The sequence below is a fragment of the Rhinatrema bivittatum genome, chromosome 5, assembly GCF_901001135.1.
Source record: "Rhinatrema bivittatum chromosome 5, aRhiBiv1.1, whole genome shotgun sequence".
In the NCBI taxonomy this organism is placed as follows: Eukaryota; Metazoa; Chordata; class Amphibia; order Gymnophiona; family Rhinatrematidae; genus Rhinatrema; species Rhinatrema bivittatum.
The window spans coordinates 271863282-272151639 of NC_042619.1; the positions used below are offsets into that span (position 1 = coordinate 271863282).

The 288358-nt window shown below is 45.6% G+C and overlaps 4 protein-coding genes across 8 annotated transcripts in view; 2 read left to right on the forward strand and 2 right to left on the reverse strand.

Moving 5' to 3' along the window:
• SLC23A2 (solute carrier family 23 member 2) overlaps window positions 1-33951 on the forward strand; it is a 289448-nt gene extending 255497 nt beyond the window's left edge. For all 3 annotated transcript variants that reach the window (XM_029604057.1, XM_029604056.1, XM_029604058.1), the window contains 6 exons: window positions 1197-1344; window positions 1921-2026; window positions 16897-17026; window positions 25943-26080; window positions 26896-26991; window positions 27423-33951. In XM_029604057.1, the coding sequence (XP_029459917.1) occupies window positions 1197-1344; window positions 1921-2026; window positions 16897-17026; window positions 25943-26080; window positions 26896-26991; window positions 27423-27655 (851 nt within the window). In that variant the 3' untranslated portion in view covers window positions 27656-33951. The remainder of the gene's footprint in view (window positions 1-1196; window positions 1345-1920; window positions 2027-16896; window positions 17027-25942; window positions 26081-26895; window positions 26992-27422) is intronic.
• A 14828-nt stretch (window positions 33952-48779) lies between these two features.
• RASSF2 (Ras association domain family member 2) lies at window positions 48780-138759 on the forward strand. Of its 2 annotated transcripts, none has more exons than XM_029604060.1 (12): window positions 48780-48890; window positions 70124-70214; window positions 97683-97758; window positions 99846-99997; window positions 113461-113549; window positions 121216-121376; window positions 122038-122139; window positions 122883-122934; window positions 123311-123432; window positions 128718-128815; window positions 130275-130379; window positions 130941-138759. In XM_029604060.1, exons 2-11 carry the CDS (start codon window positions 70156-70158, stop codon window positions 130342-130344), a joined length of 981 nt encoding a protein of 326 aa, XP_029459920.1. In that variant the 5' UTR covers window positions 48780-48890; window positions 70124-70155; the 3' UTR covers window positions 130345-130379; window positions 130941-138759. The 2 variants fall into 2 exon arrangements, with proteins under 2 accessions (XP_029459920.1, XP_029459919.1); XM_029604059.1 differs by lacking the exon at window positions 48780-48890 and adding an exon at window positions 52193-52297.
• Window positions 138760-161670: 22911 nt separating this feature from the next.
• On the reverse strand, window positions 161671-181464 carry LOC115092759 (prion-like protein doppel). Its single transcript, XM_029604062.1, has 2 exons — window positions 181291-181464; window positions 161671-163166 (listed from the first exon to the last, which is right to left on the reverse strand). Exons 1-2 carry the CDS (start codon window positions 181436-181438, stop codon window positions 162553-162555), a joined length of 762 nt encoding a protein of 253 aa, XP_029459922.1. The 5' UTR covers window positions 181439-181464; the 3' UTR covers window positions 161671-162552.
• Window positions 181465-198690: 17226 nt separating this feature from the next.
• On the reverse strand, window positions 198691-231000 carry PRNP (prion protein). 2 transcript variants are annotated; one of them, XM_029604064.1, is made up of 4 exons: window positions 230849-230993; window positions 230092-230150; window positions 223782-223871; window positions 198691-203028 (listed from the first exon to the last, which is right to left on the reverse strand). In XM_029604064.1, the coding sequence occupies exon 4, from the start codon at window positions 203024-203026 to the stop codon at window positions 202316-202318; it is 711 nt and encodes a 236-aa protein (XP_029459924.1). In that variant the 5' UTR covers window positions 203027-203028; window positions 223782-223871; window positions 230092-230150; window positions 230849-230993; the 3' UTR covers window positions 198691-202315. The 2 variants fall into 2 exon arrangements, with proteins under 2 accessions (XP_029459924.1, XP_029459923.1); XM_029604063.1 differs by lacking the exon at window positions 230092-230150 and having other exon boundaries at window positions 230849-231000.
• Between the last annotated feature and the right edge of the window lie 57358 nt (window positions 231001-288358).

Here is a 288358-nt window from a genome sequence, read left to right on the forward strand (position 1 = left end):
CGGAAGAATACAGAGGCTCATGCAGCTGCCGGTGGATCCCAACCCACCAATGGCCACCGGCAGCATGAGAAGGAAACGGGAGGTTGTTCTGTATTTCCTCCTCATGTGCAGGCTGGTCCCGTGGTACTCAACACTTGTGGTGCTAGCACTTCCTGTATGCTCAATGCCTTTGGGTTCAGGCTATCTTCCTCTCTGTTACCAACAGCACCAGTGGTGGTGTGCCCGTTGGCACCTGGTTAGGTATCCATTGATCCCCCTTTTTTTGTTGGGCAGCAGCTTGTAGCTAGGGATTCACCCATGTGAGAATCCCTGCTTGTCCTCTGAGAAAGCAGTTGCTTACCTCTAACGTGTTCTCCATGGACAGCAGAATGTTAGTCCTCATGAAATCCGCCCGCCACCCCATGGAGTTGGATTTCTTCTATTTTTTTTATTTTAATCGTAATTCTGTTACGTGACTGAAGTGGGACCCCGCGTGTGCACGTGGTATTGGGCGCATGCCCAGTGTGTCTGGTCAGAGTTCTAGAAACTTTGATATAAGTATTTTGCATCAGGGCTCCATCCAGTGATGTCACCCATGTGTGAGGACTAACATCCTGCTGTCCTCTGAGAGCATCTGTTACAGGTAAGCAACTCTGCTTTCTGAGGAAAGGGTTGGATATTGCAGTCCTTCTCACAGCCGTGGAATCACGGGAGACCAAGGGCTCTGCCTTATAGCCTGTTTGTTGACCTTTATGTCTGCGTATATGGCTGGACTGATTAGGGAAACTAAATACCTTTACCTTGCAGACTAGCCTCTCTCCAAGCTGACTCCTTTTACAGTGGTGTCTTATTCTCTTTGTGAAAAACATTGGTACCATCCCAAGGGGCAATTAGGGTTATTGCTGTGCCCTAAAACCTGGTGCAAAGTTATATGTATGCCTCCATTTCTTTTCAGGTGACATTGGTGCAGTGTGCCTTCTGAAGACAAAGCCTTGTTTCCATATGCTTATGCATAATTTGGAAGTAATGGGAAAAGTTTCCTAGAGAAAACCTTATTTGGGAATTGCTTGACTTAATGTATTCTCTTTCCTGATCACTGAGATTACATCTACTGCATCTGAGGGACTTCTGGTGGATTTGTTTTGCCCTTTGCCTCAGGGTCTGTAGATGTGTCTTGCTTTCATGTTTTATAATTGTTCTCTTGTTTTCCTTCCCAGTCCAGTGGGGATTGCCTACAGTTTCGGCAGCTGGGGTCATAGGCATGCTTAGTGCTGTGGTTGCCAGCATCATTGAATCGATTGGAGATTACTATGCCTGTGCCAGGTTGTCATGTGCCCCTCCACCTCCTATCCATGCCATAAACAGGTAAGTGCCATGCCATATTAGTTGCTCCTGATAGATGTGAGAGCCGCAAGTTGAAATCTCTGTGGGTTGTGTTAGCTTTTTTTGGACCAACCAAAAAAAAAAAAGCTTTGAAGACCACTGACTCTGAGGCTGAAGGACACATTTCTAGGGAATGTCACAGAGCGAGAATACTCATGATGGAAACAGTCAGTCATAATTTTGGTTTTGGGTGTTTTGCTGCAATCTGAGCACCTCTGACTTGTATCTTTCTAGCACTAAGCAGCAAAAAAATATACATTCAGAGCATGTCCTTCTTGATATTACAGTTAGCATAAATGCAGTTTGAGCTTTACAAGCTGTTTTGTGCAATAAAAGATCATTCTGCTATATATATTTTTAATAGCAAGGACATGGGGTTGTCCTTTCAGGGTCCAGTCACAGTAGTTCTGTTATATTCTCAGAAGAGCTTTAAATCACAAGGATTCTGTATATTGAAGGGTTTAAAATGTTTTATCTCTGTGGAAGGACATATGTTATAGGGTATTTGTACTTTCCTTTTTATATGTAGACACTTATTTTTATGTGTTTTGTATATAGAGGAATTTTCATCGAAGGTCTTTCTTGTGTTTTGGATGGGGTATTTGGCACCGGGAATGGATCCACCTCCTCTAGCCCCAACATAGGCGTGCTGGGAATCACAAAGGTACCCAAATGTTAATATTACTTTTAAAAAATGAAGCAATTACTGGTTTCCTTATCACAGACAATGGTTGATTTCTTCATGAAGTGTGAGCGAAAATGTGCTTCACAATACATTTCCAGAGTTCCGCCACAGCCTGTTTTGAACTTTTTTTGTGCCACAGACACACAATTGGTAGAGTGAGCTTGTGGCTAATCAAGGTCACTCTTTGCAAGGCGGAACAGTAGAGGTGCCTGACCACAGTCAAAAACCTGCTAGAAATGAGCAAAGGCAAACCAAACTACCCACATTTTTTTTCTGAGGGGCAAAAGTTATCGGTTTATGTTAAATTATGACTTTTCCCAGTGTTAACACCCTACTGCGACATTTTAAACAGAGTAATTGGATGCTAAGTTTACTCGGTAATGCAAGACACTCTTGGCCTGCCTTGAAATGGCCTAGTTCTGACATGCCTGTCCTATATAAGTGTCTTCCTACGCACATTAAGTACAGACTCCCAAACATCAGAGACCTTGGTGTGGTGCAAACGGATTTGTTTGCTAATCCTCATTCTGTATTGTCCTTGAGTACTTCTGACAAGGTTTTGTATTCCTCCAGCAGTGGTGGGGGTGTGGGCAGATTAGAAATATTAGCAGCACCATCTGCCGTCTGTCCCAACACCTCTGTTGGCATAGGATTGTTCTCTCTGCACGAAATGGCCGGAACCTCTGTCTTGTTTTCCCAACTTCAGTAAATTGAATGGTGGGGATTTCCTGTAGTTTGTGGAGGTAATGAATTTTGACAGAAGCAAGCTTTGCATTCTAAGTTCTGCCTCATGTGAAGTTAAGTCTTGAAAGAGACCACAGGGGCAGGATCTGCCTCTTGCACAAGGATGGAAATAGTTCACTAAGATGTGCATGAGAGAGCTCTGCAAACGGAGACTCTGTACCACTCATTGATGGCAGCTTTTTATCAGATTAATAATGAAATTGTTCCCTTTATTAAATCAGGGACAACAATACTTTACGAAGCAGTTGCACAGGCTTTATGAATTCATACAGTGTGTGTATTGATTGTATGGTTTGTACAATATATATATATTAATTGTATGGTTTAAATTATAAAGAATTTAATTTTGCTGTATTTATACCACAAATCATCTTAAACCCCTGAAATTTCTGTGGTACGTGGGTATCTAAAACTTATATTTCCCCGTATATGCACAAGCATATAATACCCATCCTCTGACTGTGGTTCCCAACCAGGGGGATCTCCAAAAGGGAAGCAAGAAAGTTTAAGCTGGGCTGCTGCTACCTGTGACTGATCGAGTTGCTGTCCCAAGCCAGGAGGGTGGGGCCTACTGCTGCGCTGGAAGCTTCACCCTTCCTTGCTGTAGGCCAGGCAGAGAGCAACAGAGAAGGGCCTCGAATACGCTGCCACATGTCCAATGGAGTTAGGGAAGAAAGGGACCGATTGCAGCCCTTGAGAGTCTTAAACCCCACTGCTACACTGAGGATGTGGGGAGCAGAGAGGCTGATTGTAGCTCTCAGAGCCTTCAGCATCACTGTTACTTACTGAGGAAAGCAGAAGAAAGGGGGTGATGACAGTGAGAACCATTTCCTGCTACTGCCACGTGCTCTGTCTCTGGCCTGGCAGAGAGAGGGGTGAGGAGAGCTACATGAAAAAAGTAAGTAGAATGACTGACTGAGAAGAAGAAAGGAGGAAATGAAAATGGGGTTAACAATACAAGAGGAGAGAGGGTAGAAAGAAGAAAACAGGAAGGAAGGAGGATAAAGAGGGAGACAGGAAGCCATGATTCACCTGGTTAAGGGGAGTAAGAGTAGATGGCAGCCTATCAGGGGAGAGAGGACCACCAGAGATTGGGGGGAGAAGGTGAGGACCTCAGGAATCATGCTGCACAAGAGGATAGAGGGCCACCATGATTCAGGAGAGAAGAAGGGGGGAAATGACCGCAGGAGATCAAGTAGGAGGGAGGAAGAGACAACCTATGGATAGGACATTAAACACAAAAGTTATTTAGGGGAGCACAGACAGACATGGAGATCTCATAAGCCTTCTCTTTGAAAAATGGGCTATTTTGATTTTTCTGAAATCTGAATTATTTTGCAGCTTTTATTTTCTGCATGTATTTGTAAGAATCATAAAAGAAAATAAAGTATAAAAGAAAAGCATGCTAAAAGAGGGTCAGTTTTTTCAGGGAGTATAATTTTCAAAACTTTATGTAGATAAACATGTGAAAAGTTTGCTCACCTGACTATAACCCAGAGTCTTTTCAGCAGCAGGCCCGATTTTTTTATTTTTTTGGAACTCGCTGCCTGATTCTGCTCAGATAACAGTCTGAAAAATATTTTAAGAAGGTCTTAAAGACTTATCCTTTTAAAGAGACTTTTGCAGTCTTTGGTAGTAACTGAGCTCTTTGAAGGACAGTGATGCTGGTTTGTCTGTAAAATTAAGACGGCAACTTTAAAACGAGCATGCGGACACCTGAATATGCGCGATTGCGTGCACATATGCAGAAATTTTAATTTGTGCATGCAAGATTTAAAATACACCCATCGCATGTATGTGTGCTCCTAATTTTAAGTGGTTACACAAGCAAGCATAACTCGCATATCTTCCTTAGGACTTTGTCAGCTTTAACCCACGTGGATTAGTGGATTTTAAAACATGCTTATGTGAAGGACATTCTCTGAGGACAAGCAGGTTGGTACACATACGGAAAGTTTCTAGAACTTTGACTAGGCACACTGAGCATGCACAGCATGCTGTAGATACCGTATGTCGCTCTCCATTCTTTCTCTTTCTGCGGAGCTGAAAGCCTTGTGGTGTGAGTGAGCTGACTTTACTGTTTTTTGGCCTTGTGAAAAACTTTATTTTCCATCTATAAGCAGGCTGAATTAGCCATGGTATTTGGGTGACATCTTGGTGCTCTCGCGGACATTCTCTTCTCCAAGAGTTTTGCTTTCCTGCGCCTGTGCGGCACTTCCCATGCTCAACACATCAGTCTCCTCAGTTCATTTTTTCCAGGCTTAGGCACAGACTTATTTTCTCTTTCTCCTTGTATCTCCTCATAGGAATTTCTTATTTTCATGCTAGCGATCCCCAAAACAGCACTTTTCAGTTCTCTTTAAAATGTCTTCAAAAAAGCCGGGTTTCAGATATTGTCAGTGCAGGCAAATCATGTCCGTGATTGACAACTACAACTATTGCTACCTCTGCCTAGGCCCAGTCCACAACCAAGCGTCATGCCGAGAATGCAGCTACATGTTTGAGAGCGCAGAAGCAGAGAGTAACCAAGATACCCAGGCTCTGGAACAAGGAAGGGGCCTCTTCTGCATTAGGAAGTTATGCGCCCTCACCGAGACGATCCATGCGTTTATCCCCAGGACCCAAATCTGGGCCCCTCGAGGTTGCCAGGAGGTCTTCGTTGGTGGAGCCACAAGCTAAGGGCAAGCATCCAGCACAGACAGGGCTCTAGGTTGCTTCCTCACCGAAGAAGCCCAAACCTGGATCATCCCGCAAACCATTCCAAGGCAAGTGCATCATCCACACCATCAATAGCTCACATCGACGCAAAGATAAAATGTCTATGTCCAGTTCCAAGCACCTCTGGGATGCATCCATACAAGCATCCAAGAATGCGTCAGACAAGAGCTGAATTGCTACTACCATGAAGTATCGGTGTAAACCTCGAAGCAGAGGCTGCACGACGCCTCCTCGACACACCACATGAATTCATCAATGCATGAGTCGTCAAAGGGGGATGATGCACGCAATCTTGCTGCCTCAACTAAGAGAAGTGACTCCCAAAAGGGCCAGAGCCCACATCAAAGGAAGAATAGATCCATGTCTCGTTCAGAGCAAAGTGTAAACCCGATCCTGTATATATTGTCCCAACACCCTTGGGTTTCTTCTTCCAAGCCTGTCTCCATCAGCTCCAGGTCACCTTCCTCTCAGGTGAACAGTTCTGTTTATTCAGGATTATCCTCCCATTCGCACCTTCAGCGCTTCATTCTTCAGGAGGAACTCTCTCCAAGAGATAAACATCCTGCATAGGGGGAAGGGTCCATCCGGTGTTCTACCACCCCAACGTCCTTCCAAAACTCCTATACCATCGGTGCCTACCGATCTTGGTACCTCCTCCTTCGGTGCCACCTCCAGAGCAGACTGGATTAGGACTTCTTCCACCATCAGAGGGAGGCTACAAGGTGCAGGAGACCAGCCTTATAATCCTTGGACCGATGATTCCTCTGACTCCCAGGATTCCAATGACATTCCAACAGAACCTTCACCTCCTGAGGACTGCGCTCCCCTCCAGAAGACCTTTCGTTTTCAAGTTTTATAAAGGAAAGGTCAGAGACCATTCCCTTTAAACTGCAAACTGAAGAGGATGCCAGACACAGGATGTTGGAGGTTCTCCAATTCATGGATGCCCCAAAAGAAGTCATGGCAATTCCAATTCATGAGGTCCTCCTTGACCTATTGCATCGTACCTGGGAACACCCAGCTACAGTTCCACTGGTAAATAGAAAAATTGATGCTACTTACCTAGTCCAATCAGCTCCAGGTTTCCATAAAAACCAGCTTTCCCACCGCTCTGTAACATAGAAACATAGAAACATAGAAATGACGGCAGAAGAAGACCAAACGGCCCATCCAGTCTGCCCAGCAAGCTTCACATTTTTTTCTCATACTTATCTGTTTCTCTTAGCTCTTTGGTTCTATTTCCCTTCCACCCCCACCATTAATGTAGAGAGCAGTGATGGAGCTGCAACCAAGTGAAATATCAAGCTTGATTAGTTAGGGGTAGTAGGGGTAGTAACCGCCGCAATAAGCAAGCTACACCCATGTTTATTTGTTTTACCCAGACTGTGTTATTCAGCCCTTATTGGTTGTTTTTCTTCTCCCCTGCCGTTGAAGCAGGGAGCTATGCTGGATATGCGTGTAGTATCAGTTTTTCTTCTCCCCTGCCGTTGAAGTATAGAGCTATGCTGGATATGCGTGAAGTATTAGTTTTTCTTCTCCCCTGCGGTTGAAGCAGGATATGCATTGAAAGTGAAGTGTCAGGCTTATTTGGTTTGGGGTAGTAACCGCCGTAACAAGCCAGCTACTCCCCGCTTTGTGAGTGCGAATCCTTTTTTCTTCTCCCCTGCCGTTGAAGCAGAGAGCTATGCTGGATATGCGTGAAGTATCAGTTTTTCTTCTCCCCTGCCGTTGAAGCAGAGAGCTATGCGTGAAGTATCAGTTTTTCTTCTCCCCTGCCGTTGAAGCAGAGAGCTATGCTGGATATGTATTGAAAGTGAAGTATCAGGCTTATTTGGTTTGGGGTAGTAACCGCCGTAACAAGCCAGCTACTCCCCGCTTTGTGAGTGCGAATCCTTTTTTCTTCTCCCCTGCCGTTGAAGCAGAGAGCTATGCTGGATATGCGTGAAGTATCAGTTTTTCTTCTCCCCTGCCGTTGAAGCAGAGAGCTATGCGTGAAGTATCAGTTTTTCTTCTCCCCTGCCGTTGAAGCAGAGAGCTATGCTGGATATGTATTGAAAGTGAAGTATCAGGCTTATTTGGTTTGGGGTAGTAACCGCCGTAACAAGCCAGCTACTCCCCACTTTGTGAGTGCGAATCCTTTTTTCCACATTTCCTCTTGCTGTTGTAGCTTAGAGTGATGTTGGAGTCACAGTAACCATGTGTATGTTTATTGAATAAGGGTATTATCTCCAGGCAGTAGCCGTCATTCTGGCGAGCCACCCACTCTTTATTGACGGCCTCTTGATTTTATGGATCCACAGTGTTTATCCCACGCCCCTTTGAAGTCCTTCACAGTTCTGGTCTTCACCACTTCCTTCGGAAGGGCATTCCAGGCATCCACCACCCTCTCCGTGAAGAAATACTTCCTGACATTGGTTCTGAATCTTCCTCCCTGGAGCTTCAAATCGTGACCCCTGGTTCTGCTGATTTTTTTCCTATGGAAAAGGTTTGTCGTTGTCATTGGATCATTAAAACCTTTCAAGTATCTGAAAGTCTGTATCATATCACCTCTGCTCCTCCTTTCCTCCAGGGTGTACATATTTAGATTCTTCAATCTCTCCTCATAAGTCATTTGATGAAGACCTTCCACCTTTTTGGTCACCCTTCTCTGGACCGCCTCCATCTTGTCTCTGTCTCTTCGGAGATACGGTCTCCAGAACTGAACACAATACTCCAGGTGAGGTCTCACCAAGGACCTGTACAAGGGGATAATCACTTCCCTTTTCTTACTCGATATTCCTCTCTCTATGCAGCCCAGCATTCTTCTGGCTTTAGCTATCGCCTTGTCACATTGTTTCGCCGACTTCAGATCATTAGACACCATCACCCCAAGGTCTCTCTCCTGCTCCGTGCACATCAGCCTTTCTCCCCCCATCGAATACAGTTCATTCGGATTTCCACTCCCCATATGCATGACTTTGCACTTCTTGGCATTGAATGTCAGCTGCCATGTCTTCGACCACTCTTCCATCTTCCTTAAATCCCGTCTCATTCTCTCCACTCCTTCCGACGTGTCCACTCTGTTGCAGATCTTAGTGTCATCCGCAAAAAGACATACCTTACCTTCTATCCCTTCCGCAATGTCGCTCACAAAGATATTGAAAAGGACCGGTCCCAACACCGATCCCTGCGGTACACCGCTTAAAACCGCTCTCTCTTCAGAGAGAGTTCCATTTACCATCACACATTGTCTTCTGTCCGTCAACCAGTTTGCAATCCAGGCCACCACCTCGGCACTCACTCCTAAGCTTCTCATTTTATTCACCAGTCTCCTGTGCGGGACAGTGTCAAAAGCTTTGCTGAAATCCAAGTAGATGACATCGAGTGCTCTTCCTCGATCCAATTCCTTGGTTACCCAGTCAAAAAAGTCAATCAGATTTGTCTGACAGGATCTTCCAATGGTGAATCCATGCTGCCTCTGGTCCAGCAATTCTCCCGACTGTAGATAGTTCACTATTCTCTCTTTCAACAGTGACTCCATTACTTTTCCCACCACCGAAGTGAGGCTAACCGGTCTGTAGTTACCAGCCTCTTCTCTGTTCCCACTCTTGTGAAGCGGGACCACCACCGCTCTCCTCCAATCATTCGGCACCACTCCCGTTTCTAGGGATCTATTGAATAGGTCACACAGCGGACCCGCCAGCACATCTCTGAGCTCCCTCAGTATTCTGGGATGAACTTCATCAGGCCCCATGGCTTTGTCCACTTTCAGTTTCACCAGCTCTTCCCATACATTTTCTACTGTAAATGGAGTTACATCTACTCCATTCCCCTCCAGTTTCTTGTTAACTAGTGTCGGTCCTTCTCCAGGGTCCTCTTTAGTGAACACAGAACTGAAGTATTCATTTAATATTTCTGCCATTTCTTCGTCTCTCTCCACGCATTGATCCTTTCCACCTTTCAATTTCACTATACCATTTTGAACTTTTCTCTTTTCACTGATATATCTGAAAAATGTTTTGTTACCACTCTTTACCTCTTTGGCAATCCTCTCTTCCGCTTGACTTTTTGCCATCTTGATTAATTTCTTTGTCTCCCTCAGTTCTACCAGATATTCTTCTTTGTGTTCCTCCTTTTGGGATCTTTTATATTTCTTGAATGCTGTTCTTTTAGCCTTTATTTTGTCAGCCACCTCCTTTGAGAACCAGATAGGTATCATTTTTCTTTTGCTTTTCTTTACTTTTCTAACATATAGATTAGTTGCCTTGGTGATTGCTCCTTTTAGATTGGTCCACTGTTGATCCACATCTCTCTCGTTTTCCCAGCCTTTTAGTTCTTCCTCCAGGTACTTCCCCATTTCATCAAAGTCTGTGTTTTTGAACATCAAAACTTGGGTTTTTGTGCTTCTTTTCCGTGTCCTTTTTGTGATATTAAACCATACCGTTTGATGATCACTGGTGCTGAGGTGGGCACCCACCTGGACGTCTGAGACATTATCTCCATTAGTGAGCACTAAGTCGAGTATAGCTCCTTCTCTCGTGGGTTCCATTACCATTTGTTTGAATAAAGCTACTTGCAGGGCATCTACTATTTCTCTACTATTTTTAGATTCTGCAGATGGGATTCTCCAGTCTACATCTGGCATATTAAAGTCTCCAACGATCACCACTTCTCCTTTCTTTGCTATCCTGTGGATGTCTTCAATCAGATCTCTGTCCAGCTCTTCCTTTTGGTTTGGAGGCCTGTAAACCACTCCAATAAAAATGGATGCCCATCTTTTTTTAAGTCTGCCCATAGTGCTTCTTCTTTGCCCCATCTTCCTTGCAGCTCAGATGCTTGGATATTGTTTCTGACATATAGAGCCACTCCTCCCCCTTTCCTATCCTCTCTGTCCTTCCTTAACAAGTTATAGCCTGGTATTGCCGTATCCCAGTCATGATATTCCGTAAACCATGTTTCCGTGACAGCAACAATGTCCAAGTCCGCCTCCACCATTAGGGCTTGCAGCTCTGGGATTTTATTACCCAAACTACGAGCATTTGTGCTCATAGCTTTCCAGCTTTCTTTGCTCAGGTTACTGCTGTTCCTGGACTCCTTTTGTGACCTATTTAGTTGAGGTTTGTTATCCACTTTTCTCTTTGCATTTGTGCAAGGGAAGATATTAATGCCTCTGATGACAGAATCATCCATCACTGTGAGCTTTTTTGTTTGGTTTCTGAAGTGGTTTCTGTAGTGGTAGAATCTGCTCAGAAGAAAACAAAGAGATCTCGGCCTCATTCTTCTGCCCCACTGGGCAAAGAGCAGAAATCCCTGGACGCCTTTGGACGAAAAGTATTTCAAGGGTCTGTTAATGGCACATATAGCAGCCTACCAGCTATACATGACCCAGTACACTAGAAACCTGTGGAAACAAGTGCAAGATTTCTCAGACACTGCCAGAAGAATTTCAGGAGGGTCTCACTTCCATCTTCCAGAAAGGCCTTGACGCTGGAAAACATGAGGTGAGAGCTGCCTACGACATCTTTTGACACTGCCTCAAGAGTGTCAGCAGGTGGCTTAAGTGCCAGACGATCGGCTTGGTTAAAAGCATCAGACTTGTGCCAAGAAGTCCAAGAAAGATTATCAGACCTCCCTTGTACAGGGGACAATTTGTTTGGGGAGAAAATACAAGAAACAGTTGCGCAACTCAAGGACCATCATGAGACTTTGCGATAACTTTCTACTGCTCCCTCTGACTTTTCATCCACCACAAAAAGGTAGTTCAGAAGAGATCCCAGAAGGTTAACCTACAAAACCCGTAGGCATTATCCTCCCCCACCTTGATCTTGTCCAACCAGACCCTATCAGAAAGGTCAACCTCGCCAACAAAGACCTCCCAAGACCCAACCAGCTCCGCAGACGGGTCCTGCGTCAGGTTTTTGACTCCCCTCTAGAGAGGACAGCCAACCTCCAAAAGGTTTCTTGTAGGAGGCCACTTATGCCACTTTGCAAACATATGGCACACAATCACAACGGACCAATGGGTCCTTTCGGTAGTAAACAGGGGTTGCTTTCTAAACTTCCTTACCCTTCCACCAGACTCCCCACCTCATCCAGTTTGGAGAACAACTAACCACTCTCCCATTTTCGAGGAGGAACTTCTAACCCTCCTCTTCTCCAATGCTGTAGAACCAGTTTCCTCTGTTCAGCGAGGGAAGGGATTCTACTCCCGTTATTTTCTAATTCCAAAAAGGCGGCATTCTACCAATATTGGATCTACGTGCCCTAAACAAATATATGCAAGGAAAGGTTCAGGATGGTAACCCTAAGATCCATGATCCCTCTCCTCCAGAAGGGAGATTGGCTTTGTTCTCTAGATCTTCAGGCGGCATATTCTCATATAGCAATATCACCTCCTCATCGAAAATACCTAAGATTCTTAGTTGGTCACCGACATTACCAATACCGAGAGCTGCCCTTCGGCCTAGCGTCAGCACCATGTGTGTTCACAAAATGTCTAGCAGTAGTAGCTGCTTACCTATGACAACAAAGAATCCACATCTATCCCTATCTAGACAATTGGTTTCTCAAAGGTCCATCCAAGGAAGTAGTTCTACAGTCCCTTCATTTTACTCTTCAGCTATTACAATCCTTGGGTTTTCTGAAATTATCCCAAGTCCAATCTCACCCCATCGCGTACCCTCTCTTTTATTGGGGTAGATTTAGACACCAGGCAGGCCAAAGCGTTTCTCCCAAGGGATCGAGCGCACACATTATCCACCTTGGCCAAAACAATACAAACTCGCCGAACATCAACAGCTCGTTAACTCTTAACCTTGCTAGGTCACATGGCATCCATGTCACCCCAGTGGCTCATTTAGCCATGAGAGTGGCACAATGGACCTTAAAAACCCAGTGGTCCCAATAATCTCAACATATGTCCCACATTGTCCACATCACAAAACAGCTTCGTCTCTCACTAGTGTGGTGGATCCAGGAGTCCAATCTTCTCCTAGGACTACCCTTTCAATCTCCAGAACCTCAGATTACGCTAACCGCAGATGCCTCCAACCTTGGTTGGGGAGCCCATGTAAACAACCTGCAAACCCAGGGAACCTGGACCACAGCAGAATCAAAGCACCAGATAAACTTTCTGGAGCTCAGAACAATCCAATACGCTCTGTTTGCTTTCCAGGACTGCCTCTCCAACAAAACAATTCCTGATTCAAATGGACAACCAAGTAGTGATGTGATACCTCAACAAACAAGGAGGCACAGGCTCTTATCTGCTATGCCAGGAGGCAGCGCAGATCTGGGTGGGGGCTCTCTCCCATTCCATGCTACTGAGAGCGACCTACCTGGCAGGCGTCAACAATGTGATGGTGGACAATCTCAGCCGGTCCTTTCATCCCCAAGAATGGTCCCTAAATCCCACTGTAGCAGCCAAGATATTCCACCAATGGGGCAGACCACACAGACCTCTTTGCGTCGATTCATAATTGCAAAGTAGAATCTACACCGCAGCCACAAGACACCACCACGAGATGCCTTCACCCACTCATGGTCAACAGGTCTTCTATATGCCTACCCTCCACTTCCACTCATCAGCAAGACTCTCGTGAACTTACGGCAGGACTGGGGCACAATGATCCTCATAGCCCCTCACTGGCTGCGACAGGTTTGGTTTCCCATCGTTCGCGACCTCTCAGTCCAGCAACAAATTCGCCTGGGCACAGATCCAACTCTTAATAACGCAGAGCAATGGATCATTGCGTCATCCGAACATTCATTCTCTGTCTCTGACAGCATGGATGTTGAAAGGTTGATACTACAATCCCTAAATCTTTCAGACACTGTGTCCCAGGTACTTATAGCTTCACAAAAGCCTTCTAGAAAATCTTATCAATCCAAATGGAAGAGATTTTCCTTGTGGTGCACAATGAAAGAATTAGATCCCTTTTCCTGTCCCATAACAAGGTTCCTGAAGTACCTCTGGCACTTCTTGGAGCCTGGTTTACAAACTTCCTCCATCCGAGTGCATATCAGCGCCATAGCCGCTTATCACAAAGGCATAGGAGATGCTCCAATATCAACTCAACCCCCTTGTTAGGGCACTTTATGAGAGGCTACAACTGAAGCCTCCATTGCGTTCTCCGGTTCCAGCATGGGACCTTAATGTTGTGTTGGCATGGCTCATGAGACCTCTGTTCGAGCCCCTACACTTCTGCGAGCTACGACATCTCACGTGGAAAGTGATCTTTCTAGTTGTTATAACATCAGCTCACAGAGTCAGTGAGCTACAAGCGCTGGTAACATACCCACTGTATACCAAACTTCTTCACGATCGTGTAGTACTCCACACTCACCCTAAATTCTTACCGAAGGTAGTTTCTGATTTTCACTTAAATCAGTCCATAATACTTCCTATCTTTTTTCCAAGGCCTCACTCACAACCAGGTGAGCGGGCTCTGCATTCCTTGGACTGTAAACGTGCGCTCGCCTTTTATTTGGACCGCACTGCAGCCCATAGGAAGTCCACCCAACTGTTTGTCTCCTTTGATAAAACCAGATTGGGAGCTCCGGTGGGTAAGCAGACCCTATCCACCTGTCTGGCGGACTGCATTTCTTTCTGCTACGATCAAGCAGGCTTTCCACTACAAGAACGCCTAAAGGCTCATTCAGTCAGAGCCATGACATCTGTAGCGCACCTCCATTCTGTACCTCTTCCTGGCATCTGCAGCGCTGCCACATGGCGTTCCCTCCACACCTTTGTAGCTCATTATTGTCTCTACAAAACTGGCAGATAGAATTCCATCTTTGGCCAATCTGTCCTGCGTAACCTGTTTCCAGTTTAATAACCCAACTTCCTTCCTACAACCCACTGTTACATTCAGGCTGCCCTCATACCCAAAATCACACTTGTTGTTGTGCCTGTTGCATGTTGTTGGGTGCTTTTGGTTCACTTATTCGGGCATCCTGTAGTTCACTATTCCCCCATATGTGAGGACTACCATCCTGCTTGTCCTGGGAGAAAGCAGAGCTGCTTACCTGTAACAGGTGTTCTCCCAGGATGGCAGGATGTTAGTCCTCACGAAACCTGCCCGCCACCCCACGGAGTTGGGTTCACTTACGTTTTATTATTTTATTTTTCGCTCGTACATTTTACTACAAACGAGACTGAGGGGGGGACCCCTACTGGATGCAGGGTTGGGGGCATGCTGGGCATGCTCAGTGTACCAGGCAAAGTTCTAGAAACTTTGACAAAAGTGTTCTGTGATTGGGCTCCATCCTGATGATGTCACCTATATGTGAGGACTGCTGTCCAGGGAAAACACCTGTTACAGGTAAGCAATTCTGCTTTCTTGTATGCTGATGACTTAGTTTTACATCCCAGTCTCCAGATCATTTGAAAACACAGCATTGATAGATACTCTCTAATTACATGAAAGCAATACTACATGAACTGTCACAAATTAGACTGACACTAAACCCTAAAAAGACTGAAATCATTTGGCTAAGTAGAAACTCAGCCACAGTTAAATCACCTGCCCTTGACCTGGATAATTTTCAAATTACCCCCTCAAATTAAGTATGAGATCTAAAAATACAGCTCGATGAGAACCTCCCAATGAAAATGCACATCACTAAATTAATTGACAGATTACGTCAAGTTGCGTATACTACATCGGCTGAAACCATTATTCATGGACTTCCATACTGTAATGCAAACTCTAATCGTCTCAAACCTTGACTAGTGTAACTCCTTACTACTAGGTCTTCCAGCAAGTCACTTAAAACCACTACAGCTACTTCAAAATGCAGCAGCAAGACTAAAATTAGGATCTAGGAAATATGATCACATCACACCCTCGCTGATAACGAGGTTATCAGTACAGTACAATCCAGAATCTACTACAAAGTAGTAACGATAATATTCAATACCATTCACTACAATAACATCGGCTTATTAGGAGTGACACTACAACCTTACAATTCTCAACAAACACTAAGGTCGCAAAACAAAGGACTATTGTCTATTCCCACAATACGGCGCACACGTCTGTCACAAATAAGAGATCGAGTGTTTTCAATAGCAGGTCCAAAGCTCTGGAATTCCCTGCTTGAGGTGCTACACATTCTACCAGAAAGGAAAAGATTTAAACGTGAACTAAAAATATGGCTATTCAAAAATGCATATAATTTAACTTAAAACATCAGAATATATAGAAACACAAAAATAAGATGGACAAAATAATAGAATCATGAATAATAAATAAATCAAATGACAGAATGAAAAACTCTCAAAACAACGCACTAAGGGGTTATTTTCTAAAGCTAGCGCACGCGTGCGATAGCTCCGGGCGGAGTTGGCCCCGGAAGAGGAGGAGTTGGGGCGGCACCGGGGCCGACTCTGTGAAGATTTCTCAGACAGCGAAAGGTACGCATCCTTTTTGCTGTCATTTTCGCACCAAATAATTACACCTTTTATGGTGTAGTTATTTGCCACGATGCCCCCCGTTACCGCGGGATTCAGCGAGCCCGGCGGTGTTAGTGAATTCAGGCCTAAGTCATGAAAACCACCATTTTGTTTGTAATTATCCTTACACTTTGCCTCATGTACTAGATCAACTTTAATATGCACTAGTAAATTTCTATAGATAGATATCAATACCTTCTCTGTAACCAAACTGTTTATTCGCTGGTTGAGTTATAATTATGAATGTCACCTTGTAAATTGTTTTGATTGTCATATGGAATGACAGTATATAAAATGTCTAAATAAAATAAAAAAATGTGATGAGTGCGATTTGCTATGTGCAATTTTGGACATGCTGATCCCCTTATTGCATCAGGGGTTATGACCACGTCCAAAATGCGCATCCAAGCATTCGTTAACATGTGCTAGGCTCAGCACATGATATTGCATTGGCCTGGTTGTTAGTTGTTCCCCTTTTGTTCATTGGATCATTTCCAGTAGCCGTTGATGCATTGAGATTTGGTTGCGCAGCATGAATTCTGCCCACATTGCATTGTATATTGACATTGATAGTTTTTGATAAAGAGAGCAGCATCAGTCCCAAAAGTTCATGGATTGAGCGCAAAAATTAAAATAAATGGAAAGAAGAAATGTGACTCTTGCAGCCTTTCCTTTTGTAAGTAGTGTATCTTGCTTGCTGATAATGGCCCTTGCAAGAGCAGAACAGATTGAGAGGAGAGCTACAGTTGTGAGAGTTCCGCTGTCTGTATGGCAGCTCCCCTAGTGGTTACTCAGGGGAAGGCATGAAGAAGCATTTATCTCAGGCAACTTTCCCTTCCAATGCAAATGTTGCCATCAGGATAGTGGGAAAGTTATCTTAAGTGTTCGTTTTTCTGCAGTCTATGGTACCCTCTAACCCTCCTCTCTGGTTTTTTTTGTCTTTGCTGCACAGGTTGCAAGCCGCAGGGTTATCCAGTACGGAGCAGCCTTCATGCTCCTCTTAGGCATGATTGGGAAATTCAGTGCCCTCTTCGCTTCACTCCCAGACCCTGTCCTTGGAGCCCTTTTTTGCACACTCTTCGGTAAGGGCATTAACTGTTCCTAAATAGCGAATAAATGTCAGAACTCTCTCCTTTCCCATCTGCTCTGCCTCATGTTCAGTCTTCTAATTTGCCAGACAATAGAAGAGATGCAACACTAAATCATCAAAAAAAAAAAAAATAGAAAAGCAAATTGACAAAAAAGAACAATCCAAACAAAATTCAAAACATTCCAAAGAAAGCAAAAAATATTTTAAACTGAGTCACAATATTTTTTTGTTCATAACAAAGCAGAATTGGGCTTCTACAGCTTGGATATATCCCTGCAGTGGGCAGACTGGATAGGCCAATTGGTCTTTTTCTGCCTTCAACTGCTGTGTTGGCAAGTGCATACAAATTCTGATCTTTTCACCCTGAGCACTAACTAGTGCTATAATGTACTGCAATATTTCAGAAACAATTAATTGCCACTTTAAAAAAAAAAAAAATTCCAACATGATAAATCAAAAAGTACTCAGAGGGGTCCTGCTGTGAGAATCCAGTCTTTTCCAAATGAACACTGTGTCTCTTCAGTTGGAGTCTCCTGGTTTTTTTCTCTTGTCCCCAGTACCTAACTCCCATTCACAATGCAAAGAATGTGATCTTTCCAGTAGTGCTCCTTAGCTAGCCAGCACAGATTTAAACTGGCTCTTGTTCGCTTTTATTTATTTTATTAACTTAGGTTTATGAACCACTTTTCCTTTAAAAAAAATAAATAAATAAAGCTAAGAGGTACGTTCCTTAACATACAATTTTTATAGTACAGTACAAATGGGAGTCATATTACAATACTGTCCTTATTTCATAGCCAGTAAAAATCAATTTCTCCCTTTCTGAAACCATTGGCCCTTTGGTATGCTGGATCTGCTGTGGCTTGGCCTCTGTCAGAGCATTCATCTTAAATTGGGAAACAGTATAGCGAAAATTGTGGCAGACAGCTCTCTGATGGCATGCAGAAGCTGTAGGGTCTATTGCTTAAGTTAAAGCCTAACCAGTAACACTGCAGAGCTTCTTTATACCTGGGAGATGGCGCTGAGAGAAACAGCATGGTCTGTCTGTATCTGAGTTTAATAAAATCCAGATTTTCATGTTTAGTGCTACTAGGTAAATGACATTCACTTTCTGATTTACAAAAAGAATGTACATAAGAGCACAAGAACTTGCCATGCTGGTCAGACCAAGGATCCATCAAGCTCAGCATCCTGTTTCCAACAGAGGCCAAACCAGGCCACAAGAACATGGCAATTACCCAAATACCAAGAAGATCCCATGCTACTGATGCAATTAATAGCAGTGGCTATTACCTAAGTAAACTTGATTAATAGCAGTTAATGGACTTCTCTTCCAAGAACTTATCCAAACCTTTTTTGAACCCAGCTACACTAACTGCACTAACCACATTCCCTGGCAACAAATTCCAGAGCTTAATTGTGCACTGAGTGAAAAAGAATTTTCTCCAATTAGTCTTAAATGTGCTACTTGCTAACTTCATGGAATGCCCCTAGTCCTTCTATTATCCGAAAGTGTAAATAACCGATTCACATCGGTTATTTATAGTAGCACTACCCATTCAAGACCTCTCATGATCTTAAAGGCCTCTTTCATATCCCCTCTCGGCCTTCTCTTCTCCAAGCTGAACAGCCCTAACCTCTTCAGCCTTTCCTCATAGGGGAGCTGTTCCATCCCCTTTATCATTTTGGTTGCCCTTCTCTGTACCTTCTCCATCGCAACTATATCTTTTTTGAGATGCGGCGACCAGAATTGTACACAGTATTCAAGGTGTGGTCTCACCATGGAGCGATACAGAGGCATTATGACATTTTCTGTTTTATTAACCATTCCCTTCCTAACAATTCCTTCTGAAAGTGCTATAAAGCCAGGAATAATTCCCTTCCCACCCGTTCCTGCTGACATTGATTGAAGTGTGTAGCAACTAGATAACTAACAAGGCAATGTGTGACTATTATTCAGAGTAGTTAAATCACAAGCAGACTGTGATACATTACAGGAGGACCTTGCAAGACTGGAAGATTGGGCATCCAAATGGCAGATGAAATTTAATGTGGACAAGTGCAAGGTGTTGCATATAGGGAAAAATAACCCTTGCTGTAGTTACACGATGTTAGGTTCCATATTGGGAGCTACCACCCAGGAAAGGGATCTGGGCATCATAGTGGATAGTACTTTGAAAACGTCAGCTCAGTGTGCTGCAGTAGTCAAAAAAGCAAATAGAATGTTAAGAATTATTAGGAAGGGAATGGTTAATAGAACGGAAAATGTCATAATGCCTCTGTATCGCTCCATGGTGAGACCACACCTTGAATACTGTGTACAATTCTGGTCGCCACATCTCAAAAAAGATGTAGTTGCGATGGAGAAGGTACAGAGAAGGGCAACCAAAATGATAAAGGGGATGGAACAGCTTCCCTATGAGGAAAGGCTGAAGAGGTTAGGGCTGTTCAGCTTGGAGAAGAGACGGCTGAGGGGGGATACAATAGAGGTCTTTAAGATCATGAGAGGTCTTGAACAAGTAGATGTGATTCGGTTATTTACACTTTCGAATAATAGAAGGACTAGGGGGCATTCCATGAAGTTAGCAAGTAGCACATTGAAGACTAATTGGAGAAAATTCTTTTTCACTCAACGCACAATAAAGCTCTGGAATTTGTTGCCAGAGGATGTGGTTAGTGCAGTTAGTGTAGCTGGGTTCAAAAAAGGTTTGGATAAGTTCTTGGAGGAGAAGTCCATTAACTGCTATTAATCAAGTTTACTTAGGGAATAGCCACTGCTATTAATTGCATCAGTAGCATGGGATCTTCTTGGTGTTTGGGTAATTGCCAGGTTCTTGTGGCCTGGTTTTGGCCTCTGTTGGAAACAGGATGCTGGGCTTGATGGACCATTGGTCTGACCCAGCATGGCAATTTCTTATGTTCTTATGTCTTGTTTCCTTCTTTTTCATAATCATGTGCACATTTCTCTACCAATGTTCATTATGTGAACAGTGTAATAGTACATTGTTACACTTTAGAAACTCTTTTTTTTTTTTCTCCTAGGACAAGCAGAATGGTAGTCCTCACACATGGGTGACATCATCCAGTGGAGCCTGACACAAAAAACTGATGTCAGTTTCTAGAAACCTTGACTGGCACACTGAGCATGCACAGCATGCCACTATCCACACATCCCTGCGGGATCCTTCTTCAGTCTCTTCTTTTCCATGGAGCTGTCGTCTCGCAGTTGTGGAGCTCGTGCCTTTTTTTCTTCGGAAAACGTTTTTTCCTGTGCCGGTTCCCTCTCCATTCCTTCTGGCTTTAGTTAGCTAGAGGCGCGGTAAGTTTTTACTTTGTGTGGTCGATTCCCGGTAGTGCTGTCCCTCTGTGTCCGCCAGTCATCAACCGTTCGCCGGCCATTTTTTTGTCATGGTATCATTGGGTTTTCGTCTGCCCCTAGTGCCTTCGCCGGCCATTTTTTCGTCATGGTGTCGAATTTTTGTTGATGGCCCCCAGTGCCCTCGGACTTTGTCCCTTACAGATCTGCATGAGGTGTGTATCCTTTGTCTGGGGATGTTGCATGACGTTCGGGGCTGTTGTTTTTGCAGCCAGATGACCCCCCAAGGCCTGGCAGGCCCACCTGGACAAGATGGAGAAGCTTTTCAAGTCCAGGAAGTCTGAACCTTTGGCACTGGCATCGGGGGTACCGGTTAAATTTCCAGTGAGTCCCTTCAGTCTCTCCTCCGTACCCCTCGTGGGGGTTTTCGGCGAATCAGCCAATTCTGTTGATGGAGCTTTCCGCCCTTCTAATGGCAAGGGCAATCAAGCCCATTCTGCCAAAGCAGCGGGGCAGCAGCTTCTACTCCAGGTATTTCCTGATTCCAAAGAAAACAGGAAATCTCTATCCTATTCTGGTCCTGAGGGCCTTGAATAAGTTCCTGAAATGAGAAAAATTCAAGATGGTCTCGCTGGGGGTCATAAACCCTCTCCTGTGGAGGGGGTACTGGCTTTGCTCCCTCGATCTAAAAGACACCTACACCCACATCGAAATTTCCCACATCCATCGGAAATACTACTGATTTGTGGTAGGCGAGGACCACGTTCAGTACCTGGTACTGCCTTTCGGCCTGATGTCTGTGCCCCAAGTCTTCACAAAGTATCTGGTGGTAGTGGTGTTCACCTGAGGAGACTACAGATGCAGGTTTTTTTCCTTCCTGGACACTGGCTCATCAAGAGTGCTGCCAGGCATGGTGTGCTGCAGTCTCTACGATCCACCATTGCAGTGTTAGACCCTGGGCTTTCTGATCAATTACCCAAAGTCTCAGCTGGTTCCGTCTCTGCAACTGGACTTTATTGATGCTAGATTCGAGACAGCTCAGACTTGCCCCAGCCTCAGGCACTCGCCATAGTGTCCCTGGAGAGAACAATCTGAGTCACCAGATTTCCACATACCATATGCTGTCTGTTGGGTCACATGGCTGCGACTGTCCATGTCTGCATGCTCGTCTGTATATGCGCAGGGCGCAGTAGACTCTGCTGTCCCAATGGCATCAGGCCACCCAGGACCTGTGGGTGCGCATCAGGGTTACTCCACCTCTCCAGGAGTCCTTGTTATGGTGGGGGACCCTATCCAACTTGGTGATTGGGGTCCCTTTTCAGCTTTCCCCTGCTCAAGTCAACTTCGCCACAGATGCTTCCCACTGGGCTTGGGTGCCCATGTAGATGGACTCAGCACCCAGAGTCTGTGATTGATACATGAAGAGCAGTGTCAGGTAAACCTCCTGGAGCTCTGAGTGATCTGGTACACATGGGTGTTTCGGGATCACCTGGTAAACAAAGTGGCTTGGTTCAGACAATCAGGTAGCGATATGGTACCTGAACAAGCAGGGAGGCACAAAGTCATTCCTCCTTTGTCAGGAAGCAGTCCAGATCTGGTCGAGAGCTCTGTCCCAGGGCATCCTGCTCCACACCATGTTCTTACCAAGGCAGGAGAATGTGGTGGCGGACAATCTGAGTTGTTCCTTCTGCCCACACGAGTGGTCTCTTAAGCAGGAGGTTGCAGATTTGATCTTCCATCTCTGGGGAGCCCTGGACGTGGATCTTTTCGCTTCCCCCTACAACAGGAAAGTGAATCAGTTTTTCTCCCTATTCAGGGGGGAACGCAAGCCAGCATTGGATGCCTTAGCCTGCCATTGGGACAAGGGCCACGTATATGTGTATCCTCCACTTCCGCTAGTGTCAAAGACTCTCCTGATGTTTCGGCAGAACCGGGGAACCATGATTCTCATCGCTCCTTATTGGCCAAGACAGATTTGGTTCCCGCTCTTGCAGGATCTCTTGCTGTGGTAGCCAATCAGTCTGGGGACCTCCCCAGACCTCATTACACAGGATCAGGGCAGGCTGCACCATTTCAACCTCCAGGCCTTGTCCATCACGGCTTGGATGTTGAGAGGGTAGCCTTATAGCCCCTGGATCTCTCAGAAGAGGTATCTCAGGTCCTGGTGGAATCCAGGAAGCCTTCCACTAGGAAGGCTTACGCTCTGAAGTGGAAAAGATTCTCCATTTAGATCTATTCTCCTGCTCCACCTCGAAACTTCTTGATTACCTTCTACACCTCTTGGAGGCTTGCCTGAAGACAGATTCCGTCAGAGTCCATCTCAGTGCTACTGGGGCCTACCACGGAGGGTTGGATGGTTCACCCATTATGGTGCAGCCTATCGAGGGGTGCTTTGTGGGGCCTACTTCAGCTAAAGCCTCACTGTCTCCTGGGACCTCAACATGGTCTTGGCCCAGCTTATGAAGACTCCGTTTGAGCCTCTGCGCTCCTAAGATCTGAAGTATCTGTCATGGAAGTTCATCTTCTTGATAGTGGTCACCTCGGCGCGAAGAGTCGGTGAACTTCAAGTTTTGGTGTCGTACCTACCTTATACGAAGTTCTTTCACGATAGGGTAGTTCTGCATACGCATCCTAAGTTTCTGCTGAAGGTGGTCACGGAATTCCATCTGAATCAGTCTGTCCACCTTTTTTCCCAAGCCACATTCACACCAGGGCAAATGGGCTGTGCACAGTCTGGATTGCAAGAGCCTTTTTACCTGGAGCGGACAGCAGGCCAGACAGTCCACGCAACTCTTCATTTCTTTGGCAAAACCGTTTGGGAATTGAGTTGGCAAGCAGACTATCCACCTGGCTAGCAGATTGCATTTCTTTGTGCTATGCACAGGCTGGATTGCAGCTTGGGGGCCATATCAGGACTCATTCTGTTAGAGCCATGGCAGCTTCAGTGGCCCACTTGCGAGTGGTCCCTGTGGATGAAATCTGCAGGGCTGCAACATGGAGTTCCCTCCACACCTTCGCCTCGCACTACTTTCTGGACAGGGATGGCTGACGCGACAGCAATTTCAGCCAGTCCGTCCTCTGGAATCTTTCAACTGTGAAACCCAACTCTTCCTGCTTCAGGCCTATTGTTTGGGTTCAGGCTGACTCCCTCTTTTACCATCAGTACCAGTGTTGTTGTGCCCACTGGCACCTGGTTAGGTGCTGTTGGTCATATTGTTGTTCGGGAACAAACTGTAGCTAGAGATTCACCCATATATGAGGACTACCATCCTGCTTGTCCTAGGAGAAAGCAGATTTTCTTACTTATAATAAGTGTGCTCCTAGAACAGCAGAATGTTAGTCCTCAGGAAACCCACCTGCCACCCTGCGAAGTTGGGTTTCTGTTCAGTTTATTTTATTTTTTCGTAATTCTATATTACGAGACTGAAGAGGGGACCCTGTGTGGATGCATGGATAGTGGCATACTGGGCAATCTGAGTGCCTAGTCAAAGTTCTAGAAACTTTGACAAAAGTTTTCCATGCCTGACTCCATCTGATGATGTCACCCATATGTGAGGACGAACATCCTGCTGTCCTAGGAGAACACCTGTTACAGGTAAGCACTCTGCTTTGCATGTAGTGCGAGCACCGTGGCCTGGATCCGTTCACCTGCTCTACACCAAAGCTTCTTGATTACCTCCTGCACCTTTCGGACACTGGCTTAAAGACCAACTCAGTTACACAAAAAGTCAATAAAGATATAAATATTAAAAAAAAAAACCCCCAACTCAGGGTACACCTGAGTGTGATCGGTGCTTACCACTGAGGTGTGGATGGTTCATCCATTTCTGTGCAACCCCTTGTGGGACGCTTTATGCAGGGTCTGCTTCAGCTGAAGCCTCCCCTGGGACCTCAGTTTGGCTCTGGCTTAGTTCATAAAAGCTCCTTTTGAGCCGCTGCGTTCTTGTGACTTCAAATACCTGACCTTGGAAGGTCATGTTTTTGATCATGGTCATGTTGGCGTGCAGAGTCTGTGAGCTTCAGGCCTTAGTGACGTACCCACCCTATACAAAGTTCTTCCATGATAGGGTGGTTCTGCGCACGCACCCTAAGTTCCTGCCTAAGGTGTGATGGATTTCCATCTTAACCAGTTAATCATCCTGCCCACATTTTTTCCAAGCCTCATTTGTACCAGGGCGAACAGGCTTTGCACAGTTTGGATTGCAAGAGAGCCTTAGCCTCCACTTGGAGCAGACAGCAGTCTACACAACCCTTCATCTCTTAACAGGAATAAAGTAGGAGTTGCAGTTGCTAAGCAGACTGTCCATCTGGCTGGCAGATTGCATCTCCTTCTGCTATTCTCAGGCGGGACTGCAGCTTGAGGGCCACGTTAAGGCTTATTCTGTCAGAGCCATGGTAACTTCAGTGGCCCACTTGAGGGCAGTCTCCATGGGCTAGATCTGCAAGGTGACAATGAGTTCTCGCTACACTTTTGCCTCACTACAGCCTGGACAGGGATGTCCGATGCGATATCAGCTTCAGCCAGTCTGTTCTCCGGATACTTTTTCAGCTGTGAGACCCAACTCTTACTACCCACGACCCTTTTTCTGGGTTCAGGCTGTCTCCTTCTGTTACCAACAGCACTACTGTTGTGTTCGTTGGCACATGGTTAGGTGCCTGCTGGTCATTTTGTCTTTGGGGACAGTCTGCAGCTATATGTGAGGACTACCATCCTGCTTTTCCTAGGAGAAAGCAGAGTTGCTTACCTGTAACAGGTGTTCTCCTAGGACAGCAGGATGTTAGTCCTCACGAAACCTGCCCGCCACTCTGTGGAGCTGGGTTCTCCTGTTTGTTTTATTTTTTCATAATTCTATTTTACAAGACTGAAGAGGGGACCCCACATGGACGCATGGATAGTGGGTGTGCTGGGCATGCTCAGTGTGCCAGTCAGTTTCTAGAAACTGTGACATAAGTTTTCCATGCCGGGCTCCATTGGATGTCACCCATGTGTGATTTTTATCCTGCTGTCCTAGGAGAATACATGTTAGAGGTAAGCAACTCTTGCTTTCTATAGGAAACCAGGCAAGAAATGAAGTTAGCTGTTGACCGTAGGCACTAACCAGTGGCAGAGCAGCTTTATGGATTTTATTGTGAACTACTGACTAGGCGGTATACAAATTCTTATAATTAAATAAATATCACAGTGTGCTCTGAGTTCCCTGAGATTTCCACTGAACTGGCCTGTTAGAAACCGAGGTTCTATGTGTTGAGAGCATCAAACACATGAAAAGTGTGAGCTGGAGATCACTGAGCACTCTGCCTGTGGCAGAATGGTGAATGAAATTGGATGAATAGTCCAAAGTTATTAGGTGGGGAGCGTTACGATGAGGTTAGAAAGTCAATTTTTCTGTAAGAAACTGAGAAGCAAATGAAAAGCGTGGGGTTTGCTCATGGTTGTGGGAGAGGAAAGGACAACAAAATAGTCTATTGAGTGCTTGTTTTTGTGCCCATGAGGTTGAATAATGTCCATCAAAATACAGCCTGGCACATGACTTCATCGGGCGAAGGGAAGGATGACAGCACTGACTGGTCTGTGGTTTGTTTTCATTGCAGGAATGATCACTGCTGTGGGCCTCTCCAACCTCCAGTTTGTAGATTTGAACTCTTCTCGGAATTTGTTTGTCCTTGGGTTCTCCATCTTCTTCGGACTTGTCCTTCCAAGTTATCTCAAACAAAACCCTCTAGTTACAGGTACAAAGCTGTGGCATGGGCTTGGTAAGCCTGGAAAATTCATGCACTCATAGGAGTGAGTAGTACTGCAGGGTTGCTTTTGTTACTGGAAAGTATTTTTAGTTGAAATACAACATTGGTCCCTTGCGTTTTGCATCCTATAGAATAACCCGTGTTTGATAATTGTTTGTGGAGACCCAAAAGAAGGCAAAATGCCCTGTAGAAAGCAAGCCAGTTTTGTTCACAGGTAAAAATAAAAATTTTAAAAAACCTCCTTTCATGTGTCCAATTTCTGCTAAATCAGTGGATCAATAGCTATCACTTGGAATCGTGATTAGTCTGGATATTGAGTCATCCCATTGAACCACTAGGGACTCATTCAACTTAATCTTAAACCTGATGTCTTGAAACAGACAGAATTGTTAATCTTAAATGGCCTCCTTTGTAATCTCAGCAGATGGCCCCATAGCTCTAGATCTGAGCCTGTACTTGTAATGCTTTATTCAATGGTGCAAATCTAAGGAGGTGGGACCAGGTATCAGTGCTTATGAATTCTGAAAGCTCCTTTTCCTGAAATGCTCCCTCGTGAATCCAGGCAAACTGTGGTGATGGGCAGAACCTTATGCCTGTAACATACAAGAATGACATAAATGATCAGAAGAATAAACTTCAATATATATATTAAAAAAAAAAAAAAAAAAAAAAAGAGGATAACACCATAATTACACACTTTATTCTTTGAAATTCATGTGAACAAGAACAGATGAGACTTAGGAATAATAGCAGAAGCAGATCCTTGCTCTGTCTCATACCAAATCTATTCATCTTTCTTGTAGGAATAGCAGAAGTTGATCAAGTATTAAATGTCCTGCTCACGACAGCAATGTTTGTGGGAGGGTGCGTGGCCTTCATTCTGGATAACACCATTCCAGGTCAGTTCGGCAGTGGCTTTTGCATGTTGGCGATTAAAACTTTGACCGTAAATAAATCTGCTAGTCATCGGTGGGATGAAGGGAATTATGCGGAGGCTTTTCAGAGGAAATTGGCAAATTTGAAACCCTACCTCCTACCTTGCTACAAATGAGATTAACTATCACCTGTATATGGGAGGTTAGGTGTCTATTAATTTTAGAGTTTTGTTATTCTTTTTCATGAATGACTGTTGGTGCCAGATTGCATTGAAATGGCATTTTCAAAGAAGGCATTAAAAGAGTGAAGTCCTAGTTTTTTCATAGGTGCAATGCGCTGACTGCTGCCACTAGTGAAAGCTGTCATTTGAGAGGCTGTGAGGGGACAGGACATGAGAGCCAGCCTCTCCCTTCTCCACTCCCCCTAGTGTAATTGCTCTTTTTCTCTGACCCAGGCTCCCTCGAGGAGAGAGGAATCCGGAAGTGGAAGAGAGGTGTGGGCAAGGGCAGCAAAGCAATAGAAGGCATGGAGTCCTATGACCTGCCGTTCGGCATGAACTTTATTGGAAAGTATAAATGCTTCAGTTACTTGCCAGTCAGCCCGACCTTCTCTGGTTACCAGTGGAAGAGCCTGGGCAGAAGCAGCAATAGTCGGAGCCCAGATGAAGACTTGGAGGCAACAGTATAACCCAGGCTGAAATCCCTTTTACTTGTAGTATCGGATTGGGGTTTTTTGCAATTTATTTTTCTGTTTAATATGCATTGAAAAGATACGTTTTGTATATTTGCATTTAATTTCCAGAAACCAGGGCTGAGACCGGGGTTTAAGATTTGACTTTTCTTTTTTTTTATGTGTGTGATGTCATTAACAGTGCTGCTTTATTTTTAAATTATTTAAGTTGCTTTGTTTGCAAACAAGAATGTTAATACCAAATGTTGAGCTGTGGTCAGTCTTACATTCCGTGCTTTTCCAACTCGTGTAAGTGATGTGCTTGTGCATCGGATGTTGCCTTTTTTTTTTTTTTTTTTTTGAGCACACGCTGACCTGAAAGCAAAATCTCAGTGAGGTTATTTACCCTGCCCCTTGAAATGTCAGGTCTGTGCAGTTTTCGAGAACTGGAAAAGGCAAAATGGAGCAGTGTGGGAGAGGGAGGAAAGCTACCATTTTAATACTGGGAATGGGTGCTAGCATAATGCAGGCAGACAAAAGCTGACGGCAGAGAGGGAAACCTGGCGTGCATCTCAGTCTATGCAGAGGTGCCCGTGCATAGCTGAGACCATCCGTACATGGTGATGTGCCCGTGTGCACTCATCTTTGCACATGATGACCTTGTATGAGTTGTTTTGAGCATCTCTTATACTGGAACCAGGTCAGAATGATTCAAGCCTTTTTGCAGCCAGCCCCAGTTCAGTGCTTTTTGGTTTGAATCACTATATCCAGTTACTGCTTCCGTGATCATTTTCTTTTTTTCTTTTTTTTTTTCAGCTTTGCAATTAACAGGACAAATTTTTTCATAGAAATTAGAAGTTGAAAGAGCCCAACAGTACATAAAATTAATGCTTAGACTGATTGTGGTGTAACTTGTTTGACCACAACACACACACTTCTGTGTGTCTGTGATGATTTCTTGGCGGAAGTAATCCTGCCATCCACACACACACATTTTGCTTTATTTTTAGAAAACGTGCATCTAATTCACAGAAGCTTCTGACAGTCACGGATTACTATAATATCACAGGTATACAACTAATGGAATAGACTGAATTTGCACCTCAAAACTTTCCTCTCTTCATAGGGAAATTCCATTATTTTTAATACTTGGGTCACAGTTGCCACATGGAATATGTAAGCAATAAGTGAACAGGATATAGTGGCACATGGGACTGGTGCAAAGGTGAGGCATGAATCATAATTTTTCATCTTTTAATTTCCAAAAAAATTCCTTATGGTGGCACGTGGTATATCTGACCTTTCAATATGCTTATCAAGCTGATTAGTTGCTTGCAATCAAAAAATAGAAAAGTACAAGGCTAGATTTTAACCATAAGCACTTCACTTGTGAGGCTTTTTTTTTCTGCTGTTTGACTTTTGTAGTAAATGCAAACACAGATGCTTTGTGATATAATCAAAGCTTATGGGCATTGCCTGTGCTGTTGGTTAATGGTGTTATATTCAGATGAGGTCGGTGCTGTTTGTGTTGACAGCAACACTGCTTCAGGCAACTTGTCAGCTGATAGTATTGCATGAGGCGCCTTTGGCCATAACAGACTGACCCTCTAGAAGTGATCATGGAAGTGGGAGAGCCATTAAACACCTGCCTAATTCCACATGAAGGCCCCAGATTATCCTGGAACTAAAGATGAATGTCTGGCTCTGTAGCTGGAAAAAGGCTTGAATATTCTAAGACTATTTTGTATGCAGATGGGTTGACTGAGTTTTTACTGGAGAATAACGGGCATATGATCAAGAAGCCAATCATAATCATTGCAATATTAGACCAAACATATCCATTATTTATTGCCAGAGTGAAAGTAAATACAGGTCACTGGGAAACCTGCCTACACAGGATCACTGTTTGGTGCAGGAATGTGAAACCAGCATTGCATCATATCAAGCTGATTAATCTTCAGAAAACCAAGGCCAGCACCAAGGTGGCATTGCTTTCTGAAAAGCTGGTCATCATTTGTTTTCTTTTGCAAAGAGTAGGGCTGTCCGTGCCCCTATCGCATGTTGAATATTTCACGGGTATTTGGGGTAAAGGGGGGGTGGGGTCCTGCACCATGCAGATTTTCCTGGAATAGTCTCAGCCCTGATGATTGTTGTATAGATGTTTTAACACTGATTGTGCATTCATAATGACAGCATTTTTCATTCATGTTTCGTGTTTCTACTGTTGAAAGTTGGGCATTGTATAAGCTTTCTTCTCATCCTTAACAAAACAGCAAATACAAATAACCTGCACAAAAGAAACTGTAAAGCATTTCCCAAGACAATTGGTGTCAAATTCTCTTAAGGTCAGTACAACATATGGTGCTTTTATTTAGTAGCACTTAATGAAACAAAGGCACTAGTGTGTTTATCAAGGTCAACTACAAGGCATGAGGAAAAAACGGGTAATCTGACTCTTTCCAGGAGAGAACATGTGTTCTCAGAAGCCTTTTTTCTAGACCTTTCTTACTGCTTTGCTGGATTAAATGGAATGGATAGGGTGCACGATGCTTGTTCACCCTCCCCACTGATGGACTGGTTTCTGCAAGTGTAGATCTCCCTCTATAGACAAAACTTTTTAACCTTTTTTTTTTAATTTTTATTTTTTTGCATGGATTGGATTTTCTCCCACTTTGCCCTGCTGGAGAAAAATGATATGCTCATGTCAAAAATATGTATTGAACTGGAAGAAAAGTAACTGAGAAACAGAAAGACAGCTTGTACAACTTCTGAACCATTAAGAACAAATTCATATTTCTTATTTTTGGTTCAATAGCATTTCAGTAGTTTTTACTCTGTGTGTAACCAGCACAGGTCTGGTAGTGTGTTTGTATTTGATGATTGAGGTTGTGTTACTCGTTGAGCTATTAACATTTGCAGCACAGATTTCTACTTTTGGTCTGTAGGGAAGAGAAGACATGTCAGTAAGCAAGCCTCCTACAAAATGCTCCATCTCCAATCACGATTCCAGCAACATGGAAACTTCCTCCCTCTGTGAGGTTTCTTGTATTGCAGTTCTTTTTTTTTTTCAGTTCCTGTTTTATGTACATATTTAATTACAAGCACATAGCATACACCACGGCACAGCAAGCCTTCCCTATTCTGAAATCAGCTGAGCTGCACTTGAAACTCAATGAGCAATGAAGAGATAGATGCATCTGTCTAACAAATTGTTGTCAAGTAAGAGAGAGGATGAGAAAGTGAGAATTGTTTTTCCCCATCTAGTAGTGTTGAGAATGGCTCTGAAAACCATTGTAGCAGTTAAAATGCCCCAAGCCAGCTGGCATGCAAAGAGATTGAAGCTATGTTTTGGACATATTTACCTATTTGTTTCTTAGTTCTTGGGTTAGAGAAATGGAGTCCTGCATGCCAGTTCTCCTGACCTCTTTTAAAGTTAAGATTATGGTTTTAGATCTCCATTCGGTTTTACCATTTTGAGTCTATCACATGCATAGGAGTGTAGTGGTAAAATAAACTCCCTGCTTCCTTGCTCCATTACATTTCTTGGAAGGCAGAAAATACAGCCAAGCGCCACACAAAAAACAATAGAGTAAAAATGTTCCTGGACAGGACAAACCTAAGCCAATATCGGAGAGGAGAGAAAGGGCTTTCTGAGAATATGACCCCTCTCCTCTTGATAAGGAATGTCCATGCAGTCTTAGCTGAAAACCCAGCTGCTTCACAAATGCTGCTGCTTACAGAAAAAGCTTTAAGAGGCTTTTATTCTACCCATGATGAACGAAAAATGTCCTTTGATTTAGGGTTGACTAAAACCCCAGCGTGCATGTAAATAATTCAACTCACCATCAAGCATGTGAATTATTAAAGGATTACTTTTTGCCCCATTGCCTGCATTTTATAAATCCTGGCACCCATGGGTGTTCTTCCTACACACTTGCTGTAGAAGAGGTAACTGCTTTACAAAGTCCTGTACTGTCATGTCCACCCTTTATCTAAGGAAGATGAGGGATTACGAGACATCAGGACAGAAAGACCGGATTTATTCAGAAGTAATTACAAGCAGTTCTGTCTCTTAGGTCCCTTGGAAAGTTTTATTTCCCTAAAATCTGCAAGGTCTTGCTTACCCGTCTGTTCCAAAACTTCTCTGTTTGTTTTAGAGTTCTCGTGGTTTACAGCCTAATGCAGTGGCATAGCTGCTGGCGTGAGGCACCAAGAATGTTAAATTATTTTGGTGGTCGAGGGTTATTTTAAATTTGTTTTCTCAAAATGTTGGGTTTTTTTTATTTACATGCACCTGAATGAAAGGAATCTGCTGTAAATTAGTTTGCAGCTTCCAAAATGTGTAATAGGTATTTCAGTATGTGAGATGCTTGCCTCATTTTTACTGTCAAATAAAAAAAATCTTTGCATGTAATATCTATATCTGTCTATCTATATACACACCTAAATATACGCATACGATATACACGAGATATATATATGTGTGTATATATATGTAGGTGTGTGTGTGTGTGTTACTCATGCACACTTGGGATAGTGTGGATAACATTGATAAAAGAAATCGTGTAGGTAAAAAATACAGTGGAGGGGAGGGTATTTCCAATTCAGAAAAGTAAGTTGTACATGGTGAGGACTGGGGATTTGTTTGTTGTTTTTTCAAGGCATTTAGGTGGTTAACTAAGTAGTTACCCACTTTGATTGCTCTGAAATAAAATTGTCCCCCTCCCAATGGCTAAAGGTTCACACAGCAAGCTTTTAAAAAGAGGTGTTCATGGAGGGGGGGGGAATAGCTGAATTAAAAAGGCATTCCCGGGACGGGGATAGGTTGGGGGGAGTAAGCATGCACGCTTTTAGCCGGGTTAAAAAGAGGTTTTCTGGTTGCTTAGTATTCATAAGAAACAAATATGACGTGCAATGTTTGGTAATACGTTTCAGCTTTTTATTGAAATAAAAAGAAAGAGGCATTCCTGAGGGCAGTGATAGGTTGGGAGAATAAACGTGCCCACTTTTAGCCAGCTTAAAAAGGATTGTTCCCATGGGCGGGGGGGGAGTAAGCACCCATATGTATGCACGTTGTGTTTTTCCATTGGTCCTCGAGCTATTGAAATAGCAAGTGCAAAGTAGATAGGTGCTCTGTACCCACGCACCCTTCTAGGCAGTTCTGAAAGGGAAATTATTCAGGCAGATTTCTTCTGAAAATGAGGCACATGGGTACTTCGCAGCAAGGCAGGCTGCTTAAAAACAATAAATAAATGAAATTGCAGCCGTAGACAGACTAACGAGAAAAGCGTTTATAAACTTTGAGTATGTGCCAGTGTAAGCTTTGGAAATCTCTTCTGTGCCAAGTTCTTCTTGGCTTAAGATCATGTTCGATTGAAATGTTCAGCCTTTACACAAATGTTACCTTTTATTTGGTAACCTTTTCATAAATAAAACTTTGTACGTAAAATGAAGAAGCATGGATTCTGATTGCTTTGACTTGATGCATTAGGCTGGAATCGCAAAATGAATTCTCAACGTGCCAGAAAAGGAAAAGCCCATGGCGGTGGCACCTGCTCTTGCACTTTGGCAGGTACCTAGGCAGGTTTGCCAGCTGGCAGTCAAGAGAAAAAGAACAGAAAATTGTGATGAGCAATGGGGGCCTATCTGAGCGGGCATAGCTCCGGGAGCAGAGGGGGTTGCGTTTTAGTGCATGAGAGGGTGAATCGCACCAGAATTCCAGTGGCACTCAAAATGGCGCTGGTAAAACGTGCGCATCTCAAAATAATAGGTTGTGAATAAATATTTGGCAGTCTTGGTAGTAAATAACTAAGTGTCATGAGTTGGCAAGCATGTACCCAGGGATACTTGCAAGTCCGGTAATATGGAGAGGCCCTGGCAGAAGCACTGATGCTCATGTTTTGGTGTGTGACGCTTGCAGTATTTCTGTAGATTAAATAACATTTCCACTTGGGACTCTCCCACTCCCGGGTGGGGGTGGAATACTTTTCATGACAGTGTCATGTGATGGTAAGAACCTCCATGTTAACAAGCCTAAAGTTACTGCTGGCCCTTCACTTCCCCCGTGCTGTTTGGTGTGTTCCCCTGTTTTTGTGGGGGCATTTTTTCCCTGCAGGAATGTTGGTGCTAGTTTTTATAAATCTGTCCTCCGTACTAGTTGTGACAGGAACCGGAGGACCATGTAGATGAGCGCCATCAACTTTGACAGTGATGCGCCATCTCACCAGAGTAATAGGTCTCAAAGTAGTTTGCCAAAAAAAAAAAAAATATATATATATATATAATGGCCCTGGAGGTTAGGTTTAGCTTCTGTTCCAGTGTTAACAATGAAAGTGCCCTTGTGCTGTGTGCTATATTTCCTTGCCTCTTCATAATAGCTTCGCAATTTTTCTTAGTGAGCTTTCTCTGCCAAAAAACAAATGGGTCACACAATCTATCTGTTGCTTTTGGGGGAGGGAGCGCAGGGTTCCTGCTGTCTGTGTGCTTTTTTTTTTAATTATTATTATTATTTTTAAGAGTTTTAAAACATTCCTGGACATGCATGAATGTTTTGCCATGGGTAGACATTTCAAAAGTGTACGACAGACATTACAGTATTAAGGAAGGCCACGAGTGGGGTTTGGGTTTTCGGTTCCCCCCCCCCCCCCCCCCTCCATTTGGATCAGTATTCTGGTTCTGTCCATGTGCAGTTTTCATTTGAGTGTCTAACTTTTAACTTGTCCAGAATTGTTTTCTGCATAAAACCAAAAGTAGGTATTTGCTTTTGTTCTATTTGCGTAAAAACAATTATGTGCATGTTAAAGATTAGTGCACAGAATGAAATGAAATCAACGCACACCTCTGAGTACACACAGCCTGGTTCTGGGCTTTGGAGGACGCATGTTGAAAAGCTCCTTAAACATTCCTCTCGCAATGGTATATCTTCTAATTTATTTTTTATATTGGTTCAGCGCTTCTTATCAGAAATATTGTAAAATGTGGCTCTTTCAACCGTTTGCACAGGCATTTTAAATTGTTTAAAATCCTAGTGCTAGTCTGATGTTTGGTTTTGTTGATGCTCAGATTGAACAGACTTCTCCTAGGCTTGAGGATTTTATGTTTTATGTTTACTGACTAATTTGGGCTGTAAACCTTTTTGTTTGCTATATGCAGTTTTTGGTTTTGAGATGTGTAATTCTTTATGGAAGCTTTTTTTTTTTTTTTTTTTTTTTTTTTTTGTAAGAAAATTGTCATTTTTTTAACACTGCTTCATTAAACATTTAAATATTTAAAAATATGTAATATTTGGACCAGATGTTGTGAATAATAGTAGAAATAAAGCTATTTTATTCTGTATTTTTAAAACTGTTCAATATAATTAAAAGCGGATTATAGATGACAAGAGTCTGACTGAATTAGTCCATGAAATCCCAACACATTTTAATACGGGCCGATTCAGTAAAATGCACGGGAGAGCTGGCGCCCCGACACGCACCCAGGCCACTCTCCTGGGCGCGCAATTTTGTATTCAAATGAGGGCCCACGGTAATAAGGAGGTGCGAGGGACACTAGCGCGTCCCTAGCGCCTCCTTATTGGCAGAAGCTGCAGCTATCAACGGGTTTGACAGCCGACACTTAATTTTACTGGCTTCGGTTGTCGAACCCACTGACAGCCACGGGTTCGGAAAACAGACACCGGCAAAATTGAGAGTCCGTCTTCCAACCTGCAAGCTGTGGGCTGATTTTTTTTTTTATCTCTGGGGCCTCCGACTTAATATCGTGATGATATTAACGCCTTTGGGCAGGCGTTAATGTGCGGTTTGGCTGCACATTTTATTTTCTGTATGGCGCGGGAATAACTAATAGGCTCATCAACATGCATTTGCATGTTGCGGGCGCTATTAGTTTTTGGGGGGTTGGACTCGCGTTTTCCTTACGCTATTACCCCTTACTGTCAGGTCTATCCTGTAAAGTGCTGCCGCGTTTACCCTGCTCCTAAGCCGCGTTTTACTCACTTTCCGGCCGCGTTATCCCTTCCTGCGATCCCGAATCCACTTTAACCTACTCCTACCGCGTCCTAAAATCCCCGGCCAACCCCTTCCGCACGCGGCATGGATATTGCATGCAAACGAGCGAATTAGCTATTCCCTAGCATCCCGTAACCCGCGCCCCGATTATCGCTATCTTTCCCTGCCGTTTTGTCGCGCGTTTAACCTGCTAACTTACTGCCTACCCTGACCCTGCGGTAGAGGCAGGGGTAAGGGTAGGTGGCAAGCTTTCCCCCAGCCCTCGCTCACCTGCCCCGGCCGCAATCTTGGGTGCCGGTCTCCGGGGCAGCCCCAGTCCTCTCCCTCCTCTCGAAGCAAAAAAAAAGCGAAAAAACCAAAAGCAAAAAGTAAGTCGCTTCGCCGCTGTCACTTCTCCCCTCCTCCCGGAGCAGGGCGCGAAAAGCAGCCTTGCTCCGGGAGGAGGGGAGACTGACAGCGGCGAAGCAAAAAAAAAAAAAAGCAAAAGCAAAAAGTAAATCGCTTCGCCGCTTCACGGCGAAGCATCCCCGATCGGACTTCTCCTGCCTAAACTTACTTTTTTTGCAGCCGTCCGGTCCATCTGAAGAAGGTATCTTCCCCTCCCCGGGGAAGATGGATGCCAGCACGGGGGAAAGCGGCCCCTGTGCATTCAATTGGCTGCTCAAGACGTGACGTCACGACGTTTGGCGTCACGGCATGTGACGTCACATCTTGAGCAGCCAATTGAATGCACAGGGGCCGCTTTCCCCCGTGCTGGCATCCATCTTCCCCGGGAGGCAGAGGGGAGCCACGATACCTTCTTCAGATGGCCGGACGGCTGCAAAAAAAGTAAGTTTAGGCAGGAGAAGTCCGATCGGGGATGCTTCGCCACGAAGCGACTTACTTTTTGCTTTTGGTTTTTTTTGCTTTTTTTTTTTTTGCTTCACCGCTGTCAGGTTCTCCCCTCCTCCCGGAGCAAGGCTGCTTTTCGCGCCCTGCTTCGGGAGGAGGGGAGGGGGGATTGGCAGTCCCGACTTCCTGGTATCTGTCATTTCAAATGACAGATACCAGCGTGGCGTGAAGCGTTAGGCCCGCGCACCCAGGATACTGTATAGGCGCTCTATCCAGTAAAATGGGTTGCGCGGGCCTAAGGCTTCACGGGCCCTTCTTAGACGTGGTTTACATTTACATAAAATTAGTGTTCAGGATCGAGCGGTAGGTGAGCTGCACTGTGCGTGCGGCAACCGCGGGTGCCGCAGGCACTAACGCAGCTCTTCCTACTGCTCGGTACTGGATAGACCTGAGTATAAGGGGTAATAATAGCGTGTTGAAAACTCTCGTCCAGATGGGGGCAAATGCTGCTCTTGGCCTGAGCGCACCGCTCTGAATTGGCCTGATAGTAATGTGTAGTAGCTGTTGGCAGATGAGGACCATTTATCTCTTGCTTTCTATCACTGCAGACCCTACTTGATCTCTGATCTTCTCCCTGCTCTCTGAGTCTGTCACTTGTTTGGTTCCCACCATCTCTGCTGGAAGGTGATTGCAGGCAAGGGGATCCATTAAGTCATTGCTCATTGTTTTTCTGCATATCCTAGTTCTTGGGATTCCCAACTTGCCCCAGGGATAAATTAGAAAACCAGATGGTTCAACTCTTTATTATTGTGAAGAAACCCAATCTCTATTTATTTATACTGTTTGATATTTGCTGCACACATTCCCTGGAAATATTTACCTTAATCTGTCTCAGAGTGGATTGGTAGAGCTCCTTTGGTAATATTCTCATTTTCATTTGGTAAACAATGTTCAGTGCTTCAGAGGGCCCTAAGGCTATGAATCTTCAATTTTGCATCTACTGTGGGGGTGGGGTTCTTCTACCACAGAGGTAGAAAACAAGAGGGTTAACATACATCAGGTTTCTTTATATTAATGTCATCAAAAACTATAATAGAAGCCTGCAAGGCTTTACCTCAGAAAACAGAGTGCAGGGGGACATCATGCTCCAAACATCCCCCCTAAAATTATTTTTTGCACAATTACAACCAGAAATATATATGGAAGGTGTCATATTAGCACTGAATTGCCAATGACTGGCAGCCTGTACATACAGTGGAGAGCACTGGTGGCAGACACAGCATATTTATTTTTATTTATTTATTTAAGGTTTTTCTATACCGGCATTCATGATAAGATCATATCATGCCGGTTTACATATAACAGGGGGTGCAAAAGCTGTTCTTTTAACAAGTGCAACGGAAGCAAAAGTTACAATAAAACAAGGTTGTAGAACTGGGAGAGGAAGGAAATAAGGATAGTAGCGTAAAAATTTACAGAGGTAACTTATTTACATTGTGCAGTGATGTCTCTTTATGGATATAAACATTGTGCAGTGAGGTCTCTCAATGGATATTTGACTCCGGAAAGGCTTGCCTGAATAGCCAAGTCTTAAGTTTTTTTTTGAATGTTGGTAAGCAGGGTTCAAGTCTAAGGTCCGGTGGTAAGGTATTCCAAAGAGAGGGACCCGCTGTAGAAAAGGCCCGGTCTCTGAGTGCCTTATGGAGTGTAGATTTAGTTGGAGGAACGGTCAGGGAGCCTTTGTAGGCGTCTCTGATAGGTCTGGATGATGAGTGCATTCTGAGGGGGATTTGGAGGTTGAGAGGGGCCTGTGAGTGGATGGATTTGTGGATGATGGTGATGGACTTGTGTAGGATTCTGTAGTGTATTGGCAGCCAGTGAAGATTAGATAGAATTGGCGAGATGTGGTCTCTTCTTCTGGAATTTGTCAGAATTCTGGCTGCCGCGTTCTGTAGCATCTGAAGTGGTTTTATGTATGAGGCTGGGAGACCTAGCAATATTGAATTGCAGTAGTCCATCTTGGAGAAAATTACTGATTGCAAGACTGTTCTGAAGTCATGAAAGTGTAGTAGTGGTTTCATTCTCTTGATTACCTGCAGCTTGTAGAAGCAGTTCCTGGTTGTATTGTTTATAAATGCTTTTAGGTTCAGGTGTTTGTCTATTACTACCCCTAGGTCTCTTGCATGTGTAGCAATGGTGTTAACTGTTGCAGAGTGTGGGGAGTTGCTATTTTCAGGGGAGATGAGGAGGAGTTCTGTTTTGGCCGAGTTATAATCATGTACCATGGTGAAAATACTCTTTCTGAACTTTTGAATGCAATAAAAACATGCAGAGATTCAGCCTGATAGTGGCTGGAATCAAGAGCCCGAGACTGCCAATGTTTTGGCATGCCACGTGCCTATCTCGGAGACCAACACCACCTTTATTGAGGTAATCCTCCTTCAGGCCCATACAGTAAACCGCGCAGGAGAGCTGGTGCTCCGAGGCGAGCACCCGCTCTGGGCGCACGATTCAGTATTTAAATTAGGGCTCGCACTAATAAGGAGGCGGCTGTCAGCGGGTTTGACAGCCTACGCTTAATTTTGCTGGCGTCGGTTGTCAAACCCGTTGACAGCCACGGGTTCGGAACATGGATACCGGCAAAATTGAGCGTCCATCTTCCAACCTGCGGGCCGCGGGCAGATTTTCCTTTTTCTTTTTCTTAAGATTTTTATTTTTGGGGCCGCCAACTTAATATCGCTATGACATTAAGTCGGAGGGTGAACAGAAAAGCAATTTTTTCTGCTTTTCTGTACACTTGCCCGGTGCCTTTGGCAGGAGTTAATTTCTGAAAGTAAAATGTGCAGCTTGGCCGCACATTTTGCTTTCTGTATTGCGGGTGAATACCTAATAGGCTCATCAACATGCATTTGCATGTGATGAGCGCTATTAGTTTCAGGAGGGCAGGCAGCGTGTTTTCCACGCACTTAACCCCGTACTTTATAAGGGGTAATAGTGCGTCAAAAACACGCATCCAAACGGGGGCTAACTGTGTGCTGGGCTGAGCGCACCCTTCTGTATTGGCCTGCTTGTTGGTCCCTGAGGCAGGATGTTGAATAGTTCATTCCAGCCTGCTGTGGAGACATTTTTCTATTTCAGATAAGTGACTGACACTGTTGTTTATACCTGGAGTGTGGGTATGGACAGTTTTGCAGGTATGCAAATACAAGAAAAATGAGAATACAAAAGCCATTATCAAGCTGAAACCCTGCTTCTTTCTATTGCATTCATTAATTTAAAAAAAATATATTTTTCAAACTGATACATGATTATACCAGTACAGATGTTAGCTACTGGTGTAGAAGTTGCCAGTCATTAACAATTTAGCACTAGTATATAATTTTCTATTGACATTTCTGGTTGTAATTTGTGTAAAAAAAAAAAAAAAAAAAGATTTATTGGGCAGTTCCACCCAGAGATGGCATGAACAGGACCCTGGACAGCTACTATTGGGGAGAATGAGGCCTTTTTTTTTTTTTTCTTTCAGCTTCTTGAATTCCCATTAGAAAATTTGTATAGTTTTCTACCTGCTGACTGGAATGCAGGTCTATCCTGGTACCAATTCCAGTGCACATTGCCACTCACTTAAAACAAATGAAGTGTAACTTTTCCTTGGAGTAGATTAAGGTGGTACAATTTAGCACTGCTGGTGGGTTCAGAGCCATACAAGCTAGACAGTGGCACCCTGTAAAATTTAAATGAATGCTCTGTCCTGAAGATTTGCTGTATCTGGAAGATATTCCAACAGTAGACACTACAAGAATAAAACAAATAGATAAAAGTTAGGGATACTGACTCCTTGGGTGAGAGGTTCCGTACAACTAATAATCAAAATATCAGAGGGGATATAGTTAAAAGAAGATGACTGTGAGGTGTGGAAATCTTACACACTAAAACATTTTTTTTGCTGTTTCTTTAAAAGGGATCACAAAGGTTCCAGAGGGTATACAATAAGATTCATATAACTTTATTGGCATGACAATTTTACATGTGTTGCTAAAGTAATAAACGGAATTAAAATAAAAAGGGGAAGAGAAATTACAAAATAGTAAAGTAAAATTGCAGGTAAAATGTTAAAAAAAAAAAAAAAAATCCAGTGCACCAATAGTAGGGAAAATAGTCCTCTAGAAACTGGCAGCCTTAGTAGCGAGCCTGAATTTCTGAGGCTGGATGCTAATTTTAAATTATTTTAATTTTTTGCTGGCTACATAGCTGCTGAAAGCAATCAATTTTTTGCACAGCTGCTTGGCCAGTCTGATACCAGCTTGCTTGTCCTAGGAGGGATGGGGTGAGGGAGACACATGCTGACTTCACCGACTGCTTGGGCTCCCTGGACAGGAGAGGCGGAAGGTGGGTGTGCCCAGCTGCTTCATTTTCATGAATGTCATCTCTCCACCTGGGCTGCAGGACTGTCAGATCCTGGGGACTAGATTTTTAACCTTTAAAACCCTAATGAATAAAGTAAATACAATCCTAACTTTTTTTTTTGTTTAATGCTGGAGCAAGAATACATACTACCTGCTTCATTGTCTTACATTTGCTGATATCCTTCACTCATTAATATTAGAACTATCCTAATAAGTATCTTCTAATATCAAGGATCTTCTCAATGTTAAATGAAGGTGTTGCAGCTCACTCAACCAATCTGTTTTTTTTGTTGTTGTTTTTTTTTGTTTTGTTCTTTTTTAATTATAGGAGAAAAAAAAATCTCAGTACACACAAAATATCAACAGGAAACATTTTTATCCCACGCTCTTTGCTTACAGATTCCAAGTGGTAAGATTATGGAAAGAAGATCCAACAGTCTCCCGGCATTTGTGTAGATGTAATTTGAGGAACTGCATAAAGAATGTTTTGCATGGTGTGCTTAAAAGAAGTAAAGTAAACCTAACATTCTCTGAGGACAAGCAGGATGTTAGTCCTACACATGGGTGACATCATTGGATGGAGCCCGGTCCGGAACTTTGATCTCAAAAGATTCTAGAACTTTCAAACATGCCCTACTGAGCATGTGCAGCTGTAGTCCTCATCCTGCCCCCTAGGCTGAGTCCCTCAGTTGCCAACCTCACTTATTTCCCAGGAGTTTGGGCTTTTGTGCTTTTTCTAGTGATTCACTTTTTTCAATTTGTGGGTTGCTTCTTATTGGGCATTTTTGTCTGCCAATTGTGTTTTTTGGGGCTTGGTGGGTGGGACTTGTGCCCTGCTGTTGCTGTGAGGTCTGTCCATAGCAAGCCCACCCAGAATTATTGCAGCAGCATGGCCAGCCAGAGCTCCAAAGCTCACAGGAGCATGTGGGCAGACTCCGCATGGCAAGCAACAGCCTCGGGTGACCAAGGAAGCTTTTATGCAGCGCAGCAGACCTGAACACTGAAGGGAGTGTAGCACTCAGCTGGCTACAGTCAGAGAAGAGGTATCAAGAGGGGAGAATGAGGGTGAGGGGCCGGAGGGGGGGGGAATGAGTGTGAGATGGCTAGTCATGTGCTCAGAGGGTGTGGGGAGGGGGAATGAGTGTGAGGGGCTGTCTTTTTTTTTTTGTTTTGTTTTGTTTTTTTACTTTGAAGGAGCCTCAGAGTTCGGTGGCTGAGACTGGAGTGGGGGGTGCACCAGTCAATCATATAACTGGTCTTTATGGAAGTGTGGCTGGATAGAATTCATTACTGAATAATGAATTGTGAGTTTGAAAATTTACTGTGTAATGTAATCCACAAAAATCTGATGGACATTTTAGGGGGTTAAATACTATTGCAAGCCACTGCATTTCCTCCATTTCACTCTCAAAAGTATTTGTGTTTTCTGTGTATAAATACCTTCTAATAAAAGTAGTTTTAAGCTCATGTGTTTTGGGCTTCTTCTTTCAGCAAATAGTGCTTGTTCTAGCAGTCTTTCCCCCCCCCCCCCATGGAGCAGTGTGGTCACGGGAGCCGTGTGTCTCACGGTATTCAGGTTTGCTCTCACCTGTTTTTGTAAGTGATTTTTTCTAGAGCTGCAGCTGTTCTCTTTCCTTTACCTTACAGTAGTTTTGTTTCTTTTCCCTTTTCTTCTTTCCTCTTTCTGCCAGCCATATGGAAGGCCTTAGTCGCTTTGCAGTCTGGCAGAGTCTATTTCTATCCCTTATTTAAAAAACAAAAAAAAAAGAAACTACTGCATCAGCAGTTTAGTATCTCTATCCGCTCCTTGCTCTTGTCTGTTTTTGTACCTTTGTCAGGTGCTGGCAGCACTGATAATGCAGTCCGTGGGGTGATCCATGAAGACCGCTGAGCCTAGGGACTCGCCTGAGTTCTACCTGGGCAGGCGTTCCATGTTGTTTCACCGATTGATCGGTATCAATAGAGGGTCAGACAGTGCAGAAATCAAGCACCATATTGTTCCTGTGGAGGGGAGAGCTCGTCCTCCCAATATTCAGAGGAACTAATCTTCATGGGCAGGAGCCCTCTGTGATGTGGCCTCCCCTCCTGCTTGCCAGTGATGGTAGTGCAGCCTCCTTGTGAGGGAGGGTGAACAGGAGCCTGGGCAAGCAGCTTGCTGCCGCACCTTTGGTGCCATGCCCAGTAACTGTTGTTCATGCACATCTCTGACCAGCACACCATTGATCTGATGCATTGATGCCAGGACCGCGTCAGGGACCAGGACTGCCTTTGAGTGCCATGGTCATCCTTGACACTGTCGAGGTGCCGGCACAGCCTTGATGCCATCTGGGTGTGTGACCATCCTCAATGCTGTAAGAGCTTTCTGTGCTGTAGGCATCTGTGGATGTGGAGTTTCAATGCACCGGAGTCATCTAGGCCCAAGGCGCTTGCTGTGGCAGAGAAGCGACACCAACATCTAGTGTAGGGGACCAAGTCTATCATCAGGCACCATGGTCCCCCTTGATGCCCTTGATCCCATTGAGGTGCATGAGTGGCCACCCTCGATGCCGTAGTGGTGTGGGGCCGCCATGTTTGCCACCGATGCACTGGGATTGCCATTGAGCGCCCTGGTTGTCCCTGAGATAGTCAAGCGCCAGGGTTCTTGTGAGACCTCGAGTGCCACTGAAGCCCTTGCATGTCAGAGATTTCGGCCTTGAAGGATCGAGCACCGGGATCTCTATTTACTCAAGGCATTCTGGTACGCCGAGGCATCCAGGCGCAGTGGTCTGGTGCCCTCGAGTCTCCTCGGCAGTGTCCCAACAAGGCACTGAGGGGCATTGTGCTGTCCCATCATTGGCCAATGGCTATTGGGCACCATGGATGCTGATCTTGAAGGCGCTGAGCCGCTGAGATGGGGGCCATCGGAGGCCCCACCTAGATTCATACACCATTGGTGTTAATGAGCACTACTGAGCCTGTTTTCAGCCATAGCCACTGGCAAGGGACTCCACCGAGCTCACAGCATCGACGTTCTCAAACTGATAGGTGAGCTGAGGGGAACAGTCAATGATGCTGGCAGTCATTGCTTCCTCATGGCCCCAATGAGGCATGTTGGGGCTGCAGAGCCTCTGTCTGCAGGCACCCCTGGCATCCTTGGAACCCCACCAGTCCATCGATGCCTTTGGGCACAGGGGCGCTGTCAGGCTGTTGAGGTCTGCAGCTCTATATACTGTCGAACTGGTCAAGATTCGATCTAGCACAGTCGAAGCCCTGGGTGCAGCGTGGTTTGGTGCCCTTGATGTGATCCATTATTGTGAGTGCAAAAGTGCTAGGGGTCCTACGGGCACTGTCACCACTGTAGGCACCAGTGGATGCAGACAGATGCCGCAGAACATGACCACAGAGCACCATGGGCACCATCTGTCGCCATGGACTTCGCTGCTGTCATTCCATAAGGGAAATGGCGATGAATAATTCCCGACACAGTTTCAAGGGCTGTGTCCATCCTCTTGGAGTGTTATCAGGTACTGGAGAGGGCAATGCCATCCACCACAATGCCATACCCAGAGTTCCAGTGGTACTGGGGATGCCATCGTCACACTGTTCCTGTGTACACCACTGGGAGTTACTGTAACGGAGAGCAGTATGCTTAGTTGGGTAGGGCAAGGCATCTACTCCAAGTGCCTCAGGTGATGCCGCCTGCCATTCTCCCTGTCTGTGCAGTTTTTAGCTATGCCAGGCTTCTGCCATCATCGCCTCAAGATCTCAACCTCCTTGTCCGTTCTGCACCACAAAGTGCTAGGAAGCACTGGCGAGGAAAGAGACATTACACTCTGTGATTTGCCTTTTGGCAGCCTGCAGCCACAGACTCTAGCAAGTGGTGCTCAGTCCTTGCTGTGCCATGGGATTCTACCCACAAGCATGGTGAGTGGGGGGTCATAGGATGGGATACCACTGTATGAGTACTTGGTCAGCATGCTTTTACAGTGGAGGGCTGTATTCTCCAGTTGCCCTCTAATGCATGGATGTGTTGTGTGTTTTTCCTTCGTGGCAAGCACAAGTTGTGCATCACAGCCACAGGTTGACCCAGGACTGTGTTCCTACTTGAACCCTGACAGGAGTAGACACCAGGAAGATAGCATCAGGAGTCTTCTCCTTCCTCAGAAGAAGAATGTCTTTTGATCCTTTCAATGTCGTAAATACCTTTGTGGGGAAGCCCCTGGGGCTCCACCCCTAGCTAGGGATGTGCAGACAAAAAGTTTTTGTTGAATCGTTGATAAGTTTTCGTGGGGTGTCGATTTCGTTCAATATGGACTTATGGAGAATTCCATAAGTTGAGGATCTGTCCATACTTTTCCCGGTTCCCTAAATAAAAATTTAAACACCCCCCCCCCCCCAAGACTTACCAAAACTCCCTGGTGGTCCAGCGGGGAGTCAGGAAGCCATCCCTGCACTCCTTTGCGATTTCCTCACGGCGCCGATAGCCTGTGTCACAGGGGCTGCCCGTGCTATTGGTCAGCCCCTGTCACATGGTCACCGGCGCCATCTTGTGCTCCTACCACGTGACAGGTAGGTCATGTGGCAGGAGGTCGCTCCGGGACCCCCGCTGGACCCAACCGGAACTTTTGGCCAGCTTGGGGGGCCTCCTGACCCCCCCAAGCTGGCCAAAAGTTCCGGTTGGGTCCAGCGGGGGTTTGGGAGCGGAGGCGCAGAGGAGCACGTGACGTCAGCGTGACGCCGGCGTCACGTGCTCCTCGCAAAGGAAAACAGCGATGGCTTCCTGATTCCCCGCTGGACCACCAGGGAGTTTTGGTAAGTCTTGGGGGGGTCAGGAGGGTGGGGGGTTTAAGTGTTTATTTAGGTTCAACGTATTCAACATAGCTATGTTGAATAAGTTGGAAGTCGCGATGCGTTGCGCATCAAACCTTTTTTTTTCTCTTTTAAAAATGTTGCGTTTTACATATGCGTTCAAAACGAATGCACACCCCTACCCCTAGCAGGTTTATCGCTGAAACAGAGCATCGATTCTTTGCATCAGTGTTTCTCCTTGGAGGCCAGGGGACGGCAGCAGTGGTCATCTGTTTTTGCTGGACCCCTTTGTTGATTACTGTGGTGGCCTTCCCTATCTCGGGGTGGCTGCCAGTGGTAGATTGGTCGCTTCTGAACCTAGCGATCAGTGATTGTGTCTCAACTGGAGAGTTGACAGGATTTTTTGGGATCAGGAGGCCCCAATTCCAGTTGCTTTCCTGTCCCTTCAGGAAGAGGGGATTCATCTGGGTTCTAGGGCAACTCTTATGGGTTCCCCTCTGGGCGCCTGGTTGTTCACCTCTGCAAGGGGTGTCCCTCTTTCTCTGTTTCCCGGAGAAGGCATGTCACTGCTTCTGACTGGTGGTCGCTCTTGGTTCCTCATGGGATCGGAGAGCTAGTCGAGTGGTAGTGCTCTCCTTAGGTTGTCCTAAGGCACAGCAGGTCTATTTTGTGAGGGGACCTTTCCAGGGTAGCTCCCTGGAATAGATTTAGGGGTTTCTCTCATCCAGGAGTCACCTCTGTTACCTACTGAGCTCAATGGGTCTTTTTTTGATAAAGACCACTATTGCCAGTCATTCTCGCCTGTGGGACCCTGCCTTACGGGCTGCTTCTGTAAAATGTGCTCGGCCGAGCACACTGTTAAACACGCAGTTGGCCGCGCGCTTTTGATGCGCGTCTGTTATCCCTTATAAAGTAAGGGGTTTAGCGCATCAAAAATATGCGGCCAACCCCCCCCCCCCCCCCCCCCCGGAAACTAATTGTGCTCAGAACATGCAAATGCATGTTGATGAGGCTATTAGTCACCTGGGATACTGCAAGTAAAATGGGTGGCCAATCCGCACATTTTATGCTCAAAAATTAATGCCTGTCCAGTGTGTTGCCAAGCATTTGCAGGTGTGGATAGTCCTGTCCTTGACAGGGTGCAGTGTGGTTGAGCTTCAGGCCTAACATTTCCCCCTGTTCAGGGGTTTGGGTTAGTGATCCCATTCAAGGATTGCCTTTCATCCCCTGAAACTCTTGATGCTGGCCTGCTGGTCAGCTATTCTGGTTCTTTGGCACATAGGGTCTGTCACAGACCCTGCCGTTGTTGCTGATTATTCTTCCAAGCATTGCTTGGGGTTTTTGCCCATTATACCTATTAGCCACACATGGGCACACTTCTGCAGAGACATTCTGGCCTTTGGATTTTAGTAGTCCGCAATCTTTTTGGGGGCAATTTGAGCCCCCGTTGGTTTTTCAGTTGTCTTGTAATGCCAAAGAAAACTGTGTAGGCTTCGTTCAAGATTCCTTCTCTTGCTTACATCTCTAGATTTTTTTTCCTTATCCCGGAGGTTCTAGACCTCCAGTCATCAGGGTTTACTGATGCGAAACCCTGCTTGTAATGTTTTCCGTAATGCGGAGTATGTTTCTTGCGGGCACTCGCATCACTCCCCTGCCATAGTTGCCTCTGGTTCGCAATGGGGTTTTTTGTCTCTTTTCTGTGGGTTTCTCTTTGTAGAACCCAACTCTTTTCCCACCTAGACCCCTTTGTGGGGAGAAAGGTGGTGCTTTCAGTATGGTGAGGTTTCCCAGCAGGATGTTAGTCCTCACAAAACCCACCTGCCTCCCCTGGGAGTTGGTTTTTCCATGTATTAGCTATATCATGGACTGAGGGATTCTGCCTAGGGGGGCAGGGTGATGACTACAGCTGCACATGCTCAGTAGGGCATGTTTGAAAGTTCTAGATTCTTTGAGATCAAAGTTCCGTGCTGGGTTCCATCTGATGATGTCACCCATGTGTGATGGCTACCATCCTACTGTCCTCGGAGAACACCTGCTACAGGTAAGCAACTCTACTAAACTTAAATACAATAAAGCAATTTTAATTTTCTCAGATCCTGAAAAAAGGCCAGACAACAGGCTGACATGCTGGGTTTGTTTGGGGGGGGTTGGGGTTTTTTTTGTTTTTACCTTGGTACTTTCTCCGATTTGTCCTAGGAAAAAGCTGCCAATCAGGTACTGCTCCCATTAATGGAGATGCCCATAAAAAAGGGGGCCAATGTGGTGTCTGAAACTCATGTTACAATGCCAATTTTGACTAATCCTGTTGGGCTGCTAAAAGGGAAAGCAGCCTGCAGCAACTCCAGTTTGCTCCAGGACCCAGAACTCTGCACTCAGGATCATGCAAAGGGCACTTGGAAAGAGTGGCCTCTGTCTACCAATTCTCCAGAATCTTAAGGAAACTCATTTCCAGATGTTTTGGGTAGGTTGGTTTTTTTTTCTAAAGCACTGTGGATCTGTTTTCTATCAGTCCCTTAAACTTCCTAGAGATCAGCAGTAAGCAGAAGACACCATTGCTTTAAAAACTAGAGCATGCATTTGTGTAAACTGACAGAACATAAATGTACTTGTTACTGGTGCAGGCTACTTGTCTGCCATGAAGTTCTGATCAAGTGTAGATCCCAAGTTTTCCACTGTAAAAACAGTCTGCATAGTTAGCAGCAGTTTGATCAAACATGGCTTTTTAAGTCTGAGAGGTAACTTATGCTTGGGATAAGAATTGAGAAGCCTTAGCAACCCAGAATTTGTGTTCTTATCTACCTCAGTGCAACCCTAAGCAAGTCCTTAACTTCTATGTGCTCAGTTTTAACCTTCTTTGGATAAAGGCTTGGTAACCTTGCCTTTGACCTAAATGTACTTGACAATTCTCTCAAACACCCGAACTGGAGCAAACCCCTGAGCTACCTCTGGCCCCCTTCAATGCAGATAAGTCCTATAACATTCCTGCAGCAGGCACCAACTGCTCATTTCCTGATTGTGGCTCACAGCCACTTCTCTTTCTCGCTCAACTACCCAAAATATTTCCTCCTTGCAAACAATCTTGGGTACATCTCCGTTTTGTCTTTTTTTTTACCGACACCACTTGGTTTACATGCAAACTCTGGCACAATTCTGACAACACGCAGCAAGATCTCGTGACTTGTCTGTAAGCGGAAGGGCTGCAGGATGTGAGACATCCTCCGGGTAAGTCAGCCAACAATTTGCTGCAAATTGCAAAAGTAGTGCGGCTCTTGTGTTAACCTTTATTCCCCTATATTCAAGTGGACTAAGAAGGACTAGATTAAGTGCTAGGATACCTTTTTGTCTGACTAACACTACATTTCTAGATTAACTTGGGGCAGCTAATACAAAAAGTGACATCAGAAAAGCAGTGAAGGGTAAGAGGTAGTCCAGTGCTAGTGTGAGGGGGTAAGGGTTGATGGAGGGAGAAGGTTTGATGAGTGATAAGGTGACAGCAGGGCCGCATTTAGAAGCAGGCACCACCTGTGCTAAATTTTAATGGCATTCAAGCTAGGAGTCCTGCTGCTACTCCCTGCCTTCAGGGACTGAAAACCCCTATTCCTGGTTCAGTGCCTATGGGTGCCATAATCTTAAACCTGTTCTTGGCTGAAAGGCAAGGTCTTTTCTGAGGTTCTTTTTTTGGGTTCTGAAGTCTTATAGTCCTGGATTGTTTACATTTTTCTTTATCTTGATCATGAGGTCAGGATCAGACACTGTAGAACTGACATGAAAGCACTCAGCTAAGATCTAGCTTTCTTAATTGTTATAAGTGTAAATTTTCACTGCCTGTCACCTTCAGATCACCCAGCAAACCCCTACCCCACCTCTCACTCTTCCCTTCACCCTTTTATGATTCATTTACATTTTCTAGTAAAATATATTTTGCTTACTCTCTTCCGCAGGGCAGAATAGAATATTAGCCCTAGAAAGTTAGTTAAAAACTGTAATAAGTTAGTCCAATACAATGGTATCACTATATCTTTTTCTGATTTTCTTAACCTTTATTTCCATTTTATTATAAAAGGTTAGGACCGAGGGAGACACTGCTTCTAGTCTCTTCTCTATTTACTATGATTTGTTATTACCAAATGACTACCTTCTAAACTAAGCTCTGGCTATATTATGAACAGGCAGCAACAAACCTTTCTATGAGGAAGTTTGTCATGCAAAGGCCAGAACCACATCCAATGCAAGGGTCTCCTCCTATAAGGGTGAGCAGTAAAGGGTGATGGGCAAAAAGGTGCTGTGATAAAAGGGTGCGCCTTAATAGAGGTGAGGATTGATAAGGGCATGCCAGTCTCCCGTTACTGTTCCAGACAGAAAGCCACCCCCCCCCCCCTTCCTCAGTTTGAGAGGGCATGTGCCAGCCCCAGATGCTCTCCTGGATCGCACTGGGGGGGGCTGCACTGCCCCCCCCCCGTGAAGCTACATTAACAGGCGGGCGGAGGGTGACAGTCAGTAAGGTGGCACGTCGGTCTTATTACGGTGTGCCTTTTTTCGTGGCATGCCTTTTTGCCCGATGTCCTTTCCTGCTCGCCCTTATTGAAGTAAACCCAATGCAAGAGTGACAATCACAAAATGAATACTTTAAACCAGTGCTTCTCAACTCAGTACTCGGGGGACCCCCGTCAGGTTTTCAGGATATCCACAACAAAGAGAGTTGACTATAATGGAGGCAGTGCATGCACATCTATCTCATGCATATTCATTGTAGATATTCTGAACACCTGACTGGCCAGGTGTGCCCCGAGGACTGGCTTGAGCAGCACTGGTTTAAAGAATGGAAAATTCTACAAACCTGTGTATTTTGGAAGAATAAAAAAATCAAATGTGGAAGATGGAGATCTGAAAGTTAGGGCTGTGAATGAGCCAGGATCGATGCCCCTTATACCAGTTCATACTCTGGGGCTGATGCAATTAAAATGTGCTGAAAGCAGGTGCTGAGTGTTCAGTGCCCGCTTTCTTAACGCGGCCCCAGGCATTCCTCCTGGGCGTGCCATGCAATATTTAAAGTAGGGGTCGCATTGTCAAGAAGGTGCTAAGGTCGATTGTATGCTCCTAGTGCCTCCTTGACAGTGGGAGCCCATGAACGGTCGGCTGTCTGCAGGTTTAGAAAACAGGAGCTGAATTTATCGGCGTCCATTTTCCTAATTGTCGCACAGCCAGGGGTTTGGGAAATGGATGCTTGTTAACATTAAGCAGGAAGATGTACAGAAAAGCAGTATTTTCTGCTTTTCTGTACAACTTTTGGGAGTGCTCAGCAATTACTGGCAGCTCTATGCAGGTGTTAATTTTTGAGTGTAAAAATGTGCATTTTAGATGCACATTTTAGTTTTGTTTTTTGTATTGTGGGTGATTCCCTAATCGCCTCAACAACCTGCATTTGCATGTGCTGAGTGCTATTAGTTTTGCTGCACGTTGTGGAGGCGCTAATCCCCTTATTGCATAAAGGGATAAGGTAGAACCTACACAACGTGCGTCCAACTCCACGTTAAACGCTGTGCTCGGCTGAGCGCCCTGTATTGTATCGGCCCCTCTATGAGCCTGGGACCGTGACTTTTGTTTCCCCTGTGCCTCAGTTCTAATCCTAGCCTTACCAATGACTTTCTGTATATTAACTGCACAAGTCACTTTGTCTCACTTTTCTGAGAAACTAATAATCTATTTTATTTTTCCTCCTCTGTCAGAATGGTGGTTATGAATGGCGGAAGCGGCTGTATGTATATTTGAGAGGTGTTATTTTCATTAAATCATTCTTAATAAATATAACCACTTGAACCTTTGTCCAGTGTTGTGTGGTTTCCCAAGTTTAATTACGCACGCCCTGGTTACTCAACCTCTTCTTTTGGTGCAAAGATTCCTGCAGGCATGACAATCCAAGGAATAAAGTTTAGCAGTATATGTAGCCCGTGTGGGCTGCAGTTGCTCCCCTTCCCAGCGCAGCCGTAAACAGGGATGTCATGTTTTGAGCTCAGATGTGAAATAAATAAGGGCTCAGGGTAGCAGCTCAGTGCCGGCGACTAAAGGTTTCTACCCTTAGCGCGGCCTCACTGTACCAAGAACCAGGTGTAATCACTATTTTTCCTACGGAAGCAAAATGAGAAAATATTTTAGTACATCTGGCGCCAACTCTCAGCTGCTTTGGCAAGGCTTCTTAGGATGATAAAGGCGTTGGATCCCCCCGCCTTCGTTCGATGATGTGTCCTGTAGGGTATCCAGGCCTAGAGTTACCGCTGAAGTTCTATAAGATCAGCACCGGAGATTTGGGGGGGGGGGGTGTTCTCCCCCCTTCTCCTCCTACCTAAAATCCGGGTCTGGATCTTTTATTTTCGCGAGTGCATGATAGGGTCCCCCCTGCGCCCCGGACTAGCTGCGGCCGCCCAAAGGGCTGAGGGGTGGGGCAAGTCAGGGCTCCTCCCCCGAAGGGGGGGGTAGCGAGAGAGCGAAAAGTAAGCGCAGTCAAGGCTCTGTGTGATTGGCTGGTAGGCCCGTCCGTCAGTTTGTGGGGCGGGGTTAGCAGCTGCAGCTGGCCCCCTCTCCGGCATGGACGGAGAAGGAGCGGCCGAGGCAGTCGATCTCCGCGCGGCACGGTGCGTCTCTCCTTACTTTCTCATTCCACTTTGTTTCGGGTTAGCGGCAGTGGGGGAAGGGTTCCTTTTCTTTTTCGCTCCCCATCACTCTTTTGCCAGTTATTTGTAAATGTATCGGATTGCAAACCCACTGCTTGGTGGTGCTGGTGGGCGAAATCCCACTTTAAACACCCCGAACAAAAACAAATGAATTTTGCAAATTTTTTTTTTTTTTTTTTAGAAGTTTCTCCTCTTAGGAGCTGCCACATTTGCCTTCAGATGGGGGGAGTCTGTGTGGAAAGCATTTTTTTTTAAGAAGAGGATGTGAGCTCCCTGGGGCGATGTCTTCAAGTATTAATTTGGGAGGCAGACAGGGAGGGTTTGGGCCATCCCCTGCTCCTCCCAGGGCTGTTAATTTGAATTTCGCTGGCTCTGTTCTCTGATATTGGCTTCTGAACGTAGATCGAGGTTGGGAATGAATTGCCTAGAAGCAAAGGGGACATACTTAAAAAGGTTGAGTTTTTGCTCCCAAAAAAACCCCAGTCCTCTTCTTATTTTGTGATAAACATTTAGATCTTTTAAAATAAATGACGCAACTTTTTATTTTAAACCAGAAGGGTACCTGATGCTTGCATGCCTGTAAGTCACACAGTGCTATTGTAGTTCTAGTTTGTAGCTTTGCTGCGTTCAAGTCTGATCTCTGAAACGGAAATGGGTAGGTAGATTTAGCAGCCTGTAAAGCTGTGTTTCTATAAGGAGGTAGGAAGAAAAATCTGTGAGGCTTCTAATGCATTTTATTTTAATAAACAGATCCAGCTTAATCTGTTCTCTTACCCGGAGGCAGGCTGTTTCTCCATTTACGAATATATTGTAGATGTTGTGTGACAGAACAGAGTATGGGGGTCATGATTTGCAAAACAGAGAATAGCTACCCCGCTTTAGATCTGGACCGATCTTATTTTCATGAGGGAATCTGAATGGTGTGACCTGTCTGTGACGCTAATTATAACAGTTTGTTTGCCTTCAGCATTTGCAGACTAGGTAGTGCGAATTTACAGATTAACTCCCTTTCTTTTTGAGACTGGGAGCCGTGAAACTAACATATTGGTTTATTTTTCACACTGGATTTTGTCATGAGCTGAGTACGGTAATGAAGGTGGGACAACAAGGTTGGAGTATGAGTAATGTGCTTTCTGAAAGTGGCAGGAAACCTCAGTGAGGATGAATTTATATGCAGCCCCCCCCCCCCCATCGTTATAAGCAAAACCATAGCAAATGCAGGGCCAAGGCTCCCCTATAGGAACTTGCAACGGATGGGTAACGGGTATCTTCTGTTTATTAGGGAGGCCCAAGGCAGTCCTTTCCTTGCTGAAATCAGCTTCTCCAGGCAGGGATGTCTTTGTAGCAGCCCAGGGTGGATCATGCATGACATTAAGAGAGTCCCAATATGGTATAAACTGAAGGCTTGTAATCTTTCTATAATTAAAAGGAATGAGAAAACAATGAACATTGTCATTCTGTCTGTTACCACCCAAACAAAAAAAAAAAACGTCCAGCCTGAAGTTATAAGGAAAATAACCAGGAATATTTTTTGCTCAATTTCTGCCCCCCCCCCCCTCCCAAGGATCTGCAGTTTTTCAGAGCTCCTGCCGGGGAGAGGGACTTGGCTGTCATCAGAAATACATGGTGGCAGCCCCCCCATCCACTAATATATCCAGAATCTGCAAGAGAGAATAACTAGCTGAAAAGTGGCCTCAGGAGAAGGAGAATTCTGAGAGAAGGTTAGGAATAAAAGACAAGAGATGTACATCTTACTAAATTGCTGGGGGCCTAGCCGGGGTACTTCAGACCAGGCACAGAGAGAGATTAATGTCTTGTCTGGCTCCATCTGGGAGCTAGCAGCAGTGCCTTCGTCCTTGGCGCTTGGATTGAAGGGCTTGGACTGTCAGTCTGGGGAGGGAGGGAGGCAGTGGCACTGGGGACACCAGGAGAGGCACCACTGGGGGCAGGTCTGGCCAGATGTGTCCCTGGATCACGGAGGAGAGCTGAGACAGCCTTCTCTTTCCATCGCGAGTGGCAAACTGAATGGTATTGCCTATAAAGTAGAAGGAAGGCTAACGTGGGAAGAAGCAAACTGGCAAGCATGGCCCTGGAATGTGCTGAGCTTTTGTTTGCTTTAAATCTGTGCAGTCTGGGACCTGTGCAGCTGTCTTCCCTGAGAGTGAAGTGAAGTAGAGCAGCTGTGAAAACCATAAAGAATTTGCCTAGGATTACCACTGACTCCATGTCATAAGAGCAGGCTGATCCGGTCCTTGCCTTACCACAATGCATGTATGGATTTGTAGTTTTGATTTTTTTTTGGGGGGGGGGGAGGGAGGGAATCAGAACCACAAATCCATGGCATGCAATAGGATAAAACCAGGACTGCAATAACCTGCTACTTATGACACGGGACCAGTTGGCAGCACCGATTTACCCTGAACTGCTGTGTAACAGGCCGATACAGAAAAACGCGCGGGAGAGCCGGCGAGCGCGCAGGCCACTCTCCTGGGCGTGTGCGATTCAGGAGGGTGGCCTGTGCAAATTAGGGCCCGCGGTAAAAGGAGGCGCTAGGGACACTAGCGCCTCCTTTTTGACAGGAGCGGTGGCTGTCAGCGAGTTTGACAGCCGATGCTCAATTTTGCCGGCGTCGGTTGTCGAACCCACTGACAGCCACGGGTTCGGAAAACGGACGCCGGCATAATTGAGCATCCGTCTTCCAGGCCGTGGGCCGATTTTTTTCTTTTTTTTTTTTTAATTTAACTTTTGGGGCCTCTGACTTAATATCACTATGATATTAAGTCGGAGGGTGCACAGAAAAGCAGTTTTTTTTTTTATAGTCTTTTTATTAGGGATGTCTACAGTACAACATGAAAGAGAACAGTCAACTATCATACATGTACAATCCACTTCACATTCCCCAGTAAGGTTGCATAAACAGACATACATACATATTGGGATTGAACGTACATGGAATACTGAGAACAGGTGTCGAGCTCAATATGAAACATCTTATTTACACAATCCCCAGTTTTTCCAACTTTTTTCCCCAACATCCTACCCTCCCCTTCCCCCCCCCCCCCCCCCCATCCATCCAGTCACCGGGGGAAAATGAGAGAAAGCAAGTAAGGAATATGTATACAGTAAACCTTATTCAGGTCATGAACAGAGTAATACAGAAATGAATTTTTAGTCATGGGCGTTGATAAACAGCGTGTACAGACAAATAAACAAGACAACAACTTATCCGCTGTACTTGGGTAAGGTGAGGAAAGGGAATCCCCACTACACGTCTTCTCATACGTACGGTGGGATCATCATTGTATTGGGAAGGAAGGACACTACCAAAGTAAAAGAAAAAGAAGAGGGAAATGGGTAATTAACCGTGGTTTTGGTTCAGGCCACAGATACAGAATTTAGTGCTCGGTAACATCTGGAAGACCTATTGTGGGTGCAAGGTAAGTAAAAAGGGGCTGCCATATGTCTGTAATGGCCGCGACTTTTTTCTTAGAGGTGGTCTTAGCAGCTGCATATTCCAGGGCGCAAAGGTTTATCAATTTGGTAAACCAAAAATCCACGCCTGGCATGGTATCTTTCAGCCAAAATGTTAGTATCCCCTTTTTCCCCAAAAGGCCTGCTCTCTGAAGAAAAAGCAGGTCCTGCTCCGAGGGCTCCCAAGATAAAAGTTTTGGGGAGCCAAACAACCAAAGATTGGGGTCAAACACTAGGTCATTGCCCAGTATATGAGAGCATTTCTTGGCGACTTGTTGCCAAAAGGAGAGCACCAAGGGACAGTCCCAAAAACAGTGTTCATAAGAGCTAATAGGTGCATGGCATTTCAGACATTCCGCAGATTCGATGACTTTATATTTATACGCCTGTGACGGAGAAATATACTTACGCCAGAGGAATTTGTAATGGGATTCTCTAAGTAACACATTATCAGACATTGCGACCAGGTTGGTAAAAAGATTCCTAAATTCGTCATAAGAGAGCTGAAACAGCGACCACCCTGTCTACGTAGCATGCAGTCGTTTTAAATGGTCCATGTTCCCACTGGTAGTCAATATTTTATAATACACCGTTATATTGGGTTTTTGAAAAGATAAGGGGAAAAACATATCCCACAAACAAGAGATATGGATGGTATCTGCAAAATATTTTCTGTTGCAGCTGAGAATAGTGTTGGAGTTGTAAATAGGGGAAGAAATCAGCTGCTTGTATGCCATAGCGAGTCTGTAACGAAGAAAAGTCATAGGGCAATCTGGTAGTAGTGTCAAACAGCTGGTAAACATACTGTAGTCCCTGGCGCTGCCACTGGTGAAACACAGAGCGGCGTAAGCCCGGAAGAAAATTTGGGTTAGAAGCTATAGTAATCAGTGGAGTCAACCTATATGGTATATTGAGTGTTCTACCCAGGTGCAACCATGTCTTACGGCAGGATTGTAATAATATATGAGATTTAAGGGAGCCTTGAATTTGCCCATAATCAATTTGTAGCAGCGGATTCAGGGCCGGTACCTGGTACCAAGCTAACAGGCTCTGGAATGGCGTAAATACTGAGGTAGATAATAGCCAGTCTCTAATAAGGCGAATGTTGCAAGCCATATTATACCAAGCCAGGTTTGGACATCCTAGACCTCCCTCTGAAACAGGTCTATAAAGCGTAGTCATAGGGACTCTCACCTTTTTGTTTCTCCATAGAAATAGACGTAGGGCTGTTGTAATAGCCTTAAGATGCTGGCGGGTCAGCCATATAGGGATCATTTGCAAAACGTATAACCATTTGGGGAGGATTATCATTTTAAAAATCTGTATCCTACCTCCCAAGGAGAGCGGCAATGTCCTCCAGTGTTCCAGGGTGCTAAGCGTTTGCGTTATTAGTGGTTGTACATTGGCAACATATAAATTGTTGATGCTAACAGGGATTCTAATGCCTAGGTATTTTAATTCCGAGGTTACCCATCGTAGTGGGAAGGAGCCCGACCAAGTGGATTGTACCGTACCTGTGACATCTATCGCTTCAGATTTCTCCTGGTTAATTTTTAAACCAGCAAAAGTGCCGAAGAGCAATTGTATGCGGAGCACTTCTGGCAGAGAGACTAAGGGATTGAGCAAAAAAACCAATACATCATCGGCAAATGCCGCTACCTTAAAAGGCTGATCCGGCTCCCCAAAGCCCGTTATGTGTGGGTGTTCGGCTATTTTCCGTAATAAAGGGTCTATGGTTAAGATATATAGCAGCGGAGAAAGAGGACACCCTTGTCGCACCCCCCTCCCAATGGGGACATCCCCAGAAATATATTTATTGGCTATAATACGAGAAATCGGGTTGTGATATAGAAGAGAGACATAATCCAAAAAGGCGCCCTCAAAACCCAGCCTGCGCAGAGCAAAAAACATATAATTCCAAGAGACGCGATCAAACGCCTTTTCCGAATCAAATCCCACCGCAAGCGCTGGAATGTGGTTGGAAGTACAAAACTGTAAGGCTGTCAATAGTTTTAGTATATTGGAGTTTGCTTTGCGCCCCTTAACGAATCCCACCTGGTAGGGGGCTATCAGGTGTGGAAGGACTAGGTTCAACCGGTCGGCCAGAACTTTTGCTAGAATTTTGAGATCACAGTTTAACAGCGAGATTGGTCGATATGACCCAGGAAGCAGTAAATCTTTGCCAGGTTTTGGCAGAACTGTGATATGTGCTAGATTAAAGGCGTCTGGGAATTTTCTATGCTCCAAACTGTTACAGTAAAAGTGAGTTAGAGGATCAGCCAGTTGCGTATGAAGGATTTTGTAAAAATCATATGAAAACCCGTCAGGGCCTGGTGATTTACCTGAATTCACTGCCGCAATGGCAGCCAACACCTCTATGGATTTTATGGGTGCATTCAGAAACCCTAATTGCGTTGGAGTGAGTTTCGTTAATGATAAGTGCTGAAAAAAATCCGACTCCTCAGGCTTATGGTCTATCACGTCATCCGTGTATAGTTTCTCATAAAATTCCCTGAAAACCTCGCAGATTCCAGGCTTGCTGGACACTAGCTTGCCTTTAGTATCTTTCATGTGTGGTATAAATGTTTGAGGCCGGGCTGCGCGTACTAAGTTTGCCATCAACTTACCCGCCTTATTCCCAAATTTAAATAAGGACAGCTCCCCCACAAACAAGAGATATGGATGGTATCTGCAAAATATTTTCTGTTGCAGCTGAGAATAGTGTTGGAGTTGTAAATAGGGGAAGAAATCAGCTGCTTGTATGCCATAGCGAGTCTGTAACGAAGAAAAGTCATAGGGCAATCTGGTAGTAGTGTCAAACAGCTGGTAAACATACTGTAGTCCCTGGCGCTGCCACCGGTGAAACACAGAGCGGCGTAAGCCCGGAAGAAAATTTGGGTTAGAAGCTATAGTAATCAGTGGAGTCAACCTATATGGTATATATTGAGTGCCCTAAGATGCAATAAAGTGTTTAACTGGTTCAGAGTCCGATAGTAGTCTGGATTAGAGTGGTAAGATGTATTAATTAATTTCCGTTTGTGCTTTTGGAGTTGTTCCCCCAGCTGGATGATGTCTTTATTCAAAGATTTATAATACGTCTTCACATAGGAAATAATTTCGCCCCTAAGGACCACTTTAGCCGTTTCCCAGAACAATTGGGGAGTATCAGTGTGTTGTTTATTGTGAGATGAAAACTCGTCCCACTTTTCTTGTAAGAAATTTTGAAATCTTACATCCTTCGTAAGGTGTGCAGGGAATCGCCAAACCTTCGGGGCTTGCCCTTGGATATTCACATAAAAATCAAGGGAAATTGGTGCATGATCTGAAATGACTTGCGGTTCTATGTGAGAACCTCCGATCAGCGAAAAGGAGCTTTGAGACACCAGAATGTAATCGATTCGGGATAGTGAGTTGTGCGCCCTAGATATATGCGTGAAATACCTCTCATTAGGATGGAGGGTCCTCCATATATCTAATAGACCCAATTGATGACATAGATACGCTATTCCTTTTAATTTTGTTCCCTGCCCTCTTGGTGGGGGTGGACTCTTGTCCATGGTTGGATCGTGGACACAATTAAAATCTCCCAAGAGGAGGAGAGTCCCCTGGGAACGGGTCAAGAGGAGATTACGTAGATCCTCAAAAAATTTGTGGGTGTAATCATTAGGTGCATAAACATTACACACAGTAATCGGTAGACTATTCCACGTACCTATGATTACTACATAGCGCCCATTACCATCTATAACTTGATCAGTAATTTTGAAATCAATGCTCTTATTGATTAAAATCGCTACTCCTGCTTTCTTTCCCTGTGCTGCAGCTGAGATACAAGTGCCCACCCATTCCCGTTTCAGTTTTGCACTTTCCCCCGCTGTAAGATGGGTTTCTTGCAAGCATGCAAGATCTGCACGCAAGTGTTTAAGATGTGAAAGAATTTTTTTCCGCTTAATGGGAGATCCTAGACCGTTGACATTCCACGATACCAATCTACCCATTATCCTGAAAGGAAAGACCCATAGCGGACCTAAGTCCAAACATGCAATACCAACAATGAAGCATGGGGGCCCCCAAGCTTAGCCCTCACCCTCCAAGATGAGTGTCCATAACAGATAAGAGTGAAATAATTCTTAGTATTCTCCGTACCCTGTGTATTCCAAGACCTCCCCAGTGACTGGTATCCATCCCCCCCGTACTGATTGAAAATATAAACCACAATAGCAAGAACAAAAACAGCTTTAGAAACAGTGTTAACAGCATCAGTTGCTAATCCCCCCACCCCCCCTACCTCCCTTTCGTGTCCAAGTCTGTCCCACCTCCTTGGTGGTTTGGAGATCATGTTTAAAGGATGTGAGTGGGTACCGTACCCCAACCCCCTCTACATAGGTAAAAAGAAACTCCATCAGGTTGAAACTTTCCACTGCTATGTTTGACATGGGGAGTATCCTCAATTCCCCATGCATAAGACCTGTCTCAGTCGTAGCAGCGAGCATATAGTAGTCTCGAGCAGAGAAAAAGAAAAGTCGAGGTAAGAACCCCTACCCGCTCGGTTAACCAACATTATAGAGCTGGCCCACTGGTAGTCCTAGGTCGCTGTTTCTATATGAGTCACAACTGCTTAGCATGGATCCGCGCCTCTCAGCCGGAGTGCCCCGGGTCAAATGGCCGTGGTCCCACAATCTGCCCTTCACAAAGTAATATAAACAGTAGCCTTCCGTTCCAATGGGCGAGTAAAAAGAACAAAGTACTCGCCGCCACTGCCAGCCGGAACACGTGCGTCCGTCAATCCAGGATTGCGCTCTGCTGCAAAAGTTTGTAAAAGAAAAAAACTTGCGGTCCGTCAGCTGTGTCGCTCTGTATGAAATAAGAAATGGTCCCAGGAGGTCCTGCTGACCGAGCAATCAGCCACCCGGCATGAGTCTGCGTCCTGCCTCAAAAAAAAAAAAAAAAAAAAAAAGGTCTCAGTTCCTTTGTCCTGAAGTGTCGGCAGTAGGTCCATGAGTGTGGCTTCAAAAAGTCATATATATAATAGACCTCCGCTCCCATAGGCCGATATGTAAAAATAAAAAGAGGAAAAAGAGCCTCGAGCCCTCGCTGCCGGCTGTAACATGAGCGTCCTTCAGATCAGTTCTGTGCTCTCCTGCAAGAGAAAAGAAAATAGAGGCTCCGCGGCTCCCATTTTTGCAGCAATCAACCACACTTTTGAAGAAATTTTTGTGCCATCTCAGGTGTATCAAAGAAGAGAATTTTCTCCCCATGCCAAACTTTTAGCTTCGCGGGATATATCAGAGCGAATCTGACCTGTTTTTTATACAGCTCCGTGCAGACAGGGGAAAAACCTCTACGCAGCTCAGAAACTCGGGCTGAGTAGTCCTGAAAGAGCCGTATTTTTTGGCCGTTATATGCCACCTCCTGACGTTTTCTGTAAGCCTGCCAAACCGCTTGTTTATGCCGGAAATTCAGCAGCTTGGCGATTACTATCCGGGGTTTATTCTGTCGCTCCGTTCGCGCCCCGAGGCGATGCGCTCGTTCCACCACGATATGGCCTTGCAGGTCTGGTAGGCCAAATTCCTCTGGCAGCCATTTTTCCAGCAGACCGCTGAGTTCGCTATCGGTCACTGTTTCGGGGAACCCCAAAAATCTTAAATTCCCTCTGCGATCGCGGTTTTCTAGGTCATCCAGCTTCTGTTCCAAAGCCAAGACTTTTTTCTCCTGTGTGAGGATTTTAGCAGAACTGGAAGAAGTGTCATCCTCTAGAGCCCCGATCCTGCTCTCTGCCTGGTTCAGCCGGGGTGTAATTTCGGCCAGAGCTGAACAGACCTCAGTAAGTCGTTCTTCAATGCCCGCTATTTTTTCCCCAAATTTTTCATCTAGGGCTGCTCGTACCGTGTCTTTTATGTCTGCCAGCGTGAAGACTGCACTCGGGCTGTCCCCGGACGCCTCGGGCCCCGCCGCCATTTTAGCATCGGTAACACGTGGTTTCTCCTTCTCTCTCTTGGTGCTTTTTGCGGCCATTCCCGACGGCGATTTTTGCATAAATCGGACGATGGACATAAGCTCTCGCCAGGGTGATTCAAAAAAAAATGGTTAGTGGTCTCTATGGGGTCAGATGTTGGTCGGTGCTGGGATAGGTACCCGGAGCCTGGAGATCAGCTTCCTCCCGGCTCACCACCACGTGATCTCCTCAGAAAAGCAGTTTTTACTGCTTTTCTGTGCACTTCCCCGGTGCTGGCCGAAATTAACGCCTACCTTTGGGCAGGCATTAATTCCTGAAAGTAAAATGTGCGGCTTGGCTGCACATTTTACTTTCTGTATCGCGCGGGAATAACTAATAGGGCCATCAACATGCATTTACATGTTGCGGACGCTATTAGTTTCGAGGGGGTTGGATGTGCGTTTTTGATGCATTATTACCCCTTACTGTATAAGGGGTAAAGCTAGCATGTCGTGGGCCCCCAATCTAGGTGGCGAGGAGCCACTTCCATTGGATATCTACCAATGAATATGCACGAGAAAGATTTGTATCCCCTGCCTCCGTTGTATGCAGATCTGTTTCACGCGTATTCACTGTGGGTATGCAGAAGACCAGACTGGGTCTCCCGAGGATTGGGTTGGGGGCCGCTAATGAAGACTGAGTGAACCAGATACACTGCAGGTCTTCTCCCATTTCGTATTTGGAGAATATGAAGCATTTCCTGGCTCTGGGGGTGGAGGGATGGCAGTGTGGAATGCTGAACATTCATAGTCTGCAGTAAAGGGCCAGTCAGTTTGATGGGTTCTAAGCATCCCTGGATTTGAATCAGGCCCTAAGGAAGTAGTGCCCTGAGAAAAGACTTTGAAAGCTGCTTTAATCCTACACGCACGCACACGTACACACGTATATACAGTGGCTTGCAAAAGTATGTGACCCCCTAAAAGCAGATTTCTATGGATTACCAATGACACACAGATTGGTACAGACGGTATGTTTTTATTGCAAACCAGTATACTCTTGAAGTAAATTTTCAAAGTCACAATTGGTTTTCTGCATTTTTTTGTAAAATAAAATTAAAAACTGACAAATGCTGCTTGCATAAGTATTCAATCCCTGTGCTGTGGAAGCTCCAAGTTTACACAGATGAAAGATCTTGCCCTAACAATTGGCCTCTATCTGTGAATCATTAAAAAAGGTCAGCTTTTCTGGATAAAAGACCCCCTAATTCCAGTATCATTGGTCAGACTGTGAAGCTGAAGGAAAGCTGTGAACATGAAGACCAAAGAGCTCTCTAAGGAACTTAGTTATAGACGTGCACAAGACAGGAAAGGCTACAAACTAATGTCCAAGTGCTTGGCTATCCCAGTGAGCCCTGTTGGATAAATTGTGTGGAAATGGAAGCTGCATCCTAGCACCACACACACTGCCTAGACAAGGCCGGCCTTCAAACCTCAGCCTTCAAGCAAGAAGGGGGTTTGTGAGGGAAGCCACAGAGAGGCCAACAATTACTTCAAAGGAGCTGCAGCGTTCAGTGTCTGAGACTGCAGTCTGAGTGGAGGTGCACCAGTCAGCCATATCAAGCCCTCTGCATGGGAGGGTGGCTACTGAAGAAAAACCACATCAAAACATGCCTGGAATTTATCAGAAAGCATCAGAGTGACCCAGCTAAAATGTGGGATAAGATTTTGTGGTCAGATGAGACTAAAATGGAGCTTTTTGGCTAAAATTGAAAACACTGTGTGGTCAAACCTAACATTGCCCGTTCCACAACAAACACCATCCCAACAGTAGATATGGAGGTGACAGCATCATGCTGTGGGGGTACTTTGATGCTTTTTCTCAGCAGGCCTGGGCGTCTGTTAAAACTGAAAGACGGGATGGATGGTGCAATGTACAGAGCAGCGGCGGGGATTCGCCGCCCAGGCCGGCCCAGGACACATCACGTGGTCTGCCGAGCGCGGCTCCGTCATGGCTGCACATGGCAGACCACGTGACTGGCGTGACCAGCCCACCGGGGCATGCCCGATCCTCCGATAGGCCAATCCGCCCCTGGTACAGAGAGATATTGCAAGACAGCCTGCTTCAGTCTGCTAAAAAACTAAAACTTGGGAGGAAGTTCAGCTTTCAGCAGGACAATGATCCCAAGCACAAGTGGAGTTGCTCAACAAGAAAAAGGTGAATTTTCTACAATGGCCAAGTCAAAGTCCAGATCTCAATCCTATCAAGAATCTGTGCAGTATTTGAAAATTGTAGCCCATAAGCATCATCCAACCAACCTGAATAACCTGCAGCAAATCTGCTGGGAAGAATGGGCAAAGGTCCCTCCCAAAGGGTGGGCAAAGCTGCTAGAAACTTATCCCAACAGACTTAAAGCTGTTATTGCAGCAGAAGGTGGTTCTACCAAGTACCAGTCTGAAGGGGCTGAATACTTATGCAGGCTGCATTTTTCAGTTTTTAATTTTATTTTATAAAAATACCAAGAAATAATGAACATTTACTTTAAGAGCATACTGGTGTGCAATGATCATACTGTCTGGACCAATCTGTGTAAGTGTCATTTGTAATCCACACAAATCTGCTGACTTTTTAGGGGATCAAATACTTTTTGCAAGCGGCTGACATCGAGTAAGCTGCCTTTCCCATTGGCTGTGGCCTTGTGATGCAAGAGATGGCCCTGCATGATCCCAGGCCTGCCCCTTTTCAAACTGTCCCTGGCTGAAGGACACACACACACACATTCTCAGTGCCAAAGAGGCTGAACTCATTGTCTTAAAGGTAAACGATATCATTTCACGACCACTGTGTAATTAGAGCCCATATACAGCTTTTTGTGGCTGAATGCAGTGGTGAAATTCTAGACAGGATTTCAAACAAAGATCAAGAATAAACAGAAAATAGTTCCATCACAACCTAGCTCTCGTCTCTTTCTCACACTTCTCTATTCTATTCATGGAGAACTTCTGTCAGCTGTCAAAGAAATATAATTTGTTCTTCTGAAAGCAAAATGTGTATGACCCTCATGGATGAGCAGGAAGGATGTCAGAGCAGATCGTGGGTGGGAGAGGAGTGATTTGGGCTTTGACCTGATGTTTTACATCACACCCATTATATGCATGCTAAGCCTGTAGGATTGTTATTACTCCTCCTCCTACTGCTACTACTACCACTACTCCTGGGGGAATTCTGCACACAGAAACTTAAAAATTCTGCAAACTTTATATTGGTCAAAATAACACAGTTTACATGACAGTCTTTAAATAATTACATTTTAAATTAATACAGAAAAAAGTTATTACCTAGAGATGCAAAATTTTAAATATTTTGAGCAGAATTTCCATAGAAATTTGCTGTAAGAGTGTTCCTTCCACTCACTCTCCCTACTTCCCTGGCCACTTTGCCCTCTCAAGCCCCAACTCCTCAACCTGCCAGTATCTCTCCCCTCCACCTCTAGGCTCAACCCCTTCCACTCTATCACCAGTCCCAGAGTTTGACCTCGTTCTCAGTACTGCCCCTCACACAGGCTCCCTCTGTCCCTCCCTCTCTCACACACATGCTCCCTCTCTAGTACACATACACCCACCCTCATACAGGCTCCCTCACTCTCTCGCACACACATCCCCTCATACAGGGCCCTCTCTCTTGCATACACACCCACACAAGCTCCCTTTCTCTCTCACACAGGCTACCTATGTCTTTCTCTCTCTCTCATGCACCCTTCACATAGGCTTGTCTCACACATACACAATCCCTTCACACAGACTAGCACCCTCACATACACACAATCCCTTTTTCATACACCCGAGCTCCCAATCTCTCACAGACATACACACTCCTTCACAGTTTCCTCATATAGGCTCCCTCTTTCTGGTACCCACACTCAAGCATCCCCCCCTCACTCTCTTACCTCCCATGCTCTCTCTCACACCCTCCTGCTCTCACCCTCCCCTCTCCCTGCTCTCATCTTCCCCTCTCTCACACCCCTCTCCTCTCTTACACACACAATCACTCTCACCGGGGGCCTTCATTTTTGCCGCGAATGGCGCGCCGAGGTCTTCATCGTTGCTGTGAGCGGAGTGCGTCCCCCAGCATGCTGCGAACGGCAAAGATGAAGGCACTCAGGGGCCTTCATCTTTGCCGTTCGCAGCATGCCGGGGTCTCCTCTGCCATTTTCTGCTCGGGGGGGAATTCTGTGCAAATTCTGCTCTCCGCAGCAGTGCAGAATTCCCCCAGGACTCTACTACTACTACTACTACTACTACTACTACTACTACTACTACTACTACTACTACATCATTTCTATAGCACTGCTCAACATACACAGAGCTGTACAAACACATAAGAGACAGTCCCCGCTCAATAGAGCTTACAGTCTAATCAAGGCAAACATACAAGTGAGGAGACTTGGGGAGTTTTATGTAGTAAGGCAATGATTAAATTAGTTAGTTAATGAAACTGTAGGAGGGCCCTCAGACTTAAGGTTTAAAAGCAGCCTCAGAAGTTGGGATTTAAGGTGACAGAGGGAGCAGGATGCACTGTCTGTCTTGTTTGATGAGCCGGGTGTAGAGGTAGTGAGGAGCTGCAGAGTGAAGGCCCTTGTCGGTAAGAGGAGCTTAATATCCTGAAACATGACAGGTTTATTGAGAAATCTCAGTTAGTGGTTAAGAGGTTGGAAGGTGGAATTTTATCTTTTTGAAAAAAAAAAATTCTTCTTCCTGTAACCCCATGTTGACTGGAAGTGATTAGTCATGCTGCGTTTGTTTGGTAGGAGGGTCTTGGGGTGTTAGAAATAAGGCTCCCTCCCTTCTTAAGGGGATCTGACTAGTTCTAGAGAATTAACTACACAATTTTCTTTCTGGCTGTGGTTGGAAAACGGCGAGATTGTGCAGAAGCAGTGACTTGCATGAGGCGACAGTCCTCACCCCGGCGGTTTTGGCATTGAACCCTTTGCACAATTTTGTCAGAACTGAGCTGTGCAGCTGCAGCTCCAAAAAAGGAAGGGTGCGCTGAGACTTTTAGGAAGTGGGCCTTGATGTTGGTTGGGAGCACACGTGTCGGAGCAGAAGCAGCTTCAGGCCGTCAGATTTAGCATCAGGGCCTATAAACAGGAAGCCAGGCAGAGAGCTTAGAAGACCAAGCTGCAGTACTGTGGGGGGTGCTCGCAAGGATCCCCAGCATATCGGACCCTGGGAGGGGGTCGCTTTAGACGAGTGTGCTCGCGGCACATGGGAGGGCTGCTCTGCGCAGTTCTGATCTTGCCCTCCTTTTAAGGTGACAAACTCCTCTCCCCACTCCTAGCAAGTTATGTTTTTTGTTTTTTTTTAAGTATTTTATTGTAGGAGGTTCACTCCCACCCGCGCCCATTGCATGCAGGACCTGGCAGTTCTGATTGCCCTGAAGGAAAGCCCGTGAATGAATGTGGGGTGTGGGGGTAAGTCCGGGTCTGCATCCGCTTGTGCCGCAGAAGCGCGGGCAGATTCTCCCGGGTGATGTGGCGGGTGCCCCTGCGTGGAGCTCCGGTCCTTCATTTCAGTGCTGTGCTGGGCAGGGGCACATGGTGGAAGAAATGATTTCGGAAGCCCTGCCTCTTATTTATTTATTTAAAATCCTTTCTATTCCTACCTTTTTGAGTTAAGAAACGGGAACACAAACAGCAAATGCTACAGGGGACTTAAAAACCTCAGTCAAGGGGAGATGGGGAGAAAATCGCCAGGACTGAAGGGCACCGGTGCTTGACTTCTGGGTGGCGACGTCGGCTTGCAGCGCTGCGAGGGAGGGAGAGAGAGAGAGACTGCGGCGCGGCCAGCGTGGGGGCTGGACCCGAAGCTGCTCCGATGCGTCCCGGCTCGGTAAGGCGGGCAGGCAGCAGGATCCCCCGCAACCTAGGGACCGGTTCTTGGCGGCAGAGGGTTCATCTGTGTAGGCAGCTGTACTCCTTTATCCAGATGAAGGAAGCCATTCTGCAGCAGAGAGGGTTGAGCCAAGAGCATGGAATTGTTAACTGTGAGTCTTTCAAACCCCATCGGAGAGACGACGACCTTCAGCAGTACTAGCGAGCTCTGGGCTCAGCGCCCTTATCACCCCCCCCCCCCCCCCCCCCCCCCCCCCCTGAACGGCACAAGCTGCTCAGTGCCCATCCCCCCTCACCCCATTCCCACATCCATCATTCGGCCCTTTTACAATTGCAGTAGCCGCTGGCTTGACAGACAGACAGACACTCTGTCTTTCTCCTGAGCACAACAAAAGTTCCCCCGCCGCCCAGCATGCTTTTCAGTTTCAGTAGTGGTGGATTGCTAGTTGTCTCCTGCATCCATCTGGTACCATGGTTGCTCCTGCCCTTGTGCTGCCTGCTCCACTGGGGGGCTGCTAGCAGCTGAGTTTTGTTTTTTTGGGTTTTTTTTTCCTTTTGGATCAGGGAACGTTACCGATCATCTTGTGCCGTTCCGTCCAGGATTTCACCAGATGGCCTCGGCTTGCTCCAGCTCCAGAAATCACACCAACAAATCTGGCTTCTGTTGTGGGTGATTCATTTTTGTTTTATTTTGTTTACTTTTATCTTTTATTGATATTCTGCTTTTGTTAAACTGTTCGGATTCGTAGCGATGAAAAAAAAACCCAAAACAACCTAGTGATGAGCAAGTTGGCACCGCATCAGTATCCCACAGATACGCAGTGTAAGAAACCAAAACAAAACCGTTTGAGATCCAACATATTAGTATGCATCAGACTGCTAGGGGATTTTATTTCTCTGAGCAGGGATACAGTATTGGCAGAACCAAAAGAGCAATATGAAAGAAAAAAAGCTAATTTCTTGATACAATATATATTTTTTTTTTGCAGTTTATATTGAAAGAATTTTGCATGCAGATCCCTGTCTTGTATGTGTATAATGCAAGGAGCCTTCTACGTCTTTACAGCAGTGGAACAAAAGGTGTTAATGGAGACCTGCCTACTGCTTCTTTCTATCTGGATGCACCTGTGCCTGACACTTGAGGAAGTGTGTAACTGACCTGCCTTGTTTGGGGAAATTGATAGTATCTGCTTGCATCCTGCTTGTTCTCTCCTTTTGTTCCTCCCATTCTGAGAAGCCAAGCATACTACCTGCCCGCCAGAGACAAAAGGGAATATATGAGGTGTTGGAATTGCTTGCCCACCTCCCCTGAGGAATGCATGAGTGAAAGCATTGCTGGATGGAAGAGCAGCCTTCATGCGTCTGACTCGGAGGCGCTTGCCGTGGCACTTCCACGGTACTTGAGTTGCGGTTCTCCTGTCTTTTAAGTATTCCATTTTATCCTACCCTGGCCAAAATAACAAAAAAGCTCGTGCTGTATGTCCAGGGGGTGGAGCATTTTAGCACAGCAAGGAAAGTCTGGGACATGCCAGGCTCTGTGGCCTTGTTCTAATGAATTCTGCTGTTGGGCAAGTATGTAGGGCTGAACCCTAGGACAAGAGTTGGCAGAGCAACTAGTCCTGGTGGAGAGAAGTGTATTTGATGGGGAGAAGAGGCCAGGGACTGAGCTACTCAGTTCTTGCAAGATTTCTGCAGGAGTTAGAGGAAGAACTATATCATTAGTCTAGAGATCATGCTTGGTATAGAGCAGGGATGGCGAACTCCAGTCCTCGAGGGCCGCAAACAGGCCAGGTTTTCAGGATATCCACAATGAATGTGCACGAGAAAGATCTGCATGCACTGCCTCCATTGGATGCAAATCTCTCTCATGCGTGCTCATTGTGGATATCCTGAAAACCTGGCCTGTTTGCGGCCCTCGAGGACTGGAGTTGGCCATCCCTGGTATAGAGCATGCCTTGAATGAGTGAATGTGGCTGTGAGAAGTCCTGAAGGTTCTCCTCTGAGGCCAAGTGGACTGAGTTCACCTTCTGGTCTACCATTAACGGATTGCTCGGAAAGCAGAGACAAAACATTAAGAGCCTGATTTTTTTTTTTTTTAAAGCATTTACACGTTTAAAATTGGGTTTTACACATTATAAATGCACTTTAGCTGTGTAAGTGGGCTTTTAAAAATTGCTACAATATATGCCATTGAATTGTCCAGAAGATATTCACATGTAAGTGCACTTTACATATATAAGTGGCTTTTTAGAATTGCTTATGATAGCCTGTTAGATTTACACAAGTAACTCCTTTTAAAATCATCTCCTAAATTTTCTCTTTGGTTTTTGTTTGTCCGTGAGTGCGACTTCCTATCCAAAGCCCTGTGTTTGGCACAACCTTACTTCCTTCCTACAGTACCTGAATGAAATCCGCTTTGAAGTGCTGAAAAAAAGTGCAAAAAGCAGAATAGAAAAAAAAAAATCTAAAATCTAAATCTTCTGTTTCCCTCCAGATCACCACCACCCATGAAAGAAGAGCCTGAAAATGGATTACTTCCCCCAGACATCTCTGGTCCCTTGTGGAAAAGATAAATACGTTTCCAAGTAAGATCACTAACCCACGCTCAAAAAAACAGAAATAAGTTTCATGTTTGACTGGTAAATCTGATACCCCCCACCACCACAACCTCCGTCCGTCCTCCTCCATTAAGAAGCAGAACTGTAAGTCCTTGGATGCGCTGTTGGTAAAATCAGGACTGGCTCAGCCTGTCGTAAATGACCTGAAGCTATCTTCAGGTGACCCTATTAGTGATGGGTAACTGTAAAAATACACGGTCATAAATCTGTGCATCCATTAGCATGGCACCGACTGTATATCTCTTGTACATTCTCAGTTGACCCTGTCTGACCTCTTGTATCCTGATGGCTGTATCACTGTGATATTAGGTTGCAAGTAGGATACTGTTCTCCCCCCTCCCTTCAGCCCACAAGGCAGAAAAAGCTTAATTCACTACATGATCTAGTTTCTAAATTCATTTTTTTTGCGTTAATCTGCCTTTCCTAAAATAGAACTGCTGGACAATGAATCCTCTGGTTCTTGAAGAAGACAATTTGTTGATGGTTTCTGGCTCAACCCATGTTAAATAAGAGGAGAACATTTTTATACTGATGATCTTTAGGAGGTTTAAATTCAACAGCCATTAAACAAAAAAGAATTTGAGACAATATTCTTTTCTCTTCAGCTGTTTTGGAAGATTACCTGGTTAGAGTTGTCCAAAACACTTCAGAACAATGTTTTATTCTGTACAGTGCTGTAAGCACTAACAGTACTGTATAAGTTAAAACAATTTTTCTTATTCCTTTAGAAAACAGGGTGGGTGCAAGGGTATTAATCGCCCTAGGCAAATCTTAGTTTTGAGCTGAGCCTCCCCCACACCATTAAAAAAAAAAAAGTTGCTTTTATAATAGATTTTATATGAAAAAAGACATTCAAAGTACCATCTTCTGAGATAAAAATATCATGTAAAATAACATGTATATTATATTTACATGCACTGCTGTCATGCCAACAGGAAAACCCTGCAAAAAAGACACCTTGAACCTATATAGTATAGTGTGGTATAACGTGTTGGATGAGGGTTTGGCCCTCAGAAAGCCATGAGTAAACTGAATTACTGTTACAGTATAGTAAACCTTCCATGCCAAAATGGCCCTAACTGTCGTCACTGAAACAGCAACAGCCTATGAAAAGGCAACACCACAAATATTATACCAGGTCCTAAAACATCAATACACCCCTATTAGGAAAATAGAAGTCAATCTACTATGATCCTTGCATAGAAACTACATGTTAACAGAATATCTCACCTTAGTCACACAGGCAAAACACAGACAGACCTTCACCAAAAACAAAGTAAAGAGACCATAAAGTATAAATAAAAACATGCAGACAAACTGAACTGGAAACTGCAACAAGCCAAACTCTGTATGCAGTGCATCAATGGAAAAACAGAAACATTAATTTTTTTTATCATAAAACATCAAGCAATATAAATCATCAATAATAAACTGTACAAATTAAAAGAAATATTTCAAAACAGCTGACAAATAGAATAACATCCAGTAATAAAATCCTCAAACATTTAAAAAACAATTTCAAAAATCAATAAAATATTTCGGAACAGCAGATGCATCAAATAATGCTCAATAATTAAAACTAATAAAGACTAAAATAGTCTTCTGCTTTCCATACCTGGGAACTTTTTTTTTTTTTTTTTGAAACCTTTATTTATAACATTTTCAATAACATGAAACAAATCACCAATCATCAGTAAAGCAGGTGTTCAAATTTCCCCCCCCCCTTGCTTCCCTCCCGTCCCCCCCCTCACCCCGAGCGCTAGTTAAGTTAGCAGATCAATAAATAATAATAAGAGTGATAATAATAAGAGCACGACCCGCACAAAATAGTAGCACAAACTTCAAATAGTGACTTCGTGGATAAACCGAGGAGATTCCTGCATATCTTAATAGTAATTAAACATTTGACCTGGAAAAGTCAAAGTCCATTAGTCCATGGATCACAGTGGTCAAAGTGATTCTGTACCGCAGAACTAAAGACTACCTCAAGTCTCCATGTTGGCAACCAGTCCATGTGGTCTTCGGATGAGAGCTGTGTTAGTCAGATATATGGAGAGCGAATGAGTGAAATCGACTTTGAAGAGTCCAAAATTAGGCGATGAGGGATAAAGAAACTGCAGTGTGGCATGGAGACATGGAGAGCACCTGCAAAGTCAAACTGCGGAGGCCAGTATTTTACTGCGAGCTCTAGGGTTCAAGGATAAGAGATACGGGTTCCATATTTCCAAGTAAAGGTCATAACGACGTGGGGATGGCGAAGACTTTGCTGACATATGCTCGAAGATAGCAAGTCTGTGCAGCCTTAACCTCCACTGTATCAGAGAGGGAGGTTCCCTCGCCAACCACTGAGTGAGGATTGTCTGTGTGGCTAACAAGAAGGCTTTGCAGAGGAATTGGCATGTCGAAGACTTCGGCGGACCGGCCAGCTGGTGTTTGATGAGATGTAGTAAGCATAGCTGTGGGTTCATAGGCAATGGTAAAGCCAAAAGGCCACTCAAATAATGAAGGAGCTTGGCCCAGAACCTCTGAATTACCGCACAGTCCCAAACATTATGAATCAAAGTTGCATGTTCCGAGCCACATTTAATGCAAGCGGCTGATGGAGTCAGCCTCCATTTATAAGCAAGAATAGGTGGAATGTAGAGTCTATGTAATAGTTTAAACTGGGTTTCCTTAAGCTGTACATTTTCAACACATTTGGTTATGCTTTTGAACCCATGAGTGATATGAGAGGGAGAGACCGGGCTATGTAAGTCTTGAGTCCACATCTCTGCCAATTTGGTAGCCTTATCCGAGATGGTCAAGAGGTTAAGTTTTTTTACCATAGTAGAGCATTTCCTGGTGGGCGATGTAGATGCGAGGAATTGATCCAATGGCTCGTAGAAAATAATAGTAGGACATGTCCGACTTCTTGTCTGCAGAAAGTGTCGAATTTGTAAGTAGGCGAAAAATGTGGCTGAGGGTAGCTGAAAGCGAGATTGTAAATCCTCGAAGGAGTGGAGATGATTGTTCACCGGATCCCATAATTGATGCACGCGGTTCAGGCCAGCCATTGCCCATTGCACAAAAGCGGAAACCTCCCAGCTTGGGGAGAACGCCGGCAAGCCCACAATGGTCGCAAAGGTGAAGGTCCCCCAGGTAGTATGAAGTTGTGTGCATAGCCTTTTCCATGCCATTCGACAAGCTGTAAAGTAGGGAAAAACTTTAATATGCGCCGGTAGCACAGATTGTGGCGCCACCAGTATATTGCACAGATCAAAAGGTTTACACCAGGCCTGAAGGAGGGGTCCTGGAATCAAAATTTCCGTGGCGGCAACCCAGTCCTGAAGATGACATGATAGCATAGCAACATTGTATAAATGTATATTGGGGCACATCAAACCTCCCTCCGACAAGGGACGCATGAGCTGCGACAGACTGTCTGGCCTTTTTCCCTTTCCACAGAAATCGGCGAAGTGCCTGATGTAAGTCCGTGATGTGTTGACGTTTTATCCATAAGGGCAACATATGTAATATATATAACCATTTTGGAAATTCAATCATTTTGAAAAGTTGTATCCTCCCAGAAAGCGAAAGCGGCAGGTCCATCCAATCGTTAAGCTTCTTCTTTGTTTTGGCAAGTAAAGGTGGGACATTGGCATCATAAAGATTATTAATATCAATCGGAATGTGAATTCCCAAATACTTCATCGTGACTGTTACCCACCGCAACGGAAAGGTCCCCTGCCAGCAACTGCGCACCTGATTAGTAACATCAATAGCCTCAGATTTGTCTACGTTTATTTTTAAACCAGAAAACTGACCAAAGAGAGTTTGCAACTCCAGTACCCTGGGCAATGAGGATAAGGGATTAGTAACAAATATGAGCACGTCATCAGCAAATGCCGCTACTTTAAAACAGATTCTTCCTATTTTTAAACCCTCTACCACCGGATCTGAATTGATAGCCCTGAGAAGGGGATCTAATGTGAGTATGTATAATAAGGGGGAGAGCGGGCATCCCTGTCTAACTCCTCTACTTAACTCGAAAGGGGCAGAAAGTAAACCGTTAGCCACAATGATGGAGTGTGGCTGCTGGTAAAGTTTGGATATGTTTTGGACAATCGACCCTTGAAAACCAAATCTTTGTAAAACAGAAAACATGTACTCCCAGTTTACCCGGTCGAAAGCTTTCTCAGCATCGAATCCTACTGCCAAGGCTGGGAGCGCATGTGTCGTGCAATAAGTCATAGCAGCCCACAGACTTAAAATATGTTTACTAGCCTTCCGGCCTTTGACAAAACCCACTTGACTAGATGAGATGAGAAGGGGTAAAATGGCACTCATCCTGGTGGCAAGGATCCTAGCAAATAGTTTAACATCATAGTTTAAGAGTGAGATTGGGCGGTACGAAGCTGGGCTCAATGGGTCTTTACCACTTTTTGGAAGTACTGTGATATAGGCCATAGTAGCTTCCGTAGTGAACCCTGTATGTGCTACCGAAGAAAAATAAAGTTGAAGGGGCCCCGCAATATCAGTTTTCAATAATTTATAATAATCCGCATTAAGACCATCCGGGCCAGGGGCTTTGTGAGATTGGCTGGCCTTTATTTCGTCCCAAATTTCTCTTTCTGTAAATGGGGCGTTCAGGAAATCCAATTGATTCGGAGAAAGAGTAGGCAAGGACATAGAGCTAAAAAAATTGTCCTCAATTTGCTTCGCTTGGGGTCTTGGTTCCTCTGCATACAGAGTTTCATAAAATTCCCTGAATAATGCACAGATTTTAGGGCCTGACGTGTGTCTGGCACCTAGCGGATCTTTAAGAGCTGCTATAAAAGCTGTTCCTCTATGTGCTCTCACTTGGTTGGCCAATAACTTACCCATCTTATTGCCAAACCTATATAATCTATGGGCGTGGAAAAGAATGTCATGCTGTGTTCTCTGATGGATATAACAATTTAAGGTGGTCGCTAGGTCCCTGTAATTCTGTTTGGCTTGGGGAGTAGGATGGGCTATCATGACCTTTTTCGCCTGGTGAACAGCGTGACTTAAATCAATTAATTGTTTGCTAGCGGCTTTTCGTTGTCGGATAACATAGGCAATCACCTCTCCTCTCATAGTAGCTTTCCCCGCTTCCCATAATAAAGTTGGATTATTTTGATGTTGGGAATTATGGTACATGTAGTTATCCCACTTCTCTTTAAGATATATTTTGAAATCTTTATCCTCAGAGAGATGATCAGGAAAGCGCCATCGCGCCTTAGAAGTTTTTGGGCCCCCAATATATGCCTCTATCCATATTAAAGCGTGATCAGAACACTCTGCAGGCCCAATTTCTGCATTAGCTATTTTGTTAAAGCCGTGTGGCGTAGTGAATATATAATCTAGGCGGGACATTGAGTCATGTGCTCGAGCAATGTGCGTATAGTCTCTCTCTTCTGGGTGCAATATTCGCCAAGGGTCTACTAGGTGTAATTGATTACATAGAAATGGAATCCCTTTTCGAGTGGTATGCCTAGAGTGAGAGGATTGAGTGGATCGGTCTATAGTCGGGTCTGCCACTTGATTAAAGTCACCAGCCAATAAGACCAGCCCCCTGCTATGTTGAGTAATGAGTTGAGTTAAACTTGTGAAGAAACTGTGCTGGTATACGTTTGGCGCATAAATACTACCCAGCGTGACTTCTTCACCAAATAGTTTCCCTATGGTGAGCACAGAACGCCCCTCCCCATCCGCCAGTACTTGAGTCTCCTCAAACACCACACTCTTCCCCACTAAAATGGCTACTCCTCCTTTTTTGTTCAGCGCAGGAGAATAAAATACCTTACCCACCCAGTCCCGGGACAGTTTCTGGCTTTCTAAAGCGGTCAGGTGTGTCTCCTGCAGAAAGGCTATCTTCGCCTTGTGCCGCCTCAGGGCTTGTAAAACTTTAGCCCTCTTAACGGGCGAATTCAGGCCTGCCACATTCCAAGAGACACAACGAAGCTTTTCAGCCATAGTTCCCCTCTGAGCTGACCATGTAGGGAGTCCTTAGGCCATAAAACAGAGCCCGTGAAGCGCACCCCTCCCAGCCTAGAGGTGCTGCTACCCGGGTCCATAAGCTCATGGTCTGGTACCAACCTGGTCTATATAACATGTTCCCATACATCCACAAAACATGTAGTACTAGTGCATAACATAAAAGAGCGCTCCCCCAATACCCCCTCCCCCCCTCCCCCCCTGTACCCAACCGTATAGAGATAATATCCCCTATCTCCCTCGTAAAACGAAGGACGAAGACCACAATTGTGCCATACCGGCTCCCCCGTCAACCATCATATATAAAGTAATTCACCGAGCCCAAAACCGTACCAAAAACAAACAGAGCTGGAGTTCTCTATTACAAACATTGTTCGGAGAGAAGAATTACTGGAAATGAAACTGGTAGTGCTTATAGTTCCAATGTCTATTCCAGCTTTATGGAGGAGTGGTGTCACTCGCCAGATAATTTTTGGCAGCATCTACTGAATCAAAACTCTGCCAAGTCCCATTATGTTCCAACCGAAGTCTGGCCGGGTATTGGAGCATAAACCTGATTTTTCTGTTCACCAACTCGGCACACAATGGGGAATATTCTCGGCGTTTGGCAGATACAGCCGCAGAATAATCTTGGAAGATCATGATTTTGCAACCTTCATATGTTAGTGTGGCAGTGCGCCTAAAGGCTTGTAGGATCGCAGTCTTATGACAAAAATTTAAAAAACGTGCAATCACCACCCTAGGCCTCATGGCGTCTGGTTTTTTGATCCCCATTCTGTGCGCTCTTTCCACATGAACGCTGCCCAGGAGCTCCGTTAGGCCCAATTCAGTGAGCAACCAGGTTTCCAAAACTTTCGTCAGCTCTCTATCAGGCACCACCTCGGGAAATCCAACAAATCTTAAATTATTTCGTCTGGACCTATTTTCTAAGTCCTCCACTTTATCTTCTAGGGAGTGTACCTGTTTTTGAAGCTTTTCTTGTTTTTGCAGGAGGGTTTGAGTTTCCGTTTCTACATCAGCTATGCGCTGCTGCGTGTCAGCCACTTGAGTTCTTATTTCCTGTAAAGTTTCATTACCGGAGTTAATTTTTTGAGCCAGCTCCGTGAATCGAGGTTCCAAGGCATGTACCACCGCTTTTGTAACCTCTCCCACAAGGTCCGTAGGTTCCGTCGGGGCGCCGGGGCTCGGAGGTCCGGCGGCCATTTTGCCATCAGCCTGCCGACTCGTGATTTTTTCTCGGCGTTGCGGCTTGGACGCCATCCCGGAGTCACCACTGTTGAAGAAAGAATCGAGGGTGGTTTGATATGGATGTACGTCCGCTGGAACCGCCACGATGCACGGAGAAAGCGCCGGTTTAAAGGCTATTTTGGACGGGGGAGCCGGGAGCGCGGTGAGCGTGCTGCCTACCCACTCATCAGGTCACGTGGTCTCTCTACCTGGGAACTTTTGATATCGAGATGCTCTGTGAATTGTCAAGATTTAGTAGGGTGGGAAGGGGTGGTTGTCCACAAATTTTCTCCTCTCTCTCTCTCTCAAACACACACTCTCCCTCTCACACATGCTCATTTGCACATTCCCTCTCTCACACTTGCTCTCATTTACATGCTCAATCACACACACATGCTTTCTCTTTCACACATGATCACTCACATTCACTATTCTCCCTGGCTCCCCTGGAAGCACAGCAGCAGTGGCTTGCAGTCAAGGCCTTCAAGGGATTCAGTGTATCCTCAGTTCAGACGTCGCTGTGGGGTGGAATGTTTTTATACATCAGATTGAGCAGGGATAAGAAAACCCCTGTTAGATCTGATTAGTGGCATCGCATCTCCCCAACAGGCAGGAGTGGCATTTATCCAAACGTTATTTCCTGCTATCGTGGGGCCGATCTCACAGCTGTTGCCATGAGACAAGCCTCATGGCAGCAGGAGATGACGTTTGGATAAACGCAATTCCTGCTGCTGCCCACCCTACAACTTGGCAGTCCACTGCAGAGCCTGTCCCACAGCTGCTGAAGAGAGAGCGAGGATACAGTGGCCGCCAGCAGACCCCATCCCGCTGCCAGGTGAAGAGGCCCATGGTGACTGCCTGTGGGTGACTCCCTGTATGTGGATGGGGAGAGAGCCTGTGTGGGGGTATGTGTGGATGACTATTGGGGGGGGGGGGGGGGGTTGAGAGGCTCTGTGTGTGTGTGGCTGGGTGAGAGCCTGTATGTGGAGGTGGGTCTCTGTGGGACTGTGTGTGTGTGTGTGTGTATGACTACCTGGGTAGGCAGGTGAGAGCCTTGATGTGTGTTTGTGGATGGTTGAGAGATTGTGTGGGTGTGTGTGTGTGAGAGAGGCTATGTGGGGGGGTGGGGGTTGTGGGGTGAGAGGATGTGTGTGTGTGTGGCTTGGGGAGAGACTGGTTGTGGGGGTGTGACTGTGGGTGATGGTGGGTGACTACCTGGGTAGGGCAGTGAGAGACTGTGTGTGTATATATGACTGCCAATGTGTGGGTGTGTGGAGGAGAGTATGTGTGTGTGACCGAGTGAAAGCTGTGTGTGTGTGTGTGTGTGTGTGTGTGTGAGGATGAAGTTTGTATAGTTCCCTCTCCTGTAATCCACAACAGTCTCAGAGTGGCTGGAAATCGAAAGATCCCAGGTATGGAAAGTGGGAGATTTTTAAAATCCATATTAGTTTCATTATTGAATGTTATTTGATATGTCTGCTGTTTTGAAATTTAATATTGGTATTTTGGAAAATTTTATAAACCTTTTTATTAGGGTTTAATTATTAGATGTTCTATTCATCATTTGTGTTTAAAACCTTTTTATTTGTATGGCTTTACTTTTATGATGTTTTATATTTCTTTATTTTGTGGTTTGTTGGTCTGTTATTTTGCCTTTGGTAAGGGTCTGTCTGTACTCTGTATGTCTGATCCAGGTGAGGGATTCTGCCAGTGTATAGTTTGTATAAAGGTCTATAGAAGTCTGTCTTGTTTTGTTTCAATAGGAAGTGTATTGGACTTCTAGGGCCTGATATAATATTTGCAGTCCTGGATAGGGTTGTTGCTGTTTGAGTCTTGTAACTTAGTGTTTTGATGTGGCAGGTTTGTCTCTTTGGGTGAACTGTATTCTTGGCAGGCTGATAGCTTTTATTGGAGCAATGCAAGTATTATCCAAAAATACTGTACGCGAGTTATTCAGACAGTATAGGACCCATCTTTAGATGTAAATGTCTCTGATCTGAAGAAGGGACTTATGCAGTTTTTGTTTTTTTCTATCATATTTATTAAATTAAAAAGAAGCAATAACAATACCAACATTAAGGCTGTTGTCCATAGCTCAAAAAACAAATAGCCAAAAGATGTTCAGATCAAAGCCAATACAATTGCAATCTTTTATACACATGGATGTTACATCCAAATAATTCAATATAGGACAGAATACAAGAATCAAGGAGGCTCCCATAATGCCCTCTACCCCCTTACATACCAGAGAAAGTAGCCTGCGTGGCTGGAGAAAGATATCCAATACATTTTGACCAAATAGTTAACAATTCAGTGAATCTTTTTGGAGAATGAGAATGGGCCGAAAGATACAGGTGAGCAGTTTCAGCATTTTATGAAACCAAAGATCTATTTGGGGATTAGAATCCCCCACCCATCTCATTAAGATCACTTTCTTCCCAATCAACCCAACTTTCCTTATGAAACATAAGTCTCCCATTGCACCTGGAGGGCATACCCAGGTAAAACAACCAAACAGCCATACATTGGGGTCATCCGGAATATCAGACCCTAGTATTTCAATACACCACTTTTGTACTTGCCCCAAAAGCTTTGTATGATGGGGCAGGTCCAGAACCAATGGTAAAACGTGCCCAGATCCTGTTCACACTTGTCTCTGAATTGCACAGGTGAGCCCTGAATGCTGTGGTAGAATAGAAAAATTGTCACAAAACTTTATTGTGTTTCTCTCAGCAACACATTTTCTGTAAGCTCAGTAAATTCTTTAAACTCTGGAAAAAGAAAGTCAGAATGCCAGCCAGTTCTGCCGTTTGCTAGGTAGCACTCGAAGCTCATCAGTGGGAGGGAGTGCACACAAGAACTGAGCAACCGAAGGTCCACATTTCCCGGCCCACCTCACAATATCTATCAAAAATTTGGAAGGAGAGGAGTCCTGAAAACAGTTGTAGTGTTCCTTAATAAAGTGATGCAATTTCAGAAATGCATAAAAATCTGTACTGGGAATGGAAAACTGTGCTTGTAATTCCTGAAAACTAACTGAACATTTGGGAAATTGTGATAAGCCATTTCTCTCTCCATCTAAAGAAGATGGACTCTCCTATTCCCTGGGGAGAATATACCATTGTCTGTAATAGTTAAAATTGACAAGAGTCGAGTAGGATGTTGTATTAGCCTACCAAACTGCAGCCAGGCTGCCCTACAGGAATTAACTAGTAAGTGTATTTTTAACACGCTGGGAAGAAATTTGAAATCAATTTGGAGTAGGCAGTTCAACCAGGGCACTCCCTACCAGCCAAGTAAATATTCCACTGGAGTCGAAAAGGAAGTCCCATAAAGCCAATCCCTAATGTAGCACAACATACGAGCCAGATTATAGAGCCACAAACTTGGACAGCCCAACCCACCTTCCAGAGGTCTTGTAAGCACCCTCATGGATATCTGTGCCCTTTTCCCATTCCAAATGAATATATAGACTTTTTTCTATGGCTTTATGATCACGTTTAGTGAACCAGAGTGGTGTCATTTGAAGGACGTAAAGCCACCGAGGAAGAATCATCATTTTAAGAAGTTGTATTTTCCCCCTTAGTGATAAAGGCAACAATTTCCATTGTTCCAGGGCCTTGGTCATACTTAATAACAGGGGTTGAATATTCACTGAATGCAGAGTACTGAGATCAAGTGGAATTTTAATACCCAAGTACCGCATTTCCTCAATGATGCATTTTAATAGAAAGATACCTTCCCACCTCGCCTTTACATTGCCACTAACGTCTATGGCCTCTGATTTTTTCCTGATTGATCTTTAAGCCAGCATAAAAAAAACCCAAATTGTGATTGGAGGTCAAGCAATGCCCCTAAGGACTCCTGTGGTTGTGTGAGAAAAATTAACATGTCGTCTGCGAATGCTGCCACTTTGAAGGCCATGTCTACAGGACCCTGCCCCCCCCTTTGGATTATGTAACTTACCATTTGCCGTTTGAACTCATTTTATCCCTCTAGATATAGTTATTTATATATATATATATATATATATATATATATATAGTTGCTCTTTATTTGTTGTTGAATCTATTTAACCGATGTTTACATTCCTATATTTTCTTGCCTCTGCTTTAGTTATTCTCTTCAGTCATCTTCCCTTTACCCTGTTATAATGTATTTTCCTCACTTTGGTTAATATGTGAACCGACATGATGTGCCTTTCTAATGTCGGTATATAAAAATTACTAAATAAATAAATAACCAAAACCCGAAATACTTGGATCCATGTCAGTTTTCCTTAGTAAAGGATCAATGGATAATATATAAAGCAGTGGAGAGAGTGGGCAGTTTGCCTAACCCTTCGCTGCAGCTTAATATGAGCTGATTTGCATCCATTGGTTATAGTGGTAGAGACGGGATCACGGTATAAAAGGGAGATATATGTAAGTATGTCTCCACAAAACCCATAGCTCTCTGGAACTGAGAGAAGAATATGGCCAGGAAACCCGATCAAATGCCTTTTCTGAGTCAAAATCAGTGGCCAGAGCCAGGCTTACCTGACTTTAGCAAATGGTCATAGCCGTAAGTAATTTAATGATGTGAACATCTGCCATGCTCACCTGAGATTTGGAGATTAGGCTAGGGAGAACCATACTCATTCTCTCGGCTAATACCGTCGCTAACATTTTTAAATCGCAATTTAGGAGGGAGATTAGACCATAAGACGATGGCAATAGTGGGTCCTTCCCAGGTGTTTCATGAACAATGATGTGGGCTCTGTTAAAAAATTTTTTTAGGAAAAAACGGCATTTATTTATTTAAAAGTTTTTTGGTTTTTTTTCTATACCACCTATGCAAATATAGATCTAAGCAGTTTACAATATTAACATACATAATTTAAACAAAATGATAGAAAGTAAAATGAATTAGAGAACAATAAAAGCATATAGTTAAGGCATTACTATAGAATGCAGTCAGGGGTTCAAGCAGTTGGGACGTTAGAATATTGTAAAAATCATAAGAAAACCCATCGGGGCCTGGAGATGTCCCCTCTTTACTGGAATTTATAACGTAAAGGACCTTAAACGTTTTGTATAGGCTTGTTCAAGTAGTCAACCTGTGCATCCACGAGACGTGGCTGAGGGAAGTTGGCAAAAAAAAAATCCCTTCCTCTACTGGACTTCCTTCTGGAGGATCAGCCCTATAAAGTGTCTCATAAAATAACTGAAAACCTCCCCAATATCGTGTTTTGTAGAAACTGTTTCCTTGTGAAGTTTTCATGTTTCCTTGTGAAGTTTTCATGTCATAAGACATGATACTCGGACATGGTCCGAGTATCATGTCTTATGACATGATACTCGGACCATATTCGCTAAGTGTTTCCCCGCCTTGTTCTCAAATCGGAAGAAATTGTGTTCAACAACTTGCACGGATTTTTGGGCCTTAGACTGAAGGAGGACATTGAGTCTATCTAAAATGGATTGAAAAGCTAACTTATGATCTTTAGTGGGATTCTCAAGGAGCGCCTGCTTTGCCAATTTTAACTGGGTTTCAAGGTGTAATGGATCCTTATTCAGACGTCTGTTTCTACTAATCAAATAGGCTATGACCTCTCCCCTGAGAACTACCTTGCTCGTTTCCCAAAAAGGTTGTGGGGTGGCTCTGTGCTGATGGTTATGTGAAACGAAAGCTTCCCATTTTTCCTGTAGATATTTTTGGAATTGGATATCATCTTTTAAATAACAGGGAAAGATCCAAATTTTGTCTTCCACCCCCCCTGTGGGAAAGGAAAAGATGTGGTCAGATATTACCAATGACCCTATTTCTGCCCGAGATACCAGAGAAAACCCTTCGGGAGATACCAAAATATAAATATGTGTGAAAACGATAGGTTAGCGTTTGCCACGTGTACAATCTTTCTCCACCAGGTGCAAAGTTCACCAAATATCTAACAACCCCAGTTGACGACACATATAACCCACCCCTCTATCTTGAGTGCTACCTCGCAGCCTGCTGGAGGAGTTTTATCAGTGGAGGGATCATGATAACAAAATCCCCTGCTTGAAATAATAAATCTCTCATGTATAAAAGCAGCAGGTGACTAACATGTACAAAAAATTGGTGAGAGTAAGTTAGGGGCATGTAAATTGCATATGGTAACGTCTCTCCCATTCCAATTTCCAATAAGGATGACATAGCGTCCTTCCGGGTCGTGCAGCAAATTAGCCACATTCCCAATAAGAATAGCAACCCCTGCTTTTTTTTTCCCCATTTGCTGCTGAGAAAATACAGGTATTAACCCATTCCCTTTTTTAGTTTTTTACTTTCCCGTTCATTCAAATGTTTCCTGTATGCATGCTATAGATGCGTGGCACCTTTTAAAATTTTGCAGTACTTTTTTCCGCTTTATAAGGGAGCCTAAGCTGTTAATGTACCAAGATATAATCCTACCCATCTCTTTGGAATGAAACCCAGCTACCTAGTGTGAAAAAAAACTCGATCTTAACTGAGCGTGGGGTCCCCAGCCTGACCCCACCTCTCTGGATTAACAATGGGAAAAAAGTACAAACATGTCTGACTGCAAGTAATAATAGCCATCGTCTGTAGCCCTTTAAGGACTTCTTCTTCGCATCCTATGTCTACCATAACCTCCCAGTCCATCATACCAAAATACAGCATAAACCGAATCCCCTCCTAGCCTTCCCTTTTCACATCCCTTCCTCAAAAACATTTCTCTCCCTTCATAACCGAAGGCACTAGGCTCATGTATAATCCAGTGTCGGGTGCCACGCTCCCCCCTCCATTTAAGATGATACTTTGGCCCACTCAAAAGTCCGCACTCTGTGACAGCTCTGCTTCTTGAATCTAAACAACTCGCCCTGCTCAGGGGCGGTGCCGAAGGGCGCACAGGAAAACTTTAGAGAAGCATCCTCACAGGCAATGTAAATGATGATTAGGAACCAGGGTTCATAGATCATACGTGAGGAAGTACACTGCTCAACCCTTTGCATACTTTCCTCAGCACCATTACAGTCTCTTCAAAACGGGGAAATTCGAACACTAAACAATAACGGACAAGATGGTAGCTCTTCGGAGACCATACCGGCATCGACTAATCTGCTCAAGCAGTTTTAGAGCACACTGACTGCCACAGACAGCGTGAGATATACAGACTATAAAGAAAAAATTATAACGAGCTAAGTTATGCCGCCATGTTGCTTTTGGTGCCAATCAAATACCTCCAATTAGGAAAACTATACAGACACTGTGGATGTGTATTTGCAAACTGTAGGGCTTCTGTGGTTTCAAAATTTTTTCTTCTGGCCTGCGGGCCATCTTTTAAGCTTGGCTGGATGCTGGAGGGAGAATTTGACCTGTTTCTTGAACAGCATTGCACAGGCCTGTGAAAACTCTCTGCGCTGAGAAGAGAGACAGGCCGAATCATCCTGAAAGATAAGTATTCGGTGCATTTCATAGGAGAGGTTAGGCTTCCTTCGATACGTTTGCAGCACGCGATGCTTATGTGTGAAGTTTAGAATCTTAGCTATCACTAGCCTTGGATGTGCCTCTCTCTGTTTTTCCGCTGTCCAAGACGGTGCGCTCTTTCGATTTTAAAGTGGGCCTGTATATCCTAGAGATCTAAGGCCTCCAGCAGCCATTTCTCTAAGAAGTCTCCTAGGCTTCTCTCTTCCATGGATTCTGGAATGCCCAAAAACCTCAGATTTGACCTCCTTGTGCGATTCTCCAGGTCCTCCAGTTTGTCGGTCTGCTCCTTCAGCATTTTTTCTAGAGCTGCCAGCTTTGTCGAGGCCGCTAACAAGTCCTCCTCTAGCAAGGAGATTTGTCCATCCACCAGGAGAGGATTAAGTTCAGTGAGCGCATTTTTAACCTCTGTTATTTGTGATGAGATACCCAACAGTTTCTCATCGAGTGCTGCCAGCACGACTGCTTTGATTTCTGTAATTATGCTGTCTGCTTGAGTCTTGTCTTCCGTTATTGGGGTGTTAAAGCCTGATGTAATATTTGTAGTGTTGCTTATTTGTAGATAGGGTTGTAGTTTGAGGGCTGGCAGTTAGTGCTGTTTTTAGTATGGAAGGTTTACTATGTTGCGATTTTTTGTTCATGGCTTTTTGAGGTCTAAGCCCACACCTGTTTCATGTTACAACAGGCCTAATGCCATATGCTTTTGTCTCTAGGGAAGAGGGGATTGAGGGAGTGAGACTGCTGTAGACCGGAAGGGGGTGGGGAGGGTAGGCGGCGCATGTGGAAGAGAAGGAGGGGACTGAGGGAGTGAGACTGAATCCCCTGTTCTAAATGTCACTGCATGCCACTGAGCAGCAGCCTCCTTCTTCTGCCCCCATGGCGGATGGGATTCCTATTCTTCTCCTAGGACAGCAGGATGGTAGTCCTCACATGTGAGTGAAATCATCGGATGGAGCCCGGCACGGGAAACCTTTGTCAAAGTTTCTAGAACTTTGACTGGCACACTGAGCATGCCCAGCATGCCACATCTGCGTGTCCATGTGGGGTCCCTCTTCAGTCTCTCTTTTTTTTTTTTCCGCGAAGTAGTTGCCTTGCGGTGGTGGAGCTCCACTCTTTAGTGTGTTTTTCTCCATTTTCTTTCTTACCGGTTCTTTGGTTTTCAACGTCGGGTCCCTCTTCTCTGGTTGGTCCCCCTTCTCTGGTTGGTCCCCCTTTTATGGTGCCGTAGGTTACCTTCTTAGCGGTCGCTCCCCAGTGTGTCACTCCTTGGTGGCTGCTGGCCATCGATCATCTGCTGGCTATTTTTCATGGCAGCATCTGGTTTTCGATGGTGTCCCCAGTGCCCGCAGACCATGTCCCTTATTGATCCACACGAGGTTTGCATCCTCTGCCTGGGGGCATTGTACGACGTCCGATGGTGTCAGCTGTGTGATCAGATGACCCCCAAGGGCCATCATACTTGGCTAGATAAGATAGACCAGCGGTTCTCAACCGGTGCGTCACGACACACTAGTGTGTCGCCAAGTACCGGCAGGTGTGTCGCGTGGCTCCCGGTCCCTCCCGCTGCTCGTTCTTCCCTGCTGCCGTTGCCGCCGGGCTATCAGCACGTTCAAGCCCAGCGGGAACGGCAGCGGTGCAAAAAAAAAAAAAAGCTGTGGCATCCGCGGCTGGCCTTTTCTTCTTCCCGTGCCTGCATTCCCCCCCCCCCCCCCCCCCCCCGGACCCGGAACAGGAAGTGGTGCGCGGGAAGAAGAAAGGACGTGCCGCAAGAGAACCCACGCCTCGCGCGCCATCACGGCACACATGGGGAAGCGCTGCTGCGGCCGTATGGCCAACCGGTCTTCCTGTTCGGGGGGGGGGAGCGGAAGCGCCGCGTGCAGCTTCCGCTTCCTCCCCCCAATGCAGGAAGATCAGCTGCCTCTCCTGCTGCCACCCGTTCTCCTGCTATCTTCGGGCGTCGGGCCGTATGGTCCGTCGATCTTCCTGCTTGGGGGGGGGGGGAGGAGGAGGAAGCGGACGTTGTGCGCTGCGCTTCCGCTACCCCCCCCCCCCCCCGACAGGAAGTTCGGACGCCCGAAGATAGCAGGAGTCCGGTGGCAGCAGGAGAGGCAGCTGATCTTCCTGCTCTGGGAGAGAAAGCGGAAGGGAAAGGAGTCAGCAGCATGAGCCTCCCGCGATCGATGGAATTCTTCCTTCTTGGCCTGCGGGGGCTGGAGGAGCAGCTACCGTTTGTGCTGGGGGGGGGGAGAGGAAGTGAGTGACAGAAAGAGAGAGAAGCAGCCAGCCAGCCTGTGTGTGATTGAGAGAATGTGTGTGTGATTGAGAGCCTGTGTGTAAGTGAGAGAATGTATTTGATCGAGAGTATGTGTGTGATTGAGAGAAACTGGTCAGAGAGCTGATGTATGTGTATATGTGAGAGACAATGAAAGTGACTGCTCAAGGAGATGACTGATGTGTATGTGAGAGTGTGAGACAGTCAGGGATGTGTGTGTGTGAGAGAGAGAGAGAGAGAGAAAAAAAGCATGGAAGTGAGAAATCTGGGTATGTGAGAAAGCATGGGAGTAAGAAGCCTGGTGTTGTGGGGGTGTATGTGAAAGAAAGCATGGGAGTGAGAAGCCTGATTATGTGAGAGAGAGCATGGGAGTGGGAAGCCTGTGTGTGTGCATGTATATGAGAGAGACTGGTTGGTAAGGTGACGGTGTGACTGGTATGTATGTGAATGTGAGAGAGAGAATGTGATTCAGGGAATGAGAAGCCTGTGCACGTGGAGAGCGAGCATGGAAATGAGAGAGAGACTGGGTGTGTGTGTGTGTAACAGAGAAAGTGATTATGGGAATGAGAAGCCTGTGCATGTGAAGAGAGTGAGCATGGGAGTGAGAAAGCTGGGAGTGTGTGAGATACAGCATGGGAGTGAGAAGCCTGTATATCTGAAAGAGAACATGGGAGTGGGAAGCCTGTGTGTGTATGCATGAGAGAGATCAGGTGACTGGTGTGTGTGTATGTGGGAGAGAAAGAAAGTGATTATGGGAATGAGAAGCCTGTGCATGTGGAGAGAACAAGCATGGGAGTGAGAGACTGGTGAGTGTATGTGAGAAAGAGAAAGTGATTATGAGAGTGAGAAGCCCATATATGTAAGTGGAACACGGGAGTGGGAAGCCTGTGTGTGTGTGTATGGCATGAGAGAAACTGTTCAGGAAGGTGTCTGGTGTGTTTGTCAAAGACTGGGAGATGATTGGTGTGTGAGAGACAGAAACTGGTCATGGGGGCATGACTGGTATGGTGTGTGTGTGTGTGTGTGTGAGAGACATGGGCCCTAAGGAAGAGGACCATGAGTATAGAGCTTAGCCACTACTGCTGCTTCTGGTGTGTGCTACAGCCTGCATGGAAGAGGAGTAGGAAAGCTGCTGGAGGGGGTAAGTAAAGGTGGCTTTTTAAGTTTATTTTTCTTGATTGACTGCTATTTTAATTATTTAATATTATGTGATGTGTCTGCTTTTTTTGAAATATTTTATTGGTGTTTGGAGAATTTTTAATAGTTTTTATGAGTTTTTAATTGTTGGATGTTATTCTGTTCATAGTTGTTGTGAAACATTTATTCTGCTTATTAGTATAGTTTTACAATTATTTCTGTGTGGGGATCTATAGCTGCTTGCTAGTTCTGTTTTCCTAATAAGAGGTGTATTGGTTTTTAGGGCCTGATTTAATATTTGTAGTGTTGCCTTTTCATAGATAGGGTTGCTCCTGTTTGAGTGTATTCCATAATACAGGTGTAACTGTGTGTGGATTAGTTTATGTGCATTACTACAGATCCTGGGAGTATGTTAGGTCGGTTCTGTGTCTGTTACAGAGATATTTTACTAGCATGTAAGTGTTTTATCAGTCTTATTTGTTGCGTTTTCTCAAGAGGACATGCATTGGTGGTAAACTGCTGTCTTTTCATAAGTAGGGCTATTGAGCCTGAAAGTAGAAGGAGTTTGAGTTGCTGTTACTGAGATGACACCAGAACATCTTTTTTGTAGAGTGAGTTGAACGGGGAATGTCATAATTCTGCTTTACATCCATTATTGTGGATCAGGGGGGGTTCCCGTGGATGCAAACTGTACATTTACATCTAGCCCTGTGACGATCATGGGTCAGTGTGTCACGCATGTGAGAACCATCTGTCAGGTGTGTCCCGACAGAAAAAAGGTTGAGAACCACTGAGATAGACATACTTTTTGGTCCTAAAAGGTCCACTCCATCCATGCTGGCATCTGAGACGTTGACCCCTGGAAGCCGAGGGGAACCGATGGATACTTTGTCTCTATCTACTCCCCTGGCAGGTTCGTCCTGGGAGAGAGTTGCCGGTGATAGGCCCTCTCCGACATCAACACTCTCAAACATCAGGATCTTCAGCTTCTTAGGCGTCGGGGAAACAGTTACCAATCGCCATCTGCGCAAGGGCCCAGTTCCGGTGCAGCACTGACGACTGATATGCCACTACCGAAGGGACCTCGTGGCAAGGAGGCCCCATCCTCCGATAGGCCCAGGCGTTCCCCACTGATATCTGTGCCATGCACTGAGCCTCCTCGGGGCTCCTTGGAGGCACCAGTGACACCTCGTCCCCCTTCATCAGTCCTAGCTTTACCAGACCTCCAGGAGGAGTTGGACCGCAGAGTGCAGTCCTCCAAGCCCTGTGAGGCATGGAGCCACCCATGGCACCGGCTCCCATACCAGTGCCAGAACCTGCTCCAGCGCTATTGACACCCCTGCTCCAGTGTATGGATGTCCTTCTTGATGTCCTTCCGACACAACCGGTGCCAAGGGGTTCCTCGATGCCCCTCTCTGGAGTGATTCCCATCATTGGGTCCTCCAAGGAGTAAGATTCATTGCAGCCTCCGGCGCTGTCGGCTCCTTTGATACAGAGGCCTCAGTTCCCCGGGCCCTTACCCAGGCCATCGAGAACCTCACGGCCATCAGTGCCCTTGCCACCCTCAAGGCCACCAATGTCCTCTGTACCCTCTGTGCCCTCACTGAGGGACTTGGACAGGGCTCACCCGAGCAGGCCCCCCAGGGACCTTAGCGAGGATGAGGGCCCATATGACCCCTGGGGAGATGATACCTCTGAGTCTTCCTCTGAGGACTCAGGGATATCCTGTTGGAGCCTTTGCCGCCAGATGAAAGGTGTAGGTCTCCCCTAGATCTCTCCTTTGCAGGTTTTGTCAGGGCCATGGCTGAAGCCATTCCCTTCCAGCTCCTCACAGAGGAGGATGCTCGATACAAGATGCTGGAATTTCTCCAGTTTGTTGATGCCCCAAAGGATATAGTGGCCGATCTAGTCCATAATATTTTTAAAGAGCTTCTCCTAAGTTCCTGTCTAAGGTGTTGATTGATTTTTCACCTTAATCAGTCCATCATTCTACCCACCTTTTTTTCCAAGGCCCTACTCTCACCAGGGCGAACGGGTCTTACACACCTTTGATTGTAAGAGGGCCCTAGCTTTCTACTTAGAACACACAGCAGGCCACAGTCAATCCACTCAGCTCCTCATATCTTTCGATAAGAACCGATTAGGAATTGCGGTGGGTAAACAAACTCTATCCAACTGGCTAGCAGATTCTATTTCTTTCCGCTACACACAAGCGGGCCTTCAGTTGGGAGGCCGAGTCAAAGCTGATTCTGTAAGGGCTATGGCAACGTTGATGGCTCACGTGCAGTCCCCATCACTGAAATCTGCAGGGCTGCGACTTGGAGATCTCTACAAATGTTCACCGCCCATTACTGCCTGGACAAGGATTGTCATCAGGATAGTAACTTCAGCCAATCTGTCCTTCGCAACCTTTTCCAGGTTTAAACCCAACTCTCCCTGCCTAGGGCCCATTGTTGAGGTTCAGGCTGCCTCCTTCTGTCACCAGCAGCACCGTAATTTCTTGTGCCCGTTGGCAAACAGTTAGGGGCTGTTGGTCATTGTTGTATCCGGGAGCAGCTTGTAGCTTGGTATTCACCCACATCCTGCTTGTCCTAGAAGAAAGCAAAGTTGATTATCCGTAACAGGTATTCTCCTAGGACAGCAGGATGTTAGTCCTCAGGAAACCCGCCCGCCACCCCGTGGACTTGGGTTCTCCTTTCGTTTGTTTTACTTTTTCGCTCGTGAACTCTATATTACGAGACTGAAGAGGGACTCCATGTGGATGCTGGGCATGCTCAGTGTGCCAGTCCAAGTTCTAGAAACTTTGACAAAGGTTTTCCATGCCAGGCTCCATCTGATGATGTCACCCACATGTGAGGACTAACATCCTGCTGTCCTAGGAGAACACCTGTTACAGGTAAGCAACTCTGCTTTCCTTTGGGCTGCTGGTGGCTGACCTTGTTCTTGCTCCTGCCCAATGTTGCTCTGCCTCCTGGCACTTCTCCTCTCTGCTACACAGGCTGACACTGCAGCCTGCTCCTTCCAGCAATAGTGATGGCATCTTCTTCCTGCCCAAGTGGGCCCATGAAACACCACTTCCTGTTCCGGGCTTATGCAGACAGGAAGGGGGTGTCCTCGCTGCATTGCCCACAGAATTGTGGTGATCTAGGTGATTACTTAATCTGCTAAGTGTTTCCCCTGGTCCTAGTGATAATTGGTCGAACAGAGGAGGGAATAAACCTTGTGTCACTGGAAAAAACGGCTCTCGGCATTATAGCCTAGTATAGGCTGGTTCCAATTGAGCTGGAAGGAAGCAGCCGGACTAAAATCAAAGGTTTAGAAATTCAGCCCTGACGCTGAGGCTTCCAGGAGCAGAGAAAGCCTGTGGGAGGTGATTGGCTTAGTAGTTTATCCTTAGTCTGGTGGGGTGTGACACTGGTAAACCAACAAACTGAGCTCCCAGGGTTGCTGGTCTTGCGTTTGCTAGCTTTTTCTAATGAAAACTTAAAGTTTAATTTTTATATCTTAACGAGGAAGCAGCAGAATAATTGAGGGGAGTGAAAACAGCTTAGACAGCAAAACCCAGGGACAAAATGCAGCTCAGCATGGGCTGAAGCACTTTTTACATGAAGAGAGAAAAAAAAAAATTAGAGTGTTTTGGAATCTGAGCAGGGGTTTATATTGAGAATTTATTTCCCTGCCTGGCTTAGAAAACAGAGCTAATGCAGTCAGGATATTAATTGACTGTAAATGGTACATCAGTATAAAATGGCTGCTTAATTATACCAGACCTTAATTACTGAAACCTTCATTATACAGGCCACGAAGATAAGGCTTGAAAGGTCACATGCAGTGCTACTGTTTTGGTGAATTTGATCATTTATTCGCTCTCCCCTGGTTAGGTTCTCTGGATGCCTCTTGCTCTGGGTTTTGTGTAGCTAATCAAAGCTTCTAGAACTTCCCAATCTTTCTTTCATAAATTTTGTTGATTTGAAAATGAGGCTTTGTATAAAGCTCCACTTGCTTTACTGGTGGGTACCAACATCAAAGCCTGCTTTCAAGAGCACCTTTTTATACTCTTTGCCATACAAAAACAGTGCAACGAGGAGATCCAGTGTCAAGGGACCTCAAAGGCATAATCTTGATTGGCAAAGTCAAATGACGTTAAACTGTTTCATGTAATGTAAATGTCTAACAAGTATTTGTCAACGACAAGTTAGTAATTGGAGTTTAATGAACCCGGAGCAGACTAGTAAATATCAGTTAACTTTATTAGCTATCTGTTGATGTTTAGTTAATTTAATGGTGGGAGTAAGGTTGTTGGAAAAGAGATGGATCATTTTGCACGAGCATCCTTGTCAGCACCAGGGCGTGGGCACCATCTCGACCAGGGAGCCCTACCACGTTGGTTTTGTGGCCGCTTGTGGCCAAGAGCAGAGAAAGTTAATGCTTTCTGGCACTTTCCCCTCATCTAGAGACCACCCCGAAACTTTGACACATTAAATCTCTACAGAATTCCTGCAGGGGATTCACAAGCAAGACCTACCTGGAAAATGGAGGGATGAGAGAGGTCATGTCTCCAGAGAAGTTCACAAGTGAGGCTCAGGTTATTCTTGCTAAAAGGGCTATTTCTTTTCTTCTTGTGGTTTGGAATCCTGTTTAGAGCAATGATCCCATTTAGTAAAAGACAAGACAGTCAACTTCTTTCTTAGTGTGGCTCCCACCCTTGGTCTGGACTATGAATTTACCCCATGCTTGGGGTAGGGAGCAGTGGCGAAGCCAGGGCCCAGCCAAACAGAGCTGCCCGACACCACAGCAGTGCAGTGGTGACCTGCCTGCGGGAATTCCACCCCCCACAGGCACATGAGCCAGAACTGCGGCGCTGTGGTGATGACAGAAGCAGATGTGCAGTGGCAGGTTCAGGACCTGCCTGGTGAAGACCGGCCCATGAGAATACCACCTCCAGCGGGCTGAAGATGACTGCGATGATGTGAGGGATGAAGAGTGGAGGAGTGAGAATGTCTCATTCCCTCGCCTCCTCTCCCCATCTCTTACCTTTCCATCTGCCTCACTTGCTTCTCTTCCCTTCCCTCCCCTGCCTTCCTGCTGAGAAGGGACCTGAACTAAATAAGTGGAAGGAAGGGAGGAGGTATGAGAGAGAGGAATAGAAGAGGAGTGGTGGAAGGGGTGAGAGCAGGGAATGAATTGAAGGGAAGGAGGAGTGAGAGGGAAAGTGATAAGAGGGAAGGAAAGGGAGGAGTAGTGAGAGAAGAAAAGGGGGCGAATGAGAGAGGGAAGAAGGGAAGGTGATGAGAGAAGGGATGGAAAGGAAATGGAGTGAATAGGGGGTAAGAGGGGAGGGAAAGTATTGAAAGGTAGGAGGAGTAGTGAGAGGGAAGAAAAAGGAGTGAGTGGAGAAGGGAAGGGGTGAGTGAGAGGGAAGGAGGAAAGGGAATGGGACTGAATGAGAGGGAAGAAGCAGGAATAAGGTTGGCAGTGAGGGCCTGGTGGGGATGAGGGGTGAGTGTGAGACTCTCATTTCTTGTGTGTGAGAGAGAGAGAGAGAGAGTATGAGGTGCCTGAGAGTGAGACCCTGTGTGTGTGTGTGTGCGTGTGTGTGAGAGAGTATGAGGCGCCTGAGAGTGAGACCCTGTGTGTGTGTGTAAGGGAGGAAGGGAAGAAGCAGAAAGACAAGAGACCTGGAAAAGACAGACAAGGGGAAAGTGGAAAAAAGACACCAGGACCAACCGATTAGAAAAGTGAAAAGATCAGACAACAAAGGTAAAAAATAAATAAATGTAGCGCTTTTAGTGATTGGAATCCGCCATGTTTGGGACTGTGCATGTCTTGTATTTTGCTCTTTAAAGTTCCATTGTTCAGTGTCTGGTTTCTCAGGCTTTCTATTTTGATTTTCTCTGCATGTTTCTATTTCTAATGTGTAATTCCTTGTATCTGTATTGGGTAGGAGTCTGTCTGTGTTCTGCCTCTGTGTTACAGAAGTGCAGTATTTTGCCTAGCGTGTGGTTTCTCTGTAGGGATTTGTAGCAGTCCGGCTCGTTCTTGCCCAGTAGGTGGTGTATTAGTGTTCTAGGGCCTGGTATAATATTTGTATTGCTGCTTTTTCATAAATAATGGTGCTATTTGATTCCTGAGAGTTAGTGCTGTGATTGCATGGAATGGCAAGGTTCTAGGTATCTTTTGATTTTTGCAGGGTTTTGTTGCATCACAAACTGTTTAGCAATGAAAAGATTTTGTTTTGCTGAGGTGATACCAGAATTCAAATTTGTTTTTTCTTTTCCATGTTGGGTTGTAATGTGAACTGTCCTAGTTCTGCTCTGCACTTGTTCTTATGAATATGATTAGTGCTATTTTATTGTAGATATGATGATCTTTGCCTTTCCAGAAAGAGGATTCATGAAAGAAGACATTGATATTTATTTTATTACATGATTGATTGGATTTAATGTGGTGGTCTTTGCTTTTTACATGATAAATCTTGTGTATTTATAAACTACAATAAATATAAAATTAATACAGATTAATAAGGCATTTTTAATGTTAAGTGCTTGAAATAATTAAGTTAAAATATGGTAAAGTTTCACTCATGATACATAATAGCTGTTGCATAAGAACATAAGAAATGCCATACTGGGTCAGTCCAAGGGTCCATCAAGCCCAGCATCCTGTTTCCAACAGTGGCAAATCCAAGTCACAAGTATCTGGCAAGTACCCAACATTAGATAGAACACAAGCTACTATTGCTTATTAATTACCATATTAGCAGTTTATGGATTTATCCTCTAGGAATTTATCCAAACCTTTTTTAAACCCACTTACACTAACTGCTGTAACCACATCCTCGGGCAATGAATTCCAGAGCTTAACTATGCACTGAGTGAAAGAATTTTCTTCAATTTGTTTTAAATGAGCTATTTGCTAACTTTAGGAGTCCCCCTGATCCTTCTATTATCTGAGAGAGTAAATAACCGATTTACATTAACTTGTTCAAGTCCTTTCATGATTTTGTAGACTTCTATCATATCCCCCCTCAGTCGTCTCTTCTCCAAACTGAACAACCCTAACTTCCTTAGCATTTCCTCATAGGGCAGCCGTTTAATGCCCCTTATTTTGATCGCCCTTCTCTCACTTTCTCCATTGGCGCTATATCCGTTTTTGAGATGCGGTGACCAGAACGGCACACAGTATTCAAGGTGCGGTCTCACCATGGAGCGATACAGAGGCATTATGACATCCTCTGTTTTATTTTCCATTTCAGTCTTAATAATTCCTATCATTCTGTTTGCTTTTTTGATCATCACAGCACACTGGGCCAATGATTTCAATGTATTATCCACTATGACGCCTAGATCTCTTTCCTGGGTGGTAATTCCTAAGATAGAACCTAACATTGTGTAACTACAGCAAAGGTAATCTTTCCCTATATGCATCACTTTGCACTTGTCCATGTTAAATTTCATCTGCCATTTGGAAGCCCAATCTTCCAGTCTCACAAGGTCCTCCTGAAGTTTATCACAATCTGCTTGAGATTTAACTACTCTGCACAATTTTATGTCTTTTGCAAATTTGATCACCTCACTCATTGTACCCCTTTCTAGATCATTTATACATATATTAAAAAGCACCGGTCCAAGTACAGATCCCTGTGGTACGCCTCTGTTTTACCTTTTCCACTGTGAAAACTGACCATTTACTCCTACTCTCTGTTTCCTGTCTTTTAACCAGCTTACAATCCACAAAAGGATATCTCCTCCTATCCCATGACTTTTTAGTTTTCTTAGAAGCCTCTCATGTGGGACTCTGTCGAAAGCCTTCTGAAAATCCAAATACACCACATCTATCAGTTCACCTTTGTCCATGTGTTTATTCACTCCTTCAAAAAACTGTAGGAGATTTGTGAGGCAAGACTTCCCTTGGGTAAATCCTTGCTGGCTGTGTCCCATTAAACCATGTCTATCTAAACATTTTGTTATTTTATTCTTTATAACAGTTTCCACGATTTTTCCTGGCACTGAAGTCAGGCTCACCGGTCTATAGTTTTCCTTTTTAAATATCTGGTTACATTGGCCATCTTCCAATCTTCAGGTACATCAGATGATTTTAATGATAGGTTACAAATTTTTACTAATAGATTTGAAATTTCATTGGGGGTGTATACCATCCGGTCCAGGTGGTTTACTACTCTTCAGTTTGTCAATCAGGTCTACCACATCATCCAAGTTAACTGTGATTTGGTTCAGTTGAACTGAATCATCACCCATGAAAACCTTCTCTGGAACGGGTATCTCTCCAATATCCTCTTCAGTAAACACTGAAGCAAAGAAATCGTTTAATCTTTCCATGATGGCCTTATCTTCTCTAAGTGCCCCTTTAATCCCTTGATCATCCAACGGTCCAACTGAATCCCTTGCAGGCTTTCTGCTTTGGACATATTTTTTAAAGTTTTTATTGTGAGTTTTTGCTCAGACTACTTAGAGTGCACCATTTAAGGAAGAAAAGGCCCAATCTGGCTGGCTCTGTGTGTGAGAGGTGGAGACAGCCAGGAGTTGCTGGCTGTCTCCACCTGGAGTCAGTTCCTAACTGACTCCAGATTTTCAGGACAGGTTGATCCAGTCCTGGTTTTACTTCCCTGCATGCAGATACTTAGTCTTGCTTTTCTTAAGGAATGCAATAGGGAAATTAGAATAAGTCCCAGCATGCAATGGAGTAAAAACAGGACTGGATCAACCTGCACTGAAAATCTAGAGCCAGTTAGCAATCTTACTGCAACTCCTGGCCGTCCCCACCAGATTGGGCCTTTTCTTCCTTAAATGGTCTCCCAGCATTCCTTTGGCTTCCTCCTCCGCTGGATATGTAGTGCTGTCCTCTGGGCAGACTAAACAGTACAGCCCTTTTCCCAACTTGTTAACATTGTGAGTGCTGGATGCTGGTTCTTGCAGAACATTTGTCATATACAGGAAAGCACTCAGGGGTTTTGAGGTATTTTTATATTCCCTCACCTTGGCTGTCGTGGTTTGCAGTCTCTGCAGGGTTGAAAAACCCCTTTTTGCCAGGTTAAAACACATCACTCGGATCCACACACAGCTCGGTCCTCATTATATGGCTCCGGCACATAAGCTTGTGGGGGCAGGAACCTGGTTTATAATAGCTTGCTACATTAGAAAAAGGGTTTTGTCATAACAGGGTGGTTACATCCCAGTCAAATAAAGCTCAGGTCTTCACTTCGGAGTGTGTAACCTCAGGTTTGTTACAAAGCTGGAAGTTGGGCAAAGGAGGTGTGGAAGAGTGTATTCACTTTATTTAATAAAAAAAAAAGGTTCCAATTGTTTTATATTTTGTAGGACTGAACTTCTGTGTCACCTGAAGACCTACAACTTGTACTATGAAGGGCAGAATTTGCAGCTCCGGCACAGAGAGGTAAGAATTCTCTCCTCGCATATTGAGCTTCTGTGAAAGGTTTATAGACTCCAGGGACTGGATGAAGAATGAGGTGGCAGCTCAGACGATGCCACCCTTAGAGGTCATAGAGAGCATCCGGAAAGAAGTCAATAGAAGCCAATATATTTTTTGTGACATCCTTCCTTCTCTTTTATTGTGCGTTTTTTTGCTAATATATCCTTTCTTTGGATTGGAAGGGGGGAGCAGTATTTGATGACTACTGTGTGCCCTCCAAGACAGTGATATGCCTTTTTGTCTACTCAAGTTTAATGCTTAGGGACTATATATTTAAAAAATCGTTCCCTTCTGATTTATTATTAAAACGTTTCCATTAAATTGACCAGGGAGCAAATAAATCATCATTGCTGCAGGTTTTGCAGAGTAAGAAGTGACAAAGGCATGTTTGTGGCAAACTGACGCAAAGCTTGGAGTGTGTTATCACCAGATAGGTAAAGAGCAAAACCAGCTGCCACCCCTTCCTTTGAATTCTTTGGCCCAGCGAGTTTCTCCTCCTCTTCCATCTCCATTGGAACTTGCCTCTGTGTGGGCCTATGGTGCCACAAGACTCCATTCAACAACCTGCCAGGGTTTGTTTGTTTTTCATATTATAATGCTCTTCTTCCCCTCCCGGGATAGCACAGTTATTAGGGAACACAATCCTTGGCCGAGACCCACACATGATGACTCTGTCTGAAACCTGGTCCTGCTCCTCCCCAAGTCTGGCCACTAGATGGCACTGTTCAGTGACACCCCCAACTCCAAGGCTGTGAGCGCTGCTGCCTCTCCAGCATCTCTGGCTGGCTTAAAGTTGCTGAGCTCTGCAATTGAACAGAGATCTCCCCCATGGAAGCATGCAGCACAGATACTGAGCCACTGGCTGTCTCAAATCATTTGTTGTTTTTATGGAATTCTAGAATAAAACAACTTCTAGCATGCCAGAGTGATGATGTGTTTTAAAGAAACCCTTCTGGCACTAGGTAACATATTAATCTATCAAATAACAGCAATATGATAAAGTATTCAGCATAAAAAGTTTATGATATGACAGTATCCTTAAATAATTTACCATATTGCTGTTACCTTTGGAAGGGGTTATCAGTCAACTGAACACCTACTGGCCAGAGTCAAGAAGCAGGAGCACCAGGTTCCAGAGGGACTCGCAGTCTGAGGGCCCTGGCCAAGGAATAAAAATAGGGGGAGAGGTGAAGGAGTAGCCAACCACAGCGATGTCAAGAGATTGCAAAGCAAGGGCAGGAAATTGCCCGTTTCTGTACACGCGGTTTGTAGTTTCTGCATTGTTGGAACCAGAAATGTTTTAGCATGCATTTGCACCCTAAAAAGCAGTTGTTTTTTATAGATTTTGGACCATGCAGAGTTCCACTAGCCTTGTTAGTCCTGAAGAAGAATTCATTGCAGTCTCCTGTTTCTTTTTATTGAACCAAATGCAAGAATTATCCGGAGATAGTGGTTATATATGACCTTTAAAGATGATATGAAGCTGCTTCAGATTTGTGGTAGCATCTGAAGAAGAGATCCATGTGGTCCCTAAAACTCCCTGTGCGGTATCAAGAACATGAGATCATTCTTATTCTGAGCCAATTAAAACAGACGGCACCGCCTGCAAGGAATTCAGGATTAGGACATAAAGGAATTATATAACTTTAAAATACTTAGAAATGAGTGCTGTGTGCCGGAGTACATTCCATTGTCCTACTTTTTTCAGTTATTTGTTTGCCTACCCCTCTCTGCTTGCCTGTGAAATCAATCTCAAAAGTATTAACTGTGCCAGCTCACCCCGTTGGTTGATCAGACTCGTGAATGACCATTGACCTCCTTGTTAAGTTTTTCTTCATTGATTTGCATACTTTTCTAAGCAAGCTACAATGTTATCATAGGGGCACACATCAATCATTATTTTTAAGACTACCATGTCATTTTTGCCTTTATAGAGAGGCCTGGGGATTCATTTGTTAAAAGTATAATTAATGGGAGGTGGGGAGATGTGCTGGTCCTCCTTCCATAATGTCCTCTAAGAATGGATGGGCTGTGTTTTGGTTTCCCCGCAGGAAGAAGGAGAGTTTATTGTCGAGGGATTATTGAACGTCTCCTGGGGTCTTCGGAGGCCAATTCGCCTACAAATGCAGGATAATAATGAACGCATCCGTCCTCCCCCTTCCTCCTCTTCCTGGCACTCTGGATGCAACCTTGATACACAGGGGTGAGTCCAGCAACCTTCGGAGTATGTGGGTATCAAGCCAAAGTGACCTGACTACCAGAGATTTTAATTTGTCATCTTTTTCGGTAAAGCGCAGTGATACGTCTCTTTGTATAGATTGACACTTCCCCCTTTCCCCCTACACCTTTGGGCTGGAAAATACGTAAATATGTTTTATCCTTAGCGTCAGAGAGTGAGTGAGCAGCAGGAGATGCCTGGTGATAGCATGAGGTCACAGAGCCTGTGAGCAGCAGGGATGTGTCGTGTGGGTTTGGCACCAGCTGGACCTACTAAACTTCTTGTGGTTTATAAACAGATCATAACAAAATGATCTCGAGGCACAGCTTCTGAATGTGCAAAAACCAAAACTCTTAAAAGACTGAGTTTGCCTTGAAGATCCAGTTTTGTATGTGGTGCACAGAGCTCCAGGGAGGAGCTTGGCAGATTCTAGGCTTTCTGACTTGGTTACAGCTTTCTTTCATGTCCCACTTCCCTGCCCTGAAGCTCTTTCAGTTTATTTTGGAGACACTACTTGGGCAGTTCCTTGTTGTTTCACCTAAAATATTTATGGGTTGCATAACTCGGTCATTGAATTTTTAATATCTGCTTGTGATGACATCGCTCATGTCTAGAAGAAAAGAGAGAAACTTGATAACCTGAAAAGCAATGTCCAGTTCATGTGCAGTCCTATTACATTTTGGCCTGGTCCAGACCTTTTTTGTTTGGCAGTTTTTTCCCCTTCCTTGTGCAATACTGATGATTTGGCTTGATCTCTGGTTTTATCCTCGTTTCCCTACCACTAAGGAGCCTCTGTGCTTATCCCCAGACTTTCTTGAATTCAGTTACTGTTTTTGCTTCCACCATCTGAACTGGAAGGCTGCCCCGGGAATTCACCGTCCTTAAGTTACTGTTCAATCTACACCCTCAAGCCTCACGCCATGACCCCTTTCTTCTAGAACTTCCTTTCCTTGTTCATTATGCATACCTTTTGAGGTATTTGACTGTCTCTATCCTACCTCCTCTCTCCCGAGGGTATACATATTTAGATTCTAATGTCTCACTTTATTGGGTTTATGTGTACACTAGGGTTCCCAGCCCAGTCATGGAAGTAAATCTGGTTTTCAGGAGAGTCACAATAAAAATGCATGAAATGGATTTGCATACATTGGAGATACAGAGGTCAATATTCACAAGTTATCAGGGTGAATCTGACTTTTGAATGTTTTGGGGCACTTATCTTGCTAAATTATAGACGGATTACTGACTATCTGTCTGAAATGTAGGCAGATAACTCCACCCCAGAATGCCCCCACTTTAAGTTATCTGGAATGGTTATCCAGCTAACTCTGGTCATACCAAAGAGTCCTCAAGTTAACCAGATAGTTATGTCTATCTCTCTTTTTTTTAACTGGCCTCAAAGGGTATCTGGCTATCTTTAAGATAGCCAGCTATATTCAGTAGTGTGACTGCACCACTAAATATCCCTCCACGGTTAGCTGGATACGTTTATCTGGCTAACTTTGCAATCTGGCCAGTGACTGAATATTATCCCCCCAGTATTTGCATATTCATTAGATATCCTGAAAACCAGACTGGCTACGTGTGCTCCCAGGACAGGGCTGGGAAACCTCGATGTGGACCCTCTTGCCTGCTTCTATTCTTTATCCTTTTAGAGATGTAATTTCCAGGAATTATGCACAATACTCCAGATGCGGTCCCATTAATGATTTGTACAGGAGTGTCATCTCCTCTTTTCAATATCTGGCTCTATCTCTCCCTCTGCACCCAATCGTTGGTTTTAAAATTACAATTTAAAGACTGATTAACTGATTGCCTTCATAAACCTCATCTCTATATCAGAAATTTATTGCTTGGACTTGGCATTGCGGGAGTATTTCTATTATTGTGATTGTGATCCACTAAACCCTGCCCCAGGATGATGAGAGGCGGGGTTTCGGACATATCGGCTCATAGGGTTTATTTTGTTTATCTCAAATTGCTTATTTTTGTAACAGAGCCATCTGTATGCATCTAAGAGGCTTTTTTTTTTTTTAAAGCAGTAAATAATTTGTGTCTAGCATTTAGTGCATCTGTGCTGGATTGGAATCCGATCCTCGCCAGGTGTTTTTCATTATATAACATCAGGATGATCTGTTGCATTATTCTGCTGTCCTTCCCAGGGTTAGAACTGCCAATGCTGCTGCTTTGTTCACTGTAGAAATAAGAGTCAACAAACCAGTTGAGTAAGACTTTTTTTTTTTGTACCAACTCATTGCATCTGTGACTGACTTCACTGACATGATATGGGGAACCTATTTTAGAACAGGATAGCCACAGGAAAAAATCACTGCAGGCCCTGCCTCCCAAAGGGGGTGGTCATACCGAAAAGCTATTTTAAAATTAACTGTCGGGTGAAAACACACCTGAGAGACAAAACAAAATCCTGGTGTTTGGATGGCTTTTCACCCAACGCAAAAGATACCCCATAGGGCTTGAATGCCCCTCAACCAAAAGCACAATGAAACAGAAAAAAAAGGGACAAAAGTAAATTAACTCCACTCCCTCACTCCTCCTGCCAGAAGCTGAGGAGAGCACAGCAGACACGAAGCCATGTCTGAAGAAAAAAAAACCAACTTCAAAATGGGGACGCTTATCAAGGAGAGGAGGTGGTGGTGGCTAAGAGAGCGGTGAGCAGCGCCGGTGTGCCTGCCCTCCCCCCCCCCTCCCTGCGGAGAGCCTGTGACATCATCCCAAGGGGCCACTAGTCTCATCAAAAGTGGCAGGCCTGTGGCACAGCCAAAGCCACTTGCCCCTTAGAACATGATTTTTGTTACGATCTTTATTTTAATATCTATGGGGAAGAAGAGGGAGGGGGGAAAACGGCTGTTCTCACGTTGCCATCAAGTGGTCCCATGGTTTCCCATGCGGTCTGACCCCAAGGGCATGATAGGCTCTGTGTCATCTGGAAGCTCTCTAAGCCCCAGGGTCATATCTCCTATGCAACCTCAAGCCTACAGGGACGACTGATATCCCCCAGTGCGGAGGGAGGAGCGTGTCTCCTTTTCGACACCCAATCTCGATTCTTCCCCCTGAATTTTTGAATTTTCACCAGCTCAGGAGAACTGATGTCAAGTCTCTCCATCACCTTCACATAATTCTCCTCAGAGCTGTCTTTGGGTGTCGAAAAGGAGACAAACTCCTCCCTCCGCACTGGGGATATCAAACTCTGGAACATTTGCTTAGAGTCTTCTGACAATTTATCCATTCGTAATGACAACTGCATTAATGTATTTTTTGTTCTTGATACGACCTTCCAGATAGCCAATAAGGATATATTAATAGGCTCCAAAGAACCTGCTCTTACTCCAGTTAACAATGGAAGGGTAGACGGAATATGCCCAGGAACAGGTGGTATAATATTAACAAAACCTGGTTCACGTGATGAACTGATATTGAGATCTTTACTCACACCAAAGTCATTTCCTGAAGGGGCATCTGAAGACAGCTCTGAGGAGAACTATGTGAAGGTGATAGAGAGACTTGACATCAGTTCTCCTGAGCTGGTGAAAATTCAAAAATGCAGGGGGAAGAATAGAGATCAGATGCCCCTTCAGGAAATGACGTGGTTGTGAGTAAAGATCTCAATATCAGTTCATCACGTGAACCAGGTTTTGTTAATATTATACCACCTGTTCCTGGGCATATTCAGTCTACCCTTCCATTGTTAACTGGAATAAGAGCAGGTTCTTTGGAGCCTATTAATATATCCTTATTGGCTATCTGGAAGGTCGTATCAAGAACAAAAAATACATTAATGCAGTTGTCATTACGAATGGATAAATTGTCAGAAGACTCTAAGCAAATGTTCCAGAGTTATGAATCCTGCTTAGGGTTAATTGAAAACGGATTTACTTGATTGAAGAGACTGATGACTGACCAGGCTGTAAGATCCGCCTATATTAAAGTTAATTTAGTAATTCACAATCTATTAGAGAACATTGAAAATGTCCAGAGGGGGAAAATCTTCAGTTCCTAATTTCTCTATGACTTGCCTGTTGTCCTTGTTTGAAATGTTTTAAGAAATATTTGATTGAGGTATTTAAGTGATAGGATACCTGCAATCTCTAATATATATTATCTTCCTAGAAAGAGAAGGAATATTACTGTAGATAGAAGAAGGAGCTGCAGATCATTTTCATCCAATGAGGCCGGGTCTCTCCACTTAGTCATCGATAGATGTTTATTTCCTTAAGAGCCACTCTTGATTTGTTTTAGTCTGGAGAGGGATAAGGAGCTGGCTTTCCATAAATATTTTTCCTGCAAGGATTTTCAATTCTGTGGTCAGAAAATCCAGTTGTTTCCGAATGTCTCAGCTAGTACTCGGACACAGAGGAAACAATTTTTGATGTTGAAACAGAGTATTATCTCTGGGTGGAACGTTTTTTCTTAAATTTACTTGTAAACATTTTGATTTCTTATCAAAATCATAGTGTTGTTTTTTTTCTGACCCTGGACACCTTGAAACCTTTTTGAGAAATAAGGCAAGAGAGTAGGGAAGGTCATCTAGCATGAGAGTATTGATTGTATAGAGGAGTAATTAACCTTCCGCCTCTCCTTTTATTAGTATGAGTAATCTATATATTTTTATTTTTCTGCAGTGTCCCATAGATGTGGCTAGAAAACCATAATATTTTGGGGCAGATGTAATAAGGTGCGCTGAAGCTGCCGTGGGTTTGCGTGCGCCTGGACATGCGTTTGTATGCGCGTTTTCCCATGCAAAGCCCTATATGGGGATGTAATAAGGGTTTTGAACACGGGGGGGGAAAAAGCGCGTACAAACACGCTTACAGACCCGCGGTTTTTCCTGCACAAATGCATGCTAATGGCATGCAAAGGAGGTTATTAGCTAATCACAAGCAATGCAGGGAGCCACGCTAATGCAGATTTTTTTAATGCAGGGTTTTTTACCGCCATGGTCAGGGGACGAGTTAAGTGTCAGTGGTGACTCAGGGGGCCTATGTTGGCATCCGAGCGGCCAGCATCGCTAGGTGCTTTTCTGGGCGACCGAGTGGCCAGCATCAGAGCGGCCAGCTTAGGTAGTTGCTTCCCTGGGCGCCTAATCGTATAGATTCACAACCAAGTAAGTGCTGAGCTCAATGCCTGAGCAGCAAGATTAGCTAGGCACCTTTCTGGGCACCAGATCGTCCATATTCACTCCCGGCTGAGTGCCTATGTCGGCACCCAAGCTTCCAGATGGGTGCTCAACAGGGCACCAGTCTCGCTGCTATGCCAGTGTGAATTAGCATCCATGAAAATATTTGCCATGTTTTCTGCAGCACAGTTATTTGAAATATTTAAAAATACTTTCCAGGATCATATTTTCACTTAATAAGGAGACCTGTTCGCTTTTATAAAGCATGGATTATCGGTGCGGGTTTTGAGCGTGGTTGCGGCCACTTATTACATAGGCCCTTACTGCGCTTAAGTAAGCGCATTTCTCCCTATGTGAGCAGATTTCTGCGCACAAATCATTTGCATAATTTTTTTTTTATATCCCTTGGAAGCAGCATCTTCAGCTCATAACTAGCATCTTATTACATCTGTCCCTTTATTTGATTGTGTATTTACTATTTGGCTGGTATTAATTGCTAGTATATTTGTTTTTCTTATGCTTTTTATTTTCTGTTAATAAGATTTAAAATTGAATAAATTACAAAAAAACTTCTTCAAAAGCCAATGAAATAGACACAAGCCAACTCATCTGCCTCCCCTCCATACTCGTAGTGGGTGGGGTCACAGTGTAACTAGCAAAAAGGGCAAGGGCTGAAGGTTAGGCTATTGAGTAATTGCTCACCCAATGGCCGAAAATCTCTTACCCCTCTCATCCCAGAATCAAATCTTTTGTATAAGACCAAACAAGACCAAACAAAACGCACAACACCTTGCCTTCATGCAGTGCAGGAAGATGACCCATTATTCACTTATAGTCCAACTCGTCACCAACATAGCCATTGACTACCTCTACCAGATTTTAAAGCATTCTGACAATAAAAGGTGATAAGATGAGCGGGGAAGGCTGTTAAATGTTGCGTGTGCCGGCTGCGGCAGGCCTGTGGCTAGGCCCTCTTACTCTCTTCTGCCTGTTCCAGCGTCTAGCTCCACTTCCCTTGCGGCTGTGGGCTGCCGCCTTCGATCTTGGGCCGTCCCCAGTGCTGCTGTCTCCGCGGTGGGCCGCCTCACATGGTCTGTGAAGAGACGTCCCGCGCCATGCATCTCCTTTCCTTTTAAAGGGGCCGTGGCGGGAAACCTACCCACGGCCCCAAATGATGACATCACTGGGCTCCAGTATATAAGGGCCGGGCCCAGCCTCAGTTAGTTGCCTTTGTAACAGGTCTCTACGCTGGACGTGTACTTCGTTGCTTCCTCCGGTGACTTCCTTCGTGTTCCTCTTCCAGGCTTAAACCCAACTCTCCCTTCCTAAAGCCCATTGGTTGGAATCAGGCTGTCTCCCTATCTTAACTGAAACCCATTTTTATTTTGGTGCCCGTTGGCACCCGGTTCGGTGCTGGTTGGTAATACTCGTTGTCGGGAGCAGCCTGTATCTTGGTATTTATTCACCCATCTGTGAGGACTACCATCCTGCTTGTCCTAGGAGAAAGCAGAGTTGCTTACCTGTAACAGGTGTCCTCCTATTATAGCAGGATGTTAGTCCTCACGAAACCCGCCCGCCACCCCGCAGAGTTGGGTTCTCCTGCATTTTGTTTTATTTTTTCGCTCATGAATTCTATGTTATGAGACTGAAGGGGGACCCCATGTAGATGCGCGGATAGTGGCATGCTGGGCATGACAAACGTTTTCTGTGTCGGGCTCCATTTGATGTCACCCATCTGTGAGGATTAAAATCCTGCTGTCCTAGGAGAACACTTGTTACAGGTAAGCAACTCTGTTTTCTCCTAACCTAATAAAAAACAAAAAAAGCCACAGAACCCCCAAATGGCTGGGGAGAAAAACGTAACTGTAAAAGTTAAGGGAGAAAAAATAAAAACAGACTGGCAGGAGCTCTGCCGGTGAGCTCCTGCCAGTCTGAGGAAAGGGGCAAGCTATTCACAGATCAGTTTGCTGAGTGAGTCCGATTAAAAAGGTCTCACCTATCACTTATTTTTTTTACCTTTATTTCCTAGTATTCAAGTGGGGCTAACGTGGCAAACACAAGACCTTTTGCTCCCTATTCATTGTTACCATGTTTTTTCCTGGCCCTCTTTCTCCAGATCATTTCAGGCAGAGAATAAAATGTCTCCCTCCTCCCTCTTTCAGTGCCTGGAAAACTCTGGCATGTGTGCATAAGACAGCAGCTGAAAACATCACAAGGGCATTTCTCTAAATAACACCATTCCCCCTGGAAAACAATTCCAAAGGAGCATCAGTGAGTCTGTAAGGGAGGGCCCAGGAACTCACTCTTTTATCTCTAGTAAGGCAGGAAGAGTGCGGTAGTTTAACTCGCGTTTGCTGTTCCGTGCAGCGCTGCGTCTGCAAAGAATTTGGGTTGCAGGCTCCTGTTCTGCCCAGGTCTCAGGCTGCGTGTAACGTGTTTCAGGGGGGCGGCCATTCCAGTCACACTAAGGTGAATTTCAGGGCTGCCCAACTCTCTTCCCGACTCCCTTGGGAATATTCTGAGTTCAGAAGAGAGGAATAAGTGGTACCAAAAGAAAAGGAGTGGTCTGTGGTAGTGAGAGCCGCTCTAGTTCAGGCCTGCCAGCGCCTGTCAACCGTCAGAACCTGGTCCTTTATGACATTCCAGTAACCTTTTACTTTGTTCTGTCCATTACAAGATGAAAAGCATCCCATAACAGCACACAGCTTACAAAGTGGAAGTTTTACCAGAACATCTGGTCAGACTTCCTGACAAAGTCTTAAACCTAAAGGAAGTATCTGTTCGCTGTAGTTGTCTTATTAATTCTTTCTTTCTTTTCTCTGTTCCTTTGTCATTCCCGATCCCGTTGGGGTAAGGGGAAGTGGGCTTCCAAGCAGGTTGAGCAGCTTCCCAGTGGGCTAGGCCCCGCTTTAGGTTTGGTTGGCACACCGCGTGGTAGGCCGCGACAGCGCCATCTTGTGCACTTCTTTGTGCGTGCCATATTACCCTCCATAGAACATCTGTACACACAGCGCGTCTGCTCTGCACATGTGCAGTGTGCATAACGTCGTGTGTGTACCGTACATACACACATAACCTACTAAGCGCAGAATACAGGTAAAGCCGGGCGCATGGGCTGAGTGTATGCCTCGCCGCTCAGCCCACGGTACCCGAAATCTGTGCGCATAAAAAATTTTAAGCGCGAGCTGACAGAACACACAGTTACCTCTGCCAATGGCTCCGGCAGCCAAGAAACATAAGCACCTTTCTCTCTGCACTGCTTGTCATGTAGGGGCTTCACAGTCTGACCTGGATTCCAACTTATGTAAACATTGTGAGAGAGCCCATGGAGAGTTGGCCTCCCTGGACTTTGCTAAGCCCGCTCCTTCCATTCAGATGATGGGTTAGCCACAGCCTTAACTGGAACTATCCCAGATTGGAGTACCCATGGGACTGTGTCATCCGTGGGAGAGGGAAATTTAGCGGCATCTACCCCAGTACCTCCTTGGCTAGGCATAGACCCAGCTGCTTTCTCTTAGGTGGAAATTTTCCAGGGCCTTCAAGCCTTCGTATAGGCACAGTCTGCTACCTCACTTGCCCCTGTCCGGACAAAACCTCAGCTGGTAAGCCCTCCCTCTCCCAGTCCTTTCGGCAGACTTCAAAGCATGCCTCGCTTCACCAGGGATATCTCTGGCACGGACCTGGATGGCATGGACGAAGAGGAGGATACAGATTCCTTGGAAGATGGGAAAATTTCCCCTGGTTTAGAACCGTATCGGACCATGTTGATTTTTCCATAGAGATGAATTGCTGGCCCTGGTTTCACAGACCTTGAAGATGCTGGGAGTTCTTAGGGTGGACTCTGACAGAATCAAAGAAGAATCCCATTCTGATTTCCCTATAGAAAAGCCTCTTACTACTTTCCAGTACTGGAAGCCATCCAGGAGTTGATTGACCTGGAATGGGATGCCCCAGAAGCAAGTTTTAAAGGAGGTCGAGTGTCAGAAGCTCTATACTCACTGGATCCAGCAGTTAGAGAGCATTTGCGTTTCCCTAAAGTGGATGCGCTGGTCTGTGCCGTCTCTAAGCGAACAACTATCCCAGTGCAGGGAGGAGCAGCCTTGGAATATCTGGGAATATCCAGTTTGACACCAAGGAGGGCAAGGTCTTCCTTACATTCACGCAGATAAGAAAGTTTATGTCCCAAGTGTGTCAATTGAGCATGATACGCCCAATGGTATGGAGGTATTTCCAAGTTATCAGTTTGATGGCGGCAACCCTGGAGTTAGTGCCATGGGTGAGGGTACACATGCGATCACTTCAATGCTCACTACTGTCACGTTGGAACCTGCAGTCTCGATACCATTTGATTCACCTCCACTTACCGATGGGAGTATGCTCTCTGCTCCAGTGGTGGCTACAGGAAGCTCAACTGAGCTTGTCCTCTCCAAACTGATTGGTCCTCACAAAAGACGCAAGCCTCTGGGGCTGGAGAGCTCACTGTCAGGAACTGAAGGCCCAGGGACACTGGACCGAGGGAAGAGGCCCTCTGGAACATCAACTGCCTGGAAGCCTGGGCAGTCAGATTGGCGTGTCTACAATTCAGCTACAGACTCCAGGGTCAAGTAGTCCATGTAATGTCGGACAACGCAACAATGGTAGCCTACATCAACCGCCAAGGTGGAACCAAGAGCCAGCAAGTGTCACAGGAGGTTGATCACCTTATGGATGATCTCAGCCTTCCACATCACAGGAAAAGACAATGTCAGAGCAGACTTTCTAAGCAGGGAGAGTTTGGATCCAGGAGAGTGGATGTTGTCGTCCAAATCCTTTCAGCTGATAGCAGATTGCTGGGGTCTCCTGTCCATCGACCTGCTGGCCACATCTCACAATACGAAGGTTCCCCGATTCTTCAGTTGCAGAAGATATCCGTGGTCTCTGGGTATCGATGCTCTCGTTCAGACCTGGCCAGAAGAAGAGTTGCTATATGCCTTCCCTCCGTGGCCCCTGCTGGGCAGGGTCATTCACAGAATCGAGCACCACAGGGGATTCATCCTACTAGTAGCTCCACATTGGCCCAGGCATCCATGGTATGCGGACAAATGGACACTCCTGGTGGAGACCTCCCCTATGCCTTCCACCGCATAGGGGAGGTATTGTTATTAGTATTTATTCAATTGTCTCCAAGTTCATTTTCCTGTTCCATGTAAGACTCGCATTTTAAGTCACTCCAATGTTATATGTAAACCGAAATGATTAGCAACATTGTTGCTAGAATTTCGGTATATAAAAAATGTTAAATAATAAATAATAATAGGGACCTGCTGCAGCAGGGACCAGTCCTTCACAAGGGTCTGACTCTATTCTATCTTACAGTCTGGCCTTGAGAGGGCTCGCCTGATAAGGCGAGGATATTCAAGATGGCCGGCCGGCGCCGTCTTGAATATCCGAATATTCAAGATGGCCGGCTGGCGCCAAGATGGCCAGCCGGCGCCATTTTTAAAGATGGCGCCGGCCATCCAGTGCTCCCTCCATGTGACAGGGGCTGGCCAATGGCACGGATACCCTGTCACATGGTAAGGGCAAAGGCCATCGGCGCCATTTTTATTAGTGGCAGCCGACGGCCCGAGAGCAGGAGATCGCTCCCGGGACCCCTACTGGACCACCAGGTACCTGTAAAAAGTTTTTGGGGGGGTCGGGAGGGTGGGGGAAGCTAAGGGATTAGTTTTAAAGGGTCAGGGTGGGTTTAGGGGTTATTTTTGTGTGCCGTTTTTCCCGCCCTCCCCCAAAATGATAAGAGAACCCCCACGAACAATTTTGCGGGGTTTTCCTATCATTTTGGGGGAGCCCCCGATTTCTGACTATTTTGAAAATATCGTACGATATTTTCAATGGTCCGAAGCCCGATTCACATCCCTAATGTCAGGAACCGTTCCTCCGAATGACTCTAGGAGCATTACAGCGCATTACAGCTTTGTACCGTTCCATCTTTCTTGCCAAAGGTAGTCTCGGAGTTTCATCTGAATTAGTTCATTTCGTTGCCATCTCTAGATTAGCACAAGGACACAGAAGAATACCGCCTCCTCTGTCATTTGAATGTCAGTAGACTTTTGGGGCGGTATCTGGAAGTTTCAGAACCGGTCCGGAAGACGGACTGCCTGTTTGTCCTTCACGGTGGAAGGAAGTGGGGTGAACCAGCTTCGTGGGCTACCATAGTTCACTGGATTAAGGAGGTGGTTGTTAGGAATCTCCATGAGGAGTTAGCAATCTGTTATTGATGGCTCCTAAAGGAGGAGTCAACAATCTTGTAGTGTCTCAGATATCGTCTTGCCAAGGAGTTAGCAATCTGTTAGGAATCTGCTATCTGACTGGAGGAGCTATCAGATAGGAGTTATCAATCTATTAGGAAAGCTCTGTTAGAGCTGGGAGTAGCAATCTATAATGAATCTCTGTGAGGAGTAGCAATCTGATCTAGTTGTGGGTGGATCCCTGGGCCGGTGGCAGATGACCACGCCCCCGGGAGTATATCCCGACAGGGACCACCAGCTAGGCTTGAGTATGGAGACACACACATTAGTTCTTTTATTAAACAGGTTTTGAAACCACCAGAGGTGGCAGTAGTGAGCTGATATGCCCGGCAGGGCTGTAGTCCCTCAGGTACTGGAACAGTGATCCAGGATGGCTGAGCTGTTGAGAAATTGTAGAAAAGTGAATAGGCAGAGTTCATGAACAGAACTAGATGACAAAACTCACATAAGGTCTCAATGAAGCTCAGGTGCTGGAAAGGTTTAGGCCCTCGAGGAGTGAGTACCTGGTTCCAGGGAAAGCTCTGAGAGAGCGATGGTAACTCACAATTGTTTGTAGCAGCGATAGCTTCCAAGCAGTAGAGAATCTTCAGAATGTCCAGGAATATGGGCCCTCGAGGAGCGAGTACCGGTTCCTATCTGTAATCTAAATGTAAAGAAAAAGAGCGAGGCCCCCGAGGAGCGGGTACCTCTGGTAAGTCCGAGGAGGCAGAGTAGCTTGGGGGGTGTAGCCGAAGCAAACCCTTTCCCCTTGCTAACTCAGTTAGATAGCGAAATAGAGACCTTTAAATATTGGAAGCCGATAACATCATCTCAGGGGGACGCCCCTGAGGTTCGCACCCTTGCTGGTACTTCAATTAGAGCACGCGCGCCCTAGGTCTTCAGGCAACATGGCGGATCTGTAACGTCGAGCCGGTCCGGGGACGCCGGAGAGAGACGGCATGGAGACGCCGAGGTAGCCAGCCGTCCATCAGACCCGGAGGGAGTCGCCACAGAGGTAGAGAGGGCGGAGTGAGGATGTCAAGCAGCGACGGTTGCAACAGTGGTCATGGGAGCCTGTGAGAAAGCAGGAAAGCCATTATCTTCTCAAGTTAAAGCTCATTCCACTATGACTCAGGCAGTCTCATGGCTGGAAGCTGGACTGCTGTCTCCTGTTGATATCTGCCGAACGGTGACGTGGTCCTCCCAACACACCTTCTCCAGGTTCTGTCACCTGGATGTACAGGCCCGAGAGGATTCCGCCTTTGCTAGGGTGGTGTTAACCGGACTGCGGGCAGCCTCTTGCCCCAATCGGGAGTAGCTTTTGTACATCCCATTCGTCCATCTGGCTACACACTAGGAGATGGAGAAATTAATTTGCTGATAATTTTGTTTTCATTAGTGTAGACAGATGGACTCAGCATCCTGCCCACGGCTGCCCAAGGACGGTGCCATGGATTCCCTAGATCAGGGTATCTATAATCTTACTGGGGTTCATGTTTGATTAGTTGAGTACAGTTACGGTTATCCATCTTTAATCATATTTTAATCATTTTAAATCAAGTTTTTTCTATAGTATGTCCACAATGGCTTTTGAAGAAAATACTGAAGGGCTGAGGTCCCTGCAGGGTGTATCTAGGGTGAAATCAGCTTTGAAACCTGACTCCGCCTCCATCTGCTGGCAGAGAAGCTCATAACCCACTGGTCCTGAGTCCCTCTGTCTACACTAAGGAAAACAAAATTATCAGGTAAGTAATTTCTCCATTCCAGTTCCTGGAGGCCCTACCGAAGTGAGGGAGACCTGGACATTAACATTGATTCTACAAAACTGAAAGCACAGGAGATTTTGATAAATGCAGAAAACCTGGAACAAGAGTGCTGGAGACTCCCATATATCTTGTGCTAACTTGGAAGTTATAGCTGTAAAAGAATGTTGACATTTAATGCTTAATCTCCTTTAACCTGTATATAATATATATAGTGCAGTCCTACAAAGGACCTGTGAGGACTGCCTTGCAATTGTTTTGTACAGTGTGTTTTTCTTTCCTTAGGTCTGTATCTAGTGCAAATACCATACCAGATATTCAAATTACAGATACAGATGCTTTGTCTGGCACCGATGGAGGATCCAACAAAACAGGTCAGGAAAGAGCCGTGCTTTGCATTAAAATCAGAGGGCTGTTTCCACCCCGCTTACCCCCATCCTGACATTTCCCTCCATTTCTGTTTATTTCCCTCCTTTCTTCTTTCTTGCCTAGATGTGTCTGTATTTCAAACCACTTTTCTCCTCCTAAAACTCCGATGTATAGATATGAACGATAGGGGCTGGTAATGCCAAGCTCCAGTTTGATGTTATATGATCCCGTTTCTTCCTTAAAGGTAAAATACAACTGAAGGTAGACAAATATGAGTACACTATAAGTAAGCTATATACAGTATCAAATGCAAAGGAATCCCAACAATTTTCATATAACCCTCTTAATACTGCCAAATGCCTTATAAAGAAAGTTCACATTCTTTATCAACTATGCCAACATAACACATGTTTATTTTAACAATGCATTGCAAACAGCCATGAACATGTATTTTTTACAAATTTCTCTTCTTAAACAATGTTTATTTCAGTACATAATATAGCTACTGTAATTCCCCTAAGTTGCAAGGAATGTTATCTATAGACTAGTACACAAAAAATATTCACACACAAACTTCCCTTTCATTAAAACTATAAATCATCACACATGCATTACCCTATTCAAACCTTACGTAGATACATCCTATCATAGAACAGCTCACTAAAAATTATCTTAAAATGTCCCCATGTTTCCTTATACATTTTATCTCCCCCAAATGTTGACGACCTATCCTTTTATGAACCCCTTCTTATAACTCCCAACAAGAGCCCCTTGTTTCTCACACCGAGCTTCTTCAGGGGACAGCAATCTCTCCAGACTGCCTCACCAATGTCCTAAAAACACATAAAGCCATGAATACTAACACCTCATCAAATTCATATTTTCATCATTCCTTACTTACTCGCATTTTGACACTGGCATATTCTCCCGCATATTCTTCCCAGCGTGCAGACTCTATCGGCAACTTATCTCCACTTCTTGATGTCCTTGTTTCACATCTTTTATCTCCCTCATAATCCCTAAACAGAAAACTTAGCCACATGTTAATATTATTTTATTTATTTATTTATTTATTTATTTATTTATTTAGGGTTGTTATATACAGACAACCGTTTGCACATCTTATCGGTTTACATGTAACTTGGAACTATGACAGCGTGGCTATCATTTAGGCATGGCCTTTACAGGGAACGAAAAATTACATAAGAACGTTTAAGAAATTAACAAGGAGCAGGTTAACTGGGTACAGGGTTATTAGATAACATTCCTTACATTATAGGGGGATTATAGTGGCTATATTATTATGTAGTGAAACATGAAACATTTTTAAGAGACATTAGTAAAAATACATGTGCTCTATTGCTGCTGGTTTGCAAGTCATTGTTAAAATAACATATATTATGTTGGCAGTACTTGATGTTTGTTAAAGAAATGTGAACTTTCTTGAAAAGGCAGTGCCAGTATCTTGCTTGCCATTGTGAACCTGCCCTTGCATCCAATAGCCATTGTAGTCTTCTGCAGCTGAGCCCAAGGTTGACATCTTTTCTATTTACTCACTGAGGGGGTAGGTGGGGAGATGGACACTGGGGTCATGGCAGTAATACTTCCTGGTCCCCCACCGTTTTCCTGATAGAGCTGGAGTCACCTTGAACACTGACCTATCCAAGGCACAAGCGGCACACTGCATTTGTAGTCATCTGTTACAGTATAGAGCATCCCCCTCACAATCTCAAGGGTACTGCCTAGCATTTCATGAGCTGGTTTACAACCCTCTGTGCTCACTGGGGATTGTAATGCTGAATTTAAGTAATGACAACAATTCATTACAGTAAATCAAGCCCTTGTGACAGCAGAAACCATGCGATTAAAATCAGGCCCCCGGCAACGCTAGATCATCATCAATGATTTAATAGAGATTTCGTACTTCCTGGGATGGAAGCCAGCGGTATTCAGATATTTCCAGTGTAGTCGTTGTCCTCCTTCTGATCCTTTTTGCTCTAAATGTTTAAAGCATAAGCTCTTGTTACCTGCTTGCTAGGCCTCAGCTATTTGTTTACACCTTGCCTGGGGTGGTGGTTTAACCCTCTCACTGCAGCTGGCTGAGCCATATATGCTGAAAAGAATTCCAACTATGGGGAGAGAAGGGCCTGTAGGCTTATCTTGAGCGTATTTATTTGGGGCATTTTGAAAACGTGTCCCATTCTCAGTCAGTGAAGTAATACAAAGCGATAGCTCTGTTATAGATGAGGTGTTCTGTGTGTTGAGCAACATGGAGGTTAGTTTATATAAGGAGGCCAAGACAGCTCCATGTCATAAAGCTTGAACTGGTCCTGATTTTATCTCTGCTGTTCTTAGAGATGCTGGATGTACAAATCTGTAAATGCAGTGGGCTGAACCTAGGACTGGGTCTGTTTCTAATGACATAGGGTTAACTGGTCATCCTAAGTTAACACAGCTCCATATAATTGAATGGAGATGAAGGGAACAGGAATGCATGTTGTATTCAGATTGTGATTTATCTCAGCATGTGATTGGGAGCATTTTATAATCCTTCTGAACGTCCTGAATCATTGTTTCATCACTTTCTGTCTGCTTGACTCTGTCAAATCTATGGGTCTCGTGGAGGAGAAGTGGCAGACAAGAAAGTGAACAAGTCATTAAGAAACAAAAGTGGAAAGAACCATGAACTTTTTTTTTTTTTAATTTGAACTTTATTGCTTTTTCTTGCATAATTACAAAGACATACTTTGCTCATAAATACAGAAACGAATCATTTAAACTTCTCAAATAAAAAGAAGAAAACAAATTTTAAATTTAGACCACTATCTTTATGAGGGGAGGTATTACATTGGGAGTCTCAAAATATACTTCATAATAAGAAATTAGCCTAGCAAGCTATTGTTTTACCCGTTAATACTAGAACCTGACTCATATCACATGGTCCTCTATAGGAGAGGAGGTTATTAAGACTTTCTTTCTAGAGTCTAAGAACACTCTTAGTTGTTCCGGAGCGTAATATATATATATATATATATATATATATATATATATATATACAACTTTATTGTAAGTTATCTAAGTAGAAACTTGGCTCCCATGAGAATGGCTTCCTGGCTCATTGAAAGAAAGGCTTTTCTTCTCTCCTGTGTTAATTTTGACAAATCTGGGAAAATGTGAACACGTTGCCCCATGAGGCATTCTCCCATATGTTGGAAAAATCTCATAATCAAACTCACATCAGATTCAACTACCAAAGATAAAAGAAAAGTCGCTCTTTCACTAACTTCTAATGAAGATTCCAAGAATTCCGTGAGATTATTAATATCAAGTTGTGGTTGATTATCGACTCTCATTCTATTATATGGCAGGAAAAAGATCTTATTTATTGATGGTATATTCTCATTTGGTATTTTTAATATCTCCAGCATGTACTTTCTCAGTTACATGGGGTGACTCCCCTATAACTTTAGGGAAGTTTAAAATCCTTAGATTTAGTCTCCTTAATCTATTTTCCATTATCTCCATTTTTCTGTTCATAATTTGTTTATCTTGGATAAGCATTTGACAGGTATTTTGTGTCATATTTACATTTTGTTTGAATGTTCCTGAAGTAAATCTTCATGTCCAATTTTCCTGATAAAGAATTTAGCTGCCCCGTAAACCCCTGAAAAGCGGGGCCAAAAGAGGCAGTCAGCTCCCATAGGGAGTCAAGAGTCACTACGGCCGGCCTCAAGATCTCCATAGGCACTAGGCCTCCCTGCAGCTCTCTCTGCTCGTCCACCATGCTTCGAACCCCCCCCCCCCCCCCTCCTCTGGTCGAGAAAACTCACCATCATCGCTCAGCGGTTCTGGAGCTACAGTTCCCAGCAAGTTCGGTTCTCTAGACACCGCTTCGACTCCCTCCGACCCAGTCGCCAAACTCCTCTGTTCCATTCCCTGCGCCGTCTCTGAGGGGACTTCCAGTCCTGGTGTCGCCGGTTTCCTCAGGTCTGGGGGGCTCAGTGACGTTTCCCCTGGTGCGAGCGACGCTCCCAATGGCGTTCCATCTGCGGGGCTTTGAGCTGCCCCTGTCGGGTAAACTGCGGTAAGTTCCAGGATCGAACACTGTCCTGGGAGAGTTGAGGGTATGGAAGGATACACCCTCACCCTACCTTTTCTCTTGGGTGGCATTTTTAATTTTTTTTTTTTTTTTTTTTAAGAAATCTTATGTTTAGAAGGAGAAATAGCTTTCTGCCATCTTGGCCACTCCCCCCAGAACCATGAACTGATGAGGTTTTCATTAAAGTGGTATAGATAGTTATAAATGGTAGAAAACCCATGTTCATTTCTCCCATTCCTTACCGCAAAACTTAATATTGAAAGTGGTGGTTCTCAAATCAAGTCCTCACTTAAGCTTTTTCTGGATATCCAGTGTGAATATTCAGGACATTACTTAGTATTTGCATGAATGGATTTGGTAAAAGAATCGGGTAATCTTCATATTTTGGATACCCTGGAAAACAAGAGCTGTTGGGGGTTACTCAAGGACTGGATCTTGGTACCAGTGATCTAAAATGCAAGTGATATCATATGGCTTGGGGGCACATTGGAAAAGTGAGTGCTCATTATGAATGGACCAAGCTAACCGGTCTTCTCAAATCCCTGCAAACGAGCTTTAATTACATCCCATAATCCAGAACAGTGGTTCTCAGCCATTTTTTGGCTGGGACACACCTGACCGATGGTTCTCACATGCGTGACACACTGAACATGTGACTGTCACGGGGCTCAGTATAAACACGCACTCTGCATGCACAGGAACTCCCTCGACCCCCAGCTATGAATGCAGAGCAGATGTAGGGCATTACCCTGTACAACTCGCCATACGAAAAAAGATATTCTGGTTCTGATGACATCCCAGTAAAAGCAAAACTCCCTTTACTATCAGGTGCAATATCCCTCCTTATGAAAAGACAGTAATTTATCACCAATGCATGTCCTATTGAGAAAACACAACAAATAAGATTGATACACATGCCTACATGCTAGTAAAATACCTCACCTCGGTCACACATCCAGAACTGATCTTCACCAAGTACAGAAAAACCACAAATTATAAATATGGAGACAGAAACTGGAATGGAAAACCAAAAAAGCCACTCTGCATGCAGTGCGAACCTGGAGAAATGGAAAGAGAAATATAGCACCTAACAGACTCTCAGGATTTGCAATAATGCACACAAACTAACCCACACAAAGTTACACCTGTACTATGGAACACATGCAAACAGTAACAACCCTATCTAAGAAATACAACTATTAAACCAGGCCCTAAACACTAATACACTTCCTCTTAGGAAAACAGAATAAGCCAAGCTGCTATAGATCCCCACACAGAAATAATTGTAAAGCTATACTAAAAATATTACAAAACAGCTGATGAACAGAATAATATCTAACAAAAACTTATTAAAAATTGTCCAAATACCAGTAAAATATTTCAAAACAGCAGACATCGCATAATACCCAATAACTAAAATGGCAGTCAAGCAAGAAAAATAAATTTAAAAAGCCACCTTTACTTACCCTCTCCAGCAGCTCTCCTACTCCTTTCCCTTCCAGGCCAATAGCACTCACCAGAAGCAGCAGCAGGTCGCTGAAGCTCTGTCCTTACAATCCTCTTCCTTAGGGCCCACAACCAGACACACACACACACACCCCCACACCCAGGCTCTCATTCACACCCACTCCCCAGGCTCCCATTCTCACATGCATGCACCGGGCATCACCGCCAAACCTCTTCTTCCTCTGCTGCATGGATGGACTTCAGTTCCGCTGTGGCTTTACTCCGGCGGTCCTTCTTTTTTGCCACCACAGGAATGGGCTCCCATGGTGGACTTGCTTGGTTGGGGTCGGACTTCTTCACTGCCACTGGCCTGGACACTGCCACTCCTCCCAGCCCCCTTCAAACCACCCCACCCCGGGCTATGCAATGCTCCTTCTTCCTGCCTCACTAACCAGAGGCTTCCGATTGGCCTGCGCGAGGGCAGGAAGAATGGAGGAGGCTTCCCATTGGGCAGTGGGGGCAGGAAAAAAGGAGGCTTCCCATTGGCCCGCGGGAGTAGGCAAAAGGGAGAAGGGACGCACATCTGGGGCAGTGGGATACCGGGAGCCGCAACACACCGGCCGGTGCTTGGTGACACACTGGTATGTCTCAACACACCGGCTGAGAATCGCTGATCCTGAGCACTCTATCAAAACATATAGAATCCCGGGGCTGCTTGTACCCAGATAGTGGTAGCAGAGACCATATCTCATACTGGTTTAGGAAAGGTGGTAACTTCCCATAAAGTTTAAAGAGTCTTGGGAGGGAAAAGATAAATAATTGCAATGCAAAGGGCCGTGAAAGTTAAGTCCCATTTCTAAATCATGCATACAGCAGTGATGATCACAGCACTGAGGAATATTAGCCACCGTAAAGACTACACTGGAAGCATGGATGGTTTCCAACAATACTTTTACTGAGATGTTGTGAAACTATGGAAATATTCTTTACAGCTGTTTAATTCACACACAGATGTTACACGTGCTTTGCATACATTTGTGATTTCTCCAAGTCTTGTTAAAACATTGCCCTGATAAAGCCAATTAATTCAGTCTTTAATCTGATGTTTCTCCCAGCCCATTGGCATAGGGCAAGTTTTATTTCTTCCCTCCCAGTGTAGGTGAAATATTAAGGTCCCTTCTAATAGTCATTGACCTCCTACCTCTCCAGATTGTTTTCTCCTCTGAAGTCCTTTAGTTTTGTCACAGTAACTGAAATGTACCAATTATTCTCTTCTCCCTTTTAGTGTCTGAATGATACTCCTGTTACTAATCACTTCTCCCAAAATCTCCTGTAGATATTCATGGCTCCTAGTAAGGGTCCATCTCCACTCCTTTCTCCTTCTCCTCCAAATGGCTGCAAGTCTTCCCTCTTCTGGAAACTGACAATTTGCAGGCCCCTTCTGTTGAAAAATAGAAGATAGGGAGGATAAAAAAAATCCTCCCATCCAAAATAATAAGCTCCATGGAGGCATTAGAACTTAATCAGAAAAATCAGAGGACAGCCATGGTATATATGTATATCTCCACTCCCTAAGATGGTGGTCTGGCTTTATATACCAGAGGAACCTACCATATACTCTCTTCCACATGGGGAGGCCGTGCACCCACATTATTGCTCTGTTTCCTCCCACACAAATGGCATATTCTATATGGTTTCTTGTAGGGATCTGAAAGGATCTCTACACATAATCTCTTGTTCTAGTGTGCAGTAATAAGGTCAAATTGCCATTCTTTGATTATCATGCTAGCTGAATGTGACACCTAAGGGGGGAATAAATATTCTAGAATGTACTATAATAGTATAATGCTGGCTACTTCAGCTCGTCTTTTTGGTTACTATGTTCAGGAAGTGAGTTTACCGGTTAGACTGAAACTTCGTGTACCCATTAATTTCATTGAGAGAACCCACAGTTTTGCACACTGAGGATTTCATATGTGCAGGCTTTTTGAAGCTCTCTTTCTGAAAGGGTCGGAGAGTGTGCTGCACTCCAGCCTCATGGATGCATGAGGAAATGCTCAGGCACTGTGTGTGGGATTTGCAGCAGAGGCAGGGTCATATTGAAGACGTGTCGCAACTCTTTGCAGATAGCGAGGCTCCAGAGCAGCCACAGGAAGAGGTACCTCAGCTGATGCGGACAAGGAGTGACGTGGGGGTCCGCAGGCGGGCTAATCTTCGCACGGCGAGTGACCGGCGGCGCATCAAGAGGCATCGGTTCTCCATCAACGGCCATTTCTACAATCATAAGGTGAGGCGCTTTCTACATGGTCAGAGAAGGCTCTTTTATGGAACGTCATTGCATTGTTTACACCAGTTGTTTTGTAAATGGACCACAATTATAACTTTGCTGGTGTAGATAACTCAATATTATAATCACTGAGGGTTGTCTTGTTTAAATGGAATCTACTTTTATTTTTATTTTTACTCTGAGGGCAGAAGATCCTCCTCTACAATTCTCACTCTACTCTTTGCTGTTCATCACTAGTTTAGTTTATTCCTGGTATGTTTTTTTGTTTTGTTTTGGTTTTGTTTTAAAGCAAGTGAGGAATTAACCATTCATGTGCCTGGATTTGGAGCGCTTTTCAAAGTTTGCCCTTACCAGATCAAGGTCCATTTTTTTGACCCAGCAGTTTCCTCCTGCTCCTCTGGGCTTCCAGTTCAGTAAGAACCAGGGCTGGGGGTCTGTACCCTGCGAATGAAGGCTCATGGGGATTTTTTTTTCCTTCTGTTTTATATCCCTTCCTAATGTATTTTAGACCATATTCTCTCCTGTATGGGACACTGAGATTGTCCTGAGCAAACAGCAGATCACGCTTTCTCATTGACCCACATGTTCTGGATCTTTCATTAGGGAAAATAGAGATTTGGGATGGCATTATTATAACCTGTCTCTTCCCTTTTTGTTTCAGACTTCAGTGTTCACTCCGGCCTATGGCTCCATAACCAATGTTAGAATAAACAGCACCATGGTGACTCCCCAGGTTCTCAAATTGCTTCTGAATAAATTCAAGGCAAGTCCTTCTTCCAATGGATCTTAATAACTAAATATCATCTCCTAGAATGGAGGGGTGGCCTAGTGGTTAGAACAATGAGGCGAGACCCAGGAAAGATGGGGGTTCAAATTCTGCTGCTCCCACTGGTGCGTCTTCTGACCTTGGGCAAACCACTTGGCCCTCCATTGTCCCGGGTTCCGACTTAGATTATAAGCGCTCTCTGGAGCAGGGACCTGCCTGCTGCACCAGAATTTTAACTTGCAGATTTGGAAAGGCAAGTAATTTACCTCAGAAATGCAAAACCTGTATCTCTTGGTGCTGTTCTTTGTAGAAGCCAATTATACCATCTTGTGGTAGTTCAGTATCCTCTGTGTTATGACACAGAGGAGGAGATTTCAGTGGCTCCCTTGGTCTGAGAGAATGGGGGTAGTTGAGTGTGGAGGGCAGGGTGCTGAGGAGAGGGAGATGGGGGAAAACAGGAAGTGAGGTGGGTGAGGGAAGGGCAGAAAGGTTGCAATCCTGTCACACACAAATCAGTTCTTCGGAGGTACCTTTTCATTATGATACAAATGCAACATACAAACTTGACCTCCAGCAAGAAAGTCAGAGAAAATATTTAAACCCCAGAACCCACTTTACAATCAAAACGTTTTGTGGGTTATAGAGATGGTATTTGAGAGAAAGTAATCTGTACATTACAATTTTTAAGACTAAATTTGTATGACTGGTTTTCTCAATCTCTTTGGGTTTGTTATTTGTAGATTGAAAACTCAGCGGAGGAATTTGCTTTGTACGTAGTCCACACCAGTGGAGGTATGTGCACTAATTGAAAGCTGCACTTGTTTTGGGGTGTCCAGCATAAATTATTCCTTTCCTCACTCTACAGTTAGGAAACAAAGCGTTAATGAGTTCTCTCTTTAGATTCTGGAAAGTTGCAGACTGTAATTGATGAAGAGGAGGCTTGGTCTCCTAACTGGGGCTTGAGTTGAATTTTTTTCTGCTGTTCCGCCAAGTGGTTGATGGAGTTTCTTTTCCTGGCCCCCGTGCCTCAGCTTACAAAGCTGTAATTTGAAGAAGAGCGATGTTGTGGTGGTAGCATGCATGCATGGGGGCATTGTTTGGATGTAATTCTAAACCTGGTATGGACACCAGGGGAAACGTTTTATATTCTTCTTCTTTACTGCTGCAGAAAAGCAGAAACTGAAGGAATCAGATTACCCGCTTATTGCTCGGATTCTTCAGGGCCCATGCGAACAGGTCTGCAAGATTTTCCTGATGGAGAAGGACCAGGTAGAAGAAGTCACCTATGACGTGAGTTTCCTCTGCAGGATGAGTAGAGCTTCTGATCTCCTCTTTCCTCTGCACTGACGGCCATAGGCTGGTGCATCACCAAATCAACTCATAAAATATCAATGGCTTGGATGGCTGACGGCCCCTCTGCCCTTCTCCACCCCCTCCACCTTGTTCCCTCTCTCATGCTGCACTTTATTTAAAAATATTTGCCACCCACCCACCATTATAGGCAGGTCACAAACTATTTTCATATATAAGCAATATCAGAAAACAGTCATTACCAATATTTCAAAAACACTTAAACACAACCTAAAACCAAAAATATAACCCTTACCAATATGACAGGATACACTTATATCAAACCAACATAAAACCACGAGTAACAACATTACAAAACCTCAAGACGATAAACAGACCTAACCAGATCAGGAAACACCAGAATCACACCTGTAACAAAAGATACTATTAAGTCCCAAAAGCCCGAGAAAACAAAAAAGCTTTAAGATTTTTACTAGAAGACCTTGCTAATGACTCAGCCCTTATGTTTGCTGGTAGAGCATTCCATATTGTCAGCCCTACTACCATGAAAGATTATGAACATTCAACTCAAAGTGGTTTACAACAAAGTGTAAAAAACCATCATTAGGAATAATTATTTTATTATATAAAACACGTTAGAAAACACCTGCAAATGATAAATTCATAGGTGCTTATTTAGTGCACCTTGTGAATGGTCTCTTATGCAATAAGAGCGTTACTTCTAGCAAGTGGAGTCTGGTAGTGCTGCTCCTCTTGCGCTTGTCCTATGGTCCTTGCCACCAAATGAATTTATAGACCAGTACTAATCACCAGTCCAAGGACTGCAGTGTTGGGGGGGAAAAAAAGCAGTTAAAAAAAAAAAATGCGGAGGTCACGTGATGCCTTGCACGGAATGAGAGGAGATTTTTCTTGCTCTGTGCCACCTCCTGCCACATCGGCCTCCATCCTCCATTTTTGATGCCTCTTTTACTTCATCTGTGACTAACCAGCCAGGACATCGCTTGGGGCTTCTTTTGGGCAGTATGTCTGCTTGTCTCACTAAACAAGAAAATGAAAAAGAGGAGGAGAAGTCCCTGCTTGGTGCAGGAAAGATGGTGGCCGCTTCATCAACCTCAGAAGCAATGGCTTTGACTGGCATGGCAATCGCAGAATTAAAAACGCCTGTGGTCACAGCCTTGGAGCCAGAATTAAAAAAAAAATCTCCGCTGAACTAGATGAGGTGACCCAGCGTATGGCTGCATATGAAACGCGTATCAGAGACATGGAGCAGAGAATATCAGCTAATTATGACGGTGGTCATAATGGAGCAGAACTCAGCGGTTTGAAAACGGTGATCCAAAGGCATGAGGACCGCTTGGAGGACCTGGAAAATAGTTTGCGACATAATTTACGATTTGTTGGCCTTCCTGAGTCCCTAAAGGATTCGGATCTACCTATTTTTCTGGAATCGTGGTTAGTAGACGAGCTGGGCTTTGATGTGGCGAGAGGCTCTCTATGCACTGAGCAGGCACATCGGTTCAGTGTGTGGCGAGGACATACAGAGCGGCCACATGTGATATATAGCAAAATTCCTGGATTTGGCTTAGAGTCATGCTGTACGTTCCGGCAAAGACTCGCCTACGATAAGAATGTAATGGTTTTTTCAGGATTGCTCATCAAGGCTCTCTGCACAAGATGGGCCTGCGTCTCGCGCTTCTGTATCCCACCAAGCTCTGCGTACGTCTCCCGGAGGGCGTTCAATGGCTCCAATGGGCTGCGGATGCAGTGAGTTTGGCGGAGCGCTTGGAGAGAGCCCGCAGAGTTTTACCAGCACGTTAAAGCTATTTATATGCTTTATTGGCTTGCTTCTTGAGAGGTCCGGAGTCTTTTGACCTTTCATTGGGCATTTCACCGTTTCGCTGAGGGAAATGAGTTGGCATAACTGTGAACCAGGAACACAGAGTTTGGGTTCAACAGCAACAGCGTTGTTATAATGCGCTTGGTGGAGGGGAGTTTTCTTCTTTCACCCCTTTCCTTTATGGGATGGAAGGGATCACAATGGGTCTTTTTTGCTTTCAAATATTTTTCATTTCCGAATGATTTATTGGTCTTCCTCTGTAATCCGGTGTCTTCTCTTTTTCATTTCTTACAATTATTACAGGTTTTTGGGGATTTCTCAGGGTTCAAATTGAACAAAAGACAAATCTGAAGCTTTGGTATATCCTGACACACCTTGGGAACATTGGGTTGGAAAATTTCCATTGAAAGGGGTGAGGAGTTCTTTGTTACACTCAATGTAGATGGATTATATGTGCTTAATCTGTCACCATTGATGAATATTACTAAAGACAAACTGCTGATATGGCAGACTTTGTCATTATCGCTGGGAGGGTGGATAAACCTTTTTTAAGATTTTATTTCCTAAATGGCTGTATGTCCCTCCTTTTGAAGCGTGGAGATATTCATGCTTTAGATAAGCTGCTTTTACGTTTTATTTGGGCGGGTAAGAAACCTAGAATTGTGTTGTCAAGGCTGAAAAAGCCCTGGTTGCAGGGGGGTGCTAGGTCTCCCAGACTTGGTGGGATATAATTTAGCTTGCCTTCTGAGAATGGTTAGGGTTTGGCTTTATGAGAGCTCTTTTTTTTTTTTTTTTTTTTACCCGTAGTGAGAGTGATCGAGCAGTTATGCAGCATTTGGATCTGCGTTGTGTTTTACGTGCTTTCTCACTCTGTCTTCCTATTGGCCTTGCCCATCACCTGCTGTTATCCCCTCTCAGATGGGCTTGGAGGACATTGCTGAGGAGGTTGAAGTTATCCGCGTCATGCATGCCTTTTTTGCCGCTATGGGGGAACTTAGATTTTCAGCCCGGGTCTTATTCCAGGGCATTGCTCAACTTCAGCAGGCATTGTCTACTGATGAGATTATCTTATCTTTCACAACTTTACAAACGCAGTTTGGGTTGTGAGCTTTGGATTTTTTCCCCTTATCTACAGTTGTCACTACATACACTCTTTAGGCTCAGAAGACCTGGCACTTAGTGTGATAAAGAAACTGAATGATTTTCTTTCCTAGTGAGCGTGGAAAACTCCTTCTCAGATTCAGAAGACGTGGCAGAAATTGGAGATTGTAGACTGGGTCATTGTTCTTTCAGATCAGTGGCGGATGCTGGATTTCATTTCACAAGTCATTCTTTACTTACATGTTTTGGGAAGCTAAAACAAGTGTCTTCTAACAGCTATTTATGGGAGACACAATTTAACTTTTTACATAGAGCATTTTTCTCCCAAGCGCTGCCCTTTAAAGCTAAGCACGCCACTACTGAGGTTTGTTCAAAGAGCTCCCTGGCGAGGGGCTCTCATGCCTTTTGGTACTGCCCGGTAATTTCTCAGTTTTGGAAGAGGATTATTATTTGTATTACTAATTTGTTGGACAGTGACATTCCTTTAGTGCCAGAACTCATATTATTTGATGTGGGTTTACCCAAACACATTAGGAAAGAGAGCGAGCGGCTGTTGGTTGGGAAATTCCTTGTCCATGGTAAACCTTTTGTCCTGTTGGTTTGGAGGGGATTTAACCCATCGTCTTTCTGGCGGTGGAGGAATGCGATTTAAAACATGTTTATGGAATCTTTAGCAGCTCGCTCGTCAATCCAGTCCAAGACCAGGTATTTGAAAATATGGGATCTGTATATATCTAGCCTTTCTAGCAGAGCTAGGAGTTTAATTTTCAATAACTTCTAGGGATCTTATAGTATAAAGGTATAGTATAGTTTGCCTATTCTTACTCAGAGTTAGGGTGGGGGGTTTGGGTTGTGGGAGGATGGGGGGGAGGGAGTTTAGTGGGTTGAGCTTGTACCCTTTAGTGGGGGTCGGATGTACAAGATACGACATTCGACCTAATGTATGATGTGGTTGGCTTGTTTAGATAGGGTACGGGTTGGGGGTATAATGTATTTCTTATTGTATTGTTACTGTTTGTACTATTCTTACAATGTTAATAAGGATATTTAACATTAAAAAAAATGCTCCTTTTGCTTTAACATTCAGTCTACGAATGTAAACCGTGGTCCATCTAGCTACAGTCCTTGTTTGCCCTCTGCAGGAAAGAAATGGTAACAGCACTGAAACCGAAAGAGCAAAGAAGCTCTCACTGAGGCCTGACCTGTTCAAGAGCTTTTTCCGTTTTGAGTCGAAAGGAAAAAAGATAAATCTGTCTGGACCTTGCTGTGTCAATGAACTTGGCACTTTCTTTTCCTAAATAAAATTAAACCTACCTGAAGAGGCTGAAGATGCTTCTGTCCTATAAATCCTCACCCCAGGACTTCTCTTGCATCAGACTCTGTGGCTCGGAGCTGATGCTGTTTAATGGAAGGATCTCGTGTGTCAGTAGTGTCGTGTGCTGGTAGCTTCCCAGGAATCGATGGCTTTTTAGTCACCTGCAGTACACAGCTGCTTGGTCGGCTGCCTAAGGCTCAAAAACACTTTTGGTGACAGCATCACTGGACACCCCCCCCCCCCCCCCCCCCCCCCCCAATAAACAAGCCCTTCAGGACTTTCATATTCCCAAACTCTGCCTTGTGTCCTGGATCCTGGTCAACGCTTTAAGGACACCTCCAGTGCCTGCTATTCTTACAGAGCAGTGACTGATTAGCACACTGGAAACATCGAGTAATCCAGTAATACACATTAATGTTTCCCGGGAAGAGATTCAGGACACCCCCTTTCTGTTGTAACAATATGTCCCTTTCTATGCAAATGTGTAAAAAGGGCTCTATGGGAACAGATACTCCAGTGATCAAGCGAGGAATCTTATCCAGCCCCAACTACCACTTTTATATACCAAAAACATGTAACTTTCTAATGCAAAATACTAGTCTCTCACAACAGGATTTAGTTTTTACATCCAAAACAAGCAGCACTGCCTAATTGTGTTGTAAGACCCTCTCTCCCACAGCCCGGTGCGGCTCTTCCTGGCCAAGCAGTGCCTGTTGCAAGTTAATAGATGAGGCCCAGAGGGTCTCTCGTCCCCCCTTCCTTCCCCCCACTTTTTGCTGTTTTCCAGTTCCAAATGCGTTTGCATATTTATAAAATGAAGCAAAGCCCCTTCATCTTACTGCCATGAACATCTGTACGGCCGTTTCCTCCTCCCGTTAATCTAAGGCAGACCTGCACCAAGTTACAGCGACGTTCTGGGTGTGGGTTATGAGGCTGCCTCAGAGCAGAAAAGCAGCAGCTCCTTGTCACACATAAAAGCGCTGTTCTGTTTTTTCATGTTTCCCCACACAGGTGGCTCAGTACATAAAGTTTGAGATGCCGGTGCTCACGAGCTTCATCCAGAAGCTGAAAGAGGAGGAGGACCGAGAAGTAACCAAGTTAACGCGGAAGTAAGTCCTTGGCCAGCGCCCACGCACATTGCCTCTGCCCTGGCCCGAGTCCTGCTGCCCCTCCTCCCGACGGATGAGAAACTTGGGCTGGGCTCTCCAGGGCTGGCACCCCACAGCCACGTTCGCTGTGGTCTTCACCAGCCGACCGTAACATGGCGCCCATGGATCTGTGCAAGGCGGCAGGCTCACCTTTTCTCATTGGGTGCCGGAGAGAGGGGGCAGTTTTGTAAGCCACATCTACACTGTGTACCTTTTATCATATACATTAGACCGGTGGCTTTCAAATTATCCTTTTTTTTTTTTCCCCTCCGGACCCAGTGGAAGAAAGTGTGTTTCTTCTCATGACTCGGTGGGAGGAAAACTTTCACCCCTCCCCCCGTGCTCATTACCTTCTTCCACACCCAGCTCCCTCTGTCCCTCACCCCCGCCACCTCAGCTCTTCACACTCCCTCCAGCTGTAGTCTGGGGTTAAAATACTGGTCGTTATTTTACGTACATGTTGCTGGCAGTTGCCCCTTTAAGAGCCTGCAGCCGTGAGGATAATAAGGGCTTGCTCTCTGCCCTGACGATCATTTTAATTTTGGGGCCGGTGGGAGCCAGGAGCCAGAGAGTATCCACACAGCTTCCAGGCCCTTTGAGCTGCACTTCGCGGTGATCACCGCAAGAACAGTGCGGGAGGAGTAAGGGCGCCGTGCGACTCGGGTTTCCTGCTCACAAGGAAAATAGTCTCTGCCTTCTCAGGCTTACAAACGTAAGAATATGTTTAGCAAAGCTTTGCAGTTTTCCCAAATTAAATTCCGGTGGTGTTGTCAATTGTGTTGTGCACCTGTTTGTCACACTTCATAAACCCAAAAATTCACCCCCAAGCATTTTCTGTTTCTCTCCCTTGTCATGGACGAGAATTTCAGCTCTGGTATCCAGGGACAAGCTGAAGGGCGCGGAGTATTTTGCTTGTAATTCTTTCCCAGGCAGACGGGATCTCTTTCTCTCTCCCAGTTTGCCTTCATCAAAATATATACCAGCAAGCAAACTTTTGGGGATTTGGTTGAGGTGTCAGTGCCTGCCAGTTTTTTGTTTTTTTTTTAGTGGTTCTGAACTATTGTAGACCAAAGGTTGACCAGTTGGATAGCAAATCTTTTTTGCCAGCACTACAGGGAGGCAATGGGGCTTTTGAGTCACTGCATATGGCACTAGATGTGAGTCTACCGGGACACATCTTACCTGAATTAGACTCTGCCAGACTTCTTTCAAACATATTTGGGTAAAAGGGCCTGAAGAGAACGCGGAGTAAAACCTAACCCCCCTGCATTCTTCAATAGCCACTGCCATGATGTGCTTAGAGCTGCATCTTTCTAGCATGCACCAATTTCTCTCCTGCACTCCTTAAGGAGCTGCTCTGTAGTCTGCCTCCGAGGTGGCCATGGATTGTACGTCTAGCGCTATTCTTGCCTTCCTGCAGGTACATGGTCCTCCGGCTGATGATAGAGCAGAGACTGCAGGAGATAGAGGAGTGCCCAGCCTGCATCTAAGCCTCCATGCTAGCTTTGCTGTCTGCTTACCATTGGTAATGTACCATTCGGATCGTTTACATTAGAGAAGGCATACAGTAATCTGGAGTAGAAGGCATATTACTGGAGAAAAGCCACCACATGCTGGTCCTTCGGCGCCTGCGGTGAATGTCCCCATGCATGCAACAGAGGGCTGTAGCAGCTCTGCCATGGGACGCAGAAAGGTGCAACTCTCTAGCCCGATGTATGTTGGACTGGATGATGTACTCAGCAGGCAGAGCTGGGGGGACAGGGGGTTGTAGTAGGGAGGAGGAATCTTTGGGAGTGCTGCACACCCATACTCATGAGATCATTAGGCCTCAGGGGACCTCTGCTTTCCGATTCCCATTGGCAATATCTGGCAGAGAGAGACACTGGCAGACTAACACATGAGAGCTGTGTTCTAAACAAGCACAGAATTTGGATTAGTGCTAAATGAAAAATAACAATGCATATTGGGGGGGGGGGGGGGTTTCTGGCCCCATTTACAAAAACAGTATTAATGTATAAACAAGCTACTGTGAGACATCAAAGTATTTGTTTAATATGATAAAATGCTTTCATGTATGTACTTGCAGGAGAACTTGGCTGATTGGGTCACTGGAGACCTCTGTCCAGACCATTCCATGGCTGATTTGGTTGAAAGACAACCAGCGGCCCATCATTTCCATCCTCCTCCTGATTGCCCAGAGGGTGGTGACGCGAAGCACTCAGCACAGTGCACAAGGAAAATCCCTTTCCACTTCTAAATATGATGACTGACCTGAGGTCTGCTCCTACTGATCACCACTTAGCATTTCTGTAGTGCTACTCTTCATATATATATATATATATATATATATATATATATATATATATATATACAGCACTGAGGGAACCACAGGAGCGCTCTCAACAAAACAGCAGGCTCTGCACTCTTTTGGAGGGAATAACTGCAGCACGATGGCCCTGAGCATTGCCGGGAGTGTAATATCCTTTGCATGTGCCCGTGGGAGAAGGGCACCAGGCCCAGCCCTCTGCTGTCCCCAGTGACTGACAGCACCTGCTTCACCCTGTCCCTGGTCTTGCACTGCAGATATCCTCAATACGAGTGACTGCTCTTATCATGGTTCTATCTTAGTGCCGTGCTTACAGAGGAAGACATTTTTGTCTTGTTTGGAAGTTTTTCCCTTCATGAATCTAAACCGAGGACCCAGTGGGGAGAGGAGTTCAAGGATGGCTGGCCTTTTACTGTTGAAGGTCATAAGAAGAGTGGTTGCTTTATTTCCTGGCTTGTTAGTGTCTCTTGAGCTGGCTTATTTTTTTTTTGTTTTTTTTTCGGACTCTATAAAATGGGGTCCTTTTCTGAGCTTCTTTGATGCTATCTTCGAATACATGTATTCCAGGAAAAGGAGAGAAGAACCTGCGGCTGATACTGAATGACATCAACACAGAGAGTAGCTTTGCCAAGAAAAAAAACAAGCAACCAGGTTAGGCCCTGTGGAGCATTCATCTTAAAAACCAGCTCATAGTTGATTTGATTAGTTCTAATTATGCATCAGTGGCTGCACAGTAAAAGCTTTAGAACAGTATATAACGTCAGTATAAGGTATCCTTTAAGGTACTACAATATTCTGGGCTAATGGTTCCTGAATGCAGAGTCTGTTACCACGTAACCCACCTGTATGACTCTTTCCTGTGGATAGCCTACACTGCCGATGTCCTGCGAGTTGGAAGCCACCACCAGAAGGTGTGTCACTGCCTGACTCAGTTTCTGTTACTCTTATTTTTAATTTTTATTGACTTTCACAGTTTTATCTCCATGCACTAGAGGGAGCACAAAACGGTGTATTCTGCAAGATAGAATAATTATCTTTAAATTAAAATAAGGGCTGAATTTTATAAACACAAAGTGCAGGTAAACAGGGCTCATTTAGGACTGAAAAGCACAACTTAGATCTAGGGCAAACGAAATTCTTAAGATGATTGTTAGATGGGGCCGGCATTGTTCTTGTCTCCACTACCCAAAGGAGAGCATGGGACAAGCACGGGGGGGGGGGGGGGTGTGTGGCTGTCTGAGAGGGCGTTAGGGATCGTAGAGCTGAGCACTTGGTGTGGATGGGCAGACGAGGTAGGCCGCATGCTCTTTTTTTGCTGTTATGTTTCCATTGCAAAGAGCAGAAAATGGCATAGGTTTTCCTTCCTTCCAACTTGTGGGGTGAAATCTGAGGCCTGGTTAACCTCCATGTCCACCTTTACGCCAACACTGGTCAAGTTCAGCCGCTCTCCTACTGGTTTTGTTTCTCTCAGCTGTGTCCAGGCACTGACAGCTGGGGACAGTTGCCAACCAGTGTGTACCTGTTAGCACAAGGAAGACAACACTTCTTGTCACAGGAGCTTTATATTTGAACCACCAAGGATTAAAAGAGACATGTTTGAATTAATTCAGGAGTAGGCTCTTCCTGAGAGGGGGGGGGGGGGGTGGGGGGGATGCTGCCATATCTCTGGGGCTACAGGGGAACCTAGAATAGGAGCAGATATAACGAGCCCAATTCAGTCTGCCCGTTTTCCCTCCCTGTTGTATACCACTGGCTATGTGAACCAGTTAATCTTCACTTCTTTGCAGCATAAGGATTTTCTGTGCTTATCCCAGGCCACCTTGAATTCTGGTCCTTTTTTTTGCCGCCTCTGGGAGTCCATTCTATGCAGCCACCGCCCCCTCTGTGAAGAAATATTTCCCAGTGTTACTCCTGAGTCTGCCCCTTTGGAGCCTCACACCATGAACTCTTGTTCTAGCACTTCCTTGTCATTGATAAAGGTTTGCTGCTTGTGCACTACGAATCCTTTGAGGTATGTGACTGTCTCTCTCCTATTCCTCCCCTCTCTCCTTTTAGAGTCTAGGGTTTATGCATTTGGATCTTTTATGGGGCAATTTTTATAATGGCCGCACTGCCAATTTTCAAAGGAAAACTCCCTGTGGGGGTTTCTCTTTGAAAATCCCACAGCTGGCAGGGGCGATGGGTACAGACATATACCCACAGAGTTTACAAATGGATACTCCTCTCTGGCAAGTCCATGCAAGCAGTTAAATGTAAACTCCCCGTTTGTACCTTGTCAGTCCGACAAGGTACAAAAGGGCAGGGTGGTTTTCAGAGAGGGGGTTTCTCTGCTAGTAAATGCCACGCTCAGTGTGATGGTGTGTAAGTGACCACTAAACTGTATGCCAATGCGGTTCCTGTGTATGAAGTAGTGGCTGGACTGCCTACACCATGCTGCGGAACGATAAAGCAATAACCCCTCTGTGATCCGTCAGCCGTGGGTTTGAAGGATTGTTTTGTTTTTTTTATTCCAGTTTGTTGGTTTTCCCTTTCTCTGCGTCTCTGAGCCAGCAGAACTTGTTTCTCAAATCCTTTCCCTTGATTTGCACTGCTCACATTACGGTTTGAATTCTGAAGACTATGGCAATCTTTGCATCTGCCTAACCAAAGGGGCGACCAAGAGGCAGAGAAACATTTACAAAAGGCCTAGCAGGAAAATAAATTGAACCCCAGCAATTTAGACCTAAAGGGTTAGTTGTTTTTTGGTTTTTTTTAAGGCTATGCACATGAATAAAACCCGGCTTTATAAACGTAAGCGGCTCTTACAAAAGAGGCTGAGCTGTACGGGTATAACCTGGATACATGCAGACATAACACCAACTGCAGAGAGGAATTCCGGGGACCTGAACTGGAGCTCAAGCCTCTCTTGTTTAATTTTAAAATGTTATGCGCACAAGTCAACCCTCTCCTCGGAGGAGGTGGAGCTTTACACACCGGGCCGGTTACCCGAGCATCTTCATAGCAAACCTATGCACGTAAGCCCTAACTGCTGGGTGATAAAATTAACCTTAAAATACCGTAGTTTTCATTTTAATTTTGAGGTTTGCGGGGGGGAGGGGAAACACATCTCCAGGTTTAATATAACTGCCTTGTGAAGTAGGTGGTCAAACCAACGGTGAAGGGAAGGCCGCCTTGTTTTTCATTTCTTCCTTTTTATCATACAAGGTTTTAGAAAGTGTGTAATATGAATGAGAAGTCTCGATTTAACGTTGCCCCTGATGTGCTGACTTTATTCATCCATTTTATTTCTGGTAATCTGAGCTGTTCCCCCTCCTCTGCACCCAGTTTCTAATGAGAAATTGAGCACTGTAATTGGGCAGATGCGATCACATGACAGCGTAGTAAAATTGTTTAGTCCTCTAACTTAACGTGCAGGGGACGCACTCAGTTCCGGGGCCCGGTTCACTTGTGCCAGTCTTTTCAACCTTGCGGCATGGATTTTCTCGATGAGGGACACTGTGAGGATGACTGAGTGAAATCTTACGGGGTGGAGCAGGAACCAAGCTGACTCCAGCCTTTTCTCATGCAGTCTCGACTTTTATTAACATAATCCGCACATAATACTAGCAATAACTGTCTACCTGTGCAGCGTACTCGTAACCCAACTTCTCAGAGAGGGTCAGGAGCTCCAACTCCTGGAGATGTGGGGGGGCCCTCCTGATCCCAGCTGGACTCTGCCTCCTAACCTGCCCAGCAGGGTCCCGCCCACCAACAGAGCTCTTTCCCTCTATGGGATCTAAGGTGGATGAGGCCACTCCTTCACATTCCCTCCCTCTCAGCTTGGACTCGTTGGTCCAAGCGTTCTCAGTCCCCCTGGATTTGACCTAGGGGAAGCTTCTCAATTCCCCACTCCCCTTAGTCTGGCCTCCTCCAGCTAGGCCTGGGGTCAGAGTTCTAGGGTCAAGTTTGCCCCCATATATCAGGGTCACCCCCCACCGCGCCTTTTTCCCCAGTGTCCACCCCTCGTCCTTTACCTGAGCTCATCTGGAGCCTCTGGTAGGACTCTTGTGATTTCTCCTGGGTGCTGCTATTGTGGATTCTCTTCTACCTGTCTCCCTGCTTTTCTAGGCAGACTCTGTGCCACCTCCTTCTGGCTTTTCAGCATTTGTTTCTCCGGTTGCCATTGCTTGTTCTGCACATTTTCCAGTTCTGCTTTTTCTTTCTTTCCTGGAGTCTCTTAGCTCCCAATTATCTTTCCAAACCTGGAGCTCTCTTGCCGAAGAAACTTGGAACTGCCCCTCAGCAGACACATTACTCCCAGGACTAGCAGGCTCTTGTGCTACTCTGGCTCCTCTGAGAAACGTTTCCCATTTCCTCTTTCTTTCCTGGCATTTCTGCTGCTTCAGGTTTCTCTTTCAGTGTCCAGGTTTCCAAGTTCCCTTCAGAATTGGTTTACCAGCTTTCTTTCAGCTGCTGTCATCAGAGTTGTAAAATGGTCTCTGACACCCGTTTGTGCCTTGCATTTTCCTTGCAGTGCCTCCGGCTCCTTCACTTTATTTGTAGCCACCTGCAGTCTGTACAAAACATCTTTTCTATTAGGTGCTGTTCTTCTGTCCTTCCCAGCTTGGACCTTAAGGCTTCCCAAGCTTTCTTTTTCCTTTGCCCGCTCTCCAGAGCATCAGTCTCTCTCTTGCAAGAGTGGACCTCTCGGCGTTTTCGTTGGTTTTTAAGCTTCCCGTTACATTTTGCTGCTCTGACTTCAGCTTTAACTTCCAAAGTTTGGTCGCCTCTGTATTCTCCTTGTTGGCATACTCAAGCTTGTTCCCCCCCCTAATTTGCAGGGCATTAACTTCCTTTGGCTGCGACTCATCTTGATGCTCCTGGCTCTGTGCCTTGGTGGCTGCACGCCGTGTCGCAGTCCTCCCCTGGTCACGTTCATGTCTGGCCCGTGCCACCTGTTTCTGCAGTGCCTGCAATATGCTTTCCCCCCCCCCCAGAACTGTTCTTCTACACACATGTGTGTTCTGTGCTGGTCCCACGCTGCGAGCCTGCATGTGCCTCAGTCAGATCTGCACAAGCCTTTTTCTCTCTCTGGCCCTGTTCACCCTGAGGGCTCCCTCCTGTGCATAGGCTTGAAGCTCAGCATCGGTGACCTCCGGATCCCGTGTCTTGGGCTTGCTCCTGGCCATGACTCTGTACGAGTAGCGCCAGCTGCCTCTGCAGCTGTACCATGTTACTTGACATGGCAGCGGTTTCCTTTTCATGCTGCTCTGGTGAGATGTAGGTTGCTTGCAGGTGGTCTGTACTCTGTTCCAGTGGCTGTTTTCCTGCTTCCTGGTAGCCTCAGCCAACTGTGCTTCCAGGCCAGCGACTCTGGCCTCGTATATGATTTCCTTAGCTCAGTGTCCTGCGACAGTGGCGCGTGCTGCATGTGCATTGCAGCTGCCAGCTTCTGCCTCAGCTGCTCACCGGCCACTCGGGCATCCTCCGCTTCTGCCCAGGAGCTCTGGATTTGGGAGGTCAGCATGAAGATCTGCTCCTTGAGCTCTGCATGGCAGCTATTTAATTCTAATGCCACCACTTCCAGGTCCTTCCCGGGGATTTCTGCTTCGTAGCACAAGTGTTTCTCTGCTTTCAGCTCCATCTGCAAACCCACCACTTACTTTTGTAATTCTTGCACTACTTTGAGGGCCTCTTGTTTCTGTACAGATTCTTCCTCTGCTCTGGCTATCTCAGCCTGCAGTGCCTCCTACTTAAAGGACAGCTGTAAAGTACATTTTTGCATCTGTGTCTCTTTATTAGCTGTCTTTCTTCTTGCAACTTCAGATTCTGGCCCTCAAGGAACAGGATTTGCTCCTACTCCTCCTTCAGGAGCTGGCCTGAATGGCTCTCTATTTATTTCTAGCTCTAGCGCCAATTGCACCCAGCTAACTTCTTGTTCAGCCATCTCTCTGTATCTCTGCTGGGCATCCGCAAGGAGTCAGAGCTCCTTATACTTTATTGCCCAGATATTCAAGGCTTCCTCCTTGGCCCTCTTCTGATCTGCTACCGCCTGTGTCCACTTCAGCACCGCTAGAACTCAGAGCTAAAGTGCTTCCTGTAATTCAGCCTGTAACCATCCAACTTCACCCTGAGTTGCTGCCTCTTTGCGCTGCTCTGCAGGTGGCCTTGAACTATTATCGATGTGGCATCTCTTCCTTTTACCAGCATAGGCTTCCATCTCTCTTACATAACTGGTGGCCTTAGCAACTTGAGCAGGTCCTAGCTACGAGACCTGGAATGGCCTGAACGTGCTGTTGCTTCTCCTTCAGAACCTGTCTCCTTTCTGTGGCACCACAAATGTTCCACACGTTGTAAACTTCTCTGTGCCTTCACCACCTGCAGCGCCTCCCTCCGGTCCTTCTGCAGTGGTTGCACCTGGGTACTCTACAGTGCCTTTTTCTAGGCTCCCTGAGGTACCTCTCTCTGGGGGTCTCATTGTCACACCTCCATGCGGCCTCTCTGCTGAGCCTGCATCTGGTTCCTCTGCAGCGCTTCTGCCTGGCCAGCCTGCAATGTCTCTCTGAGGTCTCTCTGCCTTGCCCCTCTCTGGTTGCTCCACACTGCTTCCTGTAGGCCAATCTGTGCTGCATCCAGGAGGCCATTCTGTACTGCCCCCTTCTGGGCAGCTTGTGTTGCCTTCTGCAGCCTAGGCTATAGAGCTCCACCATTAGCTTTCTGGTATCTTAAAGTCCATCACTGCAAGTTCCTTTACCTGGTTTTCAAGCCCTTCTTGCATCTCGGGGTCTGCTTTGGCTTCTGCCCCTTTGCTGCTTTCAGCTCTCTCTGAAGGATAGAGCTGCAGTCGTGATTTAGTGAGCTGCTGTGCAGCCTCTGCATCCATCTTTATCTCTGCCAGACCAGACCAGTGTGCTTCCCAGACCATGGGGTTTCTCGTGGCTCACTCTTGTCCCATTGCATGCTTCTCTGTAGGCTCTTGCCAATCAGGAACTGATCTGATGGCAGCTGCCTTGCCACCTCCAGCTTCCTCCAAAGCAGTGTCCCTTTGAAGGGTAGAGCAGACAGCTGACTTGGGTAGCTGTGGCGCGCGCTCTCTCTCTCTGCTTCCAGCTATACTGAGTCCAGTCCTGGTTTTACTTGTCAGACCAGCAGTCATACGTGCCCTGCCTGCTTCCTGTTTTTCCCAGGGGTTTGTCCAGAGACTCTGGTATTTCAGGACACTTTCCTGCCGCTGCTTCTGCCCTTCTAAGAGGCTCTGAACCAATGCTTGCATATTTACTGGAGTCCTGCTTTCTCTTGTCTGTTAGTCACAGCTTGCTTGCTGGAGGGCTACACCCTGCGCACACACACTAGAAGTTTCACCTTCTGCCGAGACCATGCCCTGTCAAATCCACAGTTCTCTGTACCACTATTTTTCTCTTTTTTTTTTTTTTTTTCCTCTATAAAGGTTAAAAAAATAAAACCACCTACTTTTCCACTGAGTGTAAGCCCGAACTCCAGGTGGACCTTGCCTCCTTCACCTGTTGTAAACTTAATCCTGACTTCTTTCCAGGCCCCACAGACAACTCTCTGTTTTTAAAGGCAGTCCATCCCCCCCCCCCCCCCTTTTTTTTTTTTTTTCTTGTGTGCTCTTCTTGGAGCCAGTAAGCATTTTTTTTTCCTTCTATCCCAGCCCCCTTCCTTAGGCAGGGTTACACAAACTTCTTTTTCTTTTTTTGCTTTTCGTTTGTGTGCTCCCTGAGCGACACAGTTTTCAGCTGCTTTACATCTGTGTTCTTGTGCCTACTCCTAAGAGCACTGTTTTGCTTCCAAACTTCTTGGCAGGCTACACCCAACAAACTTTCTTTCACAGTCTTCCCTGGAGACTTGGTTTTCCTCTGTACCTTGTGTAGAAAAAAAATCCCCACCCTGTCAACATATATGTGAGGATGACTGAGCAAAATCTCTTGGGCTAGAGCTGGAACCATGCTGACTCCAGCCTTTTCTCATGCAGTTTCAACTTTTTATTAACATAATTCGCAAATAATACTAGCAATGACTGTCTACCTTTGCTGTATACTCATAACACAACTTCTCAGAGAGGGTCAGCAGCTCCAACTGCTGGAGATGTGGGGGGGGGGCCTCCTGATCCCAGCTAGGCTCTGCCTCCTAACCTGTCTAGCAGGGTCCTGCCCTCTCCCTCTATGGGATTTAAGGTGGATTAGGCACCTAGCCCTGTTCCACACAGGTTAAGGAGGGGTAGTAAGGTAAATCCTTCACAACAGGCTTAACCTCCAGGGCTCAAGATGTAAAATAGTCTTTCTCGCTTGCTCTCTTTCTTATTCTCAGGTGCACTTGCTGTTAAATGACTTCTTTCCACACAGCCTCTGTACCAGTATCAAAGGACTGCACACATACTAAAACAATGACTTCAATATAAAATGAATCGGAACAAAATAAAACCACAATATTAGGATTTATTCCTTATATAAAATTGTCAGAAGCTATATATAATGCACTAAAAAAAAGATAAAACTAAAATAATTATTCAAATAAAAAAATCACTAAATTACAATTTTATAGTAGGAAGAATATTTTTAACAGATTTCCTAGAGAGATCATCATAGTAGTAAACAAGCAGCCTAATCACAAAATGCCTGAGGTAACATCCAGGACTTAACCAAGTTCCTAAATTTTAGGTAGTTGCCTTCCGATCGAATATCAAAGGGTAAGGCGTTCCGGAGCCAAGGAGCTTGATAACTAGAAATGTTGACTGGCGCAGTGGCATGTATGTTCCAGCCTAATTTCCACTGGCAAGGGTAAATTCAGTTCTTTTTGTGAAGAGGGAAGTACCCTCTGAGTTTGATAGGGGGCCAGATCAGCCAAATAATGGGGAAGACCTGAACGCAGGGCTCTGAAAAACAAAGTAGCTTGAACCTTATTCTTGGCACATTTAAGGCTTTGCTTCCTACCCAAACCGATCATTTGAAAAGTGCAGTAGGCTACGAGTAGGGGTTCAGTAACAGATGTGGTGGTGCCTCACAGCTGGGCCTTGTGCCTCACACATGGTAAACCAGATATGCTTCCCTCTCCCTCCCTGCTCCCTAGTCATGGCATCTTGCCCACATTCTTATCCACTATCTAGAGTAAACCTCATCTGCCCCGTTCCAGATGTTGGGGGAGAGGTGGAGTTTGGATGAGTAGTGACATCACAAAAAGTTTCAGACTGGGTCTGACTGTAGTCCCAGGCTGCTGAAGAACCAAGGGCCTGATTTACTAAGGCTTTTCTCCCCTGCTGGGTCTATAGGAAAAATACTTAGTAATTGAACCCCCAAAGTTTTCAGATTGCAGTGGTTACTCTCCAAACAGTACAAAATGCCGATTTAACTTGTGCCAACACTTTTTAAATATAACGCTTTATGGAGAAGGCCAGCATCATCCTGAGGTGCAGGAAAGGCAGTAGCAGACCATGCCAAATCATTTACAAAGCAATACACTATCAGGAAGAAGCAGCTGCTCTGAGAACAGTGAAGATTCATTTTTCTGGTTGATATTGGAGGAGATTAAAAATCTGAGCAAAATAGTATGGATACCTTGCATTAGCTTTAAATGTGGAATGCTGTATAAGGAACATCTTTTCCCACTATTGATAGGATAAATGTTGCATGGAGAGCCTACAGATACTTACATCTTCCAGCACGCACACACTGGGGTAAAAAAATGTTCTGCAGCCTTCATTTTATAGAAACACAAAACTTAAATATATGCAATTAAAGAAATACATGTGCTGAATAGTAACCCCTTCAGTCAGCTCTGGTGCTGGTTTGCATGGCCTTGTAGTTTCGCTTTCTCTAAGACTGGAAATGCCTGTCCTTGTGACATGGTAGCTGTTAACCAGGCATACTGGAGGACTAAATAGACTTTATCTGCCATCATGTACTGTTTGCTGGCAGTCAACCATGTTACTGTGCTTTATTCCCTTTGTTGCCCTTCATGCCATCCACAGTAGGTTAGGGGGAGGGGTGGTTAGGTTTTTTTTTTCTCAACCCTTCCCCTGGACTGATCTGCATGTTCCGGTGAGACTACAGGCAAGTCTCTGAAATTTCACCATTGTGGGAATACAGTACAGGATCTTTCATCCATCGCCCAGCTTCCCAAAAGTCAAGAATTTGTTTAAGAAAATGTGTTTTTAAAGGTGGACCTTCACAGGAGCACAGGGTAATTAGGGCCCATGAAACCAAAACAGGTAAAAAATGACACTCCCTTCCCTTGAAATGACTTGAAACTGTTTAATGCTAGCAATGTAGAGCTGTATCTCTTCAGATGTTTTTCTAGAGCCTTAAAATTACAAAAAATAACCCCCAAATCTGCGGTGTGTGTTCCAGTCTAATACATTATTCTGCCCCTAACTTAACTAACACTTAGTGCCCACTAGGGGGCGCCCTCAGAGCACAAGAGCACTTCATACAGAAGAATGGTTTCTGAATGTGTGCCTATGGGAAGCAACTTGTCAAAATCATTCCAAAGGTTTGGGAGGACTGCTTTTTCACCAGTGAAGCTAATGTTTTTCTTTTCATTTTGAAATGTCCAGAATTTTAGTCTTTTCATTTCACTGCTTTTCTGCTCTTTTCAGCTTTTTGTAAAAATGTCATATCATAAGTTACTCAGATGTTTTAACGGTACCTGTGAAAAGCTGCATTAAGTCAGTGTTTTGTGTTTCTGAAAAGCATGTTAAACCAGTTGCTTTCTCTTGTACGTTGCCCGTTCATCTCATAAGGTCTTGTTTGTTAATCATGTTTTCCTCCCATGATGATTTGTTGAATTTCTAAAGCATATCAGTTGGATTCTTGATTAATAAAAGCACTTTGCCAATGCAATAAGAGAGAATGCTGCTTATGTCTCTTTCATGGCTGGGGGGCAGGGGACGGTGGTGAATTGGAAGGAACTGAGGAAAAAGGCTACCAAAGTCAGAGGAAGGGTGGGAAAGAGGATGTAAAACCCTTAGAAGGAATTTGCACTTCTTCCAAAAAGTGCAGGAATCGGAAACTGCAATTTCACAGTGAGGGTGGGGATGCACAAATAATGTGAATACAGCTGATAGTCTTCTGGGGGAGGAGATATGAGGGTTACTTAGCCCACCTTTTGAAAAGCAGAGTTGACATGGACAGTAAAGCCCTGATATGTCCCCTGTGGTTCACACATACACACTCCAGATTATAAACTAGGCCCACGTGTGGTTATTTTATAACATGCATGCATCGTCGCACGCATGTCATAAAATGCGATTCCCGCATGCCGAATTTTAATGTGCGGGCGGCTGGCCTCCGCGCACGGGGGGGTTTAAAAGAATTGCGTGGCAACACGATTGGGCCTTCCCTAACCCTATCCTTCCTCCCTCTTCCCCTCTCCTCCCAGACCCCTAAACCTACCCTAACTAGTTTTTTGGGTTAGTTTTTTTTGTTGTTGTTGTTGTTGAAGAACTTACCCACTCCTTCAAGCGGGAGTAAGTTCTGCACGCCGGCTGGCTGCCAGCGCGTGCTTCCCCAGAACAGGGCCTAATGGCCACCTTCTCGGCTAGCCTCCTCCCCACCCTGGCCTGCCCCGTTCTTCAGGCCCGGCACTTCTGAGCGTAGCGGGAGATACGTGCGTGGCCGGGCCTTTTTTAAAATGCACTCGGCGTGCGCAATCCCTGGCCATGCCCATATCTCCCTCATTTTACATGTGCGGGCCTTTTAATTACTTGTATGTGAATAGACATCCGTTTTGGCTTCCTTGGTTTCTCTTCCCAAGCATAGCTCAGGCATGTCACACTGTTGGCCTACTAGGGGCCAAATAATCCCCGCCCCACGCCCCCCCACACACACAGATACACACTCATACTTTCCTCATCCCCCTTCCCATTAACCACTTTGTCCTCATCCAGATAAGCCTTTTTTATTTCTTTATTTAGTGGATGAAACGGCCACAGCAGCTTTATTTAACATGTATAAAATGCAAATATAAATGGAACAACCACATGATAAGCAATAACATGCACATGCCCTAACCTTTCACTGTACCCCCACCGGCAAGGGTGGGAACAATCCCATGCAACTTGAAAGCTCCTAACTAATCCCACAACTAGAAAGCAATTGCCTGGCAGCATCCCGCTCCACAAACGCTGCCGCAAAGGGAATGTGACAACAGCCGCTTCCTGCTGTTTGTCTCCACCTCACGTTTTATGGCCTTCCCCAGACCCCCCGCCCATGGTCTTAGTAAATGCTAGCATCTTGTCATTGATAACTTCCCAGGTGCCCCCTTTCTATCGGGGACTTGGGATGCTAAGTTTCCCATTGCCCAGGCACCCCCCTATCCAATGGCGCCTGAACATAACTGTTCAAGTTGCACCCTTCCTTGCGCCTGTGGTCCTTGCTGCACCGGCCTTGTGGGTGGGGCTTCTGTAAGCTGTCCCACACCCAAATAATGCCTCCCTTCCTGGCTTTTTCGATGTCTCCAAGGGGCCCCCTGTTACTACTTATCAGAGGATTAGCCAGTTCAAACTGCTAATGAGGGCCAGGATGCTTGCTAGCCCTGCCCTAGTCCTCCTGCCCCTGCCAGCTCATCTCTAGCCTTGCCTACAGTCCAGATGGCAGCCCTGGTTACGTGGCCCATGCCCTCTGTGGAAACGGCCACCTTTAATCACATGCATTCACACACTCTGTGGAAAATAAAGGTTAACAGAAAATATAGAAGGTGACTGACTTCCTCTGGTCAGAATAAAATATAATATTAAATGAGCAAACCCAGAGGGGAGAAAACATTCTGGTCTGATCTAAGGAACAGTATTAGCCCTGGAAAGCTAGTCAAGAACTGTATTAAATTAGGCCAATAAAATATATCACCTTATATATATATATATATATATATTTTTTGTTTTTATTTTACCTTTATTTCTGTGTATTAAAAAGGACTAACAGTATCCAGATTAGGTATTCTCTGTGGGAAAATAAGCTTGCCTCTCCTGAAGTTCAGGCTGTTTGCCTTTAGGGGGAGCTCTAAGCGACTGAAAGCCAACCAGGAAGTGAAGTCATATTTGTTAAGCCCTTGTAGTCTGCAGCTGTTCTTGCTTGGGAAGTGTTGCTGAAGCTGGTTCAATAAATTGCAGCTGGTTTAAAAAGACAGCCCGAGAAGAAAGGAAGAGAAAAGGGGCTGGGCAGTCGGAGAGACAGAGCCCTGGCTATAGGGAGGATAATCTGAAAATGTCCCCACCACTAGGACCAGTCATCCGTTTGTAAGTTAGGAAAGCAGCCAGCGGCTGAGAAGCTGCTATCTGATATGTTAAAAGTGTCAAGGCTTCATTTATTGTGCTGCACAGGAGCCTGGTAAGGCTATGTTTTTGTAGCAATAACTGTCTGTCTGAAACGCCTTATAACAGAGTTCCCAGCCTTTTCAATCTCATGGCACAAAACTGTGTGGCATACTAGGCTCCATGGAGTAAGCAGTGTGGACACGGGGAGGACTCAAACGGCCAAAAGAAGAGATATGGAAGGACTAAAAGCCCCATTAGTCTTGTGTCCAAATTTTAAAATGCAGGGGAAGATGGGGCAGCAAAACACATGAACCTGTCACAATGGATCAGCTCCCTCTATATACAAGTGTAGGAGAAGGTACCACATGTGGCTGCAGAGCTCCCCCACCATGCTATGCTCCCAACAGCGTGAGTCATATCCACTGTTCAGTGCATGCTTTCACTCAGCCGGGGGGAATAAGACACAGGCAGGAAGGGGATGATGAGAAGTACTGGCTGCACAAAGCATAGCCTAGGGGTTCCCCATTAATTACCACACTCCGAGGCTCACGCTGTAGTTAGAAAGAAGAGGCATGCATAATTATACATGTTCTCAGAAAGGGGCTCCTACACGTTTAAGAGCCACTGCTGATGTCACTTATTGAGAACAGTGCCCAGATACTGGTTTGGGTCTGAGCATCAGGGAATAGTGAAGTTGTTTGGTGGCACACAGGTTGGGAAACACTACTTACTAGACTAGAAAGCAATGAGTGGAGGTACAAGTTTGGAAGCACAGACGCCTCAGTGAAAGGAGTTTGTGAAGAAGGAACTTATAACTAATTGGTGACTTAAGCACGAGTAGAGTCTTGAATTGGAAATATGGACTCAAAAGGAAAGGAAACAGTGATAGACTTGTAACTGTAAATAAAGAGCACAAGGAGTTGCGTGTTTCCTGGACATACACAGATCAGTCCAGACCAGTGGGTTATATCCTACCAGCAGATGGAGGCAGAGAACAAACTTCGAGGCCCGGCTATATAACTCGAGTGCCATCTGCAGCTCCTCAGTATTTCTTTGTCTCCAGCAGATGGTGGTCATGCATCCTGCAGCTCTGGACTGAGTTTTTGCAGGGCTCCCCGAGGTGTGAGGTTCCGATCGTGGGCAATCCCTTGGGTGGAGCAGGGCGAATGGGTGGGGGGGGGTTGGATACCTCCAGCTGTAGAGCACTTGGATTCTGGAGAGTTGGATAGCCAGGGGACTGGTTCCCTCCACTACTCTAAGCCCTCTTCTAGTGCCTCCTAAAGGAAAGTAGCCCCTGTGGGGGATTTTTTTTGGTTCTTATTTCCTGAATTAAAAAAAAAAAATTTTTGCCTTCAGTTTTTTTTTTCTCTGCAGGGGCTTTTCTCTGAGGCTTGCCGTTTTAGGCAGTGCTCTGCTGGGGGAGGAGGAGCAGCATCCTAATTCCCAGAGCCTCCTCAGGTGGGGAAGTAGCTCCTGTGCATTTTTTGGCCTCAGAGCAGGCATTCTGAGGGCCTGGGCAGTTTAATCGGTTGGGCCTGGGCTAGGCTGGGAGCCATTTTGTTTTTTTGTGCTAGACTCAGCCCGTCAGATTTCCTCCTCCTGGTAACCCAGTGGAGCTGGGGGAAGGACTGCCATGTCTGACAGTGCCCTGGTGAAGGCTTGTAGGGCCTGTGGCCTGGTTTTAGAGTTGGATGTTCACTCTCTCTGTGCCTCATGTGCTGCAGGGGAGGGAGGGCTCTTCTGCCAAGGGTCAGAAGCCCAGAAAGCCTAGGAATGTACCCAGAAGAGCAGGATCAACTGCTATACCCCTGGGGTCGAAGGTTACCCAGAGGAAGAAGGCTAAGGAAGTGTTGTCCCCCCCCCCCCCCCCCCCCCACACACACACACACTCTTTCCCCAGCAGTGGTGGAACCGGGCCAGGGAGACCTGAAGAATACAGCTTCGGATTCCAGTAGCGAGGATATGAGACCCGGTGGTTTTTCCCCTGGAGTTTGTGCTACTAATGTATGAAGCCTTCCTGGCTAGGAAGGCTGCAAAGAGGAGGTCTCAGGACAGCACTTGTGGCTCTGCCAAACATCAGGTCCTGCCTTCTCCGGGCCCTCAGGCAGCCATGCCCCAGGGTGACTCTGACCCTGATCCGGACCCAAAGGCCGGCAGGGACGACCCGTTGTTGCTGGATGCTCCTGGCGGGGGGGGGGGGGGTGATGACCCTCTGGTGGTTCGGCTGTCTAAGCAGGAGGAATTGTGTCCCCTTATTCCCCAGGTGCTGGAGGAATTGGGGCTCAAACTATCACAGGAGGATTCGGACAGCGAAGGGGTAAACCCGGTCCTGACTGAGCTGTGAGGGACCCCCTCAGCTTTCCCAATTCCAAAGAAAATACAGAAGCTTATCAGCAGGGAATGGGATGCCCTGGTTGCTGGATTCAAGGTTGGATGGGCCATGGCCAAGCTGTATCCGCTGTCAGAGGAGCATTTGCAGTCCTTTTAGACCCCCAAGGTAGATGTGGCGGTCTCCGCCCTATTAAGCAAACTACCATTCCTGTGGCAGGTTCGGCGGCCCTGAAGGACGCCCAGGATTGAAAATTGGAAGTCTACCTGAAGCGTCTTTTTGAAGTCTCGGCTTTGAGCCTCAGAGCGGCTGTATGTGCCCGTATGATGCAGTGTGCCTGTCTGTGTTGGATTCAGCAACCACAGGATCCGTCCACCTCGGGGACCATGGCGCAGGTGGCACGCCTGGAGGCGGGAGTGGCTTACACGGCGGATGCCCTGTATGACCTCGTAAGGACTTTGACGCATTCCATGGCCTCTTCAGTAGTGGCCCAATGCTTGCTATGGCTCTGGAATTGGTCGGCTGACTCTTCTTCTAAAGCACGTTTATGTAACCTTCCCTTCAGGGGGAAGCTCCTGTTTGGCGAGGACTTGGACCAGCTGGTAAAATCACGGAGAATCTAGAGGGTATAGGCTCCCGGAGGATAGAAAGCCTTTTTGGAAAGCCTTTGCCCCAAGGACCCGGGTCAGAGATTCCAGAAGATCTAAGTCAGGAAGAGGGGGTTCCTCCGCTTCCTCTGGATCCAGTCCTTTCGGGGACCCAACCGGGCTGCTAGAGGAGGTTCTGGCCAGGGAACTGCAGCCCGCAAACTCCCAATGATATCAGGAGCTCCCGCTCCTCGGAGACGGCGGTAGGGGGAAGGCTGTCCCAATTCTACGAAGAGTGGGCAAGAATTGCGACCGACCAGTGGATACTACAAGTGATCCACGTAGGTTACGCCTTAGAATTTTCTCACCCGCCCAGACACGCCTTCCTGGTGTCGCGCTGTTCTTCCCTAGACAAGCAAGCCGCGGTGGAAACCACGCTACGCCGTCTGATAAGCCTGCAGGCCATTGTTCCAGAAGCAGAATGAGGGGCCAGATGATACTCCGTGTACTTTGTGCTCCCAAAAAAAGAAGGGATATTTTGGCCCATTCTGGACCTCCAACAGGTGAACCAGAGTCCAGAGTCTGAAAGTCCCAAGTTTTCGAATGGAGACCCTGCGCAAGGTGATTGCGGCAGTACACAAGGGAGAGTTCCTCGCCTCCTTGGACCTCTCAGAGGCCTACCTCCATATCCCGATCTGGAGCGATCAGTGGTTCCTGAAGTTCTCGATCCTGGGACAGCATTTCCAGTTTCATGCGCTCCCCTTCGGGCTGGCATCGGCACCCCACACCTTCACCAAGCTTATGGTGGTAGTTGTGGCAGCCCTTCGGCGGGAAGGAGTATTGGTGCACCCATACCTCGACGACTGGCTCCTCCGGGCAGAGTCGGAGGAGGACTGTCAGCGGACTATTTGTCTTGTGACCCACATGCTGCAGTCGTTAGGGTGGGTGATCAACCTTGCGAAGTGTCACCTGGTTCCTTCCCAGGTCCTGGAATACCTAGGGGCTCATTTCAACACTCATCTGGGCCGGGTGTTTCTGACAGAAGAACGGATGCGCAAATTGCAACAGCAGGTGATTTGCTGGAGGACAACACAGACTCCTACAACCTGGGACTTTCTTCAGGTTCTGGGATCTATGGCCTCAACAATAGATCTCATCCCATGGGCATTTGCTAACTCGAGGCCGTTGCAGCAAGCTGTCTTGTCCCGATGGAGCCCAGTGTCTGAGCAGTATCAGGTTCAGCTGCCCCTCACCTCGCAGTCCAGATCCAGCCTGGCATGGTGGCTTGTGGATTCCAATCTCCAGAGAGGAATGCCCCTCGAAACCCCAGACTGGGTAGTAGTGTCCACTGATGCCAGCCTCCAAGGCTGGGGGGCGATGTGCCTGGGCAGAGCGGCACAGGGCGTATGGCTGGAATCAGAACAAGCTTGGTCCATCAACCGCCTAGAAACCAGGGCTGTACGCAGGGCTTTGGAAGCATTTCTGGATCTGGTGCAGGGTTGGATGGTTTGAGTTTTTTCAGACAACGCCACCACGGTGGCGTACCTCAACCACCAGGGCAGTACAAAGAGCCCTGCCGTAGCCCAAGAAGCTCATCTCCTCTTCGCCTGGGCCGAGCGCCATCTGGAGGGCATTTCTGCCTCATACATGGCAGGCATGGACAACATCCAGGCGGACTTCCTCAGCAGGCAACAGCTGGATTCAGGGGAGTGGTAGCTGTCCAGAGAGGCGTGGAACCTCATTTGTGTCAGATGGGGGGACTCCCCAGTTGGACCTCATGGCGACCCACCTCAACGCGAAGACTACGCGTTTTTTCAGTCGACGGAAAGAGATGGGGTCGGTAGGCCTCGACGCCCTGGTGTTCAAATGGCCAACAGGGATTCTGTGGTATGCCTTTCCTTCTTGGCCTCTCATCGGGCGAATCCTCAGACGAGTGGAACAGTACAGAGGTCAGGTAGTGCTGGTGGCTCCGGAATGGCCACGTCGCCCTTGGTTTGCAGATCTGGTACGGCTAGCCACAGACGAACCATTAAGGCTGGCGCATTTACTGAACCATTTGCGCCAGGGCCCTATCTTCTCGGATCGGGAGGATCGCTTCTCTCTTGCAGCTTGGCTTTTGAGAGACAGCGTCTGCGACTGAAGGGGTATTCAGAGCCGGTGACTGCCACATGGCTACAGGCCAGGCGCCTGTCCACTTCCAGACCAGGTGCCTGTCTACTTCCAGTGTGGTCATTGTTTGAGTCCTGGTGTGCACAACAGGGATTGGGCCAGAGTCGGCATCCGCCCCTCATATTCTGGCGTTTCTACAGCAGGGGCACTCCAGGGGCCTAGCGTATAATTCCCTATGAGTTCAGGTTTCCGCCCTAGGATGTTTTAGGGGACGAAAAGATGGCAGATCCCTGGCCTGCCTCCCTGATGTGCTTCGCTTCCTCAAAGGAGTCAAGCATTTGAAGCCGCCTGTTTGGAAACTATGCCCAGAGTGGAACTTGAACCTTGTCCTACGGGCGTTGTGTGTACCGCCCTTGAGCCAGTGGGTCAGGCTTCTCTCAAGGACCTGACCCTGAAGACAGTCTTAGTGGCTATTTGGTCAGTGCGACGCGTTTCGGAATTACAGGCCCTGTCCTGCCGGGATCCATGTTTGCGGATTTCAGCGGACAGAGTGTCCTTAGGCACGGTGCCGTCCTTTCTGCCTAAGGTGGTGTCCACCTTTCATATTAATCAGTCAGTAGAGCTCCCTGACTTTCCAGACTGGTCCTGTGATTCAGCAACAGAGAGACCTGCATTTGTTGGATGTGCGTAGGATTTTATTGCGCTATTTGAAGATTACCAATTCCTTCTGGAAAATGGATCATTTATTTGTTCTGTTTGGTGGTCCTAGGCGTGGGGACAAGGCATCCAAGGCCACTTTGTCTAGGTGGCTGAAGGAGACTATTGCTTCAGCATATATTTGCAATGGCCGTGCCGTTCGGGTCGGTTTGACAGCGCATTCGACGGGAGCACAAGCGGCCTCTTGGGCAGAGTGCCAGCTGGTTTCGCCACAGGAGATATGTAGGGCCGCGGTTTGGTCCTCTCTGCATACCTTTTCCTTTTAAGACTACGACCTCCATAAACAGTAATAATTTATTGATTTAAAATATGACTGTAATTTTTGTAAACTATTGTGATCTTTATATGGAACAACAGTATATAAAAAGGTCTAAAATAAATAAATAAAGCATTACCGCTTGGATTTTAAGGCGCCAGAGGACTCCAATTTTGGGAAGAAGTGCTTCGAGTGGGTCTTTTGGGATCCCACCTAGTGTAGTGTGGCTTTGTACATCCTACTGATCTGGGTATGTCCAGGAAAGGAAAATTGGTTATTACTTGCTAATTTTCGTTTCTGTAATACCACAGATCAGTCCAGAGGCCCGCCCAGACGTGGCTGCCGAAAGATTGGCTGTCCTTTGGGTGAACTACTGTGTTGAAGAATTCTGAAGGAAGTGCTCCTTTTACCAATATTAACAGAGTCGGGATAGGGTTTCCAACCTTAGGGGAATCCAACCCTCTTGTTTTTTGCTTTTTCTGGATGTTCGTCTTTCAGGGTGAATAGATGTTTAAAAGCTATTTTCAATGGTTTGTTGCTTGGGCATTGACCAATACTGAGGAGCTGCAGATGGCACTAGAGTTATATAGCTGGGCCTCTAAGTTTGTTCTCTGCCTCCATCTGCTGGTTGGAGGATATAACCCACTGGTTTGGACTGATCTGTGGTATTACAGGAATGAAAATTAGCAGGTAATAACCAATTTTCCTATGTCCTGCCTTGACTCTGGGGGAAGTGCTAAGGGTGCAAAAACAAATACTGAAGCCAGCGAAGAGAAAAATCTTATTAGGAGTAAGGTATCTTAGGAGCAATGCAGTGTAAGAGCTCAAAAGCTCTTCAGCTGTGTATGTCACCTCCTCTAAATATGCACATCAATGGTTTAGGTCCTTCCTAAGTATAACATTTTCTAACTGGTTAATACTCTTATCTCTTATATGCTGATAATACTGCATACTTGTAAGTTGGACCCAGAAGTCAAAAGTGACATTTTAGCATTCTTACAGCCTTGGTTATTTCCACAAGTCTGAACAGTTCACTCTTATTATGCTGTCATTATCTTTCTTCTGCTTCTTCCCCACCAACTAGTCTGGCTCCACAGAGAACTCCTTGAAGCACCCATACAGAGAGAGATAGTGAGTGCCTGCTGAATTCACAATATTCCTACCTATACCTGTATTTAAAAAGGGGTGTATTTAGGTCAGAGGCGGAAATATCTATTAGCTTAGTCAAATATCCCACAGCTCGATAAAAACCTACAAAAAGTTTGTCTTGTTTGCTAATGTTTTATTATGCTGTTACTGTATATTTTGTGTTTGATGTTATGCTTTGTATTTTATTTGCAATGTAATGTAATTTGGATGGGAGTGATTTTCTTTTAGGTGTGTGATGCGACCTTCCCCTTCCCTTATTAGGGGCGTCTTGTTCTTTGCTATATATACTATATGTTGTGTTGCTATATTTTGTTGTTACTTAAGATGTAAACTGTTTTGGATTCCCTATTAGGGAAAAAAAGGTGATGAATAGAATAGCGTTCCTACCCTAAAGAGCTGACTCAGCAGCAACTATTCAATTACTCTCTCTCTATATATATATACATGCACACATATTTATTTATTTGTTTTTCTATACCGGTGTTCAAAATTCAGTATCCACATATATGTAGGTGTGTACATATGTATTTGTCTATATATCTGACCTCAAACTACAAATCCATGTATGCAATGGGATAAAACCCAGAATGAATCTGGCTGTGTTGCAGAAAGGGAGCCAACTGCTCCCTTCCCCCCCCCCCCCCAATCATAAACCCGTTGCCAGTATTCTCCAGCAACAGTAACATGTTGCATTCAGTGCTAATGGGAAGCAGAGAGGTCCTTTTTAGAAACAGAGGATATTATGTACACTGTTCAATTTCTTGTCTGCTAGGTTGCTACAGATGCTCTTAGCAGTGCACAGCAATAAAAATGCACCAGTTTAGGTGCAGATTTTGGTAACAGTATGATTAATAAAACAAAACCCCAAAATGCACTCCTCTGTCCTGCCCTGTCTACCATATTTGTATACTGGTACTATCTATTAGCATAGTCAAATATCCCACAGCTCAAGCTAAAAACGTACAAAGGCAAATTGTCTTTTAGAGTACTCAGTGATTCAAGCCTCAGTCACGAGTCCAATGTGATGTGCCCACTTTGAACAATAGCCAGAGCTGCGATTGGCCTGAGCTGAGCAGAGTATTGCCCAGTCACTATTAGGCCGATGCTATATCATGCGCTGAGCCTAGCACACAGGTTAACGAGCTTTTGGACACACGTTTTGGATGTGCTAGGCCAACACCTGATGCAATAAGGGGATTAGTGTGTCCAAACCAGCACATAGCTAATAGTGGATCATCACATGTAAATGCATGTAGAGGAGGCTATTAGCTATTATCCCTGATGCAAAAAAATCACCGTGCGCCCGATGCGCACATTTTAACATGGAAAACTTAAGGGGTTGGCGTTAAGTCTTTACACGCTCCAAGCCATCTAAAAAACAAAATAACCCACAAATTCACAAAAATTGAGCGTCCATTTTCCTAACCGGCATACAACCACTTCTCCTGGGTGCCCGATACCATGGACAAGCTAGGGACCCACAATTTATTCCTAGTGCTTGCTTTTTTAACGCAACCCCTCATTTAAATGATGCATCGCATGCCCAGGAGAGGTGGCTGAGCGTGTGTTAGGAGAGCAGGCCCTCAATCCACGAGTGCCCGTTTTATGCGAGCCGATATTGCATTGGCCTGTATTAACTCCCTCGGTGTCCACCTCATTGGCGAATCTAACAAGACGCACAATGCTGGCTCCGCGATTAAAGTCTTATCCTCACATTTTTCTTTACGGCCTTTGCCTTGTTTACTATGGCAAAGTTTCTTTGTGTTTTGTAATAATATTTAAATAATATAAATTTGAAAGTCTTATTTCTTACAACTCAAGAGTGAAAAAGTCTAGCGTGCTCCAATATGCTTGTTATAAAAATAAAACAAGTTGCACATCTTTCTTATTGGATGAGCATTGCCACGTTGTCTTTGCTGAAGGTTCTGTGAAATCTTTGCTAATTTTTTTTTAATTTGTTTTTACTGTAATTGAGTCATTTGAGGTTTTCACCATTTACAGTTAATATTTGTGCCAGCAGATGTTTATTGCAATTATTAATTAAAACTTTTTTCGTTTTGTCTTGTCTTCCTCTCTACTGTAGCCCTGACACAATCATTTTCTGTTTCTGCTCATGCAATCAGGCCTTCTGCAGGCAATGTTTTGTTTATCATTGGTTAATTGAATTAACATTAAGTGCTTTGCCATTTCAGGGTCCTGCAAAATACTCTTGCTGAGAGGTGAACAAAAACCAAAGTATTTATCAAGGTCAAGAAAATTTCCTGTGTCATTAACAGAACACTTTGCCTTAGCCTACTCAAAAATTGGTTAGGATGAAATATTGCCCCAAGAGTGTACAGCTCAAAACACAACATTCAGGTATCTCTAGGAGAAGAAAAATACACAACAGCACTTGGACAGATACCAAGGAGCGAAGGAGGTCAGTGTTGGTATCTGCCAGGAACCACCTAGCAAATAACTTTTTGAGACATTAAAATAGCACTCTCCAGCATTGGGGAAGCATCTCAGCCTGATGTAGAAGCATCTGAGCCTGCTTCTTGTGATGGCTCTGTGTGCAGTACTTTGTGCTATTTATTTCATTTTAAGCTAGTGCATAGTTGTATCAGAATATTATGAGCTATTTAGGCCAGGGACTCGTAAGGGTGCAGTCATGTCTGGCATGATTCTTTTGGTTTTAATGAATGTGCGCTGGAAGAGAGAGGACTATCCTTGGGCTGATCAGAAAAGCTTCATTTCAGGCCAGCCTGCTAGCTCAGGTGCCAAGTGCTGTGCATCGCCATTCAGTTCGATCCCGCAGGTGGGCTAGAGCTAGGGCTACTAAAGAGGCAGTGTTCATAGCCCTTGGCTGGGAGGGAGTCATCGTCATTGCATAAGGGTGACACTTGGTGGCAAGTCCTGCAAAGAGTCTTGGTGCAAGACATCACTGCAAAAGGAGCAAAAAGCCATGTGGTAAACTTGCCTTCTGCCACCCCCTCCTCATCCCTGCCTCCCTTCTGTGGCACCCACTGGCTTCTCATTGATACCTTTCTCTATCCTTCAGCAGTCTTGAATCAGCCTGTGGGCAGTGGTCTACCTCCTCTCCTGCTTGGGCATGCTTCCAAACTAAAGGGAAGAGGCAGGGCCATATAAATATAGGAAATGTGAGCATGGGGCAGCTCTGAGTCCCCACATTCAGCTACCTGTGCAAGAACCCAGTGTCTATTTGAGGTGCAGTGGTAGAGGCCTTGATGTAGGAAGAAGCTGGATGCTCTGTCCACAAAGGTTTCAGTAGTACTGTACTGTTCGGTATGGGCTGTGAGCATTATCCAGGCCTGATCCCACAGTGCATTATGAGAGAGGATAAATAATAGTATAAGAGTTGCATTTTAAGAATAGAGAAAAAATGTTACTCAATATGAAAAGCAGAATTTGTGTCCACGATGTAGGTCCTGTTTCTCTCATTTAAGAATAACCCTTTAATCATTGGCAGAGGACATAGGCCCTTTTTTTTTTTTAACAAGGTAAACCTCTTCTACCACTCCATACTCCAAAACCAGAACAGGGAAAGTAGTATAATCCTTGTCGAGAATGAGATTTGCTAGTAGATGTGAAGCACAGGCAGGCTGGATTTCTGGCTCTAGATGTAGCTTCATTCTGGGTATTACTGTGTTTCGGAGGCACACTCAATACTAGGGATGTCCCTGACTCACTCTCCGAATCTCGGTGTGGATTCTTCTGATAGAGAGTAGGCATAACCGCCAAGGACCAAGGTATTTTAATGGACCGTTCCAAGGAGACGACACAAAGTTTGTTGTTCCAAAATGAAAATTTTTACTGGCACAGTTCAAATGAAATAGTTACAAGTAGTACAGTCTTTGAGCATGTCGAATCTTCAAGCAGTGACTGACGTGTCAAGGGGGTTACTGATCCTTGCTGTTACACCCTTCTTCTTAGGGATAGGCTCTCTTGGACGGATGGTGGCTATGTTAGTATAAACAAACTCTGTTGCCTATAGACCTTGAGCTCTCTTCTAATTCCTGCCTTCCAGCTATAGACTAATATCCTCCGTTCTTGTCTGTTTACATAAGGCCATTAGCTAGCCAGGAAGAAATGATTCTATGTTGTCAGCATTAAAGGGCTGCTAAGATCAATTAGAGATACGATCATGTTTTGTGTCACTGAGAAACACGCTGAGCAGCACGTGTTGCTTAGATACAGACAGGGCGTACCTGAAGTCATTCAAAGAAGTGTGCGATGCATAGACATGCATGCTTACCAATACGAGGAAAACTCGAAACCAAGCCAGCAGTGGAATACTTTATTACTCTAGAACAGTGGTCCTTAACCTGCTCCTGGAGTATATCCTGGCTAATCCGCTTGTGATTTAACTACCTTGAATAATTTTGTGTTATCTGCAAATTTGATCACTCACTCATCGTTCCCCTTTCTAGATCATTTATAAATATATAGATACCTGCACAGAAAGTACACACTAGCAGAGTACTTCTCCTCAGTCACACATGCAGAACATAGACAAATCCTCACCAAATGCAGACTAAGGAGGTCATAAACTAAAATAGAAACATACAGACAAAACTGAACTGGAAACCGCAACAAAGCCAGTCAAGCAGTACAACAATGGAAAAAGAAAACCATCACCATTCCTTATAAAACATAGAACAATAAAAACTCAAAATATAAATTATAATACTAAAACTATACTAATAAAAATAATTGAAAAAGTTTTAAAAATGTCCCTAATACCTATAAAATATTTTAAAACAGCAAACACATGAAATACCATCCAATAATTAAAAAGAATAAACACCCGAATTTTAAAAGCCTGGCACGTGTAAAAACCGGGGGATAGGCACGTGGCTGGGCCTTGTGCGTGCCGAGAGCATTTTAAAAATGGTCCGACCACATGCGTATCTCCCAATAAGCGCAGAAGTGCTGGGCTTGATCGCAGGGGTGGGCTGGGATGGAGGCCAGTGCGCAGAACTTACTTCATCTATCCAGTTCTGGAAAAAAAAAAAAGGTAGGGAAATGGATTTTAGGGGTGGGGGAGGAGAGTGGAAAAGGGAGGCAGAGTAGGAAGGGGGTGGAGGGTTGGAGCGGATTGGGAGGGAGAACTGGGAAAGGCCTACTCGTGTCACTGCGCGTATGCGCTCAGGAGTCATATTTTATAACAAACTCTCTCAAACAGTACCCGACACTCACATGCTGAGTCACTGACTTGTTCACACACATACACTCACTGCTCGCACACATGTTCTCACACCCGTACACATACATGCTCACCGACTTTCACATATGCTCGCTCTCATCCTCACATACTGCCTCATGCTCTCTCTCATCCTCACACACACACTCATGTGCTGTCATGCTCACGTACATTCTCACAGTTGCACATGCTCATTGATTCATGCATGCTCTCAGCACTCACTGCTCGCACACATGTTCTCACACCTGTACACATACATGCTCACCGACTTTCACATATGCTCGCTCTCATCCTCACATACTGCCTCATGCTCTCTCTCATCCTCACACACACACACACATGTGCTGTCAAGCTCACGTACATTCTCACAGTTGCACATGCTCATTGATTCATGCATGCTCTCAGCACTCACTGCTCGCACACATGTTCTCACACCCGTACACATACATGCTCACCGACTTTCACATATGCTCGCTCTCATCCTCACATACTGCCTCATGCTCTCTCTCATCCTCACACACACACTCATGTGCTGTCATGCTCACGTACATTCTCACAGTTGCACATGCTCATTGATTCATGCATTCTCTCCGCACTCACTGACGCGCACACACACACTCTCAGTCAAAAACACACATTCATTGACTCAGGTGCTTTCCCTCTCTCTCTCTCCTCCCCTTTGAATATATTTTTAAAAATTAGTTTTTACTTACATTGGTTGTCGGGGGACCCAGGCAGGGCCCCAAGATTAGGATTTGGACGTATTTAAGCTCACTTAAGGCTGTTCCATGTATATCTTTCACTTAATACAGAAATGCAACTTGGCAGCTCAAACCAATAACATATCACCAAAAGGAGCCCTAGACAAAATTTATAAAAAACACTTTAAATTCCCAATATGACTTATAGGGGTAGATTTTAAAAGGTCCACATGTACACCCGATTTTATAACATGCGCACGCAGGCGCGCACGTTATAAAATCTGGGGTCAGCACACACAAAGGGGTGCACAATTGTGCACCTTGCATGCGCCGAGCCACTCTGCCTTCCTCCGTTCCCTACCCCCCACCCCACCTTCCCTTCCCTTAACTCTCCCGCCCTCAGCTAAACTCCCTTAAAAATTGTATCTTACCGAGTTGTGCCTGCCACCTGGATTTACGCTCGTAGGGCTTTTAAAATCTGCCCCATAATGAAAAGGATGGGTATCAGCAAGCCGGACACAAGTGACTGGAAATCCTGACTTTGTTGGTCTTCTTGATCATGTACCCAGAGAAAATCTTTATTCAATATTCACAGATCATCTCCTATTACCTTTTTTAAAAAAATAATTTTATATGCAATTAAAAACTGTAATTTCTAAAACACATAGGAGCAGATCTTAAAAGCCCTACACACGTAAATCCAGGTGGATTACGCACGCCGGGCCTATTTTCAAAAGGCCCGGTGACGAGCGTAAAGCCCAGGGACGCATGTAAGTCCTGGGGCTTGAAAAAAGGGGCGGGGCGTGGGCGGTCCGGGAGGGCAGGGCGGGGCCAGAGCCTCCAGGCACAGCGGCCATTTGCCGCCGCAAGGCAGGCATAACTTGGTAAGATAAATTTTTAAGGGGGTTTAGCTTAGGGCTGGAGGGCGAGAGAGTTAGGGGAAGGGAAAGTGAGGTGGGGGGTAGGGAACGGAGGAAGGCAGCTCAGCGTGCGCACGGTGCACAATTGTGCAAAACTTTTAAAAAATGTTTTTAAAAATTTTATAGCATGCGCGCACATGTTATAAAATCGGGCGTTCATGTGGGCGCGCCGAGTAGCGCGCGCAGATGTGTAGGCCACACGCGCTCATTTTAAAAATCTACCCCACAGTTTCTGAAAGCCAATGATTGCACTATAACCCAACGTCAGCTAGCGTTTCCTTAACCACTAACTGCTTCAGGGGGTACAGTATGTAGATAAATACTTGGGCAGTTTTGAATTTCAGACGCTGAATGTAGAAGGATCATGAGATGTGGAGTATTATGAGTCTTCATTTTTTCCGAGTGTAAATAAGCATTCATTACAGTTATATTCCCAACACCCCTAAGGAAGAACTGAAACACGCTGCAGGTCGGGCTTGGGCTCTCAATGTGTGATAAGCCTATTAATACATGAAAGAATTTGGATTTTAAAATTTGAGAAGCTACTATGAAGAATGCCTGTTAGATACTACTAAGGACTCACTCCATTATCCAGCTAAAATGTGCATTAAGATAAGTGTTACAATCTTCTACTTTTTGTATATCTTACTGTTTAGTGAACATTTTATGAGAGCACATTTTTGGGGGCAAAAAAGTTTTTATGAGACCGATGATTAGATTTGAGGGCCTTTTCAATGCTTGGCATTCCCGTAAAAATATATATATATGGAACAGCTTTAAGCGAGTATATATAGCTCCATGTTATGAGGGTCTCATTAAGTCTGTGTTGTGTATAAATCATCAAACTGTGATTTCTTGTTATACATTGTTTTGGATTTTCACCATGGTATTTTTTGGTTATTTTTTGTGATTACTTCCTTTTTATGCAGGTAAGTTTTGCATACTTTTAGGTAGCTGAAAATCCACTTACTCTCAGATGACTGATTTAAGGCAGGTTGTCTTTTAAAACATAGTCCTGGTCTTTTTCATTTAAACTTTTTTTTTATTGATATGAGGAGAAAATACAGAGAAATCAAAAAAGGTTTGGTATAGTCGAATCATAGATGTTAGATAAATGATATACAACTTATACCCAGATGTAAGCATGAAGTAGTGACAGCAGCAGATGGCCCAGATATGGAGTTACAGTGGTAGGTAGTACAAGTTTCGCCTATAAACAGACTGAAAGAAACAGAGTTAGCAAATACAGGGAGAACTTCTTACCGACAGTTTTCAAAGCCTATAACAGCCATTGGTTACCATTACATTGCTTGCTGTGTAATGAAGAAAAGAGATTAAATCGTCTAAAGGTGGTGAAGAAAACAATAGCTATTCCACTTCCAAAATATGCCAGCACTGTAAGTGCCAGTGGTAAATCTAAGAGGGGAGATCCACTTCCACTTGGAAGCTAAAATGAGTTTTGCTGCTGGTAGGACATTACCATCAGTTTAGCTGTCAGCCTAAGGGATGCTCTGAAATGAGAAGGGAAATAAATCATCTCACTTCTATAATCTCACCAAAACATTTGAATCTGGAGGCATTCCCATCATAAATATGTTCAAAAGTGCCTTGAAAAAAAGAATTTCCTCCAGCAAGGGTATCAGGCCATATTTTATTTATCAGGGCCTGGGTGAGATATATTTGGTATAGATTTTAATATATTAAAGGCAGTTCTCTTTCAAATGCAGAAATCCATGCCGGCTGACACTACAAGTTTCTGTCAGTGAAATAACATTGAGAACAGTTTCTTGTCAAATCATGTAGGCCAGATATACTAAAGCAGGAGTGGCCAACTCCGGAGCTTGAGAGCCACAAACAGACCTGGTTTTCAGGATACCTACAATGAATATGCATGAGATATATTTGTATACAATGGAAATAGGATGCTGGACTTGCTGGACCCCTGGTCTGACCCAGCATGGCAATTTCTTATGTTCTAATGGAGGCAGTGCATATTCATTGTGGGTATCCTGAAAACCAGGCCTGTTGTGGCTCTTGAGGACCGGAGTTGACCATTGCTGTACTAAAGGATTTTCTCTTATTTTGTGTCTGTTGAGAAAACGTGTAGTATATTTGGCCCATAGTTTAAACAAAAGCAACTTAAGCACACACACACAAAAAAAAGTCATCCACATTTCTGTTAAAAAGTAAATTTTGCTTACAGAAAAAGTAAATTGACAAGACAAAATGGCAGCTGTCTTTTGGTTTTTACAGATATGTTTTGGATTGGATCTGATTCACATTTGACTGGTGTCTATGTACAATGGGGATTAAAATTGATAATTAACACATGTTAAACATCTGCATGAGTGCTAACATGCAGTAGAATACAGACCTCCCCCACTCTGTTACCATTCCCAATAAGGTGAGAATGTTGTCAGGGCTGGTGCCATGGGAATTCTCTGAGCCCTCCCCTCCCAAGACTCTTTTCAATCATAGTTGCCATGGAAAAGACATGCAACAGGAATCAACAAGGTTGAACCCCTGCGAATCTCTCTGGCTGCAAGTTGCATGTCTTTGCTGCGGCAACATGGTTGAATGCCACTGTCCACCACTGCAAGGTGGCATGCTGTGATCCTGAAACGTTTACGTTGTCATTATAAAGTGAACAAATTAATAAATATAGCCAAAAGAAATATACAATCCGACTTATTAAGTGACAACAAAAAGAACAAGGGGCCAATCTTTGATCTTGGTAGGGTTTTTCAAATTGCCACTAGTCCCTTTAACTCTTTGCCTAGCCACTAAACTTCCTAAGAAAAGCAGTGAACTAAAAGAAAAAGACTGAATATTATATAAAATAATTTTGACATGGATCAGATAGACAGAAATACTTACACCTTTACTACCGCCCACCACCCCCAACAACAACAAAAAACTGCCTGCTTTTCAGGCCTCATGCCAGGATTCCCATCCTCGATGGCCCTTGTACACTGGTAGTAGTAAGCAGCTGATCAAACACATTACAGAAGGGCAGCTAAGGACCGTGATTTCCCCTGAGGCTGATGATCAGAAATACCCAGGCTACTCTTTGGCATGTGTGAGGTCTCAGAACCCTAGGAGCTAACTTATTGATGCTACTCCATGTAGTTCTGAAAATCACAGAAATGGGAAGTGGATTGCTGAGTCTGGGAGTCCCAGAATTTTCTCTTCTCTTACAGTGCCCATCCCTTCTGAGAGGAAAGAGTTTGAGGGCTTTAGGGAAAGAAATGCTACCGATAAATAGCTCAGCAGTCTCTGTACTGTGCTCCTCTTTATTTGCCAGTGCCACCTACCCAGAAACAGCTCTGAGCAGTGTTCAGATTATTTAAAATAAACAATAAAACCAGTTTTATCAACATGCTTCAAAATAACTGATACCAATGCAGACGTTTGGTTAACAGACAGACAGACAGAACAGTATTGTCTTCCTACAGTAAGAAATAAATACAGAAAAGAAAATCAATTACATATAAATCCATAAATAAAATCATCGTATTCAAACTGCAGCACTTAGTCTAGAGCAAAGTTTGGCTCCTTCTGTGACCTACGTCATTTGATTCCAGCTCTCCGAAGAATGATGGAAAGATCGGGTTGGAAGTGGTCATCTGTTCACCCGCTCCCCTGCCCTCATGGTAACCAGACCATTCCCAGACATGTCTTTGTCTAATCTGCTCCAGCCAACCAACCCCCACCCCAATTTTTTCCACTGCTTGACCACTCTCCCCAGGAAGCACTTTCTAACGCTGAACTGAAATCTTCCCTGCTGTAATTAGCCCATTACTGCTTGTCCTGTCCTCAGTGAAGACAGAGAATGAATGAACCTCGTCCTCTTTATACCTCCCCTCGGTCACCTGCTTGGTGCTGCTCTCTCTCCTCTCAGGAGGCTGAAACAGAACCATGAAACTCCTATCTAATTATTACAGATCCAGTTTCCCCTTGGGAAAACATTTGCTCTTTTAATTTTCTGTGTATCATCACTCTCTCACACATATAAACACACATATATATATATATATAGCATAATGTGCACAGATACTTATCAAGGCTTTGCTGACGCACTGAACGTAAAGCTAACCAATGCCGTTTGCCAGCGGCGAAGCGAGGAGCGGGGGGGGGGGGGGGTTACGGCGACGACTAATAATTGGAGAGGACCGGCGAAGCAGAGCGATGGAGGCGAGAATGCGGACCGCTTCCCTGGGCCGGGACTGCAAAGGAAAGGCAGAGCGCGCCGAGGAGCAGGAAGAGGGCGGGGCTTGGGAGGGGCCGCGGCGCCGCGCCGCTCCTGCCATAGTTGTTGAGGCACAGGCGGCTGATGACGCGCACCATCACCCGATCGGCCGGGCCCAGCGCCACGCGGTCGTCGTCCCAGAGCTGCAGTTTGTTTTCTGTCACGGTGGCGTTGAAGCAGCGGCGGACGAAAGCCTCTTCCGTGTCATTGAGAGCAGCCGCAGCCCTGGGGTTCCAGGGGAAGTAGACTGCGGTCGGGAAGTTGCTGTAGTTGCTCTGGTAGTAGGCGGCTTCCTCCACGTCAGTGAGGTTGAGATCCAGCCTCGCGCTCCCCGGGATGAATTCCCCGGGGCTATAGGACATGGGGCTCTTGGCGCCGGTGGGCCTGTACTTCCGGATCCGTTTGCTGCTGGCCGAACCTGTCCGTGCTCTGGCCAGGGCAGGGTGGCAGAATGCGGCTAACGTGAGAGCCAGCAGCCACCAAGCCAGCAGGCTTCTTCTCCCCATGGCGAAAAAAAAATCTAGAATAAAAAGATTACCCCCCAGTTAGTAAAACAAACGGAGGAAATGTGGAATCCATTATGAATATAAACATGAAAAATTCCCCTAAGACAGTTCTGCACGTTTATCTTGATTTTCACTGGCGATGTATGGCGGTAGAAACAGAAGTGTAAAAATGAGCTTTTGAGATCACATAAGGTCCCCTCTTTAGATGGGTGTAGCTTGCTTATTGCGGCGGTTACTTCCCCTACTACCCCTAACTTATCAAGCTTGATATTTCACTTGGATGCAGCTCCATCACTGCTCTCTACATTAATGGTGGGGGTGGAAGGGAAATAGAACCAAAGGTTACTAAGAGCCAAGAGAAACAGATAAGTATGAGAAAAAAATGTGTGAAGCTTGCTGGGCAGACTGGATGGGCCGTTTGGTCTTCTTCTGCCGTCATTTCTATGTTTCTTTGTTTCTATGTCATCCTTCTCTAAAGAGGGAGATGGAGGTAAAAACAGTATGTGAATTCAAGAAAGCGTGGGATAAATAAAGGTAAAGATGGCAATTTTAAGGGCTAGAAAAATTGGATGGATGGACAGTCTAGATGGGGCATATGGTCTTTTTCTGCTGTCATGTTTCTTTGTAATCCTGACTTCTCCCAGGACCAAGATGATTCCAAGACTTCAAGCCACACAAATCGCCTCCAAGTCAGGTGGAGCAGATAAACAAAAATTAGTCAAGCATTCTAAAAATGGACAGCCTTCATCTTGGTGTTATTGCACACAGATGGGCCGATACAGTAAAAGTCGCGGGAGAGCGGGCGAACGCCCACTCCCCTGTGCGCGCAATTCACTAAATCAATTTATTTAAATTAGGGCCCGCGGCAAAAAGAGGCGCTAGGGACACTAGTGCATCCCTAGCGCCTCTTTTTAGACAGGAGCGGTGGCTGTCAGCGGGTTTGACAGCGGACGCTCAATTTTGCCGGCGTCGGTTCTCGAGCCTGCTGACAGCCACGGGCTCGGAAATTGGACGCCGGCAAAATTGAGCGTCCGGTTTTCAAGCTGCGGGCCGATTTCAAATTTAACTTTTTGTAACTTTCGGGACCTCCGACTTAATATCACCTGGTGCCTGGAGAAATTAACTCCTACCTTTGGGTAGGTGCTAATTTCTTAAAGTAAAATGTGCGGCTTGGCTGCACATTTTACTTACTGAATCGCCCGGGAATACCTAATAGGGCCATCAACATGCATTTGCATGTTGCGGGGGCTATTAGGTTCGGGGGGGTTGGACGCGCGTTTTGGACGCGCTATTACCCCTTACTGAATAAGGGCTAAAGCTAGTGCGTCAAAAACGTGCGTCCAAATGCCGGCTAACAGTGCGCTCCGTTGGAGCGCACTGTACTGTATCGGCCTGAGAGTTAGGGCATCCCACAGCCCGATAGGAGAGCAGCTACCTTTTTTGTGTGTGTGAGTTACCCTCCAAAAACCACATCTGCAGCTGCCCCTTCAGGAGAGGTGATGATTGATTTTGTTTCCTTAGCATCAACTCTAGACATCCTACCACAAATCGGCCTTTAATAACCTGAACTGAACAGAAAGTCCAATAAAAATGAGTTTCTCGTGGGACATATAAAGGGCACTTTTCGGAGCCTTTCAGCAGGTGAACATGCTTACTGACCTAAAACGGCTTTCTGAAGATTGCCCAGACTCAGTGTGGGTACGTTTGCCTTCTGGGAGAAGTGCTCGGGCTTCATCACAACCATCCTCTCTCTGTGGGAAAAGGGCTCATGCATTCCTGGGGATGGGGAATTAAGACGCAAAGGGTCTATTCCTTTTATTCCCACCATCTTTGACTAACCCTTAGGCTTGTTACAGAAGAATCTTCTACTCCTGAATTGGGTGGATTGAGCCAAAAAAAAGAAAAATAAAGGTTTCACAAGGGGATGTCCATGTTGTTGGGTGGGAAAAGGGCAGTATTCTAAAATCCTTTATTCAGGTAAGTACGACATAGCCAGGCTAAAGGGTCAGAGCCTCTGGTTGCCTGCAGAAGAATTTTCAAGATTCTGCAGTAAGAGTTGGCACATTCTGTGGCAGATTTTTCAAAATTCTGCGGCAAATGTGTGGCAAATTTGCATAATTTTACAAATATTTACAATTTAAATCATGCATTTTTTTAAGATTATAAAAATAAAGTCATTTTCTGAAATTGCTGTGTCCAGTTAATTTGTAATGTTTGGAGATGGGGAGAAAGCAGAGTAAGGGATCTGGAAATAGGAAGAGAGGAAATCACAAAGGAAGGAAATGAAGGAGGCTTAGGCATGAGGCATAGAGAGAGAAGGGATGGAGGAGGACAGGGAGAAGGAGGAGAGGATGAGGAAAGGAGGGAGGGGAGAGAAGAGGGGTCAGGCGATGGGATGAGGAGGAAGGATCAGAGATGTGAAAATTTAGCAAAGGAGTATTGTGGTGGGGTGGAAAAGGAGGGAAGACTGGGATGAGGGTGGAGGAGAAGATTGGGATGGGGTGGAGAAGGAAGGAAATCATAGCCCCCCCGATCACATCTCCATCCCCTTCCTTTATCCCCCCTTCCAAAGCCCTTTTGATCACTCCTCCCTTTTTTGCTTCTTTCGCCCCATCACCTCACTCATCCTGGCACCCCCCCCCCCCAATTAACTCACAAACCCTGCTTCATTCCCTTCCCCCACAAATCTTTCACCCTGATTGTCTCCTGCCCCATCCCCTCTCCCTCTCCCCCCATAATCCCATTCCCTCTCTCCCTTCACCCCCCCTAATTTGATCCACTCCCCCCAATCCCCAATTCATTGTCTCTCCCTTCCCCACCCATGAACCCCAGTTAATTCACTCTCTCCCTTCACCCCATCCTCATTTCACTCTGCCCTCCCTCACCCCCATGTCCAGGCTCTATTCCTCTCTCCTCGATTCCCAGTAGGTTCACTATTCCCCCACCCACCGTGATCCCCAAGTCACTCCCATTTCTCCCACCTTCATCCCCGTATTACTCCATTTCTCCCCCTCCCCCTAAGATTGCTGAGTCACTGCCTCTGCACCCCCCAGATCCCCTCACTCACCTGCTCGTGAAGATAAAAAGGACGGGGAGACAGGCAGCCTTGCAGCACCTCTAGTGTCTCCTACTCTGCTGGGATCAAGGTTTGCCCTTTGAACCATGTGGTTCAAAGCGCAATGCTCAGGCTTGGCAGGGGAGGATGCGTTGCAAGGCTGCCTGTCTCCCCCTCCTGTTTTATCTTCATGGGCAGGTGAGTGAGGGGATCGGGGTGGGGTTGGGGAGCAGAAGGAAAAGCTGCGTCTCGCACTGCCAGCCATGATTCTCTTGTGCAGGAGAGGGGCGATGATCGGAGCGCCGTTCCAATGAATCTATTTAACTGTGCTGGGAGGAGGCATTCTCAGGGGCCTGTGTAAATCAGGGAAGGAAAGTAGTATGTGCAGTTTGCATTTTCAGTTCTTCACGTCTTATATTTTGTGCATGAGTACTGCAGAAGACAGGTTCCAGTTTTGCAGTGATACTAGGCACATACATTCACTTGGAAAAAGGACTTTACAGCAGTGCAGGCAATTTGAAAGGTGCCCTGTGCCTGGATAAGCACTTAATACCTTTCCTGACATAAGGGACTGAGTAGAGGAGCTTTAGCATTTAGAGGACAGGGTCCGGCAGACAGATCTCCTTAATCCCAGCTGAGACCCTGCTCTGCTGCTAACTCCTGTTCCCAGTATGTACAGGATCAGTACAGAGAAGTGGGTTGTGTATTCCTACCAGCAGGTGGAGTCAGAGAGCGAAAACTGTGGGCACTGCCACCTGCAGTCCCTCAGTATTTCTCTGACTCCAGCAGGGGGTAGAGGTGCACTCTTGCAGTCTTAGTTTAGAATTGTTTTCTTTTAGTTAGTTAGCCTTTCTTTTTTGTTCAGTCGTTTCCTGGGGTGTTAGGCACCTTTGTGGGCCATCCCCCAGTGGAAGCCGGGCCTCCGGGGGATTGGATATCCCTGGCAGGGTCTTGCCCGCCATAGCTCGGTGGACGACAACCAGGGGCTCCTGGTAACTCTCCACCGGTACTACTACAGCTGCTCCCTTGTCCCCTGCAAGAGCTTCTTTTGTTTTTAGTAAAGTTTGAATAAAAAAAAAAAAGTAAGATTCAGAAGTTACTTGCGGCTGAGCGTCTGTTTTTTGGCAGTGCTGAGGTAAGGAGCGGTGCAGGAGGGACCGGGCCCGTTGGGACCAACTTTGTGGGAGGCTGTCAGCATTTCCCTCAGCTCCTGGGGCTCCGGGCTGATTCGGAGGGAGGGGTAAGTTTACAAGTGGCCCATTTATTTTTAAGCTTGGCCCGCGGGTGGCCTAGTGTTTTGCCGGAGCCGAGCCGTCCTTTCAGTTTTCTTTACTGTGGTGCGGCTGCGCACATTTTTTTGCAAATTTGTTTCTTTTTGTCTCTGCCGGTCTGACATTTTCCCGCGCCGCAGCTGCGAGCAGCTTGTCATTTTTCACGGCCTTCCCTTTCTTCCGACCACAAGGCACTGCGCTTTTTCTCCTGGGACCACGTTTGTACTCGCAGGCCTACTGCGTGTGTGGGACACGCAGACAGGCATTAGATTAAGCATTTTTCTGCACGACATGTGCGCCGTGGATGGAGGGCGATTCGGGGCTTCCTGCCCCCCCCCCCCGTGGAGAAGGACTTTCTGACTCACAACGGGCATTGCTAGTGGAGGATTCTCCTCTGGTTTTAGCTCCGGTGGAAGAGGCCCTTATGGGGGGTGGTGAAGATGGATCTCCGGTCGACACCACCGGGGGGGGGGGGGGGGAGCTCTGGACGGATTTTCTCTGGAATTTATCCTCCTCATGCATCAGGCCTTCTTGGCATGAAAGTGCTCAGCAGTTAAGAGATCTGGGCCTCCAGGGGACAGTGCAGAGCCGCCTGAGAAGAGGGATAGGGGTGCGGGTCCTCATCAGCGGCCTATTGACTCTCATTCGACGGGGGATGATCCCTGGGGACCACAAACTCCGAGTCCTGGGTCAGGAGCGACCCCTGCCTTGGGGGCAGACTTAGAAACAGACACGGATCCACAGACGGATCCGGCTGATGTTGATACGGATCCAGATGACCCTTATGATACACCCGCTGAGGAAGATAACCCCAGCGTAGTCCGCCTATTCAAACGTGATGAGTTAAGACCCCTTATTCCTCAGGTTCTGGAAGTTCTAGGACTTAAGGTCTCCCAGGATGAATCTGACAATGAGGGAGTTAATCCAGTCCTCTACGGCATCAGAGGACCCACAACGTCCTTCCCTCTGCCTAAGAAAGTCCGCAAACTGGTGTCCCGGAAGTGGGACACTCCTGATTCAGGGCTGAAAGTGGGCAGAGCTATGTCAAAGCTATATCCCTTATCGACTGAGGTTTTAGACTTGCTGAAGATTCCAAAGGTAGATGTCGCGGTTTCTGCAGTCACTAAGAAGACCACTATCCCGGTGGCAGCTGCCCTAAAGGACATTCAGGACCAAAAACTGGAGATCCAACTAAAGAGGGCCTTTGAGGTTACCGCCTTGAGCCTTTGGGCGGCGATCTGCGCTAGCCTGATGCAGAGGGCTTGCCTGTGTTGGGTCCAGGAGTCTGCAGCCGGTGCAGGATGAGGGGGCGGCGGGGCACTACAGTCTGCCCGTATGGAGGCGGGCATCGCTTATGTTGCAGATGCCCTGTATGATCTGGTGAGGACTTCGGCGAGAAGTATGGTGTCCATGGTGTTGGCACGGCGACTCCTCTGGCTGAGGAATTGGATGGCGGATTTGTCCTCAAAGTCCCAGCTCCCTTTTAAAGGTAAGCTCCTGTTCAGGGAGGAACTGGATCAGCTGGTGAAGCTCCTCGCGGAATCCAAGGGAAATAAATTGCCGGAAGATAGGAGATCCTCTAAGAAAGTCTTCCCTCCTTGACCACAGTTTTGGGATGTTCGCTGCTATAGAACTAGCAGATATTCTGCACCAAATGCTTCCAAGCCTGCTCTGGGACGTCAACAGTCCTTTTGCGGGGGTCGCCGTTCCGGCCAAGACTCAGGACATCTTGGCACAGGAAGTAGTAAAACTCCCCAAACACCCATTCCATTATTGAAGCTGTCGGAGGCAGATTATCCAACTTTTACATGGAATGGCAAGGATTACCTCAGACTGTTGGGTCTTGGAGGTGATCAGAGACGGCTACGCGCTGGAGTTCTCGCGTCCGGTCCGGGAGATATTTGTGGAGTCCTGCGTGGTCTTGAGCAGCAAGCACGATGCGTTCTGGGTGACACTGCAACAACTTTTCAAACTCAACGCTATTGTCCTAGTTCCGGAGGCAAAGCAGGGCCGGGGCTGGTACCGGTGTACTTTGTGGTCCCCAAGAAGGAAGGCACGTTTCGCCCAATCCTCATCCTGCAACAGGTGAATCGTTGCCTTCGGGTTCCTCGCTTTTGAATGGAAACACTGCGGACAGTGATGGCTGCGGTGCGAAAAGGGGAGTTCCTGGCTTCCCTGGACCTCACAGAGGCGTATTTGCATATACCTATCCAACTGAGTCATCAGAGATTTCTGCGCTTCAAAGTCTTGGAACAGCACTTCCAGTTTCGAGCCCTTCCATTTGGTCTCGCAACAGCTCTGCGAATGTTCACCAAGGTGATGGTGGTAGTGGCGGCCTTCCTTCGAAAGGAGGGGATCTTGATCCACCCATACCCGGATGACTGGTTGATTCGCGCAAAGTCTCGGGAGGACTGCTAGAGATCAGTGCACATGGTGATATTCACTCTACGGTCACTCAGGTGGGTAATCAATGTGCAGAAGAGTCAATTGGAGCCCACTCAACAGCTGATTTACCTGGGAGCGTGATTCGATACCTTGCAAGGCAAGATATTTCTAGCGGCAGACCTCATAATGAAGTTACAAACTCAGATCCATTCTCTCCTTCGGAGGAGCAGTCCCACGATGTGGCACCATGTTCAAGTCCTGGGTTCCATGGCGTCCACTTTGGACTTGGTCCCTTGGGCGTTTGCTCACTTATGACCCTTACAATGTGCGCTTTTGTCTCGGTGGAGTCCGGTGTCGGAGCAATTCCATCTCCCAATGCCTCTGCTCCTAGAGTCCAGAGTCAGTCTGTCGTGGTGGCTCTTGTGCGAAAATCTGGAACGGGGAGTGGATTTGGACCCTCCGAATTGTCTGATAATCTCAACCGATGCCAGGCTCTCCGGTTGGGGAGCAGTGTGTGCAGACAAATCCGCCCAAGGGCTCTGGACAGCGACGGAAGGCTCCTGATCCATAAATCGCCTCGAGACAAGAGCGGTACGTCTGGATCTGCAGGCCTTTCTTCCCTGGATTCAGGGAAGGATGGTGCACATATTCTCCGACAATGCGACAACGGTAGCATACATCAATCGACAGGGCGGGACTCGAAGCCCCGCGGTGGTGCTAGAGGCCCGTCTACTGTTTGCTAGGCAGAACGACATCTAGGAGGCATTGCGGCATCTCATGTCGCGGGAGTGGAGAACGTGCAGGCAGACTATCTCAGCAGACAGCAACTGGATCCAGGAGAGTGAGAGTTGTCTCTCAAAGCATGGAATCTCATTTGTGCCAGATGGGGAGCTCCTCAACTGGATCTGATGGCTACACAGGCGAATGCGAAAACCGGGCACTTCTTCAGCCGTCGCCGAGAGCAGAGCTCAGTGGGCATCGACGCGCTCGTGTGTCCCTGGCTCATGGGAATTCTCCTGTATGCCTTTCCACCCTGGCCCCTTATAGGTCGACTTCTCTGTCGCATAGAACTCCACCCGGGACGTGTGGTTCTGGTGGCGCCGGAGTGGCCATGCCGTCCGTGGTTCACGGATCTGGTGCACCTGACTCTAGAAGGCCTGCTACAGCTGGCCCATCTGTCACATCTGCTCCATCAAGGGCCCATATTTTCAGATCGGGAGGATCGCTTCTCTCTCGCGGCTTGGCTTTTGAGAGGCGACGTTTACGCTTGAGGGGTTATTCCAAACAGGTCATTTCCACCCTTCTGCAGGCGAGATGTCCGGCCACCTCTATGGCCTATGTGAGAGTCTGGAAGCTTTTTGAGACATGGTGTCATCAGCGTTCTTGCGATCCTTTGACAGCCAAGGTCCCTCGGGTGCTTGATTTTCTGCAACAGGGTCTAGCTTCCCTTCATGTACAAGTTGCAGCTTTGGGTGCCTTGAGGGGAACGTTCAATGGCTGTTCACTGGCAGCGCATCCGGATATTGCTCGGTTTCTTAAGGGGGGTCAAACACGCCCACCAGTCCGTGAGGTGTGTCCCGATTGGAGTTTGAATCTCGTCCTGCGAAAGCTGTGTGCCGCCCCATTCAAGCCTATTCGCAGGGTGTCCCTGAAAGATCTGACGTTGAAAACGGTGTTTTTGGTGGCCATATGTTCAGCGCGTCAGATCTCTGAATTACAGGTGTTGTCGTGTCAGGATCCCTTTCTGCGGATTTCCGATGATCGGGTGTCCTTGCGCACGGTGCTGTCTTTCGTCCCTAAGGTGGTTTCGGCATTCCACATGAATCAGACTGAGGAGCTTCCGGGGTTTCCTCATTGGTCCCGAGAATCTTCTCAGAGCAGAGACCTTCATCTGTTGGACTTGCGGTGCGCCTTATTGTGTTATCTGGAAGTTACCAATGACTTCCGACGTTCTGATCATTTGTTTGTTCTTTTTGGTGGTCCAAAGAAGGGGGACAAAGCCTCCAAGGCGACCATATCTCGGTAGATGAAAGAAGCCATTTGCTCGGTGTCCAGTGCCTTCGGGTCTCAGAGCTCATTCGACTAGGGTCCAAGCTACTTCCTGGGCAGAGTGTCAATTACTGTCGTCTCAGGAAATCTGTAGAGCGGCTGTGTGGTCTTCACTGCACACTTTCACTAAACATTACCGATAGGAATTTAAAGCTAATGATGACTCGTCCTTCGGTGAGAGTGTTCTGCGTGCGGGTCTTTCGGGTTCCTGCCCAGGGTAGGTTGGCTTGGGTACATCCCACTTCTCTGGACTGATCCTGTACGTACTGGGAAAAGAAAATTGGTTCTTACCTGCTAATTTTCGTTCCAGTAGTACTAAGGATCAGTCCAGAGGCCCACCCCTTTCTTCAGATACCGAAAGACTGTCTTGCTCAGAAACTGGTTATAATTTTTCATGAAGCTCCTTTCTGCAGATATGATTGATAGAGCGCTGTTTAGCAGTTGATTCGGTTTGATTGTTCCAGGGGCGTAGGGGTTGGCCGTGTTTTTGGTTGGCTACTACCCTTCGTTCTTTAGTTCTGTTAGCTTGGGCTTGGGTACAGGACAATACTGAGGGACTGCAGGTGGCACTCTCGAATATTTTGGTAGTGCCCAAAGTTTTTGCTCTCTGACTCCATCTGCTGGTAGGGATACACAACCCACTTCTCTGGACTGATCCTTAGTACTACTGGAAAGAAAATTAGCAGGTAAGAACCAATTTTCTTATATGACTTTATCTTCCTCTACCCTACATTCACCACATTTGACTGGGTAACATAACTGCCATCATTCTCTTTCTCTCCTCTTCTCTTGAAAAGCTGCCATGTGCAGCCCAAACATAAGAACATGCCATATTGGGTCAGACCAAGGGTCCTTCAAGCCCAGCATCCTGTTTCCAACAGTGGCCAATCCAGGTCACAAGTACCTGACAGGATCCCAAGGGGTAGATAGATTCCAAGCTGCTTATCCCAAGAATAAGCAGTGAATTTCTGCAATTCTACCTTAATTGTTAATGGACTGTTCCTCCAGGAACTTGTCCAAACCTATTTTAATCACAGCGCCTGCAGAAGGGTGGAAATGACCTGTTTGGAATAACCCCTCAAGCGTAAACGTCGCCTCTCAAAAGCCAAGCCGCGAGAGAGAAGCGATCCTCCCGATCCGAAAATATGGGCCCTTGATGGAGCAGATGTGACAGATGGGCCAGCTGTAGCAGGCCTTCTAGAGTCAGGTGCACCAGATCTGTGAACCACGGACGGCATGGCCACTCCGGCGCCACCAGAACCACACGTCCCGGGTGGAGCTCTATGCGACAGAGAAGTCGACCTACGAGGGGCCAGGGTGGAAAGGCATACAGGAGAATTCCCATGAGCCAGGGACACACGAGCGCGTCGATGCCCACTGAGCTCTGCTCTCGGCGACGGCTGAAGAAGTGCCCGGTTTTCGCATTCGCCTGCGTAGCCATCAGATCCAGTTGAGGAGCTCCCCATCTGGCACAAATGAGATTCCATGCTTTGAGAGACAACTCTCACTCTCCTGGATCCAGTTGCTGTCTGCTGAGATAATCTGCCTGCACGTTCTCCACTCCCGCGACATGAGATGCCGCAATGCCTCCTAGATGTCGTTCTGCCTAGCAAACAGTAGACGGGCCTCTAGCACCACCGCGGGGCTTCGAGTCCCACCCTGTCGATTGATGTATGCTACCGTTGTCGCATTGTCGGAGAATATGTGCACCATCCTTCCCTGAATCCAGGGAAGAAAGGCCTGCAGATCCAGACATACCGCTCTTGTCTCGAGGCGATTTATGGATCAGGAGCCTTCCGTCGCTGTCCAGAGCCCTTGGGCGGATTTGTCTGCACACACTGCTCCCCCAACCGGAGAGCCTGGCATCGGTTGAGATTATCAGACAATTCGGAGGGTCCCAAATCCACTCCCCGTTCCAGATTTTCGCACAAGAGCCACCACGACAGACTGACTCTGGACTCTAGGAGCAGAGGCATTGGGAGATGGAATTGCTCCGACACCGGACTCCACCGAGACAAAAGCGCACATTGTAAGGGTCATAAGTGAGCAAACGCCCAAGGGACCAAGTCCAAAGTGGACGCCATGGAACCCAGGACTTGAACATGGTGCCACATCGTGGGACTGCTCCTCCGAAGGAGAGAATGGATCTGAGTTTGTAACTTCATTATGAGGTCTGCCGCTAGAAATATCTTGCCTTGCAAGGTATTGAATCACGCTCCCAGGTAAATCAGCTGTTGAGTGGGCTCCAATTGACTCTTCTGCACATTGATTACCCACCTGAGTGACCGTAGAGTGAATATCACCATGTGCACTGATCTCTAGCAGTCCTCCCGAGACTTTGCGCGAATCAACCAGTCATCCGGGTATGGGTGGATCAAGATCCCCTCCTTTCGAAGGAAGGCCGCCACTACCACCATCACCTTGGTGAACATTCGCAGAGCTGTTGCGAGACCAAATGGAAGGGCTCGAAACTGGAAGTGCTGTTCCAAGACTTTGAAGCGCAGAAATCTCTGATGACTCAGTTGGATAGGTATATGCAAATAGCTTTCACTGCATCCTCTGGCAACAAATTTCAGAGGTTAATTATGCATTAAGTAAAAAAATATTTTCTCGTATTAGTTTTAAATTTATTATCCTAGTATCTTCATTGTATGTCCCCTGGTCTTTGTATTTTTCGAAAGAGTAACCAACAGATTAACGTTTACTCATTCCATTCCATTCATTATTTTATACACCTCTATCATATCTCCCCTCAGCCTTCTCTTCTCCAAGCTGAAAAGTCCTAACCTCTTTAGCCTTTCTTCATAGGGGAATTGCTCCATCCCCTTTATCAACTTGGTCGCCCTTCTCTGTACCTTTTCTAATTCTGCTATATCTTTTTTGATGCCAGAACTGCACACAGTACTCAAGATGAAGTCACACCTTGGAAAAATAACAGGCATTATGATATTCTCTGTTTTATTCTCCATTCCTTTCCTAATAATCCCTAGCATTCTATTTGCATTCTTGGCTGCTGCTGCACACTGAGCAGAAGATTTCAACGTATTTTCAACAATGACACCTAGGTCCTTTTCTTGAGTAGTGACTCCTAATGCGGAACCTTGCATTGTGTAGTCATAATTTGGGTTACTCTTCCCTAACTGCATGACTTTGCAATTGTCCACATTAAATTTCATTTGCCATTTGCATGTCCAGTCTCTCAGTTTTGTAATGTCCTCTTGCAATTTCTCACAATCCTCTTGCGATTTAACAACTTTGAATAATTTTGTGTCTTCAGCAAATTTGACCTCCTCACTTGTTGTTCCCATTTCCAGGTTGTTTATGAATATATTAAAAAACATTGTCCAAGAACGGATCCCCAGGGCTCCACTATTCATCTTTCTCCATTGGGAAAATTGACCATTTAACCCTACTCTCTGTTTTCTAACTTTTAACCAATTGGCAATCCACATAGGTCACTGCCCCCTATCCCATGGCTTTTTAATTTCCTAAGAAGTCTCTTGTGAGGGTCTTTGTCAAATGCTTTCTGGAAATCTAGATACACTTAGGGGTAGATTTTAAAAGGAGTGCACGCGCACATGGACGCATCGATTTTATAACATGTGCATGCCGGCACGAGCATGCGCGCTGGATTTTAAAATCCACGCATGCATGTGTGGGCAGCGCATGCAGCGGGGTGAATTTTAGAAAATTACACACGGCGATGCAATCGGGCCTCCCTCAGTTCCCTCCCAGTCCACACCAGTTAAGGAGTGGACTGGGAGGGAACTTCCCTACCCCCCTACATAACCTTCTTCCCTTTCCCCTCTCCACCCCAACCCCTGACCCCTACCTGAACATTTTTTATGTTTCTACTTACTGCTCCTGCTGAGCATGAATAGTTTCCATGTGCCGGCCGGCTGCCGGAATGTGCTTCCCCGGGACAGCAGCTAATGGCTGCTGTCCCAGCCGGCCTCTGTCCTGCCCCTTCCCATCCATACCCCACCCCCGATCCACCTCTTTTTCAGGGCCCGGCACTTGTGTGCATATCAGGACTTACACGTGTGGCTGGGCCCTTCTGAAAATGTGCGCGGTGCGCGCAGAGCCTGACCACACACATAAGTCCCAATTTCTATGCGTGCAGTTGTTTGAAAATGTGCCCTTTAATCAACTGGCTCACCTTTAGCCACATGTTTATGTCCTCAAAAAAATACAGCAAATTTGTGAGACAAGATCTTCCCTTGACTAAATCCATGTTGGCTTTGCCCCTTTAAACTATGCTTATTTATAAGTTCAGCAATTTTGTTCTTTATGATAGACTCTACCATTTTTTCCTGACACAGAAGTCAGACTCACTGGTCTGTAGTTTCCTGGATCACCCTTGATCCCTTTTTTAAAGTTGGCATTACACTGGCAACCCTCCAAATTTCCAATAGCAGGTCTTCAATTTCATTTCTCAGTTCTTTCAGCCTTCTAGGATGTATATCGTCTAGTCCAGGTGATTTGCTACTCTTTAGTCTGTCAATTTGCCCTAGTATATATTCCAGGCTTACTGAGATTTGTTTCTGTTCTTCTGAATCATCACCTTTGAATGTCATTTCTGGCATGGGTATATCTCTTACATCTTCCTCAGTGAATACCAAAGCAAAGAATTCATTTACTCTCTCTGCTATGTCTTTGTCATCCCTAAGTACTCCTTTTACCCCATGATCATCTAATGATCCAACTGATCCCTTCCTGTGGAAATGCAGCTTGAATATTTCATGAAGCTGAGGAATTTTGTGTCCTTTAAAGGTCTCAGTGCATGAAGATCTGCTCAGGCACATATCTAACCTATCTTTGAGTGACAGCAGCCAGGGGCCGAAGAATACCTTCTGGTTGAGAGGGAGGTCAAGCCAACCAAGATCTGTCTCTACCCCACGCCCTTCTCTGACTCCTTGCCCCCATATCCCCTCTCTCTTTTTCCCTGCCTCCATGACCCCTTCTCTCCCCAGTTCCTCCCTGTCTATCCTCCTGCCCTCTACCCATCTCTCCCCCTGATCCATACACTCCTCCTGTTCCCACCCCACCCTTCTTTCTCTTCCCCTGCCCCCACATTCACCCCCTCTCACCCTCTTCCTTTCCCATCTCCCCAACCTAGGCTCTGAGTTTTACCAGCAGCAACTATAAAACCCCATCCCCTCAAATCAGCCCTCCCCTAAGTCTGGCATACCCTCTTCTCCAGCACAAGTAAGAAAGTGGTGATATCTCATTCCCATCCTCCTCTTCTGCCTCTTGGCCCGATGGCTGCTTTGAACTGTGTGGCAGCAGAGTGTCCCATGTGGTTAAAACTGCAGTTAGGCAAGGGCAAAAGAGAGAGGACACAGCCCAACACACCTGCCGCTGATCGATGCAGCATGGGGGAGGAAGTTGAAAAGCCTAGGACAGCTGGACAGCTGCTGCCTACCCAACTTGGCCCCAGGTCTCCCCCAGAAAATCCAAGGGAAGGCCCAGATTTTACAACCCTTCCCACAGCACTGATGAGCTGCCCTGCTTGAAGTTGGCTGAACCATAGCCCCTGTGGCCCACCCTGTTCCAGTGCCTATGATGGAGGCAATCTGGCTTGCCTGCCTGAAACAGCAAGGACAGAGAAAGAGGAAGCAGGCAGAATGGATACAGTACAGGACAGAGCTTCCCAAACTGTGGGTTGGGACCCCAAATGGGGTCACAAAACCTTCAGCTGGAGTCACAGGTGCCACTCCAAATGCCCAAAGCACTTCAGTCTTAGTAGAAGGCAGGGTAGAGCCTATGAGCCAGCAGGTACTCATAGGCCCTGTGGTTGCCCTGCCCTGGCTTGCATGACTTTCTGTGGTAAGAAGAAGTCCTGTGTAAGGAGGAATCAAGGCTGTTGCAGGGCTTGTGAACTTGCACTGGCTCCCAAGCCCTGCACTGACCTTCATTACTAAAGCTGCTGCCACTTGCAGATCACCAGCGAGGTTGGGAGCAGCCATGAAAAGAGGGGAGAGGAGAACTGAATGGTTATGGGCCAGTGGAGATTGACCCTGGCCAAGGGAATGTTTGGAGAAGGGGCTGTTTGAAGGGAGGGATCAGATGAAGCAGAAGTCTGAGCATTGGATCAGCCGCAGAAGGATTGATTGAGGAGGGTGAGAGAGGGGGAATAAAAGCAGATCGACTCGGGGATGTGAGAGGCAATTAGATTGTGAACCCCTCTGGGGATAGGAAAAGAACCACAATACCTGAATGTAATCTGCTTTGAAGCGCTGAAAAGCGGAATATAAAATAAATAGAAATACATAGGTGAGGAAGATGTGAGAGAAGGGGTGGGAGACTAGAAGGTGAAAGAGAAGGGATGGGGTGAGAGGGAGGCATGACAGAGGATCCGTTTGGGATTATAAAATGGCCTTGGGAATTAGAGAAGATCTGGTCAGTTGAAAGAAGTGAGAGAGGGAGTGGACTGGGGAGGTGAGAGAAGCTGGGGGATGTAAGAAGGGATGAGCTGGAGGGGCAGAGGTTGAGCAAGGAAGTCCTCTGGAGGAGGTGGAGGTTGAGAGAGAAGATTGACTACAGAGGGTAGACGTTGAGAGAGGAGATGAGCTGGACTGTGGGGAGGGAGATGTTGGAGGGGGAGCACATCCCTGCTAATTTGTTTCGGTCATCCTCTGGGGTCCTGTGAATTTTCAAGTGTTAAAATGGGATCACATTGGTTAAAAGTTTGAGAAGCCCTGACATAGGAGTTCCTGAGCTGAAAGGGCTTTGTGACTCTCTACAAGCTTAGAAAACAGCAAGGTAGGCAATCAAACAATGCCGTGAGGATAACAACAAAGAATAGATGCCCAAGGGTCTTTTTCCAAATCTTTAATTGGTGGAGACGTATGTGATTAGTTAAAAATGCCCGACTCGCGCCGAGTTTCGTCACATTCCAGTGGCTGCCTTAGGGGCTATGAGTAAACATAAATATGAATATAATAAATCATAAATACATTAAAAATCATAAAATGAATCGAAACATAAATCAATAAAACAAAAACATTTTAAACAAATAGTCAATAAAATTAAAATATTGATATAAAAAACAATAAAAGAACCTCACATAAAAAATAAATAAATAATTAGAATTTGTTTTGGTCATCCTCTGGGGTCATGTGAGTTTTCAAGTGTTAAAATGGGATCACATTGGTTAAAAGTTTGAGAAGCCCTGACATAGGAGTTCCTGAGCTGAAAGGACTTTGTGACTCTCTACAAGCTTGAACAGAAGATAGGTGTGCTGCCTGGTTAAGAAAAGTCCAATGGATTTGCAGTACAATGGGGGTGGTCCCTTGGCCCTTCTGCTAAGATCAAGTGTAGTGAGCAACCTGCACCGTCTCTGCGCCCTGAGCTGAAGGTGGTCCTTTCGTGGTGCTTCGGCTGAGAAAGAGAACCTGTGAGATGGGGCAGGGGAATTAATGCTTTGTCCCCTGACCCCACTGGGGCGATGATGAAAGCTGGAGAAAGAAGCCTTCTGATAAAGAAAGGCGTGCGCCCCAAGAATGAGAAGAATAGAAGGAGCCCTTGGAGACAATCTCTCCCCAAACTAGATTAGGCACTCTTCTGTCTGAAATCCTTGGTGTCTGGAGTTAGACTTTTCTTGAAAGCAAAACCACAGTCTCCAAAGGGTTAAAACACGGGAGAAAATTCCCTTTATGTTCTGGCCACCGAAAATCCTGGGTTGGATTATCTGTGCCTGGAGAAAAGAGGGAAAGGTTGGGGACAATCTAGCTACATGCAGGTCATATTCTTCAGTTATACCCGGCTGCATGTGACAAAACGGTCGCCTCCCCCTCCCCTCCCAGGGAAAATCCTTTCCCCGACCAAAAAGCAATGCTTAGTTAGTTTAATAAACCTTGAGATGAAGAGTAAGGGCTTCTCGAGGGGGGTTCAGCATTCTGGCAGAAGTCTTTCATAAAGCAGGCGAAAGTGCAGACGACTATCGGTAACCGGCTGGGTCCTCCTGCCAGCAAACCGCATTCCTCCTCGCAGGTTGCCCTACCCTTTCCTGGACCAGCATAAGGGTTTATCCGAAGACGATGAACCTGCCAGACCACATGGCTTCCCAACTGAAGGATTACTCCTACGCATACCTGGGAACTTTTGAGTTGTGGTCGCCCTGAGATTGCTGTTGATTAGCAAATGGAGGGAGGGAGGGGGTAAGCAGTGGAATAATATATGTATCAACTTTCTCTCTCTTCCACCCACCACCATCACCCGTCCCCCCTCCAGAGATGATCCCACCATAATTCCCCTTCCTCTTCCCCCTCGCTCTTTGCTCCCTCCCCCTAGAAGCCTGTGCCTCCATGACTTATGCATCCTCACTCTATTCCCAAGTCCTGGAATCGCAGCTGCAGACTGAGTTGTGTGTGTGTGTGTGTTGCAGCGCTTCTCCAGTTTCTCCCCACACGCTGCTTGCAGTGTCTGCTCCAGGCTCGCTCTCCTCTGCAGGCTTACTGAGGAAGGGGAGCGGCTGAGCTGTGTACAGAGAGGCCCTGAGATTTCTAGAGTTTCCCCTGAGACCCTGCAGTGGATGCAAATTCCCCGAGTCTCCGGGTGAAATCCTGAGAGTTCCCAGGTTTGCCTCTCTAGTGCTGCCCGAGGAGCGCTATATGATTCTGGTCACCTTTGGATACATCAAAAGGTCTCACAGCCTGCAGATGCCGCTACATAAAGCTGGCAAAAGTGATAACATTCAGAAGTAGTTATTTAAAAATAGCTGTCACCCTTGAGGCACTTAATACATTCCTTGTATCCTGGAGTCGTTCCCAGCCTACCGCTTTGAGAGTTTTAATCTGTTTAGTGGCTCCGATAATAACCATTTTCCCTGTTACTTCTGACGCCTCCCGGAGTACTGCTCGTCACCTGGCCTTGTTGCTGCAGGCAGGGTGCTGAGAAGTCCGGGTCTCTCCTTTCTCCCTTGTGCACTGGCTTGCATTTCAGCGGGACGGAAATTAAACGGATAAACTACAGCTCGACATGGTTACCCTGGGGTGGGGGACTGAGCGGAGGGTGTATGGACCTGCAGATTACTTTACACCCCCCCCCCCCCCCCCCCCCATCTCTAGCTCTCTCTGGCGTAAGAGCAAACATTGGGATACTTGTTCAGAATGAACTTCGGATCACTTTGTAAAAAAAAAAAAAAAAAGTGGTTGGAGAAATCTTCCTAAAGCATCTGTAAGCTCGTGTTTTAAAAATGTTTGAATGCATTGCCTTTTCTAAACCCCGATCTCTGTAAGAAGCAACCGTTTTTCAATAAGCAAGACGTACTTGATTTATATTAAACCGCTTTGCTATTTACACGTCTAAGCCTCCTGCTCCAGGCTCCTCTTACTCTTTCGGATCATGCTAGCCAGGTCGTAACGCAGCTCTTACCTCTTAGCCTGCAGCCGTCTTGTCTTGTGTGGAGGATCCAGGTCGCCTTTGCAGCATCTTCAGGAGGAGGGGTGGATTCAGGACCAAATAAGGCGCACTCTTTGTCTCCAGCAGTGAGTTCTGCCTCCGAGGCTCTCTCCCCACCCATAAGAGCGGAAACTGAGCATGGCTGCCAGTCACATTCAGTCTATTTGCTCGCCTACTGCTTGGACTGAGGGGTCTGGGATGCTAAAAGGGAAATCTGCCAACTGATCCAGATTCTGGACGGGGAGGGACCCTTTCTCAAACCCCGGTGGGGAACTTGCTCTTGCCAAGGCTCTACCCTCCCCCCCAACCTCCAGTCCTTGTGGTCATCATTACACTTGGGTTTTCAGGATATCCCTAATGAATATTCCTGAGATTGATTTGCAGGCACAATGCTTCAGCTGCATGCAGCTGGATCTCATGCAGATTTCTTATGAATACACTGAAAATCTGAGCAGATCCTGTCCCCAAGGACAGGAGTTCTCCTACCCCTGCCCTCCCCATTCTGAACTACTGTTCCCACCCTCGCCACCCCCATCTGCTCTCTCTTTGCCACCTGTCTTTTGGCCCTGTCCACCAATCCCACTGATCCTCTCCATATCTCCTTCTGTCTTCCCTTGGCTTTAATCCCACCTCATCCCCCTGCCTATATTGCTCCATTTCCCCCTCCTCATATCTTCTGTTGCTCTGTCTCCTTGCTCCCTGCTCTATCTTCTTGCTTCCCTCTCCCCCATTGTCACCTCTCATCCTTCCATCACTCCCTCCTATTAAGATTGTGCAGGCCAAAAACTTGTTTTGTTTTGGGGGTTTTACCAGCCGAATTTAATTTGCCCAGGGTTTTTGTTTTTTTTGTCATTTCGGTAAATAGTGCACCCACACACACTATTCAGAGGTACTGCACTCTGCAACCAGTGCCTGCCATTTCCTGAAATTAAAAGGAATCTGACTTTTTTGACAAGATTTTTTATTTCATTTGCACTGTGCCACCAGGGTACCATGAGAAGAGCATGAGATCTACAGGTACTGAAGGACTCCAACTGTTCTCTTCTCAGAAGAATTAAAGAGAACATTTGCTGCTGGCAGCCAGCATAGAGGGGAGGCAGAAGTGATGGAAGAGGGTGAAAAAAAAATGATGACTGACGATGTTGACCAGTACTGTAGATCAAGTGGGGATGAATGGGGGAGACAGACAGGACAGAATTTGGATGTAGCATGGGGAAAGGAGAAGGAGATTGGGTCTGATGGCAGGGTTGGAGTCCAGCGCTGAACCACTGGGAAATTTCCCAGTGTCCTGGACTAGGAGTCCAACCCTGAAACTAGAGGAAGATCTCAGGTTAGTCCTAGATTTTTGATAAACTGCCCCAACTATCATCTAACACATTTTGTACCTGAAGCTCTGATTTCAAATGGAAGTAACAAAACTACAAATCTCCCAATGCAAATTAAACACTTTGCATGCAAATATATTATTTGCATATTGATGGTGGTTATCCTGAAGTTAGACCAGTATAAGGGTCTGGATGAGAGGACTTGAGGACCACTGGTTCACACTGTAAGGGAGCATTCACTCATCATGTTTATTCTTTTTTAAGCAGGGGTGAGCAACCTTGATACCCGAAGGCAGCAAACTACCCCGTTGGTTATCCACAATGAAATATTCCTTAGGTATATTTGCATTCCATTTGGTCTAAGAAACCTGATTCATTTGCGTACTTTATTATTTCCTGCACAGACTGATTGGAGGCCCTTGAGCATTGATTCTGCTGTTTGCACTTTTCGATGAATGCCCTGTCATAGGGAGGTCCCATTTATTTCAGAACATTTGCATCAAAGATGCCTCATTTCAGTCTGATGGAAGCTCTCTGCCATCTCTGTCTGCTCCTGTGAAATTCGAGACTAAAATGTTAATGTTGACTTTTCATGCACCTGCTCATATGTAAATTAGTTGCATAGTTGGGCTGGGTTGAAAGAAAACCAAGGTCCTTCGAGCCCAACCATCTTCCGATTCCCTAACAGATCTCTCTACACGGTAAGCCAAGGGAAGATAGAAAAAGGTCTGTGCGTTCATAGCCGGTTCTGCAACACTAAAGATATTTCCTTCCCAATCCCAAATGATAAATCTGTACAAACAGTAGGAGGAGGTTGGGCTACCTGTCTATCATTAAGGCATCTACACTGGATAAATGTGCATAGATCAAAGAGGCTTAGCCATTGTCAGACTGAATTCTGACACTCCCTCCCTCTCATCCTCTGAATTCTCATGCACCTAGCCCAGGCCAGCCTCATGAAGGCTGAATATACTTTCCCTCCACCATCGTTGAAGAAGAGACCTGAAGTAGAGTTCAGAAGCTGAACTCTTGCAGTGTCTCTACCTCAGGGATAATGTCTCCAAACGGGTTAGCTTTTGCACCTACCCTGACAGGAATGATCCTCACTCATAAACTAGGGTATGGAGGAAATGACCTCAATCTCTCACATTTAGTGCTAATGCTTTTCTCTCCCTGTTTGAGGACCGCATGTACTACAAAGGAATGAAAAGTAAAGTTTTTAGTGCCAGTCAACATCCTTAATTGAGACCTGAGATGTTTCTGACTGTGGTGTCTTGGTCTTCATGTTATTTTAATGTGTTCTTTTGCCCTCTATAGTGATAAAAGGTTTTAATTCCCAGAGCCTGCAGTCCATTATCCCTAATAAGAGTCATTCAGAAATGTAAAATTAAGACCAGATAGATCTGAAAGACCAGGATATTTTTCTATTAGTGATAATGCAGTCTGCCTTCTTGGTAATTATTAGGCAGCCAGCACTTACATTTCTGCTTTTATTACATAAATGACCAGTAAGTTGCCTTCATCACCTTGCAGGACAGACCATCTTATATCTGCAAGAAAGCTGCAACTCGCATATACCACATGACATGAAAAGGAATTTAAAATATGGTGTTTTTGTTTGTATTGAAGCAGGAAAAAAAACCCATTTATGGGAGGGATCTGCTTATGGAGGTGAGTGGACATCTATTCAGTTTACTGGTTAAATTCTTTATACACTCTGTCACTGCACAAGAAGTGAGGACGAACTCCATATCTTTATAGGTTTGGAGCATTTTTCAATGTGACCTTGAAAATGACCCCAACCTCATCAGGTTCTGATCATTTTCAATAGGGTTACTTGGTGGAAATGGGTGACCTTCACCCTGAGTCTGGAGTCCAAGCTTTTCTTTTTTAGGATGGCTCTCCTGATCAGAATTTAGACATTAACAGCAGCTAAAACCAACCTTCTGCCTCCTCCTCCTTGTCAAATAAGCACAAACTGAGAATTAATCTACACCAATAAACTTGATAATGTTTCCCAGTCCCCTGTATGTCCATTGAAACCTCTGATAGTGATCGTTCAGCATCTTACGCTAACCCACTGGTAAATTATCTGTGAATGGTAACCACAGTTATAGAAATGTACGAAACTCCTTTTGGTACCCTGCCAAAGGTTTGTTTTCTCTAATTTCAACAACTCAAACATTTGTTTATGCCATATCCCTTAATTTAATGCTTTCTCTCCAATTCACTGCAGTAGAATACATGTTTTTGCTACCAACAGTTACAAGTCTATAATTTGTTTGTTATAACTAAGATTAATAATATTGCCTGACATTCTGAATCCCAGTAAAGCTCTTACCCTGTCACGTAATATTTGTTTTAAGCATACCATTAAGTTTTGTAAAAATCTCTTGCCAAAATTGTTGGATGCTAGTACATCTAAATAAAAACAATGTGGTAAGGTGCCTTTCTTTGTTTTACATTCACTACACATTTCTGTCAATTAATTTAATTGTAAATAATAATCTGCTTTTAACAATATATGCAATGTTCCAAATTTTGATTTACATTTCACATACAGTTATCTCTGCTGGGAACTTGTGGATTTCTTGAAAGTAATATTCTATTTCTTCACTTTCCAAGGGACCATTCAAACATTCACCCAATACCTAACATAACTTTCAAATGCCTTCTCTTATATATTACTTATTTCTAAATTAAACCAAGTTGAGAAATTGTTTCTTGGTAAGATAAATTCCCTTTCAATATATTTGTCTTGTGTCACAAAAAAACCTTCCAAACAAAATCTCTTGCTTGGAGACAAACATAAAACTGTGTTATTTTATTTATTTATTTGATTTTATATTCCGCTTTTTCAGGCCCTTCAGAGCGGATTGCGTTCAGGTACTATAGGTATTTCCCTGTCCCCAGAGGGCTCATTCCTTTAATTGCTCTAAAGACAGAATCTGATTTCTTCTATCTAACAAATCTACTATAATTTTAAAGCCTTTTTCTTTCTATCTGTAGAAGAATAGATTCTCCAGATCAGATTGAAATATTGCTACCCAGAAGAGACATCAAAGCTATCTAGCCCCCAATCCACATTTCCTGCAGAACTGAACCCAACAGCTCTTACAGGGTTAATTAATATATATGGGGTTTTATATCCTTAGAAAGAAGATTACTTGGTACATGAAACTGTGGAGACATTATGTGTTTCTCTATTAATATACATGTACATCTGTCCTATTCTGTAATCCATTCTGCTAACATCAGAAGCTGGCAAGTTACATTGTACATACCCATGTTCAGGACATTCATTCTCCTAGTTCTTTTGTTCTTCTAAGTTTATTTAATGAGATTTGTAGTCTTTAATTCCTCCATAAAAATGCATTTAAACTGCTAACATCTTGTTCTTTAATCCAACAAGGCAATAGTTGTTGTTACACACAGACAATCTTTGGAACTCCCACAAAGGACAATCCTCTTTCTCCAAACCTCTGAAGCACTAAACAGACAAGGAGCAGACTTGTACCTCTTTTCCTTATGTGACGGGGAGTCCAAGTCATCACTAATATTGCCCTTGTAATTTGAATATTCAATAGCTATAGGAGGGTTTTGTTTTTTTTTCCAAAATAATTTTTTATTGGGATATAACATGAACAGATAACAAGTCCTGCACAAAGCCAGCTACAACCAACTACAAAGCAACTGATACAGTGCAAATTGTCTAATACAAACTGACAAACAGTAAAACCTCCATCATGTCGCTATCCCATCTTATTTTCCATTTTCCATTTGCCAGTTTCTTATGACTTGGATTGGCCAGTGTTGGATACAGGATGCTGGGCTTGATGGACCCTTGGTCTGACCCAGTATGGCATGTTCTTATGTTCTTATCCCATACCCATCCCATACAACTCACACACCCTCACACATACCACACTCCATTCACCCTACCACACTCTTCCCCATGTTGCCTCTGCCCCCCACTCTCCCCCCAACTGCCCCAACTGAGACCCGGGATTACACCATTCAGGCTCATAACCACCAGCCCGCAGCCCTTCCTGGACAGCTGCCGGCAACAGGGGAACACAAACCTGCCAGCAGGCCCTGTACAATTTGCCAAGTTTCCGTTTACCCAGGATAAAGTCCATGCATTCCATCTGAAGGAATAAGGTCATTCCTGAGACCAGGCCAGCACAGATGGGGTCGCATCCGGGGCCACCCAGTCGGAAAGTATCGTGCGACATGCCAGGAGGACGGCCACTCTGCTAAATTTATTTTTGGAACGGCATAGTGCAGGAATACAGGCCTGGGGGCAAGATAACAGAAATTGGCCAGAGGTAGGTAGCGGGGCAGCGGTACAGTGCAAAATGACATCCGTCACTGAACCCCAAAAGCTACTCAGAGTCCGGCAGTGAAAGAGGCAGTGTGTGAGTGTGCCTTCAGCAATCCTGCATTTTATACAAAGAGGGAAGTTCGTACACCCCATCTGGAACCGACGGACAACAGTACAATACGTGCAAGATTTTGAACTGGAGTCCCCGAAGACCAATATTGGGGACCTGCCTGTGCACCGCTGTAAAGCACTGTTCCAAATATAGAGGTGTAAGAGGCAGGGCAAAATTTGCTTTTTAAAATTTCAGAAATTTCTTTGGACGTCTTTAACAGAAAGTATATATTTTTGAGAGTTCCTGCTTTTCACCAGCTTTGCAAGAATCTTCTTTGGTCTACTGCCATATTTATTTAGTTTTCTTTATAGTATTAATTGTAGACTGAACATTTTTTGCAATAAAATATTTAATGTAGACTTTTTGGCACTCCCTTGCATAATCTAATTTGGCCTGCATAGCTCCTCAGTAATCTTTTATAGCTCCTCTTTTTGCATTTCATATTTCTTAGGGGGCAATGTCTCCAATGAATTCCTACCATAACTTGACAGGAATGAACCTCATCCGTAAGCCAGGATATGTGTTTTGCTAATGCCCTTCTTAGTACTTGTATTCCTTCTTCTGGAGTTCATAGGGTGTAATCTTTATAAGCAACATATCAAGGTGTACTTGGCCAATGGCACCCAATATAATTGGGACTATTTCTGTATTGTTCTGCCACATTTTCATGGTTTCTGATTGCATCTCTTGGTACGTAAGGATTTTTGCTTTTTCCATATGATCCACAGAATAATTGCAGGTTACTGACCCCTCTAAGTGCCATTCTTGTGCTTTTCTCCTTCACCACAATATCTGGTTTTCTATCATCAATCTTCCTGTCACTTGGAATGGGAATTTCCCAGGTCATCAGAACTTCTTTATTCTCTTCTATTTTAGTAGGGTTGTGCTCCCAGCTTGGTAGCCATCAAACTGGGCAGCCTGTGTAATTATCTAAGAGAAAAACTGATGATCATATATTTATATTTTATATTTAAAAGCTTTTCTATACCAACGTTCATGAAAAGACATATCGCATCGGTTTACATAGAACCAAAGGTTAGAAATACATCAAACAGGGTAATTTCGAACAGGGTTAACATCAAACAAGAAGGATAGTCAAGAAAAAAACAAAGGTAGAAGTGGTTGAAAACCAGCATATAATCATATTTATTGGGAGCATAAATATTAACTAACAAAGGTTTAGTCTCCTTAAATTGTCCTGTAACCCATTTAAAGCGCCCTTGAGGATCATAAACTACTGTTTCAAATAACAAATGGTAAATTTTTATGAATCAGAATAGTCACTCCCCCTTCTGTCTTCTATTAAATGAGGAAAATTTACAAACCACAATCAGTTCTGAGTAGTTTATGCTTTTCTTCTTCTAGACGGGCTTCCTGAAGGAAGGAAGACCACGTGTCTAATTTCCCTAGATTGTTCTCCTTTTGATAGGGGAATATATTCCTTGAATATGAATGTATTATGAGATCAGTCATTTTTATTTACTTAAACAGTATTAAAGTGAACTTTTAAATAAGAAAGGGCTTCCCCTTAGCTTGGGAGGTCACAGCTTCTCAAGGGAGATCCTTGAGTGCAGCCAGGTTACTGCAGATACCTTCACAAACATAGACCCGCACAACACATCCATTCTCACAACGCATCCATTCTCTTTTCTCTCCTCTTTCCCTTCCTCATGTTTACGCCACTTTCAATATTTATTTATTTCTTTAGATTTTATATTCCGCTTTTCACACTTTTTTCAGGCAGATTACATTCAGGTACTGTAGGTACTTCCTTATCTCCACAGGGCTTACAATCTAAGGGCTAGATTTATCCTTCCATGTGGAATGATGAGCTGCCGCGATAAAGGGGGTGAAAACAGGGGCGGGAGGGCGCTAGTGTGCAGCATTTCCTTCTTTTTTGCTATGATCTGGGCCAAGAAATCTTGAAACAATATTTTTTCCTTCATTTTTCAGATTTCTATGGGATCAATATGTCAGAAATATTGCTTTTTCTGTATAATTTAAGATGCACAATAACCGATCTAAGCTTGGCAAAGTTTTCCTTGTAGATGCCCAATCTATGTATGTGTTCAAATTTTATGGGCAACATTTTAGGCTGCAATCTTAGTTGTTCTAGCAGTGAATACTTGTAAAACTGATGTAAGTCCCGATCCTTTGTGCTTTCTGGAATCAGGGACGGATTTGTGTTTCTGCTGCCCCTATGCACTGTAGCCTGCTGACCCCAATGCCATTGACCTCTGAGTCCCCCACCATGGATCGCTGATTTCCCACGACAGACCTGACAAAAAGGACTAGGCAACACAGCATGGAGAAGACAGGGCAAGGCAGGAACAACAAGGCAAGGTACAAGGAAAGGTTAGCACGCATGAAGTAACAAGCCCTTGTACACCAGGGGACCTGTTGCTGAGGCAAGAAAAGGCTGACTGAAGAGCCCTTCTAAGAGTGAAAGCTGGTGATGTCATCAGCGGGTACCACAGCATTGTTCCCGCCACGGGCCCTTCAAGCGAGTGCTTGTTGGGTGTGCGCATGCCTAGGGAAGGACATGGGGAGCGGTGGCTGGCGGCATTTCCTACCACATTGAGCGGTCCTCATGGGATGCAGCGTCTTGGCTGCTGGTCCTGACGGCATCGGGGGTAAGTGCGGCAGCTCACGGGGCCATCCCGTGAGCCGCCAGTTGTAACAAGGAGTTCTCAGTGAGCGTGTTCTCCTTCAGCCTGTTATCACCAGACGTCTCTGGGTATCATTTATAAGATGCTTGCTTGTGAACTCCTGAACTGCTGCACTCTACACTTGGATTCTTTTCTCTACCTTTAGCATGGAGATGCATGGAACATTTTCCTCATAATCTGAGTGCTTGAACTGCTAATACTAAAGGAGCAGAAGAAAAGAATCTGCTCCTCCCAGAACCTGCATAGGGAGATTAATTTCTAGATAATGGATTATTTTCTGGAAATATGTTTATTCGCAAAAGCGTTTTAAATTATTTCCCGTACAAACACATCTACCTTAAGCCCTTTTCAGACACTGGAGTGGGATGCTGTGTTTTGAAAGACATCAGAATGTCAGAGAGACTGGTAGAGCGGGGAATGCAAAGATCAGTGGTGGCACCAAGGACTGGGGCAGATATTCAGAATTATGCCCTTCCCGCTGCTTGACTTACCAGTGCCTCTTTCCTTTGGGTGCCAATGCCCCTCTGGTGGCAGTAGCTCTTCTCTCTCTCTCTCTCCGTCCTCCTACCAGTATCTTCCTCTCTCCCCCCCCCACCCTTTCCCAGCATACCCTCTTTCTCTTCCCCTCCACTCCTTTCCCTGCATCCCTTCCTCCTCCCACTCCTTAGCCTGTACCCCTCCACCCCTTGCCCAGCAGTAGCAGCAGTCCTCTCTCCCTCACCAGCCCCCTGTTCAGCAGGGGCCACCCCCCTTTCTTTGCTTCCCAAACTAACAGCAGTGCCCTCTCTGGCCCCCTCCCCCCCCCCCTTTCACCTCTTAACTCGTGGCAGCCCCCTTTCCACGTTCTCTCTCTTTCTCCTCCTATGCTCCCCACACTGAGATGCTGAAGGTCTTTGTGCAGTTGCAGAGGCCATAGGTGCAGCAAAATGGAACAAAGCCAGCATGGGACATGTCCAGCGCGCACATACAGGACCTGAGATAGCCCTGCCCTCTCCTCCCACATAGGCTTCCATTTACCCAGGAAGCCATGCAAGGGGCAGGGCCACCAGTCCCCAGTCCCCAGTCTGATTTTATCTCTTGTTGCTGCAGAAAGTGAGAGCCACAGATGACGAGGTACGCGCTTCACACAGATTTTGTGCACAGGCCACCCTCCCTCTTCTCCATGAGCCTACCCCTCTCCTCTTTCTCTTCTGCTGCAGCTTTCCTTCATTGTGTCGCCTGTGCAGTAATTTGTCCTGTGCAGTACGACGCACACATAATGCAACCTTTTTTTTTTTGTTGACCTGTGCAGGCCAATGCAAGCAGCCTCTATCTGCTTCCGGCCTGCAGGGGCCCATGCAAGTGTGGCATGTTCTCTCCGGCTTGTGCAGGCTGTTACAAGCGGGGGCAGGGTCAGGGAAAAGTGTATTAGGCATCTTGGGTCCCATCTTGGGGGTCTCCCAATTTTTCGAATATCCACAAGGAATATGCATGAAATAGATTTGCATACACGAAGATTTATCTCATGCATATATATTCCTTGTAGATATTCTGCACACCTGACCGGCTGTGGGTCCCCATCCCCCGCCCAGGCTGCTCTAGCTGAGCCTTCAGCCCCCAATTAACTTTCAGGCCTATAGGCCTCCTCCATGAGAGTTTGATAATTAAACTCAACAATCATTATAACCCTACCACCACCCCTCCCTGGAAAGGCACATAATAGCACATCGGACTTTTAAATATTAACCTTTATATATAGAATACAAATCTGCTTCAGAATTCATATCACCGTGTTTGATGAAATAGCTGTGAACTTCTGAGTTGTGGTCACCCTGAGTTATCCGTTGATGAGTATCAGTTTTCTCTCTTCCACCACTAATCTGCACTTTCTTGGTCCCCTCCACCACTCCCCCCCAGGGATGAGCCCCAGCATCCTTTCCGCTCCTTTCTTCCTGACCCCAGCACTCTTTGCTCCTCCCACTCCTCTGTAAGTCACAGCTCCCTGCCTTGGGCACCCTCACTTTACCCTCAGCAGAGTGAGACCCTGCTCCTGGAATCACAGCTGCAGGCTGCATCTCTCCATTTCAGTGGCTGGAGCTGCAAACAGAGAGGCCCGAAACTTTTTAGTGTTTCCCTGGCGACCCGGCAAGTTTCCCGAGCCTCCAGGGGGAATCCGGAGAGTTCCCAGGTACGCTCATGAGTGTGTCATCAAAAGAAAAATCAAGAAATACCCACATTTCTAAGTTATTGATTTATTTTCTGTGTGACTTGTTCCTTTGTGTGGGTTGAAGGTAACCTCTGCAATGCCAATATAAACACGGTCTTTCTTTAGGAGGCTGGTGCTGTAGGTGGTTTTCAATGCTCGCTGCTTGAAGACTACATCTTTACGGAGAGCCGAGAAAGGGTTAACCAGGGTTTTTCATCTGTAATTAGGAAAATGAGTGTAAGCTTTGTCTTGTTTAGAAGGCTGATACCACTGAAGTCTAATGATGGGGAGCTCCTTAAAATGAAAAGATTACTTCTCAAGATACAGATGAGTTGGTAGGGCTGGAATACTCATTTCCTCATCGGTAAAGATTGAGGAAGACAGTGAAAGAAAGGGAGGGGTAGAGGAAGCTTTCATGTGTGCGTTATATGTAACCCAGGCACCTTTCGGGTTACCATTGAGCCCTGGGAATAAACCTGTTAGTGCAGTTACAGAAATATAACTGGGGAAGGATCCATTCAGTGGCAGCCCTCCCATGGCGGGACTGTAATGGATATCCCTACAGGGCTCTGGGGGCAGTCTAAGTTAGAAGGTTGCAGTTTTTCCTTAGTTGCTTTTGGGCCTACCTGGCACCTTGGAAACCCTCTGAGACCCCTCCAGGGCTCCACTGCACACGAAGTGCAGAGTTGTTGCTCAGGGGCTGATTTGGATTTTTGGACTTTTGATTAGTCGGAGCCCTGGTGAAGGCTTGGACCTTTCCGTGACTCAGGGATTGGGGAACCCTAGGTTGAAGACATCCAGGTTTTTAGGGAAGACCTGCCCCAGAAGTGGTGGTGACCTGTTGCAGAGGACCTCCAGTGTTATCTATTTTGGGGAACAAAGAAGTTATTTTTTTCAAGACCTGGGAGGAAGTGATTTTCTGCCCCTCTTCTTACCCATTGGTGGACCTGCAGCTCCATCCAGGTTCCCGTCCACCAGGCAACCTCATCAAGAGAAACGATGACTAACTGTGAATAAATATCAGCTCTAAAGGGAGGACACCAACTCAGAGTCTGCACATCCTGGGGAGATAGAAATTTACTCTGAGTGCAGAGCCTGTTTTTGCCCTTTGGGAGGGGCTTCCGCTCACAAAAGGGGCCGTAACCCTAAGGGGACCACTGCTCAACCTAAGCCAGGAGGGTGGTTGGATTCCCGGCCTCACCAAAGACTCTCGCACAGATAGAAGCTACAAGAATTGTACACTAAAGGGCGAATTTTAAAGCCCGAAGCGCGGCCAATCTGGGAGATACGCACGTGACTGGGACTCACGCGGGCTACACGGATTTTAAGAGGCCCGCAGCCATGCGCATATCTCCCGATATATGACTTGGAAAGGATTTTGCAAAAAGGGTTGGGGCATGGGCAGGCTGGGACAGCGTCATTAAGTGAGAGTCACGCCGGGACCCGACGACTGCATAACCTGCTGCTGCTGCTATGGACTGCGGGTAAGTAGTAAAGTAAAAGAATTTAGGATAGTCAGCGGGGTGTCAGGGGTTGGCGCAAGTAGGGTAGAAGGGAGGCAGGTTAGGTAGGGGGTTTAGGAAGTCTGCTCTTTTAGAGAGTCGAACTGGGAGGGAGCCGGGAAATAGGCCCTAATGCGTCGCCATGTGCATCTACTAAAATCCCCCCACTTATACGTGCGAGATGGCATTCACAAGTGCATGCACGTTGATATAAAATTGTGCGTACGTGTGCGCAGGTAGTGGATTTTCTAACATGCGCGCATATATGTGCGCATGTTATAATATTGGTACGTCCATGTGCGCGCGCCGGAAAACGTGTGCACATGTGCGCAACTCTAGAAATCTACCTTTAAGTGAGAGAGAGAAAGAGAACTCTTTAATATCCCCGGTCAAGGATTCCACAAAAGTTTTATCGTTTAATAGACTGTCATTTAAGTGCTAGTACCGATTTCCTGGAGGTCTGGTGGATAACCGTATGTCTAACCATATCGGCACATGATCAGACCAAGTGATATCTCCAATATCGGTCTTAGTTACCAGTTCCGCTACATCTTTATCAATTAGATACACGTCAATACGAGAGTAAGCTTGATGGGTGTGTGAGAAAAAGGTATAGTTTCGCTGGGTCGGGTTATGTAAGCGCCAAATATCAATCAACCCCCTGTCACCAATCAAGTGTTTGTTGACGCCCCGCCTATCTCTCACTACTTACGGCTCCTCCCACTCACCTCGTACTGGCTGCCACGGCGTCTGTTTGCCATCCTCTCCGGCATCCCTGGACCGGCTTTGATGCTGCCTCCCGCCATGTTCTCCAAGGTACCTTAGGGCGCGCGTGCACACACCGCCCTCATCTTTATTTCCACGTTAGCGCGAACCTCAGGGGCGTCCCCCTGATATGACATCACGCTACCCGGATATTTAAGCCTACAGTATTTGCTAGCTCATTGAGTTAGCAACGGTACCCTATGGATGGGATTCGCTCTCCGTACCGAAGCTGCTCTGCCACACCAGTGCTATCTGGAACTCTTACACCCTTCGGGGTTGCTAACTGGGTACCCGCTCCTCGGGGGCCTCTTCTGCTTCTTTCAGGTGCTATCAGGAAACTGGTACTCGCTCCTTGAGGGCCCATGTTCCCTGAGTCGCTGCCTGCATCTTCAAATCTTTCTACTTGGAAGACTTCACTAACAGTTTCCATCTGTGAGTACAACTACCATCTATTCCTCAGTACTACTTCACTGGAACCAGGTACTCACTCATCGAGGGCCTGCCCTCTGTTCCGGTGCCAGACCTCTCTAGTGGAATCTCTGTTACTGCTACGTGAGTACAATACAACTGAGTCTCTGCTCTAAGGGATCAGGTACTCGCTCCTCGAGGGCCTGCTCTCCCTGTCTCGGAGCTTCTCCTAATTCTACCTGGGACTCTGAATGCTTCTCATTGTGTATTCATAACTCTCAGTCTCTTCCCACTACAGCACAGCCTAGCAGAGGATTCGCTGTTTCAGCATTCTGTGGGAGACCTGCCCAGCCGGGCTCAACATCCACTACTCACTACTGCCACCTCTGGTGGTTTCCAAAACTGTTTAATTAAAGATTTAAATCTGTTTGTGTGTCCAGAGTCTAGCCCGACACTGTGGTTCCTCACGGGACTGCCCCCTGTGGGCGTGGTCAGCTGCCACAGTGTTCAAGGATCCACCCAAACATCAATAACCAGGATTGGATAAGTTCTTGGAGGAGAAGTCCATTACCTGCTATTAAGTTCACTTAGGGGTAGATTTTTAAAAAAAGCGCGATCGCGTACTTTTGTTAGCGCAGCAGGCGCAAACAAAAGTACGCTGGATTTTATAAGATACGCGCATAGCCGCGCGTATCTTATAAAATCCTGGATTGGCGCGCGCAAGGCTGCCGATTTTGGGCAGCCTGCGCGCGCCGAGCCGCGCAGCCTGCCTCCGTTCCCTCTGAGGCCGCTCCGAAAATCGGAGCGGCCTCGGAGGGAACTTTCTTTCGCCCTCCCCTCACCTTCCTCTACCTAACCCACCCCCCCAGCCCTATCTAAACCCCCCCTTACCTTTGTCCCTAGATTTATGCCTGCTAGAAGCAGACGTAAATCTACACACGCAAGCAGACTGCTGGCGCGCCATCATCCGACCCGGGGGCTGGTCCGGAGCCACGCCCAGGCCCCCGAAATGCCGCGTCGTTTGGCCCCGCCCCCGACACGCCCCCTTCAAAAAACCCCAGGACCTACGCGCGTCCCGGGGCTCTGCTCGCGCCGGCGGCCTATGCAAAATAGGCATGCCGGCGCGCGAGGGCCCTGCTCGCGTAAATCCGCCCGGATTTACGCGAGCAGGGCTTTTAAAATCCGCCCATTAGAGAATAGCCACTGCCATTAGCAATGGTAACATGGAATAGACTTAGTTTTTGGGTACTTGCCAGGTTCTTATGGCCTGGATTGGCCACTGTTGGAAACAGGATGCTGGTCTTGATGGACCTTTGGTCTGACCCAGTATGGCATTTTCTTATGTTCTATGAGCGCGACCTCCCCCAGTTGTAGGGCTTGAATTATCCAAATAGGGGTACCAAGTCAGGTTAAAATCCCCACCAATTATAACCTTCCCCTCCACCCAGTTCTCTAGCAGGATGGAAATATTCTGTAGGAACGAGTTCTGATCCGAATTTGGACTATACATTGTGAGGAGTGTTAACAAAGTGTTAGCAAGTAATATTTTCAGAGCTATGTATTGTCCCTCAGGGTCTCTGCGTACGTCTTTAACATCTATGACCAAGGATTTGGAAAATAATATCCCCACCACTCCATACTTCCGGTGGGTTGAGGCTGAGGAAAAAATCTGTCCCAGAGGAGCCGTTCTGCCCACTTTAGTAAATGGGTTTCCTGGCAAAAAATTATGTTTGCCTGTCCCCGTTTTGCCTCTTAAAAAAGTAGTTTCTGTTTGGTAGGGGAATTTAGACCCTTAACATTTATCGAAAGTATACGTAGCTCAGCGATAGGAAAATATTAAAGACATAAAGCTGATAGGCCTATTGCCCCAGTCATTCACCCCTCGGACAAGGAATACAAGAAACTCACCTGAACCTCTTTGCAAGGCCAAGATGAATACCCATCGGTAGCTGATTGATGACCATATTCCCCCCATGTCCCTCCCCCCCCAGTACCCCTGATCCGCTGCCCACAGCTCGCCATGGTGGGCTCCCTCCTCCTGGAGGTGTGATGACATCGAAGTCCTGACCCCTTCCTTCCGGGATCCTCCCGACCAGTAATAAGCCAAAGACATATGCTAGTCATGCCCCTTGCCAACAGCACGGAGAGATAGTCGTATGGAAAATCGTAGCAATAGCGCCTTGCTGAAAGCAGCATAGGTCACCCATTGTACGGTAATGTAGATTGTCTATGTAGATCAGTCAGGATGATCAGGTAGCAGACATGAACCGCTGGATTGTCTCCACAGATGCTTGCCTCCCTTCTCGACCCTTTGCCACCTCGGGGTATTGCTCCGGGATTTGGTAGAAGTCCGGGATCCAGGATCCTCTTGCATCCTCGCGGTGGGAATCCCTGCGGCCTGCAAGATGTCCAGTGCTTCCTCTACTGATGAAACTTGAGAAGATATTCCTGCAATGGTGAAGCTTAGTCCGAACGGGAATAGCCACCGGTATCTGATGTTATTAGCCCGCAGCGTCGTGGTGATCTCATGAAAGCCTCGTTGTCTGAGGATGGTGATTGGTGCCAAGTCCTGAAAGATTTTCACCTTGTGGTTCTCCCAGGATATAAAGCCCAGTTTGCGGGCCTGGAGTGCAATCTCTTCCTTTTGCATATAGCCATGAAAACATGCTATTATATCCCTGGGTTTCTCCAAACGGTTAGCTTCCAGCGCGCGTTGAGCTCGTTGTATTTTGATCGTAGCTGCCTCCACAGGTTCAGCATCCATGCTAAGAATTTGAGCACAAATGCTGCTAAGCTGACAACCTGCTTGCAATTACAGAGGTCCTGGGATTCAGGTAGTCCTCTAAACCTTAAGTTCCCTCTCCTAGACCTATTCTCAAGGTCCTCGATCCTGTTAAGGAGATCGTCTTGTGTTTTGGGCAACTTATCCTGATCCAGCCTACAGTTAGAAAGTTCAGAGGCCTGATCTTCCACATGGGCCTCCGTCTCAGCCATCCTGTTCCCCAATGCTGTAACATCCTTCTCAATGCCTGCTAGCACCCCATGGAGTTCATTTTTTAGTCCCTCCATATCACCTCTAAGCTCCCCAAACCAGAGGAGGAAATCTGCACGGCTCGGCTGTGTGTCCCCTGCCCCCTCCGCTCTGGACTCGCTCACCTGCCCTGCCATGCATGTGGCCTGCATTTCGCTGCCGGGGCCCGCCTCCACCGCCACTGCCGAAAAAGAAAAGCGCTGGAGGTCAGTTTTTTTTCTTCGGGGCTGCATTCCTGATGTTGGGGCAGCCTGCCGCTCATTTTTTTAGTGCAAAAATCGCTCGGGGGAGCGCGATGGGGGCCGAAGCGAGCTGGTCTAGAGAGGAGCTCCTGGTCTAGGCAGCCATTCCTCGCGGTGATGTCACTTCCTCCCCCTGACCCCCAATTTTTGTAGTAAAGTAGGTGTGTGTAAGGCATGTCAGCAGGTTCCACATCATAAGGACCAGGCTGAGCCAGTCCTCGTTTTATCCCCTTGCTTCTAGGGTCTGGAACTTCCAATTTCTCTAATCGTTTTCTTAAGTGCCTCTTACACGGTAGTGAAAGTGTATGCTCTTTGGACTCAGGAGGCTGGAGAAACTAATCCCACTCAGAGAAAGACTTTCATTCTTGGACTAGTTAGTCTCCGAGTAACTAATGCTGGATTTAAATCACGTGAGTGGTGTTTTGGGAGTCAGTTCCAGAATTAAAGATAATAACAAAACAAAACTAAATTTGCATTTAACCCTGCAGTTGTTTCCTAGTTGGAAGCCAGAGCTAAGCAGCAGAGAAAATAATCCAGGAATCCATCTGCAGACTTGGCTTTTGAGATCTCAAACACTCATGATCATAACACTGCTTTTTATTGGCCCTTTACAAGGTTCCACAACCTACAAATAATCCAGAAATCAAAATGTCTGTGTGTGAAAACAGTATAAGGAAGGTAGGACCACAAGCCTAAAGATGCAGATTGCCCCTGTTGACATGAAGGTTGTTGGCTACTCTACTGGGCAGTACAGAACCAGGTCATGATTAAGTCCAGTTGGTACAGTTAGACACCTGAGGAAACAGCACATAAACACTCAGGTTTTGGCAATGTTGCCTATTTAATTGTGGACCAGATAATAAACATTTACAAAACGTTAGGTTCTGCATAATAAAATCACGTGCAATATTGAAAACACACAGATATTTTTCTTCAAGAAATACATGCCATTTCTAAGAATATGCAATTTTGATTTCTTTGTACAAAGTATAGTGTGTCTGCCATATTAAATACACAGAAATTAAGGTTAAACAAACAAGCTGTAGGTCAGATGTTTTTGCTGCATTAGCTCAATAAATTGGTGACTACTAGGCTCCCTTCATCAGGTCAACTTAGAACAATTTCACTCTGTAATAATTTAGATTTTTTTCTATTCTGCTTTTTGGCACTTCAAAGTGGATTACATGGGTATTTCCCTATCCCCATAGGGCTTACAATGTAATTTTGTAAAAGACTCTAATGACGGAGTATAACACTACTGAGCTCAGCACAAATGTATCAAGTTTGTCCAATAAACACACCTCACCTGCAACTGATTTGTTTGAACACAAGTACACTTACTTGCTTGACACCATAAGGTTTTTACAGGGCTACAAGCCATAAGAAACAAGTGAATCTCCTGTTTCATTCAACAACAGTTTCCAATCTTTAACATTTGGAAACTCCTAGAATGTTTTAATACAGACGCTGATAGAGCAGCATCCTCACTTTTTCCTTACGACATGAAATTAGGTGTCACTCCATTGTTCTTATTCAACATTGAAAATCAGAAGATTAAATAGATTCAATTCTCTACTATTTTACATTCTGCGTCTCCTATACAGAAGCATGAACAATCCCATTGTTTAGTGCCTTCAGATCCTGGATTCACTGAAGAATACTGTGGTATGTAGATCAACCACAGCAGCCAAAACGGACGTCACACACGTAGTCTGACGTCACCAAGTCTTCCAGCAGACCTTCTTCTGGCTCAGAGTAGATGCTGCCTCAGTCTTCCTGGTTGCACTTATCTCGTGTACCTGGAGGCTGCTCAAGACTGCTCACTGTGCACCACACTCCCTCGCAAGTATCATCATGGTCAAAGCACAGTTCTGCACAGGTTGTGTCTTTCCCTTATCAGCCACAGAGCTCCCAATCCTATTTTTCAGAGTGGTGTATCCCTGAACATTGAGCCTTCCCGACACAAGAGCAGGAGCCAGCCTCCCCACTCAACCTCACCGTGAGGTTACATTTATTTCCAAATATCGCTCGCCTAAACAGACTTCTCCGGTTTCGGCTTCATTAGTCTGCAGGTTTGCCTACTGGCCATTTGACCTGTGAAAGTTCATTTGTCTGTCCAGAATAAAGGCTCCCGCAGAATCAGTTGCCTTCATCAGGCTGAGCAAAGATTGGAGAGTTCTTAATAAGTGAGCTTAGGGCTGCATACATGAGAATGTGTGAAATAATGATTAAACCCATGGCCAATCCATGGCCTGACAAACCTGGCTATGGCTTCAAAGACCCACCTGTGACTATGTTTTCCCATAGGTAACAAATACCAGATGACAGACGTTTTTGAGAATTTTTGGTTTTAGTTGTCGGCACTGCAGCATCCGAAATACAGCACAAGCCTTCCAATATTTGGGCCTGACAATGTCCCTTCAATCCTTAAGAACCATGCAATTTAACTCACAGCACTTCTAGATACTCAGTATAATAATATAACAAGCAAAATGTATGACACAGTGCAATGTGCAACATATCCACAGAGAAATATATAATTAGGGTAAGCCACTTGGTCCCATATACCATTTTAACAAGTCAATCAAGTACTGAGTAATTAGACATTTACTTATAAAATGCTGAGAAAAATCAAGCATGAACACTCACAAATCAGATCTTACTTCCACAGATGAGCCTTAGCCCAGATGTGGGGATTATGTTAACAGGGACAGGATATTATCTTCTTTCACCTAAACCATCTATACTAGGGGACCTCTGACTTCTGGCAGCCAAGCCACTTGCAAGTTGTATCAACCCCACTTCCTGCCTTTTGTGACAGTGGTGATTTGAAGCTGAAATGCCTTGACCCTTCATTCATGGCTGCCAGGGTTTATGCCCTTATTGAGATCCCCCTTTTCCTCTCACCATCCCACTCTCAGCTCAATAATCTGAAACCGGTAGGTGCGTGTGTGCCACTGAACTGGCCAGCAGGGATCACTATCATGCAAGAGCTGGGGCTTCCTTAAATGCTATAATTAAAGACTCCTCAGTGCCCCCTCCCTCCATCCCCCCCCCCCATTTCCACTGCATGGGAATCGGGGCCACGAATTAATCCCATGTTTCCTGCACTGCAGAACACATTACTGCTGCTGCTTTATTGGACTGGCTCGAGAATTAACTCCTTCAACAATTATAAGCAAGGGCAATAATTAACTGGTAATGAGTGTCAGAAGAGTGGGGAATATTGGAAAGAACTGGCTCATTGTGGGCTAATTCAATGCAAAGACAACACCCCTACATTTCAAAGAAGCAGTGGTTTATTTGGTCACCCAGCAGAGCAGGTGGGTAGAGATGATAGGCAAGGCTCATCCATGCCTAGAAACAGAAGCTTCTGGGCCTAGTAAGTCCCTTCCTCAGCCCCAAGGTAGCAGCACTACCTGAAACCAGTCGCAGACCTCAGTCACGGTGCCATCCTTTCCCTTCCTGTCCCAAGATAGCAGTGCTTTTACCTGCTAGGTCCTCCTCTGCTGCCATCATGGCACGGGGGAAGGAGGGGAGGAGGAAAAAGTGCCAGTGAACAGGAGAGGGGGCAGTTTGCACGAGGGAGAGGCACAATTGATTCTTTTCTCTCTCCCCTCATGGACTCTTTTACCTCCCTCTCACACCACCTAAGCATTCACCGCTTCTCACCTTTCAGCCTTCACCTCTTCCGCTGGCAGTAGAGTCCCAGGAACTCAGAGAGCTGTGGGCCCTGCTGCCATGCCTGCTCCAGCTGCTCCCCACCTGTCCCCAGGCATCAGCAGAAGGGGGTGGATGACAGGATGGGAAGGGTTAGATTAAGGAACACAGAGCTCATGCTGCAAAGAAATCATCTGCTTCCTGCTCCAGCTCCTCCCCTCCCAGACAGCCTGCAGGAAACAGGAGGGGAGAGCCTCTGCTTCTTAATGCAGCCCCTCCTCTCCTGTCCCTTGCAGGGTACCAGAAGGGAGGGGTGAGGATGGAGCAAACAGAGCAGAGAGCAGACTGACTACTTTGTTTCATATTCCAATCCATGCCTTACGATTTCTCAGGGGCCTATGCAAAGATAAAAAGGTACCCGGACGAAGTAGCAGCAAGTATTAGCAAACCAAAAACCCTGCTTTTAACTAATTTTCTACTTCCTGGACATAACGCGGTGCCGGTTTTCTGGTTCGTTTGCTGGACTGCATTGCTTTCATTGTACTTGTTACCTCCACCAACATGGTAAGTGTGCATAGTTCGGGGGGGGGAAAAATCAGAGTGCGTTGTGCGTGGGTATATCCACCCCTTCGGTCTCACTTACTTGTACATTACACAGATCGGCTTAAGACAAAAAAAAAGATATTACAGGAAAGAGGGCAAAGTCTCCGTGAGTATGTACACGCTCTCGTCGGATCAGCAGCACGGGATGGCCGACACCGGCCACGTGCTTTCATCACTGGATGACGAGGGTGGCGGCGAGCAGCAGGCAGAGCAGCAGGGGTGGGCACGAGAGCAGCTCCGCCCCCGACCGGTATTCTGCGATGCAGAGCTGCCTGATGACTCGCTCCATGACCTTTGTCTCCATGGCGTCTGCCTCGCTCGTGTTCTGCCCCTGGGCGGGTTTCGACACATACTCGGTCATGGAGTACTGGAAGCAGTCGTTGACAAAGGTGTCCTCTTGGACTTGCTGGCTGTACGAGGGCCGGTAGACGCGGCTGGGGAACTGGTTGTAGTGGCTGTTGTAGTATTGCCGCTCATAATCATTGTCAAGGAAAATTTGGTTCCTCCCTATGGCGTGTCCCAGAGCGTAGCCCCCCAGGCCCCCGACCGCCGCCCCTGCCACGGCCGCTCCTGCTATCAAAGGTATGTTCGGTTTGGGTTTGCCTGGCTTGTGATTGTAGCTGCTTCTCCCTCCTTGGGGGTTGTTTTGGCCCCAGTTGTTTTGGCCCCAGTTGTTCCAGTTGCTTCCGGGGTTGTTCCAGCTGCCCCCTGACTGGCTGGGGTGCCTGTTAGTCCCGCTGTTTGAGTTGCCCCAACTGCCCCAGTTGCTTGAAGGGCTCTTGCTCTTACTCTTTCCGCTTTTGATCTTTAGAGCCTGGGAAATATCCATGCACGTCACAAAAAGTAGGACCGCTATACCCCAGGTCAGCAGTGTTTTCCCCATGGCTGCAAATGTAAAGAGTTTAAAGAGACGGATTAAGGGTGGCTCATTTTCCAAATGCAAATTGGTAACATAGAAGATATTTAACAAGTCTCCCCCATGCAGCTTTTCTTAAATACTGTAATATTAGTGTTTAAATACTTGATACTGTAGGACTCCTCCCCATTACCCAGCAGGTCTGTTTTTCAGGCTATCCACCATGAGTAGGCCATGCTTATTTGCATGCATCTGCTCTGACAAGCAGGTTCATTTGCAGATTGTGATTACCCTGAAAACGAGGACCTTTTGGGGCTTCTCGAGGACAGGCTGTGATTACCACTGCACCAGTAGAATTTAATAGGAATGTTAGCAACAATTTCACCCTGCAAATTATTATTTTTTACTGAAAGCTGCAGGTCTATAGTCCTCCCCAGTCTACTTAGTGCTGTCTTCTACTGGTCTTTTTCCTAGTTTTCCTTCATCTTCAAAGAGATTTTTTTCTCATTTACATGTTTTTGTATTGATTTGTTTATACTTGTTAACTGAAAAAGCCAGATTATTAAAAAAATAAATAAAAACAAATCTCACTTTTCAATTGGGTCTTGGAGGAAACAGGTTTATGCATTAGAAACAAAAAAATAAAAACACAATTGTATCCTGTCAAGTTGTACAGATTGCTAACCAAAGTGTTGAAAGATACATTTGGTTATGGGTAATTAAACTTGTACGCCTTTCATTATGGCCAGATCTCATAGGAACCAATATTTAGTAAACTGGTGATCGAACAAGTTATCCGGCTAAAGTTAGCTGGACAGCTTGTCTCAGGTACTGAGTGGGTTAAATTTCTTCTGAATATATCTGCCCAAAGATATCTGGCTATGTGTAGTTGGATAACTAAAAAAATCTGACTAGCTATGTTTAAATTTATTTATTTATTTATTTATTTAGTTAGTTAGTTAGTTAGTGTTTTTCTATACTGGTATTCACGATAAGGATCACATCATGCTGGTTTACATTTAACAGGGGGTGTAAAATGAAAATAAAATAGAACTGTAACAAGTGAGGAGAAACTCTGAAGTTACAATAAAACAGGGATGTTCAAAACTGGTTAATTGGTTAGAATGCTTTTGTTATCCGGCCTTGTGTAGCCAGATAACTAGATACTTAACCAGATACCTTCAAAGATACCTGGTTAAGTAGTTCTGTCATAATAAATAATAAAAAAAACCCTTTTATACAGACCTGCGGCCAAATTCTTTCCCTCCTCCCCCCATCCCAACTTCAGATAAGAGCCTGTCGATCCGTGCAGTCCCCAACCCCTAATCCCCTCAAATGTGGCCAAATTATCTTGCGGGGTCCGCAAGTTGGGCCTTCTCAATCCCTTTCTATGTTTTGTAAAAGATATAAGACGGAGGCCTCCCCAGTCACCTCTACCCGTCCGGAGTGCACGTGCTGGGCCAGACCCCGCCCCCATCCTCCCGATATCTAATAGTCTCTTCCGGGAGCGAGGTATGCATTTGCCTGCTTGCCGTGCTGAGTCTGTAAGGAACAGCGCTGGAAGCATAAGTTACCCACGTCAGGCTTCCAGCACTGAGTTCGCTGTTACTTACTCTCATGGACAGCAACGACTTTCTGTAGTCTACCTGGCTAACGATGTTTTATGGACTTTTTCTTCAGGGTCTTATCCAGACCTCTTTTAAACGCCGCTGTAGTAGCTGCCTTGACCCCATTCTCTGGCAACAGATTCCACAGCTTGATTGTGCACGGAGTGAAAAAGTACTTTCTACCATTTCTTTGAAACCTACTGGCTGTTAGTTTCTTGGGGTGTCCCCTGGTGTTACTAGTATTTTGAAAGGATAAATAACTGTCCATTACTTACTTGTTCCACGCCACTCATGATTTTAAAATCTTCTATCCTGTCCCCTCTATGCCATGTCTTTTCCAAGCTTTATAGCCTCTCATTATAGGAAGCATTTCCAACCCCTTTTCATGTATTGCCCCTCCTCTGCACCTTTTCTAGCTCCGCTATGGCAGAACTGCACATAATATTCAAGATGTGGGTCGCTCCAGGGATCCACAGAGGCAATACGATATTTTCTGTTTCATATCCTCCATTCCTTTCCAGATTATTCCTAATATTCTATTTGCTTTTTTGACCGTGGCCACAAGCTGAACTGAGGATTTATTTCAGTATATCGTCCACAAGGACATCAAGGTTCTTTTCCTGGATGTTGACCTCTCATACAGAACCCAGCACCAGGTATGTACCTGTAGTTGGGATTATTTTTCCCTATGGGCATCAACTTTGATTTTTCCACATTAAATTTCATCTGCCATTCAGATGCCCATCCTCAAGGTCCTTCTGAAGTTCCTTACAAACTGCTGCTGTTTTAACAACTTTGAATGAGTCTGTGTCATCTGCAAATGTGATCACCTTGCTACTTGTTCCCTTTTCTAGATCATTTACAACTATGTTAAACAGTGCAGGTCCTAGCACTAATTCCTATGGAACTCCATTAATGATCATTCTCCATTTGGAAAACTGACTAGTCCTACCCTCTGGTTCCTGTCTTTTAACCAGTTATCTGTCCACAGTAGCATACTATCTCCTGTCCCATGACTTTTTAATATCCTGAGGGGTCTCTCATAGGGGACTTTGTCAAACGCTTTCTGAAAATTCAAATACACTATATCAACCGGTTCACCTTTATATACATGTGTACACCTTCAAAAAATATTTAATAGATTTGTAAAGCAAGATTTCCGGTTGCTAAAACTATGTTGACTCTTCCCCATTAAGCCATGATTATCTGTATGACCAATAATTTTAAGAATAGCTTCTTTCATTTTGCCTGGCACGGACAGGCTCACCAGCCTAATTTCCTGGATCACCCCTGGAGTCCTTTTTAAAAATTAATATTACACTGGCCACTCTCCAGTTATTTATTTAATAGATTTATAAATTGACTAACATTTCTAGGCAATGTACATAAAAACAGTCATAAAATGATAAAATAACTGATCATCCTATAACAGAATTACAACTAACTCAAACCATTATAAAAAAAATTGTAATGAACATATTATGGCTGTTTTAAACGATAGGTTTACCTAGTAGTAGGTTACCTAGTAGTAGGTTTTCAATTTCATGTTTGAGTTCTTTCAGGACTTGGGGGTGGATACCATCTGGATCTGGTGATTTGTTACTCTTTATCAGTTTGCTGTGTTGCATCCTCCATTATCACAGAGATTTATTTTAATTGCTCCGAATCATCGCCATCAAAGAATGTCTGGTGTGGGTATGTTCCCAACATCCTTCTCAATAAGACTGAGGCAAAGAATTTATTGAGTTTTTCTACTATTTCTTTGTTCTCCCTGAGCACCCTTTTATCCTTTGGTTATCTAGTGGAATGACTCCCTCTCAGGCTTTTTGCTTCAAATATACTTGAAAAGGTTTTTGCCTCTCTTGCAAGTTTCTGCTCACATTCTCTTTTGGCCTATTTTACATCTAAATTGCTCTTGCCTGTTTTCTTCATTTTGGGTGCTTTCTGTTTATTGAAAGATGCACTTTTGGCTTTAACTGCCTCTTTTACTTCACCATTAAACCACGCTGGCAGTTGTTGGTCTTTCTTCAGCCTTTTTTAATACATGGAATACATTTTATCTGAACTTCCAAGACAGTAATTTTAAACAATGTTTATTTATTTATTGTATTTATCTCATTGTAGCTCAAGGTGAGTTACATTCAGCTACAGTCCATGCCTCGTTCAAAACATTTAACCTTTGCAACCGCTCCTTTTAGGTTTTTTTTTTTCTAATTTCCTCATTCAATCATAGTCTCCCTTTTTAAAAAGTCATATGCTTCTGTAGTGGTTTTATTTAATACCCTCCCTTCATGTACACTAATGCTCATAGTACAGAAAATAAAGCCCCGTATCTAGAGGCGGTCATAGAAGAAGCTGGTTTAGATATAGTGGCTGTCATGGTAAACCATGACTGGGATATAGTTATACTGGGCTACAATTTATTCAAAAAGGATGAGGTAGGAAGGAAGGGAAGAGGCATGGCACTATATATATATATATATATATAAAAAATAATATTAAAGTAACAAAATTGCAGGGTTTACGAGGTAAGGAGGTAATGTGGGTTAATCTGGAAAGAGGGAATGAAACATCTATTTATATTGGTGTAATAGACAGACCTACATCACAGACAGAGGAGATGATTAGATATTTAATGGAGGATATTAAACAAAATTGCTATAAAAGTGGAGGTGCTATTGCTAGGGGATTTTGATCTGCCAGATGTTGATTGGCACATCCCAGCTGCGGTGTCTTATAGAATCAAAGAGATCCTGGATTGTGTGCAAGGAGAATTGTTTTGTCAACTAGTAATGAAATCACATGGGAGGGGGGTGATACTGGACAGTATTTCTGATGTAGTGGACAATCATCTGGGTTCCAGTGATCACAAGATGGGGTGATTCAGTATTAGAGTGCAGGAAATGAGGGTTCATTCAAATGCGAGGGTCCTAGACTTCAGGAAAACTGTTAAAATTGGGGGAGTGCCTCAAAGAGGCGTTAGCTGGTGTTATGGTTTTTTAGGAATATGAACCCTGGGCCAAGATGAGCGATGTCTCTTGCCCACAGGGAGGAGCCCTGTGAGCCTCAGTCAGTGGGTGTGGTCTCAGCGATGTAGGACACACCTGCAGTGGAGACTTTATTAAGAGGAAAGACAAAGCATAGCCCGCTGAGCGGGTATGTAAATAAACACAGTTCTTGAGCAATAGGTATGCCCAGGGTGGCACCGCTGGAATGAAGGTCCGGTAGTGGCCTGCAGCGCGGGGTACGCCAAGGATGACTGTACTGATGATGAAGCTGTTGGTAAGGTCTGAGGTGCAGGAACCTGAATGTAGATCTTGTAGAAACGGCAATACCCTGCAGCTCAGGAAATGCAGGAATAGTAATTGCTGAAGAGGAATGGTAGTGGCCTGAGGCACAGGGTACACCGTAGTAGCTTCAGTAAGACTGGTACTCACAAAGGAAGTTCCAGGAGAGAGTCCCAGGCAGGAAGGCCCTTTGAGAAGCGGATAGCCAGGAACGTGGAAGGGCCCCCGAGGAGCGGGTACTCAGAGCATCCGAACACCAAGAGGAGACACTGGAACTGGAGATCCAAGAATAAAGCAGATTTAACAACGAGAGAAGTCCTTGCTAACTTGTAGTAGCAGAGGGCCGGTCAGCTTAAGTACAGCAGCGGGTTGACGTCATCGGGAGGGGACGTCCCCGAGGTTCCCGCCATGACGTGTACAAAGGAGGCCCTTGCGCACGTGCACCTAGGTGATTCCAGAAAGAAGATGGCGGACAGCAGCGTCCATGCTGTCCCGGGAACGCTGTGGAAGTCGGCAGTAGTTGGCGGAGGCCGCCATTCGTCCCACTGCTGTGTGCTGCAGCAGTCAAAAAAGCAAATAGAATGTTAGGAATTATTAGGAAGGGAATGGTTAATAGAACGGAAAATGTCATAATGCCTCTATATCGCTCCATGGTGAGACCGCACCTTGAATACTGTGTACAATTCTGGTCGCCGCATCTCAAAAAAGATATAGTTGTGATGGAGAAGGTACAGAGAAGGGCAACCAAAATGATAAAGAGGATGGAACAGCTCCCCTATGAGGAAAGGCTGAAGAGGTTAGGGCTGTTCAGCTTGGAGAAGAGACGGCTGAGGGGGGATATGATAGAGGTCTTTAAGATCATGAGAGGTCTTGAACGAGTAGATGTGATTCGGTTATTTACACTTTCGAATAATAGAAGGACTAGGGGGCATTCCATGAAGTTAGCAAGTAACACATTTAAGACTAATCGGAGAAAATTATTTTTCACTCAACGCACAATAAAGCTCTGGAATTTGTTGCCAGAGGATGCGGTTAGTGCAGTTAGTGTAGCTGGGTTCAAAAAAGGTTTGGATAAGTTCTTGGAGGAGAAGTCCATTAATGGCTATTAATCAATTATACTTAGGGAATAGCCACTGCTATTAATTGCATCAGTAGCATGGGTTCTTCTTAGTGTTTGGGTAATTGCCAGGTTCTTGTGGCCTGGTTTTGGCCTTTGTTGGAAACAGGATGCTGGGCTTGTTGGACCCTTGGTCTGACCCAGCATGGCAATTTCTTATGTTCTTATGTTCAGGATTGACGGTGCAGGGGAAAAAAAAGAGGTGAGATGTCGCAGCCGTCTGCGACCGGGCGTAACAGCTGGATGGGAAAATCTAGGGGAAGTAGAAAAGCAGTGGGCAAAACTAAAAAGAGATAAGGGCAACTAACCTTTTTGTTAGGAAAGTAAAGAAAGGGAAGAGGGAAAAAGATACTATGGTTTTCTAAAGAAGTAGCTGAAAAGGTAAGGGAGAAAAGAAATCACACTTAGAGGAAGAAAGTCTACAATATCTGGAAAGGCTAAGAGAAGTTGAGAAAGTAGTCAGGAATGCAAAAATTCAAATGGAAGAGAAAATGCCAAATACAATAAAACAAGGGGATAAGACATTTTTTTTAGAAATGTTAGTGATAGAAGGAAGTGCAAAAGTGGTATTAAAGGGGAGAAACATGAAGAGGCTGATGAGAAAAAAAACCAACATTTCTGAACTAATATTTCTGTTTGGTATTCACTGCCAGGAGCAGGGCCATGTAAAACATAAATTAAATTGGAAGTGATGTACTTATTTTCTTAATCCTGTAAACCGTTGTGAAAGTTTTACTAAACGACGGTCTAGAAAACCTGTGAAATAAATAAATTAAATAAACCTCAATCAATTTTCAGAAAAGTGTGTTCGTGAGGAGCTGACCAAACTTAGATAAAGTGATGGGACCAGATGGGATACATCCAAGATACAAAAGGAATGCTGGAGCTTTGCTCCTTTAGAGTCAGGAGCAGTTCTGGAGGACTGGAGACAGGTGGATGTGGTTCCTATTCCTAAAAATGGAAGTAAGGAGGAGAGAGCTACAGTCCGAGTAGTCTGTGGGGAGCAAATTAATGGAACTGCTGCTAAACAGAGGACGGTGCAGTTTCTGGAATCCAATGCATCGCCAGATCTGAGGCAGCGTGTTTTTACCAGAAGTGGATCTTGTTGGATGAATCTTATCAATACCTTTGCGTGAACAGAGAGTCGGATCAAGGGAGAGCACCAGATGTACTGGATTTGGATTTCAGTAAGGCTTGTGACACAGTTCTGCATAAGCCACTTATAAATAAATTGAGTGCCCTTGGTAGGGGACTGGTTAGAAACTGGCTGAATGGAAGGCAACAGAAGGGTAGCTGTAAACGGCGTTTTCTCTGAGGAGGAGGGATTTTACTAGCAATATGCCTCTGGGATCGGTCCCTGAGTGGTATAGTGAAAGGATTATGCAGAAAGGTACATCTTTTTTTCTGAAACCAAAATCTGCAACAGGAGGATAATCCAACAGCAAAAGCCAGAAAGATGCTTGGATGCCTAGGGAGAGGAATGGTCAGCAGAAAGAGAGAGGTGATAGTGCCCTTGTGAGACCTCACTTGGAATGCTGTGCACAATTCAGGAGACCGCACCTTCAAAAGGATATAAACTGGTTGAAGTCGGCCCAAAGGGTGCCTGTTAAAATAGTCAGTGGCTTTCGTTCTAAAGCATATGGGGATAGACTTAAAGATCTAAACATATATATCCTAGAGGAAAGGTGAGACAAGGGACATATGATAGAGACATCTGAATATCTCAAAGGCTTCCATGCACAGGACGCGAGCCTCTTTCAACCCCTAGAAAAAGGGGTCAGAGGGTGAACGGGAGAGGGGGCAGACTCAGGAGTAATCTTAGGAATTATTTCTTTGCAGAGAGAATCGTGGATGCATGGATCAGCCTCTGAGTGGAGGTGGTGGAGACAAAAAAAACAAACAAACTGCATTTGAACTCATGAAAGCTTGGGATAAATACAGGGGATCTCTAAGGGAATAATGAGAACCGTAAAGCTAAATTAATTAGGTGGATGGCAGCCTAGATAGGCCATATGGTCTTTTTCTGCCATCATGTTTCTCTGTTTCCAGTAATTAGGTCAAATCTGATGGCAGTATGATCACTATGGCAAAGCAGGCCCAGCACAGTAGCCTCTTGCACCAGGACTAACTAGATCTAAAGTATCCGCCCCTCTTGTCTGTTCTAGCACCATGAAACAGTCATTTATGGCATCTAGAAGCTATTAAAGCCAGTATCCTAATCTCTTTAATTCTGCATTTCATCTCATGAGTGACAGGGCACTGTTAGGGCCGGCACAATGGGAAAGAACAGGAAAGTTCCATGGATGACAGCAACCAAGGTTTGGGCTACGGCACAGTAAGATGGGCCCATCCTGTTGCATCTCTTCTGCAGTGCCACTGAATTCTAGGTCCCTTAGAATGCACACAGAAATTTCATTTGATCTAACTGGCTGATAAATATGTATTAATTTGCAATTTAAAGGTGCTACGTCACTTCTGTAATTTTTCTTTTCATGGAGCAGCAGCAAAAACTGCAAATGAAGGCCGGTCTGTAGGTATGACACAGCAATGCTTTTTTTAAGCTGGAGGGAGGGGGACACAACCCTGGTCCTGGAGGGCTGCAAGTGAGTCCAGTTTCCGGCAGGACTGTATTGAATTACTCAGGAGACAGATTTGCATACATTTGGTTTTAAGAAATAGAATTATTTGCACAGCTCGGTTACCTTGCAAACTAAGGCTGTGCCTTTCTTTAAAGCGACCTGGAAACACCAACATTTGTTTTATGTCATTTCTAATTTGAAACAGAATTTTTTTTTCTGTTTTAGCGCATGCTTAAATGATTTTAGAGTATATTAAAACAATTTAGCATGTGCTAAACACAGAAAGAAATGAAAAAAAAAATGGCAATGAAATGAAACTTCACAATGCTATGGGAAACTGGGTCTGTCTGCGGCTCTGCAGGATAGATTAATGCAGCCGGGCTTTAAGCCCTTCAAATTTCCATTAGAAACATGAGGCATGAGATAAAAGATATAACACAATAATGTTTGCATATCAAAAGCCTTTTCAAAACTGCCTCTATCTGGTTGAAGACATCCACAAGATAGGTAAGAAGGGAGAAGTGGTGATCGTTGGTGACTTTAATATGCCAGATGTAGACTGGAGAATCCCATCTGCAGAATCTAAAAATAGTAGAGCGATAGTGGATGCCATGCAAGTAACTTTGTTCAAACAAATGGTATTGGAACCCACGAGAGAAGGAACTATACTCGACTTAGTGCTCTCTAATGGAGATAATGTCTCTGATGTCCAGGTGGGCGCCCACCTCAGCACCAGTGATCATCAAACGGTATGGTTTAATATCACTAAAAGAATATGGAAAAGAACCACAAAGACCGGAGTTTTACAGTTCAAAAACACGGACTTTGAGGAAATGGGGAAGTACCTAGAGCAGAGCTTTCCAAAGTGTGTGTCGCGACACTTTACTGTGTCGCCTGCAGTGTGCCGGTGTGTCGCGCAAGCCCGGTGCACGTGACACACCGGCAAGTGGGAGCCAATGCGGCCGCCGGTGGACCTCATCCCACTGGCGGCTTAGTACTGAAGAATCGCTGTGCTCCGTGCCGGCAGGAAGATCGGCAAGGCCGTGGTGGAGCTCACGTCACCACGGCCAGAAGAAAAAAGGTGACGTCTAAACGTGCAGGTGCTCCTTCTCCTTCCTGCCCATGCGGCCCCGGAAGAAAAATATTGAAGGAGCCGCACGGGCAGGAAGGGGGAGGAGCGTCGGCCACGTGCAGAAGAGGAGCAGCGTTGCTGCTGCCAGCTAAGAAGAGGAGGAGGAGGCCCGGTAGCAGGGTCCCCACCGCGGATCGGCCGGAGAAGAGCAGGGCCGCCGCTGCCGCGGATCGGCCGGAGAAGAGCAGGGCCGCCGCTGCCGCGGATCGGCCCGAGAAGAGCAGGGCGGCCTCTGCTGCGGATCAGCCCGAGAAGAGCAGGGCGGCCGCTGCAGAGCCCATCCTGCAGCGACCCGTGAATAGGAGGCCCAGAGGTAAGAGAGAAGCTGAGGGCCCGTAGAGTGCGTGTGAATGCATGGGTGCCTGCCTGAGGGTGTGTCTGTGTATGAGAATGTATGGGTGTCTTCCTGGGGTTTGTATGTGTGAGAAGAGGTGCCTGCCTGTGTGTGGTGTATGGGTGTGTGTGTGAGAATGAATTGGTGCCTGCCTGGGGGTCTGTGTGTGTGTGAGAATGAATTGGTGCCTGCCTGGGGGATGGTGAGGGAGTGGTATGAAAATGAATGGGAGCCTGCCTGGGGGTCAGTTTCAGTGTGTGAGAATGACTGGGAGCTTGCCTGGGTGTGTGTGTTTGTGTGTATGTGAGGGAGCCAGAGAGAGTGAGAGCATGAGTGTGTATGAGAAAATCCAGGGGAGTAAGAGTTTGTGTGGGGGGTGTGTGTGGAGGGGAAGAGAGTGTCTTAGAGCCTGAGAGTGTGTCAGTGTTTGTGAGAGCGAGAGGTTATGGTGGATATAAGAGCATGAATGTGTATGTATGTGACAGTGTATGTGTGAGAGAATGGACATGTGAGTATGTGTGTGAGAGAGAGGATAACCTCCTAATCCTTGACAATATCAGGGTGACTGGAAATCAAGAGCTCCAAAGTATGGACAGCAGGGGCTTTTTAAAATCCTTATTAGTTTTAATTATTGGGTGTTATTTGATAAATGTGCTGTTTTGAAATATTTTATTGGTGTTTGGGAAATTGTAAAAAATGTATATGATTTTAATTAATAGAAATTCTATTTATCAATAGTTTTAAAATATTCTTTTATTAGTATGGTTTTACTATTATTTATTTATTTTATTTTTATTTATTTATTTCTTTTATATACCGACATTCGATCAAAATATCACATCGGTTTACAGGAAACTGAGAGATAGGGCGGGGTCCGCCCTATTTTACATTGTAACAAGGAAGTATGTAACTACATTACTATGTAACTATATCACATTATAACACTAACAGCATAACAAGGTAGATTATAACTATAACTATGTTACATAATGGAATCAATATTTACAAAAACATGGTGATCATTCAGTTATGACTTAAATGACAGGAGGGATGAAAGGTAGGGGCTGTGGGAGGGTACGTTGTAGGTGGGTTAAGTATTATAACTGATGCTTTATGTTTCTTGATTTTATGTTTTATGAGGAATGGTGGTTCTGTTTTTCCATTGTTAATACAGAGAGTCTGGCTTCTTGGGATTTCCATTTCAGTTTTTGTCTAATTTGTGCTCCTTTATTTTGTAGTCTGTATTTGGTGAGGGTCTGTCTCTGCTCTGTGTGTGTGACCATGATGAGAGATTCTGCTAGCATAGGGATCTATAGCAATCCGGTTTGTTTTGTTTCCTCAGTAGGTGGTGTATTGGTATTCTAGGACTCAGTGTAATATTTACCCTTGCTTTTTCACAGGTAGGGTTATTGTTGTTTGAGTCCTTGGTGTTATTACTGTTATGTTACAATGGGATTGCAGTATAGATTTTGAGTGTCTTTTTTGCGGGGTTTTGTGTTAGTTCACAATGTGCCTGGCAGTGGAAGGTGTTTGTGCTGCTGTTACTGTGAGGTGACACCAGAATTTGAAAATATCTTTTAGTATGATGAGCTGTAAGGGAAACATCCAAGCTCCATTGTTTGGGGGAATTTCAGTGGATGCACAGAGTTAGAGAACTGGAGGTGCAGGATTTATATTGACATTCTGTCCCTTCCTATAAATTCCAGACTTCACTCTCATAGCCATATAGAATTAATTGAATGAGGCTATCAATAATTTTATAGTGTGAAACTGGCCAGCTTTTTAAAATTACGCAGAAGACCTTTTGGACTTTTTTATTAACATCAAATATTCAAAAGCTGTGTCCATCAAGCTCATATATCTCATTAAAGAGGTAAATTGAATAACACAATAACTTTGTTTTATTATTGTTACTCATAAATTATAACAATAACATTAATCTTGGAATATTATATATTTTTAATATAAATGAAAGGTTTTCACAAGATAGGTTGTGTCGTGAAACATTTTATTATGTATATATTTAAGGAAACATACGTAAATTGTCAAAATACATTTTGTTCATTTAACCTTTAACCTCTGGTTTGCTAGTAGATGAATTACTGTGTCCCGAAATTATGTTTGTCTAAAAAGTGTGTCACCAACATGAAGTTTGGAAAGCTCTGACCTAGAGGAAGAACTAAAAGGCTGGGAGAACGAGAGAGATGTGGATCAGCAGTGGACCAATCTAAAAGGAGCAATCACCAAGGCAACTACTCTATATGTTAGAAATGTAAAGAAAAGCAAAAGAAAATTGAAACCTATCTGGTTCTCAAAGGAGGTGGCTGACAAAATTAAAGCTAAAAGAACAGCATTCAAGAAATATAAAAGATCCCAAAGGGAGAAGCACAAAGAAGAATATTTGATTCAACTGAGGGAGACAAAGAAATTAATCAAGTTGGCAAAAAGTCAAGCGGAAGAGAGGATTGCCAAGGAGATAAAAAATGGTGACAAAACATTTTTCAGATACATCAGCGAAAAGAGAAAAGTCCAAAGTGGTATAGTGAAATTGAAAGGTGGAAATGATCAATGTGTGGAGAGAGATGAAGAAATGGCAGAAATATTAAACGAATACTTCAGCTCTGTGTTCACTAAAGAAGACCCTGGAGAAGGACCATCTCTACACAACAAGAAACTGGAGGGAAGTGGAATAGATGAAAATCCTTTTACAGTAGAAAATGTATGGAAAGAGCTAAAGAATCTGAAAGTGGACAAAGCCATGGGGCCTGATGGGATTCATCCAAGGATACTGAGGGAGCTCAGAGATGTGCTGGCGGGTCCGCTGTGTGACCTGTTCAATAGATCCCTAGAAACGGGAGTGGTGCCGAGTGATTGGAGAAGAGCGGTGGTGGTCCCGCTTCACAAGAGTGGGAACAGAGAGGAGGCTGGTAACTACAGACCGGTAGCATCACTTCGGTGGTGGGAAAAGTAATGGAGTCACTGTTGAAAGAGAGAATAGTAAACTATCTACAGTCCAGGGAATTGATGGACCAGAGGCAGCATGGATTCACCAGGGGAAGATCCTGTCAGACAAATCTGATTGACTTTTTTGACTGGGTAACCAAGGAATTGGATCGAGGAAGAGCGCTCGATGTCATCTACTTGGATTTCAGCAAAGCTTTTGATACGGTTCTGCACAGGAGACTGGTGAATAAAACGAGAAGCTTAGGAGTGAGTGCCGAGGTGGTGACCTGGATTGCAAACTGGTTGACGGACAGAAGACAATGTGTGATGGTAAATGGAACTTTCTCTGAAGAGAGAGCGGTTTTAAGTGGTGTACTGCAAGGATCGGTGTTGGGACCGGTCCTGTTCAATATCTTTGTGAGAGACATTGCGGACAGGATAGAAGGTAAGGTTTGTCTTTTTGCGGATGACACTAAGATCTGCAGAGTGGACACGCCGGAAGGAGTGGAGAGAATGAGACGGGATTTAAGGAAACTGGAAGAGTGGTCGAAGATATGGCAGCTGAGATTCAATGCCAAGAAGTGCAAAGTCATGCATATGAAGAGTGGAAATCCGAATGAACTGTATTCGATGGGATGGGGGGGGGGGGGAAGGCTGATGTGCACGGAGCAGGAGAGAGACTTTGGGGTGATAGTGTCTAATGATATGAAGTCTGCGAAACAATGCAACAAGGCGATAGCAAAAGCCAGAAGAATGCTGGGTTGCATAGAGAGAGGAATATCGAGTAAGAAAAGGGAAGTGATTATCCCCTTGTACAGGTCCTTGGTGAGGCCTCATCTGGAATACTGTGTTCAGTTCTGGAGACCGTATCTACAAAGAGACAAAGACAAGATGGAAGCGGTACAGAGAAGGGCGACCAGGAAGGTGGAGGGTCTTCATCAGATGACATACGAGGAGAGATTGAAGAATCTAAATATGTACTCCCTGGAGGAAAGGAGGAGCAGGGGTGATATGATTCAGACTTTCAGATACTTGAAAAACTTTAATGATCCAAAGACAACGACAAACCTTTTCCATCAGAAAAAAATCAGCAGAACCAGAGGTCACGAGCTGAGGCTCCGGGGAGGAAGACTAAGAACCAATGTCAGGAAGTATTTCTTCACGGAAAGGGTGGTGGATGCCTGGAATGCCCTTCAGGAGGAAGTGGTGAAGTCTAAAACTGTGAAGGACTTCAAAGGGGCGTGGGATAAACACTGTGGATCCATCAAGTCTAGAGGGCGTGAATAAAGAGGAGGCAGCAAAACACTGCACGGAGCGGCAGTAGCCACAGAGGCATTCACGGAGCGGGATGCCAGTGGTTGGTGTTCCACCTTCACGGAGCGGAAGGCTGGAGGGCTGCCATCTCCAAAAAAAACAAACAGGGGTGGGTAAGAGTATGGGGTAAGGGTGTGGCCTGCTTGTTGCAGCGGTTGCTACCCCTAATTGAGCTGGATGTTCACTTGGATGCAGATCCGGCGCTGCTCTCTACATTGGTGGTGGGGTGGAGGGGAATTAGGGCTGGAATTAGGTACTGGAAGCCAAAAGTAACAGGTGGGAGAGAGAAAAAGGGAAATAAAAAAATGGATCAAGTGCGTAGCTTGCTGGGCAGACTGGATGGGCCGTTTGTTCTTCTTCTGCCGTCATTTCTATGTTTCTATGTTTCCCCAGTATATACCAATCCTGATGATGTCCCCTGCTATAAAATTCAGGAGAAATGTTTCTCTAACTGCTAACCACCAAATTATTTAAAGGTTTTAGTTGGTACCATCTGAGCAAAATCTCATATCCACTGACAAGAAAATGTGAAGTGGGCCAGCCTGCTTGCTGAGTGTGCCATTGCTTACCATGCAGGCTACCTGGCTTTGCCCTGGGCTGATCAGAGTGGAGGATGCTGTTGAGGTACAGCTCACAGCCCCTTTGGGGGAAGAACATCTCAACAACCACTGTGCAGCTTTGAAAACTAATAAAACTCCAAAAAGGAGACTTCCTAATCAGCTCCTACAGGTGTCAGTTATCCTATTCTTAGGATCAACACTGTGCCTCAGTTCAGGGCTTTCGGATATTATGCCAAGCTATATTATCTGTGTTTATTTAAAATACTTATTATCTGCCTAGAACTGCTGCTAGGCAGATAACAAAACCAGTCATAAAATATATAAAAACAAACAATATAAAAGACAAAAATAATGAAAAGAAATAACTGTATGGCAGCAAAAAAAACAAACAAACAAAAAACTTCCTGGAACAGAAGCTGACTTAGCCAGAGGCCAATGCTCCCGCTAAGGAGTGACTAGGTGTGTGCAAATTTTGTTTTGTGCGAGCAAAAACTTTAAGCCAACAATTTTTGAGCGCTAGTACTAGCGATGCATATCTGTATATAGCACAAAGAAAATGTATGGGCGTGACCATGTAAAACCTGTGAGTGATGCTCCGAAATGTATGAACAATCGCTCATGTGCTCAGCTTAGAGGGAACTATGCTAGAGGCTCACCTTTAAAGAAAATGATTGATAAAAGTAGCTTAATATAAAAGAGTGATTCCCTAGAATTACATTCAATAAAGAGGCCTTAAGTTATCGTTAGTAAACCTCTATCTGACCAACCATTGCTGCATTAACAATCACTCATAGAACACGTGTGAGAAACAGCCTTTGGTGTTCACTGACCCACAGCCCCAAAGGTTTGCATTTACAACGTGTTTCAGTCTTTTTTTTGGTAAACGTTCTTAGACATGGTTCATCTCTTAAACGGGCCGATACAGTAAAAACTGCAGGAGAGCGGGTGAGCGCCCGCTCTCCTGGCGCGCGCACTCTCCTGTGCGCACGATTCAGTAAATTAATTTATTTAAATTAGGGCCTGCGGTAAAGAGAGGCGCTAGGGACACTAGAGCGTCCCTAGCGCCTCCTTTTGGACAGGAGCGGCAGCTGTCAGCGAGTTTGACAGCCGATGCTCAATTTTGCTGGCATCGGTTCTCAAACCCGCTGACAGTGGTTCGGAAACCGGACGCCAGCAAAATTGAGCGTCTGGTTTTCAACACGCGAGCCGCGGGCCCATTTTTAATTTTTTTTTTAAATTTTTAACTTTTTTTAACTTTTGGGACCTCCGACTTAATTATCGCCATGATATTAAGTCGGAGGGTGCACAGAAAAGCAGTTTTTACTACTTTTCTGTGCACTTCCCTGGCGCCGGCAGAAATTAACGCCTACCTTTGGGTAGGCGCTAATTTCTTAAAGTAAAATGTGCGGCTTGGCTGCACATTTTGCTTTCTGAATCGCATGGGAATGACTAATAGCGCCCGCAACATGCATTTGCATGTTGCGGGCGCTATTAGTCTCGGGGAGGTTGGACGCGCGTTTTCGGCACGCTATTACCCCTTACTGAATAAGGGGTAAAGCTAGTGCGTTGAAAACGCACGTCCAAATGCGGGTTAACAGTGCGCTCCACTGGAGCGCGCTGTACTGTATCGGCCTGTTAAGGGGCCCAGCTGAGAACTTCCTCATTCCATACTACTCACCTTTACAAGGGGATCTGAGAAATACCCCCACTGGTGGCTGCCAGAAGGTAGTCAGAGTAAAACTAGCACTACACACAGTCGGTGATTAAGCCTATTTTTGCACTAAACCTAGCAGGCTCAGCCATGTCCATTGGTGTACTGGAGGCTATTAAGCTGCTCTTTTAACTCCAAAACAAGAGGAACCATGAAGACTGAAGTCCATGGGTTGACCAAGAGCACTGATGTAACTTTGGAGTTCTCGATCAGCAAACTGAAATGCCTTTGAGTGGCCTAAGGTCAACATGTTATATTCTCTGCATGTCTATTACAGCTCCAAGAAATGAGCTAATAAATAATACATCTAATAATCTTATAGTACTATGAAAGGGTCCTGTAAATAAATGATGAATGTGGAAAAACTCAATTATCGGATCTGGAGAATATTTGCTAACATATGAAGGTTGTTGAGAGCTATTTCCTTATTTTAGGAAGAGAGGGTGAGAGAAGTTGAAAAACAAAATCCTGAAGGTCTTATGTGAATGTGAAAATCTGAAGAAGGGGTTACTGGTTTTGTAAAAGAGCGGGGTTAGCCAGATTCTGCAAAATATCACCGGTTGATCTAAATAACCTCTCTTTTCATGAGACAGTCCTTCATGCCATGTTCATATTTTGTACCTATTGGAATGATACCTATGGGGTAGTGGTTCCCAAATGCATCTTTCTGCCCTCATAGCCAACTGAGTTTTCAAGATGTACAATGGACATACGTGTGACATATTTGTATGCATTGAAGACCTAGTTATGCAAATTTTTCTTAGGCAAATTATTTCATTGGGGGTGTCCTGGAAATCCGACTGGCTGTGGGGGTGACAAGTACTGATTTGGGAACAACTGCTGCATGCGGTTCTGAAGAGAGTCCGTGCCCTGGATTCCTCAAGGTAGATTCATAATGCAGGAAAGGACTCTATAGGGAGGATTTTAGACAACATCTTTGTTGAAATGTAATAAAAATCAGAATGAAAAATAAGATTTTAATTACTATTCTGGTCAAATCAACTCTGTGTAAATGCCTTTTATCATTAAGGTGGCTCTTTTATCTCTGCTCATGGAAATCGTAATTACAAGCCCATGCATGCCGTAGTAAAATCAGGTCCATCTCACACTTCTACACCACAGAGTTCTCTGCTCCACCAGTTTATCACTTGCTAGGGCGATGAGAAGAGTGAGAAGCAGGGTCTTGGTTTTGCTCCATGGCATGTAAGGAACTGTAGTTCCAATTTTTTTCCTTTTATTTATTTCTCCTGCTTCTTTGGGCTTCCCCTATTTGTCCCATTAAGAATAGGTGCGTGGGAATGGTGCACTTGTAGTTCCCGCAGCCTCACACCTGCTGGCTGTCTCTTGTATTTGCCACTGTCTTTGCTGTTGCTAATATGGCTCTGTTACTCTGCAGTCCATGCCATTTTGGCATGCTCCGTTGCCCTAATGGTGGGATTGTAGTGTCCCTGCTGCTGTGATGTTGCTGCCATCTTCTGTTTCCTGCACCGCTGCTGTTTTCTGTCTCCTGCACGGTCCTAGCTCCACTGCGTTCAGTTTACCATGAACCACACAGATCCGGCCTGTGCTGTTTGTCATTTGCGCAGCTAATGGATCCACAGGATGGACAACCTAGAAAATCTGGATGTGGCACTACCATACCATTTTGCTTAAACCCTGCAAAATGTAAGTCCTTGGCTGCTGGTTTGTCTTTGATATGAGGTCACAGAGGGATGTAAGAACACTGCTCCTACATAAGGCATTCTTGCTTCGCTTTGTATAAGAATTCCTAAATTGCTGATATAAAAAACTAGTGTCTAAATCTGAGGCTCCTTTTGAGTTTGAGGCCCAGATCAAATGGCCCTTCTGGCTGCTCATCAGATTAGCCCTGGGTTCTACTTCCCATTTTTCTACCCCCCCCCCCCCCCCAAAAAAAAAAAACCAAAAAACCAAAAACAGTAACAGCATATGGGCAGGACTGGCTCACCTTTGGATGGAGAGCAAAGCACTTTTCATTTATTTTTTTGCTTGTGGGAGGAAATGTGATCACTATCACAAAGTACTTAAAACATCTGCATAATTCCCAGATGGGGAAATAGCTGATGCTTCTTTGTCAAAAAACAGAAGAAATAAATAATAAAATCTGTTTATCGTACATGGGAGGAGCTGTTGCTTCTGAGAAGTTAGGTTGCTGAACTGAGCGGGAAAGGGCCAGAAAGGTGTGACTAAATTTGCATATCATTGGTCATCAAAGACCTGTTTTTCCAGACCAGTAATACAGAACAAATGGCATCATCGACTTTGACAGCCCGTGAGTGCGTGTAAATCAATTTAAAAAAATCCACCTTTTCTCACCCGTTTCCCTGTACCCTCTATTGTAGTCTCCAGGTGGTTTGTTTTCAGTTCATTATTATTATTATTTAAATCCACAATGTACCCCAACTAGCACGAGAAGCTGAGCGAGCTTCATTGCCTTCTATTTTATCCTTGCAAAGCTGCTCCTGCAGCTCGGCCCCATGTGCTGCTAGTTTGTACATGGCAGCTCTTCTGAATTGCCATGTGCTAGCCGTTGCCATGGTGAAGATAACCCGGCCTCCTTTCTCACTTCAAGCCACAAGTCAGACTAGGCAGAACTGGGATGTAAAGATCAGTGACAGCTTTTGTAACCAGAGGCTAACCGCTGTCAGATGGAATAGTTTGCTTTTTTTATTTTGGGGAGTGGGGGGGGGGGGAGGGACAGACAAATCTAAGTTCTGGTTTTGCCCCCTTCCTCACTGCATGCACAGACTGCACTTCACACTTGCAGAAGCTGAGTAGGGCCACAGTTCTGTCCAGACAATGGACGTAGGGAGGTTGAAACCTGGAATGGATTCGTAGTCTGCAGGAAAAAAAACTGGAGCCAGTTGGAAGTCCTACTAGAAGTACACAGCTTCAACAGGCAGGGTGGGCCTCCTCATTCTGATTCATAGGGAATAGACGTGCCAGGCCTGCTTTAAAATCTCCTGCTATTGCAAGGCATTCTGGAAGTTTCTCAATGTGAAAAAAAAAAAGATAGATAAGGAGAGGGGGGGATAAAAAACTAGGATTAGGCTTGCCTGCTCACCCTGGCCAACCAGGATAGCCTGATATAGCCCTCTTAATTATACCTCTTTACATGAATGGAGGTGTAACCCAAGTTTTCTTAGGGAATTCAGACGTACAACTCCATGCATGCAAAGGGGCAAAACTAGAACTGGAACAGTCGGTGGTTGACTTGGGGTGAAGTGGCAAACTTAGGACTGACTCGTCTGCTGCTTCTGACCTGGGAACTGCCGGTCACTTTAAGCAGAGAAACATTTAAATTCAAGTGAAGGGCTTGGTCAGTCTGGGCTGAGCAGCTGCCAGGTGCCCCCTGTTGGCACGGCGCGTTTCTGCTGCTGTGTCACAGTTCTGAACAAGCTTCAGCCATTGCAGCATGATGAGCTGCAGCCACTACACGGGACGCTTATCCTCAAGAAGGTTTGAATACACACCCCAAAGGCGAAAAGAGATGCAAGGCAGGACAGGAGTGGAATGGAAAAATGTTTAGAAAACATGGGCATTAGCCAACCTGTTTTAGGAATTCTGGAAAAATTAATTTCTCTTGTAATTTATGGTTTTCTCCTTTTTTTTTTAAAAATTATTTTATGCTTGGTCTATTTTTGTGCTTCTTTTTCCCTTTGATCTCCCTTCCTTTTACCTCAGTCCTGTCCGTCTTCTCCCCCTCTACCTTCCAGCCAGCATGCTTCTTTTCTCTGGCCTGGGCGGCATTGCGGTAGGGTCACCATCTCACTCCAGGTCAACCAAACAGGCTAATCCAGTTCTGGTTTTGCCCCAGTGCATGCAGGTATTTATAGTTTCTGATGTTTTTACCTTTGATTTCCCCCCCCCAAAAAAAAAATAATTCAGAACTATAATAAGGGCAAAACCAGGAGAGGATCCACCTGTTCGGTTTGATCTGGGGTGAGGTGGTGACCCTACAGCCCAGGCTTCTCCTGAGCTGTAGTGGCTTCCTGAGGTGACCTGGCAAGACACAGAGGCAGGTACCAGGAGTCAAATAGGCATCTAGGATTTTCCCCATCCCTGATGCCAGGCGTAACTAAACAGCAAGCAACAACCAGATCAATAGTTTGTAGAGATTTTTTTTTAATGTCCATTTTAGTGACCCTAACAGTGTCCCTTCAGTATTAAACCTGCATACCTGATATGAATTCCAATTAAATGGAGTTTGTAGCTTTCTTTGTAGAGAAGCCTGCAATCAGAGTCCAGAATATAATCCGCTTTGAAGAGTCTGAAAAGTGGAATATTAAAAAAAAAAAAAAAAGAAAAAAGAAATTAGTCTGCCAATTTGCCTCGCTTGTATCATTTGCTGCAAACTGATATTGTACTACTGACTGATGATAAAAACAAAACAAAACACAAAAAAAAACTAGAAATGCCAATTCAATTCCCACCTCCACTGCTCTCTGCACAGATCACTTAACCTCCCCCCGTACTCCTGAGTATGCCTGGGCATGTTCCACACTTCTGCATAAACAGCAGTAATTAAAACTGCAACACTCTTTTGTGCAGCCTCCTCTGATATTGTGTCTCAGGATTATTTGCCAGTACTCAAAATGGTGCCACTTCTGCCCATTTGGGGTTTTTTTTAACTCACTAACCAGAAGTAATCCTTCTGCCTCTCTGTCATCTTGTTCTCAAGCTGCCCTTCCCCCTTCTCTTCTGTACTACCACTGTAATGGATTTTATGATTCTCTTGTATTTTAGGGCAGTATCTGCTACCGGTAGCTCTGGCCACCTCATTCTGTTTAGACTTGAAGAAGGGAGCGTTAATACATTTCCTGACTAGCTTTTGGGAGTTAAATTAGTCCAAGAAAAAGATATCATCTTATTTTTTTTGTTTGGTTTGTTAACCTTTACTTTTGCCCATGTTAGTACATAGAAGAGGAAACAGTGGCATACTCCAGGTTCTGTGGGATAACTGGCACTGCTCCAGTTCTGGGCTATTACCGCACCATCCTTGGTGTGAACCATCACACACAGAATGTGGAGGACACCCCCCCCCCCCCAAAAAAAAAACCCATCCCTCTTCACCCACCCAGATACACGGAGCTTTTTCTCACTATCGGCTCGATACAGTAAGGCTGCGGTAAAAACAGTGCGGCAGTGTCAGGCGCACCTTTCCTCCCCGCACGCACAGTTCTCCTGACCTAACGCCTGATTCTCTCTTCTAATCGCATGCAAATGCATGCCGCGGCTGTGAAGCGTTAGGGAAGGGTTATGCCCGCGCAACCCATTTTACTGTATAGGCGCTGTAACAGCGCCTATACAGTAACCTGGGTGCGCTGGTACCTGTCATTTCAAATGACATTTGAAATGACAGGCACCAGGAAGTGTAAAAAAGTGTAAAAAGTCTAAAAAACAAAAAACCTGTGTGTTATATAAAAAAATAAAACAATTTTAAATACCTGTCGGAGGGCCGTGGGTCCAGGCGGCCGGTGGGCGGCGGGCAGCCATCAGCGGCATCCGGTAGTCCCTTCTCCCGATTTCGCACGGGCATTCATCCAGGCAGAGGGAGCCGACGGCGAACGACCTCCGGCTCCCCCTGCCTGGATGAGCGCCAAAATCGCACGGGCGGGTCGGCAGTGGGGGGGGGGGCGGCAGCAGGATCCGGGAGCGGCGGGTAGGCAGCAGCGGGGTCCGGGGGGCAGCGGCAGCAGGATCCAGGGGCGGCAGTGGCAGCGAGATCCGGGGGGTGAGTGGCGGCAGCGTGTTCGATCGGGCAGGTAGGTGGGAAAAAAAGATGGCCGCCTGCACGGGAAAAGCATGCAATTGGCCGCTGAAGACGTGACGTCACGACGTTTGGCGTCACGGGGTGTGATGTCACGTCTTCAGCGGCCAATTGCAGCTTTCCCCCGTGCAGGCGGCCATCTTTTTTTCCCACCTACCTGCCCGATCGAACACGCTGCCGCCACTCGCCCCCCGGATCTCGCTGCCACTGCCGCCCCTGGGTCCCGCTGCCGCTGCCCCCCCGGACCCCGCTGCTGCCTACCCGCCGCTCCCGGATCCTGCTGCCGCCCCCCCCCCCCCCCCCCGCTGCCGACCCGCCCGTGCGATTTTGGCGCTCATCCAGGCAGTGGGAGCCGGAGGTCGTTCGCTGTCGGCTCCCTCTGCCTGGATGAATGCCCGTGCGAAATCGGGAGAAGGGACTACCGGATGCCGCTGATGGCTGCCCGCCGCCCACCGGCCGCCTGGACCCACGGCCCTCCGACAGGTATTTACAATTGTTTTATTTTTTTATATAACACACAGGTTTTTTGTTTTTTACACTTTTTACACTTACCGTAGCAGGCCCGAGCCTTGCTACTTTTTCGTTTGTTTTTTTTTTGCTTCGGGAGGAGGGGACCGGACGGGGCTGCAGGAGACCGGACGGGACCAGGGCGGGTAAGCAATGTTTTTACACTACACTAACTCCTACTAGGGGGAGGCGGTAAACTAGCAGGTTAAGGCCGCGGCAGAACAGCGGGTTACGGAGGAGATAATATCAGCGCCCGTTACAGTATCGCAGGGGAATAGCTAATTCCTTCATTATACAACTTTTTCGTTCATTTACATGCTGGGTGCGGAAAGGGTTTAGGAAAGGGTTTAGGAAGCGCTAAGGACGCGTGAAACTGGAGACTGTATCGCTGGATGGCCTTACTCGTCTGTATTGTGCGCTCCCAGCACGTTACAGACGGGGAATCTTTAACTCAACGTTACTGTATCGACCTGTAAATGGGAAAGTAAGAACATCTGGCCTGTGTTGTGCTGAAGAAACCCAGGTTTGTGCTGATCTAACATGGACCAGTCCAGAAGACATTTTCTGCAGCTGTTTTGGAAGGATCCGCTAATATCACACCAGGCTGTATGTACACTTCCTATAGGCAAATTCCAGCAGATCAACTTCTACAAATACTGCAGGAGGTTACAACTGCTATGTTCATGACACCTTTAGTCCTGGGGGAATTCTGCGCTACTGCAGAGCGCAGAATTTGTGCAGAATTCCCCCCCTGCGCAGAATTGCCAAATTCTGCACAGAAAATAGCAAAGGAGACCACGATCATCGCTCAAATTTCTAACTTGAAAAATTTCAAACTTTCACCCTGTGAAATTTTGAAATTCACCCTCTGAAAGTTTGAAATTTTTCAAGTTAGAAATTTGAGCGATGATGGTCTAACTTGGCTAAGTATTCTCTTTTAATATAGTTATTGGGTTTAAATAACAGATGCCTTTAATTGGAAGATGCTTTAATAAAATGGTGTTAGTTCATTAGTATTTAAAAAAAATCTCTTTGAAAATCGAGCAAGAGACAATAAATGATTATATGAGAACTGCTCATAAGGCTGAAGAGTGCCTGCGGCCCATTGCGGGCGAGAGACAGTAGATTACAATCTTTGAGCGTATGCCTATGATGTTGTCTCTTGTTCTGAATTAAAAACGTGGTAATACCTCTCATTTTGTTTTTGGTTTTGAGTGACTACATTGAGAGGAGGTTGCTGCTGGTTTTGTGATTACTTAAAGACTGTCATGTAAATTGTGTTATTTTGTCCAATGTAAAGTCTGCAGAATTTTAAGTTTTTGTGCGCAGAATTTTACATTTTTTTGTGCAGATTCCCCCCAGGAGTACACCTTCCATTTTCTTGGGCAGTGCAAGTGCTCGGTCTCCAGTCTCCCATGGAAAAAGGGTAGTGGGGGGCGCCTGATTGCCATCTTTGCAGTAATGTACAGTCAGAACAAGAAAAACCCGAGCTAGACAGCAGGCCCAGTGCAAGCACCCTAGGCGAATCTTTGGTCATTCACCACCCCCTCCCCCTCCTGGCTCCAGCACAACACTCCCTTCTTCAATGGCATTGGCTCTGGTGCAGCTCCCCTCTAGACTTCACATTGGCAGGATTTTGCCAACCTGAATATCTTGGCACTCAAAGGCGACTGCCTAGTTTGCCTGATGGAAGCCCCGGCCCTGGGCGATAGGGCCAGTGTTAGACATATTAGGGGCCCTGAGCAGAAACTAAGGAGTAGACTCTGTTAATGCTAGGCGCCCTGAAGCTGCTCCTCCGTGATATCACTCTGCTTTGCCAAGGGTACTTTACTGGGCCCAAGGCAGTTGCCCCTCTGCACTCCACCCCCCCCTAAAATCAGTTCTGCTAGGCGGTCCGGCTGAAAGCACCAGCAGCTCTATTTGCAAGCATATTTTAAATTTCTCTTGCCACTCACCACCCCACCCATCCAATATTAAGGCACTCCCGCAGCACTGCTGATATCTAATAGTTCAGCTCAATACCCTGACCAAAGCTGGCTGGTTGCTGCCCGGACAACTCTTTGTTTAATTATTGCTATTAAAGACCATTTCTCTGAATATTTCAGGAAGCTGCAGATTAAAGTGCTATGGACAGGAATACTTTGCAGCAGACAAATAGATACTGGAAGTTAAGAACTACAGTGGATCAATCCTGGAGCTAAATTTTTCTAGTAGAATGGTACCTGTGGCCTCGATGTAATAAGAAGTGAATAAAAAATATGCACTGAAAAAGAGTTTACTCCTGATGCAGTAAGTTAATGATGTGTTAATGCATCAGGAGTTGAAAAAAAAGTGCACAACACAAAAATGTGCATACAAAACATTTTGGGGCGGATTTTCAGACTCCGCGAATAGGCCTACTTTTGTTTGCGCTCCAGGCACAAACAAAAGTACGCTGGATTTTAGTAGATACGCGCGGAGCCGCGCGTATCTGCTAAAAACCTGGATCGGCGCGCGCAAGGCTATCGATTTTGTATAGCCGGCGCGTGCCGAGCCGCGCAACCTACCCCCGTTCCCTCCAAGGCCGCTCCGAAATCGGCCGAAATCGGAGCGGCCTTGGAGGGAATCCTCTAACGCCCTCCCCTCACCTTCCCCTCCCTTCCTCTACCTAACCCACCCGCCCGGCCCTGTCTACACCCCCCCCTTACCTTTCTCCGGGGATTTACGCCTCCCGAAGGGAGAAGTAAATCCCCGCGCGCGAGCGGGCCTCCTGCGCGCCGGGCCGCGACCTGGGGGCGGGTACGGAGGGTGCGGCCACGCCCCCGGACCGCCCGGGCTGTAGCCACACCCCCGTACCCGCCCCCAAAACGCTGCCGACACGCCCCTGAAACGCCGCGACGACCGGGCCCGCCCCCGACACGCCCCCCTCGGAGAACCCCGGGACTTACGCGAGTCCCGGGGCTCTGCGCGCGCCGGTAGGCCTATGTAAAATAGGCTCACCGGCGCGCAGGGCCCTGCTCGCCTAAATCCGCCCGGTTTTGGGCGGATTTAGGCGAGCAGGGCTCTGAAAATCCGCCCCACTCAGCATACATAAAACGTGATTTATGTGCATAAATCATGTCTTCTTTACACAAGTCATGTTATAGGAATATAAATCCCACATGTTGGAGCCCTGTACCATGAACTCCCGGTTCAGCCCCATAGACTAACACTAGCCACAGAAACAATATTCCACCTCTGAGCAGGTGTTCAATTTCCAGAATTATGAAAACACAAGTTAAACCTTCACATCTCTCTACCTCTTTGCATTAGGGAATAATAGTTAATTCCTTGATTAACCTGGGATTTGCATGGAGCAGCACTAATTTATATGCACGGTATTACTCACATTTCTGTGCACTAAACTCCTTGATGAATTGGAAGTAAAATTGTACATGCAAATAATGGGGCCAATGCAATATTGGGCGCTGAGCTCAGCGCGCCGCTAAACACCCAGTTGGATACACGTTTTGGATGTGCTAGATATACGCCAATGCAATATCGGGATTAGCGCATCCAAAACGCGCGTCCATACCGGTGCATAGCTACTAGTGCCTATCACAAGCAAATGTCACATTGATGAGGTTATTAGCTAGTACCCCCCGATGTGAAAAAAAAAATGTACACCCGTCGGGCACATTTTAACCCTCAAAAATTAACACCAGCCCAGAGATGGTGTTAAGCTTTGAGGCACCCCAATCCATGCTCAGAAAAGCAAAAAATACAGCCTTTCTGTGGTTCCTCCTACTCAATATCATTGCAATACTACACAGGAGGAACCACAGAAAGCAGCAACATGAAAAAAAAAAAATTCTTGACAGCGGTCAGGTTAGGAAAAGGGAAGCTCAATTTATGAGCGTCCCTTTTCCTAACCTGCACATAAACCACTTCTCCTGGCCACTCGATACCATGGACGCAGTAGGGGCACGCAATTTATCCATTGTGTGTCCCTTTTAGTACGCCAACTCATTTGAGTATTACATAGAGCGCCCAAGAGAGGGGATGTGCGCGCTTTCAGAAAACATGTGTCCAGGTTGGACACCCGTATTTTGTGCGTATGATATTGCATCGGCCCCAGTGTGCGCACAGCCAAGCACACAGCACAGCCTCTGGGTAGGGATATAGCCACCGAACAATCAAAGCTAGGCTGAGTACCCCAGGGAAGAAGAGCTAAAATGTTAGACTAGATAATTACCTGCCTGGATACTGTAAACAAGGCAAGCCAGATACTGTATATGAATCTCAAGCCAGATACTGCAGAGTGAAAAATAAATCCTGAAAATCATTTGTTAGCCCATGCAGTATTAACAGTTCACTACATACTGTCAACTCATGTAAAACGTAAACATAAAGCTATGGACGTTTCTATTCATTTTAATACCATTCCCTTCCCCCAGTGCCTATTACTGCTTTTAGCTTCGTGTTTTCAGTCCAAGAGCTGAAATATAAAATCCCTTATGTGAAAAAATCCCCCCCCTGCCCACACGCACACCAAAAATCCTCCGTCCTTCGTCAAAGCAGAAAATAATCCGGCAGGGTGTGTTTTCCGTCAGCCTTTGAGATTAGAGCAGCAACCTCACGTCTCCCTCCACCTCCCTGCCCGAGAGATGAAACCCTTGTAGGGCTAGGCCATGTGCGCCGGACAGATTATTAATAGCCCACATTCCCGATCCTCGTGAGCTGGCTCCTCGCCCCGATCACGGTACATTCTGCTGCCTAGGGGGGGGGGGGGGGGGGGGGGGGCCGAGCGCCCCGTACTCTATCGGCCTGGGCCCGGGGAGAACCTTTGGTGCTCATCGGGGAAGGGATGGAGGGAGGCTGCAGCCTTCGCCTCCAGGCAGGGGCACGTGACGGGGGAAAACACACCTGGCACGAGAGCCCGCTGTTCCATGTGTGCGCATCGCCTGCCCTGACAGCGCAGGGGCCAGGAGATGGGGGTGCGGAGACCTTACCTCGGAGGAGAAGGGCTGAAACGCTCCGGCCCAGCAGTGCGCACACTCACACACGACCACGGCTGAGGCTGCCGAGCTGCAGAAGAAGGGAGGGGGTGGGGCCTCGGGGACCCCTCCCCTTCCACCCACTCGCACTGCACTCCCTGCCTCCCGAGCAAGCTTTACAAGAAATGATTCGCACGGCGCGCTCTGCACTGCCCGGAAAACCTGGGTTCGGCTCTTAATTTGGGCTAAACGCAGCACATGATGGCATTTATAGTTCACGGTGAACTTTGGTATCCCTGCACGGAGGGGAAAAAGGGGGAAAGTGGAAAATATGTGATAAAAATATAATCAAGAGGGATGTAAGGGGTGGCAGTAAGTGAGAAAGGAGACATAGGAAACAGATGTATCCTGGCGTCATGGAGCAAGGATTTATTACACACAAGATATTGTAGAAATCAGGTACAGAAAGCCTGAGAGTTTTGGAGAAGGCTAGCATATTTGTTGAGGCATGTGTGACTACGTTATTAAATGGCACTCCTTGCCTTCTCCCCGGGCTAAACGAATAAGAGAACTGATTTGGGATATTGCTTTAGTGCTTTTTAATAATACTTTTAGCTGAGCACACAAGATTATGATTATTATATACATTATACATATAAAAGAAATTATTATAACTAACTTGCAATAATTTTCATATTGTTACTAATAAAATAATTATAATTATAATAATCAATTCTGAATACCAGTCTTCCTCTTTCTAATAAATATATAAAGGTAAGAGAGAAAAGGAGATATTTGGGGGAGGAAGGTTTAGCCTGACTCTAAAACTGGCTCTTTTGCAGAATTATAATTAGGACAAGTAGGGTAAAGTTCAGTCGAGCTAAACAGATGAATCTCCACAATTACAGCGAGTTTGCAGGATACTGAGGGTCGATGTATTATTTGGATTGTGACTATTTTTGGTGATAGACTGGCCCTGTGTTCAGTATATGCCCCCAATGGTTTTTTTTTTTTTACCAGTATAACAGAAGCACTGGATGATATCCCTATTATAACTGGGAGGAGAGGGGGATTTTAACTGTGTCACAGATCCTCTCATGGTTAAGAATCCTGCTGACCCTTGCATGAGTTTGGTTGTTCATAAAAGGGTGCTACCGTGTTTCTCCAAAAATAAACAGGGTCTTATATTATTTTTAGCTCCAAAAAAACGGTTAGGGTTTATTTTCAGGGGAAGTCTTATTTTTTTTCCATGAACAACAATCATACATTTATTCTTGAACAAAAAAATCAACATTTATTCAAATATAACCATGTCATCAAATTCTGAAACACAATCCACTAAGGAGTGCAAGAAGACTCTAGGTCCAATAATTTCATCTTCAACAATGTTTATTTATAATCTTAAACGTTCAAAGGAGCCACTCCTATTTTAAGTTCATGCACAAATGCCACTCCTATTTTAAGTTCATGCACAAATGCTGAAGCAGTCATTTATTTGTGCATGAACTTAAAATAGGAGTGGCTCCTTTGAACGTTTAAGATTATAAATAAACATTGTTGAAGATGAAATTATTGGACCTAGAGTCTTCTTGCACTCCTTAGTGGATTGTGTTTACGAATTGTGGAGTGCAGCATTGCTCCTTCTTCATATTTGGATATCAAACTCTGAAACATCATCATAACTCTCCAAACCCTGAATTCCATCGTGAATTTCTATTTCCTTTTTCCATGTACAACAATCCACATTAACAGGTATTCATGAACAAAAGTCAACATTTATTTAAACACAGTCATGTCATCATCTTCTGGAACATCATCATAACTCTCCAAACCCTGTATTCCAGAGTAAATTTCTTGTGATTCTATTTTCTTTAGAATCATTGGCTCCAATTTCTCATGTCTAGCAATAGCGCTTTCCTTAAATGAGCAGCTCTTGTCTATGTAGCCTGCTTTTAGCGCGTTGGCAACGCAACTGTCAGTGATTTTCTCCCATGAATTCTTCACCCTAGTCACAATCTCCTGAAGTTTAGGCTTCACAAAGTTTCCATGCTGATTTCTCTCCATCTATTTTCAATGTACTCATTCATTTCCATGTGCAAATGGTCCTTAAATGGCTTGTTTATTGCAATATCAAGAGTCTGGAGATAGGCTGTCATTCCTGCGGGAATCATTATTTGATCTATTTTTCTCTCATGAAGAAAGTTCTTCATGTCTTTAGCTCGGTGTGTACTAGCTGAATCCCAGACTAGTAGGCCTCTTCTGCCACCTCGCAAAACAAGTGGCACTATTAAATCGACCCACTTTCTTTCTTTTTTCTTTTATATTCAAGATATTTTTATTAAGTGATACATAGAATGAATGTCACAAAATCATAATCAATACTGTGAAACATATAAACTGGAACAAGTTTGGTGCAGACGGATAGATCAAAGAAAATAACTATCGGGTCAACACAGTAAGGCCGCGTTAGAAAAAGTGCGGCAGTGCCGGGCGCACCCTCTTTTGCCGCACGCACAGTTCTGATCACATACCGCTTGATACTCTATTTAAATTGCTTGCAAATGCAAGCCGCGTCTGCGAAGCGTTAGGTGAAGCATTAGGCCCGCGCAACCCATTTTACTGTATAGGCGCTTAATACAGTGCCTATACAGTATCCTGGGTGCGCTGGTACCTGTCATTTCAAATGTCATTTCAAATGACATTTGAAATGACATTTGAAATGAAGGTACCAGGAAGTGGATCCCAACTAACTCATGAAAACCTAAAAACCGAAAATCCCCTCCTCCCGAAGCGGCTCGACATGTGCCAACTCACCTTTTGTTGCTTTTCAGCCCCTTCCCTTCTCTGCCGCCCTCTGGAGGGGGCAGCCGGCGGCGAAAGCGGCTTGCAGCATTCCCCCCCGCGCAGGTCCCGGTTCTCCTGGCTCGGCCCTCATCAAATTGTGAAGTCAGGTGAGAGCCCACTGTTCTGTGCCCTCTCCAGTCATGGCGCGAGCGGAGCGAAGCGAAGAGTACTTTCATTGGCCTGAGCGCCCGTCAATTTGGGCGCTCCAGCCAATGAAAGCACATAGAAGGGCGCGCGTGACGTCACAGCGTGCGTCACGCCCGATTATATGCTTTCATTGGCTGGAGCGCCCAAATTGACGGGCGCTCAGGCCAATGAAAGCACATAGACGGGCGTGATTTCATTGGCTGAGCGCCCGTCAATTTGGGCGCACATGGACGGGCGCGCGTGACATCACGGCGTGCATCACGCACGCCCGTCTATGTGCTTTCATTGGCTGAGCACCCGTCAATTTGGGCGCACATGGACGGGCACGCGTGACGTCACGGCGTGCGTCACGCATGCCCGTCTATGTGCTTTCATTGGCTGGAGCGCCCAAATTGACAGGCGCTCAGGCCAATGAAAGTACGCTTCGCTTCGCTCCGCTCGCGCCGTGACTGGAGAGGGCAAAGTGGGCTCTCACCTGACTTCACAATTTGATGAGGGCCGAGCCAGGAGAACCGGGACCTGCGTGGGGGGGACCGCTTTCGCCGCCGGCTGCCCCCTCTGGAGGGCGGCAGAGAAGGGAAGGGGCTGAAAAGCAACAAAAAGTAAGAAAGCAACAAAAAGTAATGTTGAGTCGCTTCGGGAGGAGGGGAGGAGGGGATTTTAGGTTTTTAGAGTTTTCCTTTTGGGGGAAAGTTTGCCGTCTACCATTACCCCTGCTTCTAATGCAGGGGTAAGGGTAGGCGGTAAGTTAGCAGGTTAAATGCGCGGAAAAACGGCAGGGTAAAATAGCGATAGTCGGGGCGCGCATTACTGTATGGGAGGGAATAGCTAATTTGATCGTTTACATTTAATATACATGCTGCGTGCGGAAGGGGTTACCCGGTGATTTAAAGAGGCAGTAAGAATCGGTTAAAGGGGATTGTGTATCGCAGGAAGGGCTAACGCGGCCGGAAAGTGAGTAAAAAGTGGGTTAGGAGCTGGGTAACCGTGGCCCCACTTTACTGTATTGACCTGTATGTAATCACTTCATTTTAGAGTAGAATAATCACCATTCCCAAATCCCCCAGATCACAACCAACAGTGGTGAATTCTGGAACCCAAGGTGCATTGTTCCTTTGCCTCTCCAGGTTCCGCATGCTTGTCAAAGTGGGGTATAGAGGCCACTGCATTTCGTTCTCTACTAAATCCCCTCCCCCCCTCCCGCTCCCAATAGGCCTCCCTACCTTCCCAACCCCCAGAGATCTACATCAGAATCCCATCAGGTTATCCCCATCAGGTTATCCCCAAGTCAAAGGTCCTCAACCATTGAGAATCAGACTCCTGGCTTTGTGTGATAAAGGAACATCTATATTTCGGTGAACTTCTGGATAACAGATTTTCCATTTGCATTAACCGGTGAAAATGAGTTCTCCATTCCCAAAACGAAGGTGGCTCTGCATCTTGCCAATGCAGCAGGATGACTTTTTCCCCACCAGACCTGCTTTTTTAAGAAGAACACGCTGGCCTGCTTCGGACACCAAATAACGGGTAATACAATGAAACAACCATAGATAAGGGGACCTCGGTAGTTTCACTCCAACTAGGGAGGTCATATAGCTCACAATCTTCTGCCAATAACCCTGAATGGTAGGGCAAACCCAGAAAACATGAGACATATTCCCTACCGACACCTGGCAGCGCACGCATGCAGCCGTGGAGGCAAGCCCAGCACGATACGCAATAGGGGGTGAGATATATGCACGTCGCAGAAAGTTGAGGTGCATTTCTCTAAAGTACATATTCCCAGTGATCGAAATCACACACCGTACACTGAAGGAAAAAATAGATTGTGTCAATAAAAAGGCCCCGTCCCATTTCCAGCGCTCCACTGCTACTTGGTAAGAGTCTGTAGGAAGACCCCGTGCCAACCATTGGTAGTACACTGAGAGTGGGTGCCTTCGAGTGGTCAAATTGAAAAAATTCATCTAGTGCTTTAAACCCCACCAAGTGCTGGGCAGGGAGTCCCAACGACTTAATATAATGAGTAAGTTGCAAGTAACTAAACACATGAGTCCCCATTAGCCCATAAAGCTCCTGCAAATCAACAAAAGGTAGAATGGAGCCTGCAGCATCCAATACACGACCCAGATATAGAATACCCTTTTGCCGCCAGATCTGAAAACAGACAGAGGTGGAGCCGGGGGAAAAATCCAAATTTCCCTTTATAGAAAGTAAATATGAACATATTCCAGGAATCCCCAAAAAATTGGTGAGATGGGCCCATGTTTTCCTAAGAGGCTGTACAAGTGGGTGGTTCAGTAGCAAGGGAGGAAGCTTCTCCCTCGGGCTCATAAGAACATAGCTCAGGGCCACGGGAGAGATCAAAGTATGTTCAGCCAGCATATTAACAAAGGGAGATTTCCCCAGTATCCACCCTCTGATCAAGTGGAGATTAGCTGCCATCCCATAAAAATTAAGTGCCGGTATCCCCATGCCCCCTTTAGCCCAGGGAAGTTTCAACCACTTCAACAGCATTCTAGCTTTTTTCCCCTTCCAAATGAACAGACACAACAGCTTATCAAGACGGGCAAGATCCCAGGAGTGTAATAGTAACGGGTAGTTTCGGAATATGTAAAGCCACTTGGGTAGAAGCACCATCTTAAACAGGTTTATCCGGCCACTCACAGAGAGCGGTAAATCCTGCCAGATTGTCATTTTGGCCTGGGTAGCTTGTAGCAATGGGGTAATATTGAGATTGTAAATGCCCTGCACATCAGTTGTGAGATAAATTCCCAAATATTTAATAGAGCCGCTGGCCCATTGCAAAGGGAAGGGCTCCTCCCATCGTTCTCGAAGCACATCTGGGAAGGCAAACGCCTCTGATTTATCACAATGTGTAGGCTTGAGAGCACCTCGTAGACTTGAAAAAGAGTGAGAAGGGCTTTCAGTGACCTACGTGGAGATGCAAGAAAAAGCAACACATCAGCCGCGAAGGCTGCGTATTTGAAAATTTCTTTTTGCCCGTCCCATTGAAATTGAATGCCCCTAATGGCGCTAGTAGCTTGAATTGCGAGCAAGAGTGGCTCCAAGGTTAGTAAAAATAGTAACGGGGAAAGTGGGTATCCTTGTTGAGTCCCTCGTTCTACCACAAAGGAATCAGTTAGCCCCCCATTTATTCGTATGCGAGCATCAGGATTGTTATATAAAAGTTCAATAGCTTGATAAAAGCGACCACCAAACCCCATTAATTGTAAGACATGGAACATATAACCCCACTCCACCCTGTCGAAAGCCTTTTCCGCGTCCAAGCTGACCACCAAGTATGGGTCTGCTATCCGATTACATAGCGCCATTGCAATGGCCACTTGCTGGATGTTCCGGAGAGCATACCGGTGCTTAACAAAGCCTACTTGGCCAGGTTGGATCAGAGAAGGTAAAACATTGCCCAAGCGATCAGCAAGGATTTTGGCTAATATTTTATTATCCACATTCAACAGTGATATGGGACGGTACGAGGCTGGCAGTAAGGGGTCCTTCCCGGGTTTGGGAAGAATAGTCACATAGGCCTGATTTCCTCCGACAGGAAACATCCCTTGATGAATTAATGAATTATAAACTGAAGGAAGGAGTCTGGAAAGGGGATCTACCAGGCACTTATAAAATTCTGAGCTGTAACCATCGGGGCCTGTTGCTTTTAATTTGTGCATAGCGTGTATTACCTGAGTTACTTCTGCTTCAGAAATGGGCTCATTCAAATAGCGATGAAACTCCAACGACAAAGAGGGGAGCTGAAACTTATCTCCAAAAGCCTCCCATTTGGAGGCGTCCCATCCCTCAGTGTGATAGAGGTTAGAGTAGTAAGCATGAAAGGCGTGCATAATGCCTTCAGTAGTTGTGACTAGCTGCTGCTGCGCATTCTTAATAGCGTGAATGTGACGGGACCCACTGGCTGATTTAATTAAACGTGCCATCAATTTACTAGATTTTTGCCCAAAGTAGAACAACTTAAACTTGTAATAAAGAAGGCTTTTCTTAGTGCGCTGGTGAATCAAATCGTTGATAGCTGTTTGCAGCGTCAAAAAACGTTCCCTATGCTGTGAGGAATGACAGCGCAATAAGTCTCGTTTAGCTCTCTGAAGTTGGGCACCCAGAGTGAGAAGTTGCTTATCCAACAATTTCTTCCTATGTGCCACATAGGAGAGAATATACCCTCTAAGCACCACCTTGACTGTATTCCAAAACAGGACAGGGTCATCCTTATGTTGGCTGTTTAATAAATCAAAGGTTGCCCACTTTTCAAATCGACTCACTTTCTTATAACTGCCTGTGTGCACCAGGCTTTTCGGTTTCAAGAATATAAATGCCTGAAACACTTTCAATCTTATCCTTCTTGCCCTTGTTAATGATTAGAGGTGGGGCTTTAGTTCCATCCAGACGAATTGCCAAAATACAGGTAACACGTGCACTTTTATAACCAGAGGAGGGAACGTAGACTGAGGAGGCACCCCGGTGATCAATTGTAGTTTGTGATCCTTGGCCCATAAACACTGCAGTTTCATCCATAGCAATCATGTTGGAAAGTTGGTATTTAGAAAAGTCGATGCCATCAACAGACTTGAATGCAAGTGCACATTTAATAACTTCTGCATCGTCCAGCTTAGTGTTGTGGATCTTCTTAGAGACAGTTCACATCGCTGAAGGAAGTAATCTAGCTAGCGATGTGATGCTTTGAAATCTTCTGGGGACATGTCTAATTGTGGCACCATTACAAGAGCAAATTCTTGAATATCAGCCCTGTGCACAACCAAAGCCTTTGCTCTCTTGTCAGCAACCCATTCACAGCTCATGTCTTCCAGCTCAGGAAATAATGGATGCCAACCTGATCCACACTTGCACTTTTTAGCATTTCCCTTGCACGCCTGTTGACTGAGGTTATCATACTCTGCTCGCCATTTTCTGACCATTCGAATATGCAACATCTTCTCTTTGCAGAAAGCAGTAAGATTTTTTCCCTGGGAGTCCTCCACGCTTCCTTTCTTCTACTCGACAGAATAGCTCTTTCTTTTTGAAATCATGTTGTCTTGGGGGGGGGGGGGGGGGTGGAATGTACTACCGGCATCTTTCTTTTTTACGAAGAAGAACCCGGCTCCTGCCAGGGAATTAGAGGGGCTTATGAATCCTTTATCCAAATTTTCCTTGATGTAGGCTGACATTGCTTGGGTTTCAGGGAGTGACAAGGGATAGCAGTTTTACGGGGCAGTTAAACTCTTGGAGTGGAGGTAGGATGTCAGCGTTTTGTTTGGAGAATGCATCCTTGAATTCCGAGTATGGGGCAGGAAACCCAGGAAGGGTTGTAGAGTTGAGAACGGTCACAGATGGAGATACTTGCCATAAACAGTGGGTTTGACATTGAGGGCCCCACTGAGTCAGTTGCAGGGATTGCCAGTCAAAGTGGGGTGCGTGTAACTGGAGCCAGGGAAGTCCAAGTACTACGGAGTGCGTGGATCGTTTCGAGATCAGGAGGGAGATCTCCCCATCATGGAGGGTCCCAACGGTGAGGCGAATGGTCATGGTATGGTGGGTGATACGACCGGGGAGATGCTCTCCCTGTATCGAGGCAATATGTAGTGGTACCTCTAGTGGTTGGACCGGTAGCTGGAGAAGCTTGACGATATCTTCCATAATAGAATTCCCACTTGCCCCAGTGTCCATGAGGGTAGTGGTGGCAAATGATCGTGACTCTCTAAGGATGGAGATGGTGAGCAATAGTTGAGGGCCAGAAACAGTAGCGACCAAGCTTGGGACCCCTGCTGGGCTCAGGCTTTGGAGTTTCCTGGACGCACTGGGCAAGTCTGAAGAAGATGTCCAGAACTGCTGCAATATAGGCAGCCCACCTTTCTGCGTTGGAGGCATTCCTCAGGAGTCAGGCGGCTGTGATTGATTTGCATGGGCTCCTCGAGAGGCTGAGGAGCCGCTGGTAAGGCCTTCAACTGAGGACTTGCCGAATGAGTTGATCGTAGGGCAGGAGGTCATAGGACCCTTACCTCCTGATGTCGTTGTCGAAGACGGTAGTCGATTCTTCTGACCAGGGAGATCAGGTCTTCCAGAGAAACGGGGATCTCACGGGTGACCAGTTCATCCTTAAGGGCAGGAGACAGTCCCTCGAGGTAGAGTGCCCGCAAGCAGTCTTCTTGCCAACCTAACTCAGTAGCTAGTGTTCAAAACTCCACTGTATATTCAGCAAGCAAGTACGAGCTTTGACAGAGGTGGAGTAGGTGGTGGCCAGCAATCGCCTGTTGGCCGGGGTCCTCGAAGGTATGTCGGAAGACAGAGATGAACTGAGAGAGCTGGCGAAGGATGCTGTCAAAATGTTCCAGAGTGGGGAAGCCCATGCCAGGGCCTTCCCCTCAAGGCGTGAAAGGATAAATGTGATTTTTGTTGCCTCGTCAGGAAACAATGAGGGTTGCAATGAGAACTGCATATAACATTGATTTATGAAGCCTCGACAAAGGCGCAGATCCCCATTTAAACGGGGTGGAGTTGGGAGGGCCAGCAGTGCCCGTGAGGGCAAGGTGGGAGCAAGGGCCCCTGAGTTGGCCATGATGGATTCCTCCAATTGAGAACGTATTTTCTCCACAGAAGAAGCCAATGCTTCCATGATCCGTTGTTGCTCTCGGACACGGGTGACCAGACTAGGGATGGCTTTCAGGGCCGGAGACTCCGCCGAGTCCATGGCCTTGGCAATCTGTTGCGCTGGAGGTGGATCCTTGGCCTGGTGCAGGATTGGTACGGCCTTCTGGTCGGACCCAGAGAGCGCCTGCCACTAGGAGGCAGAGCACACAAGAAGACAGAGGCTAACTGGAGCTTCACCAATAACAGTCCGGGGTTTCCACAGGTTGAGCCCTTGGGTACCCGGACCGCCTGGACTTAGGTGGGCCTCTGGTGATCTCCCAGAGAGATAGCGGAGGGGTGTGCCCACCACGAGCAAGGGTGCGCGGCTGATGTAGAATGGAAGGACTAGACCCGAACTGGAAACTCTGGAGACTTCAGGGAGGTTCTTCGGGTGAAACAGATGGCGCCTGCGTGTCTAGTCAAGTGGAAGCCGCTGTTAGTTTCCAAGCAGGTTGGTCTGGTAATCACAGTAGGCCAGAAGAGAGTGTCCGAGTGAAGCGCAAGGGTCAGAGGCAGAGTATCAGTCCAGGAATAGTCAGCCAAAACAAGGGTCACTACCAGAGTCAGTTCCAGACGGCAGACAGGAGAATGGTCAGGCAGGCAGTGGTCAGCTTCAGGTGGCAGACAGGAGAATGGTCAGGAAGGCAGTGGTCAGTTCCAGGCGGAAGGCAGAAGAATAGTCAGGGAGGCAGTGGTCAGTTCCAGGCGGCAGACAGAAGAATGGTCAGGCAAGCAGAGGTCAGTATCAGGCGGCAGACAGAAGAATGGTCAGGCAGGCAGAGGTCAGTACCAAAGGACAGTCTGAAGAGGTACTACCTGAGAAGGATACAGGAACACACCGAGACACAGTGAACGAAGAGACGCTGGAACAAGGAGATGCTGGAACAGGAGACACTGGAACAGGAGACACTGGAACAGGAGAACACTGGAACACACGAGGCACACTAGAGCACCAACGGTGTCGACCCAATTGCCAAGGTGAGGCTCTGCGGACTGGGCCTTGCCTTATATACTGATCTCATGTGAGGTCATCAGCAGGCGTCGCGGACTGGCTTCCCACACTGGGCCCTTTAAAGGGCCGCGCGGTCCCCGCACGCACGCCTAGGGGTGGGGCTGATGCCATGGAGGAAGTCGAGTCCCGACGTGAAGAGTGCTGCGAGACTGAAGGCCTCGATGGGCCTGGAGACACCCGGGGGTGCCATGGACGAGAGGCTGTGAGTGAGGGGGATGAGAGGCTGTGAGTGATGGGGAACTGGAGCTGGTAGACGGAAGTGCTAGGTGAGCAGGCCCGGTCACAGCGCCAACGGGACCAGGACGCACAACAAGTTCTTTTTCACTCAACTCACAATTAAACTCTGGATTTTGTTGCCAGAGGATGTGGTAAGTGCAATTAGTGTAGCTGTTACGGCTATGGCTGCTGTGCAACCACCTCACCACCAGGGGTCCCTCTAGTGCTGGCTCTCCTGACAGGCCCAGTCCATCTCCCTTCTCCTCTCTATGTTCTGGGCTGTCCCTTATAACCCTGCCTGACAGTTCCCTTAGTGCTTCGGCATCGAGCTCGCCTGGGCTCCCTGCTCTAGCCTTCCTTGCTTGCTGTATTTGGTCCCTGGACCTTCCCTTGCCTTGCGCGGCCTTCGGGCCTTATTCCTTGCCTTGCCTTGCGCGGCCTTCGGGCCTTATTCCTTGCCTTGCCTTGCCTTGCCTTGCGTGGCCTTCGGGCCTTATTCCTTGCCTTGCCTTGCCTTGCGCGGCCTTCGGGCCTTATTCCTTGCCTTGCCTTGCGTGGCCTTCGGGCCTTATTCCTTGCCTTGCCTTGCCTTGCGTGGCCTTCGGACCTTATTCCTTGCCTTGCCTTGCCTTGCGTGGCCTTCGGGCCTTATTCCTTGCCTTGCCTTGCGTGGCCTACAGGCCTTCTGTGTGTGTGTGGCCTACGGGCCTTCTGATCTGCCTTGCCCTGCTTACTGTGTGTGGCCTACGGGCCTTCTGTGTGTGTGTGGCCTACGGGCCTTCTGACCTGCCTTGCCCTGCTTACTGAGTGTGGCCTACGGGCCTTCTGTGTGTGTGTGGCCTACGGGCCTTCTGACCTGCCTTGCCCTGCTTACGGTGTGTGGCCTACGGGCCTTCTGTGTGTGTGTGTGGCCTACGGGCCTTCTGACCTGCCTTGCCCTGACCCAGCCTGAACCCAGACACTGCTACTTGCCGCCTGCCCTGACCCAGCCTGGACCCAGACACTGCTACTTGCCGCCTGCCCTGACCCAGCCTGGACCCAGACACTGTTACTTGCCGCCTGCCCTGACCCAGCCTGGACCCAGACACTGTTTATAGCCTTTCCTGTCTCTCTCCACCTGGAGCCACCCTGCTGGGTGGTGTTCACGACTCCTGACCGGAGCCCAAGCGCAACAGTAGCTGTGTTTAAAAAAGGATTGGATAAGTTCTTGGAGGAGAAGTCCATTACCTGCTATTAATTAAGTTGACTTCGAAAATAGCCACTGCTATTACTAGCATCAGTAGCATGGGATATACTTAGTTTTTGGGTACTTGCTAGGTACTTGTGACTTGGATTGGCCTCTGTTGGAAACAGGATGCTGGGCTTGATGGACCCTTGGTCTGACCCAGTATGGCATATCATGTTCTGTAACTAATTGAGATCACTGAGGACCCCATTAGGAGTCTTTACTCTGGGGAGAGAGAGGTTTGCACTCTCTGAGCAGAGACAATAATCTTACCTTTTAACCAGTTTTTGGAAGGGGTTTTTCTGCCCAACCAAAGGATAGCCTGCACACCTGGGAACTCCACTTCACCAAGCCCTGGAGGGTGAATTCTTCACTTGCCTTGGTAACCAAGCCACTTGCAGATAGAGGGAAAAAACTGTAACAAGAGAGAAATTCTGTGGTGCTGAGGAATGAGTTTATGCCATATTTCATCTGACTTTTGCAACAGTAAAGACTTTGATTTGGACACTAATTCAGTGGCTCCAGGGTATTTATTGGGCACACACAGCACACACATTGAGGAGAAGTGCCCCAGGGTCAAGAGTATAATAACAGGGTCACCCTTTGTTCTTGAAAGGGAAATCTTTCCCACTTCCAGCCAAGAACCCAGGCCTTGGAAGTAAGAGACTGTGTTTGAGCTAATCTGAGGTTCCATCCCAGAAGAGACACTAACAAATTCTTTTATGTTATATTCTCAGTAATTCTGTAAATGTACAACAAATGTATTTACCCTTTTGGGAGGGATTATGTTTATTTGTCTTTGTCCCTTATTTTTATAAAATGGATTCAATGATTTTTTTTTTTTTTTTTTACCTTATGGAGGACTTTAAATTCCTCTTTTGGACATTTCTTTATTCCATCATTTGGATCATCTAGTAACAGGACCTATCAAGCTGAAATGTCTTGGGATTAATTTCAGTTAACTGCCCTAAGTTTATTCCATTTAATGTATATGGATGGCTTTATATTATATTGTCATATTTATGATTGACCTTGTTCCATGCTATTTTAACAGAAAGTCCAGTTGATGTATTCTGTATTATTTTGCTGGTGCATTAAGAAAAAAATAAACTCCTTGCTATAAAAATGGAAAAAAATGTTTGAAAAATCACAATGTCCTTGGATTCATTTTACTGATCTCCATTTAAAGCTAACTTTTCCTTTGTAAGTTGGGTTATAGTGCATGGCCCATCCGGTGCCTTACTAATATTAAGTTTCAGAAATGATGTCACGCAGAAACATTCCAACTGCTGATTCTCTCCCCAGGTTTGGAGGAAAATCCATCTTTGTTTCTCCTGGTTCATTGAAGCTGAAAGTGTTATCTGTTCTCCACCCTGGAGGACTATAAGGAGTTCATCTTCCATTATGGAAGTGGAATTTGAGTGTACTGTTGTAGTTTTGAATTCACAGAATGGTGAGAGCATTTACAATGCATAAGGGGTGTGAGGGGACCCTCTGTCTGCCAGCAATGGCAGTGCTAGCCATTTGGTTCAATATTTGTCATTTTCCTTACTTATCTGGTGGATATGTATTGATGTACATGTATTAAATTTTTCAGTTGTAGGATGGAACTTGCAGGTCATTTGTAGTAGTGTCTGCATGAGGTGTAAAGCCTGTTTGGGTTTGGGGGCCCACCCAGGCAGAAATGGCTGCCCAGCTCTCTGGTGAATTATTATATCTAGGTATCTTATTACGGTTTTGATGTTGCAATGCAGCATGGGGATGGTTTCTATATGTACTGCACGAATTTCCATATCCATGCCCAGATTTCGAACAAGTGAGAGGGGGTGAACCCATAGTTTAGCTAGAACAATATAGGCTAATGATTGGGGGAGGTTACCATTCAAATGCAGCCCCTCCATTTGAGGGAGTTGGAATGGCCATCCCCTTTATGAGGCTTTACAAGCAGCACTCTCCTGGTAGCTCTGGGGGCAATGTGAGTTACCTTTGGAGTTAGTTAAGGTGTTTTAGGAGATTTTCTCAAGTTGGATTTTTGGGTCTGCTCTAAGGACTCCACCAAACCAACTGCTGATTTGTGAGTGAGGTCAGGGATCTGTCCTGCTTTCCACTCCCTGATGAGTAGGGTTAGTATCCTGGGAATAGTTGGGGCTTTTGAAAGACTTTAAGTTGTAGGAAGCTTTGTGAAACCCTGTGTACCACTTGGATTCAGAGCACGAGAGTCCTGTATCTGGAGCTGCCCAGGTTAGGGAAGACCTTCCCCTCTACACCCTCAACAAGGACAGAGGAAGATGGTGACCCAGTTCCAGGACCTTTCGATGTCATTTTTGGGAAGAAGATTTTTGTAAGAAGACCTGGGAGAAAGTTTTGCTGCCCCTATTCCTGCCCATCAGAAGGAACAATTAGAACTGCTTGTTCCAGAGTGGATGCCTCCCATCAGGGATTCAGTAAATAGAGTACCGAAGACCAGCTAATTGTGAGTAAAGAGAGAAAAGGGAGCACTGAGGAGAGAATCATATTGGTGGCTGAAGAACATCAGTAAGTATTGATTTGGGAAATTTTAGAACTTAAAATGTTTTGGGGAGAGGTAAAATATTGGGGTATATTGTTTAGTGTGTGTGTTTGTCATTAAAACCAAGCCAAAAGGTTGGAAAAAGCTTAGTTTGTGTGTGTTTGTTATAAAAAGAAAGTCAAAAGGTAGGAAAAAGCTTAGTTTGTGTGTGTTTGTTATAAAAAGCAAGCTAAAAGGTAGGAAAAAGCTTAGAGCTTGTGTGTTTGTTATAAAAAGCAAGCCAAAAGATAGGAAAAAGCTTAGAGTTTGTGTGTTTGTTATAAAAAGCAAGCCAGGCGGCTGCCTGGAGAGACGGTGACCATCGGGCCTGGCAAACCGAGACTACAACTCAGCAGCTGTGGGTGAGGAGTCTATCGCTGCTGCTTCCCGCGGACCCAGAGCTCCACCCCTGCTGCCCCTGACGTCATCCGAAGGGGACGAGGGCACATAAAATCGCCCTCAGAGCGGCGCCCCGTCGACGCCGGCGCTCCGCCAAGCCGCGCGCCCACAAGGGGCGCGCCGACTTGGTCCGGCTTAGTCCGGAGCAGGACGGAGGAGTGGAGGAGAAGGAAACCTTAACCCAAGCAGTTCGTCAAGAGGAGGTTATACAGCTGCAACGCAGTGAGTAAAACTTGAATGTAAATATTTGCTGAAGTAAGCATGCCTCCAAAAAGAAAAGGGAGAGTCCGGGTCCACCCTCCTGTTACTCCCTCTAATTCCACTCAACGTTTAATAACAACTTATACTCCTGCGTTAGTGTCTTCAAGAGAGGAGACTAACCCCGCTACGGCTTTAGAGATAGGAGCTCTATCGCCGTCTGGGGATGTGACTCTGTCCCCTCCTGATCCCCGGCGCCTAATAATGATATCCCCAACTGATTCCTCCGAAACTGTCGGTGAGTTAAAAGCCGAAGGGGCATTAATGGAACCGACAAGGGTGGAGTTCGGAAGTGAACGCCCTAGCCTACTTGAATCTCCTGAATGCACCGTGAGAGGTGAAGTGGTTGGTAACACAGCTGCTATATCTACATCTACTCCTGACCAAGGAGTTGGAGAGAGAAAAGGAACGCTGGGGTCAGTGGGTGAATGTCCAGCTGATCGAATGGGTATAACAACTCATTTTGTGATTCCAACAAAACCGGCAGTAGTGACACTTGATTCATTATGGGACTTAGTAGTAGGCTTAAGTAAAGCTCTTTTTGAGACCAATGCAAATGTTGGTATCTTGAATAAAAAGGTTGAGAAAATAGAAGAAAAATTAGAAAATATAGAACCCAGATTGAATAAGATTGAAGCTGTATGTGAAAATAATACCTCTGTTCAATTAAAATTACTAAAAGATGTTACATCAGCTTCTCGTAGAATAGAATATCTTGAGAATTATTCTAAACACCTTAACCTTAGATTTACTAATTTTCCTAGAATTGTGGGTCAGCCAATAGAGATGACTTTGAAAAAATATTTCCTTGAAAATTTAAAGCTGAATGAACAGGGGTTACCCTGTATCTTGAAGCAAATTTTCCTTAATACCCCACAATTGGTTAAACCTTCTACCTCAAAACAGGTTGAGATCATGAATAATTTGACTGGATACCTAGAGGATTCATCATTAGAATTGTATGATCGAGCAACTCTTTTGGTTACCTTTATCAATGTGCAAGATATAGGTATCGTCATGAGAAATTTCTTTAAGAATATCTCTTCTCCCTTTTATGGAGCAGAGATAAGAATTTACCCGGACCTTGCTCGCTTAACGCAGCAAAGGAGAAGGGAATTCTTACTAATGAGAGCACAAGTTAAAAGTTTAGGATATTCCTTTGTTTTAAGATATCCAAGTAAGTGCATTGTGAAAAAAGGAGATGAATGTTTTGTGTTTTTTTACCCAGAACAACTTAAGTCTTTTGTTAATGCTAGGGTTGTAACTGTAATATCTCCTAGCACACACTAAGTGGGATCTAGTTTATATATTAAAGACACTATAAGACAGCTGATATTTTCTTAAATTGAGTTACCTATATTTACTCCTATGAATTCACCTCCTCAATTTCTTTTGTAAGATTAGGCCAGGTATAGTGATATTGTACATGGATATGTATATAACTGTAGTGGCTATATCTCTTTTCCGTTGTAAGTTGTATCTTACTTTATATATTTGAAAAATTCAATAAAGAATAAATAAAAAAAAAAAGCAAGCCAAAAGATAGGAAAAAGCTTAGAGTTTGTGTGTGTCTACTATAAAAAGCAAGCAAAAAGGTAGGAGAAAGCTTAGAGTTTGTGTCTGTTTGTTATAAAAAAAATAAGCCAAAAGGTACATAAGAACATAAGAAAATGCCATACTGGGTCAGACCAAGGGTCCATCAAGCCCAGCATCCTGTTTCCAACAGTGGCCAATCCAGGCCATAAGAACCTGGCAAGTACCCAAAAACTAAGTCTATTCTATGTAACCATTGCTAATGGCAGTGGCTATTCTCTAAGTGAACTTAATAGCAGGTAATGGACTTCTCCTCCAAGAACTTATCCAATCCTTTTTTAAACACAGCTATACTAACTGCACGAACCACATCCTCTGACAACAAATTCCAGAGTTTAATTGTGCGTTGAGTAAAAAAGAACTTTCTCCGATTAGTTTTAAATGTGCCCCATGCTAACTTCATGGAGTGCCCCCTAGTCTTTCTACTATCCGAAAGAGTAAATAACCGATTCACATCTACCCGTTCTAGACCTCTCATGATTTTAAACACCTCTATCATATCCCCCCTCAGTCGTCTCTTCTCCAAGCTAAAAAGTCCTAACCTCTTTAGTCTTTCCTCATAGGGGAGTTGTTCCACTCCCCTTATCATTTTGGTAGCCCTTCTCTGTACCTTCTCCATCGCAATTATATCTTTTTTGAGATGCGGCGACCAGAATTGTACACAGTATTCAAGGTGCGGTCTCACCATGGTGCGATACAGAGGCATTATGACATTTTCCGTTTTATTCATCATTCCTTTTCTAATAATTCCCAACATTCTGTTTGCTTTTTTGACTGCCGCAGCACACTGCACCGACGATTTCAATGTGTTATCCACTATGACACCTAGATCTCTTTCTTGGGTTGTAGCACCTAATATGGAACCCAACATTGTGTAATTATAGCATGGGTTATTTTTCCCTATATGCATCACCTTGCACTTATCTACATTAAATTTCATCTGCCATTTGGATGCCCAATTTTCCAGTCTCACAAGGTCTTCCTGCAATTTATCACAATCTGCTTGTGATTTAACTACTCTGAACAATTTTGTGTCATCTGCAAATTTGATTATCTCACTCGTCGTATTTCTTTCCAGATCATTTATAAATATATTGAACAGTAAGGGTCCTAATACAGATCCCTGAGGCACTCCACTGTCCACTCCCTTCCACTGAGAAAATATCCCATTCAATCCTACTCTCTGTTTCCTGTCTTTTAGCCAGTTTGCAATCCACGAAAGGACATCGCCACCTATCCCATGACTTTTTACTTTTCCTAGAAGCCTCTCATGAGGAACTTTGTCAAACGCCTTCTGAAAATCCAAGTATACTATATCTACCGGTTCACCTTTATCCACATGTTTATTAACTCCTTCAAAAAAGTGAAGCAGATTTGTGAGGCAAGACTTGCCCTGGGTAAAGCCATGCTGACTTTGTTCCATTAAACCATGTCTTTCTATATGTTCTGTGATTTTGATGTTTAGAACATTTTCCACTATTTTTCCTGGCACTGAAGTCAGGCTAACCGGTCTGTAGTTTCCTGGATCACCCCTGGAGCCCTTTTTAAATATTGGGGTTACATTTGCTATCCTCCAGTCTTCAGGTACAATGGATGATTTTAATGATAAGTTACAAATTTTTACTAATAGGTCTGAAATTTCATTTTTTAGTTCCTTCAGAACTCTGGGGTGTATACCATCCGGTCCAGGTGATTTACGACTCTTCAGTTTGTCAATCAGGCCTACCACATCTTCTAGATTCACCGTGATTTGATTCAGTGCATCTGAATCATTACCCATGAAAACCTTCTCCATTACGGGTACCTCCCCAACATCCTCTTCAGTAAACACCGAAGCAAAGAAATCATTTAATCTTTCCGCGATGGCCTTATCTTCTCTAAGTGCCCCTTTAACCCCTCGATCATCTAACGGTCCAACTGACTCCCTCACAGGCTTTCTGCTTCGGATATATTTAAAAAAGTTTTTACTGTGAGTTTTTGCCTCTACAGCCAACTTCTTTTCAAATTCTCTCTTGGCCTGTCTTATCAATGTCTTACATTTAACTTGCCAATGTTTATGCTTTATCCTATTTTCTTCTGTTGGATCCTTCTTCCAAGTAGGCAAAAGCTTAGAGTTTATATGTGTTTGAAAACCAGAATCTCCAGGGTAGCAGCTCCCTATTCTACATGCACATTTTCCGAGGCAGGCAGAGCTCCAGAGACTCAATGCATGGATGAGCTGATGGTGCAAGGAAGAGGGATTCTGTTTTGTAAGGAACTGTGGAACCTTTTGGAGAAGGGGGAATCTTTTCCGAAGGGACAGGCTCCACTTTAATCAGGGTAGAACCAGGTTGCATGCATCAACCTTTAAAAAGGAGATAGAGCAACTTTTAAACTAGAACAAAGTGGAAAGATGACATTCACTCAGCAGTGCATGTTTGGAGGGCAGTATCTTCAAAGGATACTGATGAAGCAAGAGAGTGAGGGCATCCCAACAGAGAGGTTCCAATAAAAGCAAAAGAAGTCCATGTGCATATAAATAAAGAATCATCTTAGCTAAAATATTCCAGATTATCCCTGGCAATGAAAAGCAGGCTGTTAATACAAACAAAAAACACAGTTTAAAATGTCTGTATGCCAATGCCAGAAGTCTAAGAAGTAAGATGGGAGATTTAGAGTGTATAGCAGTGAATAATGAAATAGACTTAATTGGCATCTCAGAGACATGGTAGAAGAATGAGAGCCAATGGGATAGTGCCATGCCAGGATACAAATTATATCACAATGATGGGGAGGAGCAACTTGGTGTGTGTGTGTGTGAGGGTGCGGCACTTTTAATCTGGGATGATATAGAGTCCAACAGGACAAGGATTCTGCAAGTGACTAAATGCACAATAGAATCTTTATGGGTAGAAATCCCATGTTATTGGGGAAGAGCATAGCAATAGCAGTATACTACCATCCACTGTCGAAAATGATAAGACAGATGATGAAATACTAAGAGAAATTAGGGAAACTAACCAAATTGGAAGTGCAATAATAATGGGAGATTTCAATTACCCCAATATTGACTGGGTAAATGTAACATCAGGGCATGCTAGAGATGTAAAGTTCCTGGATGGAATAAATGACAGCTTTAAGGGGCAATTAGTCCAGGAACCGATGAGAGAGGGAGCTGTATTAGATCTAATTCTTAGTCGAGTGCAGGATTTGGTGAGAGATGCAACGGTGGTGGGGGCCGCTTATCAATAGTGATTATAACATAATCAAATTTGAATTCATGACTGGAAGGGGGGCAATACATAAATTCACAGCCCTAGCACTAAACCTTCAAAAGGGAAATTTTGATAAAATAAGAAAAATAATTAGAAAAAAGCTGAAAGATGCAGCTATAAATGTTAAGGGGTAGATTTTATAAACTTACGCGCGCGCGTACTTTTGTTCGCGCACCAGGCGCGAACAAAAGTATGCCGGATTTTATAAGATACGCGCGTAGCCACGCGTATCTTATACATATATGGCCCCATGATGAAGGTTTCAGCTGAAACATGGACCGTGTCGGCAGAGGAAATTAATTTTGCTAATCAGCATTCCCGATGATGCCCAGTATGAGGTCATTTAAATGAAATAAAAATTTTTCACAGGTGAATGATAATTTTGAAAAATGGAGGTATATTAGTCCTACTGTTGTTATCATTGTTAAAAAATACCATTTTATAAGCGCAGTCCAGATGTATTCCACGCATTAAGAAAGGTGAAAAGATTGCTGGTGTATTTAAAAGGTGAGGTGAAAGATGCTATTTTAGCCAAAAGATCATTCTTCAAAAATCTTAAGAAGGTTCCATCTGAAGAAAATAGGAAAAAGCATAAGCATTTATAAGTTAAATGTAAAATATTGTTAAGACAGGCTAAAAGAGAATTTGAAAAGAAGTTGGCCATAGAGCTAAAAACTCATAATAAAAACTTTAAAAAATATATCTGAAGCAGGAAGCCTGTGATGGAGTTGGTTGGATCGTTAGATGATCAATGGATTAAAGGGGCACATAGGGAAGATAAGGCCATTGTGGAAAGACTAAATTAATTCTTTGCTTTGGTGTTTACTGAGAAAGATGTTGGGAAGATACCCATTTCAGAAACATTTTTCAAGGGTGATGATTCAGATGAACTGACCCAAATCACGTTGAACTTGGAAGATGTAGTAGGCCAGAATGACAAACTGAAGAGTAGCAAATCACCTGGACAAAATGGAATACATTCCAGGGTTCTGAAAGAACTGAAAAATGAAATTTCAGATCTATTACAAGTAATTTGTAACCTATCATTAAAATCATCTGTTGTACCTGAAGACTGGAAGGTGGCCAATGTAATCCTGATATATAAAAAGAGCTCCAGAAGTGATTCAGGAAACTATAGACCGGTGAGCCTGACTTCAGTGTCGGGAAAAATTGTGGAAACTGTGATAAAGAATAAAATCACAGAACACATATAGATAGACATGATCTAATGGGACACAGCCAGCATGGATTTACTCAAGGGAAGTCTTGCCTCACAAATCTGCTACAATTTTTTGAAGGGGTGAATAAGCATGTGGCTAAAGGTGAACCAGTAGATGAGGTGTATTTGGATTTTCAGAAGGTGTTTGACAGAGTCCCTCATGAGAGGCCTCTAAGAAATTTAAAATGTCATAGGTTAGGAGGAGATGTCCTTTTGTGGATTGCAAACTGGTTAATAAAAGACAGGAAACAGAGAACAGGATTAAATGGTCTGTTTTCACAGTGGAGAAAGGTAAACAGTGGAATGCCTCAGGGACAGGTGCTTTTCAATATATTTATAAATGATCTAGAAAGGGGTACAACAAGTCAGGTGATCATATTTTCAGATGACACAAAATTATGCAGATTAGTTAAATCTCAAGTGGATTGTGATAAATTGCAGGAGGACCTTGCGAAACTGGAAGATTGGGCTTCCAAATGGCAGATGAAATATAATTTGGACAAGTGCAAGGTGATGCATATAGGGAAAAATAACCCATGCTGTAGTTAAACGATGTTAGGTTCCATTTCAGTAGTTACCACCCAGGAAAAAAATCTGGGCATCATAGTTGATATTACAATGAAATCGTCGGCTCACAAACAGAATGTTAGGAATAAAATGGAGGTTGTCATAATTCCTCTGTATTGCTCAGTGATTAGACTGCACCTTGAATACTGTGTGCAGTTCTGGTCACCACATCTCAAAAAAGATATAGTTGTACTGGAGAAAGTACAGAGATTGTTAAAGGGAAAGGCTCCCCTATGAGGAAAGGCTAAAGAGTTTAGGGCTGTTCTGCTTGGAGAAGAGACAGCTGAGGAGGGTTATGATAGAGGTCTACAAAATCTTGAAAGGACTTGAACAGGTAAATGTGAAATGGTTATTTACTCTTTCGGATAATACAAGGACTAAGAGACACTCTATAAAGTTAGGAAGTAACACATTTAAAACAAATCAGAGAAAATTATTTTTCACTCAACGCACAATTAAGCTCTGGAATTCATTGCCAGAGGATGTGGTTAAGGCAGTAAGTATAGCTGGGTTTAAAAAAGGTTTGGATAAATTCCCTGAGCAGCAGTCCATAAACTGGCATTAATCAATATAGAAAAGCCACTGATTGTTGCCGGCATTAGTAGCATGGGATCTATTTAATTTTTGGGTACTTGCCATGTACCTGTGACTTGGATTGGCCACTGTTGATGACAGGATGCTGGGCTTGATGGATCCTTGGTCTTACCCAGTATGGCATTTTCTTATGTTCTTATGTTATGTAACTAATTGAGATCACTGAGGACCCCCATCAGGAGTCTTCACCCTAGAGAAGTTTGGACTCTCTATGCAGAGATAGTCATTTCACCTTCTAATCAGTTTTTGGAAGGCATTTTCCTGTCCAACCAAAGGAAAGCCTGCACACCTGGGATATCCATTTAACCAAGCCACAAATAGAGGAAAGAACTCTAACAAGAATGAGTTTGTGCCATATATCATCTGGCTTTTGCAACAGTAAAGACTTTGATTTTGGATACTAATCCAGTGGCTCCGGAGTATTTATTAGCACACACAGTGCGTACATAGTGGTGGATTTTTAAAGGCCAGCGCATGCGGAAATGGGGGGATACGCCCGTGGCCAGCCCACGCATGCGCAGAACGCATTTTTAAAACGGCCCGGCCGTGCACACATCTCCCAGTATGTGGGGCAGGCTGCTGGCGGGGTCTGGGTGGGGTGGACCGGGGGCGGGGCCGGCCCGGACAGCACCATTTTGTGCTGTCCTGGTGGAGCGCGTGATAGCAGCCGGCTGGCGTGCGTAACTTACTCCTGCTCTATGAAGTGGGTTAAGTTAAAAAACAAACAAAACAATTGGTTAGTTGGGGGGGGGGTGTTAGGGGTCGGGAAGGAGAGGGAGGGAACTGAGAATGGCTTGATTGAGTTGCCGCGTGTTTTTTTTATAACCCCGCCCCTTGCGCGTGGGTCAGTACTCACGTGCATGTGCGTGTGGGTAGCTGATTTTATAACATGCGCACGTCGAAGCTCTCATGTTATAAAGTCGGCATGTCCATGTGCGCGCGCTGGGAACTGCGCGCATATGGATGCTCACTTGCGTGTTTAAAAATCTACCCCACGGTGAGGAGAAGTGCCCCTCTCCCAGGGTCACCCCTAGCACTTAAGGCCTCGAGAGGGAAACCTTTCCCCACTTCCAAACAAGAACCTAGGCCTTGGAAATAAAAGACTATCGGGCCGATACTGTACACTGCGCTCCGGCGGAGCGCACTGTTAGCCCGGGTTTGGACGCGCGTTTTCGATGCACTAGCTTTACCCCTTATACAGTAAGGGGTAATAGCGCGTCGAAAACGCGCGTCCAACCCCCCCCCCCCGAAACTAATAGCGCCCGCAACTTGCAAATGCATGGCCCTATTAGTTATTCCCGCGCGATACAGAAAGTAAAATTCGCAGCCAAGCACAGCCAAGCACCAGGGAAGTGTACAGAAAAGCAGAAAAAACTGCTTTTCTGTACACCCTCCAACTTAATACCATAGCGATATTAAGTCGGAGGCCCAAAAATTAAAAAAAATTTTTTAAATCGGCCGGCGGCCCACGGGTCAGAAGATGGACGCTCAATTTAGCTGGCGTCCGTTTTCCAAACCCGTAGCTGTCAGCGGGTTTGAGAACCGACGCCGTAAAAATTGAGAGCTGGCTGTCAAACCCGCTGACAGCCGCCGCTCCTGTCAAAAAGGAGGCGGTAGGGACGCGCTAGTGTCCCTTAGCGCCTCCCTTTTGTCCCTTAGTGCCTCCCTTAGTGTCCCTTTTTACCACGGGCCCTAATTTGCATGTTCTTGCCCCCTGAATCGCGCGCACAGGAGAGTGGTCTGTATGTTTGAGCTAGTCTGAGGTTCCAACTCCAAAGAGACACTAACAAATTATTTTCTGGTCCCATCAGTATGAAGTCCACACCTGGGGTTGGGGTTATACTGGGTTGGCCATAATTATTGGAAAATTTCTAGACCTGAAAGTTTCAGAACAATTGTGGTCGTCATGGGTAGGTGACTTCCCTTTACAATGGGCGGGTGAGTCTCTGAGGTATTTAGATGTGATTATTCCCCGGCAGCTGGATCAGTTACATTCCTAGAACATGAAGTCAAAAATTGGTGAAGCTATTGGAGAGCTGAAAAGTTTACCAATATCTTTATTTGTTCATATTCATTTGATTAAAATGGTTCTAATACCTAAGTGGTTATACCTTTCACAGCATCTGTCAGTGATGTTGATGAATGTGGAAGTGAGGAAATGGAATAAAATGGTTTGGGTATTTCTTTGGGGTTGTAGAAAGCCCAGATTTCATTTTAAAGTGTTTCAGAGGCAGTGGTGGAAGGAAGTTGGAATTTACCAGATATTCAGCTTGATAATGTGGCTTGTTTATTAAGAATTGCTAGAGATTGGATTTCCTCCACTTCCATCATGGCAAACGTGGAATTGGAGCAACATTTAATCTCTCCATTGTCTCTGTCTTATGCTCTTCATGTTTGCATCAAATGTTTAGAGACTGTCATTAAAAAATCACGTTTATTTTGTTGTGGGAGTCTCAGTTTAGTGGACCCTTGGGCCGACCTGCTGGAGACTAGGAAGAGATGGACAATGTCTCTGATGGACAGCGGGCCGGGAGGCAGATGTTCAGGCGGGACGTAGATGCTCTTCACCCTGGAAGCTGGTGCTCCCCCGGGAGGAGCCCGTAGGAGCCCAACCGCTGGGACTTAGGTGGCTTCACCCTTGGAAGCCGAAGCCCCCCCGGGAGGAGCCCATAGGGACCCGGATGCTGGGACTTAGGCGGGTTGTGGATCAGGACAGGTAACTGGAACCAGACTAGGACAGTAGTGATACTGTAACTGGGTACGGGTTCTGGAACCAGGCAGGAACTGTGGCAAGACTTGGGTACAGGAACCAGGCAGGAACTGTAGCAGGACTCGGGTACTGGAACCAGGCAGGAACTGTAGCAGGACTCGGGTACTGGAACCAGGCAGGAACTGTAGCAGGACTCGGGTACTGGAACCAGGCAGGAGCTGTAGCAGGACTCGGGTACTGGAACCAGGCAGGAACTGTAGCAGGACTCGGGTACTGGAACCAGGCAGGAACTGTAGCAGGACTCAGGTACTGGAACCAGGCAGGAACTGTAGCAAGACTCAGGTACTGGAACCAGGCAGGAACTGTAGCAGGGCTCGGGTACTGGAACCAGGCAGGAACTGTAGCAGGACTCAGGTACTGGAACCAGGCAGGAACTGTAGCAAGACTCAGGTACTGGAACCAGGCAGGAACTGTAGCAGGACTCAGGTACTGGAACCAGGCAGGAGCTGTAGCAAGACTCAGGTACTGGAACCAGGCAGGAACTATAGCAAGACTCAGGTACTGGAACCAGGCAGGAACTGTAGCAAGACTCGGGTACTGGAACCAGGCAGGAACTATAGCAAGACTCAGGTACTGGAACCAGGCAGGAACTGTAGCAGGACTCAGGTACTGGAACCAGGCAGGAACTGTAGCAGGACTCGGGTACTGGAACCAGGCAGGAGCTGTAGCAGGACTCGGGTACTGGAACCAGGCAGGAGCTGTAGCAGGACTCGGGTACTGGAACCAGGCAGGAGCTGTAGCAGGACTCGGGTACTGGAACCAGGCAGGAACTGTAGCAGGACTCGGGTACTGGAACCAGGCAGGAACTGTAGCAGGACTCGGGTACTGGAACCAGGCAGGAACTGTAGCAAGACTCAGGTACTGGAACCAGGCAGGAACTGTAGCAGGACTCAAGTACTGGAACCAGGCAGGAACTGTAGCAGGACTCAGGTACTGGAACCAGGCAGGAGCTGTAGCAGGACTCAAGTACTGGAACCAGGCAGGAACTGTAGCAGGACTCAGGTACTGGAACCAGGCAGGAGCTGTAGCAGGACTCGGGTACTGGAACCAGGCAGGAACTGTAGCAAGACTCAGGTACTGGAACCAGGCAGGAGCTGTAGCAAGTAAACAGGAACCAGCAGGTACTGTGGCAAGCAGGCAGGAACCAAGCAGGTACTGAAGCAGGAACGGAGCGACGAAGCCAAGCGAGTCACTCCGGGGCACAGCGCAACAGGAAACCGGGAAGCTAACCCGTTGCAAGGCGAGGACTGGATGGTCGTGGCCGGCTTATCAAGGCTGCGGCGTCTGACGTCAGGAACTGGGCGGAGAAACCACAGGCGGGAAACGGGCTAGAAAGGTGCCCAAGTGGCGCACGCGCCTAGGAGCAGGGCATCCTCAGGTACCTTCGCAGCGGCGCAGCCCCAGCGGGGCTGCGCCGCCAAACAGGCCGCAAGCCAGGGCTCCGGAGGCAGGAGCAGGTCCGGGAACAAGGAGGTAAGGGCCTGGTCGCGAGCACCGCGGCCAGGACTGCAACATATTTAGTCCACTTAGGCAGGCTTGATGGTGGGGGCGGACAAAGTATGGCTTGTCCCCCAGAACATTATGCTTCCTCATGATTGGTGGTAACAGAGATTTTCTGCCGGGAATGGAGAATTTGGTATTTAGAATATAAGCTGCCAAGGGGGATTTAACTTTGGAGCAACTCTTGTTAGCAGATGAAAATTGTGAATTCCAGCACTTAAAAGACAATTTTGGTCTGGAAAACAAGGCTTTCTGTGTGTATTTGTAAGTAAGTCATTATATTCAGACTCTGTTGACGCAAGAGCCAGGGGGTTTAGAGCTGGATGCTTTGAGGGTGATGTATTGAAAGTTCAAGCAGGCTCTAAATTGCTCTAAACTTTACAAAAATGTGAGTCAAGAGCTGATATCAGACGTGGATATTCTGGCAGCGGGTAAACGACGTTCAGGTTTGGGAAAGGACATAGATGTGGGTGATTTAAAAAGTAGTTTAGAATAAATATTCAAATTAGTGGAGAGTTTGCTTGAGGGAACCAGATTTTAAATTTCTTCCCAGAATGTACATCCATCCCCTTTGGGCTCAGAAAGCCTCTATCTGCATCTCTGGGAATTGTCTTAAATGTGAAACAGTTGAGGGTTCATTTCTCCATTGCATCTGGGACCGCCCTTCCATTAAGAAATTTTGGGGAGATGCATTTTACTGCATTTCTGTTTGGGTGGGTTCTCATTTGCCCTTAGATCCTGATCTCTGCCTATTGGATATATCGGACGATTATGAGTCAAATGATAGCAACCTTTTACTTTTTGTGTGTGAATCTTGCGTGATTATCTGACATTGGGTATTGATCCAGTGGACAGGTAAAGAACCTCCCTCGATAACAAGGTGGAAGATCCAAAGGCACCACTTGATGGTTATGGGAAAAAATGTTGGTGCTTAATGGGAAATTGTCTTGCCGAAAACAATTCCTACAAATTTAGAAATGGTTTTTGGACTCACTGACTCACAATCTGCAGAGTGAAACTGTGAACTCTTAGCATTTGGAGTGAAGGTCTGAATCGGGGGAGGGAACGGGGGGGGGGGGGGGGGTCCAGATTTTCAAACACTGGAGAATTCTGCTTATGTATGGTCACATGCTGTAAGCACGAGTGGTGTGTAGAAGGAACAACTGCACACTATTTGTTGGGCGTTTGTATATTATTTGCTTGTGGAATTTTCTCAGTAGAGAAGAATTTTACATAAAAAACCTACATCAATTTGAATGCCTCTGAAAAAAGAACAGCCTTCAACTGTTTCCTGAAAGTTTTTGCAGAAGCTTCTTTCCTTATTGGTTCCGGGAGCCTGTTCCAAAAAAAGCAGGAGCCATGGAAGCCAACATTCTTTCACAGGATTCATTCAGCTTTGGAAGTCTGAGATCAGGGTCATCAAGCAGACACTCTTCAGCAGAGCATAAGGCTCAGGTGGGGTGTTAGACCTTCAAAAGTGAGCTAAAAGAAAGCGGAAAATCATTGTTCAAAGCCTTGTGCACCAACATTGGTCTCTTAAACTGAACCCTCCATGCAACCGGTAGCCGATACAGTGCATGGAGTAATTTGAGCGTAGAGCGAGGTCTCCATTAATATTCTGGCCGCAGAATTCTGCACCACTTGTAAAGCTTTAATAGTATAACGGGGAATGCCTAAGTAAATAGAATTGCTGTTTGCAAACTTTTGTGGGCTGTTCATTTTAAAGAGGTTTGCCCATCTGTGTTGGAGAGCAGTAACTGTAGTTAGCTCTTCAACTGCTACTACTGATCCAATTATTCTTAAAGTGAGGTTCTTCCTTCTAAGGGAAAGAATTTGAATTTCAGTGGGGCCCTACTGTATTCTGGACAAGGTGGTAGGGCAGGCACTTGTAACATTCAAGGAGTGAGAGAGGGGTAAACAAGGTAGAGAGCCTGGAAAAAAGTAATTAAAACCATACAGAGGAAGAATCATAAAAACAAATTGTTTTCCATACAAATAGTCATTAGTTAACTGGAAGGTTAGACTCCATGGGCCTTTGTAATTGTCAGTGACAATAATATGCTGCTGCATTTCACTTGAAACATTGCTTTGGAATCTGAAGACTCCTTGGAGTGGGGGAGCAGGCTACATTGTTAGGGCTATGACTGCTGCACATTGCCATGTTATAAATTTAAGTGTGTTTAATCCGCTTAGTATGGTCATGCACTGGAATAGGCAGAATGTAAACACAGTTTAAATAAATAAATAAATAAATAAATAGGGCGTGGGGAAGGAAACCTTCCCACTGTGTGCTGAGAAATAAAGCCTTATCCCATTCCCTGTGTTCCCTTCAGACTATCATATCCAGCTTTCCATGCAAGATATTCCTATGCTTGTAAATGCCCCTGACTCACAGGCCAATACAGTACAGTGCGCTCCAGCGGCAAGCACTGTACTGTACGCATCCAAATGCACGCACTGTACGCATCCAAATGCAGGTTAACAGTGCGCTCCAGCGGAGCGCACTGTTAACCTGCATTTGGATGCGCGTTTTCGATGCACTAGCTTTACCCCTTATTCAGTAATGTGTAATAGCGCGCCGAAAACATGCTTCCAACCCCCCGAAACTAATAGCGCCCGCAACATGCAAATGCATGTTGATGGCCCTATTAGTTATGCTCGCGCAATTTAGAAAGTAAAATGTGCAGCCAAGCCGCACATTTTACTTTCAGAAATTAGCGCCTACCCAAAGGTAGGCGTTAATTTCTCTCAGCACCGGGAAAGTGCACAGAAAAGCAGTAAAAACTGCTTTTCTGTACACCCTCTGACATAATATCATGGCGATAATAAGTCGGAGGTCCCAAAAGTTACATATAGTTAAAAATTAAAAAAAAAAATTTAAAATGGGCCCACGGCTTGCGGGTTGAAAACTGGATTTGCCGGCATCTGGTTTCCGAACCCGTGGCTGTCAGCGGGTTTGAGAACCGACGCCAGCAAAATTGAGCGTCGGCTGTCAAACTCGCTGACAGCCGCCGCTCCTGTCCAAAAAGAGGTGCTAGGGACGCGCTAGTGTCCCTAGCACCTCTTTTTACCGTGGGCCCTAATTTAAATAAATTAATTTACTGAATCGCGCACACAGGAGAGTGGCTTGTGCGCTCGCCGGAAGAGTGGGCGCTCGCCAGTTCTCCCACGATTTTTACTGTATTGGCCCGTATGTGGGTAACTGAGCCCCCCTGTACTGATTAGTTCATTTTGGCTTTATAAAGAATAAAACTGTAAGGTATATTCTCAGACATCACTAATGTTGGGGCTGGCCCATGGCAGAGTGGCAGTGCTGGATTTTTATTTCCAAGCCCCGTTGCTGCTTCTTGGGCTGGCTTAAGCTGCTGCAGAGTCAGCATTCACAACCTCTCTTTGCTTAGGGTGTCCCAGCCATCATATGACAGTGACACATGCTGATTAGGCTCAGGGTGCATGGGTGCATTCATATCAGTTTCCATAGGGAGCTCTGGGATCACCAGGAGGACATGGGGTCTTTGAAAATTGCCTTCCCTATCTTGGGTAATGCTACACATATATTGGCACTGCAATGGGGGAGACATTCCTGAGCTTGGGGGCAGAGTTTGCACTTAAGCGTGTGTTTCTAAACATATGCCTGTGAATTTACCCAGAAGGAGTGCCTGTACAAACAGCAGGCGCAAATGTGTGCACATATTTATTTCTTAGGCAATTTTCAAGTTCTTCCTTTCAAAATTGGTGTGGTTTGTGGATGAAAACCACCCACAGACTTTACACTTGTGCACTCACTCTGATAATGGCCCCCTGACATAGTTTACTGCTGCTCAGCTGCATGGTCTGGACAGCTCCTATGACAGCCAGCCAGCTACATCGAAAGTAATTGTGCTTTCCACATTTCTGAAACCTGATGAAACAGGTCATCACTATTGTAGGCAGATTGATTTCATGGTTATACTTCAGCTTTGTGGTTAATTTTCTTCATTGTTTAAAACTCTTCTGTGAAGCCAATTATTTCAAATGACAACGACGAGTGAGGTTATCAAATTTGTGGATGATACAAAATTGTTCAGAGCAGTTAAATCACAAGCAGATTGTGATACATTACAGGAGGACCTTGCAAGACTGGAAGATTGGGCATCCAAATGGCAGATGAAATTTAATGTGGACAAGTGCAAGGTGTTGCTTAGAGGGAAAAATAACCCTTGCTGTAATTACATGATGTTAATTTACATAGTAGGAGCTACCACCCAGGAAAAAGATCTAGACATCATAGTGGATAATACTTTAAAATTGTCTGCTCAGTGTGCTGCAGCAGTCAAAAAAGCAAACAGAATGTTAGGAATTATTAGGAAGGGAATGGTTAATAAAACGGAAAATGTCATAATGCCTCTGTATCGCTCCATGGTGAGACCGCACCTTGAATACTGTGTACAATTCTGTTCACCACGTCTCAAAAAAGATATAGTTGCACTGGAGAAGATACAGAGAAGGGCAACCAAAATGATAAAGGGAATGGAACAGCTCCCCTATGAGGAAAGGCTGAAGAGGTTAGGGCTGTTCAGCTTGGAGAAGAGACGACTGAAGGGGGATATGATAGAAGACTTTAAAATCAAGAGAGGTTTTGAATGAGCAGATGTGAATTGATTATTTACACTTTCAGATAATAGAAGGACTAGGGGGCATTCCATGAAGCTGGCAAGCAGCACATTTAAGACTAATCAGAGAAAATTCTTTTTCACTCAGTGCACAGTTAAGCTCTGGAATTTGTTGCCAGTGGATGTGGTTAGTGCAGTTAGTGTAGCTGGATTTAAAAAACGTTTGGATAAGTTCTTTGAGGAGAAGTCCATTAACTGCTTTAAATCTGTTGTGAATGTGGACCGTTGGGCCGGCTAGAGCGTGAGGTGGAACCACTGAAGGAAGGCCTACAGCGGTATTCATAGCTGGGAGGTGGATGAGGACCAGGAGACCAGACAGGACCTTCACCTATACCAACACTTGTTCCCCACAGGTTGAGCCCTTGGGTGCTGAGGCCGGCAGGACTTAGGAGAAGGTCTCCTGGCGAAGAGGAGTACAATGAACAGTCCGAGTCGAGGCAGGCTGCAGACGTGGGGAGTCGGTGATGGTCCAGGGATTTGAGGCAGGCAGCAGAGGAGCCAGACGAGGAGACGAGCCAGAGATCAGGGCCGGCGGAAGACAGACGGAACTGAAGAGCAAGCCAAGGCTCAGGACGGGCAGCAGACAGATGAAACTAGGTACCAAACCGAAGTCAAACCGAAGAAGCACGCAGGTGGGAACTGGAACTGAGGAGCTGGAGCAGGCAGGGAGGCAGGAGCGGAGTCAGGAACAAGCAGGATACTGGAACAGAGTCAGGAACAAGCAAAGATTCTCCCAGGAGGCGACCTGTGGCCAAGGCAAAGCAATGGGGTCTGAGGCAGCCTATTTATAGTCCTCCAGCAATGACGTGGGATTGGGGGCCAGGTCGAGGTTTCCTGTCGCGGCCCCTTTAAATCCCGGGCAGTCGGGAGCGTGCGTGCTTAGTGAGCGGAGCCTCCCGAAGATGCTGACGGTGTCTCCCTCGTGGGGAGAACGCCACGAGAAGGCCCCGATGTGGCCCAAGTAGGGCCAGGGCAGCCCGAGGAGCAGGAAGCGAGCTTGGCAGTAAGGGGGGACCTGACTGCGGCCAGCCGCGGCCGGGATTCCCAACATAATCAATTGACTTAGTGACTGGCATCAGTAGCATGGGATCTTCTTAGTGTTTGGGCACTTGCCTGGTTCTTGTGGCCTGGTTTGGCCTCTGTTGGAAACAGGATGCTGGGCTTGATGGACCCTTGGTCTGACCCAGTATGGCAATTTCTTATGTTCTTAAGAAAAAATTGTTTCATAGCTGTTCTTCTAAGAAAAGTTATAACAGTTGTTAATTTTTTCCAGGCAAACTAAGTTGTCAGCCTTGTTGACAATGTACATAGGGAGGCTAAAAAAGGGGCAAGTAACTTTGTTAGATCAATCATGAATCACTTCCTTTCCCTGCACATGCCCTTATCTTGGTGGGAATTGCGTGACACTTCATGGTGTCAGGGTACATCTGATTGCTAGCAAATGGTATGTTAGGAAGAGCCTGGATGGCTGGATGAAGGTTGAGCCAAAGTTGATAAAACCAGGCCTAGCTTGGGAGTTGTCTTAGTATGCAGCTGTAACACTGAAGCAGGCTCAGGATTAGGAACCCAGGAGAGATGTGTGGATCAGAAAGAGTGGAGCAGGTCTGCAGGGCTGGATATGTGTCATGAAATGGGGGAGTGAGCCTTTGGGCTGTTGTTAAATTTATACAGCCTATCTTGTGAGAGCACAAGATAGGCCTTAACAGACAGCAGCTGATATGCAACAAGATCTTCTGCCTGATGAGCCTTGGGTTGAGCCCGCAGGTTCTGGAGGTCAGCATGAGCTTTCAAGGCCTGTTACAAGAAAGGTGGAAGTAAGCAAGGTTGGTGGCTGGGCTGAGGTCAGGGCAGGCAGAGAGCAAAGCAGAATTAAGGTCCAGGTTGAGGTAAAAGCAGGCAGAGAGCAAAGTGAAGTCAAGGTCCAGGCAATGAGAAATCAGGGCAGGGGAAGAAACCCAACAGGACAGAGAGAAGCAGGCAAGGCTGGAATATGGCAGAGCAAGGCCATACAGAAACAAAACCAGGACAGACACGAACAAACCAGGAGCACACAGAAACAAAGCAGGAATACACTGAAGCAATTAGCACTGCAAAACGAGCAGGAGACCTGTTGCGAAAGCACTAGAAGGTGGCTCTGAACTTCCCTTTTTACTAGACAGAATGTGATGTCTCCTGTCCATGTTGCAGGAAGTCCAGCCATCAGGCCCTATAAAAAGGCTCAGGAACTTCAGGACGTTCAGCCATGTTTCTTGGATGCAGCATGATGCTAGAGGTGCTTCAGACCAGAGGTTAAGGGCATTACAGTATCCCCCTCTTAAGCCCTTCCCCCAGCTCCTAGGCCTGGGTTCATGGGGAAAGAACTGGTGAAACCTCTTGGTTGGCTGCAGGACCATATCCCTTCCCGACAATCAGATAATGGAGTTTACCTCGTTGTCGCTTAGTATCCAATAGTTTCTGCACTTCAAATTCTGAGTCGGGGTCTGAGGAGATTGCCATGGGCGCTGGTGGGTGCCTATCTCTCAACTTAAGGACCAAGGCCTTCATGGAAAACTGTGCATTCGCAGAATAGGAGGTAACTTAAGTTAGTTTGTGACAGGTGTAACCTGTCTCAGGATGGGATTGGACTGATGAAATGGGGAGCGAATTTAGTGAAGGGAAACTTCAAGTGAAGGTTGTGCATGCTTATCTAAACCAGTGTTCCAGGTGAGAATTGAGGCACAGGGCACTTTCTCTTGTTGGCTCTTTTCTTAAATGTTTCAGCAGCCTGAAGGAGGATTTGATGAGTTTTTTCCCAAAGCTCTAGAAGATTATCTGCTGTTTGATCAGCTGCTGATGTCGCAGTGGTCAAGGGTAATGGAAGGTAGAGGACTCTGAAGATTCTCGGGTATGATTATTATAACAAAACTCTGCCCATGGTAGCAACTGGGCCCAGTCTTTCTGCTGTTCAGCAGCATAGGCCCGAAGGAAGGCTTTCAGGGTCTGGTTGGTTCTCTCAGTTAGCCCATTAGTTTGAGGGTGATAAGCAGAGGAGAAATCAAGGGACAAAAAGGCTCGTCACCCAATTGCTAGCAGTACATTTTGATGGTGCCCTTGAGAGAAACGTGGGGTAAACTGCATGGCATGGCAAATACTACCATAAGAAGCTTGCTAGGCAGACTGGATGGACCATTTTGGCTCTTTTCTGCCATCATGTCTATGTTACTATGTTACATTGAGTTTATTCCAGAGGCTCCTCCAGAACATTAAGGTGAACTGTGCCCTTCAGTTGCTCACTATCAGGTAGATTTTAAAACGAGCACATGTTCACCATACATGCATGTATTGGTGCACAAGCAAGAATACACTAGAATTTCTAATCGTGCATGCACTTATGCGCGTATGTTTTAAAATGGACCAACTGTGCATAGGCATGCTCTTAAATTTAAGAGGTTACTCAAGAACAGCTAGCGTGTGTGCCTTGAATAGGACTATGTCAGCTTTTACACACGTATATCACTGAATTTTAAACATGCTCGCACAAGGCACATTCCCAGTTTAATCCACCAGTTTGTTCAATTAATAGTGAGGTCTTTTAGATCCCTCTGGTTTTTCATCTTGCATGCTTCCCAGTTGACCAGGATCCCTAACCTTGTCCTATAAGCCCTAAAACTTGAGATCTATAGATTTTCTCCGCCTCTGGAACAGTAGTAAAGTTACGTGGATATCCAGCATACATGCACTGCGGGTTCTGTTTTTAAAATTTGGAGTTATGTGCACATGGGGGCATTTTTGTATGAGCAATGCTTTTAAAATTGACTTGTATGTGGTTGGGTAATCCCTGTAAACAGAAGACTTCTTTAAGGAAATGGCAAGAAAGATTGGCTGCTGAGGGCAGTGAAGGTAAAGGAATGAAGTGTGCCATCTTTGATATGGGAAGGTCCATGATGAAGATGGTGGATATATGAGTCAATGGCTTGTCTGGAACTGGAAGAGGTTGGAGAAGACCCCATGGGCACTGGTGAGACAGCTTGTTGCAAGCAGTTAGGGCATGAATCTACATTTGCTCAGATGTCATGGGCTATCCACGGCCAGCAGTATTGGTGCACGATCATAGTCTTCTAGATCCCTTGCTGTCCACCCAGCTTACAGTTGTGTCCCCACTTGAGGACTTTCTCTGTAAGGTGCTTGGGAACTATTGTTTTGCCGATAGGAACTGTGAAGGAGATTGTAGCGAGAATCTTGACTGGGTCTAGACTGAACTGTGGTTTGGTGGTGGTATCAGAAGGGTTGAATGAGCAAGACAGAGCATCTGCCCTGGCATTCTTTTCTGCAGGATGAAAGACTATGTGGAAATGTAATCTGCTGAAGAATAAAGACCATCAAACCTGGACTCCTGGAGGTAGAGAAGATTTTTTGTGATGAGTTGTAAAGGTGAAGGGGTGTTTGGCTCCTTCCAAGAGATGTTGACACTCTTTGAGACCAAGTTTGACGGCCAGAAGTTCCTGGTCCCCAATAGTATGATTTTTTTCAGTGGGTGAGAATTTTTTGGAGAAGAAGGAACAAGGACAAAGTTTGCCATCAGGTGCTGCTTGTGAAAGAATTGTCCAAGCTCCAATGGAAGAAGCATCCACTTTGAGGCAGAAGGGCTGGTCCGGGTCTGGGTGCTGAAGGAACGATATGGATTTGAAGGCCCCTTTGATTTGTTAAAAGGCCTTGGTTGCATCGTTGAACCAGTCATTAGGGAATGTACTCTTGCAGGTGAGGGATGTGAGTGGGACCATAAGTGGAGTACTGAAGAATGAATTGGTGATAATTCATGAACTGCAGGAATCGTTGTAGTGCTTTAAGTTCCATAGGCCGGGGCCAATCTCTGATGGCCGAGAGTTTGGTGGGTTCCATCTTGAGGCCTTGTGCTGAAATGATGTAGCCTAAAAAGGATAATTCTGACTGTTCAAATGAACATTTTCCCAATTTCGCATATAGCCTGTTTTCATGAGGCCGCTGGAGGACCATTCTTACTTATGAGCAGATCTGCATGAGGGTCTGAGAAGATTATTTATTTATTTATTTATTTATTTTTAGTTTTTTATATACCGATGTTCCTGTATAATATACATATCACACCGGTTTAAATTAATTTAGATTAGGATATCATCTAGGTATATTAGAACACATATCTGCAAGAGGTATCTGAATACGTTGTTTACCGCAAGAGCATTGGAAAATGGAAAGTCCAAATGACATGACAAGATATTCATAATGTCCATCTCTTGTGTTGAATGTGGTCTTCCATTCATCCCCCTCCTTAAACCTTATCAAGTTATAAACTCCACAAAAGTCCATTTTAGTAAATATCTTGGCACCTTGAAGTTGATCGAACAGGTCAGAGATGAGAGGCAGCAGATATTTGTTCTTGATTGTAATGGAATTCAGACTGTGGTAGTCAATACAAGTTTTAAAGGACCTGTCTTTTTTTTGCCAACAAAGAAAAATCCTGCTTCTTCAGGTGATGAGGATGGGCAGATGAAACCCCGTTCCAGGTTTTACCTGATATATTCTGGACATTGCTGGGTTTCTGGAAACAACAGTGGATATACCCTTTCATGAGGCGGCATTTTCCCAGATTGGAGGTCAATGGGACATAACGTCAATGAGGGGGAAGAGTATCTGCTTGCTCTTTACTGAACATGTCCAAGAAGGCCACATAGACCTGAGGAAGACTGGAAGGGCACTGCTAGATCCGCGTGTGCAATGGGGTCAACTGAGCAGAAGCAATGCTGACAGCAATAGGGGCTCCATGACTGGATGTCTCCTGTACTCCAGTCTATAGAGGGGGCCATGTTGCTGGACCTATGGTAGACCCTTTGAATAGGGTCGACCTTTGAATAGCATAAAATGAGATCTGTTCATGATTAAGGAGACCCACCTTGAGGGTTATGGGTCAGGTAACAGCTGTGAGATTCCTGGTCAGTGGTTCCCCATAAACCAAAGAAATGGTGAGCAGTTGGTGCAGCTGATCCATGGGAATGGCATGATGACATACCATGCTTTCCTCGATTAAATTCCCTGCTGCACCTGGGCCCGGGCCCCGACCTAGGCTGAGGCCCAGGCATCATGACCCGGTCTCTGGTTTGGGTCGCAGCATTGGGCTCATTGGAACCCAGCCTCTGGGTCAGACCATGGCTTCAGGCCTTAGCCCAGGCTCCAGCCTAGGCCGAGGAAGCCTCGCCCTTGCATAGGCTGAGGCCAAAATCGTGGAAACCTTCCGTGTCCTCGGCCTACACAAGAACAAGGCTTCAGCCTGGGACTCGGCATCAGGCCTGGGCCCTGGCTCCAGCCTAGGCCGAATCCTCGACCTTGCATAGGCTGAGGCTGAGGCTGAGGTTGTGGCAACCTACTGCGGCCTTGTCCTATGCAAAGCTGAGGTTTCCACCTGGGCCAAGGCCTCGCCAGCAGATCCCCACCAGACTGGGTAAGTAGAGGCTGGGGGAGATCCTGGCCCCAGCACTTTTCTGGGTGGGTGGGAGGGATGGCTGGTGGGGCCAAGAGGCCCTGTTTTCATTTTTGTCATCGTTTTTATGGGCTTTTTTTGTTTGATTCATTTTTTTCATACAAATGAAACGAATCATACATTCCATGAACCAAAATTTGTGTGAAGAAAACCTCTTGAAAACAAACCGAAAACCAAAAATAAATTTATTTCTGTTCACCTCTAGTCTGTCATCATATTTCCTGTTTCTGTGTTTTTCTAATGCTGAAGAGTGGCAGCAAAAGTCACATGAGCGAAAACCCTATCAGCAAAGACATTAAACAGCATCTCCAAGTGTTTGGAAATTTGATAGTTGGAAGCTGGCAACCCTAGAATAAGGTGACATGATTATTAATAATGAATTACAGTTAGGTAAACTGAGCACTGGTAGTAGGCCAGGGGAATGATTTGTGCAAGATCACATAGTTGTGAGTGGTGGACATTTAACATTAAGTGGGGTGCGTGTGTGTTGAGCAGGGGTAGAAGTCCTCTAACTGCACTTGAGTACGACAGTTAGTTGTTTTTCTTCACTTCTTGCCAGGCCGTCTGATGATTCTAGTTTTTGTTTTTTTTTCAGAGAAGCAAATTGCTCCGTCTGCTCTCAGTGTCAGAGATGATGTGAATTCCCAGAGGGACAAGGATAAATCTCTTGGCAGAGATGAGTTCTGTACAAATGAGTATCAAACAAATTAAAGAACAGACAACTGGCACTGAGCATCCTATAATAAGCTGTGTTTACATAGGGGCGGATTTTAAAAGGAGCGCGAATAGCCTACTTTTGTTTGCGCTCCAGGCGCAAACAAAAGTACGCTGGATTTTAGTAGATACGCGCGGAGCCGCGCGTATCTGCTAAAAACCTGGATCGGTGCGCGCAAGGCTATGGATTTTGTATAGCCGGTGCGCACCGAGCCGCACAGCCTACCCCCGTTCCCTCCAAGGCCGCTCCGAAATCGGAGCGGCCTCGGAGGGAACTTTCCTTTGCCCTCCCCTCACCTTCCCCTCCCTTCCCCTACCTAACCCACTCGCCCGGCCCTGTCTAAACCCCCCCCTTACCTTTGTCGGGGGATTTACGCCTCCTGGAGGGAGGCGTAAATCCCCGCGCGTCAGCGGGCCTCCTGCGCGCCGGGACGCGACCTGGGGGCGGGTCCGGAGGGCGCGGCCACACCCCCGGGCCGCCCCGGAACGCTCCCGACACGCCCCGAAAACGCCGCGCGGTTCGGGCCCGCCCCCCGACACGCCCCCTGACACGCCCCCTCTGAAAACCCCGGGACTTACGCGAGTCCCGGGGCTCTGCGCGCGCCGGTAGGCCTATGTAAAATAGGCTTACCGGCGCGCAGGGCCCTGCTCGCGTAAATCCGCCCGGTTTTGGGCGGATTTACGCGAGCAGGGCTCTGAAAATCCGCCCCATAGGGGCGGATTTTAAAAGGCGCGCGAATAGCCTACTTTTGTTTGCGCTCCAGGCGCAAACAAAAGTACGCTGGATTTTAGTAGATACGCGCGGAGCCGCGCGTATCTGCTAAAAACCTGGATCGGCGCGCTCAAGGCTATCGATTTTGTATAGCCGGCGCGCGCCGAGCCGCGCAGCCTACCCCCGTTCCCTCCAAGGCCGCTCCGAAATCGGAGCGGCCTTGGAGGGAATCCTCTAACGCCCTCCCCTCACCTTCCCCTCCCTTCCTCTACCTAACCCACCCCCCCGGCCCTGTCTACACCCCCCCCTTACCTTTCTCCGGGGATTTACGCCTCCCGGAGGGAGAAGTAAATCCCCGCGCGCGAGCGGGCCTCCTGCGCGCCGGGCCACGACCTGGGGGCGGGAACGGAGGGCGTGGCCACGCCCCCGGACCGCCCCGGGCTGTAGCCACGCCCCCGTACCCGCCCCCAAAACGCTGCCGACACGCCCCCGAAACGTGCGACGACCGGGCCCGCCCCGACACGCCCCCGACACGCCCCCCTCGGAGAACCCCGGGACTTACGCGAGTCCCGGGGTTCTGCGCGCGCCGGGAGGCCTATGTAAAATAGGCTTCCCGGCGCGCAGGGCCCTGCTCGCGTAAATCCGCCCGGTTTTGGGCGGATTTACGCGAGCAGGGCTCTGAAAATCCGCCCCACACTGTTTAACCTTCAGCCTGAAGCCCAGCACAGTTAGATAACATACATGCAGCCAGCCCCGGGGTGAAACATCTGATTGAAGTTTCACTTTAATTTCATCATAGCTCAGCATACTGTGGCATTCTCACTGCTGATTCATTCACCTGTACAGGATGTTGTGCAGAGTTCCAGCTGGGCTGTTCCTGGGGAAAACTGAATTCGGTGCAAGCTGGAATACTTTTTTTTTTTTTTTTTAAATAAGAATTACATCATAAGAAGATAAGACATGACATGCTGGGTCAGACCAGTGGTCCATCAGGTTTGGGTCAATAACAAGTACCAGGCAGGTCTTGTTGTTTAATAACCAGAAGTAAGAGGTGGTGATTCTCTAAGCCTGCCTAGCTAATAACTTGTTCAAACCAATTTTAAACTCTACCATACTATTAACCTTGAACATATCTTCCAGCAACACACTCCAGAACTTAATCATGTGCTGACTGAAACTATTTTCTCAAATTTGTTTCCAGTCTGCTACCAGTTAGTTTCCCAGAAAGGGTACATGACCGTTCTCTGTTAACCTGTTCCACACTACTCATGATTTTATAAACCTCCCTTTCTTCAGATGTGACCTGTCACATGTAAGATGCAGTAAAAAGGTCTGTTATACTGTATATGAAATGCTACCAGAGGATACGCTGTCAAGACACTGACAAAGGAGAGTATGTTGATTCAGCACTTAGATCCTTATTGAATAAAGAATTAAAGATTTTTTTTTTTTGCATATGCATAAAACAGTGTGGTTACCCTGTGAATCTACCTGGATATTTAGACATAAAGGTCAACAAAAGAGTGGAGGTGAGAACTTTTTATTGGATTAATTTTATATATTTTTGACAAGCTTTGGAGCTATATGCTCTCCATCAGGTCAATACAAAATCATATGCATAGAATGGAAAAAAGTCCTTTTTGATTAAGACCCTTGGCTCTTTGTGGGTAGGTAATGTGGTCCATTTTCTTACACATATTTTATCCTTAGAGATGCAGGGACTCTCCTATTGGAAGACAGCAGCTCCTTGTTAACAGATTTTAGCTTCTGAGAATGATTTCTCTTGTCATGACATAGAGAAGTTCTTCAGAGACAGCTCTGAAAAATCCCTTGTGAGGCCAATTACCACAGAAACATCATCTGTTGATAGCAACTCAACTTTCATACAAGTACATAATTGTTTTCTGTGTAGCCAAAGGATTTATACAAGTCTTCTGCCGACATCCCTTTCATAGCTTCCACAAAGCTAATTTACTGACTAAACTCCATGGGTCTGATTAACCAACGGATATAAAGGCCTTCAGCATTTATCAGTGTTTATTACAAGAACAAAACCAGGAGAAATCAATGGAGAAATACACAATAAAAATGACTTGCCATTTCTCTCGATAAATACAATTTTTGTTCTTGTTATAATAAACACTGATAAACTCCAGGAAAAAAATAAAATAAAAACTGATAATGAAGGCACCTAAGGATAGCACGATTGATATAAAAATGAGCGTGGTGCCTGGGGAGGGAGCTGGAATGTAACCAGGGAGCTATATTCTCTGTAGATATTGATTCTCATGGATGAATGTTGTGTGTCCTAGTGGAAAAGAATAAGGCAGGAAAGATGACTACATGGAATATGGAGGAGCGTGATGACAGGGCCCTGATATATTTGCTTGCATGGCATGATAAAACTTGATGGCAACAATGTCAGGGGAAAAACTTAAGGGTAGGTGCACAATTCCTTTAGGAACTAGAAATGCATAAACTTTTCAAAAAATCAAAAGGTAAAGTAATTTGTTTGTGACACCCCTATGGGTTGGCCTCTAGATGTCACTAGGTCCTTGCTTAGAACCCTTACATCGATGAGCCTTCCATCCCTCTCAGCCCCTCCCAATCCAGAGGGCTGTGGTTGGTTGCCTGCTCCCATATGATGCAGCCATTTTAGTAATCTGGGGAGTCATTTTGAGTTAACTTCTGAGTAGAGAGGATGTTGTTTTTCCAATCTAATTCTCAGTGGAGCACAGGACTTGGTGAGAGAGGTAACGGTGGTGGGGCCGCTTGGCAATAGTGATCATAATATGATCAAATTTGATTTAATGACTGGAAAAGGAACAGTGTGCAAATCCAAGGCTCTCGTGCTAAACTTTCAAAAGGGAAACTTTGATAAAATGAGAAAAATTGTTAGAAAAAAACTGAAAGGAGCAGCTACAAAAGTAAAAAATGTCCAAGAGGCGTGGTCATTGTTAAAAAATACCATTCTAGAAGCACAGTCCAGATGTATTCCACACATTAAGAAAGGTGGAAAGAAGGCAAAACGATTACCGACATGGTTAAAAGGGGAGGTGAAAGAAGCTATTTTAGCCAAAAGATCTTCATTCAAAAATTGGAAGAAGGATCCAACAGAAGAAAATAGGATAAAGCATAAACATTGGCAAGTTAAATGTAAGACATTGATAAGACAGGCTAAGAGAGAATTTGAAAAGAAGTTGGCTGTAGAAGCAAAAACTCACAGTAAAAACTTTTTTAAATATATCCGAAGCAGAAAGCCTGTGAGGGAGTCAGTTGGACCGTTAGATAATCGAGGGGTTAAAGGGGCACTTAGAGAAGATAAGGCCATCGCGGAAAAATTAAATGATCTCTTTGCTTCGGTGTTTACTGAAGAGGATGTTGGGGAGGTACCCGTAATGGAGAAGGTTTTCATGGGTAATGATTCAGATGGACTGAATCAAATCACGGTGATCCTAGAAGTTGTGGTAGGCCTGATTGACAAACTGAAGCGTAGTAAATCACCTGGACCGGATGGTATACACCCCAGAGTTCTGAAGGAACTAAAAAATGAAATTTCAGACCTATTAGTAAAAATTTGTAACTTATCATTAAAATCATCCATTGTACCTGAAGACTGGAGGATAGCAAATGTAACCCCAATATTTAAAAAGGGCTCCAGGGGCGATCCGGGAAACTATAGACCGGTTAGCCTGCCTTCAGTGCCAGGAAAAATAGTGGAAAGTGTTCTAAACATCAAAATCACAGAACATATAGAAAGACATGGTTTAATGGAACAAAGTCAGCATGGCTTTACCCAGGGCAAGTCTTGCCTCACAAATCTGCTTCACTTTTTTGAAGGAGTTAATAAACATGTGGATAAAGGTGAACCGGTAGATATAGTATACTTGGATTTTCAGAAGGCATTTGACAAAGTTCCTCATGAGAGGCTTCTAGGAAAAGTAAAAGGTCATGGGATAGGTGACAATGTCCTTTTGTGGATTGCAAACTGGCTAAAAGACAGGAAACAGAGAGTAGGATTGAATGGGATATTTTCTCAGTGGAAGGGAGTGGACAGTGGAGTGCCTCAGGGATCTGTATTGGGACCCTTACTGTTCAATATATTTATAAATGATCTGGAAAGAAATACGACGAGTGAGATAATCAAATTTGCAGATGACACAAAATTGTTCAGAGTAGTTAAATCACAAGCAGATTGTGATAAATTGCAGGAAGACCTTGTGAGACTGGAAAATTGGGCATCCAAATGGCAGATGAAATTTAATGTGGATAAGTGCAAGGTGATGCATATAGGGAAAAATAACCCATGCTATAATTACACAATGTTGGGTTCCATATTAGGTGCTACAATCCAAGAAAGAGATCTAGGTGTCATAGTGGATAACACATTGAAATCGTCGGTGCAGTGTGCTGCGGCAGTCAAAATAGCAAACAGAATGTTGGGAATTATTAGAAAAGGAATGATGAATAAAACGGAAAATGTCATAATGCCTCTTTATCGCTCCATGGTGAGACCGCATCTTGAATACTGTGTACAATTCTGGTCGCCGCATCTCAAAAAAGATATAATTGCGATGGAGAAGGTACAGAGAAGGGCTACCAAAATGATAAGGGGAATGGAACAACTCCCCTATGAGGAAAGACTAAAGAGGTTAGGACTTTTCAGCTTGGAGAAGAGACGACTGAGGGGGGATATGATAGAGGTGTTTAAAATCATGAGAGGTCTAGAACGGGTAGATGTGAATCGGTTATTTACTCTTTCGGATAGTAGAAAGACTAGGGGGCACTCCTTGAAGTTAGCATGGGGCACATTTAAAACTAATCGGAGAAAGTTCTTTTTTACTCAACGCACAATTAAACTCTGGAATTTGTTGCCAGAGGATGTGGTTAGTGCAGTTAATATAGCTGTGTTTAAAAAAGGATTGGATAAGTTCTTGGAGGAGAAGTCCATTACCTGCTATTAAGTTCACTTAGAGAATAGCCACTGCCATTAGCAATGGTTACATGGAATAGACTTAGTTTTTGGGTACTTGCCAGGTTCTTATGGCCTGGATTGGCCACTGTTGGAAACAGGATGCTGGGCTTGATGGACCCTTGGTCTGACCCTGTATGGCATTTTCTTATGTTCTTATGTTCTTATTATCACATCAAGGATGGTTTATCTTTTCCAGAATTCAGCTCCAAATTTATGCATATACTTCATCTTGACTGCCGATTTGCCAAAAACTACACTGGCTTTTTAAGAAAAAATGTTTGACGAAATAATCCGCTAAATCCATGGAATTCTTGCAAAGTCATCATATCACTGTGCAGCTTCTCCCCCCAAAAAACCCTCACCACACATTTGGAGAGTGGCGGAGTAGCCTCGTGGTTAGAGCAGCAGACTACAAACCAGCATTCAAATCCCACTGCTGCTCCCTGTGACCTAGGGCAAGACACTTTATCCTCCATTGCCTCAGGTACCAATTAGATTGTAAACCCTCTGGAGATAGTGAAATACCTATAGTACCTGAACGTAATCTGCTTTGAAGTGCCTGAAAGCAGAAGCAAATCAAAATAAATAAATAGATCTCTACAACAAATTCTATGTCAACCGCATCCTGTCAACCCACTCCTTGAGGTTTTAAACCCCCTCTCCTGAAATAAGACTTTGGGGATTTCTTCTGCCTTGCCAGTGCAAGTGCTTACAGAAGGACAGGCCCACCATGTCACAGCTCACGCCGGCCTAGGAGTTACCTGGCAGTCAACATGTTAAATGATATAACTCACACTTCAATGCTGCTGAGTGACCGAGTCTTTGGAAGGAGACTTTTGGCCATTTCTGGTGTTTTGATCTTGCACATCCCAGTGCACTGTGGGATTTGTAGTTCTGCTTTTCCCATTTGAAAGGAGGAAGACTCAGGAGTAACATTTAGAACATTTTTCTTTCACCAAAAAGGTTACGGATTGGATATTTATTTATTTATTTATTTAATTTTATTTATTTAAAATTTTTATATACCGACATTCATCCAGGATATCACATCGGTTTACAGTGTAACACAAACAAACGCCAAGCATGGCACTTTACATTGAACAAATAAAACAAGTTAACAAATGAATAAATGAGGGTGTGAACAAGGGGATACATGGAATGTGCGAGAGGTGGTGAGGCAAAATAAGTGGCTGAATTCAAGAAGGCATGGGATAAGCACAGAAGATGCCTAGGGGTGAGAATATGAGAAGGAAGCCTGATATCAGGGAGCCTCTGCAGTACTGAACTAGGAATGGGCAGAGAAGGTGGGCCGTGCAGTGCTTGCCTGCAGTCATTTTCCATGTTTTGGTGAAATCATCAGGAGTGGGATGTTAAAAAAAACAAAACAACCAGGTTTGGACAGAAATCTTTCCCCAGGAAGTGGGTCACTTGGCAACTCAGTGTTAGCATGTGGGATCTTCATCACTTACAGTTGGTGTTACCATGCAGTTCCGTGCCCGTAGAAAGAGGCTGAGCTGTTATTCTCACCACATGCAGCACGGTTCCAGTTTCTTAAGAAAGAGGAACTGCTGGTCCCAGCATGTACTGTGAGGAAAACGGCACCGGCTCAGCCCTTCCCTACAGACACAGAGCTATAATATGGTAACTTAGATTCAAAAGTTGTTTTATTCATTTTTGCTAAATCTGCTGAATTTATTGACAGGCAAAACTGCAAAAGGGCACCTTCCTGCATAAGGGTAGTCCCTCACATGACTGTGGTACTCAGCTAGTTAACTCTTCAGCTTTTTGATCTCTCACAGACTGAACCACTGAATCTCTTTGGTGAAGAAAGGGAGCTGCATAATTAGGGCCTGTTGTCATGGAAATGAAAAAGCCCACACAAAGAGCCGTTTTTAATCCTGTGAATAGGCAAGCAAGATCTTACATGAATGGGGAGAACGGGAGTCGCATCCAAAGCCTTCGAGAAAGAATTCATTAGGAATGGCAAAATACCGCATCAAAATAGGACTGAGGGGAGAGGAAGGAGTCAAAAAGATATAGAACATGTAAGGCAGGGCTTCCCAATCCTGTCTGCTGGCTCCACAACCAGTCGGGTTCTCAGGATATCCTTAATAAATATGCATGAGGTAAATTTGCATGTACTGTGTCACCGATGTAAGCAAATTTATTCCATGCATATTCATTGTGGACATCCTGAAAATCTGATTGGTTCTTGTATTCTCATGACAGGCTTGGGATGCCCTGAGGTAAGGAGGTCAGAAAGGTTCATGTTATGAGGAATGCCTGAGCCAGTCCTGTTTTTTCCCCCCAGTGCATGGTGTTCTTAGAGACAATGAAATCACAAGTCCAGAGATGCAAAAGGGACAAAACCAGGACTAACTCAGCTCACTCTATCCATGGGTGAAATGCATGTAAAAAAGAGATGGAAGAGATATGTTTGATAGAGAGACAAGAGCCTTCTGCGTGATATTGTGAAGGAAGTAAGACCTTGCTGAACACTGCAGACTACTTTCAAATAACATTCCCTACTGTGTGGCTAACCATGCTGCTGCTATGGCCCAAAAAATGTGCAGTAAAAATTTTTTTTAGGGGGCGCTGGCTATTTCATATGTGGCCACACATACCAACCGCAGTTACGATGCCGCATTTGTAATCATCAAAGACCCGGGCCCTACCCACCCTATTTTGTTCTTTTGCAGATAAAACTTGCCTTTAAAAAACAACATTTTGAAAACTTTTATAAACAATCACTTATATTTGTCTTACTAGTTTGTTAATTTTGCTGTAATGCTATAAGAACGCCAAACATCTCTTTCCAAATTAGAGAAGTTATAATCAATATACCGCCGTGGCCCCATTTCAAACAAAATCTCTTTGAGGGTGATTACTGATTCTCTTTTTCTAAGTATTTCAGCACACAGTCAACAACAGCGACTCGATGGCTATTGGTATTAGTGAGTTTGAACTGCGACCTTGCTTTGCTCACTGCTGGTCAACTCTAAAACCAGCTCTAATCGATTTTGAATGCTGGAAACTCCCAATTCGCTTGCATGCTATACTTACTACTCCAGCCAATCAGACTGAGAAAGAAACATGTATCTAAAGATTAATGGCCAATCACAATGCTTATGCTAATAATCAAAATAAAGATGACCAATCAAACTCTTCATTTAAACCTAAGGGGGAGCTTGTATTCAAGGATTAAAATCCAGTATTGTCCTCTGAAATTTAAGCAGGAGAGCCTTTTTCCACCTCTAGGTGACTCTCTCACCTGCTCAAGTATAGTCCATCAAAATTGTTCAAAAGTATGTTGATGGTCTATACCAGGGGTGGGCAATTAATTTTCCCATGGGGCCGCATGAGAAATTGGGATGGTTTTAGAGGGCCGGACTAATATAATTAACTCAGTTCTCAATAGCCCTACTTATGAAAAGACAGCAGTTTACCACCAATGCATGTCCTCTGAGAAAACACAACAAATAAGACCGATACAAACGCTTACATGCTAGCAAAATATCTCATCTCGGTAACAGACACAGAACCGACCTAACATACTCCCAGGATCTGTAGTAATGCACATAAACTAATCCGCACACAGTTACACCTGTATTATGGAATACACTCAACAGGAGCAACCCTATCTATGAAAAGGCAACACTACAAATATTAAATCAGGTACTAAAAACCAATACACCTCTTATTAGGAAAACAGAACTAGCAAGCACTATAGATCCCCACACAGAAATAATTGTAAAACTATACTAATAAGCAGAATAAATGTTTCAAAAACAGCTATGAACAGAATAACATCCAACAATTAAAAACTCATAAAAACTATTAAACATTCTCCAAACACCAATAAAATATTTCAAAAAAGCAGACATCACACAATTAAAATGGCAGTCAAGAAAAATAAACTTAAAGCCACCTTTACTTACCCCCTCCAGCAGCTCTCCTACTCCCCTTCCCTGCAGGCCGTGGCACACACCAGAAGCAGCAGTAGAAGCTAAGTTCTATACTTATGGTCCTCTTCCTTAGTGCCCATGTCTCTCACACACACACCATACCAGTCATGCCCCCATGACCAGTTTCTGTCTCTCACACACCAATCATCTCCCAAACAGTCTTTGGCACACACACACACCAGTCACCTTCCTGAACAGTTTCTCTCATGCCATACACACATACACACAGGCTTTCCACTCCCGTGTTCTACTTACATATATGGGCTTCTCACTCTCATAATCACTTTCTCTGTCTCTCTCTCTCACACACACACTCACTCACCAGTCTCTCACTCCCATGCTTGTTCTCTCCACATGCACAGGCTTCTCATTCCCATAATCACTTTCTTTCTCTCTCTCTCACACACACACACACACATACACACACACACACACACACCAGTCACCTGATCTCACTCATGCATACACACACACAGGCTTCCCACTCCCAAGTTCTCTTTCAGATATACAGGCTTCTCCCTCCCATGCTGTGTCTCACACACACCCAGGTTTCTCACTCTCATGCTCACTCTCTTCACATCAGTGGCGTAGCCAGAATTGATTTTTTTGGGTGGGCACAAGGTTAACATGGGTGGGCTGTAGGCATGCAGGTCTACTAGTTGTTTTTTTACTGATAAATAATGCCAAATTATGCAGCATAGCATTCACATCTACGCCTAAGTATGAGGTTTACTTAATGATGCAAACATAATTCACGGTGATTTGTGGTATTTTAGCCTTCTTATTATTACGATTTTATACACGGCTCCTACCTGTCCATAAATTTTGAGAGAGCGGTTGTGTTGCTTATATTTAAATTGCTAACATCTCAAAATATAGATATATATTTTTACCTTTGTTGTCTGATCTTTGTATTTTTCTAATCAGTTGGTCCTGGTCTCTTTTTCCCATTTTTTTCCCTTATAGCTCATTTCCTAATTCCTTTTCAGTGTCTTTCTTCTATTACTGTCTTCTTCCCTTCCACACACACACACACACACACACTTTCTCTCACAGACTCCCTCTCACACACTCAAGCTCTCACTCTCATATGCTCTCCCCCCCCAAGCTCACATTCTCTGCAGACATACATACAAGTTCTCACTTTCTCACCCCTCCCCAGGCTTATATTCTTATGCACACACAGACGCACATCCAGGCACCCATTCTCACCCACACACATAAACCCAGACTCCCATTCTCACCCACAAACCCATGCTCCCAGTCTCACCCACACATATTCAAGCTCCCATTCTCATCCATACATATACACATTTAAGGTCCTATTCTCACTCACACATACACACATTCAAGCACCCATTCTTATCCACATATTCAAGCTTCCATTCTCAACCACCCACACAAACCCAGGCTCTCATTCTCACCCACACATACACACATTCAAGCTCCCATTCACCCACATATTCAAGCTTCCATTCTCACCCACATACACACCCAGGCTCCAGTTTTCACCCACACACACTCCCATTCTCATCCACACATACACATTCAAGCACGTGCACAGCTTCCGCTTCCTCCCCCCAAAGCAGGAAGATCAGCTGCCTCTCCTGCTGCCACCGGACTCCTGCTATCTTCGGGCCCGCCGAACTTCCTGTTTGGGGGTGGGGAGCGGAAGCGCCGCGCACAGCTTCCGCTTTCTCCCCCAGAGCAGGAAGATCAGCTGCCTCTCCTGCTGCCACCGGCCTCCTGCTGTCTTCGGGCGTCGGGCCGTATGCCCCGCCGAACTTCCTGTCGGGGGGGGGGAGCGGAAGCTGCACGCGGCGCTTCCGCTCCCCCCCCTCAACAGGAAGACCGGTTGGCCATACGGCCGCAGCAGCGCTTCCCCATGTGTGCCGTGATGGCGCGCGAGGCGTGGGTTCTCTTGCTCGCTGTCGCGGGGATGGGATCCCGCGACAGCCTTGCAGTTCCGGTGCCAGTTGGGTGGGCCTGGGTTTAAGTTGGGTGGGCACCTGCCCACCCAGGCCCACCCGTGGCTACGCCGTCTTCTAACACCGCTGCCATTACCACTGGGCTTGAACGTGCTAACAGCCCAGCGGCAACGGCAGCGGGAGAGACCGGGAGCGTGCGCCGCGGACCGGTGGTTGGGGACCCCTGAAAAAAGACCACGAAAGCGGAACTGTGACATATGTAGGAAAGAAACTCGAGCGAAGGCACGCTGCCCGATTGGCCGGTGCTGGGCAAGCCTTGCCCAGCACCGGCCAATCGGGCAGCGTGCCTTCGCTTGAGTCACTCCCGCCCCCCCACCGGACGCTGTAAAAAAAAAAAACCAGTTCATTCTCCGCTCCCTCGCTCCCCGATTGGCCGGCCAATCGGGGAGCGAGGGAGCGGAGAATGAACTGCTGCCTTCCCTTGCAGAGGGAAGGCAGCAGGGGAAGGAGCGTGCCTCATTCCCCGTCTGCTCTCAGCAGTGGGCGGGCCGGTCACAGACCGTAGGCGGGCCGGATTCAGCCCGCGGGCCGCCCCTTGCCCAGGTCTGGTCTATACTATATTTCACAATAGGTGCACTTAAGGTGGCTATATTTAACTGATATGATGTTCTATTAGACGAGATATGATAGGTCTAGAAGTTGTTCCCACTATCGCACCATCACAAAAATTGGACCTCGCACAAACTTGATGTCTTGTGAAATGTTGTATGTCAATTATATTAGACTCATTATAATAAAGAATGAACAACGTGGTCCCGTATATTGGGTCTGCGAGAATAGGCTATCAAGGGCTATTCTTTAAAAATGTCATGAAGCGCCAAGACATGCAAATATTTCCTCACTGACAAGGCTACGGCCTCTGCTGCTGAGATGTGTTTTGAGTTGTACACTAGCTGACAATCTGGTGCCTTAGGCTTATACTTTAATAAATCCTGGCAATCTGAAAATTTAGCTTGTTTATAAGCACTTTGCTAGTTGTGCGTGGATAGCCTCTCACTATGAATCTATGAGATAAAATTCTGTGCTTGTTTTCCAAACTCTGCGGCCTCTGAGCAAATCCATTTTGCACAGAAAAACTGACTTGGCAACCCCAGTTTAAAATAAAGTAGAAAGACGACTTTGATATCATAACAGATTGTTTCTGTCTGTAGATTTATGGTGCATGGTTGTATTCATACATCCATGTTCATACTGTATCCTTACATCTAAATATACAATGGCGGATGCACTCCATTGTGCTGTAAATTGCTAATTTTTGTCTAAAATGTTAATCCACTGAACAAAATTATTAAGTAGCGACTCAGAGGCAGTCCATATCAAAAAGATATCGTCGATGTCTCGATACCAGCAAATGATATATTGCCACCAATGTGAAGGGTAAATGTTTCGTGATTCAAACAAAGCAACATACATCGGAATCCCATGGATCAGATGATAAAATCACTTATCAAATATGAAATAACTATTAAACAATGCCATATGTGCAGATCGACAGTAAATTGTGTAGGGATCTCAGAGACTATGGTGTTTAGCACATCCAATGCTTTTAATTGAGTGATATTTGTGTAGAGTGCCAGGATATTCATAGTCACTAACAAAACATTGATTTTTCAAATGTACTTGCTCCAGCTGTCTCAGAAAGTGGACCATATTTTGGATATATGACTGAGTATTCACTATTGCTGCTTGTAAAAAATAATCAACAAAAATCAACACTGGTTTTAGCACCAATCCATTTAACAACACCATTGGTCTAATTGGAGGAGTCACTAAACTTTTATGGATCTTAAGAACAGCATATATGTAAGCTTATGGGGAGTTTAATCAATATAATATTTTTTCTTTAATAGTTAAACATTTTACTGGAGCCACAAGAGCCTCAAGTTCTGATTGTAATAACTCCATTGGATCTTCTGATAGTTAAGAACATAAGAAATTGCCATGCTGGGTCAGAACAAGGGTCCATCAAGCCCAGCATCCTGTTTCCAACAGAGGCCATACCAGGCCATAAGAACCTGGCAAGTACCCAAACACCAGGAAGATCTCATGCTACTGATACAGTTAATAGCAGTGGCTATTAGGGATGTGAATTGGGCTTCGGATGATTGAAAATATCGTACGATATTTTCAAAACCGTCAGAAATCGGGGGCTCCCCCAAAACGATAGGAAACCCCCACAATATTGTTCGTGGGGGTTCTCTTATCGTTTTGGGGGAGGGTGGGAAAAACGGCACACAAAATAAACCCTAAACCCACCCCGACCCTCTAAAACTAATCCCTTAGCTTCCCCCACCGTCCCGACCTCCCAAAAAACTTTTTACAGGTACCTAGTGGTCCAGTGGGGGTCCCAGGAGCGACCTCCCGCTCCCGGGCCGTCGGCTGCCACTAATCAAAATGGTGCCGATGGCCCTTTGCCCTTACCATGTGACAGGGTATCCGTGCCATTGGCCGGCCCCTGTCACATGGTAGGAGCACTGGATGGCCCGTGCCATTTTTAAAGATGGCGCCGGCCATCCAGTGCTCCCTCCATGTGACAGGGGCCGGCCAATGGCACGGATACCCTGTCACATGGTAAGGGCAAAGGCCATCGGCGCCATTTTTATTAGTGGCAGCCAACGGCCCGAGAGCGGGAGATCGCTCCCGGGACCCCCACTGGACCACCAGGTAGCTGTAAAATGTTTTTTGGGGAGGAGGGGTTGGGAGGGTGGGGGAAGCTAAGGGATTAGTTTTAAAGGGTCGGGTGGGTTTTTTGTTTATCGGCTCGGGCGCAGCCAATAAACAAAACTGCGTTCGGGCCGGACTAAAAAAAAACCACGATGTGAATCGGAACCGGAATCAGAACTGATTCCGGTTCCAATTCACATCTCTACTGGCTATTACCTAAGTAAACTTGATTAATAGCAGTTAATGGACTTCTCCTCCAAGAACTTATTCAAACCTTTTTTGAACCCAGCTACACTAACTGCATTAACCACATCCTCTGACAACAAATTCCAGAGCTTAATTGTGCATTGAGTGAAAAAGAAGTTTCTCCGATTAGCCTTAAATGTGCTACTTGCTAACTTCACGGAATGCCCCCTAGTCCTTCTATTATCCAAAAGTGTAAATAACCGATTCACATCTACTCGTTCAAGACATCTCATGATCTTAAAGACCTCTATCATATCCCCCCCTCAGCGGCAACCAGAATTGTACACAGTATTCAAGGTGCGGTCTCACCATGGAGCGATAGAGAGGCATTATGATATTTTCCGTTTTATTAACCATTCACTTCCTAATAATTCCTAACATTCTGTTTGCTTTTTTGACTGTTGCAGCCCACTGAGCCGACAATTTCAAAGTATTATCCACTATGATGCCTAGATCTTTTTCCTGGGTGGTAGCTCATAATATGGAACCTAACATCGTGGAACTACAGCAAGGGTTATTTTTCCCTATATGCAACACCTTGCACTTGTCCACATTAAATTTCATCTGCCATTTGGATGCCCAATCTGCCAGACTTGCAAGGTCCTCTTGTATTGTATGTATCACAATCTGCTTGTGATTTAACTACTCTGAATAATTTTGTATCATCCGCAAATTTGATAACCTCACTCGTCATATTCCTTTCCAGATCATTTATAAATATATTGAAAAGCACCGGTCCAGATACAGATCCCTGAGGCACTCCACTGTTTACCCTTTTCCACTGAGAAAATTGACTTTTTAATCCTACTCTCTGTCTCATGTCTTTTTACCAGTTTGCAATCCATGAAAGGACATCGCCTCCTATCCCATGACTTTTTAGTTTTCTTAGAAGCCTCTCATGAGGGACTTTGTCAAATGCCTTCTGAAAATCCAAATACACTACATCTACTGGTTCACCTTTATCCACATGTTTATTAACCCCTTCAAAAAAAATGAAGCAGATTTGTTAGACAAGACTTCCCTTGGGTAAATCCATGTTGACTGTGTTTCATTAAACCATGTCTTTTTATATGCTCTACGATTTTGATCTTTAGAATAGTTTCCACTATTTTCCCCGGCACTGAAGTCAGGCTCACTGGTCTATAGTTTCCTGGATCAACCCTGGAGCCCATTTTAAATATTGGGGTTACATTGGCCACTCTCCAGTCTTCAGGCACAATAGATGATTTTAATGATAGGTTACAAATTTTAATTAATAGATCAGAAATTTCATTTTTGAGTTCCTTCAGTACCCTAGGATGCATACCATCCGGTCCAGGTGATTTGCTACTCTTTAGTTTGTCAATCTGGCCTACTATATCTTTCAGGTTCACAGTGATTTGATTCAGTTTGTCTGACTCATCACCCTTGAAAACCAATTCCGGAATTGGTAAATCCCCAACATCCTCATTAGTAAACACGGAGGCAAAGAATTAGTCTTGCTTCAGATCTATTTTTAAAAGTTTTTATTATGAGTTTTTGCCTCTATGGCCAACTTCATTTCAAATTCTCTCTTCGCCTGTCTTATCAATGTTTTACACTTGACAATGCTTATGCTTTAGCCTATTTTCTTCAGATGGATCCTTCTTCCAATTTTTGAAGGATGTTTTTTAGCTAAAATAGCCTTTTTCACCTCACCTTTTAACCATGCCGTGAATCGTTTTGCCTTCCTTTCACCTTTCTTAATGCATGGAATACATCTTGACTACGCGTCTAGGATTATATTTTTAAACAATGTCCTTGCCTGTTGAACACTTTTAACCTTTGAAGCTGCATCTTTCATTTTCTTTCCAACTACTTTCCTCATTTTATCAAAGTTTTCCTTTTAAAAATGTAGGGCAGCCGCACGCATGTTATAAAATCCGGGGTCGGCACGCGCAAGGGGGTGCACACTTGTGCACCTTGCATGCGCCGAGCCCTAGGGGAGCCCCGATGGCTTTCCCTGTTCCCTCTGAGGCCGCTCCGAAATTGGAGTGACCTCGGAGGGAACTTTCCTTCCGCCCCCCCACCTTCCCCTTCCTTCTCCTACCTAACCCGCCCCCCAGCCCTATCTAAAACCCCACTTCACCTTTGTTAAATAAGTTGCGCCTGCCTCCGTCCCACCCCGCCCCCGGACCGCCCCACACCACCCACTCCCCGCCCCTTTTTTCAAGCCCCAGGACATTCGCGTGTCCCGGGGCTTGTGCGCGTCGCGGGGCCTATGTAAAATAGGCTCGGCGTGCGCAGGAGCAGGTTTAAAAGGGTTTCGCGCGAAACCCTTTTAAAATCCACCCCTTAGTGTTAGAGCTGTAGATTTACTTATTGTCCCCCTTCCAGTTATTTTAAATTTGATCATGTTATGATCACTATTGCCAAGTGGCCCCACCACCGTTACCTCTCTTACCAAATCCTGCGTTCCACTAAGAATTAAATCTAAAATAGCTCCCTCTCTTGTTGGTTCCTGAACCAATTGCTCCATGAAGCAGTCATTTATTACATCCAGGAACTTTATGTCTCTAGCAAGTCCTGATGTTACATTTACCCAGTCAATATTGAGGTAATTGAAATCCCCGCCTTGTACTACCCTATATCCTCTCAGTTTCCTTTTTACCTACCCCCTCTCCCTCCCTCCTCCTTTGCCTACTCACCCACTATGACCACACAACACATCAACCGCATCCACCTCCCCCCACAACAGACTCCCCCATTCCCATCCCCCCCGTCCCACCCCCCCCTACAAATCCCTCCTCCCTATCCTCACTACCCCCCTCAACCAATTCCTTGGACTCACTACCCTCTCCATCATTCTGTTCAACGCCCAATCACTCTCCAAAAAAACCCCCATCCTAAATGACCTCCTCACTGACACCAAGCCAGACATCTGTGCCATCACGGAAACCTGGCTCAAAGAAACAGACATTGTCCTCCTGAACCAGCTACCTACACAATCCTACGAATTCCTATCCATTCCAAGACCCAAGAAAAGAGGAGGTGGCATCCTCCTAGCCTTCAAGAAACACCTTAATCTCAAACTCTCCCACACCACATCACCCTCCAAGCTAGAAATTGGCCTCTTCAAAGCCCCCTCACTGCAAATCTGTCTCATTTATGCCCCTCCTGGATCCATCGAACGGGACCCCTCCCCCTTAATTGAATTCTTATCTGCCAACATAAACATTGAAATCCCTTCCATCATACTAGGAGACTTCAACCTCCATGTCGATGCCACCCCCCCTTACCCCTTCTTGTGAGGCATTCCTTACTGCACTCCAAGCTCTAGGCCTTAGACAAATTGTTGCCTCCCCCACGCACCAAGCTGGTCACTCCCTTGACCTTATATTCATCAACCACTGCTTCCTACCATCCCACCCCCCCACCTGCTCCCCTGTACCTTGGTCCGACCACTTCCTCATAAAAGCCCTCCTCCCCCTTAACTTCCCTACTACCCCCACTCCCTCAAACAACACCACCTTCACCTTCAGGAAACCCTGCTCTGGAGATGAACTGGCTCTTGCCATTTCCAACACATCCACTAGCCTTGACTGCTCCAGTCCAGAGACTGCCATCAAATCCTGGCTCAGCATGACTCTTGAAATTGCTGACAAACTATGCCCCATCTCCAGACGTAACATTACCCAACCCACAAAAAATCATCAACCCTGGTACACGACTGAACTAAGATCCCTAAAAAATACCCTCAGGCAGCGTGAGAGAAACTGGCGTAAAGCCCCCTCACCCCAACTCGCCTCAAGTTTCAAAACTACCCTTCACCAATATAGAATAACCACCCTCAAACAAAAAGAGACTACTTTTCAGCTAAGATCCACCAATACATGTACAACCCGAAAGCCCTTTTCAATTATGTTGCCAACCTCACCAAATCCTCTCAGCCCACTATCCCTGAGAATGATGCCTCCACTAAGAGCGAAGAAATCGCCCAGTATTTCCTCACAAAAATCACCAACATCCTCCGCAGATTTCAACACCCTTCTCCATCCACCTCCCCTTCCCCCTCCCCTCCAACCTTCCCCCACTTCACCCACCCTCCAAACCCTTGACCTGACTTCCGCTAAAGAAGTGGAATCTATTCTCAGAAAACTCAAACCAGCTTCCCACCCTTCAGACACCCTTCCCACAAAATCCCTCCTCTCCATCCCGAACACTATATCCAAACCCATCGCAGACATCATAAACTCCTCCCTCTCTTCAGGCTCTGTCCCAGATGCTCTTAAACAAGCTATTGTCAAGCCCCTCCTAAAAAAACCAACACTAGACCCTAAAGACCCCCGCTAACTTCCGCCCTA

Bases quoted from the DNA above. Each gene is read 5' to 3' on its own strand.
- LOC115092759 (XM_029604062.1), bottom strand. From the start codon at position 181,438: ATGGGTGGGGAGAGAGCCTCGGAGGCAGAACTCACTGCTGGAGACAAA. The intron at 163,167-181,290 runs GTAAGAGCTGCG...TTTTTATTCTAG, and splicing joins AGACGGCTGCAGGCTAAGAG to ATTTTTTTTTCGCCATGGGG.
- RASSF2 (XM_029604060.1), top strand. From the start codon at position 70,156: ATGGATTACTTCCCCCAGACATCTCTGGTCCCTTGTGGAAAAGATAAA. The intron at 99,998-113,460 runs GTGAGTCCAGCA...TTCTTTCCTTAG, and splicing joins TGCAACCTTGATACACAGGG to GTCTGTATCTAGTGCAAATA. The intron at 113,550-121,215 runs GTCAGGAAAGAG...AACTCTTTGCAG, and splicing joins TGGAGGATCCAACAAAACAG to ATAGCGAGGCTCCAGAGCAG.
- PRNP (XM_029604063.1), bottom strand. From the start codon at position 203,026: ATGGGGAAAACACTGCTGACCTGGGGTATAGCGGTCCTACTTTTTGTG.